Source organism: Tenrec ecaudatus, chromosome 8 (genome assembly GCF_050624435.1).
Source record: "Tenrec ecaudatus isolate mTenEca1 chromosome 8, mTenEca1.hap1, whole genome shotgun sequence".
Lineage (NCBI taxonomy): Eukaryota > Metazoa > Chordata > Mammalia > Afrosoricida > Tenrecidae > Tenrec > Tenrec ecaudatus.
In genome coordinates, this window is record NC_134537.1 from 119,910,709 (window position 1) to 120,199,066 (window position 288,358).

General features: G+C 39.2%; 1 pseudogene; it reads left to right on the top strand.

Moving 5' to 3' along the window:
- Window positions 1–78,265: 78,265 nt before the first annotated feature.
- Window positions 78,266–79,019, top strand: LOC142455515 (MAPK-interacting and spindle-stabilizing protein-like pseudogene; annotated as a pseudogene).
- Window positions 79,020–288,358: the final 209,339 nt, after the last annotated feature.

Here is a 288,358-nt window from a genome sequence, read left to right on the forward strand (position 1 = left end):
TGTTAGCAATAGCATAAGAGGTTCCTTTCCACACCTCAGGGAAATGTATATTTACTTATTAATGATGGCAAGATTACATCCCTTAACAAAGGTATCTTGTGGCCTTTTTCTCTATCTAAACCAGACCTTCAGGGCAGCGATTGAAGGCTCCCCGGAAAGAATAAAGGAAGCCCTATGATTTCCTCAGGTGATTTAGGAGAACTGTATTCTCATTCATGTAGCTAAGTTCTGCAATTGAAATGAATGCAGACAGTTCTTTTGATAGAAAAGGTTCTATACGAATGTCAATTTTTCTCAATGGAAATGACCTAGCCTGATGAAAAATTGAAACAATATGACTGTTTAAATACATCATGATTTTAATGTACTCCATGAACATCTCCTTTTACTAGAAATCACTGTAGCTATGAGAAAGTCCTATGTAGTGTTTAAAATAAAATGTTCTCAAATGATTTTGTAATATCTATTTGGAAGAGTTTTAACATAGCTAAATCTAGTTTTTTATTTTAGGGAAATTATCAAGCCCTTACTCTCTTGCCATAATGTCCACCTTTTCCAAGCATTTCTGAGAATAATTGAAGGTAGTGAGTAGAGACACATTTATTTATTTATTTTAAAATCATTTTTTGGGAGCTCCTACAACTTATCACAATCCATACATTTGTATATATGTTGCCATCATTGTTTTCAAAGCATTTTCTTTCTACTTGAGCCCTTGGTATCACCTCCTCATTTTTATCCCTCCTTCCCCCATCTCCCTCATGAACCCTTGATAATTTATAAATTATTATTGTTATTTTTTCATGTCTTGCACTGTCCACTGTTTCCCTTTACCCCCTTGCTTGCTGTCCATCCCCCTTGGAGGGGGTTATAAATAGGTCATTGTAATTGGTTCCCTCTTTCTCTCCCACCTTCCCCTTCCCCTCCTGGCATGGCTACTCTCAATATTGATCCTGAGGAGTTTATCTGTCCTGTATGCCCTGTGTCTCCAAAAGGGGCGCATTTATGATATAAACAGCTAAAATAAAAATGTCTTTTGGTACCCAGAACAAACAATAGATCAGAAAAAAATGTAAAATTATTGGAATTATTTAATTAATAAATATTTAATAGTTTCTAATATTAACTTTTCATAATTAATAGCATATATCTGATGAGAAAACTTTTATTTTCTACCAAATGATACTTTTGGAAAAGTAGACGATCATGTTTCCTTCACAGGCTGAGTTCATCTACAATGGGGCCATTCCAGAGTGAGTTCAACTACCAAATATCTGGAATGCTCAGATTAGTAAGTAGACTAACTTCTTCATATACTATTGACATAAATTATACTCTTAAAACCTTATTTTCCTCTTTCTTATATGGGGAACCAAACTCTCTTTGGTAATACCAAAATAAACAGTAAATTCTCTTTGGTAATACCAAAAAAAAAAGTAAACTAAAAAACAGATGCATTTAATGCGATTTAACTTCAGTAGTTTGCAGATACAGTTATCATTATTCCTTGCAAGGAAATGTGAGCTAGAAGAGGGAGATGATTAAGCAGTACATTTTTCCACGTATAGTACAGCCTGCTACATTAGAAGTCTGACCCTGCCGAGGAGGCCCTGGATTGGTTCCTGTAATCATTTGCAGATCATGACACTCCTTGATTCCTGAATCGCAGATGGTTTGCTGAGTAGACTGCTGCAACTGATGCCTGTTATTGCCATCACAGCAAGAGATTTCAGGTCTGTTTCTAATCTCTCACTGACAATGCACTCCCTAGGTGAACATTGGAACCAGTAGCCATCTCAACTCTAAGACCCATACAAAATTCCTCCCTTGATTAATCATGGTGTATAGAGTTTGGGGTTGATGGTCAACAGAAACAAAAGCAAGTTTCAGTAAGTCATGTCATTCATGAAAATTACGTCAGCTCTTCATAAATACTAACATGATGAACTAACATAAATGATTCCCTTCTACTGATCAGTTCATGATTCATATATTGCATTGACACATGAATTCACATGATATACTGGATACTTAAATACTGTATATACTCGAGTATAAGCTGAACCCAGTATCAACTGAGGTACCTAATTTTACCACAAAACTGCATAAAAATGTGCTGAAAAACTCAGCTTATACACGAGTATATTTCAAAAACTTATATAAGAATCCTAAGTGACCAATAGTAACAATACTTTCCCTATTTACATTTTGACATAGGCTTCAGTGTTGTTTGTGAATAGTAGAAAAATAATTTTAAATATTATAATCAAAGTATGTATAATAGAATTTTTCTTTTCTTTATTCATATGTTCTGTCTAAAGTACTTGTTCCTCATTTTTTAGTCACGAGCCCTTTAGAATCTGCTGAACTAACATTGTCAGAGAATCTAGTACCCAGTGTCCATTATCTCTAAGATTTAAAGATTGAACAATTTGTAAAGCTGATATCTGCATTCATGTCATAATTTATAAATTGTCTTTTAGACATTTTCTAAACTAGAAACTTTTGAAAGTGCCCTCTCTCCACTGGATAGCAATATAACTTTGAGCAAGGTGTTGAACTTGTACTTGTCCATCTTGTCTTAGGGAAGTCCCCTATCAATATCACCTTCACTCTAAAGTCCTATAAAGCCTTACAGGTTGTTGTGTTTGATTCTGACGTCCCTCTCCCCTTGCCACTACTACTACAAATCTAACAATCCTTCTGTTACCTACATTGAACTTTGATACTATCATTTTCAAATGAATACCCAGAAGCAAGCTCTCCTTCACAATACACCTTCATGCACATACACAAAAAGGTTCCTTTAAAAAGGGTTAATTGACCTTATTCAATTTAATAGACACACATGTTACCTTTAGGCAGAAATCATACAGATTTGAGATAATTTATCTTGTTTAATACAGAGTCCTCTAAGACTTTTGAGAGGGTTCATAAGCTGGTAAATAAGTCATTCTAGACACTCACTAATAATTAATAGTCATGATTAATGTCTGATAGCAGCTTCTTATCTGTTTATCTGCCATCTATCGTTTTTCTCCATCATATATAATAAATTAATAGTGACAAGAGATTAAAAACAAAAGTATAAAAACCATTTAAAATGGAATATTTTAGGCAGCAATGCATTAGAATTATAGGGGGGAGAGAATAGTAAAAGTTGCACGTACTGCTAAAAGGATAAACCAATCTGTCTTGGAAGAAGTAGCGAGAGTGCTACTTGGAAGGAAGGTTAGCAAGACTTTGTCCCACATGCTTTGGCTATGTCAGGAGAATGACGTCATGGTTGGTAAAGTGAGGGGCAGCTAAGGACAGGAAGGTCTGAAAGGAGATGAATTGGTGCCGTGGCTGCAGCAGTGAGCTCATCACTCGGACCATGCAGTGTTTCCTTCTGCTGTGTGTAGGGTCACTGTGGGTCTTAGGTGACTCGATGGCACCTAACAACAAGAAATCAACAGTGAGTGTAGTCTTATAGTTAAAGCTAAGACATTCTTTATGTACAGTTTCTGGTGCCCATCTACCCTAGTTATTATCAATACTAACAATTTGACATACAAATCCTAGACCTTCTTTTATAAATATTGTAGCATATTTAGAGACTTTTAGGGATATATGGGAATCCCAGGGTAATGAAAATAGTTAATTCTCATGGCAATTACCAGAATGTAGGCCTGTAAATCCAACCCCAGGGTGTCTCTAAAGAAAGGCCTGGTAATCTAATTACTTTTAAAATTCAGTTATGGAAAACACTATAAAACAGAATTCTTCTTTGAAGAACATGAATCACCATGAGCTAAAAACCACTTCAACAACACTAGTTTAGGGTTAGAGATATATGATTTTCTTTTATATGCATATGAATATAAGATGATGCATGCTTGCATAAATGACTTCGAGTAGCCCACATTTTACATGTTGATATTTACAAATATGATCATTACATGTTGATCCATCTGCCCTACTTAGTTGCATAACCTTGTGCAGTGTGTTTAGTGAAAACTTACTTACCATAATCCCTCAGAAACTGACTGTAGTACTCTGTGAGTGGCTATTGAAAAGCAGAGTGTATGTTCTTAGCCTGCCACGCTCAGCAATCAATGGTGCAAAGGCAGTCCACAGAGAGCAAGCGGTGGCAGACTGCTCCATCAAAGATATGGGAACTGATTTTGTTAGCAAAGGGATTCTGCTGGACATGAGAGCTATGGAGTGATTTTATATATGCATTAACCCAATTCATTTTTTTAAATGATAATGGAACTGTGCACCACAAAGATTTTGAAACTTGAATATTCTGTGTGGGGCAGTTCTTCTGAAAGTAACCGCAACAGATTTGGTGACTTGATTTTGAGGTTAAATAGATCTGATAGCAACACCTGTGATAGCTCAGGGATCAAAGTTAAGAATAGAATTTAAATCTAGAATCAAGTATCAAAGTAGGATAAACACAAAACACCCACAAAAAAATAAGGAAAGTCAAAAGGCCATGCAATAAATGGTTTGTTTACCATGGTTACTTCTGAAGCAGAAGGAAATTATAATTGACATCAGATGAAAGTTTAGATTGAAGGATGGAGTTGAATTGACATTGACAATGGGTCACGTAAAGAGTAATGGAAACTTCTACACACAGAAGTGGAGATCGTAAGGAGAGAATAGCTTCAGTGCACATTTACTTCATCAAGAGTCCTACTCTGCTCCCCTAGAGGGGGGACAGTATATAATTTAAAATAGCTCTATGAAGGAAAGGAAAGAACACAACTTAACATAATATTGTGTTAACTTATGTGTGGAGAGATGGCTTTGTAAATTCAGGCCTGGGAAGAACCCTGTTCACATGTTGGACTGAGGTCAAATTGCAAGGTCAGCAATTTGAAACCACCAGCTGCTCATGGGTGAAAAGACGAGGCTCTCTAGTCTCTTAACGAATTATAGTCTCAGAAACCCACCAGAGCAGTTCTACCCTGTCCTATAGGGTCCCTCTGCGTTGGAATAAACTCCATGCCAGTGATTTCAGTTGTGAGATATTTGTGCTCCTCTCAAAGAAAGATGACCCAAAAGAACATTGACATTATTGAACCATACCATCCATAACTCATTCAAGGAAAATTTTGCTGAAATGATTGCAGCCTTACATCCACAAGGTGTTTCCAGAAATTCAAGCCTGACTCAGAAGAGGAGATGGAAGGAGGATATCATTGCTGGCATCGGATGGACCTTGACTGAAAGCAGAAAATACTAGAAAAAATATTTACTTGTGTTTTATTGACTATGCAAAGATATTTGACTATCTACAAAATGAAAAGTATGGATAACATTATGAAGAATGAGAACACTGGAATATGTAATTATGCTCATTCAAGATAAGTAAATGAACAAAGGAGCAGTCCTTTGAACAGAATAATGGAATATTGCATAGTTTAAACTCAGAAAAGCTTACTTTTTTTTTAGGAAAGGTTTGTATCCTTTCACCATACTTATTCAAGCTGTATGCTGAGTAAATATTCCAGGCAACTAGATTATAGGATGAAGAATATGGTATCAGGATTGAAGGAAAGCTTATTAACAACCTGCAATAGGAAGTAAAGGTAAAAAATGTACATCTTTCAGCATGGGTTAAAATTCAATGCATATAAAACAAAAATCCCCATAGCTATACCAAAGGACAATAACCGGATAAAGTTATAAAGGATTCCATTTGCTTCGATCTACTCACAATCAATACTCATGAAAACAGGAGTCAAAAAATCAAACAACGTGGTGCATTGGGAAAATATGCTACACAGGACCTCTTAAAAGTGTCTAAGGGGAATGACGCTACTGTGTGCATTAAGGAGCTCTTGACCCAAGCAGTGATGTGTGCCATCTCCCCATTACGCATGTGAAAGCTGGACAACACACAAGGAAGATCAAAGATTTGATACATTTAAATGGTGGTGGTATTGAAGAATTTTGAAAGTACTATACACTGCCTGAAGAACAAACAATTCCATCTTGAAAGGAGTTCATCAGAATGCTCCTGAAAAACAAGGATGGCAGGACTTCATCTCACCTACTTTGGACATGTTATCATCACGTACCAGTCTCTGGAAAGGGAAGTCACGCCCAGTAAAGCAGAAAAGCAGCACAAAAAGAGGAAGACCCTCAACGAGAGGGGTTGACACAATGGCAGCTACAATGGAGTCCAACAGCGTTTCTTTCACTCTGTAGCACATGGGGTTGCTAAGCATCAGCGCCAATGCAACGTCATGTAGCAGCAACAACTAAATAGAGTCTTTACTCCTTATTTCTTTAACTCAGACCCAAAGACCCATTGCCATAAAATCAATTCTGCCCTGTGGGACAGAAAGAACCCCCCGTAGGGTTTCTAAGGCTATACATCTTTAGAGAAACATCGTTCTCCTGCAGATCAACTGGTGGGTTCAAGCTGTGAATCTATCCGTTACTAGCTGAGTTCTTTAACCACTGAACCAGAGTTCTTTACTCCATTTCTCTCTTCATAGGAAAAAAATAGTTTAGTCTGAATAATTTTATATTTTTTCGTTAGCACACAAAACATCTCCCACAATATCCCATAGTGTTTCCTTCAGAATTTTAGACATTCAAGGGAGCTGGTAGAGTAACTGCTCATTATTAATGGATTTCGGCTTACATTTAAATAGATAAATGATAAATCGATTTAGAGATGATGGATAGATGATATTTAGATAGATAAATAGATGATAGAAGATAGATGATAGATGATAGATAGATAGATAGATAGATAGATAGATAGATAGATAGATAGATAGATAGATAGATAGATAGCAGAAAGTGTGTTAGGCTAGGTGGTCTAGAGAACAGCAAAACAATGACACTCAAGAAATAATTTTATATCAAAAAGGTATGCCAAGCCATTCTAAGTCAAGTTCATGGGTCCTATGCTAGGGAATCCCTCTTCAGACTCATCTAACTTCAGGAAGATGACACAGAAAGGTAACATGGGATGCTGGAAACCAAGAGATCTAGAGTAGCCATCCCATGGGTCCCCCATCAGTGAAAACATGGCAGGGCACCAACAGCTCTCAGGTCTGGTGACCCACATAGGGCCACCCCTGGAGGAGAGCCAGAATCCCTACAGGTGGTAAGGTGAACGGGTAGAAAGAGGAAGAAGGTCCCTGTTTCTTTCTTTTAAAATGCCACACCCCAAGGAGGCCACTCGAGGCTCCTATCTGATGGACAGGTTGGACTCCAGCTCTCCACAAGTCAAAGTTGGCATAAAATCTAACTACCACAGACCACCCTTGTCAATACCTGTGCACAACTCTTCAACTATACACAATATTTAAATAAAGACAATGATCAATCCCGTTCATGCCTAAAGGAATAAAAATAAAATGCATACAACTAAAAATACATCAGCTCCATTTAAATATTATGTTCTACTACTGAACCAAACAAAAAATATTCTATGCCTAACACTCCGTTCTGTTGTGCACAGGGTCTCTATGGGTGAGAACTGACTCAATGGCCCCTAATGAGAAATGCAGTTCTGTGAACACCTACATGTTGACCCTATAATCATGTCAACATTTTAACCCACCCATGAAAGCTGGTAAGCAAACCACCGCATGCTTTTATCTACTTGTCTTTTCGGATGTCCAATTTCTATACTACCCATTTCCATCAGGTCAGCCAGTGCTCTGAGCGCCTGGGCCAAACTCGCCGGTCCATCGGGTCTTGGTGGCCTCCACCACCCCAGACAGAGATCTGGAATGTGCTCTTCCAAAGTGACGGCGTTGCTCCCTCCTGCTAGCACTTCCAAAATAGCTCGTCCTTTTAGCGACTCCCTGTATCTGTGTTACGCAGGCCCTATTTGTAGAGTTCCATGCAATTCTTTCGTGGGGATTACAGAGATTGGAGTATTGAGGCCACATTAAGATGTCTCACTCTACCACGGGCCATCGTCTGGCTCTTCTGGTCATTGTTTCCTTCAGACCTGAAGTGGATAAGTAGTCTAGAACCAGTTCTGGAACCTTGAAGATGTGCCTATTTGAGGTGTCATTCCAACTCCCTCCGTAATTGGAATACATTTCAGTATTTCACCACTGTTATAGGCCACACACCAGACAAGATAAAGGTAGTGCATGAAGGAACGCTGATCTTACTTAAGACTGAGCCATACTCCTGTAGTAACTTCCTCTCCACAGAAGGTTGTAGCCTTGACTATGGGCAAAATTTAAAGGAACACGTCAGCATTTTTTTGTGTTTGATTCTGTTTGTTCTCCACTATCATTATTTTCTTTCTGCTGATTAACTTTTGCTCTCTGGCTATCACCTTTCCCTTTCACCCCCTACATCGATACATTCGTTACTTCATCCTTACAACCTAGCTGACAGATCGCCCTGTCTGAAAAGGCCCAGTGTTGCCAATTCATCTAACACTTGGCTACAATGCTACTTATTTCTTTGGGGCTGGGAACAGCTTGGAGGGACACTTTCTAGAAATGGGGGAACTTCTGTACTTAAGCTTACCTGAAATCTTCACAAGTAATAACTTACGAAAATGGTGTCTTGGATGAGTCTCCAGATGTATGACAGACTGAAGGTATCACCAGTGTGAGGAGACAACTGTCAGATTCCAGAAAGTCTTTTCTACACCTCTCACATTGACCTAAGCGGATGACACGTTCTTGGTCCTCATGGCCTCTACTTTCATCAATGCCTTGACCCATAAGTGAGGAGCGAAAACTAGTACTGTCTATACCCGTCATGTACATCAGTAACATATTTTCAAGGACACATCTTCAAATTTATGAATTATATTGGCCCTTGGTCTATCACATCTAGTTCTGAGCTTTTATTAGTTCACTTTTAATTAGCATCATGACAAAAAGACAAATGAGAAAAAATTTTAAATGCTATAAATTCTGCTGCCAATATTCTGATAGCATCTCAAGGAACTATTTCATTTTGTGCATATATAATTATTTGCATATATAAACTATATAAGTCATAATAAGTTGTTTTTGACTTTTTGAATAGTAAATCTCATTTATCATGGCTTAAATCGTCTCAAGATTTGAGTGAGGCATAATAACCCACTGCCATGTGCTCTGTTCTGACTTAGCCATCTTCTAGGGAAGGTGGACAATGTCCCAGAAAGTTTCCAAAGCAAACATTGTTACAGAGGCAGACTGTCACATCCTTCTCCTGAGAAAATGGTGAGTTTGAACTGCTTACCTTTCAGTTAGTAACAGAGTGCTTTAATCGCTGTGCTACTAGGACTCACCGAGGAGGTATAACCACAATGACATATTAAAACTGGACAGCTTGTAATTCAAAAAAGCCAGAATTGATTCACGAGGGTGGGAAGATAGAGGAGGGAGTGGGGAAAAAGAGGAGCTTATACCAGGGGCTCAAGTAGAAAATGTTTTAGAAAAGATGATGGCAACATATGTACAAATGTGCTTGATACAATTGATGTATGGATTGTTATAAGAGCTGTAAGGTCCCCCCAATAAAAGGGAATTTTTAAAAGAGCCAGAATTATCATTTAATATTCCAGTGTGTACTTAAGTTTCACATATAAAGTCTCTTGTTATCTGACATTACACATTTACAACAATTTAGAACTCTACTGATGACTATTCATATTAATGACTTTTATCAGATAATAACAAATGCTGAATGGTGAGCTGAGAGCAACTCCATCACAGGCTGTGATGGTTCTGATTATGTATCAATTTGGCTGAACCATGATTGCTCAATGACTTGGCAGTTATGTACTGATGTAATTTGGCAGTTATGAAAGGATATAATGTGCTGATCATGTAATGATGTAGTCATCCTCCATTTTATGAGCACCCTCTAGTTTCTTTTAATACCAAATTTAATGTAATGACCAGGTCTTTGGAGTCTAACTATGTAGACAAGTTAGAAGAGGGTATGATTTCAATCTTGTCATCAATATGTGAGGCCAGTTTTTATTGGCAGATTCAGAAAACAGTTACAATGACAATGAAAATGTATGTAACAAAAGCACTGACTGTTCTGAAATACATGGAGTATGTGTGAAACAGATTTAAATGTCAATGGGAAATATATGACACCTGGATGGCATAGAGCTAGTTAATGATTATGTCAACCAGACCCTCCTGGTTAGGGATGGAGTCAAATCTATTCATTAAATCAAAGCCTCATGATGCATCCCTGATGTCATAAGGCTTTTGGTATATGAGTGAGACACTGGAGCTGTGCACCCATTGACCTTTTGATCTCTGCTTCCTAAGTCACCATTTGGCATTACTTGCATGCAGCTACATAAATCTGAAGAGGGACTTGTGAACTAACTAGCATCTGCCTTGTGGACTTGACTTGACCGGACAAGGAAGCCTTCTTGATAAATATTACTTCTTGCTATAAGCTTTCTCTTACACATTGATTAGTGTCACTGGAGTCTCTTCTCCAGACAAATCAGCCTAAGAGAGGGTTCCTCACTGGGCTCCTAACCACAAGGTCAGCAGCTCAAACCCACCAGCCACTCCAAGGGACAAAGATGAGGCTGTCTGCTACAGCAGAGTTACAGCCTGGGAATCCTGTAGAAGCAGTACTCTGTCCACAGGGTTGCTGTGTCAGAACTGACTCTATGGTCGTAGGTTTATGGAAAATATGAGGAGAGAGGTTGGGAATGGGGATTTGACTGCAAATCCTTAAAATACGAACCTTCATATTTTCCTGTGTGGTTTTGGGGTTCAGATATGTTGTTAGATGTTGTAGAGCCAGCACTGACTCACAATGACCCCGTGCACAACAGAAAGAACCACTGCCTTTGCCTTCCCACTGGAGCAGTACAAAGATTACACAGTACTTACAAAAGGATGACATGCAAATTCATGAAGGATTCAGATATAGTACTGGTTCATATAAAAAACTGGTCCTTTGTTTACCATTTCCGAAAGGTTATTTTTCCCTTTAGTTAAGGTGAATTTCATTCCCTTGATTTAACTTTGACTCTTACAATGAAGTCTCATTTTAAAATGAATGCATCATTACAAAATACCTTGTGCATACTCTTTAAAAGCTTCTTTAAAAAGCATAGAATTTTGTACATTTGCAGATTAACTACACAGTGGGATATATTTTTATAAATTTAAACTTATAGAAATCAGTGCCAAAGAGGTTATGTGTCTTGTCTGAAGCACTAAAATCAATATTAGAGCTCTGTTTTCTGTTTTCTAACTGAATAAATTACCCAATTTCCTATAGGAGTCCAACCTCACTCACTCACCCTCTCTCTCTCTCTCTCTGTGTAGATAGATGATAGCTATCTAGCTAGAGATATAAATACCTCCATATATAAAGCTTACTTTTAGAACTGAGGTATATGCAGTTGCCTAATATGAATTTGAAACCAGCACAATGAATACAGAAGACCAAAGAGCCTGGTGCATTTAAGTTATGGTAATAGTAAAGAACATTGACTATACCGTGGAACATCAGCAAAACAAACACATTCATCTTGGAAGGAGTACAGCCAAAATGCTTCTAAGAAACAATGATCATGAGACATTATTCTCCTCACTACAAACAGGTGACCAGGTGGGATCAGTCCCTGGACAAGGAAATAGTGTTTAGTAAAGGAAAAGGTCCATGGAAAAGAGAAAGACTCTCAAGGAAGGAGGTGGACACCGTGCTGTACAATGCGCTCAAACGCAGCGATGCGTGTGAGGCTGGCAGAGGGCCAGACGTGCTTGCTTCTGTTGTACACAGGGTCCCTGTGAACTGGAACCAGCTCAATGGGCCTTAACAACATAGGAAATTCAATGCGATTCGGATGGCGGTGGTGATAGGAGTAATAAAATAGTGTAGATTTTAAAAAAATCATTTTATTGGGGGCTCTTACAGCTCATCGCAATCCGTACATCCATCCATTGTGTCAAGCACTTTTGTCCATATGTTGCCATCATCATTTTCAAAATATTTTCTTTTTATTTGAGCCCTTGGTATCAATACCTCATTTTGTCCCTCCTTCTCCCACCCTCCCTCCCACATGAACCCTTGATAAATTATTATTATCTTCATATCTTACATCAGCTGCTGTCTCCCTTCACCCACTTTTTACTTTTCTGTTGTGCATCCCTCACCCCCTGGGGGAGTAGTGTTTATATGTCAATCATTGTGATTGGATCCTTCTTTCTCCTCCCACCTTCCCCCTACCCTCCTGGTATCACTATTCTCATTATTGGTCCTGAAGGGTTTATCCATCCTGGATTCCCTATGTTGTGAGCTCTTATCTGTACCAGTGTACATGCTCTGATCTATCTTGATTTGTACAGTAGAATTGGGGTCAAGATAGTTGGGGGAGAGAGGCAGGGGCAGCATTAAAGAGCTAGAGGAAAGTTGTATGTTCTGTTGGTGCTATGCGGACAGACTCATCTCCTCCTTGTGGAGCACTCTGTAAGGGGATGTCCAATTGTCTACAGATGGGCTTTGGGGCTTGATCAAGGGCAATGTAGCCTCGAAGAATTACTGAAACCTGAATGAAGACCAAGCATGATAGTGGGACAAGAACAAAATAAAAGGAAACAGAGAAAAGAACTAGGAGGCAAAGTACATTTATAGAAGTCTAAATGCACATATGTAAATATATTTATATATAATAATTGGGAAATAGATCTATGTGGATATAATTATATGTTAAATATTAAGACAGCAGACAGACATGGGACCTCTACTCAAGTACTCCCTCAGTGTAAGAACACTTTGTTCTAATTCCATGATGCTCATCTTCCCAACACAATCGCTGAAGACAAAAAGGGTACATCAGCAAATGTGGTGAAGAAAGTGGATGGTGATGCGCTATCAAAAGATATAGCATCTGGTGTCTTAAAGGCCTGAAGATAAACAAGCGGCCATGTAGCTGAGAAGCACATGAAAGAAGCACACCAGCCTGTGTGATCATGAGTTTAGATTTTTAATTAAATAATATCTTCTAATATTTCTCATGTATATCTCCTTAAATTTATTTGCCTTAAAAATTTATTTTTCAAATAAGATCTCTTATTTCATTTTCATTTCCTTATCTTTTGCTTCCCTTTTTGAAAATTATTTTTAACATCAACAAAAACACATATCTTTACTTTTGCTTTTACTTCCATTTTCGTTAAATTTTAAATGTTCACAGAAGCATGGAACATTCTGTTCTAGATTGGGAATAATATTAAATTACATTTTGGAGACAATGCAATATTAATAGTGATTCATTAGGCCAACCAACTTAGGAACTTGAGATATCATGCAGAAAATGTAGGATTATGGGATCAATGTTATATTGTTGTAAATCATGAAAATAAACCTACACTGGCTTCCAAATCACACATTTAAAACGGTGTTTAAATTATTTTGAAATATGAACATATCATTCTCCCTCAGTGATACATCCTAACATCAAGACGAAGGCCCAGTTTCTCATCAAGTTTTGCATGAGATGGCTTCAAATCTATGTCACAGACACCTGGAACCAATGGTCTCCACTGCATGAATACCTGCCCTCTTCCAGGACTTTGTGGCTAGTTAGCTTCTTCTTTAGCATTGCTTACCCTTGGGCATCGTTTCTGAAAAATACAAATTGGCTGAAGTGTCCCAGTAGCCACCTGGATTGAACTCCTGTCATACAGCTTCTTGAATTCATTATAATATGGTCTTATTTCAGTTCCCACTTAGTCATAAATTCTTTATGAATAGAGAATGCTTGTTCTCATCAATATATTTCAAATTCTAAAAATATGTGCTCAATAAATATTGGCTAAACAAATGATCCTATTGGTTTATGAACATCTTAGCAATATAACCATTGTCAACATTGTGGATATTGCTAAAAGAATAGTGAATATAGAAAGTTGATTCTGTCCACTTAAATTTGTACACATCGATGCAAATTGATGTGCAAATTTATTCTGATTCTGAAATGTAGGCATAAAGCATACAGTTAGCCTTTCCAGAACTATTTCACTCTTGATTATTACATATTAGATATTAAAACCAAAGGAAATATTGCAATGAAGTACAATAGAATAAGCAGTACAATAGCAAAAGTACAATTTAAATCAGGCATTTATGGATTAATCAGAGCTTTCCTGATAAGCTTTCTTTCCCAGCAAAAGTGAAACTTGTATAATAATATAGATGCATTACAGGGAAGCATTGGTAAAAACATGTTCATGACTGATAATAAATTTGAGCTGATTTCCTACACAAAAAATTATTCAGCTACACAGTGACTTTCCCAAAGAACCCATTTGCATGATCTCCGGGGTCACTGCTGGGCAGACTCTAAATAGCAATCAGGTGGTAAAGTCAGCGGAAGGCATTTCCAATTGCCATCTCATTTGCACTGAGAACTTTGAGAATTACAATAGAAGCTGAGCTTTAGGGATTCTTCTTTGGAAAATAATGAAAAATAATGAGGAAGCTTTCACCACGTTGGGCTCTGTAAAAGTTCAGTGTCCTAAGTGTGAGAGCAAGAACCCTGAACGCTGTTGAATGGCTGTGGTGAGCGCATCTAGTCGGAAGTGTTACCCCCTGACGTAAACTGCTGATGAAAATTGAGTACGCGGTGGCAAACGACATTCAGATTCTTGAATACTTTTCACCCTCTTGCGCATGCCACGGAAGGCAAAGGTATACCTGCCTTGAATCACTTGATCTCTAAAATTTGATATTCATTTAGAAACAAACTGGAAATATTTTCAAAGAAGGTATTATGGGGGAAAATGCTTAGATTAATGTTTAGCTTTCCAGTAAGTCACCTCTATACTCCCAGGCAGAGTCTGAATTGTATTAGAAAAGTCATGGTGAAAAAAAAAAAAGTCATGGTGATACAGTAGAAGACCCTCAAACTGGCCGTCTGGATGGCTGAGACGTAGCTTTAGATCTTTAATTGAATTATTATATATCTGTAGGATATTTTCAGCTAAACGTGCTCACAGAATCTCATTTTACTATTCCACTCTAAAATAATGTGCATCCATATCAGAAGCATCTAAATCAACTTGAGTTAATGAAGGAAAACCAGGTAGTTGAAATTCTGGTTACCTGCTGCTTCTTACGCTCTTGGCAACTTTAGAAGTGCGATATCAGGATGTCTGCAAGACTACAATGAAATCCACAGAAATAACACTTTACACGATGCACATCTGAAACACTGGGAGAAGGGGGAACTGTTGGAAACATTTCTGAAAATTCTAATTATTCTAAAACCCACTGACATGGCCTTATGAAGAATGTTAACATTTATGGTGCACTGTATTCATTTGGGCTTTATGGGAGGAAGGTACTAGGGTCTTTTGAGAGCAGTTACTTAAACTAGCATAGAGATTTGTCTGCTATACCTCAAGCATTCTAGTAAGTTTGAATCATATGTTGCATTTCAGATTTATTACAAAAATTATTTTACTGTGGAAATTATTTTCTTCTTGTTCTCAGAAATCGAACAGGAAAATTCAGAAGCAGCTGAGTCGTGATTAGCAAAGTAATTTGTGGAAATATTCAAGTTCAGAAGTATTTCTTTGATTTTCTGATTAAGAATAGTTTCTGGTCCATAAGCACATTCTGTTTTTCTTCCTTCTTGCAATATAGTGAATTATTTTAATATGGTTCTGCTAGCCAGCCTTTACTACCCCCATCAAAAGAATCTTTGTTTTCTTGGTAGTCTGGGTAAGAAGAAATGGGAAGACATATATTGGATTATATGATTCAGTTGTGAGTGATTGTCAACACGGTTTATCGGGGTTTCCAGCCTTCTGGGCATAAAATGAACCCTTGGGAGTAGAAAGGATTTCACTATTAACAAGAGAGAAAAGTAATGGGGTACAGCATTTAGACTTCTAGTTCTCTGTACAAATGCTAGTTTTACCTTTAAGGAGTAAAGTAATGCTGGTGAAATCAAGTGGTGTGGTTGTATCCCTGCGTGGAATGTCAAAGCAAACATTGATAAGAAACTACAAAATGAAACACAAACACTCACGACAATGTCGTTGTGCTGCGAGAAAGACGTGTAAAAGCAGAAACGCTTTTCAGTTAAATTTCCTTAAAGACTCTTCATGTTATATTTGTAAAGTTACTATTGAATAATTAAATATAAGAAATATTGTCATAGTGGTTCTGGAGAAAATTATTCTTGGAATGCAAATGAAGTATTTTCTTTTTCTATTGTCATTTGAAAACTTCATCTAGATTTGCAATGGGGGTTCGTCTTACTGGTCTTAAATATGACTTCTATTAATATCTTGATTAAAATTCAAACGTTACAGACATGTAGATAACTTTCACTGTATAACTGACACCCACTCCATAATGACTTCTCCTTAATAATAAGACTAGGGTTTATTCAAATCAATTATTTTTGAGAACATATGGTATTCAACATTTTTTGGCTTTTGACCTAAAATAGCTTAAGCAAAAAGCTTCCCAGAGAAATCCAGAAACACCCAAATGCCCCTGGAGGTAAAAATTATTTTCTTCCCTGGTTCATTTTGGAATTTCCATAAACTTCCTTAAGAGATCAAAAAATTTCACTATTGGGATGACCATTTGGGTTTCTAAGCAAACAGGGACTGTTCTCACCAGTCTAGTATTACCTAAGGTTAATAGATGCGGGTGTGTGGACTTTCAATCAATGCAGTCCACTCCTGTGCACAAATATTACAGTTATAAAACTTTTCAATATTTTAAGCTGAAAATCTTAAAATTCTCCTTTAATCTTAGGATCTATTTCTTTAAATTTTTCCTTTTTTATCTTCTAATATGATCAATTAATTATGTTCCTCAATTCTACCAAATTAAATGATGTTTAATATTGTTTCACAATCTTATTTGTGTGAGTAGATCATAGGCGTGAGTTGAAAATGAGTCATGTATAGAGTAAGAGAAGAGATAAGCATGTGTCAATGCCAAGACGTACAAGACTTTTCACAGAGGTCTCATAATCCTCTGGCTCTACAACATTTAGGGACTGCAGCTTTCATGTCGTGCCTTAAGCCGTGGAATACAAAGGAGGGGTGTTCTAAACTGAAACACTTCTCCCTCAGACTCCTAGATGTTTTAAATGTAATGGTGTCTAAACATTCCTTCTAATAAAATTGTACGTAAACCACCAATGGAAGCAAATATATATCAACATTTGGAGATTAGTTTCAGTTTTCAGGCCATCGATATTTTTACATGATCCTACTTATAAATTCAACAAAATTGATGTAAGCTTTGTGAAGACAATTAAGCCAAGGTTCATGAATCCACCTCCTCGGTATTTCATGTAGAAGTGACAGCGACAGTGATAGCTTATCTTCTAGCTACTGTCTAAGACCTAATGAAAAGACCACAGAGCTGAATGACTTGAGCAAGGCATTTAATCTCAATTTGTTGCCTGAGAAGGCTGATTATATCTCTTTTCAATTTCTTTGTAGCCATACAATTTATGATGTTTTAAAATTAAATCTCATTACTCACATTTATTTTTTTCCTCTTGTTGCTTAGTTATTGAGAGGGGGACGGGGGAAGCCCTGAAAGAAACCTACAGAAAAGGCGAGTGACCGAAATGGAAATAGCAATGTATGGATTGAGCAAAGGACACAGGATTCCGATTCCAAACACATTCGACCATGACTTTCTTCCCAATGTAGATGTAAAACCTTGTGAAAATGCCAGGGATAGGTGCTGAAGGATTCTGAAAACTACATGGTAGCTAACTTTCTTGGGAAGAAGAACAGAATGTAAAGTTTCACCAAACTAACCATGAACTTCCCTTTCTTCTCAAATTCTGAATTAGACTTACAGTAAGTCAACTCAAAAGTGAGAGGAAGCGCTCTCTAGCTGTGGCTGAGGAACAGCAATGGGGACGTCTAAAGTTCCGGGCTACCATCCATTTGTCAGATATTGTCTGTTGTTGTGTTTCCTGTGCCACTGGTTTGTGTGTTGCTGTGGGATGGAAGTCATTGGCTGGCATTCAAATACCATAAAATTCACTCATGGAAAACATAATTCAATAGCAGCTCCAGACTAAGACAAACTTGGAAGAATACATGTTGATCTACTTTCAAAAATGAGCCAATGGAAGCTCTTTGGGCCCCAAAGTATTTTCGGATATAGTGCTGGAAAATGAGCTCATCATGGAGGGACATACTAAGCAAAAACCTCACTAATGAACTCAAACATAATAATGATAAAGGGCACAGAATTGGACAGCATTTTGTTATATTATTCATATTGTCACCGTCAGTCAGGAGCAAACTCAACTGCAACCGCAGCAAAGCTCAGGGAGAGCAATATCGAACAGAGGCAGCGGAGCAATATCAGGAGGCACAGGAGCCTAATAAGCTGAAAGATGGAATCTTCTTCTCAGTTTAAAGGGTGACAAAGGGTGTTTGGAGTTTTTCTTTCTTTTTGGATACATTTAGTTGTCTGAGAGTAACCAAAATTGAGGGAAATGGAAAACTAGGAAGAAAATGAAAGGCTTTCCTTTAAAGACCAACCCTAATCTCCCTGCCATCAAGTTAATTCTGACTCACAGCCACCCTATAGCACAGCGAGAACTGCTGCTGTGGGCTTCCCCCTCTGTAAACCTCCAAGGGAGTAGAAAGCTGCGTGCTTCTCCCAGAGTGGCTGGGGGTTGTGAATTGCTGACTGGGGCTTTGCAGGACATTGAGTTACCCACTACACCAGGAGGCAAGTAACAGAAGCTGGGGGATTGATAAAAGGTGAGAAGCTTGAGAAAGCAAGTCCCTAGTATGTGGTTTTTGGAAGGGGTATCTCCACAAACATCAATAAAAAGACCTTCATACGTGAGCCAACTGATTTTTATGTGGTGATGGAAAAGCACTTTGTTGATGGAAGGCTAGTCTTTTCAGCATGTGATGGTGAGGTTGCTGGACATCCAGAAACCACAGCAAAACAAAACAAAAAGCCTTATGCAGAATTAACTCAAAATGAATCATTTAATGTAAAACATTAAAAGTAAAACATCCCCCACCTAGCATTAGTGAAGAATTCTTAGACATTACACCAAAAACACCATTTAAAAAAGAAAATGATTCTGAAATCATTTTAACAACTTTTATCCTGTGCAAGATCCACTGATGGAGAGAAATATTTTCAAATCACAAATCTATGGGAAAAAAACTTTAATCAAAATATATAGATAATTCTCTAATCTCAACAGAAAGAAAATAATTAAGCTATAAAATATGCAACACATTCTAAGATGTACCACATCAAAGAGGATATTTTTTCCTGGTAGTTGTCATCCAGTTTACTCCAATTCATGGCCATAGTATGTACAACAGAATGACACGTGGCCACCAGAATGTTTGAGACTCTTGCTGACGCCACTGTAGTGATTCATCACATTGAGGCTGTCCTTCATTTCCATTGATACTCCGTTTACATACAGAGAATGTTCTTTTCTAGCAACTGGTCTTTCCTGGTGGCCTTTCTAAAGTGAGATTAAGACTCTCCACTATTATTTCTAATATTCTTGCTGTAGTTCTTCCAAGTCTGATTGATTGTTCTTGTCCATAGTACAGTCAATAAATATTCTTTGCAAATAGTATATGTATCAATTCCCTCTTGGTCTTCTTTCTTTTTTTTCATCATCCACCTTTCTCAAGCACATGAGAAGACCCTGACTTGAAACAAACCCCATAAGCATCAAAGAGCAAATTTGGCCAGTGCAATGTACCATGTAATTTCTTTACCACAACTTGTTTGGATGTAATTGAAAACACAAATAGGATTAAGTCACTTAGGACCACAGATGCCTCATAGCTCTCAAAATAAATTATATACATGGCACATATACACATGAAAAAATATTCATCATCATTATTCATTAGGGAAGTGCACCATGAAGCTACAATGGAGTACCACTAAACACTTATTAGAATAGATCTTTTTATTTAATTACAGAATCATGTACTTGAAAGGATGCAAAGTAACTGGTTTCTCACACAAGGATGAGAGAGGGAAAAATAGAATCTGAAAAACAGAGATTTACAAAGTTAAGCACAGACTTCCAAGTACTCATGGGGACTAAAAAGATTCATTGCCACAGGGACATGTCCACATGCTCAAAGCAACTTCACTGGAGTAGCCAAACACTGGAAATAACCTACCGTATATACTCGTGTATAAGCCGAGTTTTTTAGCACAAAAAACTGGGGTTCGGTTTATACACAGGTCAGTGGTACCCCAGCGAGGTGTAACATCTCGCTGCCCCCCCCCACCCCTCAGGTAACTGGACAAGCGCCCGTTATCTCACAGGTGATTGCCTTGCCATTTCTCCGCTGTTCATTCAAAGCCCCGCTGACACTACAGGCCTTTGAATGTTTGTTTACTCACATCTAACCAATCAGAGCCATCATATGACATGGTCGGCTCCAATTCACAGAAGCACCGGTAGTGATTCACTACACCAGCAGCTGAACTGATAAGGATGTTAATTCACATCCTGCATCCCCCTGCCCGCACAGACTCCCCGCCCTCCTCCCGCTAACACATCATGGGGTGGGGGGGGGATGAGAATTACCATGAAATTTCTTTTTCAAAGTCTTGTTTAAAAATATTTAAATACATTACCCCACTGATGTCTCAATTTTTAGTAATTTTATTTTCATTTGTTTTGATTATTGACACTCACCAATAGCTTCTGCATTTTCCACCCTAGGCTTATACACGAGTCAATCAGTTTTTCTGGTTTCTCAGGTAATAATTAGGTACCTCGGCTTATACTCAGGTAGGCTTATATTCGAGTACATATGGTACTTATTTTTGGATAGACTGGATACACAAAATGTGGTACATCCAAATAATTTCAAGCAAATGATCAATATACACAACTAGAATGAAAGAAAAGATTTTATACCGAGTGGGAAAAAGGCCAACCTAAAAGAGTCCTTTTTAATGCCATATTGTCAATTTTATGGTGCAATTTATATTACATTCATAAATTAACAAAAGTTTACATATAGAGACCTAATTTGCTTCCGAGGTTAGAGTTGAGATTACAAAACAGAGGAACATCCTTATGGTCATGGAACAATTCTATATCCCAGTTGTGTTTGGTCATGATTAAATAAATCTACACATGATAAAATGTTGAACTAGACACAAAAAGGAAAGGAGGGCCAGCAGGACAATGGCAAAGGGTGGAAATCTGAATGGAGTCTATATGTGACTTTGCAGTACCAAATCTCCTGGTTTGAGAGTTCGCTGGGATTATGGAAGATATCATTGGGAGAAACTGAGTTAAGGTCCATGAAAAAGATCTCTATTTTTTTTAACAAATCATTTTATTGGGAGCTCTTGCAGCTCTTATAACAATCCCTACATCCATTGTATCAAGCACTTTTGTACATATGTTGCCATCATCATTTTCAAAACATTTTCTTTCTACTTGAGCCCTTGGTATCAGCTGTTCCCTTTGCTCTCTCTCCCCCGCTCTCCAACCCTCATAAACTCTTGAAAAATTATAAATTATTGTTATTTTCATAGCTTACACTGTTCACAGTCTCTACTATTTTTTAGGCTTCTGTGAAGCAACTTATTTCCAAATTTAAATTTGTAATAAAAAGGTACGATGGATACTGAAGAACAAGTAGGAGTGTCACACTTCAGAAGAGTATGTTAAGTATATATTGAAAGTCAGAATCATATTTTTGTTAAAGACGACAGGCGCTCTTGTGGCGTAGTGGTTGCACATTGGGCTGCGAACTGCAAGGTCAGCAGTTTGAAACCACCAGCCACTCTGCAGGAGAAAGAAGGGGCTTTCTACTCCCGTAAGGAGTTACCATCTTGGAAGTCCCCAGGGGCAGTTCTACTCTGCCCTAGAGGGTCATTATGAGGCGGCATCAATTCAATGGCATCGAGTCTGAGCACATAGTACAGTGGCTAAAGGACAGTTGTGTTTGATAATGTATGGATTTTACAGAATACCTTGTAATTTAAAATTAAATTACAACGTAAATATTTAATAGGATCCTAAATAGTCGTGGTAATACATCATGTTATTACTTCGTAAACTTAATTCTTGAAGTTATTATTAACTGATTCTTTAATGCCAACATATAATTTTATTCTTATTATTAGTTTCTGAAAGAAGTAATCCTTCTTGAGAAAAAATAAGCTGAAAATTGAACGTGTCTGTATTAACTGCTTATGAACAAGACATCAACTTTTGTGGAGATTCTTTACTCCTCAGACTAATTTATCTTGTTATTCTTCATCTAAAACTATCTTCAAAAGATGACAAAATAAAACATTTCTTTTCATACTCAGTTCCATGTGAATTATTCCAAGCAATCATCTCTGAAACGAAGTTATTTTCCACAATCTAAACAATTGGGGGCATGGGAACATTAAGTCCTGACCTTTGGGCCTCAGATCTACTTCGCATGCTTCAAATCTGATGAACTGCTTGCTGAGTCTAATGATTTCTCTGATACCCGTGGGATCCTAAAAGCCTGGCATGTTCAGGAAGTCCCCTCGAGCCCATGCGATCCTGCAACAGCTGTGGAGATGCTCGTACGCCCATTCTCTGTCCTGAAGAGATAGGGTTTATCCAGTAACACCTGTTTGGGACCATTGAAATTATAGCGGTCTCTTTCGAAGACTCTTAAATTGACGTTGATGAGGACACCAGGAGACTAGAACAAAGATAACTTTTAATGATTATGATGTAAGATTTATAGCAGGTTCGTGTCTTGCAGCAATGGAGATAGCTGAAAGCCATGTAAGTACTATAAATGTTAAATATTTGCCATATTAAAAATAAATATTTGAATTAAAGCCAGGAAATATTTTAGCTGTCAATTACTTGGCATCAGACTGAACATTCCTCATGGACATAAAGCATCTGAAGAACTTGGCCGTCCCAGCCCTGTGCACATGCAAGCTGGCACATAGCTAGCTTGAAAGCCAGGCAGAAGCTAAACTGGTCATCAAAATAATCCGAAGGATTCTTAAGGGGAAAAGTTTTCAGCATTTTTTCTGAATATAAAATGTAAATTTATATCTAATCACTTGGTTTGGACTCAAGATAGAATTTTTAAAAAGAGATGGCCTTTCAATTATCTTTTTTTTTAACCCCCGTGTTTGTCTTTTACTCTGCTGCTGTTCTTCAAACAGCTGGTGTTTCCTGGTTAGTTGGTCATGCTTATGAACAGACAGTGAAATGATGGAGACTATGTAACTGAGACAAATTTCCTCTGTAACTGTGGAGCTCCGCTTATTTCTGGAATGAAGCCCTTGGCGGAAGCTTTCTTAGTGAGCCCAGGGCTGATCACTGGAGGTCTCCTCTGTAATAGGGTGAGCGGTAAGGAGCCAATTCCCACCTAGTGTTCAACATAAAAAGAATTTTCTGATGTGATAGAGAAGGGCTTTCGTGGACTAAATCTTTGAAATGAGTTGGCTTTACCCTTTTCTTTCTTTCTCTCTCCACCGTGCTTTGTTCCCTCCCTCTCAGAGTGACATCGCACCAGCTCTCCCAGGCCGTTCGCTGTTTACTTTTCTCCAGACTTATTAGGGCCCAAAACCAACAGAGCTATCCACCAACTTGAATCTACATCAACTTTCTTCTGTCACTTCTTTCCAAAAGTTTTAATTATGACATTTAATGAATTGTGAAAGTAACCTAATGCTATTAAATTTTCTTAAAGTTCCTACTAGATATATAATGTTATAGACTAAATGGCTCTCCAAAAATAATATTATGTTGAAGTCTTAATCCCCTATATATGTTACTTGCTTTGACTTGTGAGTGTGCTTTAGAAAAATATCATAAGCTTTTTCACTACTTCTCTATGAAACTTTTTAATAACAATTTTTATTATAAATTAGGTGGGAGGTTATATGTCAAGTCATCCACTTTTTATTAAGTCAACAGTTTAAACTATTAATCGAACCCCACACTAGTTTACACATCATGACTCCTTGGTTTCTCAGCTAACTCTGTTAAACTTTGTCCGTGGGCAAGTGCAGCTCTTTAGATTCCAAACCCTGGATCATTTTAAGGTGTGTGACCTTATGAGTATTATTATTCCTCGTATAGAGGCCTAGCTAATGTTTGGCGAGACCAGTCCCTGGAGAAGTACATCTTGCTTGGTAAAGTGGAGGGGCAGGGAAAAAAGAAGGCCCTTGATGAGACGGGTTGACACATTGGCTCCAATGGGCTCAATCACGAGTACAAGGTTGAGGGTGGCCTAAGACAAGGCTTAGCATTGCTATGGGTTGGAACCAACTCATCTGACCGAAAATGGAGCCGAGGAGAGGAGTTCATTTCTAGAACTGGAGAGTTATGAATCAGCCACAGCCTCAGGGATTCCACCAGACCCTGTCGGAACAGTAAGCTTCGTCCCTTTTAAGATTTTGAGTTTGTTTGTTTTTCTATATCATCAATCGTGATCCTTTTCAGAATGGTTAGCAGTAATAGATGGGAATCATTTACTTTTTCTGATCTTGGGGAAGTGGAGGTTAAAGTTCAAATGACTCATCAGTCTTTTGAATTGATTGTGGGTTTCCTTCATTCTTTGCTCTAAACTCAGATACTGGATGCATCTCACAATTATTTGAGACCCATGCCACTACTCAGAAAGTAGGATATAGAACATTATCTTTGTAAACTATATTCTGCCAATTGGCCTTGACTATGGTCCCAAGCTTTCAGGCTCACAGATTCATTCCCTCCTGGTGTTTGACTCTGGTTAAAAAGATTACTTGACTTTGCTTCCTTTATGAATCTATTACAAGCTTAGATATATTTGCAGAATACACAAATATGTAGAATACCATTTGTCAAACCTGCAGTGTAGTAAATATGCGTTGGGCTGCAGTCCACATGGTTGGCAGTTCAAAACCACTAGTTGATCCGCGAGAGAAATACTGGGTTACTACTGTGGCAAACAGAGCTTCTGAAACCCACACTGGGTCTCTATGAGTCAGCATTGACTAGATGGCAGTGAGTCTGGTTTTCGAGTTACATGTAATCATGAGCATAGGTCCTTTTACCTACTCATATTTATTGATATTGTTTGTCTGTATATTCACTTATAGATTGTTTATTATATCTGATAATAAAATGAGTATGTAATATTAATTTTTTCTCTTATTCTTAATGAACCTATAGGAACAGCAAGTAGAATATAGGTTTCTAGGGGGTACAGTTTGGCAGGGGTGAGTAAAAGAGAACAGACATCAAGGAGTTCAAGAAGGAAAAGATGTCTAGCAACTCACTGTGGTAGCAATAGTACAATACTACTTGGTATGATTGAACTATGGAATGATATGCTATCTGTATTAACTCCCAATAAAATGATTTTTGAAAATAAATAAATAAATAATTTGAACACTGACCCTCCAAAAACGTTTTCATCATATTTCACATATCTAAAATGCTACTTCTAGTAAAACCTAAGCTACATATTATATGTATCTATATTAAACCTATTTCTCGACTTTATATCTTTTGTTCCTCTGATCTCGCTATCCTTCTGCTGTTTTATGGCTGTGGGTTTTAAATTATGTTTCACTCTCTGACTGTTCAATTGATCCCCTATTACTCATGCTTTTTACATTTTCTTGATTTTCCTATTTTTTGGTCATAGTTTTCGAATTATTCTGTTAACTGAAAAATCAATATGGGGATTGATTAAAACTACACAAAAGTTATCATCTCAAGGGTAATTGCCATTTAGTATGTGGATGTGTCTCAAAATTAGCATGTTTGTTTGTAAAATTCAGGTGATTTTTATGAAAATTTTTGTATGAAAGTCTTCATATAGCTTGTTAAAATTATTTGCATTTTCATAAATTTCTTACTATTGCAAAATAGAATCAAAGTTTTCCTTTAGTTATTATAAGCACACAGATTAAAAGTAAATGTTTCAAGTATTATAGCTTTCGATTGCACTTACGAAATCATTGAAATTCCTTCCCCAAGAATATCTTCTGCCCCCTCTCTGATCACTTCCAAACACATTGCACCTCCAGTGGGTCTTCAGTCTGCCATGCTCGTTCTCTTTAGCACTGTCGCATGTGCCATGTATTCAGCGTTGCTGGCCCACCCATAGGTTGGCTCTTTCTTGCCATTTATTATTTAACTTACAAGTCCATTATTATTATTAAATATTTTATAATCACCTCCTTATATTACATCTCTGCCTCAATAATTCTTAATTGTTGGAGTGAACTGTACTTTGCTTAAGGGTAGTGATTTTAGTTTTGTTTTCGGATTAATTGTTTTATTTGCAACAATGCTCAGCTTCTATAATTAATTACAGGTGGATTTTTATATTGTCTATATCTTCCTACAGTAAAGAAGAGACCTAAGAAAAATCTCAAGCCCTCAGAACACAGAAAAACATTTTGATATGATTTTGATGATGTAGCACTACCAGTTTTAAAGAAATAGTTTTAATTCTATTAGTATGAAAAGTGGTGGAATGTTTTTCAAGCTAAAAAAGCTAATCTCAAACCTGACCACAAAATCGCCTTCTTCCATTTGAAGCTAAATGAGGGAGAATGGTCTAAAGAAATTGTGAATCTATTGATTTCAGTAAAGAATAGGAAGAAAGATTATGGAACTTTCATTTGGAAGGAATGACAGTACATGTCAACTTTCTTCTTTACCAGGTATTTTCCTGAGAGAGTGCAAATACATTTTACGCACAACGATAGCCAGAAGTTAATATATAGAACCAATTCTTCCTTAATTTTTTATTCAATAGTTGTTAGACATGTACTGCATGAGTGGCGTTTCCACCCTGTAAAATAAGTCAATTTTATTTGCTATTTATTTATTTCATTTTATTGACAAAGTTGGATTGCCATTTACCATATATAGTCATGTATTGGCAGAGTTTTTCAGCACATTCTTAATGCAATTTTGTGGTAACATTTGGTGCCTCTACTGATATTCAGGTAGACTTCTTGTCAAGTATAAACAGTATATTTTCTTTTCCACAGATAATTCCATTATTCCTTATACATCATAGTGTTATTAGGTGTATAGCTACATATGGATATGTGATTTAGTGAATACCTTTGATTTCTAAATTCATATCTTATTTGTAAACATTTTATTTATTTTAAGGAAATCTGGATGTAACCATACTGTGTGCTTTTTTTCATATTCAAAACTTGATGAAAAGGCCAAAATGTGGTTCAAATACAGTACATGGAGATAGGACTCACTGAAAATTACTTTGAAGAAATACTTTGCCACTGATTCGTAGACTTAAAAGCTGTTTCCTTGCATCTAGTAGAGAAGACCATATTTTTAAAAGTTAGTGAAGTTAATTGTCATTGTGAAGGGTGTCTCACATTTTCACTGCTTAGTTGCTTCTAAGTCAGCTTCGTTCAAAGATACTGTAAAGTTTGCATCTTTTAGATTCTTTTAATTGCTTGCTATTTTGTGTTTCGTGTGTGTGTGTTTGTTTGTACTTTAAGAAACTTACCTTAACTCTCACTTAAAAGCAATTTGAGTTTCAATAAAGGATAAAGGCTGTATTGGCCCATGTAAAAGATGTTATTATATAAAGTTACTCCCCCTGATATGATTAAATTCAACCATTTTAATAGAAATCAACCACCATTGTGGGATGTGATGTGGCACTGCCTCACACAACTGGAAATAGAATTTCCAAATGACCCAGTAATATCTCTCTTGGGTATGTATGTATCCTAACTTTGGTGAGAATTTCCTGCTTTGAGGGTTCCCAATGAAGGGTGGTCCAGAACCATATATTTACTGTTTTAATGTCCTTCTTGTTTCCTCATGACATGTGCTAATCCGGCAGGCATGGCTCTGCTGTTGTGAATGACTATTGTTGGAAGATGTGTCCTATCGTCAGCCTCTAATGTTTGAGCAAATAGGGTCATCACTTAAGAGTTCCATCTGCTCAAGTCGACAATTTATGTATTGCAGCTCGTAGTTAGCCTCTACACATGTCCTTTCCTCTTCTCAACAGTGTGCTAAATGCTGCACCCTTGGTTAAACTCGATCATCAATGGAGAGGAGGTTATAAATTGGGCTACTAACCTCAAGGTCAGCACTTTGAACCCACTAGCTAGCTCCACAGAGGAAAGATAAGACTTTCTTCTCCTGTGAAGAGTTGCAGCCTCTGAGACACACAGGGGCAGTTCTGCCATGCCCTAGAACAGCGGTTCTCAACAAGTGGGTCGTTCGACCCCCAATGGGTCATGACCCTTTCACAGGGGTCACCCGATTCATAACAGTAGCAAAATTACCGCTGTGCAGGAGCAATGAAAATAATTTGATGATTGGGAGGTCACCAGGACACGAGGAACTGCATCAAAGGGTCACAGCATTAGGAAAGGTGAGGAGCACTGCTCTAGAGGTCACTGTGAGTCGGAGTCCGCATTGACTTGGTGGCTGTGGAAGTGCTAAATTAACATGAAAATGAAAACGTGTGGAAAGAGTGAGAAAAGAGAGGGGCCAGGTGACAAGGGGAAAGAATAGAATAGGAAAATGTTCATCTGAAAAGACTAAAAAGTGCCAAATTATTACCACTTTAGTGTTAGTCTCTGTTTAACATTTCTTAGGCTTACTACTCTCATAAAGATTTTCTGATTCAGAAGCCTACAGGGGCAATTCGACTGGGGCAATGTCCTGTAGAGTCACTATGAGTTGGAATAGACTCCATGACAGTGAAATTAGAGATTTTTTTAAAGTTTTCTATTATTTGATTAATGTTTGCATTGTTGGTCTGTATTTAAATAGATCCATGAGGTAAAATGTATAAGGGAAATTTTAAATGTATAAAGAACTTTATTTTCTTTCTATATTAAGTAAAAGAATCAAGCTTAAAGGGGATATTGCACATTAATAAGAGAAGGAATGAAGCAAGTTTCCTGAGGATGCAACATACATACCGTGTGGCAGTGGATCTGCTCAAGGAAAGGGTTGTAGGTAACTTCTTTCAGGTAGCAATTGGCATTAATGCATGGAAGAATGGAGGTAGATTCTTAGGGGACAAGCATTAATGCGACAGCAATGTAATGTAAGGAAACAAACATTTTATTAATTGTAAGCCTAAAATAAGTGCCAGTGTGAAGGCTATATCATGATTCTTTACTCACTTATCTGGCAATATACTTTATACCAACTACTGTGGTATCTAGTTAGCACTTGGATATAACAATTAAAATAGTATGTATTATTAATAATAAAATAAATAGTTAACATAAATAAGTTTGAGTGATTTTCTCAATTCGATATTTTACAACAGGTATTTGTAATTGTTTTCAATATTTCACATATTATTATTTTCCCCCCTATTGCTATCAAAAGAAACAAAGTTGAAGTGGTACATTTCTACTGTGAATCAAACCCTCCAGTACAATGGCTGGTCATGTGCAGAGTGAGACATAAAAACTACTGAAAGGTCTAAATCGTTGCTGGCCCGAAGCTACTTTGAGGAGGGAGCATGTGTGTGGCAGCATGGAGTTTCTATAATCAGTTTCAAGGAGCAGTCAATGTCAGCAAACAAAATCCATGGAGACGGGTCTGGGGTCCCCAAGAGGGTGTTTTCCTCTACTAACGTGTAAACATTTGCCTGAAGTTATGATTAGCAGACGCTTTTCCACTTCTAGCCCGGTGCTGCCAGATTACCGAGTGTGTCCGCAGAGAGCAGTTAACACGGCCCTGTGTGCTTGGAAAGAATGCTGTCCAGCCGTCCGTAAATGACCATACAGTATTTAGCACTACATCGCTTACGTTGTAAATTTAGGATCATGTCTCATGTCACATACACTTTTCTATTCACATTTCTGAGGGAGGAACATGTGTAAATCATGGATGAATTTATCAGAATGAAGCAGTACAATAGCCCTGCACAACCAAGATGTCTTTTTGTTCTGTTGTATGTTGAATTGCTATGAATCAGAACTGACTTGACAGCCGTACCAGAAATAACAAGATTTAAGGACAAAAGAGTAACAGGAAATGATTCATCTATATAATAATATGTATATTAATTTATGCCCGACAGAACAAAACACTGCTCATCAACAAGGAGGTGCTGGAATTTTAAATTGAATTCAAAAGAACACATGGAGTAATAAGTATCATTGTTAATGTCAGATGGACTTTGGCTGAAATCAGTGGACACAAGAAACATTTATTTGTATTTTATTGGTTATGTAAAGACATTTGACAAGGTAGATTATAAGAAACTATGAATAACAGGGCAGAATGAGAATTCCAAGACATTCAACTGGGATTATGGAAACCCTGTATCTATACCAAGAGATGGGCCTCTTAGGAGAACAAAGGAATATGGGGTGGCTTACACCCCCCACATGTGTGCACCAGGCTGTCTCATTTTACCATCGTTTTTCAATGTGTATGTGGAGTTACTTATCCACGAAGCTCGACTACCAAGAAGAGTGTACCTGGACAGTAGGAAGAGCACTTATTGGTAGCGTGGCATAAGCAGATGGCACAGCCTTGCTAGCTGAAAATGAGGAGGACCTCAAGCACTTGCCGATGAAAATCAAAGATCACAGTTTTCAACTTAATAGAAATAAAATCAAAGTCATTTCAATTGGACCAATAGACAACATCATGGTTAATCAAAAATTAAAGTTGTTAAGGATTCCATTTGGCTGGATCCGCAATCAATGTTCAAGGAGCAGCCATCAATATACTGGTGTAATATAATGCATTAAACAAATCTGCTGCAAAAGATCTCTTAAGAGTGCTATAGAAAGAACAATGTCGCTTTGAGGATGGAAATGCGTCCAGCTGAAGCCAGATGTTTTCAATCAGTTTATTCTAATGAGAAAACTGGGCAATGGCTAAGGAACGCGGGTCGAGAATGGACTCGTGCTTTTGAATTGTGGTGTTGGCACACAATATGGAGATTATCATGGACGGACAGAGAAACAAACAAATCTATCTTGCAGGAAGTATCACTGGGATGATTCTTAAAAGCAAGCAGAACTCGACTTTGCCTTACATAATTTGGATATATTTCCAGGAGATACTTTAGATATATTTCCAGGAGAGATCAGTCTGTTGAAAATGATACCGTGTTTGATAAAGCAGAGTCATGGAACTCGAGGAAAGCCCTTCACAAGATGCATCAATACGGTGGCTGCAGCCAGGAGCTCAAACCAAACAACACTGGGACGATGGTGCAGGACTGACTCAAATGCACATGGTTAAATGTCGAGTTTTTTAATTTTTAGATTAATTTCTGTTGGATGAGATGAAATTTTATATCCCAAAAGTACTCTCCTGCTCTAATAACAATACTACAACCTTTAAGAGGTAAAATGGTATAGAAAGACTGAAGGGAATGGGACTCACTAGTCATGTGCATGGTGAGACTGTCTTTTTTATGTACTCTGATATCTGGGAGAAGAAGATGTAATGTGTTTTAGTTTTGTTTTTAAATCATTTTATTGGGAGCTCTTACAAGAAGTTGTAATATTAAAGGTCTTTCTTCTTTTTGCATATGTAAAAGGAGGTTGTTTGGATGCTAGGGAGGATTATTAGTGTATGCTTGTATGTAGATATTTTATTTATAGAATTTCTCTTTTTCTCTTCTCAAAATGAGTGTCACTCATAGCCATCCAGTCAACCTCTATTTCACATACAAATTTCTAAGTTTTATAAACATGCTTTAAAACATGTAAACAAAACATGCTTATAAAAATTAAATGAGAAGCATGTTTGTGAAAGATTTTTACATCATAAAACAGCACCCAAAATGAAGTTTTTATAAGTTTTTAAGTACTTCATATATATTATCATTGGTTTTAAAGAAATATGTGATCTCTCCAGAGTGTTAGCTATCAATTTTTTAAAAAATAAAACAATATAGACTGTCAGGATACTCATTGCCCAAAATCATATAGCAACAGCACTAAGCCCCAACACTGAGTGGGCACCGGCTCCTCCTTCCACTGCTGAATCAAGGCCACCAATATCCAGGAGAACAGACACAGCATAGTTTCAAGCCTTTTTAAACATTGATTGCAAACAAAATGAAGCCTTAGGAAGAAAGGAGACCACTAATGTTAGGAAAGTGAGTTATTTGAAGGAAAAGAATATTTCGGAAACATTAAGGTCTATAAATTCAAGAGAATGGAAATTAATATAGGGTCTAAGAAACCAATCTTCCTGAGAATTTAGAAGATGATACCGGTGTATTTTCTTTTGTTTTGAAGGAAAGTGTATGAAGTGTATAAAGAACAAAATTCACTAATGTAATGAAAACTGATCTAGCACTCTCCCCCACTCTACTCCCCCCAAAATAAAACCCTCAATCAATCCACTGCCATCAAATCAACTCCAACTCATAGTGACCCTACATAGGGTTTATAGAACTGAAAATCTTTATGGAAGCAGACAGCATGGGGAATGCAGCGAAACTAAAATTCTACATAGGCTGGTAAGGAGAGGCAAGCCTGCTGAAAGCATACGCAAATCAACAAAAGCATGGGATCTAGATGAAGAAGGAAAACTGAGCAAGACTTTAGATGTGTGGCAGATGGCCAGAGCCGTGAGCTCCAAGGGTAAGTGTAAGCCCAGCACAGCACAGGATCAATGAAACCAAACAAGCGACCCTGAGAGAGAGTCCCAGGAGGTTTTGTGGGCCCAATGTCCCACTCACCTTCTGCCACAGAGATAGAGTAAGTCCCTCCTTCAGGGAAATAGAAGGAAGGAGAGAAATGACACACCTAAAAGAGACTGAGATATTTCAAAAACAATCGTCTAAGTAAGACCTAACAGAATTGTACTTAAATAGACTCATTTTGTTACACCGAGAGAGATAGTCTAGCATGGGAGAGATTGAAATATTCTTATTTAAACCTCAGAATTTTACACTTACCAGCTGAAATGATGACTTACAAGATAGACCAAGGACATTTTAGAGAAAAGAAATGAAACTCTTCTTTTCTTGTCACACCTAATTTGTAGCGGACATTGAGACGGGGATACCATCTTTCCTGAGGCACCAATCACTCTCCATCACATCCATGTGACAAACAAAACGGAGCATGAGTCTACCAAAGTAGATGCTGCAGAGCACTCTCGGCAGAAGACCTTGCTCTGTTCGATTAAAACCACGGGGAAGATAATTTACAGGTTTTTTGAAAGAGCCGTATTACAATGCTGTTGTCCCCCTTCTGTGGTTTTAGAAGTTTCCGCCAGCGTTGCCAAAGATATTTGAGTATTTCTCACCCATCAGAACTATAAGAAGGACACAATAACCAGGTGCCGGTAAGTTGGTTCTGACTCATGATGACCCGTGTCGGTCAGAGTAGAACTGTGCTCCGTAGGGCTGTCGGTGGCTGATATTTTAGAAAAAGACAATGATGCTTTCTTTTCTCCCCCAAATGCCTCTGATGCACGTAAACCTCCAGCCTTTGGGTTAGCAGTTAATGTGCTGACTCTACCACTGTGGCACTCCACAAGAGATACCAAGAGAGAGAAAGTGTGGGAGTCATATATTACTATGCCCAAGAGAACTAGCCAGACCTCAATAAGGAAGCAAATTGATGGATTCCTGGGGATAAGAAAGCAGTTGGTCACAGAGACACAATCCTGGTTGCCTAACACTATGACTCGAACATGGGCGATATCTTGACTCCCTGGCTGTTCAAGGACACATATTCTATATAATACCAGACAGAACTTGGGGGTGGGGGTGGGGGGGCAGTATCAATGCTAGCTAAATTACAGCTAGCATTTCTTGTTCATGCTGCCCAGTAAAATATTGCTGAAAGAAGGAAAACCTACTCTATTAAAGAAATGAGAAAATTTGATGAAGAAGAAAATTTTAGTGTTGCTTCCCAAATAAATAAATATGAAAATAGTTGATGGTCTCTGTCCATCCTGTGAATTTCCATTGGTCATCCCCATTAAATAGATAGTTCAATGACCCCTGCAAATCTACCTATTATACCCAAGTAGTCTGCTCCCAGAGCATTTAGGTTTGCCTGGCACAGCACAAGAAGTGGCCCTGAATGCCAAGAAGTTCTTCAAAACCACAAAGCTCACTGATATACAGCCCACCGGGAAAAAACACCTCCCATAAGATATCATAAATTGACTTATTTAAACACACTGCCCACATGTTTAAGAAAACAGTGGTTTAAACCAGACATAAATGCTGCATTTCTGTGCAATATAAAAACATTAGAAATTAAAGCTGCTATATAAAAATCTGCTACCATGAGTTGAAATTTCTTTGTGTTAAATTAAGCATATACATATATTCAGAAAAAGAAGTACATGAGAAATTGTCCACAGATTGACTGATGTGGCATGCAGAATTATAATATTGGATTGGGGGAAAAGAGTAAGCCCATTTAAAAATAACTATTCTTAAAAATAAATCTAGCTCAACTAGAATTTTAAAAAATTAAAGGCCACTCAACAGAAAGGAAAAATGGGTTTATTTAATTGCCATATGGATTTCATTTGAGTATTGTTCAAAACTATTTCAATCTCAGAGTAAATTGAAGTTTTTAAAATGTCCCTCTTAAATATGTATAAAATTGTGATGCCAAAGATGCACACACATAGACAACTCAGATGCAATTCTTATTCTTCCATAAGTAGTGGCACTGCATGAAAAAAAAGGAATTAAATAAAATATAAGCCATTACAGGAACAGTGACTTATTTAATGCAACTCTAAGCTAAAGTCTCTGTAATTCCCACCAAAGGACTTTTTCCTACATGAGTCTGGTTAGAAGTTGTCAGAAGACACTGATTGGATTCATCTGTGAGTAACTGGTAACAGGGTACATTGTGATTGACATCCTGCTGTGTATAAGATGAGCCCTCTGAAAAGCAGGAATGGGGACCTTGACTACCAGCAAGAGACCCAAGTGGAGAGCATTCTCCAAACCCAAGAAGACAGCAGGGGCATCAGAGGAGGAGCAGCAGAACCAGGACTTAGAGCATGAGACACAAAGGTGAACTTTACAGCCTATGGAGTGAGTAACGCTGACTGGGGGCTAGAGACTGGCTTATATCGTGGAGTTCGTGTGGGAACTTAATTTGGAGCACTGGGTTCACTGGCCCATGGAACTTGAGCTGATGTCTTTGGACTAAGACTTACAGTGGAGTGGTACACCCTTTGGGTATTTATCAACGGCCCCCAAAACTTTGTGAACATGTGCTGAATGAACAACGGTATCCTGAACATTTCTCACCTGCACTGCAACCTGCCAACTGCCTTAATAAACCTCTTAATCATGACTTTTGCCTGTGAGTTCTGTGTGGCCATCGTAATGACTTATAGAATCTATATGGAAGAGCAGAGAGTGTTCTTTGAGAGAGCGAAATGCAGCCAAGTAATGCAAATAGTTTTATAATGTTTTCAAATGTGCAGGAATCTGCTTTCACTTGGATGTGGTTCAGAAATCTAACTTCATACTTACAATAATAAGGCCAGAGTCTAAAGAAATATTTTGTAAACACTATACCAACTATATGGGTCATTTCGGCCTCATAAAGGTGATCTTATTGATTTTACTGAGGTGTGATTAAGTATAAGAATCACATCATGCCCCCCAATATGTGGTTAAAAACTCATGCTCTGTAGACAAAATAAATATTCAGTAATCCTAAAGCAGGTCTGTAGTTAGCATTTGTTCTAGATCATTAACATACACTATGCATGACCAATCTGATATTATGATACAGACAAAACTAAAGAATTGCAGAGTAACTTAATCTGTAATTACCAATGGATCAATTAGATGCACACTGACTATCAAATTTGCATACATGAAGGATTTTATTATTTATTATCTATAAACCAAGCCATGCATACCTAAGAAGCCCTGGTGGCACCCTGGTTAAAGTGCTCCACTGCAAACTAAAAAGTAAGCAATTCAAACCCATCAGCCCTTCTGAGAGAGAAAGAGGGGCAGCTGGCTGCTCAAAGGTGGACACACTGGGAGACCTGACAGCAATTCTATCCCATCCTGCGCAGTTGCTGTGAACCGTAATCGACGTAGACAAAGTAAAGGATCAAAGGCTAGTTGCCCCGCATTGAGGGGTTTGATTGAAGGTTTAAATTTTAGATACTAAGAGTTGTATGAGCCCCTAGTAAAATGTTTTTTAAAAAAACTTTAGATACAACGTTGGTTATCTGAATGTAAGCTCCCCACCTGATTTATAATTTAAAAATAAATATTATGAAAGGAAAACTTAGCTGCCCTTGAACAGATTCTGCCTAATGGTAGCTCCATACGTCTTAGAGTAGAGAGTTTTCAGAAGCTGATTTTTCTGAGTTAGATTACACGGTAAAAGTATCACTCAAGATTACAATCACTATGTGCTGGAGAGCGAGTCCATGCTCTTTCAGTTCACTGAACTGACTGTGCATGGAAAGGCATAAGACATTTTATGAAATAAACCGTTATTTCTTATAAAAATCATAGAAGAGTGCTTTAACAGAAACTTGGTCAAAGGAAAACTTAAATTTGGTAGGATTTCATCATATCGGGGATTCTCTCTCTGCTGTAAATATTTACACATTCCTGAACTTACCAAAAGAATGGTAGTTTAAACCCACGCAGAGGTGTCTCAGAAAAGCCTGGAAATTCGTCTCTGAAAAGTCACAGCGTTGGACCCCCTGTGGAGCAGGGCTAGTGGGAACGCATGCGAGACGACTACCTGTCACTGCACCATGCACTGGCATGGAGTCATTGCTGACTCACGGCTACCCTATAGGACACGGTAGAGCTGCCCCGATGGCTTTCTGAGACCAAATCTGAATACCTCATCTTTCTCCTACAAAGCTGCTAGCTGTTTTGAACTACTGACCTTGTGGTTAGCAGCCCAGCCCATAACTCAATATGCCACCAGTGCTCCAAATTTTCCAGGAGCACACAGCAGCCTCTTTTCCCCCGAGCAGCTGGGGGATCTAACAGCTGACTTTGTAGTGAGCCAGAACCCGAGTAGAGCTTTTGCACTCTTCCCTGCACAGTTCACTCTCCACAACTATGGTAAGAGAATATTTAGGCAATCTGTCTGTCCAGGTAAAGGCTTAGTAACTCAGAACCTCTTTATAGGGTCACTGGAAGTAGGAATTGACTCAGTGGCGGAGAGTTTGCTTTGAGGGTTGTGGGTTGTTATTCTCTGACTCGTATCAATCATCAAGTGAAGCAAGCTACCTTGGAAGACCCAAAGGCATGAGTCATGGCAAGCTAAATTGAAGAAAAGACAGGGCTGAGAAGTAGCTCTGACATGTGTGTTGTTGTTTGGTTGATTTTCTTCTTTTATTTTAAAATAACTTCACAATAATAAAATAAAGGGCATATAATTTAGAATAAAACTAAATATCAGAAACAGATTCCTCCATTAATACCAATCAGCATAAATATCTCATATGTTATCGATAGAACAAAACATGCTTTTTTCCTCTCAGGGAGGGAGAGTTAATTTAATAATTGAACTCACTTATAATTGCTTTGTGTGATACAGGAAAGAAAAAACCAATACTTAATATATCTCATTCTTCAATGTTCTGAATCCCTAACAGGAAATGTATTTTAATAGGAAAATATTTCCTGCTTCATAATTTTAAAAATTGACAATTGCCTTGAGCATTAAAACAACTTTCAGTTTCAAACATGAATTAAATCTTAGGCAAGATGCCTCAAGATTTATTTTTGCAATGAGAGTCTTTTGAGCAGGATTCAATGATTGCATCAGTGTGATTGATGACATTGTAGAGAACAAATACAAATTCAATGATGTACTAAATATAAAAAATTATTCACATAAATAATTATCTTATTGACATAGTCATTGATTACCATGAAATAAAATATATTATCTGACCCGTAAATTATAACCTTTCAGCTAGAAGTACAGTTTTGCTACATTATCTTTTTTATGATATGATTCTTTTAATTCATCTACAAAAATCAAAGTGTCATTTTGCAAATTTGGAAACCAAGTCAACATATCTCTTATTAGTAAATAATATTATACATAATATATTGTATATTATACAATATTTAACTCACAAAACAATAGTCAAGCACCAAGACACATACAAAATTCCATTTTAAAGATTAGAAATTATGGAGTATAAGACATAAAATGTTTCTATGACATAAATCATTAAACTGCCTGATATTAAAGAGCCAATGTCTTCTTTAGGCTTTTGAGGTTTTTCCTTAAGGAATCACATGATATAAACACTGAACCCCTACTTATTTATTTCTATTAAATGATGTTTTATTGTGTTTTTGATGAATGTGTACACAGCAAAAATAGTTCTCATTTGAAAATATGCACATACATTTTCGGTGCAATTAGTTACATTTTCTCTGAAAGTGTCAATATTCTCTTTAATGGTGGTCTGGTTGTTCAATTTTCAGTGCTCTACTTTCTCTACTCCCATATCTTCTCCTCTTGCTTTAGAGCAGGAGTGGGTGATATCTTACCTGCTCTGGGGCATTTGGATATTTGTATCATTGGTCAAGGGCCATATTGGTCCAACATTTCATGGACTCCCCCCTAGCTGGCACTGATCTCCTCGGAGGGGCATGTGCTGTTAGCTGGAATGGATGATTTACCCAGCCTTATAGGACACAGGTGTTCCTCGCTTCTGCTCTAGAGGAAAGGTTGCTATGTCTGGTGTCTCATGGATTATGTGTTCTCATGGGAAATATATGTTGTTTTGTTTTTGTAAAAGATTATCTCAGGGGTAGTTTTCTTTTGAAGGTTTAAATAGTCTCTGGAGTCCTCTAGTATCAACTGGTAGTTAAGTCTTGACTTTTTAACAATGACCTCTACTTATTTTCATCAACTTTGCATCTGGTTATCTTTAGCAATCCAAATTCAGCATCACATTTTGTAGCATTTCATTACCTTCCTGTTTTAGTGATCTAGTGCTACTATTACAGCTTATCACAAGGGAGTGATTTTCACACACAGAAGTTTATTCTCTCCATTTAGCGGGTTAAGCAGCCTGGATTCGGGGTGCCAGAACTGGTGGAGAGTTTTCCGTCCTCTGGTAGTTCCCTCTGGTTGAAAGCTCTTTCTGTCTTTCAGCATCTGTGTATCCAGTACTCCATGCATCGATCTTTCCTGAGGTCTAAAAGTTCCTCATCCCAGAGAACCTAGTTCAAAATATGTGCACCACTCCTATTTTGGTAGTAATGAGTCCCCCCTCTCTGCAGGCTTATTTAATGCCTTTTATATTTTACAAGAGATTAACTCAAGATGCAACCTAATCTTGTAAATCATACCATTCTTCATTAACATGAGTAAATCTAATCCTACCTCATTAACATTATAGAGATAAGATTTCTAATATATAGGATCGTTACATCAGATCAAAAAAATGGAGAATGATTGCATAATATTGAGAATCATGGCTCAACCACTTGACATATATTTTTGAGGGGTAACAGTTCAATTCATAACAATGTCTTTATTTCCAATTCTTCTACAATTCAGAGTCCCCCAACTTGTTGAAAACCTTTATTTTATTCCAAGCTATCCATCTGCCATTGACTTCACTTATTTTTATACCCACAGGATACCAATGGTATCTTTATATTTCATCAATAAATACATTAGAACCTTTCATGTTCTTTGTCCTTCCCTGTACATCTATGAAAATCCCCAGTTTGGATCCAGTAAAGTGCTGTGAAAGAAAAACTTAAGAGTACATGGACTCATTTAGACCAGGACTATGCCTAACCCTACTATTTAGCTTTATAACCTTAAGTAAAGCACCTCGCTGACAAACTAAATCAGTTGCCAGTCAATTCCAAGTATAGCAACTTCATGTGTGTCAGAATAGAAACGTGCTTCCTAATATTTTCAATACTGGTGTTTCAGAAGTATATCACCAGGATTTCCATCCAAAATGCTTCTACATCAGTGGTTCCCAACCTGTGGGTTGCATGGGACCCCTTTGGGGGTTGAATGACCCTTTCACAGGGGCTACCCGACTCATAACAGTAGCAAAATGACAGTGATGATGTAGCAATTGGAAATAATTTTATGGTTGGGGTTCACCACAACATAAGGAACTGTATGAAAGGGTGGGGGCAATAAGAAGGTTGAGAACCGCTGCTCTAAATGAGCTTAAACCTCTAGCCTTTCAGCTAGCACCTAAGGGTTTTAACTGTTGGCACCTCCAGAGACTCTTTCACTGCCAGTCTCCTCAATTTGTTCCTTCATCCAATAGTGACTCTAATGTATAGCAAAAGATGTGGCAGAGAATGATTGAGATCAATTTTCTGTCTATGTTCTATATTGCCTGACCTATGTTAGCTGTTCATTCAAGTTTTGTATTTTTCGGCTTCTTCTTTTAAAGTCTCTGGACACAATAGGAACAAACCTCATAGCTTTGCTGGCTAACTCTAAATGTATTGTTTTCAGACAGAGCTTCATGCTCCCCAGTGCCGAGCAGGGTGTCTATTTGGTGAGCTCCTTTCTCCTGACACCTTGGGTACCATTTCAAAGCTCTTGTTCCTCCCATCGGTTATGTATTTTTCAGCATTCTCAGCAGGTGATCTTGACGTCTATTTCTTAAAGATTATTAAGACTAAGGTCAAAACAACATGAGCATTCTCTGTCCCACATACAGATAGAGGTGGGTTCATCACATCACCTTCTGCAGATGGTGACTGCTGAAGCTCTAGGGAAGGGACACCTTAAGGAAGTGTTTCTTGAGAGAGAGATTTTCCTTTCTAACCATCGTCACATTTCTATTTTAATTAAAAGAGCCAATTATATGAGATTATGACTCTCAATATCAGCGACAGTATGGAAAATATTTGGATAATTTTACAATATCTATCTAATCCAATGTAGCTACATACACAGATCAACAGCTAAATTCTACATTTACTGCATAAGGTTGACTTACATGTATTGAAAATTCCACAATTGTGTCAATGTTTTTGGTCCTTGACATACCATTTTCAAAAATATAAGTGCCTTGAAATTGCAGGTACAATCCTTATTATATAAAAAGTCTAACATTTTGTTCTTTTAAATTTTAGTTCATGCATGATTGCACACCAACTGGAAACATTAGGCAGAACTGCCAGCTCAGCCTTGGGACTCCTGGGGACCGTTTATGGTCTTTGGAAATGCTACTTTCTGTTATTCTGCTTAATTCATGACTCTGGAAGGCCAACAACCCTGAGAATATGCTTGTGAAGAATTATGCATCATAATTAAGATAGCAGCCCTCTCTCTCTGCTGCACGGGTGCATACGCGTGCATGGCCGAAAACAAGCATGTTGGGAAAGGACATGGTCTTCTCAAGCTACTCGTTCAAATTTTCTGTTCAGCTCTTTGGCTTCATCATTTCTTCCTTAGCTGCTCCATGATTAAGAGCAAATCTCAGCATCTCTTCTGACATCCGCCTTGATCTTTTATTTGTTTGCTGTCTTTTTAATAGCCTGTGTGTCTTCATGAACTATGTCCCTGAGGTCCTCCCACAGCTCATCAGGCCTTCTGTCATTAATGCTCAATTAGTCAAAACTGTTCTTGAGATAATCTCAAATTTCAACTGTAATAAACTAACAGTCTTATTGGGATCTTTTAGACTTCTTTTAATCTTCTTCAGCTTTAACCTTGAACTTACAAAACAGCAGTTGATTATTCCACAGTTGGACCCTGGTCTGGTTTTAACTGCTGATATTGAGCTTCTCCATCATCTCTTCCCACAGATGCAGTCGATTTGATTTCTGTGTATTCCATATGGACAACTCTTTGTGTATGGTCTCCTTAATCATCCAAGATAAGCAAACAAGTTGCTAACCTCTTTTGAAACCTTGGGAAGAGAAAGAAAAATGAATGAGTTAAAAGGATTCTGAAGAAAACCGTGCCTAGAGTATTATTTAGTACAAGCCTTGGGTGTTTTTGCCCTTTCCTGGTTGGATAATAGAAATGACTTGAATTTGCAGTAAGAAAAGTTTGAATGTGGCAATGTGAACTCTTAAGGAAATCATGTAACCTGTCACATTTTCAGGCTTTCCATTGGTAAAAGAAGTTTGCCTACTTAAAAAAAGTGTATAGGAAAAATACTATATAGATGCTTGTAAAAACCATAATATGCTATAAAAAAGTAATAGATTCACTGCCATCGAATCTATTGCAGCTCATAGCAACATTACAGGACGGAGTAGAATGGCCCCTAGGGGTTTCTGGTACTTACATGCTGTGTGGAAGTAGAAAGCCTCATCTCTCGGTTTTGTAACATCTGGTGGTTTCCAGGTTTTGACCTTAGAGTTAGCAGTCTGTGTTAGTCTGGGTAGACTAGATAACCAGATCCATAGAAATGCATATGTGTATAGGAGAGAGTTTTATATAAAGAGTAATTGTACATTAAGAAAACATCCCAACCCAGTCCGGTCCAAGTCCATAAGTTCGATATTAGCCCATATGTCCCATACCAATCTATAAAGTCCTATTCAGACTTATGAGACACATGCAACGACACTTAATACAGGACGGTCACAGGCCAGTGGGTAGAAAGTCTTTGGATCTAGGGTGTTGTAAGCATCTCAGACCTGCCAGGGCTTTCCACATGACTTCTCCAGTTCTCAAGGCATGGGGGTCTATCAGGGTAGTGCCATTTGTCTTGTCAGAAGAGAGTCTCCAAGGGAGTGAGCCGAGAGAGAGAGAGAGAGAGAGAGAGAGAGAGAGAGAGAGAGAGAGAGAGAGAGAGAGAGAGAGAGAGTCTGTTTCCTGCCTCTAAGGAGGAAATACTGGATTTCCAGAATCCTTAGGGGAAGGCCATGCCCACACTGAGGCCTCACTGGCTATGACCCTATTTACAGAGTAAACTCCACACCTTCGCTCAATCCACTTAAGTCCCAAATTGACAACAGATTATGTAATTCCATATAACCTAAGGAGTAACCACCAAGCCATCAAGGCTCCTGGATAAAAAGTGTATTAGCTCATATGTTTTGTTGCTATTTGAATTTAAATTATAGAGACTTGGTTGGAGTCAATTACCTGTTGCTCTTATATGAGGAGTGGGAAGATGAAGTGTAAGAGAGTGACCGTCACTGAACATTTATCAAGGACCAGAAGCTGTCACAGTGACTATAAATACACAATGTCAATCACTAGCCATTCCCTTCTGAGGTAGTCATATGAGAAACTTTAGAGGCAACGTGATGAGGGGTAGCCTTAAGATAGCAATTCTAAAAGATAGCAGAGTCGTTCTAAATGCGGCTCATTCCGTACACTTTCATTCAAATCCATTACCATGGATGTCATTACAATATGCATGTTTGTTTGTTTGTTGCTTAGCTAGGAACCCTAATATCACATTGACTAAATGCTTAGCTGTGAGCCTAAAGATCTGTCCTTTGAATCCGCCAACCTCTCCTGGCATTAAAAAAAAATTGTAAAGATGTCATAGAAGTCTGATTATTGCTTTGAAACTGAGGGGAGAAGGAGGGGGGTCTAGTCTGTCTTTTAGGGTTACTATACATCAGAAAGCATCGTAATTGGAGTGCAAAAGGTTCTAATAAAACTCAAAGGTAGTTTGATGAAATAAACCTACGTCACCGAGCTAGAAAACAAACAATAAACACAAGTTTTCTTGATTTCAATTCCATTCACTGTTCGTCTCATATTTATTATAGAATGCTTTATAAGCCCATTTTAGAGACCTTAATAACAAATTGGACACAACTGATGGCACAGGAAGGTATGGGTCATTTCAAAAGTATAGTAAAATCCTTCGTGAACGAGGCTGCGCTTATCTGACAACGGGAACCAAAGGAAGCTATCTGGTCCCTTTGCTAATGGCTCCCAGGACAGAAGAGGAGCCTTTGGTGGTAAAGAAGTTCACCAGAAAGCTGCCTCTAACAAGGAACCAATTCTATGCAAACATGCGCATGGGAGGCTGGAGAGAGGAACCAGGGGGCTGCGCATGCTTCTGCCACGTTGGGGCGCCAGTCCCTGTAACTCTTTTGTTCAGCAAGAACTCATGTATTTGTGTGTAAAGTCAACATCCTCAGCACTGTAATTTCTACAAAAGATTTTATAAATAACATTGTCTAGGATAAATCGAGCAGTCGTTGATCGTACTAGATGGCAAAATCTGTAAAATGCCTTTTAAAACTCAGGCAAGTGTCCCTCTACGCACATATGTGCAGCTGTGTCAGTTACATCAGTAGTTTCCAATGGTTTCCTAGACTGCTGATTTAGATGACACTCGTTTAATTAACACTGAAGCTTGCCAGTCAAAGTAAAGACTTGAAAGTATCCTGGGAGACTATCTCCCGCACTGCTAAGAATAAATCCACGTTCCAAAGACAACTAACATTTGGAAACGACGACTCCAAATTTAGCTGATTTAGCAAAGGTTATGACATCTGTTGATTATCTTCTTTAAATAAAATATTGCCTTCAACCACTTTGTATAGATTGCAACTATTAGTCCAATGCATTTCAAATCCTTTGCTTTTGTATTAGCTAGAAATTATATTTAAAAGTAGAACTTAATCTTCTCTCATAAAGTCACATAATCAGTTACATAGGTCAACGACATGTGGTTTTCTATTCTGCTTTGGAGGAATCTACCAACCATTTCAGTACAGTCTTATTTATTAAAATGCTCTTTAGTAACAACAAAAAATGTACTCTCAATTATTTAAACCTAAACTTAAGCCACTCAATTTTTTTATCTTCCTTATCTGAGAAACATACTTCTTCCCTATGATTTAATATGTTCCCACTAGTGTCGCTGAGTCAGAGTACTGGCAGGAAGTTTTTTTTTTTTTCTGAGCCAGTTCTCGGTCTCTGATGCTCCTGTACACCAATAGAGGGCACCGTTGCACATAAACTAGAGATGTCAATCAATCCAGGAGCAAGATATTGGAGGCACTGCTGGAACAGGTGAGGGACATGGACACATTAGATGTATAACATGCTTGAATGAGCTATGCATTTTAAGATACCATTGTTCTCTCTGTCTGCAGACCAAGGTTTAGCCCCTTTCCTGTCGTGCACACTGTACCTCCTTAGCCCTGACGTCCTTCTTGTACATTACAGTGCCATTGTCCAGACCATTCCCTGGCTGGGCTACTGCCAGTCTCCCAATTTAGGCCTCCCGCTCTGTAATCCATCCTTCATGAGAGTTCTCCCAGGCTTCCATTTGTTTGACTTTATTGGTTTGCTTGCTTTATTATTATTCTTTTGAAAGTACATTATTTTTCTATTTTTCCATTAATCGTCAACAGTTAAAAATCAAGAGTTTTTAATAAGAGGCTGTCACTGAATCTACTCAGAAGACCAGGTCCTGGAAAGTAGGCAGCCGCCCACCCCCACCCCCCCATGTTACAGATGGAGAGATGGCCCTGAACATTTTAGTTTCATTTCTTAAGAATCCAGGTTGATTTGAGACTAAAATCTGCTGTCCTAGAGTCAAGTATGAAGTACATTTATCCTAAATTTAGGCCTCACACAAATTATAAGACACAACTCACCAAGAGCAAAGAATGCCCAAATAGATTACGGCATCGAGGAAGAAGGAACAGAGAGGTTATATGGACTGTAAATTGGCACGGACTCGATGGCAGTGGGTGGTTTGGGGAAATTGAGGCAAAGAAGAGTAATAGCCAGGAGTTAAGTAAGACTTTATCATGTAGAACATTCCTACTCCTTGGGGAGAGGAGCATAATGGATGCAGATAACAAGATCAAAAGAATTACTCTAGGAGACATCTCCTGGTAAGTGCTTGAATTCAGAAAACTAGGTCTCTTCTAATAAATAATAATAATATAATAATGTGGTAGCTACATAATCTGGTGTCAACCTGTGGTGGGTGGAGTCCAGCCTGTCAATCAGATCGCAGTTTAATGACCTCATTTGGAGGTACCACAGAGAAAAATAGCTTGCTGGAGGCGGGACACAGAGACACTCCATGCTAGACATTTCTATTGAGGGGACACATGGAGCTACACTAGAGCCCTGGAGCTGAAGAAGCCACATGGAGACCCCTGCCAGCACTGAGATGCTTCTACTGCCACAGGATCCACAAGACTTTCCACCCATTAGCCTGTGATCTTCCTGCATTCAGCATCATTGCACGTGTTGCGTGAGTCTGAAGAGGAATTTACGGACTAGTATGACATTTGGGGTAATAGCTGACTTATGAACTTGATCTGGACGAATGTTTTCTTAATGTACAATTGATCCTTGATATAAGACTTTCTCTTACATCCATGAGTTTGCATGAATTTATTTCTCTAGTCCACCCAGACTAACACAGATAGTAACTTTTAAAAGGGTCTCTCATGGACCTTTCCTAAGCACTGTATCTAAAGTTGACCATTATCCAGTTCCTGTCACTGTCATCCTGTCACCATCATTCTTTTTAAAACTGATGTACTTATTGTTTGCCTTCTTCCACAAAAAAAGTCAGATCCACAAGAGAAGAGGTCATATCTGTCTTCTTAGAAAAATACCTGACCCATAGGAAATATTTCTCAATGGTTGTGGGATCCATAAATTATATAATCTGAAAAATTCAAATTAATTGCCTATTTCCCTAAAAAGAAATCAGAAAAAAACCCTGAAGTAGTTTAGATTACATATAAAGTAACCATAAAATTTTTAGCCTGACTTTCACCTTAAATGTCCCTATCACGGCGTTCAGTATCGCACTCATTTTCCTGAAGTAGTCAGACAATTTCACAGCTCATCTTTGTTATCCCTTCCTTGATCATTGCCTCTTTCATCCCAATCAGCTTTCAACAGCCAATTCAGCATCCTCCCAGTGGCATTGACATCTTGTCCCGAGTCAGAATTAATCTCCAACTTCTTTGATCTCATAGTAATTCTACAGGCCAGGGTAGAACTGCCCCTATGAGGTTCTAAGGTAATAACTGTTCACAGGACTAGAGACCCCCATCGTTCTCCCTCGGAGTGGCGGCTAGTGGTTATAAAATACTGAACGTATAGTTGGTACCCAAACTCATAACCACTCTGCCACCAGCATTGGCATCAACTCGATGGCAGTGAGTTTGGTTTTGGTCTGGGGGAGTCTTTGATCTCCCATGGCATATTGCTTTACCTGGATCATAGTGTGCATTTTCATCTTTACGTTCTATACTATCTGTATTACATGCCATTCTCCCCCATCTAACTGAGAACTTCATGAAGACCAAAGATTGCAGCCTTCAGGGTGAATTACAACCGAATGAAATTATATATAGGTATATATGCAAATTATATTAATAGACAATATCATAGCAAATGGAAAGAAAATTGAAGCTTTCAAGGGTTTTATTTTACTTGGATCCCAAATCAGTGCTGATGGAAGCAGCAGTCAAGATATCAGAGGACAGATTGCATTGGCAAAGCTGCTGCGCAAGAGCCTCCTAGCCATCTTCCTCGTTATTTGCACAAACACCAATCATGGAGCCTTCCACCTGACAGACACGCTGTAAGCAGTGGCTGCTTTATCAACTCGCTGTCTCCCTCCAATCGCTCGACGCTGGAGGCCAGTGCAGCAGGGGGACGGAGCATATTCAGGCCTCCGCTCCTCTCTCCAGGCGCGTTCGTTCTGTTTTCCAAGTATTGAAGGCAGCATCTGGAGGAGTTTCAAAAATATCCTGTGGCCTTATCTGTGATTCCTTCTCCTTTCTTATCCACTTTTGTCTCAGTGAGGGTGGCAGGAAGCAGTGCAGAAAGCTGAGGTTTGGTAAATCTCCAAAGATTGGAACCAAGACGGCTATAATTTTTCAGAGTGTCACTTGAATGGAACCGGGCTATCCATTACTACTTTAGGTCTGCCTCTGAGCCTTCCTCTCTAGGCGTGGGGTTCTCCTTTCTAAATTCCAGCGAGCACCCCATCCTCCCACCAGCAGGGGTCAGCAGCCTTCCCTGTCACATTGGTTCAGGAAAGATGCTGCACAATCCCCAAGGACTTGAGAATTGTGGAAAATGAGATGACAGAGGAAAAACGGGACAGATTGGGAGATGGTGACCCCAAACTCTTAACAAGGGGTAGCAGCAATAAAAATTTCAGTCAGGAAAATTGCAAGCAGAATCCATGCACTTGGGTATATTTGAAAGAGTTTTGTTTTTAAAAAAATAAGTAAGAAATAAAATTGTAGTTCGTATCTCTGATTCTAGAATTGTGGGTGGATTGATGACGGTTAATAGATGCAGCATTAATCTATCTGTAAGAGGTTAGAAAATAATATATTTATGATATTATAATATAATAATATTATAAAATAACATATTTAATAGATGTAATTTGTGCTACAAAGAAGTAAAGGGCTTCCATCGAATGAACAAGGCCTTACCAATCTGCTCTTTTAGAGAAATCACCCCAAAAGGATGATATTCAATCTGAAATTTGAGAGATAAGTAACTGCTTGGTGTTATTAAAAAAAAGGAAGGAAAAAAATTAAAAATAAAAAATAAAATAAAGGAAGGATGAAACAAGAAAATTGGACTGCACGTAAAATCCATGAAACGAGGGACCGTTTGAGTCACCAATTATGTGTTATGGTTGAAAAGAATAAAAGGGACCACTGCTATGGAGTTGACTCCAACTCATCTTGGGGCTGGAGGACTGTAGAATTGCTCCGCAGATTTGAGGTTTACGGGGCAGACTGTTGCGTCTTTCTCCGATGGCTTGGTTGGTGGGTTCAAATGGCCAAACTCTCAGGAAGCAGACCTATGGTTAACCCCCGAGTCCACTGCCTAGGTAGTGGACACGCTTTGTGTGAGAGTGCTGCTCTATAGCTTGCCATTTCAACCCCTCAATGGCACCACAGAAGGAACTGGCCGTCTGCTTCCATTAAAACTCTAGTCCGGAAAAATTTCAGAAGCAGGTCGATTCTGAGAAACATGGAGTCAGCACCAATTTGATGGAAATGAACAATAGAGGAAGGAAAGCCTCGGGTAATATCAACTACGGGCACATCCGGCTGCTAAACAAAGGTTGGAAGTTTGAGTCCACCCAGAGTCAATTCAACAACAAAGCCCGGTGATCTACTTTTGGGAAGTCAGCCACTGAATGCCCAACGTCTAGGAAGCACAGTTCTACTTTGACCCACCGGAAGTCACCAGGACGTAGAATGAGCTCCGTGGCGACGGGCGCTGGTAAAAGAAAGGTAAGCGCAGACTTGGGGTCTCGTGGCGATGAGGTTGAGTGCTAACTGCAAGGTCAGACATTTGAAACCACGAGCTTTTCCACGGGAGAAAGAGGGGCTTTTCTACTTCTGTGAAGAGTCACAGTCTCAGAAACCCCCGCGGGCACCTCTCCCCTGCCTTCTAGGGCCACTAGGAGTCAGCATTGACTCGATGGCAGTGGGTGGCTGGTGATGTAAAGGATAAAACTGAAAATAATGTTTAGATATTAAAACAATATAATATCAACATATGATAAATGCACTACCTTTAAGCCTATTTATTCTATTTGCTTGGAACACTTTTCTGTAAGACTGGCCTCTGCAAATATATGCTGTCTGAACACATAATCCCACGTGCAGGTGACAGCACTGGATGCACGTTATTCCCCCACCGTTTCCCTGTTCTCTCTCAAGATCCTCATCCAGCTTCCTGTCTGGGTCTCATGTTCCACTCATTTGTACAAATGAGAAATTCCATTAACTTCTTGGAACCTGTCCACTGGAGATTGTTTGCAGATTATAGATCTTAGCCCAGAAGATCTTCTGCTCAGTTTTAAGTTTCAGATAACAATCGTGAAAGCTTTACTGATGGCAAAGAAATCCCTTTTTCTTATACAAGGGAGAAGGGAATAATAGCCCAAATTAAGTTTTAATATGCCTATTTAAACAAATAAAGGGAATAATGGCATTTGTTGCTTAGTAAAGTTTCTATTTCTTCTCAGTGGCTAGCTATTATCAGAAACTGTCTACTTCCTATGACTAAAATTATTTCTGTCCAAGTTTACTGATATTTTTGAAAGGACTTTGAGTTCAAAATAATGTAGTACAAAGGTCACTACTAATCCTTCCTTTAAGAGTGTATTTATAGAAAGGATATTGCAAATGTTTTGTGAGAATTGTGATTTTCAAAGAAAATCTCCTTATACAATAAAATCCAAAGTGAGTTTTTTTCATGAAATTGAATTTTAAAGTTTATGAGTTTAATAATAACTGCTCTTTAAAATAGGAATCATAGAGCATGTAGGTGAAAAATAAATGTTCACTTATCCAGCACACATTTGATACCTAGGTCTTGTTGAGAGCATTCCACTTGCTGCATCCTGTGTTCAAACATTTAAAGGGACAGGGGCCTCAGGAATTTCAGAAGAAGGCTCCTGGAGATGACTGATGTCTCCTCAGTCACACTGAAGGTCAAGCTGAATGAGTCCCCTTCCTCCCCACTGAGCTGTCTCCTACTACACGCTCCCTCTTCTCCACCTGGTCCACATTGGACACGGTCCTTGCATCCTGGCTGTGCTCCTCTGAATGAAAGTTTCATCTTTTCCTCTCGCGTGGCTTGATTTTACCGGGCTTGACTTTTAGTGCTACTGTACAAGCAATTAACAGAATGTAAAAGGTCAATGGAAAACAGATCATAAGCAGGCTCTGGAAATACCAACACCCCAGAAGCCAGCTTTGGAATGTGCAGGGTGACCCCATAGGCCCTTTGACCGCAGCCAATTATTAGGTAGTTTATGAGAGTTCAAACAGCATTCATCAGACTGACAGGGGCAAAAAAGGAAAGAAAAGCAACTTCCTGTCCTTGTATACACATTTGTTGTTGTTTTCCTACAAGGAGTTTTGTTTCGTCTTTTTCGTTGCTTCGGCAGTAAATGAAGCAATAACCAAGGGCACGCGTTTTGAGTAAGCAATCCAATTGTTTCACTCTCTCTGGCTCATTTGTTTCACCCTGCATCCCAAACCATTTTTAAAAGATAGGTAAATTGCTCTGGGCATATGGTTTCTCAAAGGAAGGCAAAAAAAGGGTTGGGTAATATTGTTGCCAGAAGACAGATTATTCAAGTACAGCAGATGACATCTAGTGTATCCCCCAAGGGACTTTGGATTTGCCCCAAGGGTTGAAAGCAGCTGGTACCCATCTTCAAAGTGGCCTCCCTGAATGATAGCACCTTCAGTCTTAAGGTATTTCAAATTGAACTGGCTATTTTCCAACCTGAAACAGGAGATATATTCAATAATTACTTGTCTTTTTCACATCATATAACAATTTAATGTGACTTGCTGGGTTAAAAATGGCATAGAAAATAAAATGTTGCTTTTATTCCCCCTTTCTCTCCGATAGAATCACCTTGTGAAGATGTTGCTTTTATTCAGAACAGTGAATCTGCACTTCCCTGTTCAGCATCTCCCTAATGGACCTTCCAACTAGTGTACTCTGGTATGTAGCTGATCCCTCATTAACCGTGACACCTTCAGGAGAAAGCGTCTCACCACACGCTTTAGTATTTTACTCTTCAATATATTCTATTACTCGTGAAAGTACCAAGAAATAGGATTTAAAATTTTATTGTCAAGTGAAACATACTTATCAAATATATGACGGTCTTAAGGTAAAACAGTGGATTAATTTTTATCCCCCCCCTCGTTGGAAGGCATTCACTTAAGCTTTCTAAGTAATGAAATGATTTATTTATCATTGTTAATTAATGGCATCTGTTTTAAAAAGAACAACATGACTCACTCATTGCCTAAAAATAATTATGACAACACTAATACATTTCACCGTGGCCCTGATTTCCTCCTCCGGCCCCTAAGCCTCCTATTTCCTGGGCGCTATAAAGCCAGAGTTCCTGCATTGGCTTTTCTGCAAGTTGTTTTTCTCTCTTTCCCACAGTTCCCTGAGGTGGCTGTCTATGCACCTAAATGTGAATAATTGTCTTGACGAGACTGAAGTAAAATAAATGAGATGGCTAAAATTCATTTTTATCTCATAAACGTTACACCTTGTCAATTAAAACAAATATTCCTTTCCCATGCCAAGAAAACATTTTCTGTTACATTCGCAATCTGCTCCGACTGCCACCGGGTACAAGGAAAACCACAAACAGATGGGAATCAGTAAATGGCAATTTCAACTAGAACAGGCTATCTGAATAACAAATGGAAAACGCATTCTTTGAGTTATCTTAGCAGGCAAACATGATTATGAGAGATATTTGAGATCTTGCTTTATTGATTCTGAGGATGAGATTTGGGTTTGGATACCAAAGAAAAACAAAAATAGCATACACTTACATGTATACATATACATAATAAATATTACACTAATCTGTACCCTTTATCTCATATGTTACTCAAAGCAAAAGTTGCTAAAACAATTATTTTTTTAGTCAGAAATATTTGGAGATGTCAAGTAAAGACATCTGAAGCAAAGTACATGTAGACCTGTAGCTGAAGAGCCAACACTGCCATCAGGGATTTAATTCAATTCCTCAGGAGGGAACACCTTGGTCCTTGACTTCCCACGAGAAAGAATTCACGCTGAAGCCTGCTTTGTGATTCAAGTGAGTTTTTATAAAGGACAGAGCAGTTTCAGGTTTTACACAGGCCCCCTCAGGGCACTGCACACCCACATGTGGCCACCTGTGGTCCTAGAAGCACCAGCATGGCCCCGCCCAGGAGCAGCTGGAAAAGAGGGCGGTCCGCTTCTGGTTTTTCAGGCCCTCCCCTGGGAGGCATGGTCAATGGTACTGATTGACCCCATTGGCTGAATTAAGGCCACCTGGCCTAGACTGGAGTCCTCCCAGATGTACTGGCTTCCTGTCTGGAATGTGAGCATACCCTCTAGCCTTGAGCAGTTTCCAACTTCTTGTAAGGGTGGGAGGAAAGGCCTTGGCATGTAGAGGACAATCTGTGGTTTCTGCCTCTAGCTACCTAACAGGGCCTTTGGCTTATGAGCAGTAGAAGTCTCGCCATACATGCTACAAACTGGGTTGAATCCCAGCCAGTGCTCCTCAGGAACAACCAGAACCTGTCTGTCAGTGGCAGCTTGCATGTTGCTGGGATGTTGGACTAAGAAAGACCAGGAAGAAAGGCCTAGCAATCTACTTTTGAAAATCATCCGGTTAAAAGCTTATAGATCATACCTGTCTGATTTGCACTAAATCACGGGATGACATAAGACCTTGCAGAGGTTTGTTTCATTCATGGGGGCCAGCACGGCATCAGCCTGAGTCGATGACAGCTAATGGCAACAATCGTCTAACAATGACTTTAACCTCACTTTTAATAAGACATTATCTTAGTGGGCAAACACTGTGATTTTTCTCTTCTAAAAGCACTGACAAAGAGCCCTGGCAACTTACTGGCTACTTACTGAGCTACTAACCATAAGGACAGCTCTTCAAACCCACCAGTTTCTCCACCAGAAAAAGAGGAGGCTGTCTACTCCCTTGAAGATTTAAAGTCACAAAAAATTGAAAGGGGTAGCCCCACTCTGTCCTCCAGGGCTGTTGAACTGAGATCAACTTGATGGCTGTGAGTTGTGTTTTGTTTGTTTGTTTGTTTGTTTGACAAGTACAAACTAGCAGCCTTGAATGTGGTGCCCAGAGCAAGGTTAGGTCACACCACCAGAGAAGAGGAAGTTGGCTTCAAGGTGGAAATCTGAGTAAAGGAAAGTTCTGACCTCTCTCAAGAGAAAACAATGAAGACCACCTGTTTTGATGCCACCTTTACTACCTGTTCTTTAATCCTTACCAAATAGGCTGCCTCTTGCTCCTTTAAATTGGTCTTTCATTCTGCCCAGTATTTGCATTAAAATGGTAATAGCAAAAAAAGTACATCCCAGAATACCATTCAGGGATGGTAAGAAGGGTAAACAAACAAACCATGGGGAGATACTTCCAGTTTGGGGATTTTTCCAGTTCACCTATATTTCCATAAATATTTCAGGTTTGGTATTTTTAGAAACAAAGAGAGCTTGTTGTCACTGCATTGACTGATAATGACCCAAATTCCTCCCTTCTCTTTTAATTAGAGAGATATGCATCTGGGAGAAGGGACTTGGCAAGAGAAAGCAGGTTCAAAAGAAAGAACCACATGAGGACAATTAAGCTAAGATTCGCTAGGCTTCTGAAATTTTTCAGTGATTTCCATGCCAAAAAACACAATCCACTTATCTGAGTCAGTTTTGACTGACATCAAATGTATGAGGCTGGGTTGGCTAGTGAAACAAAAGCAGTGATGTTTGTATGTGTTACGTATACAGACAAAATTAGAGAAGAATGAAGACCCTTCCAGTTCAACTCTCTGAATGTCATGATAAGCTGGAAGCTTCTGATTTCCATAGCTAGGTGCAGGGTCTGGTGAACCAGACAGCAGGACGACCATAGGCTGGTGGATGCAGAATAAAGTGAATCCAAAGTGCGCAATCAGCAGATGACTCCTGGGATCAGCAGGAGGTCTCTAAACCAGATGCAGGATCCAGATCCAGCAGAAGGGTCACACTTTGCAGTGCGATCTGCTGACAAAGGAGCAGGCCCCACTGGGAAACTGAAAACCAGGAAGAGGAGGCATGCTGACAAATTCTCAATGCTCATCATTAAGAGTCTGGGAGACAGACTCTGGTGGAGGAAGGCCTTCATGTTCATGAGCTGGAGATGATTCCCAGTCACATTCTCCTAATTAAATGTTATTCCCCATAATGCCCACCCACCCCTCCACCCCCACCCCCATAAGAATGCCAATTCTAAGATGCCATTTGCAAGCACATGGCTGCTACTGTATCCTTGAATGTTGGCTGCTGCAAGGTTGTCTGACAGCCTTCAAGAGCCATCAGACCACCCCTCCCTTCTGATAAGGATCAAAGATTGCTCCCCTGGAGCTCACCAATACCTAAGGTCCAGCCAGCCCAGGGACCACCAAGCTTAAGCCACCACCATAACTCTAGAGCCAGCCTGTCTTGCCTTCCTGTCACATGCATATCCCTAGTACATCCCCTTCCTGTTAGGTGTCTGCCTCTAGTACAGCCCCTTCCTGTTACATATGGGCTTACTGGGGCTTGCTAGCTCGAGACTATAGAAGCATCTCAGAGAATACATTAGCGCTCGCGCGCTCTCTTGATCCTGCCATGGGAACAGATGAGCATTTGCATGCCTTGTCTAATGTAAAATGCCTTGTCTGCAATTTACCCTTCAATTACACAACTGTCCTTAGGATGGGAGCCATTCAGTGGTGGAGGCTGGTCTCCCACACCGCCCCTCCAAGGAGTCTTTCTTCCGATTGCATCAAGAAGATGATCTAATCAAGGGGGCTGCAAGCTGTCTCACAGCTGTCTGCTTAGGGTTGTTTATGTTCATTTCGATCCCATCATGTAGTCATTACATTGTGTCCAGTCACCTCATGAAGGAATTACTGCCAAACTACGGAGAACCCTTGCCCAGCCAAAGTGACAAAGAACCGATCACAGCAACCTGTCAGAGTAACACTGTCTTCAAAGAAGCACTGCTATTTGTTGTCATGAAAGAGCTGGTAGATTCAAACCACCAACCTCTTAGCTAGCAGCGGAGCACTCGCATAATCAAACCAACCTAAACACACTGTCACTGAGTAGATTCTGACTCATCATGACTATAGAACAGGGTAGAACTACCCCTGGGTGTTTCTGAGACAGTCACTGGTATAGAAAGTCTTGTCTTGTCTTGCTCCCTCGGATTGAGTAGTGGTTTCGAAATGCTACCCTTGCACTTCAATGTGTAGCCAGTACGCCGCCAGGGCTCAGGTCTGCAATTCCCTTCATCTTCTCTTCCTCTTGTCTCCCTTCCTCAGGGTTCTGGAACGAGAGAACAGCTATCATTGCAGCAACCAAAGTAAAACAAATATCCGTTTTTCCCTAGGAATTTTTGTTTGTTTTCAGAAGGAAGACTGCTAGCAACATATATTCAAGTTATGAGTGGTTCCTTATTCTCATTAATCTTTAAAAGTGATTTATATATTCATTTGAAGCAATAAAACACAACATAAAATGAAGATTCCTCCCAGTGAGATTTAAAATATCAATGTAAAGGATTTAGAAATTAGGTAGGTACTGATTGCTCTTCAACCATTTAATCAACAAAAGATAAATTGGAGAAAACACAAAGTTTTCTTAACGACAATTTGATGAAGAACTTTAGAGAATATTTTTCCCAACATAATCTTTGAACAGATAATCATAATCATGTATTTTATATTCAAAATCATCATCATCATCAACACTAGAAAATAACATTCATCAAGCTTGTCTTTGCATATACTTGTCAATGCTAAGATTAGGGGAACAGAGTCCCTGATTCCCTTTGCAGCTCTCTTGATGTTTAATGCCCCCCTTTTCACAAGTCTCCCTTCATCCATCCCAGGGGCTCACTCTCCTTAATGCTGTTTCCTGCTCCACAAAAGCTCTCTCAGCTCCTTAACAATCTTCTTGAGTCCCTCACTATACTTTGCTCTAATGTGCAAGAGCTCATGCTAAGCCTAACTGTACCTCATAACTGTTAATGAACAGGCAACCTTTATTACATTTTAGGAGCCTCCTTATGTTCATATAATATTTTGGTAACAGTCCACCCGGGAATCATGTACTATACTACACATGAGATAATGCTTTTTCTAGAATCCTCTCCTATACCGTTAGACTGTATATTCACAGGCTCGCATAGCTTGCAAGGACTCTCAATACTAGGCTCTACAAGATGTTTTAATTGGTAGGCAAAATAGGCACACACACTGCAGGCATTGCATATGAGCAGGAGCACTCCCCTACACCAATCTGCAGGGGGGTTTAGATAATCTTGCTAGATCGATCATGATCAATAAAGTGACAGAAATCATCCATGTCTTGGGCACTTTTCCACAAGCCTATGATAGCTCCATGACTGTAGCTCTCTAATTTTCATGCCTGAAGAAAATGTTTTGTTTATGGTCTTCTGAGACCCATACTCAATTCTTCTTTGTATATGAATTTGTTTCTTTATTTTCCTAAGTTAGCCAGGGGCAAGTGTTGCCTTTATTCCAAGACAAAAGATAAAACTAAATACCTAGTACTACAAAATTTTCTTTTTATTTTTTCTCATTATGCCTATAACATTATTTTTTCTGTGTATCTACAAAAACAGAATAATCAAAAATAGGTACATAAATGGGATTATGGAACATATTATATTATCTAGATTGTGGAAAACTGTGTAAAATGGCCTTTCCTGATTTTTCGTGTTATTTATGAAACAATTTTCTCCCTTACCTCATAGTTCCTGTTCGTGTTATTTATGAAACAATTTTCTGGGTTCTTACCTCATAGTTCCTGTCTCTTTACTTCTTTGCTACTGTTTGAGGATTTCACTTGTTTTCATCCCTTTGTCCAGTTCAGAAGAATGATTACGTAGTTTCACTTGGGCTTCCTCTTGCTGGATCTAGAAGAAAGTGTCCACCAAAGTCATGCTCTGATCATAAGAGGAGACTTCTCTACATCCCTTATTTTTAAAACATACAAGAACCCGTCTACTAAGCACAGAAACTTCTTGCTAACACTTGGTGGTCAAATGAAATTAATTGCTTACAGCTCTTAGACCCATTTCCCTGCAATTCCCACCAAATGACCAGGTGGGAACAATAAGGCGTAGAGGACTCTAACTTGGGGATTGGTTAGTCGTGCCATTCTTCTGTGTATGATTCTCACCCCAGACAGAGAAGAAGGGAAACCAGCTGAGAACATGAGAGAGCCCTGCTAGACGCCACTGCGGCAGCTGAGGTGCTAAGGGCCCCACAGTAGCCATGCCTAAACAGAGCAAAGGAGACAGGGGCGAGCATGGCACAGAGGTAGGTAGGGTTCCTGACCTAACTAATAAGTCAGAGGCCCAGGCACTGTGTGGCTGGGAGGCGGAGGACAAAAGAGTCTTGGTAAGGGACTGAGAAGGGATGCTGCTGCCGTCAAAAGGACCGCACCCCTTCCATGTTGTATCCTGTTAACAACATCCCTAATAGCCTGAGAAAAATGAGGGTTGTTGGTGAGTTCTGCGTTGGCCCTGCAACAGATCATCAAACCCAGCGAAGCAGTAGAGTGCTTTGGGAGAAACGGTTGGTGTCAGAAAAGGATAACGAAGGATGGAGAGTGGAGGAAAGTTTGACCTCTGCCTTACGTCAATAAACCTCGGACTGATGTGGAGTTGGACTCCCCAACTCCTGCTATTGAAGCTGGAGGAAATCTGATGTGGCCCCCTCTACTGTGTCCGCACCCCTCTTCTTGTGTACGCTGGTCATAAATCATAATACACCCCTAAGGAATTACGGCAGTCTTTCTTCGACTTTGCTGATGTCATTCTCTGTCCCCACCCCCTTGAATCAGGACACCTAAGGACAGTCATGGTAGAAGGAGAGAGAGGATACAAAAATCTAACCTACCAAGCAACATACTATACAAAACAGTAGATTATATGGGATCATTTTATGCAGAATAACAATCAAATTTTAATAGTAAAGAAGCCCATAGCGCAACCCCATCGTTATCGTTTCCTGAACTTCGTGGCCAACAGCAATACTTTGTATACATGGTCAATTTTCACATTCTTAATTATGACACTCAAGAATGCTTCATGAAGACGCATCATTTCAAAAAGTTAAGAAAAGGAAATCTGGAGGTTATTAATATCTACTCCACCGCTTGTCTGTCAGTTTGTCATACTTTGGTGGCTTGCGTGTTGTTGTGTGCTGGAAGCTATGTCCACTGGCATTTCAAATGCCAACAAGGTGAACACGTTTCAGCAGAAGTTCCTAGATGAAGAACAGACTATGAAGAAGGAATCATATCAACGTTGAAGGAAGTAGCCACTGAAAGCCTTATCATAACGTGGAAATAATGTCAGATGCTAACGGCCAAATTAAAAGAAGGAGAATGTTGTTGGAGATAGTGCTGGAGGGCAGGTCCCTAGGGTCAGAATTCTCGAAATGTGATTGAAGAAGAGCTACTTTCTCAAAGTAGAGTCAACCACACTGCCGAAGGTGGAGTAAACCTCAGGGGATGGATTCTTTATGATATTCATTTGCTGATGGAGAACAGGTCAAGGTAAGAAGAAACACCTGCAAAAATCTACTAACAAGAAGAACATGGAATGTATCATGTATGAATCTAGTCAAAAGGTAGTCAAAAATGAAATGGAATGCATAAAGATCAGTACCTTAGGCATTAGTCAGCTGAAATAAGCCAGAATTGGCCATTTTGAACCAGAAAATCACATATTTTACTATGCTGGGAATGACACATCAAGAGGAATGGCTTCTCATCTATTGTTAAAAATGACATTCCAAAATCAATCTTGAAGTACCATGCTGTCTGTGATAGGATTATATAGATCCGTCTTCAGGAAAGTCAATCAATACAACTATTCAAATTTGTGTACCAACCACAAAGGTTCGTGGTAAAGAAATTGGAGAATTCTAACAAAAATTTTAATAGGAAATTGATCAGCCATGCAATCCAGATGCATTTATAATTACTGATGATTGGAAGGAAAACCAAAAAGGAGACCGCTTTCAGTATAGGTTAAATTGTAAGAACTCAGAGGGAGAAATATCAAGGCTTGAGTTGCAATATTGAAAGATTTTATGGCCCAAATATTGGATGATTACAGGAAACACAAGAGAAGAAGGACAGAATAGCTAGAAGCACTGTAACCAAAAGAACTAGTGGACATCCCGCCATTTCAAGAGGTAGCATGGGAGCAAGAACCAATGGGGCTGAAGAACGAGGTGCAAGCGGTACTGGGATCATTACCCAAAAGCGCAGCTCCTTGATCAATGGCTGACCAAATGAAATGGGTTAAGAAGCTGATGAAGCATTAAAAACACTCACTTGTCTATGCCAGGAAATTCAGAAGACAGCTACTTGACCAACTGATTGGAAGAGATCCATATTTGTACCCATTCCAAAGACGGATGACACAACAGAATGCTCAAATGATATGACAATATCATTGATATCACATGGAAGTAAAATTTTGTGTAACGATCCCCCAACAATGGTAGCAGCAGTACATTGGATCCCCCAACAGTACATTGTTGGATCCCCCAGCAATGGTTGCAGCAGTACATTGACAGGTGCTGCCATGGGTTCAGGCAAGTTTCAGATGAGTATGTGGAACCAGGGATATCATTACATATGTCAGCTGGATCTGGACTCAATGCAGAAAATACCAGAACTATGTTTACTTGTCTCTTATTGACTATGCCAAGGTATTTGACTATGTGGAGCATACCAAATTATGGTTAACCTTGAGAAGAACGGGAATTCCACATTTCATTATGTTCATGTAAAATTTGTACAGGAATCAAGAGGAAGTTGTGTGAACAGAAAAAGGGCATACCTCATGGTTGAAAATCAGGAAAGGTGTGTGTCAGGGGTGTATCTTCTCACCATACTTATTTAAAATGTATGTTGAACAAACCATGTGAGAAGATGGATTATATGAGGAAGAATGTGGCATCAGGATTGGAAGAAGGCTTATTAACAATTTATAATATGCTGCCGACAACACGACCTTGCTTCACTTTATCTTGCCCTCATTGAAAAAGGAAAGAAAAACAACCAAATGGGCATTAGTAATAAAAAAAGTATTTTACTAGATTTCTATTGATAAACAAGGAGTGTAAAGAAAGGGTCAAACATGAGCAGCACAGAATTTCACTGCCCGTCAAATGTAAAATGTGTATTAGATATTATGCTACATGAAGTCTTGCAAGAGACAAACAAGAGGATGGGATTAGGCATAAGAGGATTTTATTAGAGGCCACTCTTGTGAGAGATCCTGTCCAGAGAATGGTGGGAGAAAGCATCACACTCTGTTGTCCAGTCTAAGGAAGGTCAGGGAAGTCTAGTGGGTAATCCTTGAGACTAAGTTGAATGGAAGAGAGTTATTGGAATTGAATAATAAGTCCAGTTCTGACTGGAGCACATTAGAAAATTCCAAAAGTGAGCTAGTATAGAGGTTTTGTTTGTAGATATATTGATACATGTGAGGTGGCCTTTCAAAAATGTGTGGTTGATGTAACTAATTTCAAAACTCACTGCCATCAATTCAAGCTTGACTCAGCAACCCTATAAGACCAGGTAGAGCTGCCCCTGTGGGGTTACCGAGACTACGCCTTTACACGAGGAGAAAGCCTCATCTTTCTCCCAAGAAGCAGCTAATGGTTTCAAACTGCCAACTTTGTGTTTAGCAGCCCAATGTGTAGTCCACTATGCCACTAGGCTTCTAGGATTTTTTTTACATAAAATAATAATAAATTTAAGCAGAAGCAGCACAAACAATATATTAACAGCCATTTGATGGCATACTCTCAGAGAGTGTCACTGTATAGTGAATTTCAACCCTAGCAACCCCATGTGTGTCTCATTAGAGCGATACTCCATGAGGTTTTTAATGCCTGATTCTTTTTGGAAGTAGATTGCCAGGGCATTCATACAAGGCAATTCTGCGTAGACTTGAAACGCCAACCACTCAGATACCATTTACATGACCTAGAGACTAAATGATAGCTGGATCAAAATTCTTCAATTTACCAAGCCAAAAGCCAAGCCCATTGCCTTCGAGTGGAAGTTGACTCCTGGTGAACCTCTATGATAGAGTAGAACTGTCTCACTCCAAGTTTGAAAATCTGGACAGAATTGCATTGCCACATCTTTCTCCAAAGGAGCGTCTGCTGGATTCAAACTGCCGAGCTTTGGGTTAGCAGCCAAACATCACTAGTACACCACCAGGGCGCCTGCTACTCTTACAGTTAATAATTATTTGAGTACTCCTTGGTAGGGTCATCCAGAAATATTTAGGAGGAATAAAGAATGGCCTCAGGTACCGATTCGCCTTTGGCAATGAGAGAGAGAATGGAATTAAGGATGCTTTTAAGCCTCTGGCTTGCATTTGCAAAACAAAAACTGAGATAGTAAATGAGGCAAAAGTTACATGGAATATAATTGTCAAATTTTCATGAACATACAGTTTAATGCATTATAATTCTGTCTTAAACAAGCTTCTAAGGCCACATTTAAAGAATACATGTTGGATTTAATATAATCTTTTTCTTGACGTTAATAAAATATAAGAAACCATATCAAATCTCATTCTGAAAAGCGAGTATGATGATAATTCGGTTTCCCAGAGGCAAAATTTTCTTCCGTCCCATACAGTTCTATTATGGAAAATGTTCTATTAAGGCATCCCCAGGAGAAAAGCATCCATGTGCAACTGAGTAGTAAGCATACAATGGAACAGTGTCCTGGTGGCAGAATGGCTAAGTGCATGGATCCTGTCTGAAAGGTCAGCATTTGAATCTACCAGCCACTTCACAAGAGAAAGATGTTTTCATGAATATTATATGCGGGAAAGCCTAATGTGGCAATTCTGTTTTACAAGGTCACGAGTCAAAATTAACTTGAAGGAAATGGGTTTGGTTTGTGTATACAAGGAAAACGCAAGGGGACTTTCAAATGTTACTAGAAGACATGGAATTAAAAGATAGCTTCAGGAACTTTTTTGAGCCCTTAGTCTATAAAGAAACAATGAGTTCACATAATATGTTTCCCTAATTTGCTAATGAGTAAAAAAATGACTATCCTTGTACATAAGCATGGCATTGTAAAACAGTGGCAGGCAGTGAAAGGAAATAGTAAAAACCAGGGGACAGACAGCAGAGAGGGTTGGCATAAGATGGCAGAAAAATCATAACAAGACAAGTGGCATCACTAGGATGGTGAGAGGGGACAGACTTCACCCCATGACATTGTCAGAATGGGGACACCAAAATGACATTTGAAAGTCCCCTGGGGCAGTGGGGGTGGTAGAAGCAGCAACAGCAGGAAGAGGACCAGTGAAACAGGGGGAGGTACCATGGGAGGGTCAATGTCGTGGCAACTCATCACACACAACATCTACCATCAGGGTGGGGCAGGCTGCAGTACACAGCACAGTACAGAGAGGAGGATCCACTCCTTGGCCAATGGAGGGGGTATGGGGTGTAGAGGAGCAAGGCCCCTTGGCACAGCACCGGACTGCTCACGGGCGGTCTGCAATCTGCTTAAGGAAGCCACAGTCTAGAACTCAAACAACGCATTGCATTGGTCACATCTGATGCACAACATCTTTAACGTGTTGAAGAGCAAGGATGTCACTTTGAGGACCAAGGTATGTCTGAATCCAGCTCGGAGGTCTTGCAGCTTCGTTGTGTGTATTCCTACATTATCTTCAGCAAGATTTTACTTGTATTTTGTGACAGTGATGCTGGAGTGAAGCCTGGATTCCCCATTGTATGGTCGTAAGCCCCCTCCCCCTGATATGACCTAACAGAATATAACCTGATCGATGATGGGATCCCTGTGCACAGATGGGGAAAGATTAGCGTGGATAACAACTCCCTAGCTCAAATTACAGCCCTGATGCAATAGGAAGACAGTTTCCTTGGGAGTGTGGCCCACTTCCTAGCTCGTTCATTTCTTGCTGAATCTGTATCCTGCTTCTGGCTCATTGATGTCCACTTCTTTGAACTTGAGCCAACAGCAAACCATATTGCCTGCTAATCCTGGGAACCGGTTTTTTCCCCAACAGTTTTGTTGGCAATTAATTTACATTTTCTTTATATCAATGTCTCTCTCTCTCTCTCTCTCTCTCTCTATATATATATATATATATATATATATATATATATATATATATATATATATGTAATATATACATATATATGTAATTGTCACTGGTTTTGCTTCTCTAGGGAACCCAGCTTAACACATATGCGATATTAAAGATATTGTTTGATAATTTCTGCAGTCTGTTAGATTATCTTTCTTTGGAATGGGTACAAATATGAATCTATTCCAGTCAGTTGACCAGATAGCTGAATTCCTAATTTTCTCACAATTGGTTTTCCATCAGTTCCTGGAAGCTTGATTTACACCATGGCTTGTGCAGCTTGACTTCTTTCTTCAATATCATTCTTTTCTTTGTTTGTTTATCATATGCTACCTCTTGAAATTGCTGTTGGCCAATTATTTTGGGTACAGTGACCTCATATTCTCCTCCCACATTATCCTTCAATATTTCAACTTGAAGCTTGAATTTTTTGTTGTTATTTCAAAATGAGAGATGCTATTATTCATTTTGGGCTTTGAAACTTCAGATCTTTGCACATTTCAATACAGTATTCTACTTTGTCGTCCTGAGTTGTCCTTGGAAATTTTCTGTTCCCTTCTTTTTTTCTATTTGCTTTAGTCACTCTATGTTTAGCTACTTTATGTTCAAGTTTCCCAATCTCTTCTACTAAGACTCGGAGTGTCTGTAGTCTTTTCTGTCTCCCCTGCCTTTTGAATAACCGTTGGCTTCATGCATGTGGAACGTTCCCGATGTCATCCCATAGCTCATCCAGCCGCATGCCAGTGGTTTTCAATGAGACCAATGTTTGCTTGAGAGCATCTCAAACTTTAGATGAAATACATTCAAGGTTATGACTTGGTTCTTATGGGTTTATTGAATCTTTCTTAAACTGCAACCTGAACTGGAAGGTGCATGATTGACGGTCTTCTCCAATGTCAATCTTGATTGGGCTGATGATTGTGAGCTTCTCCACTCTCTCTTTTCACAAATATAGTCCATTTGATTCCTGCGTGTTCTACTTGCAAAGTCCACAGGTGTAGTCACCTGTCAGGTAGTTGTTTCTTTAAAGGGTATTTACAATGAAGCAGTCTTGGGATCTCCAGCTTTGTTTCTATCAGTAATGCCATGATTACAAATTAGCGATCCTTTCTCTTTTTTTTCTAGTTTGTGCATTCCAGTTATCAGTAATTATCAATGTAACTTGATTGCAGGTTTGATAAATTTCAGACTGGATAAATTGACAGAAATCTTCTATTTCTTCATCTGTAGCTTTTGCTGTTTGTGTGTAAATATAAATATTGTTTGTATTAACTAGACTTCCTTGTTCACATATAGATATTATCCTATAACAGACAGACTTCAATATAGAACTTCAAAATGATACTATCAAATACTTCAATATGAGAGCAAACCATAGGATGACCTGACACAACATCAAAAATACCATTCCTTTTCACCTCAGTAAAATCCAGGATTTTTATCTTTACAAATTTTAACTAATTCTTGACAATTTCAAATTTTCCTAGATTCACACTTGGTACTTTCCACATTCTAATTATTACTGTATCATTGCAGCTTTTTTCATGTCAATGTTAGTCATGCTGTATCAACAAATGAAGGATGCTAAAGATGTGTTAAATCCACACCATTAAGGTCAACTCAACTTTGAGGAGGAAGCTCGTCTCCTGTCATATTTTGATTCACTTTCAACCTGAAAGGATCATTTTCTGAATTGTCTCCTGCTATTCGTAGCTTTTCAATAACTGATTGTTCACAAGTGGATAGCCTATTTCTCTTTCCTACATTGTTCTTAGTCTGAAAATTCCTTGTGTTAGTCTAGGTACTTTGGAAAAACAAATCCACAGAAACTCATGTGTAAGCAAGAGTTTTATATAATGGTTAAGTGCGCATCAAGAAAACATCCCTACCCAGTGCTGCCCAAAGCCAACAGTCAACCATTAACCCATATGTCCAACACCAATCCACAAAGTCCTTCTCCATCTCACAAAACACATGCAGTGATGCTGACTGCAGGAGGAAAGCTGAGTCAGTGAGCATGTAAGCATCTCAGTGCTGGCAGGGGTCTCCACAGGGCTGCTCCAGCGCCCAGGGCTGCATCGGGGTAACTCCATGCAGCTTCTCCTTGGGGATGTCTTGCAGGAAGTGGGCCTTCCAGCTGAAGCAGGGAACTGGCTAAGGCAGCTGCACCCTGGTCCAACCATCAGAAACCAAGAGACCGGAGAACTAGAAAGACAAGGATCACCGAGCCATTTATCATCCCTCTGCCCTTCAATTAACCCCACATGTTTATCAGCCAGGTTAGCACAATAAACTAACTATCTGTGATACTGATGACATCGCTTCCATCGTCACAATAACATGCAATGCACCAAAAGATGGCAAACTGCCCGACAAGTAGTATATATTTTGTTTTTTATATTAGCAACAAATAATCATAAAATTAGAAAATAAAACTATTGAATATAAAAGCAATGCAATATTTTAATGAAAAACGTGAAATTTTCACATTAAACTTATAAAAAGTGCTAATAGTAATATAAATTCCACATAAATGACAAAGTGTATTCATAGGTTGGAAAACTCTATATATTTTGAATGTTAATTATCCCCAAATTAATCTACATTGTTAGAGAAATTTCAACAAAATTGTAGTTCAATTTTTATGTAAATCTTGGTACCTCCAAGATTTATATAGAAGTATAAATCATAGATTAGCTAAAGTGCTACTTAAAAATTAATATAAAGAGAATACTATTTTGTTCTTCATTCATTTTATTTAGAAAAATCTCCCTCAGTCTATCAACTGTGAAACAATATTCTTTGATAAATTTAATTTTAAAAGGTTTTATAGAAGCTATATGGAACTGTGTCCTCAGCAAATGAAGTACTGATCTTGCATAGAATCAGCCCACGGCCATTATATAATTCATAGATTTTGCTAGAGTAAAATTACAGCAAAGAATTATGCATTTGCTTAAATTTGAAATCATTCTTATGATGCTGTTATTTTATTTAAAGTTTTATTTCAGACTATTTAATTATATTTTTAGCAAAATAATGAAACTTTCTAGTAAAAATAAATAAATAAGGATGTGAAGTTAGCGATGCATGTATGTACACAAAGAAGACCATGCTGACCTGCATGAGGTCTATATTTATTCACTGTGCCGCTGTTAGTAGCCATGTACAAGTTAGGAAAGGGGGAAAGGAGATTAGCGACAATGAGTGCTTTTCCTTTTGCTCAATATCATTGATCAAATACTCTGTCTGTGCCTCTATAACAGGCCTGAGAAAATAGCGTAGTTTTATTAGTGGTAACTTTCCTGGATCAATAACTTTTCTAATGAATATAAAATCCTCAGTGCCTTGCAGTCCAAATTCATGCAATTGGATTGCTTGTTGTAATCAAGCACTGGCATTAACTTTCTGGTGTGATAAAATAAGTGTTTTGTAATTTAGTCCTCAACTGCTTCTGGCATTTCAACTCTTTGTTGGCATATAAAACAGAAATCTCTCCTCTAGTGAAAAAGTAATTTATTGACTTTTTTTCCTCCTAGCACCTCAGATGAACAAGCCATTGGTCTTGTGAGTTTTTCTATTCAAATATTACTGGATAAAAGTTGGCTCACTCCAACCTTAACAAATTGACATTCAATCCAGATCAATAGGTTCTTTATACAATTCAGTCTTGGAAAGGAAATAATCCACACGTTTTATACTAAGTATGTCTAATTTCAATCTTCATACTGTGTAATTATTCTGTATAATCAAGCAAACTGTGAGTCTTATACCTTTGACTTAACAAATGCCTACCACATATGTTCACATGGCAGGTGACAATATTTGGAGATGTTGGGTTGTCTGTGAACATAATAATTAAACTTTTATTTGTTGTTGCCTGGATTTGTAAATGTTACTAGTACATAAATCAATTCTGTTTGCTAATATTCTACATAAATTACATTTAAAAATTACACTCATACATGCGGAGACTTCAAAAGGTTTATGGAAAAATCCCACTCTGTTTCTTCCAAGACAGGCTTCCTTTTGTCTTTGTGGTAGTTTATGGTACTTTCAACATCTTTTGCCAACACCAGAATTCAATTCCATTTTTCTACAACATTTTGAAACCCCTTCATGTGACTGTGTTAGTCTGGGTTGACTAGAGAAACAAATCCAGAGACACTCATATGCATATAAGAAAGAGTTTTATATAAAACAGCAATTATATATTGAGAGAACATCCCAGCCCAGTCAAGATCAAGTCCATGGGTGCGATATTAACCCATATGTCTGTTACCAATCTATACATTCCTTTTCAGACTCACAAAACACATGCAATGACTCTGGATGCAGAAAGATCACAGGCCAGTGGGTGGAAAGTCTTCTGGATCCAGGGGCAGTGGAAGCACCTCAGCTCTGGCAGGGGTCTCCACATGGCTCCTCCAGCTCCATTACCTAGTATAGCTTCAGGTGTCTTGTCATCAGGAATGTTTCTCGGTGAGTGATTGTGTCCCGCCTCCAGTGAGCTATTTATCTCATTAGTGCCTCCAAATGAGGTCATCAAGCTGTGACTGATTGACAAGCTAAACTCTGCTCCTTCACTCTTAATAGTCTCAATTTGACACCAGATTATGTATCTACCACAGAGCACCCCTTGTCAACTTGACACTTTCACACAACTCTTTACCCATATATAATTTTCAAACAAACAACAATAAAATCATATCCATACCTAACAGGATAAAACTAAACTGCATACAATTAAAAAATGTGCCAAGCCTCATTTAAATATAATATTTTATAAGTGAACAACACAACAATATTCTATGCTTATGTGAACACATACACCATAACCCTATAATCCTGTACAGATATCCCCCCACTTATGAAAGTTTGTAAGCCAACCACTTCATGCCTTTGTCCTCCCCATTTTGGGTATCCAATTTCTATACTGCCTACTTACATCAACCCACTGCTCTGAGGAGACAATCATATTCTTTAATGTAAAGAATCTTCATTCCATTTGGAACCTTATAAGTCTGCACCCATAAGTAAAGCCAAATCAGGACAGGCTGTCCATAAAGTCATCAGCAATATGCACAAGTTCATAGGCTCTAAAATCTTCTCTTCATAGCCTCGCCTGGGTGCCCTTTGCCTGCCATGCCTTTAGACCAGTGGTTCTCAACCTTCCTAATGCTGAGAGCCTTTAGTATAGTTCCTTATGTTGTGGTGACCCCCCAACCATAAAATTATTTTCACTGCTACTTCATAACTGTAATTTTGCTACTGTTGTGAATCAGGAGACCCCGTGAAAGCGTTATTCGACCCCCAAAGTGGTTGCAACCCACAGGTTGAGAACTGCTCTTTAGACCATGGGCCCCATCTCAAAGTCTCAACAACCCTAGCCCCCTTGTGCTAGGTCATGAACTTCAGACTAGTCTACCCCTCTTGTTTCTCCTCTAGTTCCTCTAAACCAGGTCCATGGGTGTCAGTGACCAGACTCATCCTGACTCTTTATTGCTGCTTTTCTCCCACTTCCACTCAACAAGTGGATCAAGGTGGTCACCTAGCAAGCATTTCAACCTTCCCACAGACTCTTTTTAATGTTCAGTCCTAGAAGAGAGTTTCTTCATAGTTCCAATTTTTTTCCAGCTACTGGTACAAACCACTAATTCGAAATTCAAAAATCCAAAGAGTTCCTTCCCCACCCCCCCTCAAATTGTCAACATCTCCCTAGGCAAATCTCTTCACTTTCAAGTGTCCTGAACACTCAAGACACTGGGTGGGACTTATCCTTTCAGTGACTTCCTTGTAGGTGTGTCCTACACCCATTTAAAGATCAAATTTTAATGACTCCAGGCAAGTGGGCTTGCAAGCTCTCTATTTTAAGACTTCCCAATAGTCATTTCTATCGATCTTTATATCAACAATAATACGCAGAATAAATCATTATAAACAAAGTAGAATCAGATTCTTAAAACAGTCAAGTTCAATGCTTATTTAGCTTGTCTAAATCGTTATCTAGACTATTCCATTGATACAAAATATTGCCTTAGACCTCTACAGAATCAAACTAGGGATGAGCCTTCTGTCAGCCATTTTCACTAAGCAGTTCTGAGAAATTCAAGGGGTGATTTTGCCACCCAAGCTCTAGGTTCACATTTATCACAATCATTTTCACCCTTTAAGATAGGATTAATCAAAGACAATTTCTAGGAATCAAACTTTAAATTCCCATATTCTTTTCAGAAAACAACATGGTGAACTACATGGCCACATCTAACTCTGGCTAGCCAAAGAAGAAAACTACCATGAGGCAGAGGTCAAACAAGTGTCCATTCTCCATCTTTATGATTTGTTTTTCTAGTACCCCACTCACAAGGCACCATAATGTGTTAGTCTGGATTAACTAAAGAAACAAATTCAGAGACACTCATATGTGTATAAAAAAGAGTTTTACATAAAAGACCAATTGTATACCGAGAAAACATTCCAGCCCAGTGCAGATCAAGTCCATAAGTCCAATATTAACCCATATGTCTGATACCAATCCATAAAGTTCTCTTCAGAGTCACGAAACACATGCAATGATTCTGAATGCAGGAAGAGCACAGGCCAGTGGGTGAGACGTCTTGAAGATCCAGTGTCGTCGTAAGTATCTCAGTGCTGGCAGGGTCTCCACGTGTCTCCTTTAGTTCCAGGGTTATAGTGCAGTTCCATGTGTCCTGTCCACAGGAATGTCTCACAGGAACTGAGTCTGTGTCCCACCTCCAATGAGCTATACCTGCAATGCAATATCTCCTTTGATTTCTTGACTGCTGCTTCCACCAGCATTGATTATAGATCCAAGTAAAATGAATTCCTTGACAATTTCAATCTTCTTTTCATTTATCATGATATACCATTCTCATTTTAATGATTATTTTCATAATTTACATTGAGCTGTAATGCATACTGAAGCCTATAGTCTTTGATCTTCATCAACTTACTTTTGTTTTCAGCAAGTAAGATTGTGTTATCTGTATATTACGTACAGGTTGTTATCTGTATATTATGTACAGGTTATTAGTGAGACTTCCTCTAACCCCTGATGTCCCATTCTTCATACAGTCCAGCTTCTTGGTCTATTTGCTTGGCGTACATGTACATATATAAAATAATATATCATTTTTACATAGCCACCAATTTGCCTCTATAGAGTATTTTCAAGAAAGATCAAAATTAATTAGTAGTAATAATAAGTAGTTCTTGATTAAAATGTTCTATGACAAGTTATTAGAATTGAAATGGGTAAATATAGTTTCGGTTTTAGCTTGAAAGAAATATTTATTTCATGGAACTGATTCATATGATGGGCCAGGGGGTTGGGCTGGGAAACAGACAAGTCCAAAGCTGGTAAATTGGGCAACAGGTTTCTATCCCAACATCGATAGGTCAGATGACAGAAAGAATGCTGGAAAAGAGCACCACCAAAATATCAGAGTATAGTTTGGAGACAGAACACATTCCAGGGAAATCAGATTCACCATTTATAAACTCCACGTTATATTATTTTAAAGTTGATAAATATTTCTACATTTTTCTTAAAGACAATTTCAATATTTTTAGAAATCTCTCCACTTAATTATTAGGCCTAACTTAAGAATAATCAGTTCTTATGATGCAGCCCTTCTCCATAATTACCCTCATGAAAGATCACTGAAGATATGGATGCTATAGTAATATGTGTGAAGAAACCAGATGGTAACCAGCTGTCAGAATGGTATTCAGGGTCTTAAAAGCTTGTCTTAAAACAAGAAGCCATCTAAGTGAGGTGTCAGCGACATCTGGATGAAAGAAGCTCATCAGCTTTTGTGACCCCAGGATTGTAAATAATAAAATCTAAGACAAGAAGAGGGAATTGTATTAATGCTTACATATTGAGCATCCAGATTGCAGAAGTTATGGTTGGCAGTAATAGTCCAAAATTCATTAGCAGAGTTCCTACAGGGATTAAACTTCCATAAAACTCTCTGGGATGATGACCAGGAATGTGAATAGCCCGGCCCTCAGACAGAGCGTAAGTGATCCAACGAAGATATAACTCACTACCATCGAGGCAATGACGACGCATAGCAACCTCCTGTGGGTTCCTGAAACTAACTGATTATGTGAATAGAAAAGCCCAGTCTCTCTCCACTGAAGCTGCTGGTGTTTTCAAACTGCTGATCTCACAGACCATCGCCCAGTGGGCAACCACTACACCACCACCATCTGCTCCTGGATGCAGATGGCAAGGGGCTATGATTTCTGTATATGAAATTCAGGCTAGATAAATCTATAGAGACAGCAACCGCACTAACAGGGGATGTTTGGAAAAATTGGGAACCCATAATAGTAAATATAAAAATGTTCTAAATTTGGTTGCGGTGATGCTTGCACATCTCTTTCTAATATATATTTAAGCCATTGAATTGCATGGTACATGGGTTATATGTCAATAAAACGTTTTAAAATTAAGAGAACATTGTCAAAATTAAATTAACTATAAAACCATAAACTTCCTAAAATTACTATTATAGAGACTAGCTAAATATGAAACAAATAAGCACATAGTGGATAGCCTAAATTATGGTGTTAAAATATGTACAATTTGCAATTTAATACAAATTCCTTCTTTGTTCCCAACTCTGGACAGAAACAATAAAATAAAACACAAGTCCAATATCTCATCATTTTGCTACTGATTTAAAAGTCAAAAATGTTTCTATATATTTCTTAAAGACAATTGAACTCAATAGAAAAGAAAATGCACCAACTAAAGCAAACCATACTCCAGGATCATCATAGTCAGTCACAGTAAATTGGTGTCCTAACTCAGGAACCAGTGGTAAGTAAGGTGAATTGCTACCATACAAGTCTGACACTTTATTTAAAGTAACAATCCATAGACCTAGAAATATTTTTTATTTCAACCTATGTACAGCACTAACTCTTATTAATTTGGCTCTGAGAGATTGGGTAGGTAATCTGGCCCATTTAAAACTTTCCTTATAGAACCCTCAGGGCTAAGCACTACCTAGACATTTGCTGGTGTGATTTAAATAGGGTTGTACAGAGAAGTTAGAGCCTGGAAACATAATGGATGGACTCTAGCTACCACCTATCTGATATCAGCACATAGTTTCAGATAGCGTCAGGGTCACTAAATCAGGCTGATTAATGGATGTAGGCAATTCAGAATCAGTGAGTTTTCAAACACAATAAATCTCAGAGTAGAGCCGAGATCCAGCCAGCTCTTTTGAAAAAGACAGGGGAGCAAATATGTGTCCCAATGGAAACTGTGAAAAATATAATTATGTCAGACAAGTCTATGTCCACCAGGTACACATAGAGCAAACCTCCAAGACCACTAAAACAAATCAGAAATAACAACAAAAAGTCAGAAAATGGAACAAACTAATTTTAATGTTTTAATAAAGCAATTTGATTATCGTAGGTATTTATCTGTATTTTCCATTTTAAACATGTATTTAAAAAAATAAAGATGTACCAAATGCAAGTGTACGGATTTAACTATATATAATATATAATACTTATTATATGGTTACTCTGATTCCAAGGAACAGAATTTCCTTGGAGAATCTAAAAATCAAAAGAATATATTTTTTTAACTTTATTTTTAAAATGAGTAAGTGAAAAACAGATTATGTTCTAAAAGGAAAAGAGCTGCACCTATTTTAATTCTGTGGAATGAAACTTTTCAGAGAGGTAATTTTTCCTCTGAAAAATGATATATCTAATGTTAAAAGAAAACTCATAGACACACACACATTCTGATTTCTTTTATGCTTATCATTGGTCTTTCCAAATGTTTTGATGATCACTTGATGAAAGGTCATCTTCAACTTTATTATGTTCAGAAAGTTGTTTGTTTGTTTGTTAAGTGAAGTCATCAAATAAGTTCAAACTAATTGAGATTCTACGTACAACACACTGAACCAACCAAACACTGCCTGGACCTGTACCAGTTTCAAAACCGTTGCTAAAGGTGGGCCCATTATTGTAGCCACCGTCAACCCACTCTACTGAGGGCCTTTCTCTTCTTCCCTGGCCCTCTACTGTACCAAGGGTGATGTCCTGCTCCAGAGATATACCCTTTCGGATAGCATGGCCGAAGCCTGTCATTCCTGCTTCTTGGAGACTCTATACTGACAAGGCTCATTCCCTCTAAGAAATGTCTGAGGAGAAGTCACATGAAGCTACCCTGAGGCAGTCAGTTTTGGAGCTGAAGGAACTATGTGGAGACCCCTGCCACCACTGAGATACTTACAACACCACTGGATCCACAAGACTTCCAACCCACCGACCTGTGATTTCTTGTACTTGGCATCATTGCATGTGTTTTGTGAGTCTGAAGAGGACTTTATAGATTGGTATTGGCCATATTAGCTAATATTGGACTGGTGGACTTGATCTGGGCTGGGTTGAGATGTTTTATCAATGTCAATTGCTCTTGTATATAAACCTCTTTCTTATAAACATATGATTGCCTATGAATTTGTTTCTGTCGTCTACCCAGACTAAAATACACATCTTCTGGATGAGAGAGACTATTAACACTAGATCATACATCGGGCCTTTACTCATGTACTACCTCAACATAAGAACACTGTTATATTAACCCAGAATTCTGTGATGCTCACCTTCCCATCATGATCTCTGAAGACAAAATGGGTGCATAAGCAAATGTGGTGAAGAAAGCTGATGGTTCCCGGCTATCAAAACATATAGCATCTGAGGTCTTAAAAGCTTGAAGACAAACAAGCAGCCATCTAGCTGAAAGGCAACAAAGCCCACATGGATGAAGCACACCAACCTGTGTGATCATGGGGTGTTGATGGGATCGGGTATCAGCATCAAAGACCCAGAACAAAAAATAACATATTGATATGAATGAGGGGGAGGGCAGAATGGAGACCCAAAGCCCATTTTTTATCAATTGACTATTCCCTCACATAAGGGTCACAAGGAAGAGGCAGCCCAGTCAGTATGCAGGATAGCACTGACAAAACATATAATTTTCCTCTAGTTCTTTAATGCTTCCACCACAAATCCCTACTATCATGACCCTAATTCTTCCTTTACAAATCTGGTTAGACCAGAGCATGTACACTGGTATAGATAAGAGCTCACAGAAACGTGATTGGTGGCAGATCAATATACCAAAGTTACAGATGGAATCAGAGAAACAGAAACTGGATCATGATTGAGACATAAACATTATGCTAGACAGAAGAGCATACAAAATTGGTCTGGGGCCCTCTGACCAAGGAAATCAGGGCCTTTGCATGACTATTCCACTCCAGCATGGGCCTCTCCATCAAGGACATGCTCAGGGAAGCCCTTACAGGAAACTGCCCCTCACTGGGCTGACTATGGTGTGGACATAATTCTCTTTCCAATCACTGCTTGAGGGAAAGATTATTCATATCCCAGGTTAATGGTCAGAAGGCATTAAATTAAGCCTTAATCCATAATACATTTTAGGCTTTTACTATCATACATAAAAAAACAAGACCAAATTCACTGCTATCTGGTCAATACAGACTCCTAGTGACCCTTTAGGACAGGATAGAACTGCCCCTGTGAGTTTTTGACACTGTAGCTCTTTACAGGAATAGAAAGCCTTGTCTTTCGCTCTTGAAGTGGCTGGTGGGCTCAATCTACTGGTTTTGCAGTTCCCAATGGATAACCAGTGTGCCGCAAGGCTCCTGAGCCTTCTGCAAACCTGATGCTCAGAGTTTAAGTTCTAACACAATCCCCTTCTCTGACCAATGAGTTTATTGTTAACAAGCCTTTGATCACACAGGCTGTCATGTTTCTTTCTTGCAGAATTAGCGGACACCTCACTTAGATGTCCACTTGCATTGCTTACAAAAAGTATGAGTGCTAAATACCGCGCAACAATTTAAATCTCGCAAAATCAAAGACAATACAAAAATAGCAAATATATAATAGTCTTAACTTGCCAATTATTGGTCAACCTCAAAAGGAATAGAGTCTAACGAAGTCCAATGACTTCAAAGTCCATGACCTTGAGATTGCCATTGTCTGCTACTTCTCACACTAGGATGTATGAGCTTTAAATCCAAAGGAATGTTTCTGATCCTTTAATCTATATCAGGTGTGTTTAAGGTAAAGTCCTGTTCATTTAGCACGGTTTCCTAATTCAATTCTTCTGATGTGACATATGAGAATGCTGTACATCTCACAAAGATAAAAATAATAAATCTACCTAGCCTAGAGTATGAGATCCAAATCCCCAAAGGCAGAAAAGAAATTTGGTTTAGCAATGTCACAGAGAACAGATTCTCCCATTGGGGGGTCTATAGAGGTAATGTTAAGCATGTTCCACAAAGGAAGATGAGCCCTCCCCTAATTTATTCACTAAAAGAAACAAATTCATCTTATCAGAGACAGAAAGCTCTCTATTTTGTTCATGATTTTCCATTTAGAGTCACCTAACATCATTGTTGGGCTATCTGATATAACAGTGGGACAACACTACCAGTCAGGAACTATTCAGCTCTCTCCCACATCCCCTGAAAGAATAACTGACCCCAGGTGAAGGGAAGCCTCTTCTTAAAATGTAGTTTGTAGAATACGCACACAAGGGAATGATAAATGGATTATTTCCATTATACAAACACATCAAAACATTGCCTGGGAGAAGAAATCAAATGATTACTGATCTACCCTAAACACAAATCAACTGGTCTGAACTTGCTATTCTATGGAGTCTGTTTCTTTAGACAGACTAGATTCTTCAATAGAGGACAATGTTCAGAGAATGGCGATGCACTAGTTTCTCTTGACCACTGTTCAAGTTCAAAATGGCTTTTAGGCAAATGTTTGTTTTGTTCCCTTAATATCCCAAAACATCTAGGGTTAAATTATGTGTGCATTATTATTCCAACTTCTACAAAAACCAGAGATAAAGTTAGAATAGGAATAGTAACATCACTTTTAGGCCAGATGTCTGAAAATACTATCTAAGGCAGAACACGGAGTAGCAGGAGGTGTTTCTCCACATCTAAAGAGCATCAGTAGTACCTCATTTCTGTGAACTCCTCAGTTGCAGATGAATAAGGACATTGAAATGTTCATCCTTGAACAAGCAAAACTATGTCTTTGAACCTTAGCAGAAAACCTAATTGCTATTTTATTGTGTAACCCATAGTTTAAATCACATTAGCTTTTTTCTAGTCATGATTTTCATGAAGTTGTTAAGATGGGTAATAGAAGCTTTCAGCTCAAGAATCATGATATTTTAAACTCATAAGTTTAAAAATTTGGAATAAATAAGGAGATGGGTTACTTATATAAAGTGAATACTCTTAAAACAACTATAATATTCTCACATACAGAATTTAGAGAGACATTTCTCTAAATCAGTCGCTCTCAACCTTCCTAATGCCACGACTCTTTAATGCAGTTCCTCATGTTGTGGTAACCCCCAAACTTAAAATTATTTTCATTGCTACTTCATATCTGCAATATTGCTACTGTTATGAATCAGGTGACTCCTGTGAAAGGGTCGTTCAACCCCCAAACGGGTCACGACCCACAGGCTCAGAACCGCTACTCAATGTTTACAGAATATTTAGTGACTCATTTCTATTCGTGACAATTTTTATTCCGTTCTAATTCATGAATCTCATAGCCTTCCTGAAGTCTAGAAATCCTGATAGAGATGCATAGATGCCAAGTTCCAGGATATTAGCCCTTTTTAATAAGCCCAATATCATAGTACATTTTTGGTCAAATGTCTTACCAGATCAACAAAGCAAAACTTTATCTGTAGATGACAGAACTTGATATGGCCAAGGCTGATTCCTAGTAATATGCACTTTTAAATGAAAGTCTTGACTGAGAAATTCCCAGACCAATGAAAAGCCAAATAAAGTTAATTAAAAATCAAGAGGAATGTTAGATGAAAAGAAATATCTTAAAACATAGTTCTTAAAATTTACAGCTATTATGTTAAACTTTTGTAACTAAACCTTCTCTCCCTTTCTTTCTCAGCGGTATAAATGAAAAATTGTTGGAGTGATCTATTTACAATCTTTTCTCAACTTCATTTCCATTCATCAAATATACTTGATATTATAATTAACATTCACTTAAACTGATCATTATTATAAAACTGCTGTGATATAGGGCTTTGGGACTACTCCACTTACCCCCGATTAAAGACTATGATTTCATAGCTACTTTAGTAGATAGAAAGCATGAGTATTCATCTAACATTTAGTGGTCTAACATTCACCAGTCTCTTTCCATCTTATGAATAAACCCACCGAAAATAATCTAATATCATAAATATTTTTAAACATGTTATTGTTTCTTTTATTCTAGACCAAAGTCAATAAAATCACTTTCCCTCTAAACTTTCACAACTTCCCACACACCCTCAAATTTACCTTTCCTGCTGTTCTGCGCGCCTGGAGGGGCCGCGCGCTGCGAGTGCTAGTGCAGTCGCTGATTCCATCACCCGTCACCCTGCACCCGCATCCTCAGTACCCAGTTATCACGGACCCATTGTTGCTTCTACACCGAGCTGTGAGTTCGGATCGCGCTGGGAAAATGTCCGATGAATTTTCATTAGCCAATGTGTTACTGAACACTCTGCTGCCCAAACCAACCTCTGCTGTTAGCAATACAAAGCCTGGTCAACCTCCCCAAGGCTGGCCAGGGTCTAAGCCTTGGAATGTGCCACCTGGACTCCCACCAAGTGCAACACCATCCACTGTGCCTTTCAGGCCTGCACCAACAAGAATGTACCCCTCTGTGCCTCCCACTGAACCGCCTCCAGGACCCCCAGCACCCTTTCCTCCTTCGGTACCATCATGCCCCCCACCTGGTGGTCTTATTCCAGCCCCATCTGTGTCAGGCCCTCGCCCCACAGGGCCATACTCTATGCCAAGCATGCCCTTTCTAGAGCTACCTAGACCGTTCAGTGTGCCAATTGAGCCAGCTGCCGCTGGTCCCTTCAGTACATGGTTCTCTGTCTTCTGGATCATGGGCTCCAGAAATGGGACAGCATTGTCCTACCCCCCAGTATGCTGTATCCATCTCCAGGACTATGTTCTGATCCTCCTCCGCCCTAAGTCACAGGGGCTGCACCCCCTATTCCAAGGGACACTGTTCCACCAGGTGCCTGGGGACCACCAGCACCTGCCATGTCCCTGCAGGATCATATCCTACACCAGGACTCTATCCCACTCCTAATAATCCTTTTTAAGCGCCTTCAGGCCCGCCTAGTGCTTCACCATTGCCTGGTGGCCCCATACTTGCCCTTGAGGTAACAGTGGACGAAGAGATGGTGTTTGCTCTTTGAAGTACATATATGTGCATGCGTGACTGCATCGATAAAAATTGCTGATTTCACTATTAGAGGGCATTCGTGAAAGAACAACTCTTGCACCTCTAAGAAGATAACTGCTTCTTGGATTTGGGTGTACAGTTGAAACAATGAGAGAAAAACATAAACCATTCTAATAAAATTTTATTTGGTTTTCATGGAAAGTCAAAAATGATGAAGTATACTGAGTAGCTCAGTGATAGAATTTAAAACACAAAAATACATGCTTAAAATCTAAAATGACCTGGATTATTGTTAAAATCTTCAACTTTATTGGCAGTTTTTTTTTTACAATCACTTTTTCCCTAGATAAACACACTTTGAAAAACAAAACAAAAAATACCTTTACCATCCTTCACATTCTGGTACAATTCAGACACAGAGTTTTAAAATAAAACTTTCTTCTTCCCACTTAAAAAATAAATCCCAAACTGACTGCTGTTGAGTCATTCACAGCAACTCACAATGGCTGTAAGAACTGGATAGAACTGCCTGGAGGTGTCTGAGGCTGGAAATCTTTACATTGTGAGAAGCTGCACCTTGCTCCTGCAGAATGACTGCTGAATGGAATTCCTGACCTTGGGATAAGCAACACAAACCATAGGCTTAGTGTGGTCCAGAGTTCTTTGAAGTATAGAATTGCTTCCTTAACTGAGCACTACTTTCCATTATTTTTCTAGGTCTCAGAAAGAACCCTCTACACCATCAGAGATCCTATATAAATACACACACATATAACATAAATAAACAAAACTTGCAGCCATAGAGTCAGTGCTGATTCAAACGACCCCTGTGGATTTCTGGGACTGTAAGCATTTATAGGAGTAGAAAGCCTCGTCTTTCTCCTCCGGAGCTGCTGATGGCTTTGAACTGCTGACCACACAAATTACAGCTCAACATGTTACCTTTACACCACCAGGGCTCCTATATTTTAATTATACATATTTGCACCCCCATTGCACATGTGCAAAACAACATGGTATGAGAGTCCCCCCCAAAAAAACAGAAATTATCTCCTTTAAAGCTAGAGCAAAATACAAATTTTCAGAAGATTCATGTAAAACTTGGACATTAAAGGCAAACAGGACAGAAAAGAGCAATTGATAGCTGGGAATAGACATGACAAGACTTGGCAACGTTTCTGAAAGCCCTAAAACATTGGTTTGTAATGCCAAGAGTACTAACCTTTGCAGAATCTTTGAGGGTCCATGGGACTGTGGGGTCGAACACCTTTCTCTGGTACATATTTCTTTGAACCCACATCCATCCGCCCAGGTTTTACTACCAGGAAGGACAAATTTAGAATTATTATGAACAACATTGTCTTTTTAGGGTATGAAAAGAGACCACAAGTATCAGATAAAGTTCCAGGAAAGCATAAATTAAGCCTTAAACAGGATGAAGACAAACACATACCATCTAGATGAGGGAGACCATGAGTACAAGGTCATCATGGTATATGAATATTTGCTGAGATTGTGAAACTTAAAAAAAATGGGAAGGCAAAGGAAATTGTCTCAAAAGCATGATTGTCAGCAAGATCACAGGCCAGTGGGTGGACACTCTTGTGGAGCCAGTGGTGATGGAAACATCTCAGCACTGGCATCTCAGCACTGGCATGGGTCTCCACGTGACTACTCCAGTTCCAGGGCTCTGGTTCCATCAGTGTAGCTCCATGTGTCTTGTCAGCAGGAAAACCAAGCAGAGTGTGGATCTGGCCTCCAATGAGCTATTTTCCCTCTGTATGCCTCCAAATGAGGTCATCAAGCTGTGACCTGATTGATAGTCTAAACTCCACCCCTTCACTCTTAATAGTCTCAAGTTGACATCAGATTATGTAACTACCACACCAGGTGCTCAGAATGCAAGATCTAATGTAGACTTTATGCAGCGAATTTGCCTGGCGCAAACATTTTTTGACTTCTTGACTGTTGTTCCTATAAATGTTAATTGTGCATCTAAGTAAAATAATATTCTTGGCACGTTAATCTTTTCTTCACTTATCATGATATTATCTAATTGCCAAATTTTGACCATTTTTGTTTTCTTTATATTCACACTGAAGACTGCAAATTTGAATTTTCCTAAGCAAGCATTACAAGGCCTGTTGGCTTTCCACAAACAAGGCTCTGTGACAGCAGCATAACGGAGGTTGTTAATGAGTATTCCTTCAATCCTGATGCCTTATTCTTCCTATAATTCAGTTATTTTTGATTACTTGCTTATCATAAAGATTGAGGAAGTTTGGTAGAAGGTGCACGTCTTTCTTCATCTTAAAGTATGCGGCATTCCCTGTATGTCTGAATGACTGATGTTTGGTCTATGTATAGACTCCCATAAGCACAATTATATGTTCTGGAATTAATTCTTTGCGATGCTATTCTTGATTTGTTACACTCTACTCAGTTGCATATCTTTGCAAAGTCAATAAAGCAAAAGTAAACATCTTTCTGGCATTCTCTGTATTCAGTCAAGGTGCATTGATGTCAACAATGATCTCTCTCAATTTACATCCTCAGTCTTACTTGACTGCCTGGAGGTTCCCTGTTGATGTACTGCTGCAAATGTTTTGAATTATTTTCAAGAAAGTTTTACTTGCATGTGATATTATAGATTGTGTTCAGTTATTTATGCATTCTGTTGGGTCACCTTTCTTGGGAAAAAGCACAAATATAACATTGTTGCAACTCATTGAACTGCCTTGCCAAGTGTTGGCATTGGTGAGTGAGTGCTGCCAGTGCTGCCCATGTTCGCTGAAACCTTTTCATTGGTATTCATTACTCTCTGGAGGCTTGCATTTGACGAATGACTTCAGTTCTCCTTGGATTGTTTCTTTTAATATTATCAGTTCTTGAACACTTACTACTGATTGATATGATTGAATATTGACCAGTTGTTTGGGATACAGTGACTTTTTAATCCTTCCATCTATTTTAGAAACTTCATTGTTCAACACTTCACCCATAATCCTTCAGCACTGAAATTCTAGGTTTGAACTTTTTCTTAAAAATTTTTTTCAGTTTGAAAAATATTGAGCATGTTGTGTCCTTTTGGTAATTCTTACTCCAGGCTTTTGAACATTTCATTATAATATTTCACTTAGTTTGCACAAGCTGCCTTTTGAAGTTCCAACTAGTGCACCATAAACAGTGATGTGATTTTTGTCTTATTGCCTAAAGGATATTCATCTACTTAGTAAGCCAGTATTCAATATCTAGAAATGTTTGGGAAAATGTGTTCATACACAAAACAGAAAGTCTTGCCTCTGTCTAGTCTCTAGCCCCTCCCCCTTCTGTATTGCTGTTCTTTTGGTGGGGTTGGAGTTGAGAGATTTCTGAGGTCTCCACAGATAAATAGAATAAATAAATAAGATGATTTTTTTTAATCCAAAAGGGTTTTCTATTTTAAAGCCAGAACAGCTGAAATCCTTTCAGTAACCTTTTGGGAAAGAATAGTTGTCAGTAATGTGACAGGGATTGTTGTTGGGGACACATATCTGAGACATGGACACTATCAAAGAAGGTGACAACAAAATGACACTAGAGTTCTAACACCAGTATCCATGGAGACGGTGCAAAGGTAGCAGCAATTGTGTAAAGTGGTTGCTAGTGAATAGATCTGGTGAGAAGTGGAGCCTGTGTTTAAGCACAGAGCAATCTGATTTCAAGGAAGTGTTTTCTTATTCTGTGTCCCCAGACATTCTCAAGGAAAGGATGCTGCTTCCTTATGGCAGACACAACATACTTTCATTAGAAGCCATATTTCAACATAAAGCAGTATGTTGGAAAATTACATTTAAAAATCAAGCTAGAGGGGGTAAAATATATCTGTATGTTTATATCCCCTTATTCCTTTTCCCTATTAAAATAATTGGAAGACACAAGAGCAGTCAAAGAAAACTAGAGACAGCTCCGTTGCTGGCCTCAGCTCCGGGAGCTGCAGGGAATGTTCTAAGGCCATGGCCAAGATAGATAGAGGTCATCCTCCTCAGAATGACTTCAGCGCCTTCCAGGGTGGGCTGATCATGAGTGTGCAGAAGAGATTACAAACTCTTCAGCAAGCAAACAGTTGCGGGTTTGTAGCCAGACAATTTACATTTGAATTACCCAAACTGGACAAAGTGATTACAAAGGGAAATAAGAAGAAAACATGCTGTAGAGTTAATAACCTTAACTTGGGATTACCCCTACCCCAAAGCGAGGCTGAGCAGGTAGAAGGAGGAGGACAGCAGGGAGAGTAGCATCTATAGCGTACACCTCAGGAACATCGTTTATAATTCAATTAATTGAAAGTGATAAAATGGTGTCATAAATGAATGCTTCTGAAAGAAACAAGGAACTTGTAATGGGTATACCTTGAAATCCAAGAGGTGCCAATATAATAAATTTATAAGGTTAGGAGAAAAGTGTTCAGGAGTACTATAACCAAACACATATTTTCTTTCTCTTTGAAGGACTTTGTTCTACACTATAATACCTGTGAAACCTTATATTTACCAATTGAAATATAAATGTTAGTTCCATATTGATTTGGTGAAAAATACACAAGTTAAATCTTCCAAATGTAGAGTTCAATGTTAACATTTGGTTTCTACTAAAATAAAGTGATCACTAAGCTGATATCTGACAACATCTAACATTTCCTTTTGGCATACACACAATAAAAGTAGTAAGTAATAAAATTGTTAGAGTTTCTAGAAAAAGAATGGGGGGGGAAGAGAAACTCTTACATGAAGTTTCATTTAAATGCTCCTGATCAAAGTTCCCATGTTATCTGAAATACCTTATGAAGTCAACTAAAAAGAAAATAAAGCAGGTAAAACTGCCTAAGCCCCAAAGGACAACCATGAAGGAGAGAGGCAATATTAGTTAAGTAAGAAGTTGAACATTTGGGGTAAGTGGAAAGCATACCAGACTAGGGGTAATAGACTTAATGGAATAAACAAAACTTCCCATTTAAATGTCAACAGAGAAAAAATATGATCCACTCAGAGAATCTAAGAAAATTTAACTTGCAGACATCTGTTATATCAGAAGGTATAAGGCTAAAAATTTAGGAAATGGGTTGAAAGTCATTATATGGAGGAGTCATATCTTCAAGTCTCTAGGCAAGAATACCAAAGTCTCTCAAAAATAATAAAAACAACAACTGAACAAAAAATATATCTCATACTCAAAACTAGGAACCCTAGTGGATTAGAAGTACTGAGCTAAAATGGAAAAATTAAGTGATATAAGTCTTCTAAAAGGTAGAACACTAGTTCCTTTCCCTGCTGGACTCTCATAAGGCTGCACTCAGAGACGGCCTCCAGCCAGAGGATGCTTCTCTAAACACTGCAGTGGGAAGATGTCCAGTAAAAACAATTTCCTCCATTTAGGAACTCACTTGCCAACAAGATCACCCACATACCAAACTTCCAAGAATATTCTAATGCATGTACTTAAGTATGAATGGAGCCCCATTTGAGATAAATTTTCATTCTGCAATAAAATCAATCACATTGACTAAAGAAACATTATAGGATGAGAGATATTGCAAAAACAAATTATATTAACTTTGAAACCTATTTCTAATATGCTTGAAGATACAACAAAACATACAACACAATAATACAAATATTAAGTTAAGGAAATATCATTTAGTAATGTATACATTGTGTATTTATAAAGAAAATCAAGAGAGGCTTAAAGAAACTCAGAAAGGTTGCTTGCCAGTGGACAAGGTGGATATCCCTTCTCCCTGGCCCGGAGTTGGTTATAGAAACACGGGCCATTTATTTTGTCATTAACTCACAACAAAAAACACAGGCACCTGTGAAATGATCATTTCACTAAACCAAAGGAAGAACTGACATAAACAAAAGGAAGCAACCCTAAGAGAGCAGAAGATGATGACGCTGAAAAGAAATTTTAAGAAATGGTGAAAAATATGAATAACCTTACAAATGGTGACAAAATTGGGATAGAATAAGGGAATATAGGAGCTGTTGGAAACATAGTAAAGGGCATTGAAAATTGAGATGCGAGTAATATTAAAAAAATGGAAAATAAGGGGAGAAAAGAATGACAGGAAAAAATGAGAAATATATGTTTATCAGGAAAAATATAAAGCCTATATATATCCCATCTTCAAGAAAATAAATAGGGAACAAAACAAATTTTTAAAATACAGTGAACTAAAAAGTTAGAGACGAAAAGAATACCTGAATAAAATATTAAGATAGGCATCTTATCTTTGGGGAAATTTTATCTTTGCTATTTCACACCATGGATTAGGAACAGTAACAGACTTATCCATGCTTTGGGATGCTGAAGTGGCCCCACTAGTGTTAAGACTAGCCAGGCTGGAGAGCCAAGTTAAGAAGCCCATATTTGTGAGTTTATTTCTCTAGAACCACTCCTGTACCAAAATGTGTTAGACAGGGTTCTCAAGAGAGCTAAAACCAGGTTGCTGATAATTATATATATTTATAATTATATATATATATATATCACAAGAAATGAACAGTTAAATTATAAACAGATAGATATATAATACATGAAATGAACAGTTAAGTTATAAACAGATTGATATGTAATACAAGAAATGAACAGTTAAATTATAAAGGAGTACAAATGGCTAGTGCGACTCACTTCTGTGAGAGAGTTGTGAGACACTGGCTGTCCTTCCAGTCTTGAGGGCCATCCAGTAGTCCTCTGTAGAGAGAGCTAGGCTATCTCAGCACAGGAAATAAACAGCCAGGCTGGTCACCAAGTGTCAGCCAGGTCACCAACTATCAGTCCTCAGCTCCTGAGATGTAAATTTCAGTAGATGAGGTGCTAGTTAAAGGAGAGGCTCTGAGTGATTGTATGCTTGATATTTTCCCGGAGTTTTATAAGGATGACAAGTATAAGGAAGCTGGTTGGTTGGTCCTTCTTACAATGGAAAGCGTGATTAAGAAGAGGGATGATCTCAGAGCCTCAAAAGCGCGCCTCAGGTGCAGACTAATGGATTTGAAAACTTCCATCTGTGCTACAAAGGACAGCCTTCTCTCTAGTAAAACAGCTGACATTGCTGAGAACCAGGTCCAGAGTCTCATTATAGGAGTGGCTGAATTACAAAGGCAGCTGAATTGCAGATCTAGAGCAGTGTCTGAAACCAAAGTGAGGACTTTGATTGGGAAAATTTGGGACCCTGAAACATGGGATGGGAACATATGGGCTGATGATACAGAAGAGGAGGATATTGAGCCCTTAGATACAATTGACTCACCCCAGTCAATATATCCACCCCTCCCAGCTGAAAGTATTAATTCACAATCCACACCTGAGCAGATTAGCCAAACTATTCAAGTTGATATGCCAGGTGGGACTGCATCAGTAGCATTGCCTGAGGAAGATACCTTACAAGATATTGTTGAGAGCACCCAGGAAACACCCTCACCACCCATTATTTCCACTAGACCTGTCACTAAAATTAAGTCTCAGAAAGCTCCTAAAGGTGAGGTTGAGATGATTACCCAAGAAGAAGCACGCTATACTCATAAAGATCTGCTTGAGTTTTCAAATACGTACAAGCAGAAGCCAGCAACCTGGTTTTATCTCTCTAGAGAACCCTGTCTAACTAACACAAGCATCTTTGTAACTTCAACACTCTTAAAATCAAGTCTGACTTCTGCAACTGGTGGAGACTAGTGGGTTCCCCAAATCTAAAGCCCTGAGATACTCTTTAAATTTGAACTGAAAATATCCCAGGACCATCTTTTAGCGAAATGGCAGATTGACCCATGAAATAATTAATTTCACCCACAAGTACTGCATTCTTTCATAAAAAATCTATGTAAGACAAAATGGCCTAAATTACTCTAAAGCAAAGATTAGAAGGTAAGGCTTAGGCTATTGAAAATTGAACAACTAGAGCATAATTAATGAGAGTGTTGACACATTGGGACATATGTAATCAATGTCACTGAACAATTTGTACAGAAATTGTTAAGCAGGAGTCTAATTTACTGTGTAAACTGCCATTGGAAACAAAATGTTATTTTTTGTTTCTAATCATCAAGTGAGGCATAAAATCAAATCCAGCCATGATTTTTCATTATATATTACCCTCCTGCTCCAGGAAATGAGAATCTTTTTATGCGAGGATTTGAAGTGATTAAAAACAGAGAGAGCACCCCAATAATGCTTATTATTACAATTGTGCCCTGGGTCATTCAGATGTCAACTTCTGCATTATACAGTACAAACCCTTTTACCTGTGTTCCATTCCTTCTACCACTCTCGAGAGACTTCAAAATCATGGTATCCTGGAATGGCAGGATTAGTCTGACTCATTTGACTGTCACCAATGGGTGTTCGTCATCTTCAAACTGAGGATCCACTTCCTAGAAGAACTGTGGGTTTTCTGTGACTTAGACCTGAGATAAGAATTCTAGTGGAAACAGTTTATTTAGAGATGACCCCAAAACTCGTCGGAAAGTGTGAAGTGAACACAGGATACACCAATAAGCATATTACTGTACAGAAAGATGGACGTCAAGATTTCTGGACACTTCTGAGAAACTACAGAATTTTTCAAAGTCCCACCTGAAAGAGCCTGGAGTTGGACTCGTGGTTGATGAACTCCCATTTACTGACTGAGAGCTGCTCTCAGGTTTGTTAACTTCTTTACATACACAGCCTGCCCTGCAGGCTTGCTGACTCTGAGAGGCTTCGTAGAACCTCCAGTGGCTTTCACAGTCCTCTCCACATTTCTTGGCGTAAACCAGTGAGTGCTTCCAGTGTTTCATCAGGTTGCTGAAGCAATTCAATTGGTAGTCCATCAACTACTGGAGATCTGTATTTCACTAATATACCCAGTGCATTTTTAACTTCCTTCAGAACCACTAGTGCTTGGAAGAGAGGAATGAGGACTAGTTGGTTTGGGTACCGTGACTCTGTTCATACTTTCCGTTTTCTTTTGATGCTTTCTGTATCATGCAGTATTTTCCCATAGAATCAGGATTGCAGCCGGAGGCTTGAATTTTGTCTTAAATTCTTTCAGCTTATGATATGCTGAGCATATTCTCTTTTAATTTTCTAAGTCGATGTCTTTGCGCATTTTATTACAATATTTGACTTTGTTTTCTTGAGCTGCCCATTAGAAATTTTCTATTCAACTCTATGACTTCATCATTTCTTCTATTTGCTTTAGCTACTCTATGATTAAGAGCAAGTTTCAGAGTCTCTTCTGACACCCACTTTGATCGCTTCTTTCTTTCCTGTCTTTTGAATTACCTTTTACTTTCTTGATGAATGATGTTCTTGATGTCCTCACACATCTCATCATGCCTTCTGTCATTAATGTTCTATATGTGAAATCTATTCTTGGAATGTTCTCAAATTCATACGGGATAGATTCAAGGTCATATATTGGCTCTGATAGACTTATTTTAATTTTCTTAAGCTTGATCCTGAACTTACATATGAGTGATCTGGGATCTGTTCCACAGTCATTCCTTGACCTGGTTTTGAGTTTCTCCAGTGTCTCTTCCAACAGAAGTAGTGTACTGTATTTCTATGTTTTCCATCTGGGAAAGTCCATGTGTATAGTCACCTTTTTTGTGTGGAAAAAAAAAAAGGTATTTGCTATGAACAAGTCATGGGTTTTGCAAAATTCTATCATTCAACCTCCAGTATCATTTCCATTGTCAAATCCATAATTTCCAACTACTATTCCTTTCTCTTTGTCTCCATCTTTTGAATTCCAATCACCAAAACTTATCAATGTGTCTTGATTGCATAACTGATAATTTCCAACTGAAGTCACTGGTAGAATTCTTCAATTTTTTCATCACTAGCTTTTGTAATTGGTACATAAATATGAATAATAGTTGTATTGATTTGGATTCTCTTGAAGGTGGATGGATACAATCCAATCACAGACAGCATTGTATTTCATGATGGATTTTTCAATATCCTCTTTGACAATAAATGCCATGCCATTCCTCTTGATTGTTTTATTCCCAATATAATAAATTATCTGATTTTTTGATTCAAAGTAACCAATACCAGTCCATTTCAGATCACTAATTCCTAAGCTATCCATATTTATGTCTTCTATTACATTTGACCATTTCCAATTACCCTATATTCATACTTCACACATTCCAAGTTCCAATAATTAGCAGATTTTTACAGCTATTTCTCTTTACCTTGCATCATACTCCATCAGCAAATGAAGGTCCCTAAAGCTCCACTCCTACAGGATTTACCTGACTCAAGTTGCCATGGTGAACTCCACTACAATAAATCAGCTCTTCCTCACCCATAATTTGGGTGTCCTCAGACCTCAGGGGCCCACTGTCTGGCAGGGTCTCTGACAATATTCTGTTTCCATTATTTAGTCCTTCAGTATCTACAATGTTTCCAAATTACACATGGATTTCTTTAGTGGCTCCTTCCTTCAAAGTGGGAGCCAAGACCTTGTTTGTGTCTTTCCTGAATCTGGAAGCCTCTGAAACCTCTTCACTTTGGGTGACTCTGCTGGCACTTGAAATACCAGTGACATAGCTTTCAGCAGCCCAGCGGCACACGAGCCACCACAATATGACAAACAGACAGACGAGTGATGGGCAAAAAGTCATACAAATATAAAATCAAAAAGGGAGAATCTCTTCCTCTTAAATGAGTCTCTAAGTGGCACCAACTTCTAAGTGCTCAATTACTGCATAAAAGGTTGGCATTTTGAACCCGTCCAGATGCACCTTGAGAGACAGGTGTCTGCTTCTGAGCGGCCACAGCCTAGGAAGCGGTTCTACTCTGTACACACAGGATCGCCATAAGGAAAAATGGACTTTATGGCAGTAAAGAACTATAAAAACACCTTCCTTTCAAATCACAGAAACAAGCAAGAAACAGATCCACTGACACCGAGTCACTGAGTGGTTTCAAACAGTTGATTTTTCAACCGCAGCCCAATATATGCAATGTAGGTTATGCTACTAGGGCTCCGCCAGAGAGCAGGGTACAGCGTGCCTTTATTTCTCTAGGATATACCATGGTTTGGCTAGGCCAATGTTCTCAACATTCTTAACATTGAGTGTTGTCCTATTCATTACAGAATATTTAGCAGCATCCTTGACCTCCATGTACTAGATGCCAGTAATCCCTCCTCTGTAGTGATGATTAAAAGTATCTCCAGAGTTTATCAAATATCTCTGGTAGGGTCAAATGGGGCCTGGTAGAGAATCACCATGCTGTGCTAGGTGTAAGTAAGTTTTTAGGCAATAAATAAATAAAATGCTTATGTGTTGAATATTTAATTAGACATTTATATTATTGTTGACATTATTATGACCTAGGAAAAATTATGAAACACTACAACTTGAATTGCTATTTATATACAATGTCCATGCAACCTGGAATATTCAAGTCTTAATGAAACCATATGCATCAATTGAGAAAATTAACCAGGATTTGCCACCATATAGACATACTTGAAAAGTATTAACCAATAGTTTATCATTTAATAAAGATTTACTGAGTATCATCTAAATACCAAAATGTCCTATAGAACAGACAAGACTCTTGAAATCAATAACCTGGTATAATTATTAATTTTTACCCAAAATATAAATAAACTACAAGTTGAATTGTGCCCCATATAGCCTTCAGGCCATTACCCCAATTTCTAATAATAGGAAGGTTTTCCTGTAGGAGACAACCTCAGGCCTGCCTCCTGCACCAATACTTAAACTTCAAAGGAAATTTGCTACTTTAAATGCTTTGCTCCCCATCCCCTACCTATGATTATAAACCAGTGTTCTTCCAGTGAACTACAACTCATGGCATCCCATGTGTGTCAAAGTAGATCTGTGTTCTATAGGGCTTTGAAAAGCTGGTTTTTCAGATTACCTGGTCTTTCTACCTAGACAGAATGGACTAAAACAAAGGCAAACTTGCAGATAGCAGCAGAACACATTGATTCTTTGCACTACACAGGGCCTCCTAAACTTTGAGTGTACACTTTCAGTGTAACAAAACAAAACAATTATGTTAGCAGTCATAGTAATGCCAATTCTTTGCAGTAGTTTTAGAGAAGGAAACATTATCTCTCCCAGCTAATAAAATCAACCTTATAGGGCAATAGGTAGCATTAAAAAATTATAAATTAGAATTTACTCAATGGCAGTAAGCTTTGTTTTTGCTTCTATTTATTGATTGCTTTTCTAGGTTCACTAACACTTAAATTAACCTTTTAAAAGCTATTCAGGGACTCCTTGGAAGATGGTGAAGAGGTAGGAGTGACCACGTTGAGTGCTCTGTGGCAATAGCTGGGTTTGGGGTCTTGGAGACTGAGTGAAGTGTATGGGATGTGCGGATGATCAAAGCTCATGGCACCCCAGTATTCTTCCTCAATCCATGGGTCTACCTTCCCCACAGCATTGATCTACCCTGATCCCCTATATGCACCATGGAGCTGCTATGGCTTGTGGCCTGGTGCCTGGGCAACCTCGACCTGCACTGCCCATGCCAATCAGCTTCTGGTGGCCCACACCACATGGTTCTCACTGGCTCTACAACATGCAGATCCCAATGGACTTGTAGATCCCAGCCACTGGAGCATCCCTACAAAAAGAAAATCCATGCTCCCTAGGAGAGAGTAAACCTCAGTGAGCTAGAGATGCAAATGGATCCTGCAATGCAGTTGGCTCCAGGTAGTTTTTAGAATCATCTACCCTCTGAGAGAGAAAACTCAGGGCTCCTTGTAAAATGCCACCAAGCTCCACCCAAATGACATGCAGACAGCAACCCACATAAGCAACCACTACAAGAAAGCAAGAGAAACAAAATTCAATGTCTGAGGAGGGCCTAAACCTAGAAATGTACATAGAAGCACTCTCCGTGTTAGGTAACAGGATAGGGACAGGGTTGTGCCTCCAAATGACTAAAGGCCCTCTATAGGAGAACAGGAAGAAATCAGGTGGGCAGTACACCTGGGTAGTCCAAACTAGGCCGAGGCTCATGGACTCACCAAGGTGGGCTTAATTCAGCAAATGGGATTGACCAATACCTTTGACCACACCTCCCAGCTAGAGACTTCATATACTGCAGCAGCCTGGACAGCTGGCTCTTTCTGGACCAGCTGCTGGACCAGCAGCCTGAACAGCTTCTCTTTCCCTTGAGCTGGTTCCTGCAGCTACTCGGCATGTCATGGTTTCTCTCACCTCAGGCCATTACATGTGGGTGCGCAGTCCCACAAGATTCCTCATGTTCAGGGGTGAGCCCCAGCATGTCCAACACATAGTTTGGCAGGTTTCCCGGAAGTAGCATGTATTCTTTGAGACTGTAAGACCTGAAACATGCATCCTTTATCAAAACTCACTTGGATTACAAACCAGGCATTGGCATGAATACTTTCTTGTACAAAGCCAAAAACCTAGGTATTTCCCATTCAGAAAACATAACATTTAAACCACCACAGAAAGAAATCTTCAGAATGTGGCTTAGAGTCACACAGGATATGAGGGAATAAATACAGAAAACGAATGAAATAATGGAGAGGATAGAGTCCACATACTGAAGAGAAATACAAGAATTAAAGGAATATGCAACCGAATCAAAGAATACGGTGAGAGAACTAAACAACAGGCTGGAAGAAGCAGAAAACTATCAGCAAACTTGAAGATAGTCAAGCAGAATTCAACAAATGGGAAAGGCAATCAAACAAGATAATCAAAGAAAACCTTAGAGCAATGAGTGATGCTGAAGAGGAGCATTTGAATAATTGGAATGCCAGAACAAGACATAAGAAATCAATACCCAAAACAACAAGGGATTTATGGAAGAAAACTTCTGCAGCTTAATGAAGGGACTCGATCCGCCAGGAAGCAGAAAGGACGCCAAATAGACTGAACTCCAAGAATACATCACGACATATAGTAGTCAAATTATATAACATTGAGGAAACGAAGGATTTCATAAGAGCAGCTAGAGAAAAGAGTTCAGTACCCTATAAGGGAAATCAGATACAAATATTCTCAGACTTGACATGATGTCCCTCACTGACCCATCGCCCTACAGGGGACAACACTGGAGACACAGTATGGGAATTGCACCCGATCTAAACCCACCAAACCTAGGCAAAACACGAGGGGGGTGTAACAGATCAGCAAGAGAACAGAGCCGTGAGGTCCCAGGGAATGCCTAAGGTGGACTTTGGGGCCAGGGCGTGGTGCCCCTCCAGACTGGACTGGAAAATGCTCCTAAAGGCCAACAAACAGTGCTTGAACTAACTACAAACTTTTTTTCTTAGGTTTTGTTTTTTGTCATTGGTTTGTTGTTTTATTGTATATTGTTGGTTAGTTTTGCTCTGTCTTATTTTTGTGCATGCTATCTCCACAGGTCTGTCTAAATAAGATAGGCTGGATGAACAATTTGGAGGAGAAAACAATGGGACCGACAGTTCTGGGGGGACATGGGAGAGGTGAAGGTGGGGGGAAAGGTAGTAGTATTAACAAACCCAGGGACAAGGGAACCACAAGTGATCCAGATCTGTGGTGAGGAGGGTGTAGGAGGCCTGGTAGGGTGTGATCAAGGGTAATTTAACCAAGAGGAATGACTGAAACACAAATGAAGACTGAGCATGATAGTGGGTCAAGAGGAAAGTCAAAACAAGTAGAGGAAAGAGCTAGGAGGCAAAGGGCATTTATACAGGTCTAAATAAAGGCATGTACATATGTAAATATATTTTTATATGAGAATGGGAAAATAGATCTATGTGCATATATTTATAGGTTTAGTATTAAGGTAGAAGAAGGACATTAGGCCTCCACTCAAGTACTCCCTCAATGCAAGAATACTTTCTTCTATTAAATTGGCATTCCACGATGCTCACCTTCCTGACACAATTGCTAAAGACAACGCGGGTGAATAAGCAAATGTGGTGAAGAAAGCTGATGGTGCCCAGCTATCAAAAGATATAATTTCTGGGGTCTTAAAGGTTTGAAGGTAAACAAGCAGCCATCTAGCTCAGAAGCAACAAATCCCACATGGATGAAGCACACCAGCCTGTGTGATTACGAGGTGCCAAAGGGATCAGGTATCAGGCATCATCAGAACAAAAAATCATATCAATGTGAATGAAGAGGGGAGTGAGGAGGGAGACTCAAAGCCCATTTGTAGGCCACTGGACATCCCCTTACAGAAAGGTCTCAGGGAGGAGATGAGTTAGTCAGGGGAAATGTAGCAACAATGAAAAAATACAACTTTCCTCTAGTTCCTAAATGCTTTCTCTCCACCCACTATCACGATCCCAATTCTACCTTAAAAATATGAATAGGCCAGGGATATACACTGGTACAGATGGGAACTGGAAATACAGGGAATCCAGGGTGGATGATCCCTTCAGGACAAGGGTGTTAGTGACAATACTAGGAGGGGGAAGGTGGGTGGGTGGGTTGAAAAGGGGGAACTGATTGCATTGATCTACATACAACCTCTTACCTGGGAGACGGACAACAGAGAAGTGGGTGAAGGGAGATGTCGGATAGTGCAAGATATGACAAAATAATAATATATAAATTATCAAGGATTCATAAGGGAGGGGGTAGTGGGGAGGGAGGGGGAAATGAGGAACTGATGCCAGGGGCTTAGGTGGAGAGCAAATGTTTTGAGAATGATGAGGGCAATGAATGTGCAAATGTGCTTTACACAATTGATGTATGTATGGATTGTGATAAGGGTTGTATGAGCTCCCAATAGAAGATATATAAAAAAAGAATATTCTCGGACTTTTCAGCAGAAACCATAAATAAGAGGAGAGAGTGAAGTCATCTCTTCTGAAAGGTGAAGGAGAATAGCGGTAACCCAAGAATTCTCTATCCCGCCAAACTATCCATCAAAATATATGGAGAGATAAGTTTTCCAGACAAGGAAAATTTTAGAGAATACTTTAAGAAAAAAACTCAGCACTACGAAAAATTCTTCTCAAATCACTTTGGATAGAAGACCAACATCCACAGTGCCACAAACATGACACCACCACATAGCATGTCACTATCCAGATGTCAGTGCACTGAAAGCAATGACCAAGACGTCATTGACCCAATGGTGAAAAGAACGAAAGAATGAATCCTCCACACACAGATAGAGCACACTGCTGAAGAAGGATGTAGGAAAACATTTTGAACAAAAAGTATAACATAGCAGCAAAGAATCCACAGATGGATGTAATAATGATCTGAATTCAGTAGTCTGAGGTCACCCATTAAAAGACAAAAGGCTAGCAGACTATATTAGGAAACAAAACCCATCAGTCTGTTGTCTGCAAAAGACACATCTCCAGATCACAGATAAAAGCAGGTTGAGGGTCAAAGGATGGCAAAAATATATATCAAGCTTATGGCATTTTTTAAAAAGCAGGAATTGCAATACTCATCTCTGACAAAAATTGACTTCAAGGTACAAGAGATAAAGATGGGCACTATATAATGCTTAAGGTATCAGTAAACCAACAGCTAGTGAGCATAATAAACATATATGTGCCCAACAAGAGACCTGATATATTCATCAACCAAATCCTACAAAAGATGAAAAATGCAAATCACAGGATTAATAATCATAGGAGACTTCAATATGCCACTTTCCAACAATGACAGCTCAATGGAAAATAAGCTCAACAAGAAGGCTACAAAACTAAACTCTACAGTTAGACAACATGATCTGATAGACATATTCAGAGCTCTCCACCCAAATTTAAAAATCACATTCTTTTCAAGTGCACATTGCACATATGAAAAAAAGAGACTACATATTGGGACACAAGTCGATCTTGAGGAAATTCGAACATATAGCTGTCACTCAGACTTCTTTTACTGACCACTGCAATAAAGCTGCAAATCAACAAAAGCAACTTTTAAAAAATGAAAAAATACTTGGAAGATGAATAACTTTCTTCTTCAAAAGGAATGGGTACTGACCCACATAAGAGATAAAATTGGGAAGTTTTTAGAAACTAATGAGAATGAAAATAAAATATTCCAAAACCTATGAGATACTGCAAAGCAGTTACCAGAGAATGTTTGATGGTGATACTGCACATATGAAGAAGGAAGAGAGCCCTATTGTTGATACTCTATCACAAAACCTTCAGCAATTGGAACAGAGTTAACAGAATAATCCTTCAAATAGCAAAATAAAAGAAATGATAAAAATGAGGGAGGAGGTAACTGAGTGGGAAAACAAAGGACCTATGGAGAAATTAACTCAGTACGAAGCTGGTTCTGAGGGAGGGAAAAACGGGCTGATACCAAGGGCTCAAGTAGAGAACAAGTATTTTGAGAATGATTAGGGCAAAATAACGTACAAATGTGCTTGACACACACTGGATGGATGTATGGATGGTGATAAGAGTTGTATGAGCCCCCAATAAAATGATTTTTTTTAAAGCTGGCTCTTCATAAAAATTAACAGAATCGACAAATCTTTGGTAAATCTTATAAAAGATGGGAAAGTATAGACATCAATATCCAAAATGAGGGAAGAAACAAGGGACATTACAATTGACCCTTATGAAATTAAAAGACTAATTATACAGAACTGTGAAGTTCTGTACTATAATGAATACAACAACTTAGAAGACATGGACAAATACTGTGAAAAACAAGCCCTCCCCAGATAATCTCATATAGATATGTCACTAACCTGAACAGACATATAGCAAAAGAAGTAATAGTAGTGAAATAAAAATAGATGACGTTTTCAAGGAACTAGTTCCAAATAAAAAAGCTCTGACCAAAATGGCTTCACAGGAGAATTCTACCAAGCATTCAGGAAAAAGGTGACACCAATGCCACACAAGCTCTTCCAGAGCATACAAAAAGACAGTAAACTCCCAAACACATTTCATGAAGCTGGTTGTGGCAATTACATATCTGTCAACTTGAAAAGGGGTGGAGTCTAGCCTGTCAATCAGGTCACAGCCAATGAGGCCTCTGTGTGGGCATGGCCTTCTGCTGGGGATTCTGAGAACTCCTTTCTTCCTTCTTGGAGTGGGACACACTCTCTCTCTGCTACACAATCCTGTTCACAAGCCACATGGAGACACTGATGGAGCCAGAGCCTGGAGCTGAAGTAGCCACTTGGAGACCCATGTCAGTGCTGAGAGCCTTCCACTGCCAATGGATCGACAAGACATTCCACCCACTGCCCTGTGTATTCCTGCATTCGGCATTATTGCATGGCTACATGAATCTAAAGAGTAATTTATGGAAAATTATTGGGCTAATATTGGACTTATCGACTTGATCTGAACTGGACTGGGATGTTTCTCAATATAGTTGTTCTTTTATATAAAGCTCTTTCTTACACACATATGAGTGTTCATGAATTTGTTTCTCTAGTCTATCTAGACTAACACATTATGGTACCTTGGGAGTGGGGTACTAGAGAAACAAATCTTAAAGATGGAGAGTGGAAGCTTGTTTGACCTCTGCCTCATGGTAGTTCTTCTTTGGCTAGGAAGAGGTCAGATATGGCCATGAAGTTTACTAGGTTGTTTTTGGGAAAAAAATATGGTAACTTAAATTTTGATCATTTTCTTTAGTTGTTGTGTTTGGTTATTCCTGTTTGAAACAGCAAAAATAAATGTGATTAATGTATTTTATACTCAGGGGTAGAAATCGCCCCTTGATGTTCTCAGAGACCAGGTTGCTTAGTGAAAATGGCTGACAAAAGGTTAAAATGGCTGACAGAAATCCTAGATCTGGCCTGATTCAGTCAGCAACCTAAGGTCATATTTCATATTAATGGAATAGTTTAGATAAGAATTCAGATAAGATAGATAAGGATTGAACCTGACTGTCTTAAGAATTGAGCTTAGGATCTGATTCTACTATGTTTATGCTGATTTAGTCTGCTTATTATTGTTAATATAATGATTGATAGAAATTATTATTGGGAAATAAAAATAGTTTGTAAGACTACTTTCCTTAAGCCATTAAATTGGAATTAAAATGGGTTAGGGCATGCCTGCAAGGAAGGCTATGAATGGAGAAGTGTCCTGATTACTCAGCACATTCAGAGGTGAAGAGATTTTCCTAGGGGGCTGTTGACAGATTGAAGAAAAAGGGAACTCTGGGTTTTTTGCATTTTGGACTAGTGGTTTGTGCCTGAGGCTGGGAAAATTTGGAACATGAAAGGAACTCTCCACTCTAGACTGAACTATTAAATGGGACCAGTGAGCAGGCTGAAATACTTTCTAGGTGACCACCTGGATCCACTTGTTAAGTGGAAGTGAGAGAAATGCAGCAATAAAGAGATGGGTTGAGTCTGGCCACTGACACTGATGGACCTGCTTCACAGGGACTAGAAGAAAAAAGGGAGTAGGTTGACTGGTCTGATTTTCATGACCTAGCACAAGGGGGCCAGAGTTGTTGAGAATTTGTGATGGGGCCCATGGTGTAAAGGCAAGGTGACCAGTGGGCACCCTGGTGGGCTAAGTGAAGTGGCCCACATTAAGTTGACCAGAATCCAACCAGATGGAGAGAATACTTTTGGGCCTGTGAAGTGGTGCATATTGCTGCTGACTTTATGAAAGGCCTGTTCTAATTTGACTTTGCTTATGGGTGCAGACTTCACAAGCTTCCAACTGGAATGAAGATTCTTTACATCAAAGATTAGACTTGTCTCCTCAGAGCACTGGTTTGGCATAAGTGGGTAGTACAGAAAATGGATACACAAAATTGGGTGGATAAAGGCAAGGAATGACTGGCCTACAAACTTTCATAGCTGGGGGAATATACTTATGGGATTAAGGTGTAGGTGTTTACTTAACTGTAATTGTTAAGTGTGAAATATTGTTTTGTTCATTTAAAAATATTGTGTTTGAATAAGGGTGGCATGTACTGAATGGTATGCATCTTAGTTTTATCCTGGTAGGTACAGATATGATTTCATTACTGTTTGTTTGAAAATTATGTATAGCTGAAGAGTTGTGTGAAAGTTTCAAGTTGATAAGGGGTGGCATATGGTAGTTAGATAATCTGTTATCAACTTGAGACCATTAAGAGTGAAGGGCTGGAGTTTAGCCTTGTCAATCAGGTCAGCTTGAAGCACTCGAGATAAATAGCTGACTAGAGGCCATACACAATCTTTTTGCTTGGTCTCTGCTACTCATTCCTGTTGACAAGCCACATGGGTCTATGCTGATGGCAGCGAGAGCCCTGGACTTGGAGAAGCCACATGGATAGCCCTGCCAGCATTGAGATGCTTCCACTACCACTGGATCCACAAGACTTTCCACCCACTGCCCCTTGATCTTCCTGCATTTGGTGCCATTACATGTGCTGCATGAGTCGGAAGAGGTATTTATAGACTGGCATTGGACATATGCACTAGTATTGGACTTATGGACTTTATCTAGACTAGGCTGGGATGTTTTCTTAATATTCAACTATGCTTATATATAAAGCTCTTTCAGATACACATGAGTCTCCCTAGATTGTTTCTGTAGTCTACTTGGACTAACACAATATTCCCTCCCCTTACTATTATGGTCGTTGTTTTACCTCATTAATTATGCTATACCTGCCTATATTTATTTCTTTAATTAAGACTGTTTGATACATGAAATCAAGGCAGCCCTTCAGAAACAGAAACAGGAGTAATGATTCCCAGAGGGCACAGGAAAGAGGTAGAAGGTGGGGAAGGAGAAGCTGATAGCAATGATGACTCTATAACCCCACTCTAGGAGAACAAATAACAGAATTATAGGTGAATAGATACATTTAGATGATGTAAACTACAGCTCTATATATACATAAATATAATATATGATGTAATAAGGGTTACTGGGGGGTAGGGTGGGTAAGAAAAGGGAAAGGATAAAGGGGAGCTGACACAAATGAGTTCAAGAAGAAAGTGATTTGACAAGTGGTGGCAGCAATTGTACAATTATAGTTGATCTAATTGATTTATGGATTGTTATAATAGCTGTAATAGCTCCCAATAAATTAAAAATAAATAAATAAAAGATATGCAACTTAGTACATACTAACATTTGCCTTTGCTATTGTTGATTGATTCTAAGTCGATATGTTATCAATTGAATCATGTCTTTATCAACAAATGATTATTTCATTTGTTTCCTAAACATGCTATCGAGAAGTCTAAATGCCACAATAACTATTGCAATGCCACATTTGGACTTTAACTTGCTTTTATATAGGAATTAATGTGGAAATATTTGTTAATGTGAATGATAATTTGATTATTAAAATCCATGTTGGATTAGGAAATATTTATTTTCCAGATAACAGTTTAAGGCTCAGTTCATTAGTCAAGATATAGCTGCTGGCTTTTATTTTATTTCATTAGTACAAAAAAGCATTAGTAGATTCTGACTACTAATATAGCAGTAAAGTTACAATTTTAATTGCAAATTTTGTTGCAGGAAAATAGTGATTGTTTTCTAAAAGGTATTTCAAAGCTAGTGGCTGCCCACTTTCTACATGTTATTATAAAGTCTATAGATCTTTATTTTCACCGTCCATAAAATCAACAAACCTATGGTCGTTGATTCCAATGCATAGCAACCATCTACGTCAGCATAGAAGTGCCCCATGGGGTAACCAACTCTGTAAATCTTGGGAAATCCTATTGTCACCCCTTTCTTCCTGCGATTCTGATGTTCAGCCTTTACATTAGCGGCAAGAGGGTAACCATTGTGCTAGCAGGGATCTTGATTTTCATAACATAGGAGAGAAAATATGACATTAAAGTAAGATATCATTGCTATTGCCATGCATAAAGTTGACAACCAACTCTCAAGGTCCGCACATGCTAAGCAACTCCCCATCTAAATGGCAATCCACCCTTACAGTCAGTCATCTTCCTATCCTGTTCTTAGCTCGGAGCTTTGTAAAATGCTGGTCTTTTCTGTTGAGAGGTGTGTGATTAAGGAGATCCTGTCTCCATATTAGAAACTGGCCGTGACCACTGCAGAAGCACACTGAAGTATATTATAAATAATGTATAAACCTCAGAGGTCTGGCTTTGGGAGATTTTCACTTTTCTTCCTTCAGCACACCAGGCCTCATTCATCATACCTGAGACCACCCCCTGCAGTGCTGCTGCTAGATACGTGAAGCTGTGCAGACAAGGAGGGAAGAAGGACACCAGCAGAGTCCTGCTGCCGTCCAAAACCACTTGCGGTAATTCGGGAAGTAATCTGTTTGGGCCATGAACCTTGACCAAATATATCACATTAGAGAAGTGCTGACATAACTTTTCTTTCTTTTTTTTAAATGAAAAATATTACCAAGAAAGAAAAAAATCAAAGGTGGTTTTAGATCTGGGCAAGAGAGCCTGTGTCATTTAATTATCACAAAATACTTCAAATGAATGCTTTGAAATCGTCACTTTTCAAAATGATCTGTGTTCTCTCTGTGGACAGGAGTCTTGTCGGAAAAATCTCTCTCGTAACAAATTGTCTCAACTGAAAATGCATTGCTCATACACTGAAGTTACTATCTAAATTATATAGAGTTTAAAACCACTTTATAACTTCATGTGGTTGGCTGAGGCCAAATATTTAGCACACAAAAAAACACAGCCCCTGGTACCTAATTATCAATTTTCTACACTATCCACAAATATTTGAAGTTGTCTTTTACTATTTATATATAAGATTAAAGGTTAAATAGTTTATTCTTTTCTATAATTTGAAGTGGATGTTTTAAGTTATGAAATACTCCTTACAAATCTTTATATTATATAATTGTAGCTTTTTTCTTTATAAATTGTTTTATTGGAGGCTCTCACAACTCTTATAATAATCCATACATCAATTATATCAAGCACATTTGTACCTATGTTGCCACCATCCTTTTCAAAACATTTTCTTTCTGTGTGAGCCCTTGGTATCAGCTCCTCTCCTACTACATGACCCCAAAATGAATCTGATACATTATAAATGATTACTGTTTTCATATCTTATACCATCCATTGTCTCCCTTCATCCATGTTTCTGCTGTTTGTCCCCATGGGTGTGTGTGTGCGTGTGTATGTGCATGCATGTGTGAGCGTGATACACGGATCCTTGTGATCAGTTTCCCTTCTCTCCCCTTTCTCCTTCCATCTTCCCCATATCCTCATGGTATCACTACTCCCATTTCTGTTCCTGGAGGGCTTATCTGTCCTGGATTCTGTGTGTCGAGAGCTCTTGTCTGTACCATGTACATGGTCTGGTCTAGTCGGATTTAGTAAGGTAGAACTAGGGTCATGATAATGGAAGGAGGAGGAAGTTTTAAAGTACTAGAGGAATGTTATGTGCTTTGTTCTTGCTACATACTGTACTCTGGCTAACTTGTTCCATCCTTTTGACCATTCAGTGAGGGGATATCTAATTGTCTACAAATGGGCTTTGGGTCTCCACTCCAACCCCACTCTTTCACATTGGTATAATTATTTTGGGTCTTCTGATGCCTGCTATCTAATCCTGTCAACACCTCATGATCACTCAGGCTGGTTACTTCTTCCATGTGGGCTTTATTGCTTCCCTGCTAGATGGCTGCTGTTTAACTTCAAGCCTTTAAGGCCCCAGACAGTATATCTTTTAATAGTTGGGCACCATCAGCTTTCTTCACAACATTTACTTATGCATCCATTTTGTCATCAATGATTGTGTCAGGAAGGTGAGCATCACAGAATGCCAGGTTATTAGGACAACGTGTTCTTGCGTTGAGGGAGTACTTGACTAAAGGCCCAACGTCCATCTGATTCCTGAATATTTAACATATTAATATATGTTCATAGGCCTAGATATGTATCCTTATATATTAATATATTTACATGTGTATATGCCTGTTTTTAGACCTCTATGAATGCCCTTTTCCTATTTCTTTCCTCTATTTCCTTTACCTTTCCTTCTGTCCCACTATCATGTTCAGCCTTCATTCGGCTCTCAGTAATTCCTCTTGTCTACATTGTTCTTGATAGAATCCCACCAAGCACTCTACATCATCCTTACCATTGATTTTAGATCTCTTGTTGTTCTCTCCCTGAGTTTGCTGGCTTCCCCCTCCCCTTCTCCCACCTCCTTATTTCCCCTGTCACCCTGGAACTTTTGGTCTTGTTTTTTTCTCCTTGGGATTATTTGGATTATCTATTTTATGTAGATAGACATGGGGGGGGGAAGAAGGAAAAAAGTGGGGGCAGGGATTATAGATAGTTCTAGATCTGTCTGCTGACTTCTGAATGTTTTCTGATCCAGTCTGATGAGAGCCAAGTCCTGCCTTCCAAGTCTGTATCTTCAGAACTGTAGTGCAATCTTCTGGGGAGAGGGCTGACATAATTGAGAGTGGAACCAGCCCTGCATTGTACATTTAATTTAACAAATTAGACTTCAAACATAACTGAATTGATATTTTCTTCCCAAGGACATATATGTTTGTCTGGGTAAATTAGGGAAACAAAATCCACAGAAACTTATATGTATAAGAGAGAGTTTTATATAAAGGGTACATGTACATTAAGAAAGCATCCCAACCTAGTGCTGTCCAAGCCCCAAAATCCAACATTAGCCCATATGTCCAACACCGATCTACAATCTCACAAAACACACCTAATGATGCTGACTGAAGGAGGAAAGCTGAATCAGTGAGTGTTTAAGCATCTCAGCAATGGCAGGGATCTCCATGTGGCTGCTCCAGCACCCAGGGCTGCATCGGGGTAATTCCATGTGGCTTCTCCTCAGGGATGTCTCACAGGAAGTGAGCCTTGCCAGCTGGAGCACGGAACTGGCTAAGACAGCTGCACCCTGGTCCAACCACCAGAAAGCAAGAGACCCAAGAACTAGAAAGGTGAGGCTCACTGAGCCATTTATCTCTCTGCCCTTCAATTAATCCCACATGTGCTTATCGGCCAGGTTGGCACAATAAACCTTAACTATCTCAATATAGTATTTATTAAAACCTCAAAAGTTTAATTTCTTTTGCAGAATTCTTAAAGTATAATGTTCAACTGATTATGTCATCATATTTGGCATGTAACTGCATATCAAAAGTTATATAAACCCCTTACTATCTCTAATAAGGAGACCTGGTGGTGATGCTCATATAAAAAACACTGGACTGCTGTCAGATTGAAGGTTTAAACCCAGCAAATGCTCTGAGGGAGAAAGAAAGTTGCAGCTATGTGCTCCTGTAAATATTTCCAAATCAAACTAATTATCATTGAGTCAATGCCAACTCATGGAGACCCTGTAGAATAGAGTAGAACTCTCCCTGTGGTCTTTTCTTTCTCTCCTCCTCCTCCTCCTCCTCCTCCTTCTCCTTTTCTTCTTCTTCTTCTTCTTCTTCTTCTTCGTCTTCGTCTTCGTCTTCTTGTCTTTGGTATGTTTCCCAGTATATAAAGTATATAAAGTATATAAAGCACAGACAATAATTGAAGTGGTATTGAAGGGAATTGGGGAGAAAATTGTGGACACCGGAGGAATGAAGATGCACTGGAACTGATTGTGGTGATGTGTATGCAACTCTTTTAAAATATGACTGAACTATGTAAGCGCATGATATGTTACTTTAATCACAATACAACTATTGAATGTTGGTGCATCCTAGTGACTACAAATATTTGATTAAATATGATTAGACTCAATGTATAGTCAGGGAAGTGGTGGACCGCTAACCACAAAGTTGGTAGCTCAAACTCACCATTCACTTAGTGAGGGAAAAATTAGATTCTTCTCGAGTAAATATTTACAACCTTGGAAACCCTATGCAGGATCGCTATGAATTGGAATTGATTCGATGGCAATGGTTGTTTTTGTTTATGTTTTAAAAATAATTTTGACATTAGCTGTCACAAACAGATGATAGAAAAAAGGATAAGTTAAATTTTAATTAAAGAGTGGTAAAATTCCAATTATTAAATCATCTCAACAATGAGTTGAATTTTTTGTTTGTTTCCTTTAGGGGGCAGGAGCATTTCATACCCCTAAACCCCAACATATCAGTGCACACTCGATAACTCCAATGACAGCATATTGATTTCTTGGCATGAAGACATTCTCAGGCTTTGAAGTCCTGTTGGCCTTTCCTCTAGGCCTAAAATATTAGAGAATTAAAGCTTACGGGTGCCACTCAAACCAATCACTGATGTAAATGTAATAATATCACAACACAATCCCTGCCCCCTTGGGTGGGTTCATTCTGGTGCATGTTTTACCATAGCTGCCATTAAGTTCCAGATGTTTATTTTTATAATTGCTTGAAAATGAAACCTTTTGGAAGGCTTTATTTCCTTCTGTATCTCACCTTTTAATTCTCCCAGCCCCTCTGTAAGATAAACCGATGCACTTGAATACTTGCTTTAGTCTGAGTCCCAGATTGAAATGTACATTGCAATGAAACAAAATGGAATTACATGCACAAGAAATACATTTTATTTATTGTAAACTGCTGGTCTTTGGAGGTCATTTGCTCCTACAGAATAACAGCATGCACTGACTCAAGAACAATCTATTAGGGGAAAGTCACCAATATAACATACTACATTATAAAGAACAAAGAAGGCAATCAGACAAGGGGCTCTGGTATTCAAGAAGGAAAGTTTGCGTGTATGTATACAAACACATAGAGATACACACACACATCTATGTGTCTGTGTATGTGTGTGTGTGCATTCTTGAATTAAAGCACACATATTGTGGAATCAAGAATCATGTTTTACTTTTGATTTCTGGCATCTAGAAAAGAATCTAGTGCAAATATAGGATCTAGTAGCATTTGTTGAACTATTCTAAACTGTAGGAAGAATTATCAGTCTATTATAAAATAAAAGAAAAATAAATTACATATCTTAATTCTTCAATATTGTATAGAGAGGTGGTAAATTTGAAGGGTCTGAGGTTTTGTTCTATGTGGAATTTACATGTTAGTCTATAACTCACTGATCTATACCAAGAGAAGACAGGAGACTCCTGGGCCAAAGGAAGCAACTGTATCGCTCTTTCCAGAGCAGACAGTCTGAGCTTTTTGCTCAAACTGGTTCCCTATGGGCCGCAAATACCATGGGAGTGACACAAAATGGTCCTGTAAATGGTGCATATGTGGTGCATTCTCATCACAGTTTAGTAAACCTCAATTTTATTAATGTTCTTCAAGAAAATCTACCCAAATTATTCCCTAAAGGAGATATTATCTTTATTATTCTGGATAGCAAGGAAACCTGCCTTCTGCCCCAGAAGAGACACGACTTCTTCCAAGACTATTTGCTATATAAGTGTTCTTCAAAAGACTAGCTCAGAACAAAAGCTGCCAGAGCTTGTGCTTAGAAGACATTTAGAAGCCACTCATGAAGAAATGTCTTCCAACGAGTAATAGTTAGTGACCTACAAAATATGAGAGAGTTCTGATGTACAGTTGGTCTCCTCAAGCTTATAAGATTCTGGTTAAAACAAAATAATTTTCTTCAACTGTAAGTGAACTTTCAAAATTGCAGTTACTGAGCTTTTAAATTATCTTGCAAGTAATCTCAAACTAATCCTAAAGATGAATTAATCTAGACTTTGGATCCCTGGTGTCACAACTATAAAGGATTAGTCTACTAACCAAAAGGTAGGGGGTTCAAAACCACCAGTCACTTCATGGGAGAAAAATGAGGCAATCTTCTTCACTGGAACTTGCTTTCCACGAGAGACTCTGCTAGCATTTAAAATACTAGTAGTCTAGCTTCCAGCATCACAAGCCACCAATTGAGAGATGAGTTGCATGTGGAAAAGTGCCATACAGTGTCAGAAATGTGAGTGAAAAAGGTTCAGATTGAAATAGGCACAGAACCTGAAAGGTAAAGTCTAAGACCTAATTGTGTGGTATCATAAGATCCAAAAGTAAAACTTCAATAAATAATTGACAGGGCAACATAGATGATAGATGATAGATAGATAGAGGATAGTAAAGTAAAAAGTCACTTATTACTCATAATACTTTTATCTCTAGACCAAATTCTTTACATATATATGTCATTAATATATGTGGTCATACATATGTGTATATGAAATAAAAATTCATGATTCCTCTACAACATACACAAAACTACAATCCTTATTTTGTAGTTGATGAAAGTATAAAATATTAAATACATTACCCCAGTACACCTAAAGGAAAAAAAAGCTTTTAAGTTAGGATCATAGTCCAGGTAGTATATATTCAAAGGCTATGTTTTAAGCCACTAATCTGTACTGTGCAAATAGATGAGTTGGATAAAGATGAAGATACAGGGTATGCCTTTGTATTTAGGCGAACTGGTGTGTACCAGCCAGACCGCATGTGCTCCCTTGGGACCAAAGGGTGAGAAACAAAAGCATTTCAGCCTGATCTACCAAGAATTTTGTGCTGAGACACAATAAATAGATGGACCATGATAGAATGGGAGAGAAATATGGAGGGTACTTTGAATTTGTAACAAAAAAAAATAAGAAAACAGACTTATTGGGCTGGTTGAAGTTAGAGAACCCCCAAGTCTGTTGCCTTGAGACACTTTTCGATCTTTAAACTTAAATTAATTACTGAAGTCATCTGTAGCTAAATAACAGATTATCTTACAAAATTGTGAATATCACCCATATGTACTGAAAAGCAAAGCCAGTGACACATATAAATATAGATAGTTGATAGATAGATAGCTGATAGATGATAGATGGTTGATAGATAGATCGTGATAGATAGAAGATATAGATAGATAGATAGATAGATAGATAGATAGATAGATATGAATGAGGGAGGGAAGCAGGGAGGGGGCAGTTTATATCAAAGAGATGGCTCACATCATTATGGGAGTGGGAAAGTTTCAAATCTGTAGGTCAGATGTTAGGCTGGAGGAGTCTTCTAAGTCACATGGCCATGGTGGTTGATGAACCCAATGTTAACAAAATGAGAGACTTCTAAGCCATAGTTAAATAAATCCGGGATTCGCAGATGAGGCTTATGATTGCAGAGGCAAATTAATCCAAGATCAGCAGGTGAAAGGGTGGGTTGCTGATGACTCTTGGGATCAGAATGTACTATGGCATTCCATTGGCTCAAATCCAAAGAACTGGAGGTTGACAAATCTGATGTGGGATCTAGATACAGAAAAAAGGAGTAAGCTTTTCCACAGCATCTAACTATATGGAGAGGAAGTCACATAGTCAAGCGCATTGCATCGTGGGATTTTACTAGGTTTTAACAGCTAACATGCTAAGACTTCTGGTCCCATCTAGTTGACACAAAATCTTAGCTACTGAAAGTCCTGAGCATCTTTATAAAAATTACTGTAGGCGAACAAATAGTCAATACTTACATCAAGACAAATATGATAATGTAAGGGATCAGGAAAAGTAGATAAACGGAAATGGAACAACAAGGATAGACATAATGAGAAAGGGCATGCACTATGAAGAATTGTTCCTGAGCTTTTTTTTAAATTGTTGAATAAGAACCTAGACTGCCCTGCAAACCTTAACTGAAAACATAAAAGGTATCCTGTGGTGAGGTAGAAAGGAGACTCATGTGACTGTTTTAGGATCTGGACTCCCAAGCACTCTTAAGTGGAAGAGTAAGGATCCAGAAGAGAGAACACACTTAGGCACAACTGTGGGAGGAGCTACTGAAATGCAAAAATGGCTGAAGGGTGGAAAGAGGAAAGACTGAAAGCACACATGGAAGGAATTTTCTTAAAATGAAGGATCCACATCTTTAAGCTAAACTGAGTTTTCAAAGTAAGGAGGCATATTAAAGTGGCCAAAAGATGCTTAAAAATGTATTGAGAATTCCCTTTTGTTGTTCTCAATAACAGCATCAATGGATGTCCTTAGGGGAGTAGATAGATACTACAGAATAATCCACAGATGGTAGAAAGAGAAAGCTAAGGCAGGTGTTAGGGTGCAATGCATAGTAAGAATCAAATTGCTGTGCAAGAGCTTTAATTTAGGAAGTAATAATGCATTTACACCCAACTATTAAGATAATTTACTTAAATAGTTCCAGTCTGCCTTTTTAAAATTTAAATTTATAGTTACTAACACCTTGTTATAAAGCTTTTTCCCAATCAAGAATATCTCCTTTTATATTAAAAGGTACCTGGCAAATAATTACAATATTTGAATCCTTTCATTTTTATAACAATAAGGGTTTTCTTCTACCATATAGTTTAGGGACCTGGGGCGGGTGCCTTCACCTTAGGCAAAGCAATTCAAACACAACGTCTCATTGGTGCAACTTCGTCATATAATTTTCCACTTAAAATATCCAGATAAATCAAGTAACAGGATATTGTGTGATTTTTTCTATAAATGCATTTCCCTTGCATGCCCTGCTTTTTCTTTATTCCGTGAGACTATTATTCTAAAGCACTTTGAAATCTGCCAAATGAGTTTTGTGCTGCTACAAGGTATAACAAGTTTTCTCTCTCCTGTGTATAAGCAAGCCTACAGTTTTTCTATGTGCTTACCATTCATCAGGATGAACGGGCCTTGCTCTTTTTCTTTCTAGAATGTCATTATTTTCTTCTTAATTCATTGTGTACTTTAAATGTTAAAATAATAGAAGTGATGTTATGGAAATTATTTTCAGAGTTGCAGCAAAAAAGCCTACATTTGCGATTCACTTTTGTCTGTGAGTGATGATTGCAAAGTGTTCCGGGGAAAGAATTCAGATTCACTACCCAAATGAAATTCAGATACCGTATATACACCTGAATAAGCCAAGTTTTTCAGCACAAAAAATGTGCTGAAAAACTGGGGTTCAGCTTATGCACAGATCAGTGGTACCCCAGCGAGGTGCATCATCTCGCTGCCCCCCCCCACTCCTGAGGTAATGGGATGAGTGCCCCTTATAGCCCCGCTGACACTGCAGGGCTTTGAATGTTTGTTTACTCACATCTAACCAATCAGAGTCGTCCTATGACATGGACAGCTCCAATTTGCAGAAGCACCCATAGTGATTTACTTACGCCAGCACCTGAACTGGTAAGGATGTGTCTGTGGCTGCGTCTCTCCCCACTGGTCTCTGTGTTAATTCACATCCTGCATCCCCCACCCGCACAGACTCTCACCCCCCTCCTCACTGGGGGGGGGGGGTGTTACCATGAAAGTTCTTTTTCAAAGTCTTGTTTTTTTATCCTATTAGAAATGGATAATCTTGAACCAAAACAAAAATGCCATATGAATCTGGTTTCAAATTGAAGGTTGTGTCAAGAGCAGGTGAGAGCAATAACAGTATTGCAAGTAGGGAATTCCGTGTTGATGAAAAGCAAGTGAAGGAGTGGCGGAAAATGAAGGCTGATTTGGAACAGATTCCAAATGCTAAAAAAGCTCATCGTGGTTTAACGTCTTTTTATGGGGCTCTATAGAGTGAATTGCATAAATGGGTTATGGAGTGTCATCAAAATAGTTACTGCATAAGACGCATGGGAATCCGCATACGTGCTCTACAAATGGCTAAGGATGACAAATATAAAGCACCAGGCATTGAAAAATTTGCTGCGTCAGCAGGATGGTGTACCCACTTCATGAATAGGTTTAGCCTACTATGTTTGAGACAAAGAACAATGATTTCCCAGAAATTGCCCCAAGACCTTGAAGAAAAAATTATATCATTCCAGTAATTTATTATAAAACAAAGGATTTATAATTATGACCTGGCAGATATTGAGAATATGGATGAAAGTGCCATGACTTTTGATCTTCCAAGCAACAGAACTGTGGCAAGTTTATGTTTTTTTCTCAAAACCACAGGAAATGAAAATAAAAAACACTTTACAGTTGTTCTATTATGTTTGGCTAATGGAACTAAACTGCATCCTGTCATTATTTTTAAAAGAAAGACTTGCCTATAAAGATCAATTTCCCACCCAGAATTACTGTGTGTGCACATGTTAAAGGATGGATGGATGAAGACAGAACAAATAAATGCTTGGAAGAAATTTGGAACCAACGACCAGAAGCAGCCTTAAAGAAAAAGCCATCATTACTTGTTTGGGATATGTTCAGAGCCCACCTATCAGATGACATAAAAAAACTGGCAAAATCTAGTAAAACTACGTTAGCCGTTATTCCAGGTGGGCTTCCTGCAGCCTCTGGATGTATCTTTGAATAAGCATTTTAAAGACTGTGTGCGAAGGATGTGGCATGAATGGATGTCATCTGGTCAAGTCCAACTAAGAAAAGGAGGAAATCTCACGAAGCCTGACATAGAGTTAATAGCAAAGTGGGTTCTAGATGCATGGGAAGACATTCCAGAAGACATGGTGTGACGTGCCTTCCAGAAATGTAGTATTAGTAATGCTATGGATGGCAGTGAAGACTGTGCTTTGTATGAAAATGACAGCAGTGATGATGATGACGGCAATCTCAGTGATGACAGCATCTATGATGACCTCACACCAGCTGAAGCTCTGCATTGGGATACGGATGATGATGAGGAATCCAATTTTGAGGGATTTTAACTCTTTACATTTTAGTTTGGTTGCTGATTGAGCTCAGGGAATAGTACTCTTAAGGTATCATTGTTAATACCTTATTGTTTTTGTTGAACCAGTTTTCCACTTACTGTGCTGGTTTACTAATGTTAAATGACTTGCTGTCCTTTTATTTATGTTTTTTGTTTAAAATAAATATTTAAATGAATTACCCCACCGATGTCTCAATTTTTAGTAATTTTATTTTCATTTGTTTTTATTATTGAAATTCACCAATAGCTTCTGCATTTTCCACCCTAGGCTTATACTCGAGTCAGTCAGTTTTTCTGGTTTCCCAGGTAATAATTAGGTACCTTGGCTTATACTCAGGCCAACTTATATTCAAGTATATATGGTAACTGAATCTGGTAGTTATACAATTTCATGTCAACTTGATAGACCAATGAAGGGTTGGAGTCTATCCTGTAAATCAGGTCAGAGCCCCCTTGTGGGCTGCACCTTCTTATGAGGATTCTGGGAATTTCCCCTCTTGATTCTGCCGTCAAAAGAGGTGGGTCGCTCCCTCTCTCTTTCTCTCTCTGCTTCACAGTCCTGTGGACCAGTCACATGGAACCATGCTGATAGCAACCAGAGCCCTAGAGATGCATTCACTGCCATTGGATCCACAGGACTTTCCACCCACTGGCCTGTGATCTTGTATTCAGCATCATGTCATCTGCTGCATGAGTCTGAAGAGGAATTCGTGGGCTAATATCAGACACATGGACTGATATCGAACTTAAGTATTTGATCTGGACTGGGCTGCAATGTTTTATTGCATAATTATGTCTTGATATAAAGTTCTCTCTTACAGATATATGAATGTCAATGAATTTGTTTCTCTAGTCAAGCTGGATTAACTCAGTGGTTCCCTTTATAATGTATAAGACAGACTTGGCAATTTTCTTTGTTCTCCTAAAAGAGCCACTGATGCTCAACAATAGAATGGCCTAAATCTGTGTACAGAGCCAGTGGTCAAAATGCCTTACAAGACCTGGCAAAATTGGATCTTATCTAAAATAGGAAAAACGGCCATTTGTAGTAACTTTATTACACAATATTTGATAAGCAAGTATTTGTAAATATTGTTTACAAATTATAGCATGGCATGGCAGGGACTCTCTGAGGAAGCTTGTGCAGCATTATTTACCTCATGCCTGGCATCTGGGCTTCTGTCGTAAGACAAGTTCCAGAGAAATGTTGTCACTTACTTATACTGCTTTTAGAATAGATTAGATGTTAAGAGAGATTAAAAATTGAAGCTTTGTCCAGGGTTTAGACAACTCTACAGTGCCATAAATAGAAATGCCGAAGCAAGATAAAACGAGAAGGGAGACCCAATAATGAAAGCAAGGAGATCACATCTTTGGTTAACCAAGACAGCAAAGCAACACTGATGACAGAAAACTGCAACCTGGGAAGATTCTCTGAGCCAACCCATAGAATAAATTTCACCCTGGTAACTGAGCCTGAGAAGAGGCCTTTCCTGTGTGATAATGGTTTTTACTAAGAAGAACAATTTCAAACTAGTAGATCAAAAGAGAAGCATCAGGTCCCTGAGGCCACACTATTTATCAAGACAGTAAGAAACTAATTTGTGTAGGGAGCCCCGCCATCTCTGAAGATGCCTGCAATTGTTATTTTATGACTGCCAAGTTTGACAGTGGAAACTTCCCTAAATGAATTAAGACACTTGCTTATAATGAGGCTGTAGGGTGGGATGTGGTCACCATAATGGACAACAGAGTCAAACAATAATCAGACTAGCCAGACTCCTATGGCTTATCACATTGGCTACTTAGGCAGGGTGCCTATAGGAGTGAAAGAAATGGAAAGATTCTTAAATATTTCCTTGATGTATACAAGCAGAAAAATTCTAGATCAGATAAACAATAATTTAAGTTAAATCACCAGAATAGTCATGACTCTCCAATCAATTCCCAGACTTGAACCAGTTTACACACCCACACCCCTTAAATGAAGGGGAGTCAAGGTCCCCTTGATGAAGGAGCCCACGACACCACCAAAGGGTTAAGTTGTTAGTCTTTCTCATCGTCTTCTCCAAATACACCTGCAAGCTTTCATGACCATGACTGTTCACTGAGGGAAAGTAAATGATCAGACTTTGGGGGAATTCCTGGACACTGGTTCCAAACAGACACTAACACAGGAGACCCACATGCTTTAAAGAGCTCCCAGGTAGAGTAGGAGCATACGGGGTTAAAGTTATTAAAGGAATCTGAACTCAGGATTAAGTCACTGTGAGTCCAGTGGGCCCCAAACCCATCCTTTAGTCCTTTCCCCAGTTCCAGAATATATTATCGGAATAGACATACTCAGCAGGTGGCAGAACTCCAGACTGGGTCTCTGAAATATGGAATAAGGACTCTTATGGCAGAAAAAGCCAAGTGGAAGCCATTATAACTACTCTGCCCAAGAAGCAGCAAACCGAAAGCAATACCACATTCCTGAAGGAATTGCAAAGACGAGTGCCACCATTAAGGACTTGAAGTATGGAAGGCTTGTGATTTCCCCCACACCCCAATTAACTCTCCTGTTTGGCATATGTAAAAATCAGATGAAACTTGGCAAAAGACAGTGGATGATCATAAACTTAACCAGGTGGTGACTCCAATTGCAGCTGCTATTTCAGATGCAGCATCCTTACTTGACCAAATTAATGCTTCTCCTGGAATCTGATATACAGTTATTGATCTGCCTAGTCAATGTCTTTTTATTCATTCCAGTAACAAAAGAATCCAAGCAACCATAAGCAATTTACCTTCAACTGACAAGGACAACAACAATCTTTTACAACCCTTCCTAGGAGTCATGTCAACTCTTGGAGACTATGACATGATTTAATGTGCAGGAAGCTTGATCACCATTCCACAAAATGTCACACTCGTTCATTATATTGATGACATTATGCTGATTTGACTTATGACTTTAGACTTATTGGTAAAACAAATGCATGCAAGAGGATGGGAAATTAATGTGTCAAAATTTCAGGTGCTTCCATCTCTGAAATGTCTAGGAGTTCAGTGGTGTGGAGCATGTTTGGGAGGTGAACAAGAGTTTTATAACGAGAAAGAGAAAGAGCATCTCTCTTCTCTTTGCTCCCTCACCTTCCTCCTGGCTGGGACTCTGGGACTGCATCTAGGGGCAGCTCAATTTAGATCACAGACTTGGAAATCTCTCAGCACCTTGCCATTTTCTCACCAACTTTAGATCCATGTGGCTCTGCATTCACAGGCCTGTGATCTCCCTTCTTCCCGCTTCATCTTTCTGCACCATTGGTCTCCAGCTATGTGAGGCTGAAGAAGGCTCTGTGTAGCATCAGTCCCATGGACTTGAGTTGGATTCAGCTGGGATACCTTCTTATACATATAAGTGTCACTGGTTGTGTTTCTCTAACAACCCCACCTAACACCAAGCATGAATGGAAATTGGTGACAAGGAGGACTGCAGATAGGCTACTCTGAATGGGTCACGAAGGTGAAGATATTTTTGTCTCGTGGATGTTCACCAAAGGGTTACCCCTGCAAAGAAGTACTTTAACAATCAATTGACTAGGACGACACATGCTTTGGAAATCAAACATCCTCCTTCCTCTTCTGTCCCATGGGCTTATGAACAAATGGCTGAGGGAGTGCTGACACGCTGGGTACTGCTATTGTGTGATGAAATGCTATGCCTCAGATCCGTCAATCCTGGGTCTTCTATGTGCACCAAAAGAGTAAAGAGAGAGCACATGGACTGAGAAAAAAGTCTCCAGTACTGCAACCACAGGCAAGGGACTAATCTCCACACTATAGAACGCTGCAAACCCTCCAGAAACAAAATTCCAATCAAAGATTTGGAAAAGACAATTACATGCAGTACCGAAAAAATATTTTCAAAGCCCTAACACATGAAAAATATTCATTATCACTCGACCTCCAGGAGATGCAAATCAGAACAATGGTGAGCTATCACCTTATACAGACAATGACAGCCCAACTTTAAACAACAAATGGTGGAGAAGCTGTGGAAATGTGGAAACTCATACACTATTGGTGGCCTTGTCAACATGGAAAACCATTGTGGAGAGTGACATGCTGCTACCTAAAACAATTGAGAATGGAAATCACATATAACCCAGCAATACTTCTACTGGGTCTACCTGAGAGAAGTAAGAGTCATAACATACAAATACACAGATAGACTCCGTGTTTATTGCAACACTGTCAATAATAGTAAGAAGTTGAAAACCGCCCCAAAGCTTTTCACTAGAAGACTGGATAAAGAAAATATGGTCCATACACACAATGAACTGTTACACATTGTTTAAAACCATGAAACCACCTTAAAACATGGTAGGACCCGATAACATTATGCTCAGTAATGTCAGTTAATCACAAAAAGATAAAATATTAACACCGAAGACAAAGACAGGAAGTGGCTGTCAGGCCCTGCAGTCATTCAATCTGGCCTCTCAGCAATGGGATGGTCTGCCTGTGTAAGACTTGTAACCAATACTCACTCTGATGTGATGTCACACAGTTCACTGTTCCTGGGGCACACACACTTCAGCTAAGGAGCGCTTCCTATTTGCAAGTGGGTGGGAAAGAACAGATATCCCATGCCATGTTGAAATGACCTATTAAGAAACCAAACTCACTTCCATCAAGTCAATTCTGACTCATGGCAATCGTATTGGGCAGGGTAGAACCGCCTCTGTCGGTTTCCAAGCATGTAAGTCATTAAAGGAGTAGAAAGCCTCATCTTTCTCCTCAATAGCAGTTGGTGGTTCCTAACTGCTGACCTTGTGGTTAACCACCCAACTCATAGTCACTATGCTACCAAGGCTCCCTGATAGGACATACAGTCACTCGAATTTTGTGGACACTCCTATTGGTGCTCGGAGATCTCGCATGGAGATTCATGACTAAGAGGAGGGAGGGTATATGTCTGTCTCTAAGAAGATTGTTTCACTTTGTTTGGTCCAGGACAGGGGAACGCATCTTGCCCTTGGGGAAAACCCTTGATATTGCCTTTGTGGGCCACCAAGGGGAGAATCTGCTTTGTATTATATGGCTAATCAATTCTTTTAACTGCATTTCTTTTCAACCCTTTAAAACTCAGGATTTGGGATTTTGCCATCTCAAAGTGTGTACCATAATATATGTGCTGCATTAGAAGGATCTGGGTCAGAAACCCCACTTAGTGAGTAAGATTTTACCATAAATGCACCTGTTGCAGATTAAAGGAACGGATAGACTCCTTTAAACTTAAAGCTGCGATGCCTGCATGCGACCAGAGAACTGCTATCCAATGTGGTACTTTGGAAGTCCCTGGATGTCAGTTCAAACTTCTGGCTTCTGAGGTTGCACAGTAACAGACAACTTAAGACCTTTATATATTTGCCACTTTTATATTTTCTTAGCTTTTTATGACATGTATTAGTTCTGCAGACATAGTTCTGTTTTTCTGAATTTTCTTGTTGTTGTTAGGTGCCTTCAATTTGGCTCTGACTCAGAGTGATGCTGTGTACACAGAAAGAAACCCTGCCTGATCTTGGGCCATCTTCACACTTGTGCTTATGTTCCAGCCCATAAATTCAGCCAGTGTCAATCCAAGGTCTTCCTCTTATTCGCTGCCCTGCTACTTTACCAAGCATGATGTCCTTCTTCAGGACTGGTCTCTCCTGACAACACATCCGAAGTACATGAAACAAACTCTCGCCAACCTTGCCTCTAAGGAGCATTCTGTCTGTATTTCTTCCAAGACAGATTTGTTTGTCCTTTTGGCAGTCCGTAATACTTTCAATATTCTCCACCAGCACTGTAATTAAATTCCACAAGCATATGAGGCAACGGAAACTACTATGTGTTGATTCAGGTCCACCTATTTCCTCAAGAAAACATCCTTGCTTTTCAACGCTTGAAAAAGGACTTGGGCGGTAGATTTATCCAGTGCAATGTACTGCTTTATCTCTTTATTGTTCCTTTTATAAGCATTGACGGTGGATCCAAGCAAGACAAAATCTTTGACAAGTTCAATCTTTCCTCCTTTTACCATGATGCTCCCTTATGGTCCAATTGTGAGGATTTTCCTCTTCACTACATTGAGTTGTAATTCATACTGAGGCTGGATTCTGATTTCATCAGCAAGTAATTCAAGTCCTTCTTACTTTCTGTAGATAAGGTTGTATAATATGCATATCACAAATTGTTCAAAACAGAACCAAAAAACCTTCCTCGAATCCTGGTGCCATATTCTTCATCATAAAATCCAGCTTCTCTGATGAGTCGCTCAGCATACAGATGGAACAAATATGATGAGAAGATACAGCCTAGTACACACCTTTCCTAATTTTAAGCCAGGCCGTACTCCCTTGCTCTTGCCATACAACTGCCTCTCGATCCACGTACAAGTTCCAAATGAACACAATGAAGTGTCCTGGAATTCTCATTATTCTCTAGGTTATACATAATTTGTTATGTTCCACACACTGGAATGCTTTGGCATAGTCAATAAACATCTTTCTGGTATTCTCTGCTTTAAGCCAAGATCCATCTGACATCAGTAATGACATCCCTTGCTCCATGTCTCCTGAATTTGGCCTGACCCTCTGGCAGCTTCCTGTCAATGCCCTGCTGCAACCTTTGCTGAATGAACTTCAGCACAATTTTACTTGTGTGTGATATCAATGATATCGTTCTATAGTTTAAGCATTCTGTTTTCATCTTTCATTGAAATAGGTACAAATATAGATCTCTTCCAGTTACTTCCAGTCAGTTGGCCATGTAGCTATCTTCCAAATGTCCTGGTAGAGATGAGTAGGTACTTCCAGTGCTTCATCAGTTTGGTGGAACATTTCAAGGATTATTTCATCAATTCCTGGAGCCTTGTTTTTGACCAATGCTTTCAATGCAGCATCAATTTCTTCCTTCACTGCTATTGGTTCTGGCTTTTATGCTACCTCCTGAAATTTTGGAATGTTGACTGGATCTTTTTGGTACAATGACTGTATATTCTTTCCATCTTTTCATGATGTTTCTTGCATCATTCATTTTTTTTGCCCATAGAATCTTTCAAGATTCAATCCAAGGTTAGAATTTTTTTTCTCGAGTTCTTTCAAGTTAAAGGTATACTAAGCATTTTCAATTTTTTTTGTTTTCTATCTTTAAGTTTTTGCACATCTCATTGATATTTGACTTTATTTTCTTGAACTGCACTTTGAAATTTTCTGTCCAGCTCTCTGACTTACTTCCCCCCCCCCATTTATTTTAGCTACTTTATGATTAAGAACAAGTTTCATAGTCTTCTCTGATATCCATTTTACTCTTTTCTTTCTTTCCAATATTTTAATGACATTTTGTTTTCTTAATGAATGATGATTTTGATGTCCTTCCACAGTGCATCAGGTCTTCTTTCATTAGTGTTCGATGCACCAACTCTGTCTTGAGATTCAGGAGGGATGGACTTAAGGTTGTGTTAGTTTTCTGCAGCTTTAACCTGAACTTACATATTAGCAATTGGTGGTATGTACCACAGTCCGCTCCTGGTCTTCTTTTAGCTCCTAAACTTGAGTTTCTCCATCATCTCTACTCACAGAAGTAGCAAATATGCTTTTCTGTGTATTCCATTTAGAGAAGTCCATCTGTATAGTCACCTTGTATGTGGTTTTAAAAAAGCATTTGCTATGTAAACGTTGTTGCTTTTCCAAACTTCTGTCACTGGAACTCCAGCTTCGTTTCTATCACCAAGTCTATGTTTTCCAACTACTGTTCCTTCCTCTTTGTTTCTCACTTTTGCATTCCAGTCATCATGAACAATTAAGGTGTCTTGATTTAATACTATTTGATCAATTTCCAACTGAAGTTACTGGTAGAATTCTTCAATTTCTTCATCATTACCTTTTGTGGTTGGTGCATAAATTTGAATAATAGTGATAGTAATTGGATTTTCTAGGAGGCAGATATATATAATCCTATCTCAGACAGCATTATACCTTAAGATTTATTTTTAAATTGTCTTTTGACAGTGAATGTCAGAGCGTTCCTCTGGATTATGATATTTCCTGCATAACAAATCAAATGATTTTATGATTGAAAATGGGCAATATTGGTCCATTTTAGCTCACTAATGCCTATGATATAGATCTTAATACTTTCTATTTTATTTTTGACCACTTACAAATTTCCTAGATTTGTACTCGGCATATTTGAAATTCAGATCATTAACAGATTTTTACAGCTGTTTCTCCTTATCTGGAGTCATGTCCCCTCAGCAAATGAAGATCTCTAAAGATCCACTTCCACAGGCTTTATCGCACTCACATCACCATGGTAGAATCATCTCTGAGAAAACAGCTCCTCCTCAGTCATACGTCAGACTTCCCTCTGACGTAAGGAACCCATCATCCTCCAGCACAGAGATCTACTTTCATTCCTTTGGCCTTCAGTATGTGTCAGTGTTTCAGAGTTACGCCTAAGAGTTTCGGAGCCTACTTCCTCTGAAGTGGGGAGCCAAGTCCTTCTTCGTTGTCTGTTCTTAGTTTGAAAGCTCTGCTAAAACCTGTTTACCTTGTGTCACCTGTTAGCATTTGAAATACCAGTGACATAGCATCACAGCAACACACAAAGCACCACAGCAGGACGCACTGATAGATGAGTGTTGGGGAGTGCGTTGTATATTGAGAAAACATCCCAGCCCAGTCCAAATCAAGTCCATAAGTCTGATATCAGTACACATGTGTGATACCAATCTAAAAAGTTCTCTTCAGATTCAAGAAACACATGCAATAATGCTGAATGCAGGAAGATCACAGGTCAGTGGGTACAAAGTCTTGTGGATCCAGGGCTGGTGTAAGCATCTCAGCACTGGCAGGGTCCCAGGGTGCAGGGTCTATCAGTGTAGTACCATGTGTCTTGTCAGTAGAGGGTTTCTCAGGGAGGGAACCGAGGGAGAGAGGATCTCCTGCCTCCAAGGAGGAAATACCGCAGTTCTCAGAACCCTCAGGAGAAGGCCATACTCACAGAGGGGCCTCATTGGCTATATCTTGATTGATGGCTAAAACTCCACCCCTACACTCTTCATCTTCAAATTGACATCAGGTTAACTAACTACCACATACGTCAACAAAGCTTTTGAAATTAAAAAAGGTCTACCTATGTACACTTTTTCAAGACCCTTTAGCTAAACTCCAAGTAAATGTCAAATAGCGATGTTGTTGTTGTTGTTATGTCTTCAACTCAGTCGGAACTTGTAGTGCTCCCATGTACAGAACTGTACTGTCCTTACAATTATTTCCATATTTGAGTCTATTGTTGCAGCCGCCTGATCAATCATCTTGTTGAAGCTTTCTTCGTTTTCAATAACCTTCTGCTTAATCAAGTGTCTTATCCTTCCCAAAGGATAAGTCCCTCCTGAGAGCCTATCCAAAGTCCATGAGACAATGGCTCACCACCCTCCCTTCTAAAGAGCATGCTGACTCTATTTCTTCCAGGATAAATTTGTTTGTTCTTCTGGTGATTCATATTTAGTCAATATTGTTCACAAATAATCATAATTCAAAGTCATCAGTCTTCAGTCTTTCTTACTTATCGTACAGATTTTATATGGCATGTGTCAATTGAAAGTACCAGGGTTTGAGACAGGCACACCTTAGTCCTCAATGTGACATCTGTGCATTCGAACACTTTAAATAGGTCTTTTGCAGCAGATTTGTCTAGTACAATGTGCCATATAATATCTTGATTGATACTTCCATACACATTGATTGTAGATCCAAGTATGAAGGAAATTCTTGACAACATCCATATTTTTTCAACTGTGTTAAAGAACTATACATAGCACAAAATGTTGCACTAACTCTGATAGGTTTATTGTGCCAACCTGGCCAATAGGAACATGCAAGATTAGTAAGGTCGCAGTTTGATTGGAGGGCAATGAGATAAATGGCTTGACAAGCCCCACCTCTCTCTCTCCTGCTCTCTGGTGACCAAACTAGTGTGCAGCTGCCTTAGCTAGTTCTCTGACTCAATTTTTGAGCTACACTCCCTGTGGGACACCCAACCTGTGGACCTTGTTGCTAGAACTTGAGGTTCCTTTGAGACCTGCTTCACCACGCTGCTGGTGTATACATCGCTTAAGCTTGGGACTATCGGCTCCTGTCATCTGGCTGACTGTTGGTGACCCACCCTGCTGTTTGTTGCTGGTGGCCAGCGTGCCTGCATTGCTCTACAGAAGACTCAGCTGTCTGCTTCCTTGACTTTGGAACCAGCAGCCCTCGTGAGCTGAAGGACTTCTAGTATATTAACTGTTCCATGGAAGTGAGTTGAACTGAGCCTTCTGTACTGCTGTGTGGACTAATTAGCTGTTATATTCCTTCATGCTGTATATATATATAATCATAAGTGTCATAAGATATATATGTGTGTATATATTTATATGTGTGTGTATATATATATATAATCATAAGTGTCCTGGTTTTGTTTCTCTAGAGAACTCTAGCTAACACACTAACACACAGGGAAATGTTTTCCTGTGAGATTGAAATAACACTTCCCTTTAGTTCAAATAAACAGAAGTTGTGTATTATATCCGCTAATATATCAATCAGTTTTTGCTAAATGAAATGTATTCTGCAAATCGATGTAAATGAACTGTGACAATTTGTGTTAGTTTTACATTCTGAGTGCATTTACCATAATTTTCATTTTAATGGGCTATTTGTTAGGTCTGTGAAAATATAATTAAAAACTCTAAAACCAAACTCACTGCATGTCAATTCTAACCCATACCAAGCCTATACAGAAGGACTGAACTGTACCACGTTTATGAGACTGTAACTCTTTACTGAAGTAGACAGCCTCATCTTTCTCACGAGAAGCAGCTGGTGGTTTCAAACTGCTGACCCTGTGTTTAGCGGCCCAATGTGTAACCCACTATGACACAAAGATTCCGTTTTTAGAATAGTGCATATTATAAAGTCAGATTTGATCAAAGGTTTATTACCTTGGTGGCTATAATCCAAGGACACCTTGAATTAACTCCAAGAAGTTAATTTCAATATATTTCCTAAGTCATGGTAAAATGATTGATTTCTAATGGTTTGTGCTGTTTTCACCTAATATTAAATATTTTAAAATTTTAAATTATTTTGAAAGTATTTACATGACATATAATATTAGCTATCAACTTTCAATTGGAAAATGACCGATAGACTATCCTAAGGGAATGAATTGTTTTAGGATTAATGATTGTGTAATCTAATAGAACACAGAAAATATATACATATTCAGAGTGAACTCAAAAATATTTGGAGCTATTTTTGTTTCTGTAATAATCATCATTTGGCTGATTACAAGGAGCCACATGTGACCTCTTCCCTGGGAGAGGGACAGCAGAGAAGGGGGGAAGGGAGACCCCGAATAGGGCAAGATATGACAAAATAACGAGGTATAAATTACCAAGGGCATATGAGGGAGGGGGGAAAAGGGAGGGAGGGGGGGAAAAAAAAGAGGACCTGATGCAAGGGGCTTAAGTGAAGAGCAAATGCCTTGAGAATGATTGGGACAGGGAATGTATGGGTGTGCTTTATACAATTGATGTATGTATATGTATGGATTGTGGTAAGAGTTGTTGGAGTCCCTAATAAAATGTAAAAGAAAAAAAAAATAATAATCATCATTTGGCTTTGGTAGCCTGTGTTGCCTCACTTGTATCAACCAAATAAAAATTGAACTTCCTGTGTCTAGTTTATTATAAATACACACACAAAAAATAATAATCATCCTTTTGAAATATGTTTTCTAATATTATAGATGAGGATATCTTAGGGAATAGTTGGACACATTACCAGATGAAAATGAATAAAACACGGTTTAGAGATGTAGGTATATAGCCACTGCGATGTAGATTAGTCACAGATCTAATGGAATTTAATTGAAAGCTGCTGTTTCCAATTTTAACATCAGTGTAGCAATCTCTCGTTAATTTTGCTTTTACGAAGCTATTTTGATTTCACAGTAATTTTATAAAAGAGTAACTGACTACTCTTTCTTCTAAATATGTCTAGGGAAACATGCTGTAAACAAATTTCTGACTTGAAGAAATTGAGGCCTCATAAAGATTTTAATAAAAAACATTCACAGAAACAAATAACAACAAATTAATGGCATGTAATGGTATACAAAATTATAATCTGTAGGTTTTATTTTGCCATTTTATATTAACCATCATGTAAATTAATAAAAGTAAAGATAATGTCAAAAATAGAACAACTATGCAAAAATCAAAGAAAAGCTATTTTATTTCTCTGTAGCCTAAAGCAAAATTATGCATGTGGTGAAATTAAAGCATTTTATATTTAAGACACACTGTCTCTACTTAATGCCATAATACTTACTGCAAGAAAAGTATATTCTTTCCTCACATTGTATTTCTCTCTATATATATTCTCACAGTAGAACAGCTCTTGGGCCACCTTAGTGTGAGGAGACAACTGAAGAGAAGTTCATTTGTACCGTCAGGACATTGAATCCATGGTGGGGTCCTGCTGCAGGTCTTCCACTCTGATTTTGTGCTGCTTTCAACAGATGTGAGCGAAAGGGGCAACCATTTCTTTTCCCCATCATGTAACTTTGGCAAGGTTTTCTCTAGAATTTTAATGTTGTTTTTAATGCCAATTAATTTCTAATGGGTTATCATAAGTTTATCTAAAAGTAGAAAATACGAATAGCATTTTCATGTTGACAAAATGGTGGTTGAAGAAGTTTACTTTCACTGTATCTCTTGTTGCAATTAATGCTTTTATTACTATAATTAATGCTATTATTTACTAAAAAATTTTAAGCTAACATATATTAGGTTTAAAAATAACAATGCCATGAAGATCGAATTTTATAGTATTCAAATTATGAAATAAAATACTACCAGATACTGAAATATATATTAAAGCAATAATTTTGACTATTGAGATATCATTGATTAATATGGCCCTCCTAGCCAAATATCTTCTGTGATACCTCTGGTTATAATCCCATTGTGGGGACTGCTCTGTTACAAAATTAATTTGGGGTAGATTCTGAGTCTCCACCTTAGTAGAGGGTATGACTTAAATTACCAACTTTTAATGAAAAACAAAAAACCTACTGAAAGACAAAAACTACACTGACATCTAAACCATTCCTCTGAATATAAGAGCCATCTTAGAACCAGAGAGAAAATTGCCAGGACATCAAAGAAGAAGAGTGGTGAAGGCCAAGACCGGAGGCACCAAGGACTACTGCATGGAGAGAAGAGGACAGAACAAAGCAGCATGGGAAATCCAACCAGAGGTCAAGGCATGGAGAACAGGAGATGATGAGATTGTGAGGCAGAGTGACAGGAAGACTTCCTTACCTGCAGAAGCAGAGGCCAAGGTACCATGTGACTGAGAGGCTGAGGACTGACAAGCCACTTAACTAATGGCTGAAGAAAGGGGCTTCTGTAGACCACTGATTGCATCCTTACTGTTTCTTGATCCCGACTTAAGAAATAAGTATTTTATAAATGTTCAGCCCTGTTGACAAAAAAATGAAGAGGTATAGATTGTACAAAATAGTATAATAAAATTTTACAAATTGAAAGTATCTGAGATTAGGCCTTTAGAGGAGAATGTAGGTTCTCTAAGTTCATAGGTTGCAGTGATAAGGTACAACATTGCCTGCCTGGGAAATGTGTTGATTGAGATAGATCTTTTATAGCTGGAAGGCGGAGTGACTGAATTATCCCCCCTCTTTTGTCTCTTCTGCTAGCATTGTGAAACCAAGATATGTACATACCGGGTAAAAACATTTAATCTATGAACTTGGACTTAATAGGAAGCTCCATTAAGATGACTGGCAGAGTCTGCAAAATGTTTCAGAATTACCTAGCAGTACATCTCATTCTATTTTCACCATCTCATGAAAGAGATTGTGGTAGAGAGACACAACCTTTATAGACAGGGTAATCTAGAATTTCAAATGCAAAATAAGCATGCAGCCTAAGATCATAAAAATGTGCAATAAAAGCAGTTCAAAGAGAGAGAAAGCAAGCAAATTCCCACAGAATAATGAAAAGAATTTGTCAGATATCATAGAAAATAAAATGAATGAAACCTTGACTCAGAGGAAGCACTGGAGAACAGTATGGCCCACATAAGTTAAAGCACAACTCCGTGTCAAAGGAATTCTTCAAGAAAGCATTATACATGATAAACCGATGGAAAGTTTTTCATTATAAAAGATTCAGCTTATGATGGTGCCCGGCTATCAAAAGATATATTTCCTGGGTTCTTAAAGGCTTGAAAATAAACAAGGGACCATCTAGCCTAGAAGCAACAAAGCCCACATGGAAGAACACACCAGCCTGTGTGATCATGTGGTTCCGAAGGGATCAGTTATCAGGCATCAAAGAACAAAAAATCATACCACTGGTACACACCTCCATGATACAATCGCCGAGGACAAACAGGTGGATAAGCAAATGTGGTGAAGAAAGCTGATGGTGCCCGGCTATCAAAAGAGATAGTGTCTGGGGTCTTAAAGGCTTGAAGGTAAGCAAGCGGCCATCTAGCTCAGAAGCAACAAAGTCCACATGGAAGAAGCACACCAGCCTGTGTGGTCACGATGTGTCGAAGGGATCAGATATAAGGCATCATCAGGAAAAAAAAAATCTTACCATAGTGAATGAAGGGGGACATGCAGAGTGGAGACCATTTGTCAGCCACTAGAAATCCCCTTGAAGAGGAGTCTAGGGGAGGAGATGACTCAATCAGGGTGCGATGTAGCGCCAGTGAAGAACAGCTTTCCTCTAGTTCCTAAATGCTTCCTCCCCACCCACCCCCACCCCCAACTATCATGATCCGAATTCTACCTTGCAAGTCTGGATAGAGCAGAGGATGTACACTGGTGCACAGAGGAGCTGGAGGCACAGGGAAGCCAGGGTGGATGATACCTTCAGGACCAGAGGTGTGAGGGGCAATACTGGGACAGTAGAGGGTGAGTGGGTTGGAAATAGGGAACCAATTACAAGGATCTACATGTGACCTCCTCCCTGGGGGACGGACAACAGAAAAGGGGGTGAAGGGAGACGACGGACAGGGCAAGATATGACAAAATAATAATTTATAAATTATCAAGAGCTCAAGAGAGAGGGGGGAGCGGGGAGGGAGGGGGAAAAAGAGGACTTGATGCAAAGGGCTTAAGTGGAGAGCAAATGTTTTGAAAATGATGAGGTCAAAGTATGTACAGAGGTGCTTTACACAATTGATGTATGTATGGATTGTGATAAGAGTTGTATGAGTCGCTAATAAAATGCTTTTTTAAAAAGATAAAAAAGATTCAGCTTACTATGAATAACTTTCAACATGAAAATAATATTGAAAAAATTAATTCCAAATAGTTTTAAAAAATTTTTTAAATACCAAGATTTATTAACAAAATTTTTCAACAGATATTTGCTTTGCTTCCGTGCAAAGTCACTTTTATCAGTATGTGAAATGTGAGCTTCTCTCTTCCTTGACAAATTATGGATATGTTTAGTCAGATGGAAGGGTCTATATCCACTAAGAGGCCACTATCCTCAAGGCTAGCAGTTCAAACCCACCAGATGCTTTGCAGGAACAAATTGGGGCTATCTGCTCTTCAGAAACACTGTAGAGAGGGCCTCTCTGGGTCAGAATCTACTCAGTGGCAGAGGATATTAAAATCCTATGAACAGTGAACTCAGCACCTCTGAGTACAACCAGTTAAGTGATTTCATTTTTCTTCAAAACATGTACAACTATGAGCTAAAGAAGCCTGTGTTCTGCAAATTATGAGTGGATTGAAACTACTTCTTCAGAAAGTCAGTAACTATGTGATAAAATGATAGGGGTAAAATTTTTTTAAAAGTAAATTTGTGATGTGGAATTTTTTTTTAAGATGAGTTGGTAAAATTGGATTCAAACATAGCTGCATCTACGCATATTCCATGAAGGGGACAGTAGAATCTATTACACAGATAATGTAAGCAACAATACCATGTTTTCTTCAATCACATGGACATTCCAAACAATATACTTCTCTTGGCTTGAAATTTTTGAAAATTTGCTAAACTTTACCTCTTTAAAAACTATACGCAGTTTGCAATTGAGGAAATAGAAAAGTGAGAGAAAATTCAAAGACTCATAAAATAGATGGATAATAGATAGAATACCCACTTAAAGCAGCCTGTGTACATTTAACCTTATAATGCTATGATTTTTCTCCTGTAGAAACAATGATGACTGTTTCCAAGTTAGAGTTGGAAAATTGTGAAAGGCACACACAGTTGAAGAAATGAGTCTCCTAATTGAAAAGACTATGCCAAGCTTCAGCCCATTTATCCAGGGAATAACACAAAGACCTCAAGTGGAAGGTAGAGGGATGGTGGGCTCTTTGTTCATTGCTTATGAGTGAGGCCATTTGTTTTGTGGTACAATACAGCATAAGGTGATCTGTGTTCTATTTCAGTAAATGCTATTCTCACCCATGGACTAAACTCCATGCAATAAGAGGCAAGTGTTTATAAACATTTCCCACTCCCTTCTGGCTATCTTTAAAGAGCTTAACAAGAAGCTCACAGATAAAGCAGAATGTGAATTACACCCATTGATAAACAATTAGGGGCATTGGTTGAGAAATTTCTTCCAAACATGGATGTAATTAATCAATTAATTTAATTGGAGGTATTTTCACCAAAGGCAGGTCAGTACTGAATTTTAAGATACTTCCTAGCCATCTGTACAAAACATTTAGGTTATTTACAAATCGATGTTTTTTGCTGTTAATGTGCCAAAGGATTACCGTTGCTGCCAAGTCTATGAAGATCCATGGCGGTCCCCCGTGTCTGAGAATAGGTGTGTTCACTGGGCTTTCAGTGAATGAAATTTCAGAAGTACATTGCCCAGTCTTTCCTCTGGAAAACCTCTAAGTTGACCTGAACCTTCAAACTTGAAATCACTGATGGCTGACAACTGGCTATTGTCCTGGCAAAGCCTGTGTCCCTTTGGATAAGATCAGAGTGCTAGTACTGTATATCTTCAAATGCATTCGAACGCAAAATGGTTCATTAGTACCTGTGAATTGATCTATGCACCCAAATCTCACCAATGGATATTGAGTGCTTCTATTCTCTGTTGTCGCCAGATGCCTTTGAGTCAGCTCTGAATCACAGTGACCAAATATACAAGAGATTGAAGCACTGATATGTCCTGTGCCAACTTTACAATTATTTGATTCTGAGTTCATGGTTGCAATTATTGGGTCAGTTCATCTTGTCCAGTGCCTTCCTCTGTTTTTGCTGACCTTCCACTGTATCAGGCATGTTATCCTTTTCCAGGGCCTGCTCTCTCATGATAACATATTCAACATATCAGAAAATAAATCTTACTATTCGCCCTCTTAAGAGCATTCTGATTGTACTTCTTTCAAGACAGTATCGTTTGTTCTATGGCAGTCTAATATTCTGTATCAATACCATAATCAAATATATTAATTCTTATTCAATCACTCTTATTTATTATCCAATTTTCACATGAATATGAAGCCATTAAAAATGTCTTGGCTTGAGGTTCAAGTAATAGTTTCTAGGTAGCAACCACAGAACGACCCCCTGACTCCCTGAGAAAATTCAGCAGGAAAGGGTCCTTGCTTCTTGACCCCAGGCCTTTGACCAGAAAACGAACTGCACCGTGTTTGTTTGTTCTGTTCGTTTCCTTGGGAAAGTCAGAGTTCAGCAACACAGACTGAGTTTTTCTCACTGACTATTCCCACCACCACCTCCCACTGCCCCTTCCACACACACACACACACACACACACACACACACACACACACACACACACTAATTGATGGCAGCCCGAATCACTTTGGAATGCTCTGTTCTCCTCCTCCAGAGGGAGCTGCTATGTCACTAGCTCTGTCCCAGCCCGCCCACCCAGCCACACACCTTACTGGTCCCTGTGGTCCCTGCATGGAAAAGGAACTGCAAGGATAGCCTGGCTTGAAGTTTGTGTTGGGCAGTTCTCTAGGGAAACAAACTAGGACACTTATGATGGGTTTATACAATGAGAAGGAATATAATGATATAATGGCTAATTAGTCCACACGGCAGAGGGCTCAGTTCAACTCACTTTCATGGAATAGTTAATATACCTAAGGTTCTTCAACTCACCCAGGCTGCTGGTCCCAGGTCAAAGAAGCAGAAAGGAGAGTCTGCCTTCAGGCAAGACAGGCAAAGTGGGGCAGCAACGATCTGTAGCACTGGCAGCTTAGGGAAACAGGCCCTAATGGGATCTCAAACTCAAGTGATGTATGCACAGCTACATGAGCTACTACTCTCAAGTTCAAGTGATGTTTGCACCAGCAATGCAGTGAAGTAGGTCTTGAAGGAGCCTCAAGCTCTAGCAACACCATCGAGATTACACAACTCACTTTAAGTCGATTTAACCATTGGGGGCGGGGATGGGGGTGAGGGTGAGGGTAGTAGGCCACAGAAATGTTCTAAACTTGCTTGTGGTCATAATTGTACAATTCTTCTTGATATGATTGAGAAACTATTGAATTGTATGATATGTGGATTAGGTGCCAATAAAATGAAAAAATAAAAACAAACAAACAAAAAATGAGGAGAAAATAACTATTCAAGAAGATCAGAGAACCCTAAATAAGTTAGATCCCGGAGGAAAAACAATGGGGCATCTCAGAGTCAAGCTACACAGGTCAAGGAAAAGAAGATAAACTTGAGGGCATCTAGGGAACAAAAGAATAGTCAAGTCGAAAGGAAAACTGATAAAAATAAGTTGGACTTCTCAGTAGAAACTATGCAGACAACAAGACAATGAAGCAGTGTATACAAAACTTTGAAGGAAAAGAGTTAGCCAACCAAGAATCCTATATCCAGGAACATTATCATCCATACAAGGGAGAAAACATAAATCAATCAGATTCCTTCCTATATACCAACAAAAAAACTCTGAAAAGGACATCAACAAAGCAATACCATTTACCATAACAACATAAAAGATGAAATATTTAAGCATAACCCTAACCAAGGAAACAAAAGACCTGGACAAAGAAAACTACAGAAAATTATTACAGGGAACCAAAAGAGATTTGCACAAATGGAGGAATAGCCAGTGTTCATTGATAGGAAGACTTAATATTGTGAAAATGTCATTATTACCTAACCAAAAAAAACAAAAAGCTGTCATCAAGTCAAAACCAACTCATAGTGGCTCTATAGGACATGCTTTACAGGAGTAGAAAGCCCTGTCTTTGCCTTGAGGAGCAGCTGGTGGTTTCAAACTACTGACCTTGCAGTTAGCAATCCAATGCATAACTACTAGGCCACCAGGGCGAGTAATCTCTCTCCAATTTAATGTTTTGTTGGGTTTTGATCTGTTGTCAATAATCAGTTGACTAGAGACAGTCCCAGTGTATCTAGCATTCAAGCAGAAAGGTCATCATTGCCAAGAAAAGCAAAATTAAAGAGCAAAATTTGCTAAAGCCAAAGAAAAATGTTCTTTCTTCCCTGAGTTATCTTAAAAGATGGCAAGGAATATAGTGCCTGGAATCCTCAAAATTTCATAGAAATTATGAGCAGCCTGTCCCCAAAGAATCTAAGTGAAAGAGTGTGCTGCAATTAAAGAGGACACCCCAAAAATCAGTGATAGTAGAGAAGAAGGTGTGGCTGTTGAGGAGAACATCACACCTTCCCTCAGAGGCTAATCCGACTGTCTACCCCTCCATCTCAGGCCCTCACCACAGCTCCTTCAACAATGCCCCCCAACAGGTTTTTCTGTTGCCATCCTTTCTTCTACCAGATCAACATATGTTGCTAATTGCCATTGTGTAGGTTATAATTCATGACAACCTCAATGTATGCAGATAGCATGTTCAAAGCTCTGACCTTTTGGAAGTTGATTACCACCTTCTAAAGCCCCTCTGAGTACGTTCAAATCTCCAGTCTTTTGTCTAGTAGTTAGGTCCTCAACCGCGGTGCTATCCGAGAATCTGCCCAATCCTTGGAAGAGTGTAAAGATGTTCTAGTTTTTTTTTTTTAATCTCTTCTTGAACCCATAGCCTTCTCCAGCTCTCTAGCTCATGTATGTAATTCAAGACAAAGTCTGACTAGCTTAAAGGTCTAATGTGATCCTTAAAGAGACTAGCTCATTTAAAACTTAAAACTTAGAGGATTTACTATTTACCTAGATAGCGAAAAGGAGAATGATCATATTTTCCCCCAAAGTCTTGAGTACATAATAACAAGAAGGTAATTTGTTTAAACCACACCAGCTGCTCTGACCCAGTGAATATAAACAGAGTGTGATTAGGCCGTAAGCCTTTACAGGGTCGTTATGAGTAAACATCTAGTCCATGGCAGTAAATTTGAGTTTTTTGAAGCCTTGATGGCAGAAGATAGCCTCCTCTGTCTGTGACAAGTGGCTGGTGGGCTTGAGATAAGCAACCACTTTGTAATTAGGTACAGTCCACTTTGTAATTAGGGCTCCTTAATTTGCAGTGTTTAGGATTTCTTTAAAAAAAATAAAATCCATGGAGCTAAATGAAAATGGACTCTAATCATTCAGTCTGTGGAAGATTCATATTCTATATAAGGAGGAAAAATAGTATTATTAAAGGTATATTATTGAAGGAGATTAAGGATTTGTAGAAGCTTCAAAAAACCATTTTTCTGTGATAGCTTTGATCAAGGTTTCTCAAAAGTCTTGCCTCTGTGTTCCCTTTCACTTGTAAAAATGACTTAAAATACAAAAGAGCTCTTGACATATGAGTTAATGTATCTGTATTAAAATTTTCTAATGAGAACATTTTAAAATAGTGACTGGCTTTATAAAAATAACCTTTTACATATGGAGGGGATTACAGTGGATGAATTGAAACAAAATGTGTGTGAATTATTGAATGTAAGATTAATGAACTGCTCCATTAACTCACCTGTTTTGCAATAAAATTTTAAATAAACAAAAATCATCTCTTTGTGAATGTAAATGGTATTTTAAATTAAAAATGACCTTACTCTAAAATAAAACAAGAATTTGTGCAAATGATGTTTTACATATTTTACAAATATTTTACTGCCTAACAGTAGATGATAGCTAAAGTATACAAAGACATTTTCCTTCACAGATATGAAATGGGCTAAGTGTGGAGCATTTTAATAAACTTTTGGTGATCCACACTGCAGGCTATACTCTTAGCCTTTAATCACATGCCTGAAGCCCTCATTTTCAGCCAGCAATGCTGTGCATCTTTATAGAGCAAGTTGTTCCTAAGCCTTCCTCAAATCCTAGCGGCATCGGAGACTCTGCGTTGGGCTGCTAACTTCAAGGTAAAGCAGTTTGACTCCACCAGCTGTTCCCCAGACGAAAGACAAGAGTTGCTTCTCCTATAAAACGTTAGTCTTGGGAAGTCCATCGGGGTTGTTCTACTCTGTCCTACAGGATCACTATGAGTTGGAATCAACTTGATGGCAGTGATTTTTGGTCCAATCCTAAAACCACACACGCTCCTTCATAGCCCCAAACTTCGCAGATTGAATAAGGATGGTGAAAGGACACAACACAGATACATAGCTTTCTTGATTTTGAAGCCTGAAGTATTCCCTTGATCACTTCAAAGGACTGCCTATTGGTCTATGTACTGTTTCGACAAGAAAGCATTTGAGTATTCTGGAATTTTCATTCTTTCAATGTCATCCATAGCTTGTTATGTTCCACACAGTTGAACGCTTTACAGTCAATAAAGCATAAATAGACATTGTTTTCGTGTAGTACCTGCTTTTACCTAAGATTTATCTATGTTACTAGTGCTATCCGTAGTTCTGTGAGCTCTTCTGAATTTAATTGGTTTCCTGGTAGTTCCTTGTTGATGTACTACTACTGCATTGTGGTTGTTGGTATGTGCGTTAGTCAGCTGCGACCCATGGTGACCCTATGCATAACAGAACAAAACACTGCATGGTCCTGTGCCATCTCACAATTGTTCTTGTGGCTGAAGTCATTGTGGCAATCCATCTCCTGGAGGGCCTCCCATTTTCTCTGCCCCTCCACTTTACCAAATATGATGTCCTTCTCCAGCAACTCGTCTCTCCTGACAGTATGTCCAAAGTATGTAAGACAAAGTCTTGCCATCCTTGCCTCTAAGGAGCACTCTGGCCTTCCTTCTTCCAAATACAGATCAGTTTGTCCGTTTGTCGGTCCTTGGTACTTCCAATATTCTTCTTAACATCACAATTCAAATGCATAAGTTCCCCTACAGTATTCCTTGTTCAATGTACAACTTTCACATACCTATGCTTCAGTGGAAAATATCATGGCTTGGGTCAGGTGCATCTTAATCCTTAAGGCAACATCCTGGCTCTTCAATAGCTAAAGAGATCTTGTGCAGTGCAGCAGATGCTGCTTCTATGAGAATTGACTGTAGAGCCAGTCAAATTAAATCCTTGACACTTTCAACCTTTTCTCATTTTACCATAATGTTAAATATTGGTCCAGTTGTGGCGACTTTTGTCCTCCTTACATTGAGTTGTAATCATACTGAAGACCACAATCCTTGATCTTCATCAGCAAGTACTTCAAGTCCTCCTACTCTCAGCAATCAAGATTTCATCGTTTACATATCACAGGTTGTTAATACGCCTTCCTCCAATCCTGATGCCACATTCCTCTTCATATAAGCCAGCTTCTTTGATGATTTGCTCAGCATGAAGATTGAACAAGTATTGTGAAAGGATACAATCTTAACACACACACACACACACACACACATAACTTTCCTGATTTTAAACTATGGAGTAATCCCTTGTTCTGTTTCCACAACTACCTCTTGATCTTAGTACAAATTTCTCATTAGCCCAATGAAGTGCCCTGGAATTCCCATTCTTCTCAAGGTTATCTATAGCTTATTATGGTCTACACAGTCATAGGCCTTTACAAAGTCAATGAGGAACAAGTAATCATCTTTCTGGTATTCTCTGCTTTGAGCTAAGATCCATCTGACATAGCAATGTCATCCCTTGCTTCACGTCCTATTCTGAACCCAGCAGGAACTTCTGGCAATTCCCTGTCAATGTCCTGCTGCAACCGTTGTTGGATGACCTTATGCAAATTTTTACTTTGTGTGATATCAATGATATCGTTCAATAATTGGAGCATTGTGTTGGGTCACCTTTCTTAGGAACAGGCACAAATATGGATTGCTTCCAGTCAATGGACCAAGTAATAGTCGTCCAAATTTCCTGGCAGAAACAAGTGAGTGCTTCCAGTGCTTCCTTAGCTTGCTTATATATTTCAAGTGGTATTCCATCAATTATAGGAGCCTTGTTTTGGGCTAATGCGCTCATGGCAGTTTGAAATTCTTCCTTCAGCACCATTGGCTCTTGTCCATATGCCACTTCCTGAAATGGTGCAATTTTGACTAGTTCTTTTTGGTATAGTGAATCTATGTATCCTTTCCATCTTCTCCTGATGCTTCCTGTATCATAGAATATTTTGCCAATACAATAATTCAAGATCGCAACTTAAGGCTGGAATTTTTCCTTGAAGTTTTTCAGTTTCAGATAGGCTGAGTATGCTCTTTCCTTGTGGTTTTCTCATTATCAATCCTTAAATGTTTTTGTTATAATATTTATCTTTGTCTTCTCGATCTGCACTTTGAAATTTTCTATTCAACTCTTGACCACATCCTTTCTTCCATTGCCTTTAGCTATTCTGTGATCAAGAGCAAGTTTCAGAGTCTCTTCTGACATCCACTTTGATCTTTCCTTTTTTCCTGTCTTTTTCATGGTTTACTTTCTACATGAACGATGGGTTTGATGTCCTCCAACAGCTCAGTAAGTTTTCTGTCATTAGTGTTCAATGTGTCTAATTTGTTCCTTAGTTGTTATCCAAATTCAAATGGGATAGACTCAAACTCATACTTTGGCTCCTGTGGACTTGTTTTCATTTGCTTCAGCTTTATTCTGAACTTACATATGAGCAATTGGTGATCTATTCCACAGGTGGACCCTGGTCTGGTTTTAGCTGATGATATTGAGCTTCTTCATCATGTCTTCCCACAAACGTAGTCTATTTCATTTCTGTGTATCCCATCTAACGAATTCCCTGTGTAAAGTTGTCTTTTGTGTTGTTTAAAAAATATTTGCTCTGAACAAGTCATTGATTTTGCTAAATTCTATCATGTGATCTCCAGCTACATTTCTTTCCATCACCAAGTCCATATTTTCCAACTATTGTTCCTTCCTTTTTGTTCCTAACTTTTTTATTACAAACACTAATAACTGTGAATACATCTTGATTATATATTTGTTCGATTTTCAACTGAAGTCATTGGTAGAATTCTTCAATGTCTTCACCACTGGCTTCATTTGATTGGTGCATAAATTTGGATAATAATTGTATGGATTGGATTTCCTGGAAGTGAAATAGATGTTTTCATAGACAGCAGTGTACTTTAGCAAGGTCCTTTCTGACAATAAATGCCATGAGATTCCTCTTGAATGTATTATTCCAAGCATGGTAAATCACATGATTTTCTGATTTCAAATGGCCAATACCCATCTATTCCAGCTCACTAATACCTAGGCCATCAATCTGCATGAATTCCCTTTCAGTTTTAACCATTTCCAATTTTCCTTAAGTTGTGTTTTGCACATTCCAAGTTCTGATCATTAGAAGATTATTTCAGCTATTTAACTTTACCGTGACTCATGCCCCATTAGCAAATAAAGATCCCAAAGGGTCCACTTCCGCAGGATTTACCTGACTCAAGTCTCCATGGTTGATTCCCATCCAAGAAATCAGCTCCTTTTCAGTCACGTTTTGAGTGCCCTTGGACCCGTGGGACCATTTTAGGCAGTATCTCCGACAATGTTTTGTTTCCTGCTTAAACTATGCATAAGGATTTAGAGGCTTCTTCCTCCAAAGTGGAGAACTGAGTCAGTCTTTGTTGTCTGTTCTTAGTCTGGAAGCTCCACTGAAACCTGCTCACTTTGTGTGACCCTGCTGGCATTCGAAGTAATAGTGACATAGCTTCCAGCATCACAGAAACACAAACCACCACAGTACGACAAACTCATAGACAAGCGATAGGTAGACTACTGCAGTAATACCATAGCCATTTTAAAATCATATCAACCATTCTGTGTGCATGGAACGTCAACAATCGTGTTTGATGATTTCTGCGCTGTTTTCAAGTGGGCAGAAATGTGGATTGCTTCCCGTCAGTTGGCCATGTGACTGGATCCAAATTTCTTAACCTCGCTAAGTGACTACTTCTAGTGCTGCACCAACTTGTTTAAACATGTCTACGGATATTGCATCAAATCCTGGAGCTCTGGTTTTTCACCTCACTAATGCCGCAGTGCTTGCTTCATACCCTAAGTTCCTTCTGTCTTCTCTTGATGCTCCTGCATCCTCCAATATTTGTCCATAGAAACCTTCAATGTTATAGCTTGAGACTTGATTTCTTTTTACTTCATGTATTTTAGTTTGAGCTGTGCTGATCATGTTGTCTCCTCCAGGGGTTATGTAAAGGCAAGAAGGACGTTTTTCCTGCCTTAAGTTATATGTCATAGTATATTTAATCTCAATGCCACAATCATTTATGATAAATATTGTTGTCTTTCAGCACACTTAATTGTGCGAGAGGTTACGCCATTGAGGCCCCTAGTTGGCATTTCAAGCACACTCCGCCGCTTGGAAGACAGCACTGTTGATCTGTTCCTGACAGATCACAGCCTTGGGTACTCTGCACACATGGAGCTGCTGTGAGCAGCAACGGACTGGAGAACAAGAGCAAGAGCAACAAACATTTCCAAGAACCTAGGGAACATTCAAGGTTAAAATGTACATGCAATACCAGAGCTAGGATTCACATGCAGATCTGACTCCAGATTTATCTCATTCTTCCCAGTGCACCCCTCTAACATATAATTACTGAATATATTTGGAATGCATCATTATTTTTAGTCACTTGGTCCTACTGCAGTGTGACAGTTGATTTCCATGTGCCCTTCTAAAAATGTGCCTCCAAAAAGTTAACTTGGTACCCGAACATTTGCTCTGACTAAGGAAAATGACCCTCGATTTCAAGTATATCATTTATAGCACCAGCTTAAAAAATAATTTCACACCTTTCAACTTGACATGTATTTTGCAACTGAACTGGAGTCTCACTGTGCAAGAGGATAAAACCTTGAATAATTTTAGAAACCGCATTTAAATATTTTGTAAAGAATGGTGCCTACAAATTACCTACATTTAAACCCTACTCATGTGAAGATGCCCAATATGTGACTTTAAGTGTAAAATAAGGATGATTAACAGACCACTCCGTGTTTGGAATGACCATCTAGATTCCCTTTTGCCAGACGCCATGAAATTAAAGCTGCCTGCTGATCCCGGGCTCCATGGGCTCACCACATTATAAGATTGGGCCTTTCCCCAAGGATGAGTGCCCTGGTATTTCAAGGTTGTCATTTCCACTACGCAGGATGAATTTTTTTCTCCTATGCTTTGATTGAATGAGGCATTCCTGCCCTTTGCCTGTGCCTCTGTGATACCTGGAAGCCTGTCTCCAGCATCATTTGACTGTACCCATAGACATACCCTCAGCTACAAGAATATTTTCCAGTGTAAGTTGTTTACTGTTAAAAATTCTAGCCTAATATTCAAAAGAAATGGCTTAAAACACATGACAGATTGGGTTTTCACTCTCTTTTTATAAGAAAAAGTTTTCTACATAGTTTTTAATGATGCTATATTCCTACTAAAACTTAAAAAATTAAAAAACATCACAGTTATTTTTAAACGTTTTATATTACGACATAGGCAAATACTATCATAAGTATATCTAATGTTCCAAAGGGAAGTATTATAATCTTATCAACACATCAGTTAGAGGAAAGAAAAACAGCCCAGTATTTTCTGTTGGTAATGTAATGACAACGGATGTTACAATGTATGCAAAGGTTTTAAAATATCAAAGAGTTTTGAATTTTTAATCAGTCATTAAAAGTGAGACAGTATAAGGAGTAAGCCAGTGAAATGAAACTGAAATTCACATTTTATTTCCCGCTGCATTCAAGCACTTCTGCTTGCTCTGGGGCTGCTGGCAAAAAGTAATGGTGAATGTGGAAGCCACATCTCAACAGCTTTACTGACTACCCAGATAGTAACGGGTCAGGAGATGTGAATAGGTGAGTTTTTGGGAAGATTAAAATGTGAATGCACACATTAAACTTACTGACAGAAGTACTGTAACCAGTTTGGTTGTGTGCCATCTTATATTTTTTTTAACCTTGAATTTTATTTAAATAAAATTTTTTTATTATCCTTATTTCCATTCAAGGTTTTGAACAAAATTTCTTGCAAGCTATTCTGTAGCAATTTCTGTTTGTTAAGAGTATATCCAAAATTTGAGGGCCCATCAATATTCAATTAGTGTAACCTAGTTGCTTAAAATTAGTAGCATTAAAATTCTAAACCTAATGTAGACACACATTGTGGTATTTTATCTATTTTCAGGAATCCCTCACCCACCTCACTATATATGGTAAGTAAAAACTGTAAGATCTAGCACAAATCTAAACCATCTTGAACACTCAAAGTTGAGCTATTGCTCTGGAATGCTATTACATGAGGTGGAGCAACAATCCAAGTAGGAGTGCGGGCCAAGCATTATTGACTCAGATTGAATCAAACTTAGGAGAAGAGCAAGAGAGGAATTTCTGTAAATTAAATTTAACTTTTGATTATGGCATGGGCTTGTAAAAGTATCTGTTTTAAAGGAAGTGATCTGATGTCAGGTAGTATTAAATCACATTCAAAAACACACACCCCACTGACTCTCTGCTGTGCAGAGTGCCGTCAAGTTGGTTCTTACCCACAGAGAAATATGTACAGAAGAACAAAACACTTCCCGGTCCTCCGTCATCTTGACAATTATGCTTAAGTTTGAGTTCATGATTGTAGCCAGGATGTCAATTAATCTCCTGAGGATCTCCCTCTGTTTTGCTGCCCTTTTGCTTTACTGAGCATGATGTCCTTCTCAAGGGAGTGGTCTCTCCTGAGAATACATCTAAAGCATGTGAGGCGAGCTCTTGCCATCCTTACTTCTAAGGAACATTCTGGCTACTTTCTTGCAAGACAGATTTATTTGTTCTTTTGACAGTCCATGGTTACCTTGATATTCTTATCAGTACCATAATTCAAATGCATCGATTCTTCTGTCTTCCTCAGTCAATGTTCAAATTTCACATGCATGTGAGCCTTTGAAAATGTTATGACTTCTGTCAGGTGCACTCATACCTCAAAGTAATTACCTTGCTTTACACTTTAAAGAGGTGATGTGCAGAAAGTTACCCAATGCAATGTATCATTTGATTTCTTGATCGCTGCTTCCATGAGTATTGACTGTGGATCCAAGTAAGATGAAATAGTTGAGAACTTCATCTTTTCTTCATTTATCATGATCCTCTAGATACAGCATGAGAATTGTTGCTTCTCTACATTGAGTTGTGATGCTTAATGAAGGTCACTATCATTGATCTTCATCAGCAAGTGTTTCAAGTCCTCCTCATTTTCAGCAAGCAAGGTTGTTATATCTGTGTATCGCAGGTTGTTAATAATCTTTCCTCCAATACTGATACATCATTCTTTTTTCCTATAACCCAGCTTCACTAGTTACTTGTTCAAAATAAGTCTGGTTTATTATGGTGAGAGAATACCCCTACTCACACCTTTCCTGATTTTAAGCCATGCACGACTCCTTAGCTCTGTTTGCATAATTGCAGGGTTCCTTTGTTCTGTAAGCACAGCTGCCTCTTGATCCATGAACCAGTTCCACAGGAGTACCATGACGTGCTCTGGAACCTCATTCTTCTCAAGGCTCCCCATCGTGACTGATCCACACAGTGGAAGGCCTCGGCACAGTCAATAAAATGCGACTAAACAGCTTTCTTGTTCTCCACTAGAAACCAAGATTCATTTGATGTCAACAAAGATATCCCTTGTCCCATGTCCTCTTCTGAATCTGGCCTAAAACTCTGGCAGTTTCCTGTTTATGTATTGCTGCAATTGTTGTTGGGTCATTTTTAGCAAGATTTTATTTTCATGTGATACTGTTCGATAATTTGAGGATTCCGTTGGGTGATCTTTAGTTGAAATGGGCACAAATATGGACAAGTAGCCGTCTTGTAATTCTTATCTTAGATGAGTGAGTGCTTCCAGTGCTTGAGAAGCTTGTTGAAATATTTTATTTGGTATACCATCAGTTCCTGGAGCATTGTATTTAGCCTATGCTTTCAGTGTAACTTTAACTTCTTCCCTCAGCACCATTGGTTCTTGCTGATTTATATGCGATCTCCTGAATGATGGAGTACCAACTAGTCCTTTTTTGTGACAGTGACTCTTTGAATTCTTCCCATCTTCTGCAGGTGCTACCTGTACCATTCAATATTCTCAAAACCTGACGCTTTGCATCCAAACACTGTCAGATACTAAAGGCCAACTGAATGGAAGTAGGACACATTTCGAGACAGTGCCAAATGATGGGACCCTAGGGTTGGAAGACACTGGAAACGTGACTAAGGAGGAGCTGCTTTCTCAATGCGGAGTCAGCCAGCATGACGCGAGTGGAGGAGAGCCTGCGGGAGCCGAGTCTTTGGGATTTTCATGTGCGCATGGGGTACAACTCAAAGGAAGAAGAGAGAGTTGCTAAAATCTATTAATGAAAAGAATTTGGAATGTAGAGTATGAATCTAGAAAATTTGGAAATTATCAAAAATGGAACGGAACACATAAAGATCAATAACCTACGTAATAGTTGAAATGGAATGGTATTTTCCAATTTGGATCAGAAAATCATATAATTTGCTGTGCCAGGAATGACTCCATCCAGGGGAATGGCATTGTATTCTTTCGCCAAAAGGACATTTCAAGATGTGTTTTGAAGTACACTGCTGGCTGTGCCAGGATTACAGGGATCCCTCGGTTGTAGAAGGGCTCTAAGCTTGAGTCTCCGCTACTCAAACAGCAAAGTTCGACAAACCGCAGTACCTGTCAGGTGCCTCTGAGGCAGATCCCTCTGGAGGAAGCCGCTGTCCAGCACCCCACTCCACAGCATATAACTTGGTGTGCCAGCACCGTGGAGTACAGACTATCATGAACCTCCTTTGTCCCGGCAAGCTTGGCAGGAGTCTGGGCAGTCTGTTCCCCCTTAGGTCGGTTTTTAGTCTCAGTGATGAAGCCATATGGGATTTGAGGTCTTGGGGAGTGTCTGCGTGGTTTCTTACTCAAATCTGCTTCCTATATTGAGATTTCTCAAGAATTGCTCTAGCTGCTTTGGGTGTGGTACTCAACTGTGAGCTGCCCTTGACCGAACAGCTACATGTGAAATCTCTTCCCAGTTTGTATGTGGAATCCTTTTATCACGGTCTTTTGCAAGGCCTGCTGTGGTCCCACTGTTTCCAAGCCTCATTTAACGCGCATTTTTGAGGGGGGAAAAGCTTCTATACATGAATATTTAGGTTCATGCAGTGAATCTAGTTTCTGAAGTCCACAATGACCCTCTTAAAAATCACAGTACTTGTTAGTGCGGTGACCATAAGAATGCTTTCAATGGGGCGTTTCTATTTTCTAAGGTGCTAGTGAATGTGTGCTGTGCCTGGGGTAGATGGAATGTATCCATTTCTGTTACGTATTAAGTGTTTGTGTGCAGGTTGATGTAAACGATTTTGTTTGTTGGACTTTCTGTTCAGTAGGGTAGAGTTTAGTTAGAGAAAACACATGAGTCTGCAAATTTTAATTCCTACCAACATGTCTCCTACGAAGTTGATGTTCCTGGTCTGGCTTCACGTAAGCGACACTTCACTGCCACTGAGTGAACTCTGAATCACAGTATCTCTATAACAACCCGAGAGGAGGTAGAAAATGACTTCAGTAGTCATGTGCAGCTCTGACTTAATCAAATGCTTGCTCCAATGTTCTACCAAAACAAAAACAAAAAACCCAACAGCTCCAACATTCCACAAAATAACTAACAACCCCACTGACATCAAGTTGACTCTGACTCAGAGAAACCCTGCTGGGCGGGGGACTGTACTGTGGATTTCGAGACTGCCGCTCTTTGTGAGAGCAGAAATCCCACCCTGCCTCCCACTGAGCTGCTGGGGGTTTGGAACTGTTGGGTTTGTGGTTAGCAGCCCAACTCCTAACCCCCACTGACCAGAAAACATGGATCCTGTCTCAGATATGAAAAACCCACAGTAGGTCAATGACCGATGTATACATTTGAGTCTTTATTGACAATAAAAAATTCTGTTCTGGAAAAAACTGAAATCATAGACATCTAAATAGTAATCAACCATAATGATAAAAGAGGTACCTTTTCTTTATAAGAGTAAACGGGGAGGAGGTGTCCTCAGAAGTTATTGAAGAATGAAAATGAGAGATGCTATTTTCATCAATTAAATTTTTCGTGATCAAACTAAAAATACGTTTCTAATATAAAAGGCACTGCCCAGATTACAGATAAATTCCATTTCTAAATCTGAGTTGAATAGGTTTGTAAATCAGTACATTGAGGTACAGTTTTAATCTACTGTCAGTCAGATGTTCACCTTAATGTATAGTATACCTTTTGAGCCATAATGAGCACTTCTAGATTCACTAAAGCATGTTTCCCACGGTGCTAATTTGAATATTTTGGTGCACATCTAAAATTAATACCTCTTTGTTATTATGAGCCATTTATATACCTCAAATTTTTAATCTAGTCGGCCAGACAGGGATTGGCTTGTAACTATAAGTGGTAAGTAAATCAGATATTTGTAAGCCTTTGGATTGCCTATATATGCAATTCTAAATTTTGTAAATATGTTTTAAATATGCAATTCAAAATAATTTTTAAAATATCTATTTAATATAAATTAACATCCCTATTACCTATTGAATTTGAATATTGCAAATGCTTAAATAGCTTAGTAAAGAATATTTACTTAGAAAGTAATTAAAGGAAATCAGTTTTTTAATTAAAGCTATTAGCATTCACAGTACTTCCATTTAAAGTAATTGCTTAATATTAATGTGCAGCATAGATGGTTTAAGTAAATTAGTTTTAATTTGGTATAGATCATGAAAACTTTCCAGAGAGATTAGATTTAGCCAAATAACCTGCATTTCTAGATGCATAAAATGTTTAAGAATAATGATTGGTAAAACATTATAATATAATTGAAAATTGGATTAGAACATCTCATCACTGTCCTTTGTAGTCAAAGTCAAACTATAGTCACAATGACGCAGTCGGCCTGGATTTCAGAGTGACAATAAGCAATCATTTTTTGTTTTATGTATCATAACTTTGGAATGTCAAGAGGTAATGTTCAAATTTTACCACTGATTCCAAACTATTTTTTTATCATTGTGTTCTCATGGACAGCAGGACATCCTGCAGCCCATTGTGTGCAGGTGGTTGTCTATGAAGACAAACAGGAATTGTTAAACTTCTGTACTGTTCTTCGTATTTGGTGATTGTGTATTGGGTATCTACAGACCATGGGTCTTCTTTCAAACAAAGCCTCACTCGTGGTGGGACTCAGCAGTTCACACTGGTTTGGCAGAATCGCCTAATGCAAAAATCAGAAATTGATATTCCCTATTCTTAAAGTTCTGCACAACAGCATATTCTAAGCACCCACAGCAATGTTCATTCCATCTATAGGTATCTTGGGGCAACTAGGCCAATAGGAACATGTGGATGGAGTTTAATCAGGTTGCAGCTTGATTAGAGGATGACCAATATAAAAAAAGATGGCCAGCATCTCATCTTCCTCTTCCTCCCTGGTGATCAGGCAAGTGCGCTGCTGCTTGAGCAAGTGTGCTGCACTGCCTATGGGCTGAGCCACCAGCATCATATCACTAGAGCTCGAGGTTCCCTGGAGACCTGCTTCACCACGCTGCCAGTGCATACATCACTTGAGCGAGAGGCTAAGCATCCTGTCGCCAAGCATTGCCTGAGTTCAAGATCCCATCAGGACCTGCTTCATCAGCTCTCGTGCTACTGACTGTTGCTGACCCAGCCTGCTGTCTGCTGCCTGGAGGCTGATTTTGCTTGTCTTGTCTGAGGAAAGACTCCATTGTCTGCCTTCTTGATCTGGACCAGCAGCCCATGTAAGTTTAAGGTCTGTTCCACAAAAGTGAGTTGAACTGAGCCCTCTGTACTGCTGTGTGGACTAATTAGCTATTATATTCCTTCTTGCTGTATAAACCCATCCTTATATATATGAATAAGTGTCCTGGTTTTGTTCCTCTAGAGGACCTTGCCTAACACAACAGATATATAAAATCAGATGGAACTATGCTCGTAATATTTATTTATTCATTTCATAAAATTCATATACTTCTGATGATATATCACATGTTTGTTCCCTTGCATTTCTTCCTTCACTAAGCAGATATGTACAATAAAGGAGAAAAGTGCCAAACAAGAGGGATATATGAGTGGATGATGCAATTCCTGAAAATGTTCAAAAAGCTAAAAATATTGTCAGAACAATTATTTTCAATTCAGCAGAAGTACAAATGGGTTTTTCAAAGATGAACATAATTTGTTCAGAGGAGAGAAATCCCCTAACCATTTCTAAAATATCAAACGCAATGACTATTGTCTAATTGGCGTACTGCTAAAGGAATGAAATTCAACTCTAACAGTGAAAAGATGGTTAGGGATAAATCACACAGCCAATGATGCTTGGATAAAAGTGAAGAACATTGGAAGTGAGGATGCCAATCAAGAAGCAATAGGGAAACATTTTAAATAAAAATTTTATTGATTTTTGGTCAGGTGTTATGCAATATTTTTAATTCGTATTTTACAACTCTTTATTAGAACATAATCTAATTTTATACCTCTTTTATTGTTCTTATTTAAGTATTAACTTATGGAATAAAAACTACCTTTTAGTCTGTCTATATATGTTGGTTTTTTATATTTAAAATTGTCACTTCAGCAGCAAACTGGTTGTTAAATTATTGGAATCCCACCACTCTCCTCGCATCAGATGAAGACTTTGAATTTGCCAGCACGCCTATTGAAAGTCCATCTGAGAGGGACACTGGAAGGTAGTTATTTTCAACCTGTGTTACACCAGGCCCTGGGCATTCTGCTGAACTCCCATACAGGATGCACTTATAATGCTTGCAATCCCTTGGATTGCAATTATTTGCATAATTGCAATTATATGGGTGTATTGATTTTTTTCTTAGCGAACAGTGTTTGTAAGAGTTCAAGCTTTAGAGCTCTGATCACCCATGTTCCTGTCCCAACTCTGCCACCGGCTAGCTGGAAGATCTATGCAAGTCATTTAACATCTCTATTTCTTTGAGTCCTTATAACTATAAATAGTTAATAACAGTAACTACCTCATTAAGTCGGTTTGAGGATATAATAAATTAATACATATAACTAAGGTGCTTGAGGTAGTAGCACATAATGAATAGTTAATAAACTTAGATATTATTATTACTAAATCATAAACTCCAAGAGTACAGAATAAGCTTATTCCTAAGTGTATCCACTTGAGCATTAGTTCATTGTCTTATATGAATAAGACCTTTAAAATATATTTTTAAATTAAATTACCTACTAATATGCTTTTATCAAACTCCTACTTCATTCTCAAAAAGGCCCAACCATGATATCAAGGACAGGAAAATCCCCTTCCGCATAGCATGTAGATGCGTATCAGTCTTTGTTTGGTTGCTTCATTTTTTTTGTTGTGTTCTTGCAAATATGTGAGCATCAGGAGAACCAGAGTTTTGTTTGTTGCTTCAAATCCTTGGTTTTGTTTTCCGGAAAGTTGATTTTGAGTCCTAGAACCTTTATATTTCAGTATAGAGCTCTCCCTATTAGATTTCCTAGGCTGGACGCTTTGGGAGCAGATAATCAGATCTCTACTTCTTCAGAACTGCTAGTGGGGTCAAACGAATAACTTTTTCATTAACCATTGAGCATGTAACCATTGTATCAACTGGGCTACTAGCAAATCCCTTAATGTCCAATATATGACGGATTCTACAGAAACATTTGTTGAATTAACCAATTGAAACACCAATGAAAATTTTAAACAGTGTTGATCTAGATGCCTACAAGTTATTGGATCACTTAATGTTTGCAGAGTAAATTAAAGCAGAGGATCAAGTCATGAATATTTGAACCTTAAGCAGTATTTTTTATTAACAGGAAAGTTAGTCATTTTCATGTCACTAAATAATTAGGCAAGTTTTATTCATCAGAAATATTTATTAGTGAAAGTTAAGGGGGCCTGGCAGCACAATCAGGTGAGTGTTGGACTGCCAACAGCAAGGTCAGAAGTTCAAAGCCACTAGCTGCTCCTGGAGGACAGATGCAGTTATCTACTCCTGTAAAGAATTACAACCTTGGAAACTCTATAAAGTTTAGTTGTAGATGTTAGGCTAGGTTGTCTAAAGAAACAAATTCAACAACATTCACGTGTGTTTAAGAAAGAGCTTTGTATCAAGAATTAATCATATCAAAAAGGCACCCCAGCTCAATCCAACTTGAGTCCATAAGTCCAATTCATGCCGGGACCCTCTTTAGCCTTACATAGTTGCAGGCTGATGACACAGAAAGGTGAATCGGGATGCAGGAAAGTCACAGGCTGGTGGATACAGAATAGTATAGATCCAAAGTCAGTGGAAATATGGCCAGGCACTAACAACTCCCAGGGTTGGACAGCTCAGATGGAGGCAGGTGGAGTCCCAGCAAGCAGAGAAGGAAACTGCCAGTTTTTTCCTTACAAGAAGGCCACATCCCCAAGCAGGCATCATCAGGATGTGACCAGATTGACAGGTTGCACTGAACCCCACTTCCATAACAATTCAAATAAAATAATCCAACTACCACACTATGAGTCTAAAGTAACTTGATTGCAGTGGATTTTGGGGTTTTTAGGAAGTGAGTGGGTGGGTAGTGAGTAGGGGTGTGTGTGATTTAATATCACCATAAAAATACAAGAACTAATCTCAATTGATTACATTTTAAGGTCTTTCTCCTCTACTTTTGAAAAGCTCTTTCACTTTTCCCCCTCCCTCTGATCATCTTTAAAACATGACACTTTTGCTCAATGCTCTATCCTGTGCTCAAAGCAGAAAGACTTCACTGCTCCTTAGAAATCAGCCATCCTTTGAGATTACCTCTCTTAACAATGCTGCCATCGCTTTTGGAAAGGCCATCAGAATTCTTATTCCGTTGTTAGTTTTAATTCCTTGTACAGTGTGGTTTCTCTAAATACTAGCTAGCAATGTGGTCTGGGTATTTTACCATCTTAAAATTAAAGTTGTGCCTAAAGAGATTCATTTTCTCCAACATGCTTCTTTCTATACGGTGGAATATTTTTCACTTTGAATAAATGAATGCACGACCTTAGAAAGTCTCAAACTCAACACCCAAACGCTAATTTCTCCGAGGAAATTGGCCACACTTTGCTAAAATAGGAGATGAAAATCAAAGAAGTTGTCGGTGACCCTAAAATTATAGATTAAAGTAAATACAATTTATCAGTTTAATATGAATTGTGCCACGTGCCACAGTGCTGGTGGCCACATTTTTCATACGACACTGCATTAGGTGCACACAGTAACAATCAAATAGTATTCTCTCGGTGGCTTTAGCTCATTGCACCTGTGCTTATTCATATCGTCCTGCTACTGATTTTGTAATTTTACCTTGATGTGCAGAGAAACACAATCACATGCTCATTCTCCAGGCCTGTTAAATTGTTTCATTTGGGTCTTTTTTTTCCTTCTTCAGACTTTATGTTTTTTTAAAGGAACTGTTGGTATTTTTTAAAATTTCTTTAACATTTCAGTGTGATTTCAAAGAACGCTTACCGAGTAAATGGGATTCTCATAAACCAACTCGACACACTTTGTTTCATGACATTGATTGCAATTCCCACAGTGTGAAAATGCTCTTCCCACTTCCTTTCTGAATCTATCAATTCTATCCTTCCTTCTCTCCGAGCCCTTCCTGCCTTTTGAGCCTTCAGCTTTGTGCATGAACACATGCTGCCCTTTTGGTCTCATATGGTGGACTCTTCTGCTGTTAATTGTTTTCCTTTTAAGACTATCAGTTGTTTGAGTGTCGAGGCAATACAAGACAAGACTTGAAGCACAAGTTATTTTAATATCAGAGTCTTGGAGGTTTCTCCTTTCTCTAGCACCCCAGTAAGCCTGGTCTCTTTTATTATTTATAATTTTGTTCCACATTTTTCTCTTGCTCTACCCAGGATTCCTAGCTTGTTTCATTCCAGCGTGGTCTGCAGTGATATTCGGGCACCGTCGAGTTCCTGGGTTGCAGACACTGGGGGTTGTATGGTCTGTTAGTTCTTGGACTATTTTCCCATGTGCCTTTGATTTTCTGATGAAGAGTGTACCCCAGATGGCCTCTCATAAGCTTAAAAACCCCAGTCCCTGCGCACCAAATTAAGATGTAGAATATTGTCTATCTGGACTCTGTTTTGGAACTTGACCTTGAGATTATGATTCCTTCTTACTTTTTAATGTGTGTATTTATGCTCCCGGCAACTTCTTTATCTTTTCCTTCGGAGCTCTGCAGAGGGTCTCGGTGGTATATCTGCCCAGGCTGCCATCTTGGATTAACCCTATGTAGTATGTCAGAATTTGAAGGCTCAGAGAAATTCTCTGCTAGGATATATGGATCAGAGAGAAAAAAGATCTAAAATAAATTCACCATAGAACTTGACTCAGTCTTGAGCGAGCCACTAAGATTTCTAGATGGATACTTTCATGTCATACTCTTTTTAAAAAATAAAAAAAGACTATTTCTGCCCCATGCATCCATGCACTTGCTTTCTGACCTTCCTTACACCTATCCATACTTTCTGCCCATACAGGGAATAATTTATTTTTAGCTTAGTGATTTACCAGGTTATTTTTGTCCCAGAAAAGGTGAAACTATGTCTTAAAAATTGGAACTTGAATCATTTTCTTCCCAATAACACACTTCCTGTTCCATGCATCCATTTGGTTATCAGACATTCAGCCATTTTTCAGCACTGACCTTTGAGCTGGCAAAGGAGGATTTCTCTCTCACTGTTCTATAACTTCTGTTCCTCCTCCATTTCTTTCTAACTTTCCTGCATAAGACTGGCAGAGCAAGACAAGCCAGAACCTACTGTCTCAGATCAGCAATTGGATTCAAAGAGAAAGGAGAGAAAGCAGGCGACCGGCCTGGAACAAAAGAGTTTTCAAATGCAGCTTTTATTAGAAAACCCTGAAAATGCTGTTATGTATTTGTTTATCCACAAATAAAATATTTGAAGTTCACTGAGTATTACTCTAATTCTCTTAATAAGGAATCTCAGAGGAAAGGGAGAGTGAGTGGCTAGGCTCCAGGGACAAACAGTCCACCCTACTTATTTTCTAAAAAATAAAGTCAGAATGGACATTATCTATGTTTCAGTGGGCTCCATAGAGGCATATACTAGTAACAATTCCATAGTCTGCACCATTAAGTCTGAAACTGACTTCATCCCAGTTGGCTCAGAAACCGGGGAACAGAACACCATGTTAAGGTCTAATGCCAATAGCTGAAATGAACTAGAGTAAAAAAACAATGATGATGATAACGACACAATGTATTGAATCACACTCAGTATATATATTTTTTGTGAAATCCTTAAAATGTCTATGAGATAGCAATTATTTTTACTCAGATTTTCTACGTGAAAAACTCAGCCTCTGAGAGATGAAGTTGCCCCAAGGCAAACTCAAAACACACGTTCTTAACGACTATAAGACTCTCCCTTTCAATCCCCATCCTTAGGGGATAAAGAATTACTTCACCAATGGTATGGATTGTTGATGGTCTCATGTAAAGTGTATTCATCCGTGCTCCCCTCTGGACGGGAAATGTGAGATAACCCTAAGGAGAAGTAACAGAGTAAAACTTCTCAAACATGTATTCTCAATGTGAATGATGATAACAGATGAGCTCTTTAAGAATAGACTTTCACAGAAGTGAGAGGAGCGAGTGAGAGAGCATGAAGGAATTGGTATGCTTTTGAAGTTTGCAAAGGGTGCAGAGAAAAAAGACCCAGTTGCCCAAGACACACCGTGGGTGCTTTCTAATTTTGCTTTATGCTAAAATTGTCTTTAGAAACTGTTCTACAAATGAGAGGCCTACCAGTTCAATCCCTTTCAGAAAAGACAATCAGACCATTAGCAGGAACAAATTGTCTCCAGGGACCAATGAGTTCTGAATTGCATAAAAAAAACAACAACAAGGATCAATGTTTTGTCATTTTCATTTTGGTCCCTAGATATTCAATCACAATTGAGTCTCTTTACATCCTTTATTCCCTTTTATATGAATATTCCCCCAGACTGTTCCTCAGTCTCTCAGTTCCGTTCTCCCTCAGTCTATCTCACAGTGAAACAGACAGATCAAAGAAACCAAGCATGTATCTTCACCACCTTCCTCGTGACAACCTTGCTGGATGTCATTTTCTGTACATTCCTTTCTCCTGCCTGATGTATCCACATGAAAATAGGTAGAAAACAGCACAGAATTGGATGATAACTCAGTTCAAAAACAGCCCCATTATGCTCTGTCCAAGAATGAGAAATCGCAGGGGAATAAGTGAAGATATTTATCCCTGGGCACAGGAGGTATACGACAAGGATATGATCACTTACCCCGTGAGTGAAAACGATGGTGCGGTTTCCTGGACACCTTGCCTTTAATAACATAGCATGCGCCTTGATTCTTCACCGGGATTGGTGACAGAAATTATTCTGATAGAAGTGACTTGAATGACTTTCTAAGTCATTTAGGATGACAGCTGGATTCATGAAGGAAAATTCCTTCCAGAGCCTAAAGTAACAATCATGTCATACAGAAATTGTCTTGCTTGGAATTATAACATGCTTAGTCGAGACCCTACAAAGTTCATAAACTTACACTTGACACATAACCTTCTATTTTGCCCTCTCTCCCTTCCCAAAGCACCAATGACAGCTTTATATTCACAAAAAAAGACTAAATATCATGTTTGAAGATCCTTATTATCTCTATGGAGAAAAAAAAATATCGTTTGCATGGGGCCAAAAGGAATACAGATTCAATGGCATAAAGGGTAAATACATTTTATCTACTAATCTCTCCATAGTGTTTAGGCAGTACTTTTTTTTTTTTCTTTTAAAATTTCATCAGTAAGCAGACTGTCTGTTCCTGTGACGAGGTAGTTTCAGAAAACCTAAGAAGCAGTTCTATTCTGCCCTATGGGGTTACTAGGAGTGAAAAACTAACTCAATGTCAATTGGCGCTTCTGACAATGTGCAGTTTGAATGACAAGAGTATCCCAGCTTCCACAGGCGTGTTACCCTTCCTCTTCATTGACATGTTCTCCTGTGAGCCTCGGGGTTTTCATTCTGTAATTGGGCAAAGTGGACGGAGTGAAGGGACTTTCTCCCTGAGTCTGGAAACTTGTTCACCATGAAAGATCCTGCTACAGAAAAATGTATGGCATAAATAACATGCAAGTCACTACAGTTAACAAGTTGGCAAAGAAGTGCTAGAATTGCTGACTGGTGGAAACAGTTCATACACTAGACTGCTCATGGAAAGATTGGAGATTCTAGTCTACCCAGAGGTGCCTCAGAAGAAAAGCTTGGTGTGTTAAGCAGGGTTCTCTAGAGAAACAAAACCAGATCACTTTTGAATATATATTAATAGATATCTACATATATATGTAGATAGATAGATTTATACAGCATGAAGGAATACAACAGCTAATTAGTCCACACAGCAGTACAGAGGGCTTAGTTCAACTCACTTCCGTGGAACAATTAATATACTGGAAGTCCTTCATCTGATGAGGGCTGCTGGGTTCAAGGTCAAGGAAGCAGACAGCTGAGTCCTCCCTCAGGCAATGCAGGCAGATTCTGCCCACAGGCAGCAAACAGCAGGGTGGGTCTTCAATGGTCAGGAGCTCAGGAGTTTAGCAAAGCAGGCCCAGATGGGGTGTCGAACTCAAGCGATGCAAGATTACAGGATCCACAAGCCTCAAGCGCAAGCAATATGCACACCAGCAGCGTGGCAAAGCAGGTCTCAAAGGAACCTCAAGCTCTAGCAACAGGATTCTCAGGTTGGCTTGTCCCACAGGTAGTATAGTTCACAAGTTGACGCAGAGAACTGGATAAAACAGTCCACGCTGGTCAGATCACCAGAGAGCAAGAGAGCAAGGGGCAGGTCTTGCCAGCCATTTCTCTGTGCCCTCCAATCAAACTGTGACCTGATTAATCCCACATGTTCCTATCGGCCAGATTGCACAATAAACCTACCTATCCAACTTGGTGACCTACTTCTGATAAGTGAGCCATTACAAATTCTATACAGCACAAGTCTGCTCTCATACATATGGCATCACCAAGAGCCAAGATCAAGGACAAACTGGTGAAATATTGTTCCTCTTCCTATTATCCTGCATTTAATGGATAAGGCACATATTCAGTCATGGTGAACATATTTAGCAGTGCTTATTCACTGATTTAGATGCATCATCTCATGATCAAGTGTGAAGGTTGAAATCATTTCCTTACCCTGGCTGGCTATTTCTCCAATAAGTAAGGCTACCCTCAATGAATCCCCCAGATTTGACATCATCGTTCATTTTTCCCAAAGGATCTAATGTTATCATTCAAAGGAAACTTCAGGCAAGAGTGAGTTAATTATAGAGAAAGAAGAGGATGCTAAAAATATTTTATGAAGATGCATTTCAGAAATAAACCTCATTATCTATATGTGCAGCCCCTGTTTCCAGAGGAAGCACTGGGTTGTAGCTGTGGAGGTTTGTGTCACACATTTTTAAAATTTTTGAAATATTTACAAATTTAAAAGGGCTAATAGATTGTGAAGAAAACACATCTTCAGAACTAGGTCTATGATCACAAGTAGCGTTTTAAGGTTCTGTGTGGCTATTGTACTGAATTACAGTAGCTGGAAAAATAGCGTGAATATGTGTGCTTGTATAATTGTAACTTCAAGTCTATCCCCAGGCAGCTAAGAAGAAAGGAAGATATATATACATAGTCAGAATTTAGTGTTCAGCATACATCTGAATTGAGAAGGGAGAACCAAGGGAAAAAGTGATTGTCTGAAACATAAATGAATTTTCAGATTGCAAAAGGCTGTGTGTGGTTAGGTTCATTAACTTCTCATCCAACGACTGAGCACCTGCCTGTTCCAAGACCAGAACACTGGAGACCTCAAAGGCAAAAGGACTCGCCTCAGTGTAGACGTGGTAACTGCCTCATGTTTACATGTTCCAAAACGGGCTTCCCCGGGAGAGCAAGGTGCCCTTCCATAATTGTAGGTGTAGCTCTGAATGCTATCCTGATAAAGATTAGTTATTTGTTTAACACTGACAATGCTGGTGCTATAAAGAACATGTGTTGAAGGCTCAAGAGACACGTCCGCTAAATTAGAAAGACAAATAGATGCTCTAAGCGCTCACAGGGTGATTAGAAGCTTGAATTGTAAGTCACCATGTTAACATTTATAAAAAATGTTGTTTTCCCTTTTCATTGCCTTAACTGCTCATAAATCCCTCAGAGACGAGAGGGATGGTAATAAAAGCATTTGTGAAACTCAATCAATTGCTGGAGAATATTATTCATTTTCGTGAGTTTATGACTGGACAGCTGTTTACAAATTTAGGAGCAGATTGGTCCATGGATGAGTGGATTTTGGTTGAAGAAATCAGAACATGAGAGACCTTAGAGGTCCTTTCGGATAATATTCATACCAACCCGTGTTCTCTTGTTTCCCACAGGGAGCAGTTGAAATTTCCACATCAGTTGATTAGTGGTAAATATTGTTTGAGTTATCCTGACAAAGTATAGCATATAAAAGGTGTCTTTAGAGAGTTTGAAAACCCCTGAGTGCATAAGGAGCCAGAAAAATGGAAGAGGAAATGTTTCCAGAGTTCTGTATTGAAGCACAGTATGGTTTGGAACTCCACAAGGTCATCAGCCACTGGAGTGAATCAGGTCAGATGAATCTCTCCCATGTTAACAGCAACGCCCTCCAAAAGAAATCTCAGAACAATGTATTCTTCCCTCTTAGATGACTTTAGATATGGTACTTAAACTGGAGGAGCTTCAATTCATGTCCTGATGAAAAATAATAATACACAAACGTGAAGGTTATTTTGTAGGATCAAATGTTGCAAGTTCATTGTGCCTTAGTTTCCCCATTAGAGAAAGGGGAATGCTAATGCATAATTCAGAGGGCAGTGGTGACCATCAAATTACGTAACATGTAAGCATAGCTGTAGGAGCTTATCAATCGCATCAAACATCATCTCATGTACATGTAAAAATTCCCGGCTGTCAAGTCAACTCCATGTGGCGACTCCATGTACATTAAACCAGAACTGTGTTCCATAGTGTTTTCAATGACTGATTTTTCAAAATAGAAATTTAAGCCTCTTTGGAAGGTCCCTCTAGGTCGGTGGTTCTCAACCTGTGGGTCCCGATCCTTTTGAGGGTCAAGCGACCCCTTCCCAGGGGTCGCCGGATTTATAGCAGTAGCAAAATTGCAGTTAGAAGCAACAATGAAAATAATTTTATGGTGGCGGGGCGGGGGGGGTGTCACCACAACTCGAGGAGCTGTATTAAAGGGTCGCAGCATTAGGAAGGTTGACAACCACTGCTCTAGGTGGACATGAGTGATTAATCTTTTTGTTAGCAAACAAGCTGCCTGTATTAGCAGGGATTTCACATCGATTTAAATGGGCTTCAAAAAAGTTGGTTAAAAAATTCCATTACCCTCTAACTCCATGTTTTCATGAACTTTGTTGAAGTCCCACTCTTGAATTCTGCCTTACTATATCACATTTTAGTGTAATTGATTGTTTATGCATCTGTTTTATCCATGCCAATGTAAATGCTTAGAGGACAACAATCGTTTTTTCATTTCCCTAATCGCATTGCCTAAACAGGAAACGGTCATATTCTTAATAAATGAATAACTACATATTTTATTTATTCTGTTAAAACAATGATAGGAAAGGCTCTTGGAATTGTTAGAAAAATGGAAAGATTCTAGGTTGTTTCTCTAGTCAATCAGACAGTCCTTACTATGTGCAACATATACGAATGTTTTCTATTAAAAGGAAAAGCAGTGATTAGAAAGAACAGAAAATCCACGGTCCTCACTTAATCATTAGCACATCCAACCCTTAATTCAAAATGCCACGTTCTAGACCTTTGTGTTCGGCCTTTGTAAGCAAAACAGATGTGAACCCAACCGCTATGTAGGTAGAACCAGTGCAAGAGACGGATCCTAGCTAAATGATTGCCAAAATAAATGCAAACTTACCTTGATCATTGCAGTGATCAGCAGGATAAAAGTGCTGAGGAAGCATCCTGATGTGAGATGTAAAGTGGGATTTTTCCTTTTGTCTCAAAATTTTTGACTGTTGACCTTTCAGTATTTCACAAATCCATGATAATGACCACATCCTTGTTCAAAATAAATAGTTGTATTGGGACGTAATCTATATATCATACAATCCAATAGTTGAGTCCTATTAAAAAGATTACACAATCAATTTTAGAACATTTCTTCTTTCCTGTACTCCTTGTTACTTTCTCTTCCCCCCACCCTCCTTACCATAACTCCAATGAATCATTAATCCAGTTATTATTTCTATAGATTCACCCATCCTGGATTTCATGTACCAAAAATACCCTACAGAAACAAACAAAAAAGAGTCCAAAAAGTTAACAATAATAACAAAATAGAGAAAAAACCCACTTGAAAATAAAACAAAAAATATTAAAAATTTAGAATAATTATAAAATGAATCAAAAGGGAGATCAAATGATAGGGTGTTAGATTTTAACCCAACTACATCTGCACATCCACTTTCCAATGCAGTCTGTATTACAACAAAACTAGTCACATATCTCACACAGTGAACTGCAGAAATTCATGGCTTACTACAAGCAGTTGTAAGAAGACAACATCAGAGAACTTCACTTGTGTCCCCAAGAAGTCTGAGGTTTCTAATGCCACTATCACTAGTGACTGTACTATGATGAAAAGTATACTAAAGTGAGTTGGCAGGCTGTGACAGGATTGAGCTTGACTGCCACCACCAGCAGGGAAAGGAATTCTATTTGTCAAGGTGATGCAGAATCGCTAAGCTTGAGTCATCCTAATGTGAGTCAACACAGGAGGATCGTTAAGGAGGAGGTAAGAGGAAGTAGCAAGGGTTCAGCTGAAAGGCAAATTGCTCATGTCAAAGATCCATGTAGGATGCTGAAGAGCACACATGTCAACATTTGGGATGCCTGTCACTGCAGAAGATAGAGTGTGAAGATAGTGCTAGATAAACACACAAAACACAACTTCTCCATTCGTTGAAGTAAAGAAGACACAATACTTTTCTATAAGCACTACTTCCTCCTTCTTTGGGCCCAATATCATTTTGTTCATTTTTGTTTCTTAAAGAGGAGGTCTAATTATTTGGCATAAAATACATGATGCTTAGTAATGTTGAAATACAATAACAGTAGACATGGTGGAGGGAAATAGAAACTAGGTTCAGAGAGAAAAATAGTTGATTAATGATTTGAAAAGGGGACAGTTTTTTATGGAAATAAAGCCAGAGTTGGAAAAACGCAATTGGTATTTCAAATGAGGAGACCAATTTATGAGTTAATGCTTCACAGATAAAGAAAATTATCCAATTGTCAAAAGTATTTTGTAAGGAGATGAAGAGCATAATAATGATATTTAGTGAAAAGCTGTTAGGTCCCATCTGCCTGAAAATTGACCCCAAAATTACTTCCAATGCTAAATTTACAATTAAATTTTTTTGCATACATTATCTAATTCACTCTAAATAAATATGGGATTACCAGGACGAACTTAACTGAGACTTGCATAAATGGGATTTTCTTGGACGGACAATGGCTTAATAATTATGACGTGAGCTCACCCTTGTAAAGACTCAATTCCATTCTCAGCATGTCTCTTGCCTGTGAGAACTCCAGGAGCCACGGCGGCAGAGTGGTCGCACACTGCGCCGTGACGTCAGCAGTATGAAACCACCAGCCTCTCCTCGGGAGAAAGCACAGGATTTCTCCTCCTGTCAAAAGTAAAAGTTCAAGAATGAAGAAAATTTTCTAAAACTGTTTGGGGTGGTGAATGCACAACTCTTTCTTGGTGTGATTGGACTATTGAATTGTATGATATATGAATTATATGTCAATAAAACTATTGGGGTGAAAATACCATCGCAGAAACCAGCAGGAGCAAGTCTACCCAGCTCTATAGGGTTCTGTGAGTCAGAACTGGCTGATTGCAGTGCGTTTATTTTGGGGAAGGGGAGGTTGTGTGAACCCCAACGACCTTGACTTCTGACACAGAGTTTGGCCTTTGATCACGATTTCAGAGTGGTTGTTTTATGTCCACAGTGGCGCCTTTGGATTCAATGCCTTGAATGGCTCCCTTCTATGGAAGATGTGTTAGTCCCTTGCGCCAATTTAGCCACGGCCCCACCGTCCCACAATGGAAGAACGAAAGAACCACTGTTGCATACAGAAAACCTGACGATGGGTCTGCTTGGACAGCACTTTGCAAAGCAAACTAATTCACTTCGAAGATGTAGCTGGTTGGCATCTTTTAAAGAATCTAAGCCATACAGACAGCATATAAAAGTGTTCCGGATAGGGCAAGATATGACAAAATAACGATGTATAAATTACCAAGGGCATATGAGGGAGGGGGGAGTGGGGAGGGAGGGGAAAAAAAAGAGGACCTGATGCAAGGGGCTTAAGTGGAGAGCAAATGCCTTGAGAATGATTGGGGCAGGGAATGTATGGATGTGCTTTATACAATTGATGTATGTATATGTATGGATTGTGGTAAGAGTTGTTTGAGTCCCTAATAAAATGTAAAAGAAGAAAAGAGAAAAAATGATTAGGGCAAAGACTGTACAGATGTGCTTTATACAATTGATGTATGTATATGTATGAACTGTGAAAAGAATTGTATCAGCCCCAATAAATTGTTAAAATAAAAAAAATTTTTTAAAGTGTTCAATTACAGCCCTTTGTATGGGGAAAGCTAATTATATGTCCTTTGTCATAACATTTTTCTTACTTCACATACCATATTCCAATTCGTGTTTTTGAGACGTAAATTCCATGGTCTTGTCTTCCTCCTCATCCATTTTCTCTTCCTCAAATCTTCCCTTCCACCAAGCTGTTCGCTTTATCTCAGTCATCGGCAATCATTCTTCCTTCCCTAAGTCAGTTCTATGCCAAGAAGTTCCCCTTGTAGTTAGCCTCTTTCCTGTTAATTTCTACACTATACCTTTTGGTGTGTGTAATACTTTTTTTTTCTATTTAGGAGGTACAGGGAAAATTAGAAGCACAGAGTGGCATGTGTTTAATCCTATGCAAATTCATGCATGTTTTATCTTTTCCAAGAGCACTCTCTCTCCATGGAGCAAACACACATCTTCACACTGAACACACAATCAAGGCTTAAGATTCATTGCTTTCTGTATTCATACAGTAATATGAGGAAACAAAGAACAAAAGTGAGAAGCAATCATGACATTCAAGGGGCTTCCCAGAAGATGTAGGGATAAGAAAGTGTCAAATACATTTAAATGGAGTAGGCAAAGTCTCAAGATAGATCCATGAAAGACTACAGGATATTTAGGGAAGCGTTTTCAATAAAAGCAATCAGGCATTCATTGTTCAGAAAGACAGTACATTTGAAATAGATTAAATGAAGGGCAAGGGAGTAAAGAACTGAGCTGGGATGAGCCAGGCATTCTAGCAAAAGCACGTGCACACACATACAGAGAGAGAGAGAGAGAGAGAAAACAAACCAAGGTATTCCTACAGGACTATTGGGAAACAAAAAGCCAACACTGACTAAATATTAAATAAGAGGAATAGCATACAGGGCAGGTAAAGTCACTTAGAGCCATGTCATGGAGACCCAAGCTGAAAGTGAGGCAATTGATACCCAGTGTAGGTATTAAGGATGAAAGGTGCATGATCAAATTTATTAATCAGCTAGTTAAACTGAATATGCCTATAAAAAAGAGTCATTATGGAATCAAAATAATATAGCAATAATTCTATACTCAAATGAATTATATATTGGACAGAGTAAAACTGGCCTTGTGGGTTTTCAAGATGTAACTCCTAATGGGAGTATAAAGCCTCATCTTTCATCTGTGCAGCAGTTGGTGGTTTCGAACTGCTGATCTTGAAGTTAGCAGGCCAACTTATAAACGTTGACCTGCTTAACAGAACATGTGCCCTGCCATTTCTCAACAAAAGCAGTATAAAACTAATCACTTGACCCAGAAATCTCACTGGACATAATGTGACTTTTCATATCGTTCAAGCAGAATTTCAAGCAACATATGCAATTCACCCAGTTATACAGTCCTTGATTATATAAGTTTATCATGACCATTTCATGAAGCAATTTGGATGACTTGTCTACAGTTATCTTTCTGTTTTATTTCATTATAAATATTAACCAATCATTATAGCTGAACCAAAGCTATAGTCACAATTCAGCTATGCAGTCCTAAAATATTAATTTTTCCATAACTGAAGTTAATTTACTCATTTCACATAGCTTAGCACCTACTAATGGTGAATAAACCTGAATAATTCGATGTTAAGATAATTTAGTCATTTCTGGTATAAAATTTATATCCCCATAGATAAATATTTAAATAAATTTAATATTTAAATATCTTAATGAAAAATTTAAACTCTATGTTTCGACTGTTTTCTGTTCTGAAAGACACTTCCCTCTTTCTCTGTCCTCGGATTATCTGAAGACAAGAGAGGATTTCTGGCAGACACTGATATGCAGGGAGGAGTAACCTCCAGTCGTTACTACCCTCCGCTGGCCCCGATCTCTAACTGTATTTGTTTGGGGAGCTTCTATCTTGAACACCAAAAGTGGTTACTGATACCAGGGGCCATTGCTTCCCGACAGCATGCATAGTTCCCAATTGCCACTGTGAGCTTAAGTACATCATCCCCCTAAAAGGCAGCACCTCTTGGCTTGTATATTGCCTCTTGATACTTGGACATTGTCTGAGAGCATACATAATAGTCCCGTGTGCTTCTGTAGTGGACGAGAGTGCAGAGGCTCTCTCTGTGTCTAAGAGTCATACGTCCATTTCTGATCTCTGGGGCTGCCAGCATTGGGTCAGGGTTTTGTGCAGGCAGGCTCTGAGATGCAACTACCTTGGTGATGTCACACTTTTATTCAACCTGTCTGTAGTTTCTATTACCTCTATGATTTCCGCTACCTGCCATCCATTGACCATAAGACAAAGGAGGGATGGAGAATGTTCTGGCATGTTTTCAGGATCCACAACTGCCTCTAGTTAACCCTTGAGTTCTTCCTTCCATCCCCAGGAAAAGTATTGTGCTCTTTGCTATGTGGCAGACGGCTATTCTTACATCATAGCCTTAAAGTCCCTTCGTGTTTGACATGCACTTGAAGAAAGGGCTCAATGCTCTTGGCCTTATAAAATGTGCCTGTTGATATTTAAAAGGAAGCTTGTATTCAGAAGCTCTATTTTCTCTCGAGCACTTGGCTCTTGCAAGCTGTGTGGTCTCACTTTCCAGACTGCTGGTACTCTTCCATTCCTTTTCAAAGTTTATTTTGAAAGTCAAAGCTGAGAAATGAGATGTGTATGCTTAGCTGAATTTTCCTTTAATCTGAAGAAAAAATATATAGAAGACTATTGATACTATTTGACTGATGGGCTTAATAAGAGTAAAGGGAGCAAAAAATAGCTTACTATCAAACTATATAAAGTTCACAATTATATGTGTGTGTATATATACATTCTCATATGTTATATCATTATATCACTTATATCATTGTACATCTTTTTATACTATACATATACTTTAATTAATTCTTCATAATTTGTGACGAACTGATAATACTTATATTTATTCTCAAAAAGAAAAAGTCTAATCTGTGACTGCCAAAAGTACGTCATCAAAGTGCTTCTAGTGTTCCCTGGGTTATGCATTGGGCTGCTAACAATAAGGTCAACAGTTCAAAAACACCAACCCACTCCAAGGGAGAAGACGGCACTTTCCACTCCCCTGAAGGGTGACATCTCAGAAACTCACCGGAACAGTTCTTCCCGGCCCTATAGACTCAGGAGGAGTGGCATCCACTCGATGGCAGTGAGTTTTGAGCAGGTGTGCTCTTAAAATGCCTTGGTAGGTTTAATAAGGAGTCAAAGTTGATAAGGAGATGAGTGAGAATTGGGAGGAATTAAGAAATAAATAAGATGGTGTCACAAAGGGAAGAATTGTATCTGAGTTTAAATTCTAAATACTTTGAAAGGCTATGACAGTAGAGAACAAACTTATTTGCAGATCCCCATGTAAATTAAGCTTCCAGTGAGTTCCTTTCAAGCATTACCTAAAGATCATTTACCTAAAGATATGAAATAATTAGATGAGGAGTAGGAAATGATGCCGGAAGTGGAAGTGTTAGCCTGCTGTTAATCAGTACTAGAAATGTAAAATAATTTAAGATTTACTTTGTTAAAAATCCAAAATGTAACAGCCCCACCATTGCAGTAAAAATTTCTGTTAAGCTTAATCAACAAAGTTGTCCTGACTGAGGAAGAAGTCTACAAGGTCACATGGAATGTCAGGGGATGGCCATTGCTGGCCCCTAGAGAAATGTAGGTCTAGATAATTCCCTAATAATCATTGCAAAACCAGCCTTCTTAGAGTATCAACTGTATCCTGTAATATTATAAAAATGTTATGAAACGGGAAACGACTACAATGAGCGACATATACCCCCGCAGCCCCACCCAGGGGGACAAACAACAGACACGTGGGTGAAGGGAGATAGTTGATGGTGTAAGATATGAAAATAATAATAATTTATCATTTCTCTAGGATCCATAGGGTGGAGGGATGGGGAGGAGGGGAAAACCAGGAGCTGATACCAGGAGGTCAAGCAGAAAGAAAATGTTTTGAAACTGTTGATGGCAATGTGTGATGCAATTATGGATGGATTGTTATAAGAGCTGTAAGAGCCCCCCAATAAAATGATTTATTAATTTAAAAAACCTGCTCCTCTCTTCTTGTGATACTTGCAATAACAACAGCCCAACCCGTTTCTTGTATATTAACGCGCAAGGTCGGTGCTGATCTCTGACAGCTCAGGGGCGAAACCTGGTGGTTTTCCTTCTGCCAGCCCTTGCAGAATGAAATGAAAAGTTCTCAAGAAAAAAACAAAAGAAAGAAAACAGGTGTTGCATCTTCCGTCTGTCCTAGCCTTACCAGAGCAAAGAGAAGATGCCTCAGAATGAATGGATAGTCGTTCCAATGGCAGTAATAGAGATGAAACTAAGGCATTTTTATAGCCAAATCCAAAATAACCAAGCGACTCATAGTCACTAAACATTAATAAGAGGAGATGTGGTGAGCTGTAGGAGTTACTTAGGAGTAGCTCTATAAATTTATTTCTCTAGTCCAGTGGCTCTCAACCTTCCTCATGCACAACCCTTTAAAACAGGTCCTCATGTGGTGGTGACCCCAACCACAAAATTATTTTTGTTGCTACTTCATAACTGTAATTTTGCTACTATTATGAATTGGGCAACCCCCTGTGAAAGGGCTGTTCGACCTCCAAAGGGGTCCCGACCCACAGGTTGAGAACCACTCCTCTAGTCTACTGGGACAAACACATGAGCGGGTGGGTGTACATCAAGAACATCATATAAAAGAAGTTAAATGGTCATCAGAAAGACAGGGAAAGAAATGATCAGTGTGGAGGCCAGAGAATTAAACTCATGGCCATCAAGTCAGTGCCGACTCCTAGTGACCCTATAGGACAGGGTAGAACTGCCTTGTGGGTTTCCAAGACTGTAACTCTTCGTAGAAGTAGAAGGCCCCATCTTTCTCCCTTAGAGAGGCTGGTGGTCTCAAACTTCTCACCTTTCATGTTGAGCCCAACTTGTAATCACTATGCCACCAAGACACCTTGAGAGACTTAACAAAGTATTTCCCTTCTCTTTCATAAGTCAGTCTAATTGTTTGACAACGATAGCCCGTGGGCCAAATCTGATCCCGCATCTACCAAACATCTCATTCTTTACATTTTCTCTAGAAACTGCAAGATACGAATAGTTTTCATATTTCTGAACCGTTGAAAGTGATAAAAAGAATATTGCATGACACATATAAATGCTATGTTCCAGTGATTGCAACTTAAATTAGAACACAGCCACACCCATTTATTGATTGATTGCCTATGGCTGTTTTTACATTGTAACAGCAGGACTACGTGGTTGCAAGAAAAGTATTATGGGCCACAAAACCTAAATATTTACTCTCTGACCCTGAGAAAATTTGGTAATTTCTTACTTAATCGGTTCAGGTTGATGAAGCAGCTGTACCCACTGAATTTATTTATGTAGAGACCCTAGCTTCTCAGGCTGGCAATATGGGCAGCTTAAACAAGTAATGTTCTAAGTTTGCTTCACTCTACGTTGTTTCCAGTTGCCAGGACATATAGAAGTGGAATCTGTTTATCCATCTCTGTAAAAGACATTGTATGTTCCTTCCTAACTTCTGGGACAGAGACTAATAAAATATATGGCTGGGAAGTCACATGCCCAATTAAAACTTCGACAAATCTAAGCTGGACTTGTATATATTGTTTATCTAGTGATTTCTGGTGTTGAATTTTGATCTTCATATATTGATTTGTTTATTCTCTCAAGAGCTGGGACAAAGAGACATAATTAAAATGGGAAAATGTGGTTTCTTTCCAAATACTTCTGTATTAATCTATATGCACAGACATATAGACAAGTTTGGGGGGGGGGAACCCATGTTCTTAAAAGTCTCCTTTGTTTTGATATTAACTGGTTGTGATAGGTAGGATTATTGAGCCAACCTGGCCAATAGGAACATATGAGAGTAATTAGGTCGCTGTTTGATTGGAAGACAAAGAGATAAATGGCTCAGCAAGGTCCAACCCCCTCTCTCTTGCTGTCTGGTGACTGGACCAGCGTGAAGCTGCTTTAGCTAGCTCTCTGCCTCAACCTTTGAGCTACACTACCTGTGGGACAGCCGACCCATGGGCTGCTGTGTATATATCATTTAAGCTTGAGGCTAGCAGATTCTGTAGTCTTGCATTGCTTGAGTTTGATATCCCATCTGGGCCTGCTTCGCTAAATTCCTGAGCTGCTGACTGTTGTTAACTTACCGTGATGTTTGCTACCTGTTGCCAGACTGCCTGCATTACTTGGGGGGAAGATTCAACTGTCTGCTTCCTTGACCTTGAACACAACAGCCCTCCTGAGTTAAAGGACTTCCGGTATATTAACTGTTCCATGGAAGTGAATTGAACTGAGCCCTCTGCACTGCTGTGTGGACTAATTAGCTTGTATATATCTTCATGTTGTGTGTGTGTATATCTATATGTGTGTGTGTGTATCTGTGTGTATATATTTATATCTGTCTATCATATATATATATTCATAAGATTGTAAGTGTCCTAGTTTTGTTTCTCTACAGAACCCTGTCTACACCACTGATATTTCAAAGTTTTCCATGAATACAGAACTTTCTTCCCTCTCTCAATTGCTTCCGTGAAACTCTTCAATATGAGTGTTCACTCTACAGATATATGCACAGAAGTTACTGAAGCAAAACTATTTTAATGAGTTTATGCTTCTGCAGGATTACATAAGATAAAAACTGAGCTCAGTGTTTTTATTCCACCTCCAGGGTGGCTCTGGGATCTACAGGAGCAGATGTATTAATGAACTTATTTTTTGAACCAACAATTCTCATTAGATATGCATTATTCAAACACATGTTTAATTTTGGCTTAATAGAGAATAGTACATCAGAGAGTTACACTCCCCTGCTTCTGAAGCATAGAAAGCCAAAATAAATAGAAATACATCAACCAATAATATAAACTCTATAATCATTGTCAAGGTTAAATTTTTTAAATGTACTTTATATTACTTACATTTCCCCAGAAAAAGATTAGTCACATATCTTTGCAAAAATATTATTTTTAACTACTTTGTGGCTTGTTTTTCTTTCTTCTTTTATATGGGTTTTATCCTTCCATGTGGAAAGCATTCTCACAGATGCCTATACTAACTACAGAATGATATTCACCTCTCCCCTTGTAATAACAGTAACATAATATTAATTACTTAAATACTATGATTAAAAAATATACTGCTCTCAGATTAAGTATACCTGAAACAACAAACTTGAAAAACATAAAGTAGAATAAAATAGTTCTATAAATCAAAACTTGTTCACTGATTCATACTTTGTTTATGGATGCTTTCAACTATAACAACAGAATTAAGTAGTTGTATAGTCCACAAGGTTAAAAATTCACTATTTAGCTCTTTATTAAATAAGTTTTATCAACCCCTGATTTAGTCCCATTCCTCTTAATATGTGCAGATACTCAGTTTAGGAAAAGTTAAGATGACAAAATAAGAAATAGATCTTATATCTCTGGTTTCCCAGGCTTAAAAAATGAAAATTTGAAGTAAAATTCCATTTCATGTTATTCAATATCTGTCAAAGTCCTACTCTGCTTAGGTCCATTATTCTCTGCAAAGGTATGGCATGTGCTTTTTTATTATGCTTCTGCTTATTCTCTTCCATCTTCTTAGACTATCGCTTTTTTTCCCCTTTACTGTGTGTCTGGAAAACTCCTACTTATTATGTGACGCCCAATTTGGAGGCCATATCATCTTGGTAGCTGATCCTGACCTTGCGATATTATGTCTTAGGGATGGTGGCTCTTAAATTCTTAAAAAATGTATTTCATACAATTTATTCATGTCTTTTAAAAATATAATATGTAGCACTAGTACACTCAAGAAAGCATGGGACCTTTTCAGGTATGAAGGATTCATGTATAAAGGATTATGGGAACCCATCTTAACAGCATGAATCAGTCGTGCCCACCATATTGTGTCCTCTGTAAGAGGACCCTCTAGTGTGTTCTTTCTAAGGACAAAAGCAAATAAGGACACAACGAAACAAGAGAATTATGACAAAGTCTTTTCTGATATTAGCCATTGTCTGCTCCTTAGCCAAAAAGTAAAATACCCACTTCCGATTTCTGCTCTCGATCTTCATCTTACCCTACTGTTTTAGCGGGTGTACATCACCCGTGGTTAAATGAGAGAACCCTACTGGTAAAGTAGGAGCGCTTCCACTCTGACCTGAAAGGGTGTCATGAGTTCGAATCTCCTTGAGTGCAGCGGGCTGGTGGGGTTCCCAGTGGATGCAGCACACGAATGCGTGTCTTCTGAGATGGTGTGCTTGCCTGAGGTCCTGCAGAGCCGTAGCAACAGAGCCGCATTCTCTCTGTTGGCATTCAGCCAAAGTGAAGACATAGAAGAAATAAAATATTTTCTTAATTATGAGGTATATATACTTGTCTATTTATATCCTTACTGGTAACAGTGATGGATTTGAACCTGTAGAAAATTATGATTCATCTGCATAAGCTCCTCCTGCTGACCAAGATGGAATATTACAGTTTGCTTTTCATCGTGACTTAGAATCCGTCTCCGTTAATGTTCTATGTTTTGCTGCAGTAGTCTCACCTAAAATCATCGATGGCAGTAAAAAATTTTTAAAAAGAAGAAAGAAAGAAAGAAAGAGAGAGAGAGAGAGAGAGAGAGAGAGAGAGAGAGAGAGAGAGAGAGAAAAGAAAGAAAGAAAGAAAGAAAGAAAGAAAGAAAGAAAGAAAGAAAGAAAGAAAGAAAGAAAGAAAGAAAGAAAGGTCCACTCACCATGCACCATGCCAGGTCCCTGATGACCTGCCTTCAAATGAGGCTTTGTACTCAGACTATCTTAGTGGTTTAACGACCTGCTCTTTCCTGTGAATTTAAGTGATATGTCAATTAGGAGTCAGAATCATTCATCTTAAAACTCCCTATCATAATAAGGCATACATTTAGCTGCATTATAGTATACAGGGGATATAGCTAAAGAAAGGGATCATTCCTAATAAGTGGTGAACTCAAATATTTGCAGGTTGAATTCAAGCTACTTGCCTGCTGGCTAAGTTGTGTTTAGAAAAACACAAATAAATAGTACATAAAACTGAAGCATAGTAACAACCTAGTAAAGCAAATGTTTAAATTCACTGTGATCAGATAAATACAGATGACACATCACTTTTAAAGATGATATTATTCCTAGGCTAAGTAATAAATATTTTGATGCATAACTACTTCATGTGAATAATCTCTCAAAATCACTAAATATCTGCATTTTTACTACTCCTATTTTTACTTTTTTATTTATTTTAAGACATTTTATTGGGGGCTCCTATAACTCTTATTACAATCCATACATACATCCGTTGTGTCAAGCACATTTGTACATTTGTTGCCATCATCATTTTCAGAACATTTTCTTTCTACTTGAGTCCTTGCTATCAGCACCTAATTTTTCAATTCCCTCCTCTACCCTCCTTTCCTCCCTCCCCCTTGTTATTTTATAAATTGTTATTATTTTTCATGTCTAACATTGACCAATATCTCCCTTCACCCACTTTTCTGTTGTCTGTCCCCTAGGGAGGGAGTTATATGTAGATCATTGTGATCGATTCCCCCTCTTCCCCCCGCTTTTTCCTTACGCTCCTGGTATTGCTACTCTCATTATTGGTCCTGAGGAGTTTATCTGTCCTGGATTCCCTGTGTTTCCAGCTCTTATCTGTACCAGTGTACATTATCTTCTGGTCTAACCAGATTTGTAAAGTAGAATTGGGATCATGATGAGGCAGGAAGCATTAAAGAATTAGAGAAAAGTTGTATGTTTCATCGATGCTATACTGCACCCTGACTGGCTGTCTCCTCCCTGCAACCCTTCTGTAAGGGGTGTCCAGTTGCCTACAGATGGGCTTTGGTTCTCCTCTCTGCACTCCCCCTCATTCAAAATGATATGATTTTTTGTTCTTTGATTCTATCGACACCTTAACACCCTATAACACCCATTTCCTTCCCACTCCACCTCCCAGTACCTGCATATTTTTGAACACAGCAATTTTCTCTCTTAAATGCCTATTGTAAAGTAACATATCATTTTAAAAAAAGCCTGTCTTCACAAAGTTGTTCAAATTGGTATCCCTTATAACAGTAAAAATCAGAAGCATGTAAAATATTTAGCATAAGATACATCAATATTTAAATAAAGCATAGTCATTTAAGAAGCTCTGGTGGCATTGTTGAGTAAGTGATGGGTGCACAAGTCAGTGGTTTAAGCCCACCAGCCACTCCACAGGAGAACGCTGAGGCTACTGCTCCTATAAAGATTGACGTGGCTTGGAAATTCTCCAACGGTTGATATGAGTTAGAATCCACTCAATGACTGTGGACTTGGGGCATAGTACCCTTACTTGCTAAACTGATATAATCAATTAAATTTATGGTTATGAAGACTTTAAAATAAATTAGAAAAATAATTCGATATGAGGGTAGACAAAAAGTACTGCTACTAAGGTTCCAGTTTCTATTGGCATGAGCTTATTCCAAACAATGCATCTTTAAATGTTGCTGTGATCAGTAGAGCGTTACAGGCATGCTATCTCAGTAATCCACTTATCTCAGTGTCATTACGGTGCCTTTGCTCCCCCCCCAAAAAAAAAGAAATAATTTTTTAACACACAAAATAAAGCCATATGGTGAGGGTGGGGTGGGGACTGTGATCATGGCTAATACATAATTTTTAGCAAAACTAAAGCAGACATCTACCCAAATCATTGAAGATCTGCAACAAAATCATCAGATGTTGCCCCACTTTAAACAAGAGTGGCGTATTTTAAGACAGATTGTAAAGATCCCAAAGACGACCAAGCAATAGAAAATGGTCACCCTCAAGGAATAAAGAAAGAGTGCTCATATGTAGAAACTGGGAGAAAAGACCATGACATGCGTATTGATAACTAGTGCAGCTGGTCTTCTGAAGTTCAGCCTTTTCAGCATACTAACAGGAGATATGCCACAAACCTTGTGTGAACGGCAATGACCTCAAAGAGCTGATCTTTCCATTAGTCTTTGAAGCAGAATCAAAGTTAATGAAGATGATGATTCTAACTGGAGGTGAGTCTTGAACTTACTAATATGACCCAGAGAGGAAGTTCAATCATGTTTTCTACAGGAATCTGCTGAGCCTGTTAAATGCAAGACAGAAAGTGAGCTCAGAAGGTTGTGGCGGCTCTTTGGGGGCTGCCTAAACGGCCATCTTGGTAGATTGTTTGGAAGGCTTATTTCGTAGTCACCTATTATGACGTTTTATGAAAACAGGAAGTTGCATTAATGAAGAAAAAGACCACGACCATTGCATCAGGTGTATTTTTCCTTCATCTGGACACGGCGCCTGATCATTCTTTGAGGGTAACAAGGACCGTAATAATTTCTCTGGGGAATTCCACTCCAACCATACTTCAGTTCTGGTCTTGTCCCTTCAGGCTTCCCATTATTCCCCAATCTCAAATAACATGTCTAAAGAATGCTACAGAACGCCCACACTGTCCTTTTGATGTGGCGGGAACAGAAACATGCAGAACTCCTCTGGGGAGAGCTAGATGGATGGTAACACCACCTTCACTGTGATCTCAAATATTATGCAAAAGAGAAGAAAACAGCATGAACAGAAATAAAAAGAAAAGAGTCAACAAACTAAAGTCACTTATACAGAATTACTGAGAGTCTTTCTTAGTATTATAAAAATATAGTGATGTTTTCCCCTTATTTATCATGTTTTTAAATTTTTTCTTATGCTTTTCTATAAAATATATAATAGGAAAAATGTAACTTTATCTTTAATATGATCAAATTCTGACTAACTCAAATTGACTACTGAGAATCTTTAAGTGTTTAGTGGGGTTAAGTATATAGATACTTAATATTTTGCTCAATGACCAACTATTCTAATAGCTAAGGGGGTAGCCAGGCAATTGTCATGATTGTTTCTTGAGTTTGCCAAGTTTCTTGTTCAAACTCTGTTATTGTCATGTGAGCTCTGAAATGTTACATAACCTTTTAAGCCTTCGTTTCCTCCTATGCAAAATGGCAGTTATAATAATAATGACCTTACAGGTCATTCAAAGGGATGACATAATATTGATATCTAATACATTCAAAGGTGGGGGCAGCATTCTGTTTGTTTGTTTTTTCTATACAAGTATCTTTCCAATCTCTGTAAGCACAAGTGGCCATCTTAATCTTTGGTTGAGCAGCCTGGCATGCATGCTGTTAGTTTAAAGTGGAAAAACCACCAAAAATCTCGCAAATGGCAGCACATTACATGTGCTTGGAACTGCGATGAAAAGGACAGGAAGAATTTTAAAATATAAGTTTATTATCTAGTTATAGAAATTCTAGGTCTTTGGAATGAGCTACTTAACACCATCTCTAACAGGATCTAAATACTATTAAATGTGTTAGCCTCTTTCAAGAATAATGGAACATTCTGAAAAAAAATCTGAGTCTTGTTAATATGCTACTTTCACAGGCATATTTCTACTTGACAATTGTGGGTATTGTTTTAATTAGAGCCATACTTACATTCTAATATAAGAATCACTACTAAAAGCAGTCTTCATTGCCATCAAGAATAATTTATTGTATTCTTTTTTGCTTTGTTCTTGAGTTCACACCCGTTGCAAATTACCTTGTCTCTTTCGATTAGTAGCCTAAAGCACGGCTCTTGTTTTCTACTCTTCTGTGCTATTTATATCAATTATCTTTATTTCTTTTTTTCAATCTTCCCCTCATTTAAATCTTAGTGTCATAAAACTTCAGAATAAAATAATAATGAAATAATGTTGGTGGGTTTTAAATAAGATTCTATTCAGCATTGTTTCCATTTCATTTCCGAGTAGTGAGGATGTATACATAAAGGATAAACATAAAGGATAAACAAGCCTGAGAAAAATAAAGGATAAGCAAACCTGAATCATCACTACATTTTAGATGAAAATATTTGTTCTATTTAATCACATGCATCTTGGGAATAATTGAGAAATTATTCTGAATTATTTTATAGCCCGCCCCCACCCCCACACGCCCCCATCAAAAGGAGCCAGGGTAATGGTAACACACTGGGCTGCTACGGGCAGGGTCAGCAATTTGAAAAGATGGGGCTTTCTACTCCCTGAAGGAATCACAGCCCCAGAAAGACAAGGGCAATTCTGCTCCATCCTACAGAGTCACTTTGAGTCGGCAGTGACTCAATAGCATTGAGTTTTATGCTTTGCTTTGGTATCTTCTCTGATACTCATTGAGGACAATTAAGCAACAGATATGAGGTAAATGTTTGTAAAGAACGTTTCATTTTAGAAACTCTCTGAGGACCATCATATATACCCACCACAAGTCACTAGAAGACAGACCAGTCGCTGGAGAAGATGATCGTGCTGGATAGAGTGACAGCCAAAAAGAAGAAGAGCCTCGGAGAGATGGATTGACACAGCGGCTGCAACCTTGGTCTCAAGCACAGCGACACTTGTGAGGCTGGCGCCCGACCAGTCAGTGTCTCGTACACACAGTCACTAAGGTAGGAACCACCTTGATGACACCAAACATCAACAATGCCAACAACAATAAGTTCCTATGAGAGGTTATGCGCCAGAATTTGACTCAGCAACACTGCTTTTCAATGGAGATAATAATCTCCTTTAATTAACTTATTCTGTTGAATTTGCTTCTGATATTGGTAACCATTTCTGTGTAGAAAGTGACTTAATAAAATGTGTAATGCATGTTTTGGAAATGACTTACACTTATATTGGGCCATTCTCTGAGTGAAAAAACAATCTACTAAAATGATTAGGTCTGAAAACGAATTTATTTGTCAAATATGTCAATTTTGCTGAAACTTCCATTTGAATATATTACTTTAGAGGAAAATTTAACTGACATGCTAAGAGAGATGGGCATTTTGCAGTGCTATTATGTGGAATAAATCTATAAAACAGAAATATTACACGTCTCCCTATAATAAGAATTTATAAATGTAGCAAACAGTGTTACTACTAAAAGAGATTTCATTTATATCCTAATAGGAGCTAGTATTGTTGCTAGTTTTGTCTGCTCCCTAATTTCTAACTGAAATACTCTCCATTCTCTTATTTAAATGAAATTGTTTAACACCGCATACATTTTTATAGCACCTAATACACAAATTTTGCTCTTTCAGATGCAATATTTTAATTACCATTCATGACGTTAGCTTCTAGGCAATCCTTTGAAATATTGTGACTTCATTTCTTTGAAGTATCAGTAACCTCTTAGAAAATGCAATAAGAGCTATGAAACTTCTTTCAAGGAAAAAGAATGCACATACACAGTGTTTTACACACCCACCCATAAGATTCACAAAATCCCTTAGAGCTCAGTGGTAGACCCCCCAACCAGAAGGACTCAATATAATCTCCCAAGCAATTTTTACAAATCTCTTCTTTGTACTTTACTGATTCTGCTTAATCTAATCTGATCCTTGGATACATGGTCCTGCTTGTGGTAGTTACATAATCTAGTGTCAACTTGTGAAGGGGTGGAGTCTAGCCTGTCAATCAGGTCACAGTTTGATGACTTCATTTAGAGGTACCGTGGAAATAAATAGGTCACTGGAGGCCAGATGCACACAGACTCTGCTTCCTCTTCCTGTTGACAAGACACATGGAGCTACCCGCTACCCTAGAGCCCTGGGGCTGGAGGAGCCATGTGGAGACTCCTGCCAGCATTGAGATGCGTCCATTGCCACTGGATCCACAAGACTTTTCACCTGCTGGCCTGTGATCTTCCTGCATTCAGCATTATTGCATGTGTAGCATGAGTCTGAAGAAGAATTTAATTTATAGATTGGTATTGGACATATAGGCTAATATTGGACTTATGGACATGATCTGAATTGGGCTGGGATGTTTTCTCAATTTACAATTGCTCTTTTATATAAAGCTCTTTCTTACACACATATCAGTGTCTGAAGTTGTTTCTCTAGTCCACCCAGGCTAACACACAACTCTTTGAAATAAAAAAGCTATGCCTATTGTGCATAAATATCTGGCTGCCCCTCTACATCCTTTCATCTCCCAACAACTTTCCTTTGTCTGTCTTGCCCTTGTTTTTCACCTAGTTTCTGAACCACAGCTTCCCTAACACTCTTCCTGCAAGGTCTGTTTCTCCATTTCAGTTTAACCCTGAAGTTTCCTGTGAAGACATGTTTGGGCCTTCTAGAGATTGTTGATTCCTAAATTTTGGTGTGTTATAATCAGTGTTCCAGCCTCATGGCTTTTCCTTGCAATCCAATATACACCAAAGTGTGTTTTTTGTTGTTATTCCAACTCATAGTGATCCCCAGTACAACAGAATGAAACACAGCCCTGTCCTGCACCATCCTCCCACTTGCTGTTCAGTGTGAATGAATAGTTACAGCCACTGTGTCAATCCATGCTCTTAACTGTCTTCCTCTTTCTGTACTAAACAGAGATCTCCCACTAGGCACAGATCATTTTTCCATTTTACAAATCTCCACCCTCTTAGCTGAAATACAATAGAATTCATTTTCCTTGGGAAATATATTCATCTAGGCAGTTATTGTGTGATAATTCTTTATAAAAATCTACATATAATCCCCAGCTGGAAGAGACCATCATTGCACCACTATCTATATTGTGGCTGGGAACGCTGCTGATGCGGTGGGCTCAGCACTGGGCTGCTAACTTCCAGTTGCAGTTGCTCTGCCAGGAAAAGTTCAGGTCTTTTGCTTCATTTCTTCCTATTTTTCCAATCTGACCATTTGACACACTTTAGTTTCTGGATGTACAAAAGAGAGCCTGGATCACCTATTATGGGAAAAGTAGTGTCGAGTGAAAAGCGGTGTGCAGTTCAAAACTCAATTACATGCAGCTATTTCTTTCTTATTAAAACAAAACAAAAAAAAACACTATTATTTCAACATTTTACCCAGAGATTAAACTTCTCTATTATTTCTAATTTTCTTTAATTTATCTTTTACATAATCCTTACTGGTATCATACTCTCTGCAAAGCAGCAAACTCACCTAATCAAACATGATTCACGCTGTGGGGCTGGGGTCCCGGGCCCTCAGGAGTCACCATGCCATACTGTGAACAATGACACCCACCTCAGTGAAACCTATGTGCTCCTTCTTTTCATTAATAAGTTCCTGGAAAACTCTTATATTGGCCTCTTATTTTAACAATAAACACTAAAAATGCGAAATAATAATTCTAATTTCATAATTTATAATTATTTGAAAAATGATATACATATAAATTGGTCTATGAGTTATGGAAAACCATACACTCATATAAGGCTGGGATTGAAACATTTTAGAAAAATGGGTGCTTTTTGAGAATTGGTATTGTTCCTTATATAAGACCTCTTATCCAAAATTTAGATGCATATGAGATATTTATTTATTTACTTTTAAATAAACATGAGCAATTATAATCAGACTGTCACCAGGACTCATAATCGATAACTTTTCTGCAAAGGCCAGAAGAGGAATAATCTTTCCAGGTGCAAAGCCTGTGAGCTGATGATGTGTGCTCGCTGTCTGACTCCTCAGGGTGAGTGTCAAGCTACAGAAGATTTGGCGGCGTTATTAATGATAAGGACAGAAAACAGCAGCAGGTTAATGACATTTTCAACTATTACCAAATTAGAAGGCAATGAAAATGGAGTTAGAGTAGGAAAAAAGTTCAAACGAATTGAAGAGTTTATGATAATTTGGAGGAAATAACTAAATGAGTTTCCATGGACAATCGGGAGCTTAAAATTCTAGGGAGTGGAAATGAGTATGTAATCACCAGGCAGAAACCCAGCCATTTAGCAATTGAAGAAATGTGAAAAACAGGATGTCCAAAGGCAAATTGAGGATTACAGCACACATCAACAATATGGGCCACTTTCAATTGTGTGGGCAGGCAAAAAAAAAGCAGAAGAAGAAAAGGAGGCAAAAGCTGAATATCAAAATATGTATTTCAACTCTGAATAAAGAAGTCAAGTTTGGGTAAAGGAATCCAGTTCTGTATGTCTGAGTAGGCTAGAGAAGCAAATTCATAGACACTCATACGTGTCTAAGAAAGAAATTAATATACAAGAGTAGTTGAATATTGACAAAACATCCCAGCCCAGTCCAGATCAAGCCCATAAGTCCGCTATTAGCCCATGTGTCACATACCAATCTATAAAGTGCTCTTCAGACTCACAAAAACTATGCGATGATGCTGAATGCAGGACCATCACAGGCCAGTGGGTGTGAAATCTTGTAGATCCAGTGGCTGTAGAGGCAGCTCAGAGCTGGCAGGGGTACCCACATGGTTTCTTCAGTTCCAAGTATCTGACTACCAACAGCCTGTCTCCATGGGGTCTCCACGTGGTTCCTCTAACTCAGGGCACTAGCGTAGTTTCCATGTGTCTTGTCAGCTGCAATGTCTCTCTGGGAGTGAACCGAGAGTTTTTCTCCCACCTCCAAGGAGGAATACAGGAGTCCCAGAACCCTCAGGAGAAGGCCATGCCTACACAGAGGCCTCATTGGCTATGATCAGATTGATAGGTTGGGCTCCACCCCTTCACTCTGACTCCTAAAATTGACACCAGATTATGTAACTACCACAATAAGGGGTAAGATAAACTAAATAAGGATTGAACTTGACTGTTTTAAGAATTGAGTTTAGTATCTGATTCTACTTTGTTTATACTGATTTCTTCTGCTTATTATTGTTGATATGAATATTTATAGAATGATAATTGGGAAATATGAAAATAGAAAACTTGTAAGCCCACTTGCCTTGAGCCATTAAGATTTGGATCTTTAAATGGCTTAGGATGTGGTGCCTGCAACAAAGGCTCTGAAAAGATTAGCCCCATCCAGTGTTTTGGAGTACTCACGATGTTTGTATTCAATTTTTGCCTAAGGGGCCATTGTTGACAAATTGAAGAAAAGAAGGAACACTTTAGATATTTGAAATTTGAACTGGTGGTTTTTGTCAGAAGCTGTAAAAAAAATCTGGAACCATGAAGAAAACTCCTCTCTAGGACTGAACATTACAGAGAGCCTGTGGCAGCCTGAAATGCTTGCTAGGTGACCACTGGGATCCACTTGTTGAGTTGAAGTGGGAGAAAAGCAGCAATAGAGACATGGGTTGAGTTTGACCACTGACACTCTTGGGCCTGGTTTACAGGAACTAGAGGAGATGAGAGTGGGTTGACCAGTCTGAAATTCATGACCTAGCACAAGGGGGCTAGAGGTGTTGAGAATTTGTGAAGGGACTCATGGTAAAGGCAAGGCAACCAGTGAATACCCTGGTGAGGCTGAGGCAGTCCACATTGAGTTGACCAGAACCCGATCAGATGAAGAGAGGATTTTTGAGCCTGTGAACTGGTGCATCTTGTTGCTGACTTTATGGATGATCTGCCCTGATTTGAATTTGCTTCTGGATGTGGACTTCACAAGGTTCCAACTGGAATGAAGATTCTTCACATCAAAGAATATAATTGTCTCCTCAGAGAACTGGGTTGATGTCAGTGGGCAATATGGGAATTGGATACCCCAAATGGAGAGGATAAAGGCATTAACTGGTTGGCTTACAAACTTTCATAGTTTGGGGGTATATCTTTATAGGATTAAGGTACAGGTGTTACTTAACTGCAACTGTTAGGTGTAGAATATTGTTGTGTTGTTCACTTATAGAATGCTACATTTAAATGAGAGTGGCACATATTGAGTTGTATGCATTTTAGTTTTATCTTATTAAGTACAGATAAGATTTTATTATTGTTTGTAAAATATGTAGGGTTAAAGAGTTATGTGAAAGTGTTAAATTGACAAAGGGTGGTCTATGGCAGTTACATAATCTGATGTCAATTTAAGACTTACAAGTGAAGGGGCAGAGTTTACCTGTCAATCATGTCCCAGCTTGGTGACCTCATTTGTAGGTGCTGAGGAGGTAGATAGCTTGCTGGAGGTGGGACACTGGCTAACACCCTGAGCGACTCTCTGCTGACAAGACACATGGATCTATGCTGATGGCAGCGAGAGCCCTGAACCTGGCGGAGCCACATGGAGACCTACGCCAGCGCTGAGATGCTTCCACCCTCACTGGATCCACAAGACTATCCACCCAATGGCTTGTGATCTTGCTGCTTTCAGCTTCGTTGCATGTGTTTCGTAACTCTGAAGAGGACTTAATAGATTGGTATTGGACATATGGACTTAATCTGGACTGGGCGAGGATGTTTTCTCAATATTCAACTGCGCCTGTATATAAGGCTCTTTCTTATACACATGAGTCTCCCTGGATTTGTTTCTCTAGTCTATACAGATGAACACACCAGCGACTTGGAATTTAAAAGGTTTCTATAAATTAGAAGAGAGAAGTGGAAGTCTGGGGGCTAAATGATTAATTTGTAATAATGAAATTGAGAAATTTACATGCTGGCAATCTGGGAGTGTCTGATCCACCCCTGTTTCGATAGCATGATTCTATGTCCTCAATATCTCTTCAATCTACTCTTCACACATAATTCCAACCACCATTATTTCTTATGTGAACCAGACAAAAGCCTCATGTCTGACATCAGCATCTCCCCACCCACCCACCCCACACACACAGACGGACACACAGACAATCCCTCTCCTACTCTTCACTAAAGGAGCTCTATTTGGGGTGAGCATTTGAGTCAGCGTCAACTCAATGGCAGTGGCTTTGATTGGTTTGGGAGCCTTCCCTACAGTGGAGTGTTTACATGAGCCAGAATCCATACACTCTGTGTGAATTTATAAAGGGTCCATTGCCTCCAAACATTTTACTTCTTTGATCTGTCCAGAAATTGACATAAGACACTTATTTTGTTCATACAAGAAATGTTACCACCATCTTACAAAATATCACCACAATAAATATGTAACTATAATAATGTGCCCGTGATTTGAATGGCATCCACGGAAATGTGGCGTATTCTTTGTTGCATTTGTGTACAATCATATGCAGCAGCCCTGCAAGCCACTCTCATTATGAAAATGTTCAATGACCGGCACTTTTCCCCAGTTAAAGGCTCAAATTCCAAAGGTGTCCTATGATGCGGTAGATTCGTTCACTGCCTATCCTATTTTGTCTGCTTGAAATGCTCTTTCTTAGCTCCACACCACACGATTTTTGTCCTACTAGCTCTCTCCCTCCATTTTCCCCAGAAAGGCTGTCCAAGACTAAATGAGTCACTTGTCCCCTAGCGCATAACACATAGTCTCTTATTCAATTCCTCACCTGATAGAAAAGAGCCCCCTGAGGTTGGGCCAGTCACAGCTTCACAGTTTTTGATATTAAGATGGACATGGTGCTTCATTAATATGTATAATAAGTGTGTAAATGAAAATTTAATAATATACAATCATAATATGACACTTTTTAAGTAATGCATTATAATATTTACAGATAAATTATATTTAAAAGAATAACTACCAGAAGATAGAACAAAATTAAATTAATATTTGATCAATTATATTTGGGCTGTATGATATACTTCTGTCTGCTTGTTCTTGATGTGAAATTTAAATGTATTACATTTCTTAAATTGACTTCTATATTATAAAATGGAAATATTTTTCAATGCTTTTCCATGTAAATTTTAGATGCCTCAAAATTGAATTGCTATTTTATTTCCTTTGTTCTCAAGTATTACTGCTACTGCACAAACATAAAAACCAAATAACATTTTAAAATAATTTTAAACATATAACAAATTAACAGGTTGAGACAATCAATTCTAATATCATAATATTCGATTATAGATAAACTTTGATTGTGCTTGTGGGGATTTGGGGTAAATATTTTAAATAACTATCTTCATGAAATCAGATATGAATTTACATTTTATCTTCAGAGTCATATAGGGGTATATATGGCAATGATAAATGATTGATAGATATAGATAACATATATATGTAAATATAAAAATATGACATTTTAACAAAAGAGTTTTAGAATAAAAACAAATCTTCCCACCTTGTGATTAGAAAATATGGAGGAAACAAACCTTTTCTCCCACATTATGCATATATAAAATATTTGCCTACAAGCTATACTGAAAAAACGAGAATAGCCTGAAAGTCTTTATTCTATAGTCTAAATGAAAAACAATTGTCCAAGCTGTAAAATGATATAAGATGGTATAATTTTATAAGGAGCTATTAAAGGCACAAATTTGAGCTCCAGGGAGTCCATCCAACGCTCCCAGATTGCTTGCCATCCACAAAGGAGAAAGAGTCTTGGAAAGGGTGAAGAAGAGTGCTTCTGAGTTGTCCAAAGCAGGCGCATTCTAGCCTTCAGGTTAGAATTCACTTTGATTCAAATTGAAGTATTGAAGCAAATCTGGCATGTTTCTAATGCTTTCTACTCTATTTATAAGGATAAAAATTGTTGACAAGCTTAAACTTTCCAAACAATAAGACAAAGCTTCGTCTGTCCCAAAGCAACTAAGTATGCATATTAATTCATACAGATACTTTATCTGAAAGTATGGACTCCTGAAAGAATTAGGAATCAAAAGCGTATTGTAATAGACTTAAAACTTACGGAGCCATGTCTGTCACTCGTCTGGCTTTGTTTCCTAATCTTAATGGCTATGTGATTATACCCTCTGTACCTCTTCGCAGAATATGACTCCTTTCATGGGCTCAGAGCTATAGTTGATGGTTCCTTTCTCAGGAGTCTCTGAGTGTAATTTCCAGTAATTTTCAAGTCAACTTGCATGATATAATATGGGGGTCATATTTTGAAGTGCTTTAAAATGGCTTGTTTCTTTGTCCCTTTGTTTAGTAAATGCTTGTGCATAATAGAAAGCTTCTAAGCTTCCTCTCATAGACTCAACTTCTCCCATACTCCAGGGCAATTCTGCTCTAGTAATGGAAAAATTAAAGGCATTCAAATGACACTAATTAGCAAACATTTACTGAGCTCCTTCAATAGACAAGTAATATTTTGTTAATCTCATAATAAAATTCTTTACTAAACGGAATTTAGCTCATCACTACCCTTCCTATTTAAAATACTGATGTCTCCACCTAAAAACCAAAAGAAAACAAAACAGATGCTATTGCTAGGCAAAGTAGAACTGCCCCAATGCTATAAAGCTGCACAGAACTGAATGACCAGGTCTTTCTCCCATGGAGCAATGAGTGGATTCAAACTGCTGACCTTTCAGTTAAAGCCAAGTCTCAAAGATTGAAGGCTCTGTTCTTTAAGCTCTAGCCTTAAAATAAAGAGCCACACAGTTTTCAGATCCCTTGCTATTCATCAGTCTTCCTAACTTCCAGAATCTAAGAATATTGAAAATTCTTCATTCCCCTTTATCCATCTTTATTCCTATATAGACTCTCCCTAGATCACCTCCTCTAGATTACTAGCATCATCTCTAATTTATGTATACCATCCAGTTAAAAAAATTCTTATTTCCTCCAGCTGACCATACACAATTGTAAGCTCTAGGCCTCAGCTCTTACAAAATCCTTTTCTTCAACAACCATCTAATATTATTTGCTAATAAACCATTTAATATAAGGTGAGATCTTCTTTATTGGATTCAAATAAGACTTTTCTACCAGGTATCACCCCTACTTGCATCTCTTTTCCATCAATGTCTCAGTTCAATTTTTACATTATTTTGAATCATTTCTACTTTTTTATCAGACACTGCAATAAGTACTTAGCATGCTTTATCCCTAATGTACCCATACTATGATATAAGTATTTTTATTTTAATTGTAACAAAATAAAAAATTAAGGAAGAATTACCTCATTTGAATTATGATGCCAGCTAAGAATACTGAATTATCCTTGAGCTGCCAGAAGAACAAAGAAATTTCCATTGAAAGGAGTACAGCCAGAATGCTTCTTAGAAGTGAAGATGGCAAGACTTACATCTTGAACACGTTATTAAGAGGGATCATTGGCGTTATCGTGGTGTAGTAAGATAACCACAGGTTAGTAATTAGAATCCATCAGCCTCTCCTTGGAATAAAGACAAGGCTGTCCACTATCACAAAGATTTAAAATCTCGAAAACCCAAAGGGGGCAGTTCTACCCTATCCTTCCTATAGGGTCACTAGGTGTCAGAACTGGTTCATTGGCAGTGAATGAAGTGATGAAGAAGCATTAAAAAAAAGATAATAATAACCAAACTCGTTTCCATAGAGCTGACTCATAGGGACCCTAGAACTCCAAACTGGGTCCATTTAACTACAAAGAACATATCACTGGGTTGAAGTTTCTTCTTTGGGTCAGTTGTGTATGTTAATTACTGACTCTTTTTGCACAAGTATCTTCTCCTAAATTGAAGAGCTCAAGATCAAAGCCAAGTCAGAAAGATGGGTCTTGGAGAGACCTTGGGTAAGATACATGACTGAGCTAAGCAAAATAGTAATAAACTTGAGACAACCAAGCAAACTGGAGAGTTACCCAGCGAATTCATCCACAACCATCATATACACAAATTGCCACTCAGTTGTTTCTGACGCCGCATGACCGCATTTGTTTCAAAGTAGGATTATGCTTTGTAGATGGAATAAACGGTATGGGAGGTGGCCATATCTGACCTCCTCTGGCTTCTCTCTTGCAGAGAGGCAGAGTCAGACATGCCTCCACATCCTACCCTTATTACCTGCTCTGTCATCACCCACTTCTCTAGTGGAGCTCTCCCTCTCTGCTGGGTTTAATAATTTATTGTACTGGGCACAAAGAACTCTCAGGCAATACTCATAATTGTGGGAATTTGTTAGGGAAGATGATTGTTTACTACAAGTCAGGATCTGTAAACAGTAAGGATACAGGCATTGTGTCACAGCCAGCAGCCAAGCATATCTCTGGTCCTCATCCTCTCAGCCACGTGGTCCCTTGGCTTTTGCCTCTGTGGACCAAGAAACTTGCCTGTTACTCTGTCTCCCAGTTCCATAATCTTGGCACTGCTCCGCCCACTCTGTCTCATAGTCTCCATGCCTCTGGTGCCTCTGGCTCTGGCCTACACCACTCAGAATATGCTTTGCCAATGCTCTGGAGATTTCTCTCGGTGCTGTTCCTTCAAAGATGGCTCATCCTCACAGACAAGGGAAGTGGTAATAAAAATTGACCAATCCCTTTTTTAGTGTTATACATGCCATGTTTATGTAGTTATACCCAATCATTTCGTGGGAGTTACAGAGAAATGGGTAGAGGAGCCATATTAAGAAAGTCCACTCTATTGCAGTAGGGTTTTCAATAGCTTTGGTCTTTTGAAAACAGATCTCCTAATAAAACGATTAAAACAAACAGACAAACAAAAAGAAAGCAGACCTCCAGGCCTTTCTCTCCAGGCACCCATGGGTGCATTTGAACCACCAATCTTTTAGTTAGTAGCGAACTGTTTCACTGTTTGCATCACCTAGGAAGAACATTCAGGGATCTGCCAAAGAAGCAAGTGTGCGGTTCTCAAAACATTAGGTCACCAAACACAGCTAATATACCAGGTAAAGACCATCTTAGACATGCTATGCATGCATAGGACATGATTGGTTTGCTCAAGACCCCTTTTCTAATCCTTACCCTAGAGAGAGAAAGAAGCGATGACCCAACAGGACCTATAGATATTTAGTAAGCCGGGGAGCCTAAGAGACGCAGACACACAATGGTGTGCTTTAATGCAAATTAAAGAAGGACAGGTGTTTCAGCACCTTTTTAAAAAATGCTTTATTAGGGGATCATGCGACTCGTATCACAATCCATACACACATCAATTGTGTAAAGCACATCTGTACATTCATTGCCCTCATCAGTTTCAAAGCATTTGCTCTCCACTTAAGCCTGTTGGCATCAGGTCCTCTTTTTTATTCCCCTCCCTCCCCGCTCCCCGCTCCCTCATGAGCCCTTGATGATTTATAAATTATTATTTTGTCATATCGTGCCCTGTCCGGCGTCACCCTTCACCCCTTTTCTGTTGTCCATCCCCCAGGGAGGAGGTCACATGTAGATCGTTGTAATTGGTTCCCTCTTTCCAACCCACTCTCCCTCTACCCTCCCAGTATCACCACTCACACCCCTGGTCCTGAAGGTATCATCCACCCTGGATTCCCTGTGCCTCCAGCTCCTATCTCCACCAGTACATCCTCTGCTCTATCCAGACTTTCAAGGTAGAATTCGAATCATCTGATCACGTTAGTGGCGGTGGGGGGCGGGGGGAGGGCGGAGAAGCATTTAGGAACTAGAGGAAAGCTTTATTTTTCATCGGTGCTACATCGCACCCTGACTGACTCATCTCCTCCCCTAAACCCCTCTGCAAGGGGATCTGCAGTGGCCAACAAATGGGCCTTGGGTCTCCACTCTGCACGTCCCCCTTCATTCACTATGGTAAGATTTTTTTTTCTGATGATGCTTTATACCTGATCCCTTCGACACCTCGTGGTTGCACAGGCTGGTGTACTTCTTCTATGTGGGTTTTGTTGCCTCTGAGTTAGATGAATGCTTGTTTACCTTCAAGCCTTTAAGACCCCAGACACTATCTCTTTTGATAGCCGGGCACCATCAGCTTTCTTTGCCACATTTGCTTATGCACCCATTTGTCCTCAGCGATCGTATCATGGAAGTGTGAACCCAATGATATGGTTTTTGTACTTTTTGATGCCTGATAACTGATCCCTTCAGAACCACATGATCACATGGGCTGGTGTGTTCTTCCATGTGGGCTTTGTTGCTTCTGAGCTAGATGGCTGCTTGTTTATTTTCAAGCCTTTAAGACCCCAGATGCTATGTCTTTTGATAGCCGGGCACCATCAGCTTTCCTCACCACACGTGCTTATTCACCCACTTTGTCTTTAGCGGTTCTGTCAGGAAGATGAGCATCATAGAATTCCAATGTAATAGAAGAAAGTGTTCTTGCATTGAGGGAGTACTTGAGTATATGCCCAATGTCAATCTGCCACCTTAATACTAAACCTATAAATATAGGCACATAGATCTATTTCCCCATCCATATATATATATATATATATATGCATATGTACATGTCTTTGTCTAGACTCTATCAATGCCCTTTGCCTCCCAGCTCTTTCCTCTATTTCCTTTGACTTTCCTCTTGTTCCACTATCATGCTCTGTCCCCACCTGGGTTTCAGCAATACCTCTTCGTTAATTAAATTCCTCATATTTTCTGGACACATTTTTTTTGCTGTTCCAGTTGATTTTTTTAAAAAGCAGTTTTTAACTTAAGTGAAAAACCATGATTAGCCCTGTTATGTTAGCTTTTCCTTACTTGAATTTACTCAGCAAATCCACCTGTGATGGTTGCTGTTAATTTTGAATCTGTCACTTAAATTGGAAATATCTCAATAAAATTTCTACTCAGAATTTGTCCTAGACATAGGTTAAACACAGAACACTGGGTTTTCAAAAGTTCTATGTTTAGCCACTAAGAAACCTTAGCACCAGCATGCTCTTTGCTCAACCTATCATTATCTCTCTTATACTTGTGTGTTCTAGAGTTGAAATTTTGGAAACATTTAAGAGATCAAGGAATAAATATCACAGGATTATTTTAGTTACAGGGAGTCTTAAGGTATTTTTGTTTATTTGTTTTGACTTGGTATTTCCAAAAGTTTAAGGATCACATAGGTTCCCAGGTTTATTTGACCTACTGTTGACTTTCAGCGGGGGAAAATTATTCATGACCCCCTGGAAATGAAACACTTTTGTACTATAGCCCATAATCCATGATAAGGTGTAGTTATCTGCCTTTTCAGTCCCTGTGAGTCCTTCCAGTGCCCCACAAGGGGAGGTATCACCCAATTTGAGAAATCCTAATATAATGTATCTGTGCTAAAAATGCACAAGTTAATTATTTAAGAAATACTCTCCTAGGCTAAATGTCTATTAGCTTTGTTGTTCTTCTTAGTTCCAATTGAGTTCAAACCACATGCCATGGAGTGAATTCTGACTGAAGTGGCGCTGTAGAACAGAATGGAACTCCTCTGAGGCTGCACACATCGAACAGAGGAGACTGCCGTATCTTTCTTCTCCACAACGGCTGCCTGAGATGAACTGCTAACCTGCTACACCACGAGCAGAGGGCTCCTTCAGCTAGCCAGACAAGATTAAAAGTTTGTGGTACAATCCTGTGATCTTTTACTTCATTTTCCTACAAAGTTTTTAAGCCCCCTCGTCTGTATAACAGAAGGAAGCATTGCCCGGCCTTGTGCCATCTTCATGATCAGTGGAATCATTGTGCGTGCCATGATATTAAAGATTATTGATCATGTGAAACTTCCCAACACGACATTAAAAAATTATGAGTGTAAAGGTGCACAGCACTGGGCAAGCTAATTGCCATTCATTTTCTCCTCCATTAAATTCTAAAAGGAAGGGCACATACGTTGGAGGATTACATAATAGGAAGAAATGGTGTAAACAGTGCATGGGGAATGTTGCCGTGGTGAGTGCTGGGAACTTCATTTGGGATCCTCACGGTTCTTTGTGTGCAAGGCAGTGCTGTTCCGTGTGGTTTTCAATGCTGTGACCTTTTAGGAGGAGACCACCTGGCCTGTCCTCCCAGGCACACTGGGATGGGCTCCACCTGATCACCTTTCAGCTCGTACTGGAGTGCTTAACTGTTTGTACTACCTTGGGACCCCATCTGTGGAACAACAACAAACCCCTGTTATCTTTGTTTATCAATAAATGCGGCAGAATCAACAGAGAAAATCCTCCATAATATCAGGGAAAAATAGCAATATGAATGAAACATTTTGTGAAAAAAAATGTTCCCGAATGCAGTCTAGAAGTACTAATTTAGCTTCTAAATCTTATTTTTATAGTTTAGGCAAATCAAACCAAAATCTGATCTCACTGCCATCGAGTCAATGTGGAACTATTTACAGGAATAGAAATCCCAATCCTTCTCCCACTAGGCAAGGAAAATAATAATTTTTTAAAGTACAATATGCTCCTATCATCAAATCACTGTCCTTTCAAGTCCCTCTTCATGCCAGGAAACAGATGAATCAGGAGCATGGGGCAAGAGAGGCATGCTGGTTTTTGCCAAAAAGTGGTGCGCTGAGATGCTGCGTGAGCAGGTGCACTGTCATGCTGGCAAAACCAGTCTCCCGTCAGCCACAAATCCAGCCTTTTCTGTTGCGCTCTGTTATGCAATCTTTTCAGAACCTCTAAATAGAAAGCTTGATTAACAGTCTGACCTGGTGGAATGAACTCCAAATGGACTATCCCCCTCACATCAAAAAAACAAATGAACATCAGTTTGGGGGAGTACCCTCTTGTATAATTTCTCAGAAAAGATTCTTGAATTTGTTGAACTCAAAGACCTTACAGCAAAGTACAGAAGCCAAAGTTTATAAGTGGTTATCATAGGTGGGTGAGAGAAGGACTCACTGCTTAGGAAGCACTAGGTGTATTAAAGTGATGGAAAATTTTGGAAACAGATAATGGTAATGGATGAACAGCATGGCATTCATAACTAATGTCATTGAATTGCAAGTCTGAGTAATTTTGAAAAAGCAAATGATTTGTTTTATATATATATATATATACATATATATATACTTTTTGTAAGATATTGCGAAGGCGTGGGGCGTATGTTTACAATGGCTTAGGGTTTCATTGAAACAACAAAAAGGAACTCAAACAGTCATCGCTGAAGGAGTGCGTGGAGAACCACATCATCACCTTCATGTACTGAGCCTTCTCTATGAACGTTTTTTAAATGAAATAAATGCCCTGGATGCTGCGTTTCTTGTGTTGAACTAGGAACTCCCCTGAGTTGACATGCAGACGATGGTATTATTTGGCATTTTAGACTGAAAGTAGAGCTCCCGGGACTGTGTGTTAACCTTCACTGCCATTGCCATAGCACGAAGTTCCCCCTGGGCTCGACGCCATTCAGTCCTTATGAAGGCTGAAACGATCAGCCTCACAATTGTGTGGTCCAAGGCACTGGGGATGTTTTAATAGTTCGATGTAATTTGATTGTGACAATGCACTTGATTTATTAGTAATTAACCTGAATCCAAGTAATCTGGCTTTTCAAATGTTTCTTTGAATTCATTTGTTTTCTTTCCTTCACCCTAATTATTCCTTCTCTTCAGTACATAGCGTTATGAATATAACCTGCTTGTATGTGTTATTTTTAATTCCTTATTGTTTAATGAAGAGAGAGGATACTTAAGAAACTATCTTCTGAATTGTGAAATCTACTCAAGTCCTGTTCTCTATAAACATAAGAGCGCTGGACATTATTGTTTGGATGGGCCTTGAGGAGCCACACACTGTACACTTCATCCTAGGTCAGATTAAAAGGAGAAATCAGTGGTGCGTAGGAAAATTTAAAGAACGAGCCTATTTTCTCTAGGTTCGTGTTCTCAATAATTGCACTGAGTAGAGGCTGGATCAACCTAATTGCACTTTTATTTTTGCCCACATAATTACCTTAACTGAACTCAAATCTGGTATGTTTATAGTCCCAACATCATCATTAAACTAAAAATTGAACATTCTCGCTTACCCTGAAAAGTTCCAATTAAGCCAGTTTGGAGCTTTCCACTGAATGCCAGCACTAATTCCTTTCTGTGAAAGATCAAGGGTGCCAGGATGTCACACAAGAGAGAGGCCAGTAGTCAGCTCATTAACAAGATTGATGAACTATACTACTAGTTCTTACTGATATGAGCAACTCAGCGTGGACCAGTCGCATCCTGTGAGACATACGGGAGACCAGAGAGGTCGTCTCTCATTAGAAACACGTTTATAGAGCCGGTTCAAAGAGGAATTATCTAAAAAACTGAACTTTGGAACCATGCCAAATTGTAGCAAATCATGCTCTAAATAGGTAAATGCCATCAGATATTGTTGTTGAAATGACTTATCCACTGATTTAAGCACCAGTGTTAAAGCTCTTCCTGTCTCCTTGGGTTCCCCTCCATTGAAAATGCAGTATGCAGGCTTTCCCCTATCCCTTTCATTTACTTTCTGGTTCTTACTTTTTTAAGCTATGACTCCATTGTTTTTCTCTAACACCAAAGAATTTGAAACGGAAGCTATATCACATATTTAAACAGGACAACAAATAGAACTGGTTGGTTTCTCCCTTGCTTTCTTCAGTGGATATAGCATACTACTTTATAAATGAATGAATTGACCAGCAGTGTTCTTTAACATAGCTACATCAAAAATCATTGAATACAAGAAATTAAAACATTATGTAGAATGACTGTTGTTAGTCAATCACAAAAGGGCAAGTATTGTATGAGTCTACTACTATAAGGAGAAACACCAATCAAACAAATTTTAGGGATCAACTTCTGAGCAAAAGGAAGGCTATGAACCTTACATCATCTCCCTGTTATGCACCTCATAAGAAGCACCTTGAAGGAGAAGACCTTACATTGTCTGAAGCCACTCCTTCAAGAGGGGGGGGGGAATGGGAGAAGACCATCCATTTGAGGCTATACATCATTGAGACCAGGCTGAGACAAATCAATGCCACCACCACCCCCTCCTTTCCCCAGGATGGAAGGAGAACCTTGCTGGAAAATCAAGCCTGGACCAGCGTCGAGGAGCCTCTACATGTTGGTGGAGAAACTGATACTCCTGTTGGTAAGCATGGTGAGTGATGGGGAAGAAGTAACCTCACATCAGGAAGGGGTGCTAAACAATGATTGTAGGGAACATTGGGGAGAAATGAACTAGAGCTTATGTTCCTATGAAGACACTTCTACCTAACCCTCAGTGAACCACACTATGAACTAAGCACCATGATGACCTTGGAAACTGACCTTTCAGGCAGCATGGCATTAACCCAGGGGCTATACCAAAAGGACATAACAGAGAGGCCCAGTAGAAGGAACTGAGCCCTACCTCAAGGGTGTCTGCACCATTGGACTGAGGACTAGTACTTGGATGGGAGAAGAAGCAGAAAGTGGCCACTTCAGATCTGTGGAGGTGGCAATCATTGGACCTTGAGGGGAACCCCAGTTTGATGAGTGTCCAATGGATATATCACCATATAAGTATATTTATATATTCAGTAACTCAATGGCCCCCACAGTAACATGACAGGTTTTGATCTGTTAGGCAGTGATCTGAACTTGGAAGAATTGATCCAGGAAGTTTTCTCCTGGCACCAATCCCCATGCTTAGGGTCAACAGAGCTCAATGGGAATGGGAGATTGAACTGTGTGGGGCAACGACTCATGGGTGGAGCTGTACTTGCACAGACTCCTCGTATTGACAGTGTCTGGAGTGCTGTGTCACTGGGAAAACTGATGATCTCCTTCTACCCCAGGGGGATGGTGGACGAGGTTTTACTTTCCCATTTCTATGGGTTTTATACTCCTTTATTTTGTTTGTTTGTTTTTGTTGTCTGCTAGTTGGTTTGGTGCTATTTTGGGGATAATTGGTCTTATGGGATTTTGATTTTGTCATAATACAACCTCCAAAGTAAACCTGAGTCGTGCATATCCCAGGGGCAAGCAGATGAATTCTGGACCCCTCTCTGATCTCTAGCTCCAATTCAAGAACAGTTAGTTCTGATAACATGGCCCTGCTCAATACTCAACTTCACAAACTGAAAACAAGGGTGCTACAGCAAAGTATGGTGAAGAAAGCAGATAGTGCCCTGCTACCAATCAGAATGGCATCTGGATCTTAAAAGGCTTGTATTCAAACAAGCAACCATTTGAGCGAGGAGTCAACTAAGTCCACATGGAAGAAGCGCACCAGCTTGTGTGATCTAAAGACAATAAGAAAATTCAAATATGGCAAAGGGGAAATTATCAGTGTCTTACTGGCAAACAGTCAACTTGTAGAAGGCTATTGAGAACAGTGGGAGCACAAAACTGATCTGCAGAGTGTGTCCTCAGATTAAGCCTCTGAGAGATCCTCTCTAGCCATAGGCACAGGTCTTGAATAGCTTTACTATCAGATAGAGATCATTGTAATCTTGATTATACTGGATTGAACTTGATACTCTTGACCTGAAATTGCTCTAAGTGCAAATATTTCTTGCTTGTTCCATGGCAAAAACTTTCTTCTCTGGACTTTTGAATACTGGTAGTAGCCTTCTCTTTCTTACTCATTATCTATACTTTTATCTTTGTATTATTATTTTATCCTTACCACTTTACTTTGTTTCTGTTTTTCATTATTTTTATTGGGTTTTCCAGTTTGTGAATTACAGGAGGGGTAGAAGCATAGAGATAATAACTAAGGCAGGGTTTATAGGGGAATTAGGGGTTTAGGGTGGGAGATAGGGAGGGTGAGGGGGTTGGGGAAGGAGCACTAAACGGATTGTGATTACACAACTCATTTTAAAAGGGATTTAGCCATGGGGGTGGGGAGAAAAAGAAAATGTTCTAAAATTGATAGGGGAATGATTGTATAATTCCTCTTGATGTAATTGAACTATTGAATTATATGATATGTGAATTATATGCTAATATAACTGTAAAGAGAGACAGAGAGAGAATTACTGTTAAGGCCACATTTTCATTGAGACAACCCCACTGCCAAGCCAGAAACGGCCGTGCAGCCTTATAATAAAAATGACCATTTCTCTCGAGGTTCACAGTATAGATCAGTTTAATCCTAAAAGTAAATATTTTTCAGGAAATATAGTACTGAATAGACTCAGTAGGATAAGGTAACTTGGATCAATTAATAGCGCTACAGTATAATGCAATGTTTTAAATTTTCTAGCTAACTGAATAATCATGTTCACTTTTCACTGTTCCTCTTCTGTGAGTTAATTTGCTGTGACGGTGGGCATAATCTTCAAAGTGCTCGTTGGCCAACACTCACTCAGAGAAAATGAAACTAGAAACTTGTGGAATGAGTACTTTATGTCCAGGGAGATTTGCATTGAAGAAAAGAAAGAAGTCCCCCACATGAAAGACTGAAAACAATGGAGCTCTTCATCAAGCACCATGTCTGCCATGAATGTTGTTGTTAGGTGCATTAGTGCTGATTCACAGTGACCCCGTGTACAATAGAGAGAAACAATACGGGCAGACCTGCAACACCATCACAATTGCTATGTTTGTGCCCATTGTCACGGCTACGATTTGAGTCCATCTAGTTAGGTTTTCCTTTTCTTGCTGACAATTAATAAATTAATCTCTCCCAAATGTGGGCTTTCACTTTTCATTTTCCATATGAACAGCATATTAATATTAAAACTTTACAATGAAGGTTGCAAGAAATTTGATGGAGAACTATATAATATTCAACTGAATTTGCTCATATCATCAGGAGACACTGAGTAAACGTGAGTGGGTCGAGGTATATACAATTAGTCAAAGATGAACTGATGCTTTTAAATTAACCAGACTTCAGAAATGACTTCATGTTCATTTTAAGCTTACTGTCAAATTCTGGAGATATCTTATTCATCTGTATGTAATGGCTAAGGGAAGTGGCATGCTGGGTCTCCACTCAAGTCCTCCCTCAATGCAAGAACACTTTGTTGTATTAAAATGACATTCCATGATGCTGACCTTCCCTACAAGATCACTGAAGACAAATGGGTGTATAAGCAAATGTGGTGAAGAAAGCGGATGTTGCTAGTCTGGGTACTTTAGAGAAACAAATCCACTGAACTCATATGTATGAGAGAGAGTTATATATAAAGGATAAGTGTACATCAAGAAAATATCCCAACCCAGTGCTGTCCAAGCCGACAAATCCGACATTAGCCCATATGTCCAACACCAGTCCACAAAGTCCTCCTCCATCTCACAAAACACACACTATGACGTGCGGGGAATTAGACCAGCTATCCCACATCAAGCTGGGTTCGAACAATGATGCCGACTGCAGGAGGAAAGCCGAATCAGTGAACGTGTAAGCATCTCAGCGCTGACAGGGGTCTCCATGTGACTGCTCCAGCACCCAGGGCTGCGTCCATGTGGCTTCTCCTCGGGATGACTTGCAGGAAGTGAGCCTTGCCAGCTGAAGCAGGGAACTGGCTAAAGCAGCTGCTCTCTACTCTGACCATCAGAGAGCAAGAGACCCGAGAATTAGAAAGGCAAAGCTCGCCAAGCCATTTATCACACTGCCTTTCAATTAACCCCACATGTGCTTACGGCCAGGTTGGCACAATAAACATTAACTATATCAATCTATCCCTTGCTAACTTGGCACCTGAACACAATTCTTGAACCTAACAATTCCAGTTAAGTAACACCTACACCTTAATCCTATGAATATATTCCCCCACCTATGAACGTTTGTAAGCTAACCACATCATGCCGTTATTCCCCCAATTTGGGGTATCCAATTTCTATACTGCGTACTTACAACAACCCAGTGCCCTGAGGAGACAATCGTGTTTTTGAAATGAAGAATCTTCATTCCAATTGCAACCTTGTGAAGACCACATCCATAAGCAAAGTCAAATCCAGACAGACCATCCATAAAGTCAGCAACAATATGCACCATCTCACAGGCTCCAAAATCTCTTCATCTGTTTGGGTTCTTATCAGCTCAATGTGGGCTGCCTCACTTAGCTCCACTAGGGTTCCCATTGGTCACCTGGCCTTTAAACCATGGGCTCTCACCAATACTCAACAAGCCTAACTCCCTTGTGCTAGGTAATGAACTTTAGACCAGTCAACCCACTCCCATCTTCTCCTTTTTTTCCTGTAAACAAAGTTCACAGGTGGGGCTGGGTCTTAAAAGCTTGAAGGTAAAAAAGCAGCCAACTAGCTCAGAAGCAACAAAGCCCACATGGAAGAAGCACTCCAGCCTGTGCGATCATGAGGTGTCGGAAAGTACAGGTATCAGACATCATCAAAACAAAAAAACTTATCATAGTGAATGAGGAGGGAGTGCAGAGTGGAAACCCAAAGCCCATTTGTAAGCCAATGGAGATCCCTTTACAGAAGGGTCATGGGGAGGAGACAGCCAGTCAGGGTGCAGTGTAGCAATGATGAAACATACAACTTTCCTCTAGTTCTTAAGTGCTTCCTCTCCCCCTCCTATCATGATCCCAATTCTACCTTACAAATCCGGCTAGACCAGAGCATGTACACTGGTACAGATAGGAACTGGAAACACAGAGAATCCAGGACAGATGAACCCTTCAGGACCAGTGGTAAGAGTGGTGATACTGAGAGGGTGGAGGGAAGGCAGGGTAGAAAGGGGGAACCAATTACAAGGGTCTACATATAACCCCATGCCTGAAAACCCAAAAAAAGTGGGTGAAGAGAGACGTCAGACAGTATAAGATATGACAAAATAATAATAATGTCTAAATTGTCAAGGGTTCATGAGGAAGGTGGGGCAGGGAGGGAGGGGGATAATGAGGAGCTGATACCAAGGGCTCAAGTAGAAAGCAAATGTTTTGAGAATGATGAGGGCAACAAATGGACAAGTGTGCTTGACACAAAATGGATGGATGGATGGATTTTGATAAGAGTTGTATGAGCCCCCAGTGAAATGATTAAAAGGTAATAATAATAGAAAAGTAGCATCATGCATTGCATTGTGTGAGGGAATGAAAGCACAAAGGTTGGGACAAGGTTTGCAGTGGTAGTGAAGATGGTAGAGGTAGACAGACACAGTACTGTTAAACTGAAGAAAAGATTTTTGTTCTAATCATTAAAAAAGGTTTATTAGAATGGGGAAAATATACATAAAGTGTTTCAGTCATGAGTAGTTGGTTTCCTTTGAGAGCTGAGTGTAGGAGATGCCTGGGGTAAACTTGAAAGCAAGCAGGTTTTTAATGTAGAGGGCCTTCGGTGGCGTAGAGGGCTTTGCTTTGGGCTGCTAACCAGACGTGAATTATCAGCAATTAGAGACCAGTAGGGGAAGGTGAGGCTTTCTACTCCTGTACAGAGTTACAAAGGGCAGTGTTCCCATGTTCTGTAGGTCCGGTAGGAGTTGGGATTGACTCAATGGCAGTGAGTTTGAATGTGGGAGTTCTGATGGTGTAGTGGGTTACACATTGAGCTGGTAGCCACAAGTTCAGCAATTGAAAATAACCAGCCAATCAGCAGAAATAAAAGATGAGAATTTCTACTCACATAAAGATTTACAGTCTTGGAAACCCACAGGCGCAGTTCTGTTCTACCCTATTGGTTGCCATGAGTCAGAACTGACTACTATAGCAGCGTGTTTTTGGAATTTGGAAGCTCCAATTTCTCTTTCTAAACTCAATTTCTATCATTCTTTTTCATTTTATCTCCATGCTAGCCACTTAAGACAACTCACCATGCCCTAACAATGCCTTTTGTTCACAAACTGCAACCTTCTACAGTGCAAAGAGTATGTATTTGTCTTTGTGTGAATGTGTGCATGTGTTAATAAAAACAGGTTGTTTTTAATTCCCTTTTCTATCACTAACCATGTTGTATAACTTTAAGCAGGTTATTGTAGCTTTTTAGCCTTGTTTTCCTATCTACTTATAAAACTGGATTAAATAATGTCTATTGTGACTGTAACAGAGGGTCCTGTAGTTGGTCAGAAGTTGGGCTGCTAACCAAAAAGCCAGTAGCTTGAATCCACCTGCTCACTCTATGATAGAAAGAGGAGGCTTCCTGTTCCCATTAAGAGTTACAGTCACGGAAACCCAGAAGGGCAGTTCTGCTTTGGCCTGTAGGGTCGCTATGAGTTGGAATGGACTCAACAGCATTGAGTTTGTTTTAGTTCTGTTTGGATGTATCAGAATAGAAATCCTAGGCATAAATAAAAGCTATTTAGAACATGCTAAAAATAAAGTTTCAAAATAATGATAAAGATATGAAAAATTACAATATTTAGGTAGGAAAAACTAGAGAATAAATTCAAGCTATACACAAAATTCCACTCCCTGTGTATCTGGCCCTTCTCTCACTCTGTAGGTGCTGGGTCAGGTTCCATAGTTGTAGAGCAGAGGAGGGGACACTTATGCCATAATATCCAAGTTTTCCTGGAGAGAAAAGCACATTGTAGGTCCATATTGCCTTCTTATTAAAAACTTATTAAAAGCAACGTATAGACCATGGCTATATGTTGGCAATCCTTGGCATAGAAAAAATAATTTATAATCAAAACTGAGAGAAAATTCTCCTTCATTGGTCAATGTCCAAGCAAACTCATTGCTGTCATTTAATTTCTGCTCATAGTCACCTTTTAACACAGGATAGAATGTTTTCCACAAATTTCCCAAGGCTATACATCCTGACATAAGTGGACTATCTCAACTTTCTCTAGCAGAGCAAGTCTAGTGGCGTCAAACTACAAGCATTCCATTTAGCAGCCAAGTGTATTAATCACTGCACCACTTGATGTCTATGTTCTTTATGATACAAAAAAAAAGAACCTACTGCCATGAAGTTGATTCCAATTCATGGTGATTCTCCATAAAGTTTCTGAGGCTATAAAATTTTATAGGAGCAAAAAGCCTCCTCTTTCCAGCAGCTGGTGGATTTGAACCAATGGACTTTGGGTTAGCAGTCCAAAGCTTACCTAATAGCATCACCAAGGTAATTTTAATTTCCATTAGGCCTCGCATAGGGGAATATATATACACAGTAGAACCCCCAACCTTGACACTAATAATCTCTAGAAGAGCTGTGCTGCAGTCAAGTTCCAAATCAATTTTACCCATAAGAAATAATGGAAAACAGATTAGTTTTTACCTAACCTTGCCTTTTTAAACAAAACATTATGCAGAAATTTCAAAGTAAATAAGTTCAGAGTTAATAGTGTAATTTAAATAAGAAATACAACATTAAACAGTTTTTAACAACTACAGTAGGGCCAATACCTCGAGACTGATGAGGGTTTGGATCTGTGGACACGGATGTGGAGAAGAGGGATGGAGAGAGTGTTTGGAAGGGGAATCTCTTTCCATAAAATCAACTGACAGCTGCTTTTCAGGAGAATTTCCTTCTTTCACCAGGACCTGATGGCTTTCTCTAAAAAAAATAGGTCTAATGTGCTCTGCTGTTGGCCTTTCCTGAACTGTTTTCTAAAAGGGTTTACTAAATTATCATCAACAATATCGATAACACGGTTAACCAGTTCCTTATCACTATGATTCTTTACAAAAAACTCTCGTAGGACCCATGTTTTTTATCTAAAAACAGTAGAAAAAGTCACAAAAATCTAAGAAAAGCATGGCAAAAGGCTTGGAACACAGCCGCAAAAGGTTTAAACAATGCGGACTAACAAAACCAAGGAACACTGAGTGATCGAAACACAAACTGCTTTTGTTTACAAAATTCACGTGCGTTGGGTGGGATTCCGATGTTTTCCTCAAACTCCAATGGAAAATTTTCGCCACATTTTGTGTGGAAATCCATTTATGTTGAGTACTGATGCGGTCGTTACTGGGGTTCTACTGTATATAAATTTAGGTATGTATGTCTACATACATACACTTTGTATACATATATACAATTTGTATACATACATGCATACAATCATGCACATTTACCTATTTATTTATTATTTCCTGCAATTTCATGGAAAGGTGTGAAAGCCTGCCTTACCTGGTATATGATTACATTGCACCTTAATTTAGATTTTATTTTTGGAAAATTCCCGAGTTTCTCTTCTGAGGACGCAAAAAGCTAGAAAACAGCTTGAGTTTCAGAACTTGAGTTAAAAGTTCTCCTCTATGTAACCTTGAGCAAGCCTACTTGTCTCTTAAGTCTCTGACCTTTTATCATGTACAACATGTACATAGTCTCTTACACTTCATGTCATGCTAATTAAATTAGCTAGTACAGCTAAATCCCTGCTAATTGATAGTCACTAAACCAAGAATCAAACAGTACCTTTGAGTCATTTTCAACTCACAGCGACCCTGTAGGGCAGGGTAGATCTACCCCTGTGGGTTTCTGAGACTGTAAAGGGAATAGAAAGCCGCCTCCACTGGGGGCTTCGAACTGCTGACCTTGTGGTTAGCAGTCCAACTCACTATGCTACCAGGGCTTGGATAGACACTAAGTTGTCTATCCAACAAAATAAATGCAACTTTATTGTTAGTTTTTTAGAAGGCTCTTTTTTTCTATAACTGCTTACATGTTTTCCTTCCACTTCCAAGTCACATGCTCAAATCTATTCCAAGTCATTGGAATAGACTTAGAAAAGTATTATTTATACCTCCTGGCATTATACTTGTACCTACAGGTAACAGAATTTATTGGGATATCCATACTTTTCATGTTCTTACTTCTAGAATAGGAAACAATAAAAACTAAATCTTCACTCAACATCACCATTTTTCCATGGCCCCTCAAATACAGTGAAATAATTGTCTGGTGCAATCTACAGCATAAATGCAAGGAGAGCAGGCATCTCATCTACCTTGTTCTGTGCTGTATCCTTAGCGCCTACAGCATGACTTTGCACACAACAGAGGCTGAACATCTGTATTCTCGAGGAAGAGAGGACCTAAATGAGAGACTGCAAATTACATACGATCTAAAGATGCACTACCGAGCTCACAGTTATTCTAAAATAGTCATAATAGTCATTGTTGAAAACTCCCACATGCTATTTATGTAAAAATATAGAGATTTTTAAAACCAATTAGGATCTGCATTCTCCTATATCAACATGATTTGGAGCTGAGTCGGACAGTTTCCTTTAGAAAGAAGCTCCCTAACTAGAGGGCTATAAGGTTTTCCCTCCCATAGACCATCCTCTCTCTTGGTTTCCCTGGGTTTCAGGTAAGGTCTGAACCTTGTTGCAACCTAAAAGGGAGGCTGGTACTGAGCAGCTAAAATGAGTGGCCCATCCCAGAGGGATGGGAAGTAAGCAGACAAGCACACTGCAGTTCTTAGGGCTTCAGACATACACATCAAGTCCAGGCAATAACCTTGAAGGGGGCAGAATCTCTAAAGGAGAATTCATATGCAGGTCAGAAAACCTGGAGTGGACAAAAGTTATTCGGCCTTGATGTCAGCCAGAAAACCTGGGGCGGCCGACAAGTCATTCGACCTTCATGTCAGCACCGTGGAGCACACTGACAGGGCTTTTAACTCACCTCATTCAGGCACGCGAAAGCTGTACAGGGAAAAATGAAGGTGGAAGAAGAAGCAATGCATTTGCGTTAAGGTGTTGGCCAAGAAGATGGAAAGTTTTATGGACTGAAAGAACAAACAAATTTGTCATAGAGAAAGGACAGCCCAATGCTCCTGAAAAGTTAGTGTGACAAGACTTCGTCTCACACACTACAGGCACGTAGTCCGGAGAGACCGGTCCCTGGAAAAGGATGCCACGCTTGGTCAAGAACAGGGGCAGTGGGAAAACATGGAAATGCTCAAGAAGGGGTCCACATGGTGGTTGTAACCCAACGGTTCAAACATAACGCCAAGAGAAAACAGCAACGTCTGGCAGATGGCTGAGAACGAAGGTCCGTCTAGCTGCTGCGCCTATTTCTAGTGTGCCTGTTTGTATGCGTGCATGTTTCCGTATGTTTAAATGCTTCTCATATTCCCACACACGTTGTAGTTTATTTCTTATGCACAGTAGTCCAAAATTGTGTTTTGTAGACAAGCAAGCTGCTCTTTCAAGCGTCTAGGTTCCTTTTTGTGTCCTCACTATCTGCTAAATAGGATGGGCAGCAAAGAAGCAGATGAGAAAAACCTGCAGAAAGTAAATGAATGAGAAGATTTTTAGACTAAGTTCTCCCATGGAATCACTTTGAGATGGAGATTTGTTTACAAGAGGCTTTTTGAGTAGCACCATTTAGAAGGGAAAAGGAGGTGAAGGGAGGAAGTGAACTCAATGCAGTTGGAACAAGATCTAGCCAGGCTCGCCAAGAGAAATCATTTTTAATAACCCAGCATAGCAGAACAAAGAGGACGGTTTCAGTAATGCTTATGTCACTATGATGGTGAAAACTGAGCTAGACTAAAACAATAAAGAACATGACGTTTCTTGCTCACAAATACTTAGGACACCTATAACCAGTCCATAATTTAGACCTGCACTTTTTCCAACACTCAGAAAGTATTTATGTTAGTTTAATGAGAATCAGATTAAAAATAAATGAATAAATTGAATAAATAAAAGCACTTTTGTTCCAAGCATTACTAGTCCAAAAGTACCATTATCATCAGGTCTCATCATGCAATAGAATGCGTTGACTTTGAGCTCATATAGACTTTGTTTCGTTTCTGCTCATTGCCATCAGTTGTAGAATACATCAAGGCAGTGACCACGTTTATAAATATTGTTCAGCTCATCATAATTTTCCAATAAATGACACATGAATGAAAAGTGATTTTTCATAAATGTTGCTGTCATTTTATAACTTGACTAAGTGTTCAGAAAATAGTTTTGCTCTATTTTTTATTTTGATACAAATATTCTGTGACTTTCAAGTGTTCAAGATTTGAAACGTGAATATTAAGGGACTCTCTGTTTTATGGACATTGTATTAAAATACACAAGGAGGTGCCATGGATTAGAGTGGACACTGTGGTAGTTATATAACCTGGTGTCAATTTGAGGATTCCGAGTGAAGGGGTGGAGTCTACCCTGTCAATCAAGTAGTATCTTGATGACCTCATTTGGAGGTGCGAAGGAGAAGAATAGCTCACTGGAGGCGGAACACATGCTCACTCCCTCTGAGACATCTTTATGAAGAAGACCAATGGAGAGAGACTGATGAAACCAGACCTCTGGAGCCGGAGAAGCCAGGTGGAGACCCTTGTCAGCCCTGAGATGCTTACAATGCCACTGGATCCACAAAACTTCCCACCCAGTGTCATGTGATCTTCTTGCATTCAGTGTTATTGCGTGGGTTTCATGAGTATGAAGAGGGCTTTAAATATTGGTATAGGACATATGGGCTAACATTGAATTTATGGACTTGATCTGGACTGGACAAGGATGTTCTCTCAATATTCAACTGCTCTTGTATACATATGAGTGTCTGTAAATAGTGTCTTCTGAGGTAGTCAGTGGCTGTGGCACCGAATACAAGCATGGTATCCCCATGGTGCATAGGAACCCAGGTGGGGCAGGGGGTCTGCAGTCAACAGCTCAATGAGAAGTCAGTGGTTTGAACCCATAGCTGCTCTGCTAAAGTACAAGGGGTTGGTCTGCTTCTATGAAGAGTTACAGCTTGGAAACCCTGTGGGGCAGTTCTACTTGGTCCCATAAGAATTAGACTCAGCTCTGGTGCCCGGCTATCAAAAGAGATAGTGTCTGGGGTCTTGAAGGTGTGAAGGGGAACAAGCGGCCATCTAGCTCAGAAGCAAAAGAGCCCACATGGAAGAAGCACACCAGCCAGTGTGATCACAAGGTGCCAAAGGGACCAGGTATAAGGCATCATGCAAAAAAAAAAAGATATGTGTGTATATGTGTATATTATATGTGTGTATGTATATATATATATTCATATATATATATATATATATATATATATACGTACCATATTGAATGAAGGGGGAAGTGCAGAGTGGAGACCCAAGGCCCAAGTGTCGGCCACTGGAGGTCCCCTCATAGAGGGGTTTAGGAGAGGACATGGGTCAATCAGGGTGCAAGGTAGTACCGATGAAGAACACAGCTTTCCCCCAGATCCTGGATGCTTCCTCCCCCCAACTACCATGATCCAAATTCTACCTTGCAGGGCTGGATAGGGCAGAGGTTGTACACTAGTACATATGAGGGCTGGAGGCACAGGGAATCCAGGGTGGATGATACCTTCAGGACCAAGGGTGTGAGGGGGCGATGCTGGGAGAGTGGAGGGTGAGTGGGTTGGAAAGAGGGAACTGATTACAAGGATCCACATGTGACCTCCTCCCTGGGAGAGGGACGGCAGAGAAGGGAGGGAAGGGAGACTCCGGATAGGGCAATATATGACAAAATAACGATGTATAAATTACCAAGGGCACATGAGGGAAGGGGGAGCGGGGAGGGAGGGGGAAAAAAAAAGAAAGAGGACCTAATGCAAAGGGCTTAAGTGGAGAGCAAATGCTTTGAGAAAGATTGGTGCAGGGAATGTATGGATGTGCTTTATACAATTGATGTATGTATATGTATGGATTGTGATAAGAATTGTATGAGCCCCTAATAAAATGTAAAAAAAAAATTTTTTTTTAAAGAATTAGACTCAGCTCAACAGTGCTGGGTTTACTCGTATATACAGCTCACAAGCTTGACTGCTAAGTGAGAGGTCAGTCCCACCCAGCTGTCTCAGTAGAAAACGCTGGTGATCTACTGAAAATCAACCACTGAAAACCCTAGGGAGCGGTGTCTGCTCTTTCACACACTAGGTCAGCATGAGTGCGAGTGACAAGTGGAGACTTTCTGTAATTTTGTCTTGTGATTAGGCTGGTGCAAAAGATGATCTATGGTGCCTTGTAATGTCTTGTGCAGACACATGAAACTATCCTTTGTCAACATGCCTGCTGCTTTCAGTATGTTCATTATTTTTCTCTAAATACTGGCAAATTAGAAAGAGATTAAGATATAATCACCTAGGCATATGCTGTTTTACTTGCTTCTTCCGCTTTACAAAAGTAAAGTGCCTTTAATCACATTTATTTTCATCTTTGACACTGTTGAAATTATAAGTTAAAGACATGCCAGCTAGCCAAGGCTCCTTTATTCCTCTCTAGAATTTTATTGATAGTTGTTTAAACCTTAATTGACTTGGTATTTAGCATAATAATCAACATCACAGAGGTAGAGAATTAAATTATAAAAATTTCAAGCAGTTCTTAAAGATGCATTGTAGGTTTTCTCTATTTACTACCCTAAAAATTAGAGATTTCCTCTAATTATAAATTGAAACTCTCAAAATGACAGAAGAGATTAGGAAAAGAAATCATGTTTCTACTCCTAAGCATTTAGTGTTTCTCCTTCCAATCTGTTTATCTGCATCTTCTAATAAATGCACCTACTCTGTATAACACTTGTAAAGTCCTTTTATCATTTATCAATATGCCACTAACAGTCTATTCTACATATTTTAAAGGCTTTATTTTCCTAATAATATATCATAGAGTCTGACATTATTTAATATGTAATGGAATTTGATAAGATAATTCAGTAAATTTCATTCTGAATATCATTTGTAAAATCAAGAATTTACTATGCCATTGAATACCCTGACAGGGAAATAAAGATATTGAGATAAACCAAATTGTTTGATTTTTGCTTAAGATAATAGATCTGACTGAGAATATGGGGAAGTACATTTTTACTGAACATGTGAGGTGGCTCATAAAAATGTACTGTTAGCTGCATTAATTATCTATTGCTTTTGCAGAGTTACATTATGAAAAAGTCACATAGCATAAAGTGCCTAAAGTTAGAATGTGAGGGAGTTTGTTCCCTAAATTCCAGAATTACTCATAACTAATAAGATTGCATCCTTAAAGAAAGAATTCAAGACAGGTCTTTGCCGCATTTGAAGAAGGGTTGTTTTTTGTTTTTTTTTTTCGGTCATTCTCATGTCTCATGACCAGGGAAATCAAGCCTTTGTATTTATAAACTACATGACCCCACCTTGTTCAGGCTGGATGAATCTCATGTGTTTCAAGGAAGAGAAGAGTTGGTGGCGGAAGGAGACTAAGAGAACAGGTGAAGATGGAAGAAGACTGATGGGAATTTAGGATACGAACAGAAATAAAGGAAGGAGGGGGTGGTCAGGCAGTTCCTAACGACTTTATGATAGAAATAGCATGTGGAATAAATGTCGTCACAGCAGCATCAACTGTCGTTAAAACATCAGCTATCTGGATTTTTGAACAATTGTCTTAAGAGATGAACTAGAAACCCTCTCTTCCTTTAGTAAAATAACCTTTGTTAACTGTCTGGTTGAAAGGTGATGCCTTGAAGCTATGGCAACAGGAAAGGAGAAAACAAAAGGGTTGATTATTTTGTCCTAGCGAGTGATCATAATCAGGGAAGGGCACCGGATGGGGCAGTTGGAGAATGCACACTGAAGATAAAAGCAGGAGAGAGGCTGACACACACTCTGCACTGCAATTAAAACGTACAAGAACAAAGATTCCTACTGCAGAATTGGGGTATCGTTCCCATCGCTGTTGTGAGGTGCAATCTATGTGGTTGTAATTCATAGCATGTGCCTGTCCAACAGAACAAAACACTGTCCCTGTCCTTCCTAGCCTCACAATTGTTATGTTTCAGCCCATAGTTGAAGCTGCTGTGTCAATCCATTATTTCACTGACGGTCTCACTCTTTTTTTGCTATTTCTCTGCCAAGCATGATGTCCTTTTCCAGAGACTGGTCTCGCCTGATAACATGGCCAAAGCACATGAGATGAATTCTTCCCACCATCTATACTCCTGAGGAGCATGCTGATTGTACGTCCTTCAAGACAGATTTGCTTATTCGCATGGCAGGCCTTGATACTCTCAATATTCTAGCTCAACATCATAATTCAAAGGAATCTGTTCCCTGCAGTCCTTCCTTACTCATGGTTCAATTTTCACATGCATATGAGGACACTAAAAATACCACAGCTTGAGTCAGCCGCACCTTACTCCTCAAAGTGAGGTCTTTGCTCTTTAATACTTAGAGAGACCTTGTGCGGCAGACTTTCCCAATGCAATAGATTGTTGAGTTTTTGGCTGCTGCTTCTACCATGAGCATTGGCTGTGGATCCAAAGGGAAATCCTACGCAACGTCCACTTTATGTTTGCTTTTCATGACGATGTCTACGGAATCAGTGTTCTTTGCATTGAGTTGGAATCCATACTACAGGCTATGGTCTATGATCTTCATAAGCAAATGCCTCAAGTCCTTTCTGTTTTCAGCAGACAAGGCTGTGACATTTGCATATCTCAGGGAGTTATGGAGCCTTCCTCCAAACTGATGCGCGGTTCTTCCTCATACAGTCCAGCTTCGGGCAGTATTTTCTCCGCATACAGCATATGAATATATATATCGATATATATAGGTTATATATATATAGGTTTTATGTATATATAGGTTATATATAGGCTATATGTGGGTGTTGGATATATATATATATATATATATATATATATATAAAACCATTGTCCACATCTTTCCTAATTTTAAACTATGCAGTATCTATGTGCTCTGTTCAAACAACTATTGTTTGGTCTATGTACCCTTCTCCATGAGCACAATTAAGTAGTCTGGAAGTCCTATTCTTTATAAAGTTATCCATAGTTTGTTATGATCCACATAGTCAGATTTTTTATGCATCAATAAAACACAATTGAACATCTTTCTGCAATTCTCTACTTACAGCCAAGATCCATCTGCTGTCGGCAATGATATTGCTCGTGCAACATTCTTTTCTTAAACTGGTAGCGGCGCCCTGTCTATGCTGCTGCAGCCACTTTTGAATTATATTCAACAAGATTTTACTTGCATATATTAGTGGATATCTTCTTCAATAGCTTGTGCATTCTAGTGGGTTGCTTTTCTTTTGAATGCAGACAAATATTAATTTCTTTCGGTCTGTTGGCCATATTCCAAATTCCTTAGAATATATTAGTAAGTGCCACCGGTCCTGCTTCAAAAGCTTGCTGAAACAGTGCAGTGGGTGTCCTGTCAGTTCCTGGAACCTTGCTTTTGACTAATGCCTACTGCGCAGCTTGCCCGTCTTCCTCCAGCCCCAGCAGTTCTTGATTACGTGAGACCTCTTTTAATGGCTGAACATCAACCAATTCTTTTGTGTATTCCTTCCAACTTCTTTTGATGCTTCCTGCCTCTCTCAGTGTTTTACCCATAAAATCTTTCATTATTTCAACTCTGGGCTTGAATTTTCTTCAGTTTTGTCAGTTGCTGCTTTTTCATTTTGGGGACTCATACAGCTCTTATCATAATCCACAAATACATGCATTGTGTAAAGCACATTAGTACATTTGTTTCCATCATCATTTTCAAAACATTGTCTTTCTGCTTGAGTCCTTGGTTTCAGTTCCTCATATTTTCCCTCTCTCACCCACCCTCCCTTCTTCATGAACCCTTCATAATTTATAAACTATTATTATAATTTTTCATGTCTTACATTGACTGACATCTCCCTTCACCCATTTTTCTGTTGTCTGTACCCCAGGGAAGGGATTATATGTAGATCATTGTGATCGGTTCCCCCTTTCTCCTTCCACCTTCCCCTTCCCCTCCTGGTATTGCTACTCTCTTTATTGGCCTTGAGAGGTTTATCTGTCCTGGATTCTGTGTTTCTGGTTCTTATCTGTATCAGTGTACATGCTCTGGTCTAGCTGGATTTGTAAGGTAAAATTGGGCTCATGATAGTGGGGGTAGGGGGTGAGGAAGCACTAAAGAACTAGAGACAATGGGTATGTTTTATAGGTGCTATACTTCACCCTGACTGGCTCGTCTTGTCTCTTCCTTGTGACCCCTTCTGTAAAGGATGTCCTTGTCTACAGATGGGCTTTGGGTCTCCACTCTGCACTCCCCCTCATTCACTTGATATGATTTTTTTTGTTGTGGGTCTTTGTACCTAATACCTGATCCCATCAGCACCTCATGATCACACAGGCTGGCGTGCTTCTTCCATGTCAACTTTGTTACTTCTAAGCTAGATGGTTGCTTGTTTATCATCCATCCATTAAGACCCCAGACACTATGTCTTTTGATAGCTTGGCATCATCAGCTTTCATCACCACATTTGCTTATGCATCCATTTTGTCTTCAGCAATCATGTTGGGAAGATGAGTGAGATAGTAAACGTTTATTGTGCCAACATGGCCAATGAACACATGTAGGATTAATTGAAGGGCAGAAAGATAAAAGGCTCGGCGAACCTTGCTTCTCTTGTCTCTTGCTCTTTGACCATCGGACAAGTGTGCGGCTGCCTTGCTTGTTTTGGGGCTCAGTTTTCAAGCTACACTATCTGTGGGACACCTAACCCGTGGATTGTGTCACTGTAATTTGAAATTCCTTCAAGACCTACTTTGCCACAGTATTGGAATTTACATCTCTTGAGCTGGGGACTGTCGGACCCTGACATCTGGCTAACTGTCGTTAACCTGCCTTGCTGTTTGCTGCCTGGGCCTGGACTGCCTGAATTGCTCTACAGAGCACTACCCGATGGTCCTCGAGACTTGCAGGACTGCCAGAGTCTCACAACTGTCTCATGGGAGTGAGTTGCACTGAGTCATTTGTACTGCTTTATAATTTAATTAACTGTTTATTTCTTATGTTATATATCTATCTGTATAAATATATACAAAATTACTAGTGTTCTGGTTTTGTTTCTCTAGAGAACCCTGTCTAACACAGTGAGCATTACAGAATGCCAGGTTATTAGAACAAAGTGTTTTTGCATTGAGGAAGTAGTTGAGTAGAGACCCAATGTCCATCTACTACCTTAATACTTAACATATAAATATGTATACATAGATCTATTTCCCTATATGCAGAATGTATTCTTCATTTTTGACTTTTTAACTACAGATATTTTCACATTTCATTTCTTTAAAGTAATCTGTCTTCTCAAGCTGTCCTTTGAGATGTTCTGTTCACTTTTATTTCCTCATCTTTCCTGTTCACTTTACAGTCAGAAGGAAATTTTAGAGACTCTTCTGAGATGCACTGTAGACTTTTCTGTCTTGCTTGCTTTTTAAATGACAGTTTGTGTTATGCATTTGTAATGTTCTTGATGTCATCCTACAACTCCTCAGAGATTCTGTCTTTAGGGCTGCACGGTTAGATCCATTCTTAAGATCTCAATATTAAGGTGAAATCTATTCAAGATTGTGTTTTGGTGCCCAAGGACATGTTTGAAGGTCTCTGAGCTCCAACCTGCGTGCTCCATCTGGTGATGTCCACATGTACAGTCACCAGTTATGTTACTGGACTTTGAGTAATGCTGAATTTGAGTATTGAACCCATTACAGTGGTAAATTTGCTTTTTTCTCTTTCAAACAAATTATAATTGTTCGAAAAGAAGTGCCTTTTATTTCTTTCTGTAACTTTGCTTTAGACAGGACATCAAAGAAAAGAGTCCTTGTGTATGGATGACAGGCGAGAGATAAAGAAACAACAACAAGGAATATAATAGAGACAAGAAATAAGAGCCAGAAAGTAGTCTCATTTAAATAACCACCTCTACAAACACACACACATCAATTCACTCACATCTGCAAATTCCCAGAAGCACTGGACATGGCACTGAACGTCACAGGCAGCCTTCCTTGCCTATTTATCCGATCTCCTAGCCACCCTTCTGAAGATCGAAATACTTTTCTTGAATGTTGCTCTATTATTTGAGACACTCACTAATAATTTTTTTCATGCCATTTCCTCAAAGGCCTATTTTGCCTTGTATGGCTAATCAAAGCTTCATCTTAATCATGATTCTTACAAAGAGCTGGCTAGGATTCTGACCACCTCCCTACCACTATTACATATACCAGGGTTACCACTATTACATATACCAGGATTATTCTGTTCACTGTTAGTGAACTTTGAGTTTGGTCCCAAAGTGAGTGACCTTATGTACAACAGAATTAGACATGGCACAGTCCTGTGTCACCTTCACAATTGTTTTTATGCTTAACCCGTTATTGCAACCACAGTGGCGCTCCATATTCTTCTTCACCAAACACAATGCCCTTCTCCAGGGACTTGCCTTCCCTGATAACATGCCCAAAGTATGTAAGACAAAGTCTTACCATCCTTGTCTCTAAGGTGTACTCTGGTTGTACTTCAAAGACAGATGGGTTGTTCTTTGAGCAGTGCATGGTACTATCAATATTCTTTTCCAGTACAGTAATTAAAATGAACTGATTCTTCTTCAGTCTTCTTTATTCAGTATCCAACTATCACATGCCTATGAGGCTATTGAAAATACACTGACTTGGGTCAGATGTGCCTTTGATATCAGTGTAATTCATTGATCTTCAATACTCTGAAGATGTTTTGTGAAGATTTACCTTTTGATCTCTTCACTGCTGCTTCCATGAGCATTGATTGTGGATGTGGATTCAAGCATGACAAAATCCTTGATAATTTAAAACTTGTCTCAATTTAGCATAAAGTTACCTACTGATCCACTTGTAAGGACTTGGATCTTCTTTACATTGAGATGCAATCTTTGATTTTGATCAGCAAATGCCTCAAGTCCTCCTCACTTCCAGCAAGCAAGGTTGTGTCATCTGCATAGCACAGGTTGTAAAGAAGGCTTCCTCCAATCCAGATGCCACTTTCTTCTTCATTGAAGATAGCTATTCGGATTATCTGTTCAGCACACAGATCTGATAAGTATGGTGAGAGGATATCAACCTGTGGCACCCCTTTCTTGATTGTAAACCCTGCAGTACTCCCTTATCCTGATTGCACAACTGCCTCTTGATGCATGCACGAGTTCCTCAAGAGCATAAGGAAGTATCTGGAATCCTCATTGTTCTCAACACTACCCATAAGTTGTTATGATCCTCACAGTTCAATACCTTGACAACATCAATAAAACACAAGTAAATATATTTCTGGTGTTCTAGGAAGAAACAAACAAACAAATATCATCACTCCTTAGTCCTTAGACCCTTTTGTTATTTTGCAGCTGTCTTTTCCCCTGACCTGAGATGAACAGTGTAGAAACTATGAGAATTTCATTCACTCGAACCAAAGTGTCCAAGCGCTTTAGTTCATGGTTCTTTTTCACTATTCCCTGTTAGAGCTTTTAAAGATCTTGGAAGAAACACACAGGTACATCTTATTTGAACCTACTGTACAAAATAAAATAAATTAATGTAAATAAAACATTCTTTATGATTACTATTTAATTTTTATTATAGAATATGAGATGAATAGAAAATTCTTTACCAACTCCTAAGTCACTTACTGTCACATCACCTCATCTCAGTTGATAGTTGGTAAATCTTTCCCCTATTATTCCAGTAATTATGTTTTCACTTATACATCAATGTGCATGCTGTTTTACAATGTTCATGTTTTCTGTGACACTGTAAGTCTTTATGGGAGCAGATAGCTCCATCCTTCTCCCAAGGAGTAGATAGTGGTTACAAGTGCTGACCGAGTTCAACATTCACCCGACAGTGTAGCCAGGGCTCCTAATCTCCCTCTCTCTCTCTCCCTATCTTTTTATAGATTTTGAACAAAATATGATGAATGTGGTTATAGTTGCCCCCCAGGAAAGGAAGTGAATCTGGAGTCCAAAAAAACCACGTGATAAATAATATAGTCCTGAACAAAGATAAATGCAGCAGAGATGATAATGAGGTGACTGGTGGGGGGAAACATCACTTCTATATACAAGGGGGTGCTTCCCCCAAAAAAAGCAGAATTGCACTGAGCAGAGTGGAGCTTTATTAGTATGTGTTTTCATGGGAGGCAAGCATCCAGCAACTAGCTCTGAGTTAGTGCACCCCGCGGCATAACCTGGGAAGGTTCTCTCTGGTCACAGTGAATTTTATTAGTAAAATCAGTTTCGTTCAACCCATCTTTTTCTGTGATGGCCAATTTAAGAGAACAATGTGTGGCTGTGAAGTTTTGTTCCCTGCTCAGGAAAAATGCTGCAGAAACTGTTGTGATGTTGAACACAGCTTACAAGGACAGCCTATGGGGAAAACTCAAGAGTATTAGTGATTTTCCTGTTTCAAAATAAGTAAAATGACAATGATGACAAACCTCATTCTGGATGTGGGTCAACTTCCCAAACAGAAGAAAATGTTGACTCAGAAGAGGGGGTACCCCAAAACACAGAATTTATTTATTTATGTATTTTCTCTAAAACTATGTATTTAATTTTTTTACAAAACAACCTTATCACATTTAAAACACTCTCCATTACACTTAATACATTTGTCAAATCTGAGATTCCAGTCTCAGAAACATTTGTTCAAACTCATCTGTTTGAATGACTGACAGGACCTCCCTCCTTTTTTTTCCCCTCACTTCTTCTATGTCACTAATCACTGTCTTTTCATGTCCCTCTTCATTCGTGGAAACAAAAAGAAGTTGCACAGAGTGAGGTCAGGTGAGTAAGGTGCATGGGGCGAGAGATGCATGCTAAGTTTTTTGCCCCAAAACTGGTGCACTGAGATGGCTGTGTGAGCAGGTGCATTGTCATAGGGTGAAACCAGTGCCTCATCTGCCACAAGTCAGGTCTTTTTTGTTGCACACAGTTATTCAGTCTTTTCAGAACCTCGAAATAGAAAGCTTGGTTAACAGTCTGACCTGGTAGAATGAACTCCAAATGCACTATCCCCCTCACATTAAAAAAAAAAAACAATGAGCATCATCCTGAGCTTTGATTTCACTTGATGAGCTTTTGTTCAGGAGGGTGGTGATGGCGTCTTCCACTGGCTTGATTACTGTTTGCCTTCTGGGCATAAGAACAGCAGCACCGGCACTTTACTCGCCATAATGACCTTGGAAAGAAAGGCTGGACCACGTCAGAGTTGTTCTTTCCCAGTATGATATGTTTCCACTTGATGCTCTTTTCTTGGTCATCCAGAACCCAAGGCACAAATTTAGCAGTGACACTTCTCATCCCCAAGTCTTCCATTAAAATTAGCTGAACAGAACTCCAAGATAGTCCAGATAACTTCCCCATCTCTTCAATGGTCCGTCATCAATCTTCAAGCACAAGTGTATGAATTTTATCAACATTTTCATCTGTTGGGGAAGTTGATGGACGTCCAGCAGGAGGTTTGTCATCAATCGACATTTCACCATTTTTAAATGAGAAAAACACTTATACACTTGATTTTTCCATAATGCTCTCTTTGGAAGCTGTGTTCAACATCACAGCAGTTCCTGCAACATTTTTTCTGAGCAGGAAACAAAATTTCACAGCCGCATGCTGTTCTCTTAAATCGGCCATCACATACACACAAAAGGTTTGAGCAAAACTGCTTTTACAAAAAAATTCACTGTGACCAGAAAGAACCATGCCGGATGACACCACTGGGTGCACTGACCCAGAGCGAGTTGCTTGATGTTTGCCTAGTGGGAAAAATGCATATTAGGAAAGCTCCACCCAGTAGAGGTGGTTTTTTTATTCCCATTTTGGGGGGTATACCCTCATAGTGCTGTTGGAATTCGTTCCACCAGGGGAGACTGCTAATCGAGATTTCTATTTAGAGGTTCTGAAAAGATAGCCTAACAGTGTGAGACAAAAAAGGCCTGACTGTGGCAAACAGGGAACTGGTTTTGCAACATGACAATGCACCTTCTCACAAAGCCATCTCAGTGCACCAGTTGTTGGCCAAAAAAACAGCATAACTCTCTTGCTTCATGCACCTGACCTCACTCCATGTGTCTGCGGATGAAGGGAACATGAAAGAACAGCAATTGGTGAAATAGAAGTGAAGATAAAAACAGGGAGATGTCAGCCACCCAAACAGATGAGTTTGAAAAATGTTCCTGAGAACATAATCTCAGATTCGACAAATGTATTAAGTGTAATGGAGAGTACTTTAAAGGTGATAAGGTTGTTTTATAAAATTTTTTAAATACATAGCTTTGAAAAGAATCCTGGAGTTTGGGGGTGGGTGTACACTCTCATATACATCTAAACAAGGCACTCCTAATTCAGAAGGAAATCAGAGTGCAGCTGCCTCTGGGTGGGTGAGATGGTTTCATATACAGCAAACTCTTTTTTTTAACTTGAGAACCATTGACAATTAAACTGTTGCTTTTTCACCTTTAATTTGCCCATTTTCACGCCAATTTTTTTCCTTAATTTTGGTAACTATAAACAGAATCTTAAAGTAGAGTCCCCAAACCAAACCTACACTATAGAGTCAATTGTGACCCTATAGCACAGAGTAGAGCTGCCCCTGTAGGCTTCTGAGAGTGTAACTCTTTACCTGAGCAGAATCCTCTGTCTCACATGGAGTCCCTAGTGGCTTGTCACTGCTGCCCTAGCCAATAGCAACCCACTCTACCACCAGGACTCCTTTAAGCAAAATCAATGTTGGGGGACCTGTATTAAGACTTTTAAGATTGCTATCTTCTCATGTTAGCCATGGCGTTTACATTGCATGATTCACAAGAAATGACTTAAAAGAACGTCATTTATGTATGAGCTACCAAATAGAAGGTTTTGTGTTGCCCAACTTCAGATTACTTGAAATAGCCCAATATTAAACCAAAGCTAAACTCACTGCGTATGGAGTCAGTTCTCCCTCTTCTCAACCCTGGAGGTCAGAGTGGAACTGCTCCTTAGGGTTTCTGAAACTGTCTGAGAGAGCTGACAGCTTCATCGTTCTCCTGCAGAATTGCTTATAGGTTCAACCACCAACTTGGCAGTTAACAGCCAACACACGCCACTGCGCCACCAGGGCTCTTTGGTATGCCTATAAGCCCCATACCCACTGCCATTAAGCTGATTCTGACTCATAGCAATCCTATGTAGAATATACAAAGCTATAACTCTTTATGGGAACACAGCTCCATCCTCTAGCGAAGATTGGGTGGTGGGCTTGAACCACTGACCTTGCAGTCAGCAGTTCAACATTTAACTCGCAGCACCACCAGGACTCCTGATCTCTCTAGCTCTCCGTTTCTCTTTGCTCTTTCTTTTTCACCCCCACTCCCATCGATGGATCAGTCTTTCTGTTCCCATGAAGATCGAAAGCCTTGCAAATCCAAAGGGGAGCCAGTGCCTAACCCGTAGAGCCACCAGCAGACAGGGGATGTTTTACTCCCTAAAATCAAAGAGCTTTGGACATACAATTTTTGCCAGCAGCACTTCCTCTTTGCAAACCGCAAAGATAGCCAATGTCACCACCAGACAAGACCGATTTGCCCGGCTCCCCTTCTTCAACCCCATGCCCATCACAAAGCTGGTGGAGGTCGGGGGAGGGAGTTTGCTCTCCTGGCTTCCCCAACCCGGCTTCTCAGTGTTGCACGGACCCTGCCTCCTGGGGGGGTGACTGCATCCACTTGATGTCAAGAGGTTATTAAAACCCCCATGACCAGCCAGAAGACATTTGAATGAATCTGATAGACATTAGCAAACCCCTGGGGAAGCATCCTGTGTCTGCAAGGACCCTCCGAGGTGTACTGTCAGCCGTCTGCTGGCGCCTTACTGGGGAAGCAATCCGGCTGTGTGAGCGAGGCCATGCGTCCAGGGAGATGGCGACACTGCACTGACGTGCACAGCTGGCCGCCCCACGGGCCCTTTTGAACTGGTTGGCTCCATTGGACTGGATGCCACCAAGTTTATCGTGGACGGCTGGCAAGAAATGTATGCAAAGAGCCCCTTGCTTCAGCCCAGCCCGATCTTGATAAGCCAGTAGCAGGAAGCCTGGAGAGGGGTGTTACAAACACAGTGAGCGCTCCGGGAAGCACCCACGGAATCGAGTGCCGGCAGATGCCCACGGGCCGTGGGAACGCGCTACTCGCACGCGCCCCCCCCCTCCCCCCCCCCCCCCCCCCCCCCCCGCCTGCTCACTGGGCATTCTTACTGTGATCCGGCTGAAGGGACCACATCCACTAGTTACAGGAATAAGATCCCTTCGCAGAGAATAATTCCCTTTTCAGCCTGTTCATGTTGGAGTTGTTCTTGAAAAGCTTTGTACCGTTGGTGCCTTGGGACGGACATTTCTTTCGAATCTTTCCCTTTCGGTCAAGAATTGTCTGACCTCCTTCCCTAGTCCAGGGAGAAGCCTTCCTCTGGGTTCCCGGCTGTCTTGGGGGGGGGGGGGGGTCGTGAGCCATCGGGAGGCCGTATGCCTGTGACACGTGTCTGAGAACATGATGACCTGCAGCCTAGAGCCTGTCCCTCCGTCCGGGGCTTGACATGCGATGCCGCATCTGCAAGTACAGTGCCTCATCCCAAGGCGGCTGGTGGCAGGACCTCCATGGGCTGGGTTTGCACGCGGCGTCCACCTTCTGGGGCACTCACCCCTACCATCTGGATGGCTGCTGTCTGTCTGCTCTGTTTTACCACATCAGTGTATCCCACACTGCCTACACATTGGCTTCGATAAAATGTAATCTAAAATGCAATCTCCTATAGAAATTGAAAGAAAAAGGTGTATGGTTTTACAAAAGAAAAAAGACAATCTAAAGGGCACGTTGCCAGGAGACAAGTCCCTAGGGAAGGAGGGCAGGCTTGGTGAAGCGGAGGGCAGTGAAAAGGAGGAAGACCTTCAACAAGAGGGTGGACACAGACAGGGACTACACCAATGGGCTCACACATGCAACATTCAATCTTTCAGACATAAGAGCATTGTGCGGAAGCCAGGACTAGGCGGTGCTTCGTTCTGTTGTCCGCAGGGTCACGATGAGCTGGAGGTGACTGGATGGTCCCCAACAGCAACAACTCCCCCTTATAGCGTCGCTATGAGGCGATACACATGTGACAATCATAATAATAATAATCCTGCCTGCCACCAAGTTCATTCCAACTCATGGTGACCCTATAAGACAAGGTAGAACTGTCCCTGTGAGTTTCTAGTCTATAACTCTTTATTGGACTAGAAGGGCCTGTCTCTCTCCCATGATATAGGTATAAGTATGATAAATATGCATTTTCTATTACCAGTATAACCAAACATTAGCACTAATTTTAAAACTGCATACTTGTTTTGAGAGACAAAATATCATTAATATAAAATAAGATGAATGTCTAAAACATCACCCACTATGAGAATTTAAAAATTATATTCAAAGCGTGGTGTGGAAGTATGCAGAGGTTGAATTTTTTTTCTTATGTTTAATCAGATAATTATTTAGAATTCCTTGGTGCATTCTGAGTACCTTAGGGGGTGAATCAATTCGTGTCTGTAATTACCATTGTTGTCTTTCAATTGACTCACCCCATGTAACTAAGCTGAGCTGATTGGTCCTTCGGGAAGTGACACATTTCCCATTAATTAAAGCTCTCTTGTAGAGACTGGCAGGGAAGGACCTCTCACTATGGCCTTTCCTAGAAGATGAACAATGAGAGAGCCCAGCAGTAGGTGAGCCAAATCTGAGGAGCACAGAGAAAATAGAAAATTGACAGAATTCACATAGGTTCCTTTTTTGAAAAATGGAAAAAAGAATTGGACAAACCCATCAACAAGTACTCCAACCTCCTGTGGAGCTGGAATGAGCCCGGTGTCCTTAGAGGATATCCGAGTTAGACTGCAAACGGCAAGGTTGGCAGTTCGAAACCACTAGCCACTCTTCAGGAGAAAGGCAAGGTTTTCTACTCCCACACAGGTGACAGTCTCAGACACCACCTAGGCTGTTCTACTCTCCCTGACAATGTTTCTACGAGTCAGAACCGGCTAGATGGCAGCGAGCTTGTTTTTGTTTTGTTTTGTTTTTAGAACTGCAGTTTGAGCACTTTCTGCTAACTAAAAACGATTGGTACTTTGCATCCACCAACGGCTCCATGGGAAAAAGATGTGCATCCATCAAGATTTGCAATCTCAGAAAAACACATACGGACCATTCTCCACTGCCCTAGATTTTCCCTGTGTCTTGGAATGGATTTGAATGTTGTGGTTTTATTTCTTAGCTGCTCCCCTTTGTGTAGCGAGCATGGGTTCCAGCTATCTGTGTTTTAGTTCTTTCAGGTAGATTACCTTTTGTAAAGGCCCATTGCACCATGTGAAAACAATGGGTGCAGCTACACTCATTTCAAGCTGTTTATACATTCATGGATGGATTTTTTTAAGTTTTTATCATAGGAGATAGTAGCTTTATATGTAATTCCTTATCTTTGGCAAGTCAGTTTATCATAAAGAGGCCAGAAGAGATGCAAAATAAAAAAATAGAAGAGGCCAGAAGAAATTTGTCCCTGTGACTCAGCCTCTGAAGTTTTTCCATCTCTTCTTTTCACTTGAAGACATTTCAAGAAAAAGAAAAACACTGATTGAAATGGTTGTTTATGTATTAACTTACACCCCCAAAGTTATTTCTTTTAAGAAACTTGCTATGCTAATAAATAACAATCATTTTAAAAACATTTGTGCATTATGTAAATTAACTATGTAAATAAATTTATAAGTAAATTTATTACTTATCCAATAAGTATTAGCATGAGGCTATATAAGAAGTTATATGGTTATATAAAAACTAGTACAACATTGACTTTGCACTGAGGGGAACAGGAAATCTCACAGGAAGAATAGGGAGGTTGAAAAAGATCCATGTGGGCTTGAGAAGAATGTGAATTATTTTCATTTGGATGGAATGCTCTCTAAATGTCTATCAGGCCCTGTTCCCTAATTACATTGTTTAGCTCTATGGCCTCTTTGCTGTGCTTCTTTCCCAATGATCTGTCTTTCTCTGATAGTGGAGTGTTAAAGTCACCAACTATGATTGTTGAATCTGTGATTTCTTTTTTATCTTTTTAACAGTTTGTTTGATGAAATTCACTGCACCATTATTAAGAGTGTAAATATTCAATATGCTAAGTGCTTCTTGGTTTACTGAACTTTTGAGCATTATGTTGTGTCCCACTTTGTCTCTTTTTTATGGTTTGGATCTTGAGGTCCATTTTATCGGAGATTAAGATAGCCACCCCGGTTTTTGGTTTTTTTTTAGTTACCATTTGATAGGTATACTTTCTGCCAGCCTTTTATTCTTAGCATATTCTTGTCTGTGCACTTAAGATGTGTCTCTAGCAGGCAACAGATTGATGGATTATGTTTTCTGAGCCAGTCCTTGAGCCTTTTTCTTTAATGTACAAATTGAGTCCATTGGTATTCAAAATTATCATCACTATCTGTGGATTCATAGGTGTCATATCCTGTTTTGTGTTTGGGTGTTTACCTTTCTCACTTCATATCAGTCTGCTGTGTTTGAGTGGAGATTTTCTATCTTGTCTTCTTTTTCATCTGAAACCCTGTTGTCCTGGTAATTGTTGCTGGCATGTTGTTTCCTAGATGGAGATGGTCTATATGGTGGTCTCCTGTTTGTTCTTGGTGGAGGTTGATCCTCTGACCATAGTGAGTCAGCCAGTATCTTCTGCAATGTCAGGTATCTTGCATTATATTTTTTGAGTTTTTCCTTGTCCTGGAAGACCCTTATTTCACCATCTATCTTAATGGATAACTTGGCAGGGTATAGGATTCTGGGGGAGGCATTTTTTTTCTTTCAGCTTTTGGAAGATGTTGTTCCATTCTCTCCTCCTCTTCATGGTATCTGCTGATAGGTCTAAGAATACTCTTACCTCTGCTTCTTTGTATGTGAGTGTCTTCCTTTCTCTTGCTGCTCTTAAAATTTTCTTTTCCCGCAAAGTTGAATGTTTTTACTATTATATGCCTTGGCGTGTTCTTCTTGGAGTCTGGTCTAACTGGCATACTATCTGCTTCCTAGGTGAGTGCCTGGTTCTCTCTTGTTAGGGTGGGCAAGTTTTCTTCCAGAAATCCCTTTGCTATCTTGACTGTCGACTTGTGTGTTGTGTTGTATTCCAGTAGACTGGTTATTTGAATATTATTCCTCTTCATAGTATCTGTCATTGATCTCAGGTTATCTTCTGTTTATTTAATTTTCCTATCTGACTGTCTTTCTCGCTTTCTTAGGTCTCTGTGAGTGTCCTCCAGATCACTGATCTGGTTCTCTGCCCCCTCAAGCTGAAAAATCTGTGACCTTGTGTGTGGCTTCTGCTACCTCCTCTCTTAGCTCCTGCAGTTCCCTTTTGTGGGTGTACTCATCCCCACTATTGTGGACTTCATCCTTATTCTGGGTTGCTTCTCTCAGGTCCTGTATTACTGCGAGCAGACTTCTGAAGATTTCCTTCTGTGGCGGATCTGTTTCTGTTTCTTCTATGATTGACGATAGCTCTGCTACTATATTTTGTCTCTCTGGTTTTGCTTTTGTTGGGAGTGATGTGGTCTATTGATTTTTCCTCAATCCTTTTGTAGGCCCCATGTTTCTGGGAGACCAGAGGGCGCTTATCTGTGTTACTGTTAAGGATTCTTTCAGGCAGCTGCCTATGACCTACTATAAGGATGAGTCAGACTGCTGTGTAGGCGGAGTTCTTGAAGGCTTAGTGACCAGAACTGGTGAGATGGTTCAGTGACTGGAGCGGGGCTGGAGCCTCAGTGAGTCTCCCAAGGCTGCTTTGACCTGGTCTCTCAGGGAACATTTAGCAGCCCTTTTTTGTTTAATAAAAATTTTTTTTTAATTAGAAAATTTTGGGGGGGGAGGAAAAAGAAAAAAATGAAGAGAGAGAAAGAAGCAGAAGCTGTAAAAGAGAAGAGAAAAGAAGTGATAATAGTGAAAGTGGAAAAAGAAAAAAGAGATAGAAGGAAAACCTATAGAAAAGGGGCAGAAGAGAAGTAATAGTAATAATGAAAAGGAGGACGAAAGAAGAGAGAAAAGAAAACACAGGATGTGAAAGAAAAGAACCAGCATGTTATAAAAATATATGTATATAAATTTTCCCCCCTTCTTTTCCCTCCAAGTTCTAGTTATGCCTAAGAGAAGGTGGAGGTGGGCGAGGCCTCGCTGCCACAGGACTTGGTGCTGATCTGGGCTCTGGGGATGGGCTATGTGAGGGGAAAAAGCTCTTCAGATCAACATGCACTCCCTGGTCCCTGCAGGCCTGTAGAGTTGAGCCTGTGTGCAGAAGATACACAGGCAGGAGAAGCCCCACAGGAGCGAGCCTCCTGCACCGGCCAGAAAAGGCTGAGGCCGAAAGGGGAGCTGTGGGAGGCAACAGCCACAGTGCCCGCTCCTATGTCGGCTGGAAAGGGCTGGGCAGGCTTAGAAGCTGGTGCTGGGGACCCCGCAGGGCGCCGCAGTGGTAAGAGCTGGCTGGAGTGCACAGATGGCTCTGGCAGGGACAGCAAACAGTGTCCTGGGATCCCTAGCAGGCAGGGCGCTTATCCCTTGAGTCACCGGGCCTGTGAGTGGCGCAGGCTCCTCAGCAACATGGTACTAGCTGTATCAGACAGCGGAGGCTCTGGTGGGAAACAGTGGGCAATGGTATCTGCCCTCCTCCCTAAGAGGGATGTGCAGCAGTGGGCAGTCTTGGTGCTTGGAGCTTCCGGCCGCTAGAGACCCCGCAGTGTCCGGTTGGGCAAAGCCCTGTCGCTTGCCCTCATCCCTGGGATGACCCCGCCACAAAAGGCTCAGAGCTCGGAGCCGCCGGCCGCTGGAAACGCCAGAGTGCAGCAGGGTGTGCAAAGCCGCTCCGGAGGCAGCACAAAGCCCTGTTGCTCACGCTCCCAGTAGGCAGGAGCACCCATTGTTCGGCCAGCGCTGTGAATGGTGCAGGGTTCGGGCTTGGCACCCACTGTCCACACTGGAAGGAGCGCCCCAAGGTAGGCAGGTTTAGCACTCTGGGCTGCGGGCACAGGGCTCTGCAGTGACGCTGGCCAGCCTGAAGTGGCTCCATGGGAAACACAGTGTCGTGGGTAGAAGCAGGATGGGCTCTGGCTGCAGGCTCACGCCGGCGGGAAAAGCTCCGTGCAGCTTCCAGGACAAGAGTGGAGCGCAGCTAAGCTGACGGGGCTAGGTGGCCAGCGAACGGGTTGCCAGTGGAGAGGTCCCAGACAGCAATGGGTGGATGGTCCCCTGTGGAGGTCGTCCAGGCAGCCACCAGTTCAATTACCTGGGCCTTGGGTGAATCAAGGGAGGGAGGCTGGTCCAAGGACAGATCGCTGCCACGTGGGGAGAGGGGCATCTCGGCAAAGGGAAGCTTCTCTCCTAGTGGGGTCCCATGAGTGGGCAGCTGCTGTAGGGGGTCCCACCACCACTGTGTGTCCTGGCAAAGCAGGCAATCTACTCTGGATGCGGGGTACTGGTCTGGGAATGGAGTGGGGATATAGCTAGTCACAGCCATGGTGGCGTCAGCCTAATGACTACAGATGTCCCAAGAATCAGATCCTGGATCACCGAGGCCCCGGCTAAGGACAAATGCGTGGGATGGGGTGGCACGCTGTCCTGGGGGCATATTTCACTAACCAGACTCCTTCCACTCAGCTACCTGGACACCAAACTCGCCTTGTTTGAAAGAACTCTCAGAGTATGCAGGTCCCCTGATCCTCCATCTTCCCAGAAGCCCCACCTATATTCTTTAAAACAAAAAACGTTTTTAAAAAGTGGCACAAGAAGGCTATTGCTGAGATTTGCTTGTGGGGTGAGCTTGTATCCTTAAATCCTGAAAAACGTGTGGTTTGAAGTCACTAGCTGCTCCATAAAAGGAAGATGTGCAGCCTGCTTCAGTAAGGCAACAGCTATCGAAACCCGAGCAGCCCCATGTGCGTTGGCATGAAGTCAACAGCAGAGTTTGGGCTGTGTTTATTTTTTAAATTTTTATTCGTAGGTGACATCTGCCCGATTCAGTCCGTATTCACTTGGCACAAGTGGTTTTATTCATGTTTTCATAGAGTTCTCACAGCCATTGTTTCAGACTGGCTCCCTCTTCTCTCTTTTGGTCACCTGCTCATAAAAGTTAAAGGTGACAGAACTGAGGATGTGTGCTTATTACAGACTCCCCAGACATCTGTCAGGGATAATAATTGTGAAATGGGATGAGCCTCAGTCGTCGACACTCCTACGTAGGGAGAGTCAAAGCTGTCAGTCCAGTGAAGTGTGAGTCTTTCTTAGAGGAGTGACGGCTCTGGGCGTGATTTCTCTGTACCACTTTGCCTTCCTTCTCCCTGGATCTTCACTGGGCTAATGGCTGTCTCCTAGGGCAGGCTCATGTGGGTCACCCAACCCTGAGCGCTGTGCAGGTCTTGCCATGCTTCCACCGACTTTGGATCCACAAGACTCTCCATCAACTGGTCTGTGATCTCCCTGCTTCCTGCTTTACCTTTCTGTGCCCTCAGCTTTCAGCTCCAGGAGTCTGAAGAGGGCCCAGCGAGCACCAGATCTATGGACTTGAGTTGGACGGGGCTTGGCTGTCTTCTTGTTGTAAAGTTGCCTCTTAATATAAAGTTCCTTCTTGAACATTGATGAGTGTCACTGGTTTGTTTCTCAGTCAACCTGGCCTGCCACACTAATGAGCCATCAGGAGGCAATCATGGAGTGCTATTTATTTCAGTTAGTTACATGACTTGGGGGATCATACACTCTGCATTTCACTACCTTTTCCAGAGTACTGTCAACAGTGGCTGTGTCAAGTTTCTTTTTGTTACTCAGATTTAATAAGTGTGTGGCATTTTCAAAATATTTATATATTCTAGTATTTGATTATTTGATAATGTGGTTTTATGCAGTTTTTGTTCATTTATCCTAGCTCCTGGTGATTGTCATTTACTTTCTGATGGCTTATTAATCACCCTATAATTATTTATATTTAAGATAATATGTAGTTAATTATAATTGTATTCAATTCATGCTCCCTGGAATATGTCTGTATTTGTACTCTCTATCTTCTTACCTATTTCTGAATGACTGATATTCTCTTATACAATTCATATTTCCTATATTATATGCCTTCATGGCAAAAGAAAAACATGCATACAATAGATAAAATATGATACATATACTAAATTAGTATCTTGGTGTCCAGAAATATCTCAAGTAAAATGTGCTTTAAAGATGTGACCAGAAACAGAAATAAGAATGGAAAATTTCCAAGTTTGACATTGTTGGGGCTATTTGTTGGTTCTGTAACCATATCTTGCTAACAGCTTTAATTAGATTATTTACAGTAGCAGGCCACTTACATTTCAACAGATTTAAATCTTTAGATTGTACACTAAATTAATATATCCCTAGGGCAGGAGGAAGGTCAAGGGAGATGGAGGAAAGAGCTAGGAGTCAAAGGGCATTCATGGAGGTCTAGACAAAGACATGTACATGCAAATATATATAGGAGGATGGAGAAATAGATCTATGTGTCTATATTTATAGGTCAAGTATTAAGGTGGCGGAAGGACCTTGGGCCTCTACTCAAACACTCCCTCAATGCATGAATACCTTCTTTTATTAAATTGGAACTCTATGATGCTCACTCTCCCGACACAACGGCTGGAGCCAAAGTGGGTGAACAAGTAAATGTGGTGAAGAAAGCTGATGGTGCCCGGCTATCAAAAGAGATAGTGACTGGGGTCTTAAAGGCTTGAAGATAAACAAGCGGCCATCTAGCTCAGAAGCAACAAAGTCCACATGGAAGAACACACCAGCCTGTGTGATCGAGTGGTCCCAAAGGGATCAGTTACCAGGCATCAAAGAACAAAAAATCATATAATTGACTGCACACCTCCATGATAGGATCGCTGAAGACAAATGGGTGCATAAGCAAATGTGGTGAAGAAAGCTGATGGTGCCCGGCTATCAAAAGAGATAGTGTCTGGGGTCTTAAAGGCTTGAAGGTGAACAAGGGGCCATCTAGCTCAGAAGCAAATAAGCCCACATGGAAGAAGCACACCGGCCAGTGTGATCATGAGGTGCCCAAGGGACAAGGTATAAGGCATCATGCAAAAAAAAAAAGATATAAGTGTGTGTATGTATGTGTATATATGTATATATGTATGTGTATATATGTATATATATATCATATTAAATGAAGGGGGAAGTGCAGAGTGGAGACCCAAGACCCAAGTATCAGCCAATGGAGATCCCCTCATAGAGGGGTTTAGGAGAGGAGATGGGTTAATTAGGGTGTGAGGTAGTATCGATGAAGAACACAGCTTTCCCCCAGATCCTGGATGCTTCCTCCCCCCAACTACCATGATCCGAATTCTACCTTGCAGGGCTGGATAGGACAGAGGCTGTACACTGGTACATATGAGGGTTGGAGGTACAGGGAATCCAGGGTGGATGATACCTTCAGGACCAAGGGTGTGAGGGGCGATGCTGGGAGAGTGGAGGGTGAGTGGGTTGGAAAGGGGGAACTGATTACAAGGATCCACATGTGACCTCTTCCCTGGGAGAGGGACAGCAGAGAAGGGGGGAAGGGAGACTCCGGATAGGGCAAGATATGACAAAATAACGAGGTATAAATTACCAAGGGCATATGAGGGAGGGGGGAATGGGGAGGGAGGGGGGGGGAAGAGGACCTGATGCAAGGGGCTTAAGTGGAGAGCAAATGCCTTGAGAATGATTGGGGCAGGGAATGTATGGATGTGCTTTATACAATTGATGTATGTATATGTATGGATAGTGGTAAGAGTTGTTTGAGTCCATAATAAAATGTAAAAGAAGAAAAGAGAAAAAAAATGATTAGGGCAAAGACTGTACAGATGTGCTTTATACAATTGATGTATGTATATGTATGAACTGTGAAAAGAATTGTATCAGCCCCAATAAATTGTTTTTAAAAATTAATTAATTAATTAATTAATTAATATGTCCCACATACACACTTCTAGTTTACTTCTTTTATATACACAAGAAAAGTAAAATATATAATGGGATTTATAATGTCAGGCTATTATAAAGTGATTCAAGGACTGGAAGAAATGAAGTATGTTATTGTTGTAATTACTACAAAAATTGCTTTAAGAGAGCAATATTAGAATAAATAGAGGCCCTTTCATATATGTCTTTCAAAGATGCATATGATATATAGGAAATTAAGCCAAATAAAATCATGATTCATCTATATTGAGTCCACATAGGCAATAGTTGTATTACTCTAAAAATAAATCCCCCCTCAAAATAAACAAATAAATAAATTCCTACACAGAGAACTCAGACACTTCAAATAAGATGTACATCAATATAATGACTATTATTTTTACTGTTGCTCAGTGTCATTCCTTAGTTCCTACTCATGGCAACCCTATGTAAACCAGGACCAAATACTGCCCAGTCCAGCACTATCCTCACAATAATTGTTATGTTTCCACCCATTGTTGTAGCCAGTGTATCAATCCATCTCATTGAGGTTCTTTCCTTCTCTAGTTCATTGACCTTCTACTTTACCAAGGACCATGACCTTTCCCAAGGACTGGTCCCTCCTGATAGTATATTCAAAGTATGTGAGATTCAGTCTTGCCATCTTTACTTCTAAGGAGCATGCTGGGCGTACTTCCTCTAAGAAAGATGTAGCTGTTCTTCTGGCAGTCCATGGTACATTAAACATCTCTCACCCAAACCAGTTATTCAAAGCATTAATTGGTCTTCAATCTTCCTTATGCACTGTCTGGATTATACCAAGATGAATGATCGAAGGAAGCCTTATTAACAACATGTGATATGCAGATGACACACCTTTGCTTGCTGAAAGTGAGGACTTGAAACACTTGTGAATGAAGATCATAGATTACAGCCTTCAGTATGACTCACAATTCAATGTATAGAAACCAAAATCCTAACAACTGGACTGAGAGGTAACATCATGATAAAAGGAGGAAGATTGAAGTTGTCAAAGATTTCTTCATGCTTGGATCCACAATCAGTGCCGATGGACACAGCAGTCAAGACATCAGAAGATGCACGGCACTGAGTTAATCTGCTGTGCAAGATTTTCAAGTGTTGAAAAGCAAGGATGTTTGCTTGAGGACTTAGAGGTGCCTGATCCAAGCCTTGATATTTTCAATCCCTTCATTCATATGTGAAAGTTGCACATTGAATATGGAAGACCAAAGAAGAATTGATATGTTTGATGATGCTGGCAAAGAATCCTGACATCCCATGGACTGTCAAAAGAACACAATAGTCTGCCTTGGAAGTATAGCCAGAATGCTCCATAGAGAGATCAGTCCCTGGCAAAGGATGGTGGGCTTTGTGAAGTAAAAGAACAGAGACAAAGGAGAAGGCCTTCGACAAGAGGGACGGACACAGTGACTTCAACAAAAGCTCAAACATAAGAACAATGGTGAAGAGGACAAAGGATACGGTGGTATTTCTAGCTGCTGTACGTAGGGTCTCTGAGCCAGAAATGTCTCCACAGCATCTAATAACAAATGCAGCAACATTTGAAAAGTCTTCAGTTATGTTTTGAAGAATGTTACGAGTAAAAACAAAAAGTGTGTTGTCCCTACCATTACTTGTCATAATTCTTTCAGAAATATGTATTATTAGGTATCAAAAGAAAAGCAAGTTTATAAATCAACCATTATTTCACACTATGGTAAAATATGAGTGTGTGTTATGCACAATGAATTCAAAAAGAAAGATGATTATGTTCACCAGGAGGAGCTTTATTGGTGGGTAGTAGAAACTGTTAGCATGTTCAGTTATGACATATCACTGCCTTTTTATGTTCATCACTCATAAATAATTGATCTCTCTACTAGTATATAATCCATCATCTCCTAATTGATGCAGCATAGTTTGTGTTTCATTTCTTAGGTCAGAGAGAGAGATTGCCTTGTTAATGATTTTTAAAGAGTGCAGAATGCGTTAAACTTATAATCAGGGTGTGTCTTGAAATTTGGAGAGCGTGTATATGCTCAATTAATATTAATTAGTGGTAAGAAGGTCAGTGTGCTTAGGAGTGTGCACTCTTCTGCATATTAAAATTATGTGATAAGAATAAACCTACACTGAAGATTTTTCATAAAATATTTATTCCTCCCACCCCTCTTTAATCAGTTGCTTATATTTACATACATACATACATGTAACAAAAGGCAGTTGCTATTTCAACATTATTGCATGCACAATTCCATGACATTAACTATATTCATCATGCTTTGCAACTGTCACCACCATTGTTTACTTCCAATTTTTTATCACACTTTTTAAAATGCATTTTATAACAACTTGAGTACACAATACTTACTGCCAGTATTTTAACATTTTATTTTTGAGGGGTTGGGGATAGACAGAACTTTTCAATTTATCAAAGACTTATTGTAATGATGAACAAACACCCCTCCCAGTTTTCTTAATTACTATGAGTGGAAAAGGTGCTTGTCCAATCAGCCTTACTGGGAGTCATGGCCCTGCAGCATCTTTGCATCTCAGCCCCAGGGCATTGAGCCAAAAGAGGAAATGGCTTTTTTATTGGGTATAACTTATAACTCATGGGTGAAATGCCATGCTTCAATGACTTAGATGTTTTTTGGTAGTACATGATAGTAAGCACTCAAACATTAGGATGTAGGCATTGCAGCCCTCAGCTCAGGACAACTCAAGCAAACAAAAGGCATCATAAATCACAGGTGTTCTATCTTATCCATAAATTACCAGCAGCTATGGATGACAGTGAGGAACTGACCCCTAACCGTCTCCACATTGCCATTCAGCTCTCAGAATATCTATGAGCAAAGAAGTAAAACATGATTTATGGTAAGTTGCAAGATACCATGCTTGCATATTGCTGTGTGTGGAGCAGAGATCAATTCTGGGCTTACAAATTTGTCACAGGACAGTGCATCTTCGAGTCTGCCACCTTCGAATTAAGTGTCATGATGAGAGAAAAATATGGCAGCACCTTGGGAAAAAATACCACATTTTGATTAGGTTACAGAAATGGTGTGGGACACTGAAAGATGGAAAAGGAGAGTTCTCATTTGGCCCGAGCATTCAATCTCAGGTTTTGGAGACAGAAGCCTGAGCAAAAATGAGTAAAACATAGAAGAATGTCAGAGATTGTGGCACAGGAAAACCCAGCACTGGTCATCAACCAAGGAACTGTCCTCCCTCTAGATGCTGACAATGGTCTCTAAGTGATGCCATGATTTCTGCTTATAGCTTCGCTCTGCCGTCATCACCATACCCTGCATACTTATTTATAATCCCTCTTCGTTTATGTACTATCTATTTTATAGTTTTGAAGGTGAAGCAGGTTTTATCAACAGATGATTAGATAGTGAGCAAATTTTCTTTTCTCTTTCTATAAACATCTGTAAATTATTCTTATTGTAGGTCTAAGGCTTAAAATCTGTTTGGGCAAATGAGGACAGCAATCAAGTAACTGAGCTATGCTAACTCACTGACATTTAGTCAATTCCAACCCCTGGTGAACTTATAAGACAGGGTAGACCTGCTTTTGCTTCTGCCTCTGGCTTTCTGAGACTATAAATCCTTACAGGTGAACTTATAAGACAGGATAGAACTGCCTTTGCTTCTGCCTCTGGGTTTCTGAGACTATAAACCCTTACAGGAGCAGAAGCCTCATCTTTCACCTTGAGATCATCTGATGAACTTGAGCTGCTCGTCTTGTAGTTAGTAGCCCAATGTATAATCTATTGTGCTGGTTAATACAAACATTACTCTGGGTTTATAAAACTATACAAGTGTTGTGGGTTTAGTTGAGATCCATTCCAATTGCTTATATTAATACTTGAAGATCATTTCAGTTGACATGAGCTTTCCCTTTAGATTTCCATTAAATTAGACAAAGAGCAAAAGATCCAAAATATGTAGTATAAATAAATTATAGGTTTTAAGTTGGCAATTGGTAAGCATCTGGACATTCAGTATAATGAAGAGTCTTTTTTAATTCGTAAACTCGGCCAATGAGTTGTTGATCTTTTCTTAAACTTGTTCCATCTCAAGGAAGTTGTCTCCATCATTTCAATTTTCATATCATATGAGGGAGTACCCCCCAAAATGAATTTTTTCAAAGTTATATATTTAAATGCTTTTACAAAGCAACCTTATCACATTCAAAGTACTCTCCATTACACTTAATACATTTGTCATATCTGTGATTCTATTCTTGGAAACATTTTCAAACTTATCTGTTTGGATGGCTGACATATCCTTCATTTTTTTTCTTCACCTCTTCTATGTCATAAAATCTCTGTCCTTTCATGTCCCTCTTCATTTTTGGAAAGAAAAGAAGTCCCACGGAGCAAGGACAGGTGTGTAAGGTATGTGGAGTAGTCTTATGGCTGCATGAGCAGGTGTATTATCGTGGTGGCAAAACCAGTACGCCATATGCCAAAAATCAGGCCTTTTCTGTTGCATGCTGTTACACAATCTTTTCAGAACCACTACATAGAGAGTTTTATTAACAGTCTGACCTGGTGGAATGAACTCCAAAGACACAATGAGTAGACATTTTTATCCATTTGGGATGTTGATCAATGTCCAGAACAAGGTTTGCCAAGAGTGGACATTTCACCTTTTTCAAAATGAGAAAACTACTCATACACTTGAGTTCTTCCCATAGGACTGTCTTTGTAAGCTATGTTCAACATCACAACAGTTTCTGCAGCTTTTTTCCAGAGCAGGAAACAAAATTGCATAGCCATGTGCTGTTCTCTTAAATTGGGCAACACAAAAAACGAGGTTCGAGTGAAACTGCTCTTACTGAAAAATTCACTGTGACCAGAGAGAAACTTCCCAGGGGACACCACTGGGTGCACTAATTTAGAGTGAGGTGCTCAATGCTCACCTAGCGGGGAGGGGCAGGGGGGAATGGGTACTACAAAAGCTCTACTCTGCCCTGTGCAATTCCGGTGTTTAGGGGTAACCCCTCATGTATCTAGACATTCTTTCAGTATTTCCTTCTCCATCACTTCTACACCCTACGCTTTGCCGAGTCCTATTATGTTACCTCCAATATCTTAAATTTACCCCAGGCCTTTTTCTCTGTTACGACTCCCAGCATAAGCCACTTTCATCTTTTTCATCATTACTGTAGTCCTAGTAGCATTTCTTCCATTCAGTAAATTACTCGATGTTTCCCCACTAAAAATCCTTAAGTTGGCATGAGGAGCCCTTCAGAATCTGGACATGCCCCTCCAGTTACAACGCACATGCCAACTCCTCCTCCCTTGCTATAGTTATGCAGCCAGGCCTCCGTTGAATTCTCTGCTATCTTATGCTCTTTGATCAGGCTATTCTCCATGCTCAGACTCTCTCCGTACTCCTTTGTAGCGCATTCTCATCCTTTAGGGGCCAGTTTCCCAGGGGTGAAATTCCCTGACCAGAAATTGTATCACTGAGTTATCCTTACTTCTAGCATCTCACTAAGTCTCTCCATGGCAATCTCTGGTGGGTTTGAACTATCAAACTTTAGTTTAGCAACTGAGTGCTGTACTGTTGTACCAGCTTTCAGGATAGTTATCAAAGTTTATAATTGCTTATTTTATTTATTCACTAACTTTTTTATCCATTCAACTCAATATTTTATTAATCAGACCTTCTTGTATACTAGTATGCATTCTTTTGGTAGCACACCATTGACATGAGGTTTGCACTCCAGCAATGCTCATTGGGTAATATTTTGAATCAAAGTCACAACTGGGATATGTAGGATGTGAACATTACTTTATATTATTCAGTGAAAGTAAATCTCACTCTGAGTCTCCATTCTTTTGGGTTGGTAAGAAAATTAAATACAAAAAAAAGTAGGGCCCTCTTGTCTTGCAGAATCACACTGCAGCCCAAATGGGACCATCCAATGAGGAACGCCTCGTTGGTCATCACTGTTGACGACATGATTCAAGGCCATTGATGCTCCTGGAAGTTTGATGACTTCTCTCTCTGTGCCATGTGTGTTAGGCTATTTTCTCGAGAGGAACATAACCAGTGACATTCATATATGCATAAGGAAAACCTTTACATCAAGGAAGTATTTTATATAAAGAGAGCAGCCCAACCCAATTCAACTCAAATTCATGAGTCAGATGCTAGTTGGAGACGCTCAGACTGACGAAGCTGCCATTGGAGGAAGCAGGGAAGTGGGCGGTCACAGGACAGTCAGTGCAGTCTCGCGGATTCGGTATCACAGGAAGATGGCAGGAAAGTGTTAGTCACCGCTGAGAAGCTTTTCAGTCTACTCTCCATATTTCTACCTTCTGAGGTGCACTCACACTGACCCTCCAAGATCTGATCAAATACCAGGACATCACCCGAGTGTGGTTGTGCAGTTGCTTTCCTGGAAGACCTAGCTCACATTCCTAGAGGAGAAGAGAGCTTTCTGACCTCCTTCTGTTCTCCCCCATTCATTTCCTGCTCTTCCCTTGTTGCCCTCAAGGATGCTTACGAGGCAAACAGGGTCTGGGCAGAATACAGAATCTAGCCCAACCTACTCATATCATTTATTATAATAAATGCTGTAAGGTGCTATTGTATCCATTTTGATTCATAAGGACTGAGCACATGTGACAGACTATAATTCTCCTCTAGGATTTTCCAGGTTGTAAACTGGAAACCAAGAGGGCAGGTCACCTGGGCTTTCTCCCGCAGAGCTTCTGGATGGGCTCGATGGCCAGTCTCTCAGTTCACAGCCGAGCCCATAGCCACTGCACCAACAGAGCTTCCCCTGCCCTCATGGCTTTCATACTTCTGTTGATTCCTTTATCTGTAAAATGGGGCCACAGGAATAACAACTGTTTGGATGATTACAAGATAAACCGAATGAATATAAATGCCTTAGCAGGGCGTGGCACCCCATCAGACTGGACCAGAAAACACTCCTAAAAGGTCAACAAACAGACATTGAACTATTTACAGGCTTTTCTTCTTTTTTTTTGGCATTGGTTTGTTGTTATCTTTTCTTTTTTTTTTTGCTTTGCTTGCTCTGTCTTGTTTTTGTGCATATTATTATCTCTGCAGGTCCAACTAAATAAGATAGGTGGGTTAAATATTCTGGAGGAGCAAACAACAGGACCCATGGTTTTGGGGAACATGGGAGTGGGGGTGCTGGGGGAAAGGAGGTGTTGTTAGCAAACCCAGGGACAAGGAAACCACAAGTGATCCAAAAGATGATGGGGAAATAGATATATGTGCATATATTTACAGGTTTAGTATTAAGGTAGCAGATGGATATTGGGCCTCTACTCAAGTACTCCCTCAATGCAAGAACACTTTGTTCTATTAACCTGGCATTCCATGATGCTCACCTTCTCAACACGATCCCTGAAGATAAAGTGGCTGCCTAATCAAATGTGGTGAAGAAAGCTGATGGTTCCCAGCTATCAAAATATATAGCCTCTCGGGTCTTAAATACTTAAAGATAAACAAGCAGCCATCTATCTGAGAAGCAACAAAGCCCACATGGAAAAAGCACCCCAGCCTATGCGATCATGAGGTGTCGTAGGGATCAGGTATCAGGCATCAAAGAACAAAAAATCAAATCATTGTGAATGAGGGGAGTGCAGAGCGGAGACCCAAAGTCCATCTGTAGGCAACTGGCCATCCCCTTAAAGAAGGGTTATGGGGAGGAGATGAGCCAGTCAGGGTGCAGTGTAGCAACGATGAAACATACAACTATTCTCTATTTCTTAAATGCTTACCACCACCACCACCACCCTCCTTTTAACTATCATGATCTCAATTCTACCTTACATCTCTGGCTAGACCAGAGCACGTACACTGGTACAGATAGGAACGGGAAACACAAGGAATCCAGGACAGATGAACCCCTCAGGACCAGTGGTGAGAGAGGCGATACCGGGAGGGTGAAGGAGTGGTTGGGTAGAAAGGGGGAAATGATTACAAGGATCTACATATTTCCCCATCCCTGGGGCATGGACAACAAAAAAGTGGGTGAAGGGAGATGTCAGTGTAAGACATGACAAAATAATAATGATTTATAAATTATCAAAGGTTCATAAGGGAGGAGGGGTGGGGAGGGAGGAGAAAAAATGAGGAGCTGATATGAAGGACTTAGGTAGAAAGCAAATGTTTTGAGAATGATGATGGCAACAAATGTACAAATGTGCTTGACAATGGATGTTTGTATGGATTGTATAAGAGTTGTATGAGCCCCTCAATAAAATGATTTAAAAATAAATAAATGCCTTAGCAAAGTGGCTGGCTCACAGTAAATATTTTAACAGCAAATCAAAACCAGTGGTTTAATTAATTCCAGCCCTTGATAGCTTGATGTGCTTCAGAGTAGAACCTTGACCCATAGGGTTTTCAGTGCAAATGTAGATCTTGTAAATCCTATCTTGTAAATGTAGATCTTGTGAAGCCTATCTTCGAAAGCACCCCGGGTGGTTTTGAATTACCAACCTTCCTGTTAGCAGTCCAGCACTTAACTATTTGTGCCACTCTCAGATTCTGAAGCACAGAACAAATATTAATTTTTATTAGTGTGATTACCATCATAATTTTTATTAGTGTATAATCCAGACCACTTCCATTTTGAATGGGTAATAATGAGTATTTCACCTAGTCACAATAAGACACTAAAAGGCCTGGCTTTGCATCTTCCCCTCCAGTATATGTGCTCAAGTATGACTTGTTTATCATTTTTACCACTTTATCTCTGACACCCAGAACAATGCCCTGCCTATCGCAGAGGCCCCATAAATACTTGTTGAAGAGTTCATTTAAAATCCCTGTTCTAAGCAGCCATCCAAATCACAGTAATTGATCTCTATTTTCCTGGAGCCTGAGTGGAGTTTGGGGTTATGTATTAAGATGCTAATTGCAAGGTCATGGTTCAATCTCACTAGCCTCTTCTTGGGGGGGAGGGGAGGGCGTAGGAAGGGATGAGATTTGTCTACCCTTGTAAAAATGTAAAACCTCGGAACCCTAGGGAGCAGTTCTACTCTGCCTTTCTGCTCTGTCACTAAGATTCAAAATCAACTCTGGAAGTGGGCTTTGGCTTGCTTACCTAGAGAAACGGAGAAGAACATCTCCATCAGGAATAGGAGAAATGGAATGTGGGACAAACTGCTTCCATGAACAACTGCCCTCTTTGCTATGAGAACGGAAAAACTGGGAGGGGGGGTGCCCAGTAACCATCCTGAACACTGTGATTAGCGTTTGTGGTTGACTGGTCAACAAGAGCTTTTTCTAGGTGCGGTTAACACACTAATTGGATAGGAAAAAATACACACTGATACTGATTAAAAGGAGAGAAACAAATAATAGTGTTATAGATTCTCGTGGACTGCAGCATTTCTGGAGTCACGCACACTGGAAGAAACCCTGAAATTATTGCCTGAGATGATTTTAGTCCCATGCAAGCAAACAAACAAAAAAATCCCCGTAAACCTTCTTAGCAGTAAATAGTTTAGCTTAACTGGTTTAAAATGTCTGTTGTGAATATTTTTCCCTTTAAAGAAGTAACCATATAGGATCAAATTAGCAATGACAACTCGAAGGATTGTGTAGGAACCATAGAGGACAGGGAATCTGTTAACTGGAGAGAATGAAACTCATTTCTAAAAAGTGAAAATGGTCACACAATCAAAAAATGTAATTTAGGGAGCCTGACCAGTGCCAATAAACCATCCACCATTCACTCTACGTAAGTATTCCAAAAGTCACTAGGCTTGAGGATGCCTCACATCAGCTGGGGGGCGGGGGGAAGGAGGGATGTGTAATGAGAAGCTGACATGTATATCTTTGATGAGGGCAGAGAGCCCTGTCAGAGAGAGGAGGGATATAAATGGAAAAAACAATTCAGGAGAGGGGAAAGGGAGCAAACACAGCTGGGAACACAAAGACTATATCTGCTGGTCAGAAAAGAAGGAGGACAGACTGCCAGGGGTGGGAGGAATAACTAGAAATGCTTGGGGGACACGAGGCAGGGGAGTGCTTTTGGTGGCATGCACTGGATGAAACAAATTGATCTGGGCTTCTGATGGCATCCCAGAGACCCATCCTGGGTGCCAAGTTGTGCTGGGACACTGAACCCTGGATCTTCAAGGTACACAGCATGCTTCAGAGATTACACCAGTGAGATCCCATGTGGGCACTCCACGCTGTGAATTGTGCCCTGCCTCAGATACAGCCAGAACTTGAGAACTTAAGTTGGAAAATACATGGTGTCTGAAGAACAGAAACAACTTTTTTTTTTTCCTGAAGAGTCACTGCCTAGTTTCATAGTGCTTTCAGAAGATAAGAAGCCTCCTGGGTCTATACTTGATATAGAGTAAGACAGCAGAGAGTGATATCTCAGGCCCAAAGATGGTCTAGTCCTGGAAGCTTGGCCATCAAATGATACAGGGTAGGTGGATGCGGGAGAGAAGCAATTTGTCACAACTGACTGTAAGCAAACAAAGGAGCTTGTCATCACGACAAGAGGGCAGAACAGAAGCACACGTGGAACCTGGGATTGAATAAATGTGAGGCAATCCCCTGGGAAATTCAGAAAGCCAACCTTCCTTGAAGGACAAGCCTAGATGTATCTGGCAATGGCCAGGTGAGAGCTGGGAGCATTGCTGTTGTCTGTGGACTATGTGCCTGGGAATCATTTTTACCCTGTGGGTTTGGTGTGAGGATTAGCCGAGTGAGCATTATGTTTACGGTCTCAGAAGAATACCAGGCAGCAAGTGTAAGTGATGGTGTTGGCCACATGGATTCTATTCTTTACTCGACTATGAGTTCTGACAAGGGCTCAGTAATTATTTGACTGGAGTCTGAGACAGTCCTGTGAGCTGTTTCTTGAGGGAACACTCCAATCATTAAAAAGACACACTCGCTCCCCTCGTCAGAACTCAGGGGAAGTTGAGCGCACAAAAAGGCGAAGGGTGAGTGGGGGCATTCTAGGGTCAAGGGACAGCTTGACAAGAGTGAACAGCACAAACTGGAATGGGGGTGGGCTCCAAAGAGAGTGGACTTTGCAAAGCATGTACATTTATTTGTTTTAGATGTCTATTTTTCTGTATCCAATTAGTTTGTTAACCCCACTGAAGAAAAACCCTCGTTAACCAGTCAACCACAGAATTTCAGCACACCTAATTATTGACTTGGCTCCTTGTCATTTTGTCTCACTCAGATTGAACATTACCACCTACCTCACCATTCCTTTCTAAATATTGTTTGCTTTCACTCTTCGCAGGTGATAAGCCTGAATACTGATGCCAAAATCTTAATTAGACGGGACCTCTAATGACACCTTCAAAGGACAAGAAAAGTACAATCAGATTTCAGATTTTTCTAGGCTAATTGTGTGCAGTTTAAAAATGAAAAACTGAATAGTAGATGTTTAAATTTTCACAATATTTCTGTATGATTTGAATTTCTGAAAAATTACGTCATCATTTGGCAAAATGAATAGCACTATTTTGAGAGCTTCTTGATTTCTACATTTATGAATATGTACCTTATTATATATTATACATAGCAAGCAAAGTTTTTTAGGTAATCAAATAGGGATTTTTCCAAAAGAAATATTCTTAGTGACTATGACTGTTTTACCAGTTAATACAGTTTTCACTGTGTCAGAAATATGATAACATCTTATTTTTGGGGAGTCATTCAAAATGTATTTGGTTTATTAATCTTTCCTTCAAATGGGGAGAAAATTAAAATGGAACTGGTTAATCCTGTCTTATCATTAAATCATTCATATGCCAACTTTCATCGTATTCTCCAGGCCAGGCTTCTATAATACTCACTAGTGATCTTTCTTATTTTGTGTATTATATTTGAGTTTATATATGTGTGTCTTATCTTCACCCTAAAGTATATGTGTCTTGAAAGGAACTGATTTCCTATAAGAAATACTGAGTCATTTGGTGAATGAACTGAAGAGAATAAGTATTTTAATAATCTATTCCTATAAATATAGGTTTTATACTTAAGACACATTCTGTAGTAAAAATCCATACTAAGTTCTATGTTAGAGTCCCAAAAAGAAATACATTGTCTAGATACATAAATATTATAAATACATACAACTTTTTGGTTTTCATTCACCCTCTTAATATAACTGTATTCCCATGTCTGAGGAGCTCTGGTCATAGTTTGATTTTTAAAATTAGACTTTAGAGCAGTAGAATAAAATAAAGCTTAAGTTATAATTTTGTCTATCATTTCAATTTATAATATAATTTTCATGTAAAAATATGAATTAAGAAATAGATATATGTAAATATATTTATATGTTAACTATTAAGGTAACAAATGGACATTGGGCCTCTACTCAAGTTCTCTCTCAACACAAGAACACTTTGTTCTAATCACCTGGCATTTTGTGATGCTCACCTTTCTAACATGATCACTGAAGACAAAGTGGGTGCACAAGTAAATACGGTGAAGAAAATGGATGGTGACCAACTATATAAAAAGATATAGCATCTGGGTCCTTAAGGGTTGAATATAAGCAAGCAGCCATCTAGCTGAAAAGCAACAAAGTTTACATGGAAGAAGCAAACTAGCCTTTTTGATCATAATGTGTCTACAGGATCAGGTATCAAAGACCCAGAACAAAAAATCATATAGATGTGAATGTGGTGGTGCACAGAGCGGAGACCCAAATCCCATCTATAGATAACTGGACATCCGCTTACAGAAGGGTCACAAGGAGGAGACAAGCCAGTCAGAGGGCAATATAGCACTGATGAAACATACAACTTTCCTTTAGTTCTTTAATGCTTCCTCCCCACCCAATCACCAATTCTATTTTACAAATCCAGCTAGATCAGAGCAAGTATGCTGATACAGATAAGAGCTGAAAATACAAGGAATCCAGGTCAGATAAACCCCTCAGGATCAATAATGAGAGTAGTGATAACAGGAAGGTAAGGGGGAAATGGGAGAAGAAAGGGGTAACCAAACACAATGATGTACATAAAACCCCCTCTCAGGGGGACAGAGAACAGAAAAGTGGGTAAAGGGAGACAGCAGTCAGTGTAAGACATGAAAATAAAAACATATACACTATGAAGGGTTATGAGGGAGGGTCGGGGAAAGGGGGAAATGAGCAGGTACCAGGGTTCAAGTAGAAAGAAAATGTTCTAAAAATGATGATGGCAACATATGTACAAATGTACTTGACGCAATGGATGAATTATGGATTGTGATAAAAAGTTGTATGAGCAATAAAATTATTTTAAAACAAAACAACTCCTCCTAATATGTGTATGTATATATATATACACATGCATATATATATTAAAAATACACCTATTCAAGAAGGATTCACTCCAACTATACATTGATGGCACCAAATTAGAAAAACAATCAATATGATCTACCACATAAACAAACAAAAACAGTAAAACACATCATTGAAGCAGAAAAGGCATTTTACAATATTCACTCCTGATAAAAACACTCAAGAAAATAATAATTTACAACATGGAACTCAGGATTGATGAACCTATACAGAAAGCAAGTAGAATAAGGTTTGTGGGACTGGGGGTGCAGTGGGATGAATGGTGTTAAAGGGAGACAATATCAAGGAGTCCAGGAAGAAAAAGAATGTTAGAAAACTGATTGTGGTAGCAACTGAATAATTCTGTTTGACATGCTTGAACTATGGAATGATATTATATATGTATTGACTTCCAATTACTAATAAATAAATAAAATACAGACATACAGAGCATTTCTCAATGTAATAAATCCATATACAAAAATCTAGTAGGCAACGTCATGTTCATTGAGAAAAAAACTGAAGCATCTTCCCTGAGAAGAAGAACCAGCCAAGAATATACCTATCACTTTTTCAGCATTGTACTGGAATTCTTACACTGAACCATCAGATAACAACAACAATAACAAAAATCAAAGGAATCCAAATAGACAAAAAAAGAAATGAAACTCAGTGTTTGAAGATGATGATTTCGTATGTAGAAAATCCCAGACTAAACAAAGATGATTAATTAAAAGATTTGGCAAAATGGCAAAATACAAGGTTAACAAGCAGAAATCAATCAGATTCCTCTTTACCGGTGTAGCAAACTTTGAAAAAGAAATCAAGAAAACAGTACCATTTACAAAAGATGAAATACTTAAAAATAAACCTAACCAGAGGGGGAAAAAAACCTGTGCAAAGAAAACTACAAAACACTATTACAAGAAACCAAGAGACCAACACAAATAGAAGAAATTCTCATGTTCATGGATGCTACAGTTAGATGCCATATATTCAGTTCTGACCCATAGCAATCTTATGCACAACAAAATGTAACACTTCCCAATCATGCACCATCCATGTTCATGGATAGGAAGACAATACTGTGAAAATGTCAATACTAACCAATCAAAAAAAATCACTGCCGTCGAGTCAATGCTGAGTCATAGTAACTCCCTGTAGCTTTCTAAAACTATAACTGTTTATAGGAGTAGAAAGCCCAGTCTTTCTCTCCTGGAGCTGCTGGTAATTTTGAACTGCCAATCATGCAGATTGCAGCCCATACCTACTACACTTCTAACCAAAGTAATCTATAAATACTATGCAATTCCAATAGAAATCCCAACTTCATTTTTCAAAGAAATGAAAAAGTGAATTGTTAACTTCATATGTAGAGGAAAGATATCAAGGATAAGCAAAGAATTCTTAAAAAAAAAAAAAAAAAGATATCCCTGTCTTCAGCAGCCTTAAGTAGGAGGCTTCTCATTACCCGACCTCAAATCCCATTATGCATGGACTCATGCTCCCTCTAACAGTGACTGTTCACATGGGCCATCCATTGCTGCTCAAGCCTGCTGGCAACACCAACCAGATCACGAAAGGCTTGTTTCCCCTTGTTTCAAATAAAGCTATTTGTTTAGCAAGAACCAAAAAAACTACCATTGAGTCAATAGTAGTCTACAGAACAGGATAGAACTGTCCCTTTGAGTTTCTGGACTAACTTTTTACAAGACATGATTTCAAATTCCTTACTTTGCAGTTAGAAGCCCAATGCACAACCACTGCACCATCATAGCCAGAACAGTCAAAAGTCTGGTACTAGTAAAACCATAGGCACATAGGTCAATGGAGCAAAATAGAAAATCTAGAAATTTTAAAGTGCAAAAAAATTAGATAGGAGCAATACAGTGTTTTCAACAAATGGTTTTGGATAAATCAGATTTCTAGTTTTAGAAAAAATGAAACAGAACCCATGCCTCACCTAAGTTAAAAAGAAAAAACAATCAAGATGGATCAAAGACCTAACTGTAAATCACAGAGCTTTAAAAATCATCAATGAGGGGAAGATAGGGGGAACTGATCACAGTGATCTACATACAGCCCCCTACCACGGAGATGGACAACAGAAAAGTGGGTGAAAGAAGACATCAGTCAGTGTAAGGCATGAAAAAATAATAATTTATAAATTATCAAGGGTTTGAGAGGGAGGGAGGGGAGAAGAAAAAGGAGTGGTAGGGGGGAAATAAACTGATACCAAGGACTGAAGTAGAAAGAAAATGTTCTGAAAATGATGATGGCAACAAATATACAAATGTGCTTGACACAATAGATGGATGTACAAGCCCCAATAAAATGACTTTTAAAAATAATAAAGAAAAAAAGAAGAAAACATATTTTTTCATCATAAATGATAAAATAAGGACAAATTTAAAGACCCTATTTCAGGACATACCCCTTCTATCAAATATTTTAAAAACCGAGACCTAAAAAAAATGAGACACATGCATTAAAAGGTGGCATCAAGAGAGAATTAAGAGAACCCTCAAGCTGGTAAAAACCTCTAGCAATGACACAACAGACAAAGAACTAATCTCTAAGATTTATTCAATACTGCAAGACTTCAATAAGAAAAACAAGCCAATAATCCAATTAAAAAGTGGACAAAAGACAGCTCACAGAAAATGACATTCAAATGTTTACCACACACAAGAAAAAATAGTCATGGTCACTAGCCTTCTGGGAGATGCAAATCAAAATAATGGGGCATTACCTCACACTGCAAATTACAGCCAAGTTACAAAGATAAAACAGAAACAACAAATGTGAGAGAGGGTATGGGGAGGTTGGAGTTCCCATACACTGTTGGTGAGCCTGTAAACATGTACAATTGTCGTGGAAAACAATGTGGTGCTCCCTAAAGCAAGTGTCCATGGAAATCTACAATCATCTACAGTCATCCAACACTCCTGCTGGGTGTATACCTAAAGAAGTAAAAGACTTAACACGAACAGACTCATGCATCCCCATGGTCATGGCAGCTCTGCTCCCTGAAACAGCTCATCAGTAGGATGACTAAAGAAACTTCGGTCCATTTTCACAATTGAACTCAAAGGGTTGTATTAAAACTACAAATTACTTCATAGTATGCCTGGACCTGAAGAATATAATGCAGAGAAAAGTTAGTCAATGACAAGAGAATAAATATTGTAGGTTATTCTTACAAAAAAGGACAAAACCAGGAACCTTTTCTCAAGTCATGTAATCATTTAATCCAGTTTTCTCAATGATGTGGTGCTGTATCCATTTAATATCCTCAGTTGTCCTCACGTTTGAATCCACTGTCGCAGCCACTGTGTGAATCCATTCATCCAGGGTCTTCCTCTTTTTCGCTGCCATTCCATCTTACTAAACATGCTGTCCTTCTCAAGCAACTGGTCTCTCCTGACAATGTGACCAAAATAATCGACATGAATTCTCAGGACCCTTGGCTCTGAGAAGCAGGCTGGCTGTACTTCAAAGACAGATCTGTATGCTCTTTTTACAGTCAATGGTACTTTCGATAGTCTTCATCAGTACCATAGTTCAAATGCACCCATTGGTTTTTGGTTGTCCTTATTCAGTGTCCAACTTCCACATGCATATGTGACAAAGGAAAATACCATGAGTCAGGCATACCTCAAAGTAACATCTTTGCTTTCAATACTTTAAATAGGTTGTGGGCAGCAGATTTGCCTAATCTTGATTTACCTTGATGCTTTTTCCATGACCACTGATTGTGGATCCAAGCAAAACCCAATCCTTAAGAACTTCAATCTTTTCTGCATTGATTATGATATTTCACATTGGTCCAGTTGTGAAGATTTTGGTTGCTATACATTGAGTTATAATCCATACTGAAGGCTGAAATTGTTGATTGTCATCAGCAAGAGCTCCGAATTCTCCTCACTTTCAGCAAGCAAGGTTGTATTCTCTATGTGCTAATAAGCCTTCCTCCAATCCTCATGCTGAATTATCTTTCATATAATCCACCTTCTTCCATTATTTGCACAACATTTAGAATAAATAAGTACAGTGAGCTGATAAAACCGTGATGCACAACTTTCCTGATTTTGTCACACAGGATTCCCTCGTTCTGTTTGCACAACTCCCTTTTGATCCATATACAAATTCCACATGAAAACAATGAAGTGTTCTGGAATTCCCATTCTTCTCAAGGTTATACATAGTTTTTTATGAACCACACAGTCAAATAGCTTTGCACAGTCAATAAAACACAAGTAAACACCTTTCTGGTATCCGCTGCTTTGAGGCAAGATGTCTATCTGACATTGGCAATGATATCCTGAGTTACACATCCTCTTATGAATCTGGCCTGAACCTCTAGCAGCTCCCTGTCTATGTACTGCTACAGCCTTTGTTGGATAATCTTCAGCCAAATTTTATTTGATAATGATATTTATGATATTAGTTTATAATTTGCACATTATGTTGGGTCACCTTTTTGTGGGATGGATACAAATATGGATCTCTTTCTGTTGGTCCAGTAGCTATCTTCCAAATGTTTGGGTATAACTGAGAACTTCCAGTGCTTCAGAATTGTGTTGAATCATTTCGATTGGCATTCCATCAATTCTTGGAGCCTTGATTTTGGCTAATACTTTCAGTGCTGTACTTCTTCCTTCGGTACTCATCTGCTTCCTCTAGAAATGATGGAATGTCGAGTAGTTCTTTTTTGGGGTTCAGTGATTGTATACCAGGGATTACCCAACCCCCAACTCCCCCACCACCAAAAACAAGATTTTTTTTCAGTTATATATTTAATTTTTTTTATAAAACAACCTATCACCTTCAAAGTACTCTCCATTATTCTAATACATTTTTAAAATCTGTGATTCCATTTCTGTTTGTACGGCTGACAGCCCCTTCCTCATTTTTTCATCACCTCTTCAATGTCTTCAAATTGCTGTCCTTTTGTGTCCCTCTTCATTTGCAGAAGCAAAAAGAAGTCTTATGGAGCAAAGCCTGGTGAGTAAGGTGCATGGGGTAAGAGAGGCATGTTGTTTTTTGCCAAAATCTGGCACACTGAGATGGCTGCATAAGCAGGTGCATTGTCATGGTAGCAAAACTAGTCCCCCGTCTGGCACAAATATTTTTTGTCACATACTATTGAGCAATCTTTTTAGAACCTCTAAATAGCTTGATTAAGGAGTCTGACTTGGTGGAAAGAAGAAATGCACTACTGAGTCCATAATTTTGTCCATTCGGGAAGTAGACAGGTGTCCAGAATGAGGGTTGTCATCAATCAACATTTCACTCTTTTTGAAATGAGAAAACCCAAACCCCAAACTATTAGGGCCATCAATGAGGAAACTGGGACCAACTTGAGAACTTTGGCACAGGGAATACACAGGCTATCAGAAACTAGAGAAGGACACAAACACAGAGGAGGCACAAATTGACAAATGGGATATACTGAAGATAAAACACCTGTGTACATCGAAAGAATTCACCGAGAGAGTAATAAGAGAGTAGTCCACAGACTGGGAAAACATCTTTAGCAATGACGCATCAGACAAAGGCCTTATTACTAAAATCTACAATACTCTGTTAGCTTCCAAATAGAAAAACACTAATTGCCCACTTGAGAGGTGGGTAAAGGACTTGAACAGAAGTTTCACGGGGGCAGAAATCTGAATGGCCAACAAACATATGAGAAAATGTTCCCGATCTTTAGCCATAAGAGAAATGCAAATTAAAACAACAATGAGGTACCACCTGACACCCTCAAAGGTAGCCCGATTTAAAAAATCAGAAAAGCAACATGTGTTGGAGGGGCTGTAGGGAGACAGGGACTCTCATCCACTGCCTGTGGACTTGTAAGTATGTACGACCACTATGGAAATCGATCTGGCCATATCTAAAACAGATGGAAATTGAGTTACCATATGACCCAGCAAGCCCATACTGGGCATGTACCCAGAAGAGGCAAGAAACAAACCAAGGCCATACATCTGTGCTCCAATGTTCATTGTGGCACAGTTCACAATTGCAAGGAGTTGGAAGCAACCCAAATTTCCATCAACTGATGATTGGACTAAAAAACTGTGGTATATACGTATATACATACAATGGAGTACTAGCATTGCTAAAAAGCAGTGATGAACGTATGAAGCACATAGCAGCATGGGAAGAACTGGAGGAAATCATGCTAAGCGAAGTAAGTCAGGCACAAAAGGACAAGTACAACAGGAGCCCGCTGAAGTAAGCATTGAAAAAAATGTAAATGGGCATAGGAAAAAAGCTACGGTATACAAACATTCTTGGAGTGAGGACCTTGTAGTATGGCAGGGACCAAATCAAATCCAGGGATGCACATGGTAGACACCTGGGGAGGAGGTGGAGAAAGGAAGAAAAAAAGGATGAAAATATGGAAGAAATGGGTAGTGGGGGCATGGGGCACTAACCCACCCAAAGGGAGGGAATTGTTTATATGTCCACAGGGAAAGCCTATATTTATACGTTTAGTATTAAGGTGGCAGAAGGACATTGGGCCTCTACTCAAGTACTCCCTCAATGCAAGAATATTTTCTTCTATTAAATTGGCATTCTATGATGCTCACCCTCCCGACACAACCGCTGAAGACAAAGCGGGTGAATAAGCAAAAGTGAAGAAAGCTGATGGTGCCCAGCTATCAAAAGGTATAGCGTCTGGGGTCTTAAAAGGTTTGAAGGTAAACAAGCGGCCATCTAGCTCAGAAGCAACAAAGCCCACATGGAAGAACACACCAGCTTGTGTGATCACGAAGTTCTGAAGGGATCTATTATCAGGGATCAAAAAACAAAAAAAATCATATAATTGGGTGCACACCTCCATGATACGATCTTTAAGGACAAATAGGTGCATAAGCAAATGTGGTGAAGAAAACTGATGGTGCCCGGCTATCAAAAGAGATAGCATCTTGGGTCTTAAAGTCTTGAAGGTAAACAAGCGGCCATCTATCTCAGAAGCAACAAAGCCCACATTGAAGAAACACACCAGCCTGTGCAATCACGAGGTGTTGAAGGGATCGGTATCAGGCATTATCAGAACAAAAAATCTTACCATAGTGAATGAGGTTGGGAAGTGCAGAGTGGAGACTCAAAGCCCATTTGTTGGCCACTGGAGAGCCCCTTAAAGAGGGGTTTAGGGGAGGAGATGAGTCAGTCAGGGTAGGATGTAGCACCGATGAAGAATACAGCTTTCTTCTAGTTCCTAAGTGCTTCCTTCTCTCCCTCCCCCTGTCCCACTATCATGATCCAAATTCTACTTGCAAGTTTGGATAGAGCAGAGATTGTACACTGGTGCAGATAGGAGCTGGAGGTACAGGGAATCCAGGATGGATGATAGTTTCAGGACCAAGAGTGTGAGTGGCGATACTGGGAGGGTAGAGGGAGAGTGGGTTGGAAAGAGGGAACCGATTACAAGGATCTATATGTGACCACCTCTCTGGGGGACGGACAACAGAAAAGGGGGTAAAGGGAGATGTCATACAGGGAAAGATATGACAAAATAATAATTTATAAATTATCAAGGGCTCATGAGGAAGGGGGGAGCAGGGAGGGAGGGGGGAAACAGCGGACCTGATGTCAGGGGCTGGAGAGCAAATGCTTTGAAAATGATGAGGGCAATGAATGTACAGATGTGCTTTACACAATTGATGTATGTATGCATTATGATAAGAGTTGTATGAGTCCCTAATAAAACATTTTTTAAAAAAAGAAATTAGAAAACCAATCGTACACTTGAGTATTTTTCATAGTGCCGTCCTTGTAAGCTGTGTTCAACCTCACAATAGTTTCCAAGGAGGAAATTTTACAACTGAATGCTGTTCTTTTACATTTGCCATCACAATAAATGGGGTTTGAGCAAAACTGTTTTTATAAAAAATTCACTGTGACCAGAGAGAACCTTCCCAGGTGATGCCACTGGGTGCACTCACTCACAGTGAGTTGCTAGACGCTCGCCTAGTGGGGGAAAATGCAAACTATGAAAGCTCTGCTCCACCTGGCACAATTCTGATTTTATTTGGATGCCCTCTCTTATTCATTCCATCTTCTTTTAAGTGTTCCTGCATCATTCAATAGTTTGCTCATAGAATCTCCTGATATTGCATCTCAATTCTTAAAATTTTTTCATTAGATCTTTAAGATATATGGAGTTTAAGATATGCGGAGTGTGTCCTTGTTTTGGGTTTTCTAACTCTAGTCATTGCCCACTCATTATAATATTTGACTTTGTCTTCTCCAGCTGCCTTTTGAAGTTTTCAGTTCAGCCATTCAACTTCATCATTTCTTCCACTTACCTGAGCTACTCTATGATTCAGAGCAAGTTTCAAAGTCTCTTCTAACATTGATTTTGATTTTTTTCTTTCCTTTCTTTTTAATGGCCTATAACTTTTCCAGCCCTGGTGGGAGTGGTTATGCATTGGGCTGCTAACTGCAATGTCAGCAGCTTGACACCACCAGCCCCTCCATAAGAGAAAGATGGGGCTTTCTATTCCTGTAAATAGTTACAGTATTGGAAACTCAGAGGCAGGTCTACCCTGCCTGAACGGTCGCTATGACTTTGTATTGATTCCGTGGCAGTGAATTTGCTTTTGGGGGAAGGGAGTGTTGCCTTCTTCATGTGTGATGTACTTGATGTCATCTCACAACTCATCAGGTCTTCTATCATTAGTGTTTAACCCATCAAATCTGTTCTTGAGAAGTTTTCAAAATCTGCATGGGATATAGTAAAGATTGTATTTCGACTCTCATGGCTTTGTTTTCATTTTCTTCTGCCTTAATCTGAACTTACATATTATTATGGTATGTTCCACAGTTGATCCCTGGCCTGATTTTAGCTGATGATATTGAGCTTCTCCATTTTCTCTTCCCTCAAATATAGCCAGTTTGATTTCTGTGTATTTCATCTGGATAAGTCCAAGTGGATTGTTTTCTACAACATCATTTGTGTTGTTGAAAAAGTATTTGTGATAAAAAAGTAATTTGTCTTGCAAAATTTTGTCATGTGATCTGCAGCTTCATTTCTGTCATCTGGACCATATTCTCCAAATAGTGTCCCTTCCTTTTTGCTTCCTACTTTTGCATTCCAAACGCAAATAATTAACTGTGCGACTTAATTGCATGTTTGATCCATTTCAACTAAAGATTTTAGGACAATTTTTCAATTCCATCCTCAGACCAGCTGTAGAGATTGGTGTGTAAATTTGAATAATAGTTTTATTTTCTGAATTTCCTTTATTTCATTATATATTATCCTATCATGAACAGCATTGTAGTCTTGAAATGTCCTTTATGACAATGAATGCAAAGACCTTCTTCTTGAGTCTGTCATTCTGATATAGCAAGCCATATGCTTTTCTGATTCAAAATGGCCAGTATCACTTCATTTCAGCTCATTGATGCCTGGCATATTGATCTCTGTGTGTTCCATTTCATTTTTGATAACTTCAAATTTTGCTGTGTTTATACTTTGTTCATTCTATGTTCTGTTTATTGATTGATGTTTGCAGTGGTTTCTTCTCATTTTGAGTCGTGCCCATCACCAGATGAAGGTCCAGAAAGATTTGTTTCCCTCCATATGAATATGGATGACTTCACTTTGAAAAGGAAGCTCTTTCTTGGTCATATTTTGAGTGCCTTCTTATCTGAGTTTCTGGCACTATCTCTGACAATGTTTTATTTCTATGAATGAGATTTTCAGACTCTGACAATATTTTGAGGCTTTCCATAAGGTGTTCACTGGATAATTTCTCTGAAGTGGACAGGCTATTCCTTCTCTGTAGGCTGTTCTCACAAGTCTGGAAGTTCTACTGAAACCTTTCCACTTTGGGTGACCCTGCTGGCACATGAAATACCAGTGACATAGCCTTCTGCATCACAGCAACACACAAGCCACCACAGTATGACAAACTGACAAAATTCTCCTCTGATCATCCTAAACTAATAGACACTTCTTTATTTGGTGATCAGTGAATTTCAATGGGAATTCATGACCGAAGGAGGAGAGGATATATCTGCTTCTAAGAAGGTGATTTCACTTCTATTGGTGGGTAATGCATGAAGGCGCATCCTGCTCTTGGGGAAAATACTTAACATTACTTATATAGACTCCTGGTTGGAGACTCTGCTTGCTCAGTATTATCTTGCAAGTCATACCTTTTGAGCAAGGTTCTCTTCAGCCCTCAGTAATCTTGGCTGTGTGCTATAGGTTACTTGAATTTCAGATTTTTTCTTTTCGAGGTGTACACAATTCTTTATGGACCACATCAAAAGTATGTGATTTGAAAACCAGACTCAACCTTAAACATATCTGTTGTAGACTAATGGAACTGAGATACTTCTTTGGATTTAAAGCTGAAACAGAGGGTTGCTATCCCAAGGTCTTGAATTTGGAAGCCAATGGACTGGGGTTAAAATAAATTGGGTTTATTGAAATTTTTACCTTGTGTCAAACCTTCATTGCTTAAGCAAAGTTCAATTACTTATGTTTTTAACCAGTATATAAGACTATCCCATGTATTTTAGTCTAAGAATCTTTCATGTATATTTCTTTTCTCATCAGTACTTCAAATTTTATACCATTGCTAGAAATTATTTCTCAATGAACTGATGATGCTCCCTCTAAAGTGAACCGGGACTAGACATATACTCTGGTTACACGTGGATTTTGAGCCTGCATTTAATTATAATCCCCAATTTAAGAACAATTACATCTTGCAATATGGCCCTGCTCAATGTTTCCCTTCATGAAGTAATTGCTTTAGATATGTGTGCTGTAGCAAATTGTGGTGAAGAAATAGAAATATACCCAACTAACAGAAAAAATACCCTTGAGGACCTGAAAGGCTTACTGTTTTAAAACAGGCAGCCATGGAAATGAGGTGTCAGCTGCACAGAGGAGGAGTACATCAGTTCATGTGATCAAAGGAATGTAGATACCAAAATGCAGACCAGAGGAGAGAAATGTACTAGAGCTCAAGTTCTGAGAGCCCAGTTTGCAGAAGGCTATACATGACAGGGAAAGCCCAAAATCTATTTATAGATTTTAAAAATATTTTATTTTAATCATTTTATTGGGGGCTCATACAACTCTTATACATCAATTGTGTAAAAGCACATATGTACATTCATTGCCCGCATCATTCTCAAAACATTTGCTCTCCACTTAAGCCCCTGGCATCAGCTCCTCATTTTTCCCCCTCCCTCCCTGCTCCTCATGCCCTCATGAACCCTTCATAATTTATAAATTATTATTTTGTCATATCCTATACTGTCCAACCTCTCCCTTCACCCACTTTTCTGTTGTCCATCCCTCAGGGAGGAGGTTATATGTGGATCCTTGTAATTGGTTCTCCCTTTCCACCCCACCTTTCCTCCACCCTCCCGGTATCGCCACTCTCACCACTGGTCCTAAAGGGATCATCCGCCCTGGATTTCCTGTGTTTCCAGTTCCTATCTATACCAGTGTACATCCTCTGGTCTATCCAGATTTGTAAGGTGGAATTGGGATCATAATAGCGGGGGTGGGGTGAGGGAAGCATTTAGGAACTAGAAGAAAGTTGTATGTTTCATCATTGCTACATCGCACCCTGACTGGCTCATCTCCTCCTCACGACCCTTCTGTAAGGAGATGTCCAGTTGCCTACAGATGAGCTTTGGGTCCCCACTCCGAACTTATATTTATAGATTTTGATACAGAGATTAAGTCTCCATTGACTCCCGTCAGACAGTTGACCAGGGGTGTGAACAGTCTTGCCATCACACAGGGTGCATTAGAAATAGATTATTGCAAATATAGTTAAAGGTTAAAATGTAATGTGTCGTCATTCATTTTCCTCTTTGATCCTTATTTAAGTTGTTCTAGTTTCTTTATTTTTGTTCTAGTTTCTATTATCTACTGCTTTCTCTTGGATGGAGATTTTTTGTGTGTTCTATTTTGCTATCATTTGGGGGATTTTCTGCATGATTTTAGTTGTAAGAATCCAGGATGGTAAATCTGCAGACAGTGATTAGATTAATAGCTCCTTAGGGCTATCCAGGGAAGGTTGGAGGGTAGTGTGTAGCTAATAATAGGTATAAGAATGAAGAACATGTTCAAAAATGGATTGGTTATATATTTAAGCCATTGACTTGTGTGGTACATGAATTATATGTCAATAAAACAATTTTTCAAAGAAACCAGGCAAGAAAATAAGGGATAGACCACAAATTCTAATAGAAAGGTAACAGAAACAGCAATTGATTCTAAAACAGTTTTCCTGTTAACTAAAGTAATATACAAATACCCTGATAATTGTAGTCTTTTCACTGCAGACAGATTCAAAACATTACAAAACTCTTTTAATAATCTATCAAATTATTCATAACTACTTATAGCACAGCTCTAATTTGACATTAGTATGTTTCATTTGCATAAGTGATTCTAACTAGTGAAGTGTACACAATTTAGAAAGTTACTTATTAATTAAGCAACTGATTAATGATTTTACTTGAAAAATAGTGTTTTAAAGCCTCAAAATCCATGTCTTATTGTAAAAATCATAGTTTTTATAAATAAGCGCTAAACTTTTCAATAGTGATGGTCTTGAAATTTATTAGCAAGCTTGGTAGTTACTTAGCTTCTGCTATAAACCATTCTGTCACATTTCATTTACCTAAAATAAACATAATCAAGCAAGGACATTATTTAGTTTCACAGATTTCACCGAGGTTTTTAAAATAATGATTCAAACCAGGAAAACATCACCCTGCATATCCTACGAAAACTGTGCCCTCAGAGTCGTTAATCCTATTGCGGTAATCGTTGCACAGGACTCTCTTCTACTGAATGCATCAAAGGCTGACTTTCCTGAGTAGCGATGGAGGACAAACCTGAAACATGCCAAATGCTGACACTGCAGTTGGTCTTTAGGCCTCTCCCCTTTTTCCCCTCCTTGCAGGCTCCCAACACTGCTCTCTGTCCTCTGACTTCCTGGAGCTTCTCTCACAGCTGCAGTATAATTAGCAGGCCTCCCTTCCTAGCCTGCAGGATAATTCCACGCTGGGCCTGCCATCAAAATACACTTGTTCCAAGTCTCATTTCACCAAAACTTGACTTGAAAGTTTTTAGAGTTTGAGTGTTTAAAGTTTAAACACTTAGCCTTGCTACTAGTTGGTGTTAGGGCCATTCCAACTCGGCCGACTCCTGCGTGTTGTCCGAGTATGACTAACTGCTCCATAGGGTTCAGTGACTGCTGTTGTAGAAGTAGATCACCAGACTTTGATTCTTGAAGAGTTTCTAAGAGGATGAAATAGGCCAGGTTTTCGGTTAGCAGTCAAGCACTTAAACATTTGGGTTCCCCAGAGACTCGCTAAACATTGCTAAGAGACACATTTTGGTAGGTTTTAGGTATGCACCATCCTAATTTTAAAGCTATACCATTTTTAATATTTTCTATTTGTTTCTTTAACAAAGGCATTGCTTTTTACATGTTTCTTAAGTACAGATCAAGGCTTCTGACATATGTTAGAGTATAAAATAAGCACTTTGATGAGCAACAATAAATTGAAGAGTTATACTAATCAATCAACAGTATTTTGGAGCAAATATTTGTTGAGTGCTCAATACATTCCACAGACTGTTGCCGGTGTAACAGGACAGAGGACAGTAATAAAGAATGAGACAAATATGATTCTTGTTCACATAGATTATATCATTTAGGAGAAGAGGCAATTATTAAATAATAACCCAAATACATGTGTTGAAATTCCCTAGGTTAGAAAAAAATATATAATAAACATTTTCCTGAGATTAAAAAAATACACACAAGCTTAAAGAGGGAATTATAAAATTGCTCAACTCTGTGACAGAGAACTATATAACCCCTTTTTAATAGATCTCTGTGTACATGTGTGTATATGAAAATATATATTATAAACCTGAGATCATATTAGTAATAATATTTTGTATTCTAAGCTAAAGAGTCTTGGTGGTGAAGCGGGTTATGTGATGGTGTGCTAACCACAAGGTCAGCAGTTCAAAACCACCAACTGTTCTTCAGGAGATGGGGCTTTCTACTCCTAAAAAGAGTTACAGTCTCAGAAACCCACAGGGGCAGTTCCTCTCTGTCTTACAGAGTCACTAGGAGTCCATACCAACTTGATGACAGTGAGTTTGAGACTTTTGAGTATTCTATTCTAGATTTTGTATTGCATATAATTTTATTAATTGTATTAAGTGTCCATTAATACCCTTTATTTTAGTAATAATACAATATTTTATCATTTGGATTTTCCTTTAATAAACTGATCTTTTTTAGGTTATTGTTGTTGGATGCCCTTGAGTGAATTCTGCCTTATGACCTTATTGAGAGTATAACTGCCCCATTCCCTCATAGAGCTATTGGGTGGATATGAACAGGTCGCCTTCAAGTAATAGCTGGGCTTTAACTGTTGAGCAACCAGGTCCTTATTGAATTGATTACTTTTTTCAACAATTAAAACTCTTTCTGCAATAAAACAACCTTTAAATAAATTACTAAGCATCCTGGCAGCACAGTGATTAGTATAATGTCACCAGTGGGAGCCCAGGGCTGCTCTACAGGACAAGGATATGATAGATATATGATCTCCATAGAGATCGTGGTTTTAGAAACCACTTGGGGCAGGTTCGCTTGGCCCTGTAGGGTTACTGTGGGTTGAAATAGACTTTACAGCCATGGAGCTTTTTGTTGTTGTTTTGTTTTTCTATAAATAATGGCATATGTCCCTAATACATTTTTTCTGCATGACTCTGCTTGGCCACCTATCTTGCTGCCATCGGTGAATCCCAACTCATGGCAACTCTGTAAGACAGAGGAGTACTGCTCTTGTGGGTTTCTGAGACTTTAACTCTTTCCAGGGATCAACAGCCTCCTATTTCTCCTTACTTGTGGCTAGTTGCTCAGTATGTAGTCCACAACCCCCACCAGGATTGACCAAAGGGCATAAAATGGTATATGGTGCCTACTAGTAGAGCTAGTTGGAGTCTTGGTGGTGAAATGGTCAAACCGAAAGCTGCAAACTTAGAATTTAGAGGTTTGAATCCACCAGCAGCTCACAAAGGAAAGAACCTTGCAATATGCTTCTATGATGATGACAGCCCAGGAAACCCCAGGGGGCAGCTTTAGCCACCCTGAAGGGTCACTGTGGGTTGGAATAGACTTGGCTTTTTAATTAAGGTTCTTTCAAGTTGTGACCTGTCAGGAGAAACTAGTCTCTAGAAAATGACATCATACTGGGTAAAGTAAGAAGATCAGCGAAAAGAGAGGAAGGCTCTCCATAAAATGGATGACACAGTGGCTACAACAATGGGCTTAAAGATAACAGCAATTGTGAGGATAACGCAGGGTTCAGGCAGAATCCAGTGGTACCTAACAACAATATACAATGGAGTTTTATTTAGTCATAAAGAGGGATGAAATACTGATACATTATACAAACAGATGAACCTTTAAAACATTTTAATAACAGAAGCCAGACACAAAATACTACATATTGAATAATTCCATTTATGTGAAATACTCAGTACAGGCAAATCCAGAACAAAAGAAAATAGTTAGGCGGCTTTCAGGAGCTGAGGAGGTGGGAACTATTTCAGTTGCTATGGGTGTCTAATGGGGATGATGAAAAAGTTTTGAAACTAGAGAGAGTTGATGATTATATGAAGTTTGTGGGTATGTTTAGTACTTTTTAATGGAACTCAGGATCTGAATTCAGGGGACTTACAGTCTAGGAAAGTAACTTTGCCGCAGAGTGGGGTGAGCTATCGCAGACACCATCAGACTTTGATAGCACCGTGCCCACATCACCAACTCTGAAAGACCAGGGGCGACCGTAGGATATTTGACAGACTCGGCTAGCTGCCAAAAGAGAATGAACTTTTGTCTAAAGGTGTCATGTTCACAACAGTACACATTTAATTTGACTGCAACCACATGCTCTTAACTTTTTATATTCTCTTCTAAAAAACATTTTGAGGACTCTTACAGCTCTGTAACAATCTATATATCAATTTTATCAAGCACATTTGTACATATGCTGCCATCATTATTTTGTAAACATTTATTTTCTTTTTAAAAAATTGTTCCAGTGATGGGACTCCTGTTGAAGATGATGTGTGCTATGGAGTTTGAACCTTGAATGTAGCTTAGTAAAGCCTGAATTAAATAAAGGCATTTCATTGAGAGAGTAGAAATTTTGAGTTTATCAGTCCCTTATTATGTGCCTGACATTGTTCGAAGAATTTTAAAAAAACAAGAAGTACCTACTACCCAATCTATATAACGAGTTAAGTTCTAACATTATTCCCAGGTTAGAGACAAAATTTGTTCTAATTATATTTAAATAATTAACCTTTCAAGGATATTTCATTCTGCTCTACATAGTCTTTCTAGTGAGTAATAAAGATCTTATCCCATTATGCAGCTCTCATTGTTTTAAGCATTAGAAATTTAAAATGCTTAATTCCAATGACAAAAACAATTGGCAATCATGTCTTTTTTAAAAATTGTCATATCAAATTTAAGTTTATAATAAAAAGAATGAGACAGCTCTGTTCTCATTATATCTATGCAGTGTCCTAATAGTCAAATAATGTAACAAAATGCCATAGGGAAACATTATACCTATTCACTACACGCATGAAGAAAAGTCCTTTCAAGCAAATATGCTCAAAACAAATGCTTACACTATATGGATTGATTACATGTGAAATAAAAAGTAAGGTTTCAATATTTTTATAGTTGTGAAATTAAAGACAATTCTATAACTATTTTAGAAAATGTCTAAATTACTTGATTCCTAAAGATTATTGGATGTTAGACTCTTATAGTCTACCTGTTCATGCTTTTACTCTTTTTATTCATAAACTATTTTGAAATAACTGCAAACTCACTTCTGAATGACAGAAGCCCTCAGAACTTTATAATGCCCATGTATCAATGCCTTGGAAAATCAGTGGGTGCCTAAATTCCTTCAGGCATGGAGTTTACAGTGAAGAGGTTTATTGCTGGATAAACATTAATCTCAGACAGAGCAAATGGCATTTCTCCACCTGCATAGTTTTCTAATTAATATTCCTCACGCTGAAAACAAACACATCAGTTTGAATTTGCTTCATTCTTACAAACCCTCATTTCAAAAGCCTTGCAATTGATTTTTATTGTTATTATTCATTATTTTCAACTTGGGCCTTCTATCAAAATATGCTGGGTGGACTTTATAATTTAACTGATTAATAATCAACATGAAGAAACAAAAGCATATACCCTATGTTTTACAATCGCAAATTTATCATGTATTTGGCGATTATAATTCTTCTTTTGTTATAAAGCAAGATATAATACATTTAAAGAAAAATACATTTTCAATATTAGCACATAATTTAGCAGTTACAATGCTGGAATTTACAACTACATGTGTTCTTTTGAGATCTAAAACAGTGATTTGTAAAAATAAATAAATAAAAGGATAAATCTATAAAAAATTAAAAGATAAATAATATGTATGACAAAAGGGCTAATAATATAAATATGGAGAACATCATCTATATTAATCTGCCAGTAGCTGCTGATTGGAATTGGAATAAAGATACCTGAAGCCACATGGTCATATCCCTTTCATTTCAGTCCCCCAAACAGAAGGCAATTCTAAATTTGTCCTTTTGTTCCAGCCCACTGTAGATAGGACTGAAAACTGAAAGACTGATGTTATGGTTATATTCTGTCAAGTTGATTGTGACTCATAAGAGCCCTGTACACAGCAGAAGGAGATTCTGCCTGGTTCTGAGCCATCCTCACCATGGTTCTGTTTAAGCCCATTGTCACTGTGTCCATACCTCTCATTGATGTTATTCCTTTTGTTTCATTGACCTTCTGCTCTACCACGTCTGATGACCTTTTCCAGGCATCCACTCAGGGAATCATGAAATCAAACAACCTTTATCTTGGACAAATCTGCCACATACCAAAAAGCTTCTTCAACAAAAAATTATATCATTGTGAATGAGTGCGGAGTGGGGACCCAAAGCCCATCTGTAGGCAACTGGACATCCCCTTACAGAAGGGTCATGGAGGAGGAGACGAGTCAGTCAGGATGCAGTGTAGCAATGATGAAACATACAATTTTCCTCTAGTTCTTAATGTTTCTTGACCCCACCCACCAACCCACCCACCCACTATTATTATCCCAATTGTACCTTACAAATTCGACTAGGTCAGAGGATGTGCACTGGTACAGATAGGAACTGGAAACACAGGGAATCCAGGACAGATAAACCCTTCAGAATCAGTGGTGAGAGTGGCGATACTGGGAGGGTGGAGGAAAGATGGGGTAGAAAGAGGGAACTGATTACAAGGATCTACATATAACCCCCTCCCTGGGGAATGAACAACAGAAAGTGGGTGAAAGAAGACATCGGACACTGTAAGACATGACAAAACAATAATAATTTATTAATTATCAATGATTCATAATGGAGTGGGGTGAGAGAGGGGGCAATTGAGGAGCTGATACCAAGGGCTCAAGTACAGAGAAAATGTTTTGAGAATGAGGATGGCAACAAATGTGCAAATGTACTTGACACAATAGATGGATGGATGGCTTGTGATAAGAGTTGTATGAGCCCCTGATAAAATGATTTTAAAAAATACTTCTTTACAAGGGAAAAACATGGGACCCCAAAGGGTAGAGAAGGGGGAGTGGCAGGCCTGGTGGGAAATGATCAAGGGTAAGGTTGATTAGAGAAGAGGTATACTCTAGCCCAGGTGGCAATGAAGCATGGTAGTAGGGCAGGAGGAAGGTCAAGGGAGATGGAGGAAAGAGCTAGGAGTCAAAGGGCATTCATGGAGGTCTAGACAAAGACATGTACATGCAAATATATATAGGAGGTTGGGGAAATAGATCTTTGTGTCTATATTTATAGATCAAGTATTAAGGTGTCGGAAGGACCTTGGGCCTCTACTCAAACACTCCCTCTATGCATGAATACCTTCTTTTATTAAATTGGAACTCTATGATGCTCACTCTCCCGACACAACAGCTGGAGCCTACATGGGTGAACAAGTAAATGTGGTGAAGAAAGCTGATGGTGCCCGGCTATCAAAAGAGATAGTGACTGGGGTCTTAAAGGCTTGAAGATAAACAAGCGGCCATCTAGCTCAGAAGCAACAAAGTCCACATGGAAGAACACACCAGCCTGTGTGATCGAGTGGTCCCAAAGGGATCAGTTACCAGGCATCAAAGAACAAAAAATCATATCATTGACTGCACACCTCCATGATAGGATCGCTGAAGACAAATGGGTGCATAAGCAAATGTGGTGAAGAAAGCTGATGGTGCCCGGCTATCAAAAGAGATAGTGTCTGGGGTCTTAAAGGCTTGAAGGTGAACAAGCGGCCATCTCGCTCAGAAACAAATAAGCCCACATGGAAGAAGCACACCGGCCAGTGCGATCACGAGGTGCCCAAGGGACCAGATATAAGGCATCATGCAAAAAAAAAAAATATAAGTGTGTGTATGTATGTGTATTTATGTGTATATGTATATATGTATGTGTATATATATATTATATTAAATGAAGGGGGAAGTGCAGAGTGGAGACCCAAGGCCCAAGTGTCAGCCAATGGAGATCCCCTCATAGAGGGGCTTAGGAGAGGAGATGGGTTAATTAGGGTGTGAGGTAGTATCGATGAAGAACACAGCTTTCCCCCAGATCCTGGATGCTTCCTCCCCCCAACTACCATGATCCGAATTCTACCTTGCAGGGCTGGATAGGACAGAGGCTGTACACTGGTACATAGGAGGGTTGGAGATACAGGGAATCCAGGGTGGATGATACCTCCAGGACCAAGGGAGTGAGGGACGATGCTGGGAGAGTGGAGGGTGAGTGGGTTGGAAAGGGGAAACTGATTACAAGGAGCCACATGTGACCTCTTCCCTGGGAGAGGGACAGCAGAGAAGGGGGGAAGGGAGACCCCGAATAGGGCAAGATATGACAAAATAACGAGGTATAAATTACCAAGGGCATATGTGGGAGGGGGGAAAAGGGAGGGAGGGGGGGAAAAAAAGGAGGACCTGATGCAAGGGGCTTAGGTGAAGAGCAAATGCCTTGAGAGTGATTGGGACAGGGAGTGTATGGGTGTGCTTTGTACAATTGATGTATGTATATGTATGGATTGTGGTAAGAGTTGTTGGAGTCCCTAATAAAATGTAAAAGAAAAAAAAAAAAAGAAAATGATTAGGGCAAAATATGTACAGATGTGCTTTATACAATTGATGTATGTCTATGTATGGATTGTGATAAGTGTTGTATGAGCCCCTAATAAAATGTTTAAAAAAAAAAAAAAAAACAATACCTTTCTATTTAAATAAAAAAAAAAAATAATAAAATAAAATAAAATAAAATAAAAAATACTTCTTTAAATAGTTGAAGGGCAAGGATGCCACTTTAAGGACTGAAGTGTGCCTGACCCAAGCCATGGTATTTTCAATCACCACATATGCATGTACACACATATGCACCACATATGCATATGGTATTTGGGCAATGAAGAAGGGAGACTGCGGAAGAATTTGATGCATTTGAATTATGGTGTTGGTAAAGATTAGAGAACATACATATTAATATACTTGTCCATTCATTTCAACATTTATTATTAACTGTCAAGCATCACTTAGAAAAAAAGATATTATTTCTTTAATCTTAAAAAGATTAACCCCAATGTAACTAATGTAAGTAGCCATTTAAAAGACGGGCATTAATTAATGATTGCTGCATAACAAATTATACCAAAATTTAGCAGTAGCTTAAAACAAAACATATTACCTTACAGTTGCTATGTGTTAGAATATGAGCATGATTTAGCTGTATCTTCTGCTTCGTGGTCACATGCTAAGACTGCAATCACAGGTCGGTCTGTGGTTTCATCTAAAGGTTTGATTGGGGAGAATCCATCCATACCACAAAGCTCACTGACTTGTTTTTGATAGCTTGCTGTTTCTTCAGGGCTGGCAGCCTGTTTCTTACTGGCTATAGGATAGAGATCACTCTCAGTTCTTTGTTCATATGGCAGTTTTCTTCACCAACATGTGCAAGCCAAAAGGCAATAGATAAAGCAAACAAGATGGAAATAACAATCTTTCATAACTTAATCATGTAAGTAGCATTTTATTTTTTAATCTCCAATTGGTTAGATTAAAATTACCAGTTTCAGCCCACACTCAAGCAAGGAGAAGGGGTTTATAGAAGGCATGAATACCAGGACGGAGAAATCACTGGGCCATCAATAGGCTTCACAATTGTACCATTTCCACATTTATTTTCCTAACTGGTAAATCCATGATTTCTACAGTTTTTACTCATGAAAATGCATTGGAGCTCTAAGAACTGTCTTCTAAGACATTATTCATTGTGGGAAAAATACTACTTTATTTTTTGACTGCTGTAACTATTGAGATTTTTTACCCCCTCCCTAATGCACCCTTGATAATTTATAATTTTTTTTCATGTCTTACACTGACCAATGTCTTCCTTCACCAACTTTTCTATTGTCCTTTCCCCTGGGCGAGGGTTATATATTGATCATTGTGACTGGTTTTCCCTTTCTTCCCCCCCCCCCCCACCGCCCTCTCCTTACCCTCCTGGTATTGTTACTCTCAGAATTGGTCCTGAGGGGTTTATCTGTCCTGGGTTCCCTGTGTTTCAAAAATACTACTTTCACTGTGTTAATCTATTACTTCTCTCATGAGTGTCAAGTTACTCAGAGACTCACTTCTCAGCTCCCCAAGGGAAACAGAGAGTAAAAGGATAGAAAAGAGAACTTTTAATGAGATATAGTGGTAGAAGAAACTCTGAAATATGAGAGCAGGCCTGGAGGATGTGATCTGGAGAGGAAGTAAGCAGAGGAGAGTGAGTATCAAGTCTTCATTGAAAGTATATGATTAATGGGATGGCTACTCCCAGCTTTGAGGTACCAGCTTTGAGGTAGTCCCTAAATATATTTCAGTTGAGCAAATCTTAGCCTCTATGATTATTGCTACATTATTTTGAAAATAAAAATGAAGTAATAAGAGTTTCCACAGCACAATTGGAGCATAATTCTGCTCTGTACATCCTAAATGAGGAAGAGAGATGAGAGTCCGATCAGAGTTGTCAGAGAATCTATTGCTCACAACCCTGTGGAACTTTCTGTTCAATTGCTTGCATAAGGGTTGTGACCTCAGTTACATCCCACTCTAATCTGTTGACAACTGATTGGCTGGGATTACATATTGTCAGATCAGGTCATGAAGGATTACTAAATGTTAACTACCAAACCACTAACAATTCAGGCCCAGGCAACTTGAGACAAAATCACTATGAGTCAAAGTTAATTCACTATGAGTCAAAATCACATGAATCAAAGGCAGTGAGTTTGGCTGGACTCACATAGCTACAAGTAAAGGCACCTAATTGGCTAGGTCAATGACTTCAGACGATAACAAAGCGTTGGGATGTGTGCATGCATGAATGAATCAATGCTGCTAGGCAGTGAGGCATTTCACCAACACATCTATTCACATTTCAATTTTTAACTCTGCTGCTAAGGTTGGTCTACACACTTCCACATAGTGGTCTGTTTGCTATTAGTTTACACAAGCCAAAGGTGCCTTTGGAGAAAAGTTCAGGATCTGTCATTCAATTTCTGTAATCCAAGTTCAGAGACTAAAAAAGTAAAAGTGTCCTAATTTGATGTGGATAATTAAACCACATATCAAAAGAAAACATGGGGTTTCCATGAGTAAACTCACTACAAGGAAGAGGCAAGTAGAGGACAACAGACCTGAAAACATTATCAAGTGCTGCAATGTTCTGGAAGCAAGACAATACATTATTTCAATCTTGTCAATGTGTTCCTACCACTGGGAATTCATATGACAAGAAACATATTTATGATAATAATAATGTTCTTTACAATATAGTTATTATTAAATATTTTATTATTAATAATATAATCTATTGTTATTTACAATATTATTATCAACATTTGTGACAATGAAGTATATCACTAACATTCATTCAGTTTGGTCTATAGAGATGAGTCACTAAGGAAAATGTATCAACATATATAAAGTTTGATAAATATTTTCCTAAAATAAAATAGGAACTAAGAGATGAGGCTGGAGATCACATGATCAATTAGTTCAAAAGGAAGAATAATGTAATTGATGACTGATGAATGTAACTCATTTCAGACATCATTACAATGACATCCATCATGGTATAACTACACAGAGAAAGTGACGGTCCTGCGCATGGTTGTCCCTTCACTAGACCAACAACTACTTATTCACCATTCTGTCATTTCTGATACATACTGGTTACCCATTAATGTTACAAAAGACGTTGATGGATCATGAAGATACTTTAGTATTAAGAACATGCCAACCAGCTTCCCAGACTTCCAGACTCCGTCAGTAGTCTTAATGTACTTGATAAAGTAACTAATTTTATCAAGACCACTGATAATTTATGCAAGGATCTACTTGAAAAATTCATATTTAATTATCTATGCTATTTTAAAGGGGGAAAGTATATCACAGGTTTCACTGTTTACTAATTAACAGATTGTTCTATCGCATGTAAACTTCATGATTCTAATTATTAAAAAGATCTAGCACTACACAAAGACTTTAATATCCAAGAAACTGACTGACAGATTATAATGTCGTACTGACCTGTTACTCTCATCTGCTTCAAATCCATTAGAGAGTGATTACTATTGGAAGGACTGAGAAAATGAGTGCTATGTTTCCTCTCTCTTTTCTCTAAGATATACATTAAAATGCACCAACTCTAATATTTAAATGAGTATTCTTATGGAAAAAGATTAAACACAGATTTTAAAGAAAAATCATTTTTAAATATATGAAGGTGCTATTGTTGATTTCATTTCTTGAAGCAGGCTGTATAATATATACAAAATGGTTCTTTAAAAAATGAATCAAGTCCACATGGAGGAGGCACACCAGCCTGTGTGATCACAAGGTGTCAATGAGATCATGTATCAGGCTTCAACGAACAAAAAGTCATCTCTATGTGAAGGAGGAGGAGTACAGAGTGCAGACCCAAAGTCCATCTGTAGGCAACTGGACAGCCCCTTGCAGAAGGGTCTTGGGGAAGAGATGAGCTAGTCAGGATGCAGTGTAGCAATGATGAAACATACAGCTTTCTTCTAGTTTGTTGGTGCTTCTTACCCTCCCTACCCACCTCTACCATGATCCCAATTATATCTTACAAATTCAGCTAGACCAGAGGACGTGCACTGGTACAGATAGGAACTGGAAACACAGGGAATCCAGGACAAATGAACCCTTCAGGACCAGTGGTGGGAGTGGCGATACTGGGAGGGTGGAGGGAAGGTGGGGTGGAAAGGGGGAACTGATTAGAAGGATCCACATATAACCCCCTCCCTGGGGAATGAACAACAGAAAATTGGGTCAAGGGAGACGTCGGACAGTGTGAGACATGGTAAAATAATAATAATTTATAAATTATTAAGGGTTCATGAGGAAGGGTGGGTGGGGAGGGAGGGGGAAAAGAGGAACTGATACCAAGGGCTCAAGTAGAAAGCAAATTTTTTGAGAAATATGATGTACCAAAAATGTACAAATGTGCCTGACACAATGGATGTTTGTACGGATTGTGATAAGGATTATACGAGCCCCCAATAATTTTTTTTAATCCCTACATATACCTTTCCCTCAAACCTCAATAGCTGTTTGAGAGGCTTTTAGCCAAATGAGTATATAAATAAATATGTAGACTTCAAAAAGTTTGTGGAAACTTTCCATAATCTTCTCAATCCATTTTTCCATGATTTTTAAAGAATGTTTTTATTGTGGGTTTGGAGAAAGTTGCATATCACATCAGTTTTGCCTTCTGCATTGCTATACAATGCCCATCTCATTCATTTGGAATTCTCTCAGTGTGTCACCATTTCTTCCCTGTCTCCAGTTTCTATTCCTCCTTCTTTCCTAACTTGTCAGAGTTTAATGAATACATGCTGCCCTTTGATATTAAAGGTTGATTATTCTAAGACCTGTATACCCCCTGGTGTTATTGTTCCAACTCTATTATTTAGCTGAAATGGAACCAGGAGGGTGAGTTCTGTTGCCGTCTTGAAGGACAAGGGTTCCACCCTTCTCTATGTGACCAGTGAGCCTGATCCCTTTTGTAATTTCTCTCCCACCTTTTTTTCCCCCATTCTATCTAGAATATTCTAAACCTTTAATAAAAGCAGTTGACAGTAGTAGACAGACACCATCTTTTCATGACTTTCCTCTCTTCCAGATTGGGAGAGAGCAATAGTTGCATCTTGAATGACTGTCCATGAGCTTTAAGACACTAGTCTCTACTCATCTAAATACTCCAAAGACCTTTTGAAAACCCGTGTACCTATTTTATAATACAGCTATTCCAAAATTTTGACTAAATATCCATTGACTCAAGTTAGATAATGATTTGTAGAAAATAAGAAACACATTTAAATCTCAAAGAAAGCCATACTCTGTTAGATACCATTGAGTCCGTTCCAATTCACAGCACCCCTATCTACAGTAGAACATATGCCCAGCAAGTAGATGGAATAGATACGGCAAAAGTATACAAGCCCATCTGTAGGGTTTTCAGTGGCTAATTCCTCTGAAGTCGACAGTCTCATCCTTGTTTGTCATCAGTGTTTAGTCTGGGACTCTACTAAAACCTCATCACTTTGGCTGAACTTGATGGTATTTGAAATATCAGATTCCAATATCACAACAACACACAGGTGACCACAGTACAACTTTTTTTTTTAACAAAACAACCTTATCATCTTCAAAGTACTCTCCATTACATTTAACACATTTGTCAAGTCTGATCTTCCATTCTTGGAAATATTTTCCAAACTCATCTGTTTGGATGGCTGACAGCATCTCCCTCAATTTTTTTTCCTTCACACCTTCTATGTCATCAAATCACTGTCCTTTCATGTCCCTCTGCATGGGTGATGGGGGGAAGAAGTCCCACAGAGCAAGGTGAGTGAGGGCAAGGGAGACATGCTGGTTTTTTGCCAAAACTGATGCACTGAGATGGCTGCACGAGCAGGTTCATTGTCCTGGTGGCAAAACCAGTCCCCCATCTGTCACAAATCAGGCTTTTTTGTTGCACACTCTTATGCAATCAGAACTTCTAAGTAAAAAGCGTGATGTAGTCTGACCTGGTAGAATAAACTCCAAAGACTCTACGAGTTGACATTTTTGATGGACGTCCAGAACAAGGTTTGTCATCAATTGACATTTCACCTTTTTGGAAATGAGAAAACTATTCGAACCCTTGATTTTCCCATAGTGCTGTCCTTGTAAGCTGTGTTCACCATTGCAACAGTTCATGCAGCATTTTTCCCAAGCAGGAAACAAAATTTCACCACTGCATGCTCTTCTGTTAAATAGACCATCGCAAAATATGAGATTTGAGCGAAATTTCTTTTAGGAAAAAAAATCATTGTGACCAGAGAGAACCTTCCCAGGCAATGCCACTGGGTGCACTAACTCAGAGTAAGTTGCCAGACACTCGCCTAGCTGACAAAGTGCATACTGCAAAACCTCTGCTCTGCCCAGCACAATTGTGGGTTGTTGTGTTTTGTTTTGGGTTTTTTTTGATACCCCATCACAAGTTGTAAAGATAATCAGAGAAGCTGGATTAAATGCAGAAGAAGGCAATGATATCAGGATTGGAGAAAGGCTTATTAACAACCTACAATACACAGATGACACAACCTTGCTCACTGAAAGTAAGAAGGACTTGAAGCACTTGTTGATGATGATAAAGGATTGCAACTTTCAGTGTGGATTCGACGTAAGGAAAAATAAAATCCTCACAACTGGACCAATAAGTAAATCATGATACACAAAGAAAATACCAGCGTGTTCAATTATTTCATCTTGCTTAGATCCGCAATTAATGGTCGTGGAAGTAGCAGTTAAGAGATCAGAAGACACATGCACATTAGGTGAATCTGCTGCTCAAGACCTCTTTAGAGTCTTGAAAAGCAAGGATGTTATTGTGAGGACTGAGGTGGATCTGACCAAAGCCATGTATTTAAATGGCCTCATATGCATGAGAAAGTTGAACACTGAATAAAGAAGATTTCAGAAAAGCAGATGCATTTGAATTGTGGTATTGGCAGAGTATCGGAAATACCATTGACTGCCAAAAGAAGAAACAGATCTTTGAAGAAGTACATGTTGTCAGGAGAGACCAGTCCTTGGAGAAGGACATCATGCTTGGCAAAGTGGATGGGCAGCAGATAAAAGAAAAAAAGAGGAAGATCCTCAAGGAGAAGGGTTGACACAGTGGCCGTATCAACGAGCTCAAACTTAAGAGGGATTGTGAGGACAGGGAAAGATCAGAAGGCGTTTCTCATTCTCCTGGAATTCGAGCCACTACAAGGCAGCACCAACTCAACGGCACCTAATTACAACAACAACAAAAATACCACACTGATGCACACCGTTGCTTATGTTAAAACGCACGTTTTTAAAACACACAATATTTCTATCCTTTGTTCAGACAACTTCCCCTTTGTCGATATACAGGTTCCACATGTGCACAATTAAGTTGGGGGAGATTCCCATGCTTCACAACATTATCCATAATTCGTTGATCCATACAGCCAAATGCCTTTGCTTAGCCAATAAATTATGAGTCCAGGTGGTGTATAGTGGGTAACACATTGGGCAGCCAATCACGAGGATAGTAGTTCAAGACCACCAGGTGTTTGGCACACAAAAGATAAGGCTCTCTGTAAGATGTACAGCCCCAGAAGCCCAAATGGCCAATTATACACTGTCCTATGGAGTCATTATGAGGCAGAAATCACTCGGTGTCAGTGTGTTTGGGTGTTCTGTTGCATATTTTGCTTTAATCATCTTTCTGGTCTTATTTGATTTCAGCCAAAATCCATCTGAAATCAGAAATTATATCCCTCACTCACATGCTTCTCTGAATCCAGTTTGAATTTCTGACAGTTCTATGTTCTGTACTGCTCTAACCATTTTTAATTACCATAAGCTTAATTTTACTAGCATTCTGTTGGATCATCTTCCTTTGAAATGAGCAAGAATATGGATGGCTTTCAGCCTGTTAGCTAAGTAGCTCTCTTCCAAATATCTTGGCTTTAGATAATTGTGTACTTCCAGTGTTCCATCTGGTTATGGAAACATCTCAATCAGCATTGCATCGATTCTTATAACTATATTTTAGCCAATGCCTTCAGTAAAGCTTGGATCTTTCTTTAGTAGCATCAGTTCTTGATTAAACACTATCCTGAAATGGTGGGATATTAACCAATTAAATTATTTTTTCACACAGCGACTGTATGTTCCTTTCATTTGCTTTGTGTGCTTCCAATGCAATTCGCCACCACGTGTCTGCCAGCTGGTCACACTGCAGAGGCGTGTGGGCTGCTGTGATGTTGGAAACTCCACCACTGGTAATTCACGTGCCAACAGGGTCCCCCAAAGTGAAAAGGTTTCAGCAGAGATTCCAGACTAAGAACAGATAACAGAGGGGAAAAATTAAAATGTCCACTTTGGAAGAAGTAACCACTGCAAACCTTAAGGATAGCATCAAAGCAATTTCAGACATGAATGGCAGCAGAACACTGTCAGAAGATGAATCCCTCGGGTCAGAAGGCACTCAAAATACGACCGAGGAAGAGCTGACTTCCCGAAGTCGAGACGACCATCACGGCTTGGAGAGCGTAAAACCTTTGCGATCCTCATTTGCTGATAGGGCGCTACTCAACATACGAAGAAGCAGCTGCAAATAACCATAAATGGACATTGGAATGTATACAGTATGAATCTGGGGAAAGGTAAGCTGTCCAAAATGAAATGGAGTGCACCGAGACCAGTATTCCAGGCATCAGTGAACTTAAATGGACTGGCCATTTTGAATCAGAAAATTAAGGTTTACTATATGTAGTAGTCACTTAATCTGTGTCAAATATAAGGATTAAGAGTGTAGGGGTGGAGTCTAGGCTGTCAATCTGGAGATAGCCAATGAGACTTCTGTGGGCATAGCGTTCTCCTGAGAATTCTGGGAAATTTGGTACTTCCTCCTTGGAGGTGAGAGACACTTCTCCCTCTGCTACTCCCTGAGAGACATTGCAGAAGACAAGCCGCATGGGCCCAACCAGACCTCTGAAGCCGGAGAGCCACAGAGAGACCCCTGACAGCACTAGATGTTTCCAGCGCCACTGGACCCAAAGAATTTCTACCCACTGGCTTGTGATCCTCCTGCATTTGGCTTCATTGCATGTGTTTTGTGAGTCTGAAGAGGACTTTATAGATTGATATCAGACATGTGGGCTAATATCAGACTTATGGCCTTGGACTGGACTGGGTTGGGATGTTTTCTCAATGTTCAATTGCTCTTGTATATAAGTCTCTTTCTTATCCACATATGTGTATTTGTGAATTTGTTTCTCCAGTCCACCCAGACTCACACTATACTTGCAATTACAGATTCACGAGGAATTACTTTGCATTCAACGTCTAAAAGAATATTTTCAGATCACTCTCGAAATATATCTTGGTAAATGCAGATCAAATATATATAGATATCCATATACATTGCTGTCTGTGATAGGATGATATCTATCCATATAAAAAGAATTCAACTCAATATTATTATTATTATTTAAATTTATGCACCAATCACTAAAACTATTGAGGATTAAATTAAAGAATTCTACCAAAATATTCAGTCTGAAATGGATCAAACATGCAATCAAGATGCATTAATAGCTATTGGTGATTGGAATATGAAAATGGGAAACAAAAAGGAAGGAACACTATTTGGAAAATGTGGTTCTGGTGATAGAAATGAAGCTTGAAAATGCTTTATAGAATTTTGCAAGATCTATGACTTCTTCATCACAAACACTTTCCATCAACAACATAAAAGATGACTATACACTGGCCTTTCCCAGTTGGAATGCACAGTTAACAGACTACATCTGTCAGCAGAGTTGATGGAGAAGCTCAGTATCAACTAAAGCCAGGCCAGGGTCCAACGTGGAACAGATCATCAGTTGCTGATATATAAGATCAGACTGAAGCTAAAGAAAGTAAGACAAGTCCAGGAGAGCCAAAATATAACCTTGAGTACATTCCACCTGGATTTTGAGAGCGTCTAAAGATTTTGCTCATTCGATACTTAGAAGACTTCATGAGCGGAGGGAGGACATCAAGACCATCATATGGGAAGGAAGCAAAAAGGTCATTAAAAAGACAAGAAAGAAAGACAACATCAAAGTGAGTGCCACCAGAGACTCTATGACACTTGCTCTCAATCATAGAGCAGCTAAGGCAAATAGAAGAAAGATCGCAGTCAGAGAGTTGACCAGAAAACTTCAAAGGATGGGGTGAGAAGAGAAATGAAATGTGGTAATGAGATGTGCCAAGACTCAGAGCACTGAGAAGGATATCCGCATATCTTACACTGAAGAACTCTAGAAAATAAGCCAACCCTCAATTGCAATATTGAACAACTCTGTGGGCAAAATATTAAATAATGCAGGAAACAACAAGCTGCAATGAAAACATTAGCTAAAAGCAAAATTCTATGAATTGATAGAATACCAATTGAAATGTTTCAACAAACTGAAGCACTGGAAGTACCCACCTGCTCATGCTAGGAAATTTGGAAGACAGGCACTTGGTCAATTGACTGGAAGAGATTCATATTTGTGCCCATTTCAAAGAAAAGTGACCCAACAGAATGCTTCTATTACATAACAAGTTGTTAATATCAATTCAAATAAACTTTTGCTGAAAATCATCATCCAAAAGTGGTTGCAGCAATACAGGATATGGGGTAGTTTGTAGCAGAAATTCAAAATATTACCCAGTTATTCAAAATGTGCTGCTTATTATAAATTGTATTAAGATTTGATTTTATTTAAATCTTCTGAATAGGATGTCCTCAGATAATTAATTTTTATCATGATATTAATTCATTAAACATATCAAGTGTTTATAGACATCCAGCTATAGCAAACAATATCACTGATCCTATTAAACTTTTTATCTATTACCAAATTTTGTTCATTCTGGGGGGTGGGAACATTATTAAAATGCTCCAGAGTCCTTACTTTTAGGAACAGTAATTTTGTGATGCAGTTTGTGGACAATATGGAAACTTTGTTTTTTGAGTCTCACAATCCAGAATTAATTTTTATCTCTAAGCATCATTTATGTGGAAATCGTGTTTATAATGACATTACCAGTAGATTTTAAATGAAAGTGATGAAAATTAAATGATAGTACCTTTTTAAATGATATTTGTGGTTTGTGATCTGTCAAAATAATAAATTGAAATTTTTTTATTTGGTTGGTTGGTTTCTTCATTAATGTTCTATTAATTATTCAAAATCTCTTATTCAAGCTAATTTTTTATCACCTTGCCCAAGATTAAACATTCAGTGCTGTTAATCTGGAAAGGGCATTTGTCACACTAGATAAGCAAGCAGTAAAAGAAATATGCAGAAATGAGCTTCTTACTGAGTTATTTACTCAGGATAATGTATCCTATAAAATGCTTGACCTAAAGTATTTAACTATAATAGCCTAAGGGACAATAAAACAAGAGTTGCACAGAGTTCTCAAAAAATTTTATGAACTATGTGGGGGAAAATATTAACACTGTGTTAAACCTGAAAGCAGTAGAGTATTCAGACAAAAACAAACAAAAATCCTTGAAAACTTGTTATGACTTACATCATTGAAGTAATAAATAAAGTTTAAGTGCAATATAACAGGCTACTATTGATAGCACTTTTATGTTTCTAAAATCTATATCATTTTATTTACACTATATTGGAAAGATTAAAATGATTGTTACCAGTTTCCAGATAAAAATCTATTTAATACATTCTTTAACATTTGTATAGCAAAAATAGTCATTTTGGATGCCTCAAGTCACCTTTTCATTCCCTATGGGCCAAAAATAAGTGATATTTTCTCTCTTAAATTTTATGGCTTATTAAAAGCACATATATATGTTTGTAAAAGTTTTGAAGAAATTAAGTGACTTTATCTACTTCTCAGAATTTATTAGACTAAATCCAGCGTTCTCTTTCTTTCTAATCCAATGTTCTCACCACTAATAGCTAGCTATGAGAAATCATTCCCAATTTTCAGTAGACCGCCCAAATTTGATTGCTTACTGAAATGTGTTCATTAATTATCTAAGTAGTGCCTCGATCTTCCAATGTCACAAGCACTAAATGATATGAGCACATGGTGCTGGAGTTACAATAGACTGGGTTTCCTTCTTGTTTTTCTAGTTTAGAGCCTCGAAGGGAATGGGCACCTTTTCTAAAAGAGATACTGGAGTCATCTAGGAGATTTTTCAGAGATTTACCATCTAAAACCCTTCCATGCATTTTAAATGTAACTCTGCATTCACCATCACTGTTTTGTTCGGGTTTAGACTTCAGACTCAGAATCATAGTGTTTGGCTGTGAGCCACATCTCGTTCAACATTAGGTAAGCCAAACACAAAGATCCACTTCTACAGAGTTGCTTCTGAATCATAAGAAGCCAAACTCATGACCACGAGTCAATTCTCCCTACGGTGACCCTTTAGACCCGTCGAGTCTCAACCTTCCTAAACCTCAAATATATGTACATAGCTCTATTTCCCCATCATCATGTATAAATATATTTACATATGTACGTGTCTGTATTTAGATGTCTATAAATGCCCTTTGCCTCCTAGTAGTTTGTTAACACCCACTTCCTCTTCCCTGAATCCCCCTCTCCCATGTCCCCCTGGAACCATTTGTCCCATTGTTTTCTCCATAGTTGTGCCTCTATATTAAGGCTCAATCTTGTCACAACTTGTCTGTTACTTTTACATAGCCATTTACTCAATGAATGCATACCAAGCATGTACAATACCAGAGTCTTATACTTTGAACAGGTTGTCAGGATAAACTAGTCCTTGGAAAAGAGCATCATGTTTGCAAAGTGGAGGGTTAGGGGAAAGGAGCACGTTTCTCAATGAGATAGAAGGGCAGTGGCTGCAGCAAACATCTCCAATAACAACTGTAAGACTATTGCAGACTCAGCAGTATTTCATTCTGGTTTACATGGAGTTGCTATGAGCTGGAACTGCCTTGACAGAAACTAAAGACAATAGAGAGTGTAAGTATAGAAGGCAATTGTGACAAGACGGGAAAACACAAAAATAACCCCAAACACTCTCTCCTCATGGAGCTTATGTTTAAAAAAAACACATATCCAAGAGCTAAAATACATAGTAGAATTGTAAGAATGCCAAAAAGAACAATAAATAAAGTTAGCATTGAATACATGACTCACTGGAGATAGGTAACAGAACTGACAGGAGTTTCAGATAGGGAGCAGGGACAAGGCCTTGACTCTCAAAGTAAAACCCCAAAAGAAAAAGGAATATTTTCTCAATAAGCATGGTTAGAGCAGGAAAGGCATAACTTGCTAGGTCTCCATCATGAACTCCCTCCCCATAAGCAAAACTTCTGTAATCCCTGCAACCTAATGAATCCCTTTCAGCTCCAAAGTACTTCACTCCTGTGACCGAGGTTGTGTTGTACTCTTGCCTGTGTCACAGCTCTGCTTAAAATCCTATGATAGTTAGCAATTCTGATATCTTACCATATTCTAAGTACTCTTCTAATTCATGTTACACTTATTAACTCATTCAATCCTCTCAAGAACCCATTGAAGTAACTGCTGTTAATTTCCCATTTCAGAGATAATGAGATGTACACTAGGCACCTTAAGTAAGGGCACAATCAAGTGAGAGGTGCCGGCAGGATTTGAGTGACTCTGACATGCCCATTCACTATCCAATAAAATCCAGTGCAAAGAACTGAATCTCACTCTCTATTCTTATTTCTTAATTGTGATATGATATTCTTCCTAGGATTCTAATTGCTATCTACAACTGCAATCTTGGCCTACATCAACCCAATATCTTGACGTTACATCAATTCAGCATCTTGGCCCTATGTACCTATGATCTGGAGAGACAGTTGGATTCTGGCATTGAAAATCACCTGCTGCTTTCTCACGAATGTATGCTATATATCACGTTCCAATCGTTTCCAGAATATAAAAAATGAATATAGTGACCGTTCAGTGACTAAGCCCTCAGAAGTGGAGTACCTATTCCTTTCTCCAGTCTGTCTTTGTCTGCAAGCTCTGCATGAACCCTGCCCACCGTTGGTGACCCTGCTGGCACCTGAAATACCAGTGATCAAGCTTCCAGCATGGCACCATCTCATACACTGTTATTATTGTTTCTTTGTTATTTTAAAGGGCAAAACATATGTCAAGTATTAATTAAGAGTCCTGTGTCCCCCAGTGCACAATTTTGTTTCGTGAATTTGTTGTTGTTCTTAACCTATTGCCTGCTGGAAATCTAAAGCTAAGGGTGATACGGAAGACACTTATTAGAGATTATATTGTATCCTCCAAAATATGTGTCACCTTGGTTGGACCATGATTCTCAGTATATATAATTACCTTCCGTTTTATGATTTGATGTAATTATCCTCCATTATATCCTCACTTCTGTAATGTTAATGAGGCAGTAGCAGAAGACATTATGTTAACAAGGCAGAATTAACTTATTTTAAATCATTCTCTTTTTTCTGTTGAGATATGGCAGGGATTAAATAGTAAGAAGACATGAAGACTTCCATCAAGAAACAATAGCTGGAAGTGTAATGTGTTTCTTGTACCCATGATCCCTGCACTGGGAACTTCCTAGACCCAAGAAAAGACTAACCCAAGACACATGGAGCTTTCCTGGAATCTCAGTTCCTCCAGGCCTGTAGCTGTTGACAAGAAACAAGGACCTTCCTCCAGAGTGGACAGAGGGAAAAAAAAGTATCCCTAAAGCCAGCACTTTTAGTTTCCTATATCGTGAGAGAATAATTTTGTTTGCTAAAACTATCCACTTGTGATATGTCTGTTATAGCAACATCAGATAATTACAACAGTGGACATGATTGTAGAAGCTCTTGGTTAGAATCCAGGCAATAGCAGAGCACGCATTTGGACCAGCACTCTACCTGCCTGGAAGTGCAGGAAGAGGGGGATCACAGTCTGTGGTCAAGGGCAGCTTTGGAAGCATAGGAAGCAGAAAGCCCTTGGATCTGGGCTTGGTATCCTCATGAGTGGGCATACCAGCAAAACTGTTGCTCCTTCCAAGAATTTTCTGGACAGTGGACAATACCTCAGCTTGTTTAAAGTAAAACAAAACTTAAGTTGTCCAGGTAACATTAGATAATGTCAGCTCCAAGACCCTTTCAATAACTCTTTTTTATTATATCCATGTCATAAAACAAATGCATGCTAGATCTAATTTATACAAAAAGAAAGGAGGTCAAGATCCACTTTATTAGAGTGGATTGACCTTTTTCATTTATATCCTGACTTGATCATCAAGAGAAAACTCTTGCTAATTACAGCATTTTTTTTAAAGTTAGAAAAAATTAATATAACAAGAACTGTGTTTAATTCATTTACTTAGTTTTTGTCAAAAGGCTGATGGGTGTAGCAACAAAATAGAGATGATCTTTGACATCTCTGACTATACAAGGGGGGACGAGATTCAAACCCATCAGCTCAAGGTGATTCCTGTGAGGCCAAGGTCAGACACACCTCCACCCTCCAACCTTCTTTACCTCTCACAAAACTCTGGGCTTCTCTCCTGTGTTCAGTCATTAATTGCAATGGCAACACAGAACTTATAAACCATACTTACTAGGATAGGTTTCATTAGAGAAGTTATATTTATTCCCTTTGACATAGAAGTCCTATTCCTTGACATTTCTATCACAACACTGAGAGCAACAGTGAGTAAGGGAAGATAAGACAAAGATATTTATTGAAGCATTGCTTATGCTGACCAAAAAGTATGGAGAGAAAACAAAGTGAATATTCACTACTAAATATAATAGCTGAGTAAATAATTTCACACCCAAACTATAAAAATGGATGCATTCAATATAAAGGACAAATTTAGATTAGAAGGATTTCCATGACAGAAAAATTAAATAAAAAGAATAAATTGTTAGATAAAATAAAATATATGTAATATTAGATACATTTAAAACAATGACCAAAAATATCTATCTAAATACAAATATGCACTTAAACATTACATATACAAAAATTATGCATATTGAAATAAGTTCATAATAATACATATCAGCATGAATTACATAGGGAAATTATGGGGGTGGGGTAAGACAACACAGATGAGGCAAAACAAATATCAGGAGATGAAGGTCTGGGAAGTACACTAGCATGCCTATCTCATTTAATAAAAGATTATATGTATGCAGGAGTTTACATTCATAAAGAAAATACAAAAGAAATGACCATTTAAGGTCAAATATCTGCTTTGAGGATTCAATGAAAACAGAATAGCCTCTCCCCAGAAATATCCAAATTTGCACACAGATATAAAACTGTACATGTAATTTCTAGGGGATTATAGATGCCCAAAGCTCACTGGTGGGCACTCATTGAGGTCATACCAAAGACTAGATGTACTACAGAATGGTGACTCTGTTTCAATCACCTTGACTTCAGCAATTTGACTTCTGAAAATCTTTGGTGACATGGCTTTGGGAAAATTTGGCTCCCAAAGTAGCTGGTCCAACCTACTTCAATGGATTAGTATGCAGATATCACAGTTCAATGTCAAGGCTGTTTTTCTTTTATGACAATAGAATTTGGGACTTAAAATTTAATACCGAGATACTTTAAATCTATTGCAATTATTCTAGTGGGTCAAAGTGAATTTCTCTCCTTCTTTTCAAGGTAAATACAATTCAAGGCCCACACAAACTTTTAATTTTGTATCCTTTTTGATTATGCCAGGATATGATCTCTTGGGCAGTATAGCAAAGAACAGGAAGTTACCAAAACCATATTCCATCAACCATATTCCATCAACATTTCCTGGTACAAGGAAATGAGCTGACTGGCTTAGAAATACAGTAGTAATGTTAAAAGCTAGAGCAGAACTAAATTTTCATTTCCAGCTTAGCGTCTTTCTACAATACAATTCTTCCAACAATAATACAGAGAAGTGCATTTTAGAAGGAGCAAGTTTTAAGAAAAGACATCTTAAGAAGGATGAGCAGCGAGCATTTCAATCGCAGCTTTCCAAGAGCATCAGGGTAACATTAAGTGCCGAGGCAAGTGACAGCATTTTCTCAATTCTCATTCAGTCCTCAGGCCACCCCTAATGAAAAGTTTCCAAGTTATATGGTGACTTGGTAATGGGACTATTATAGACATAGCACTAAATGAGTTCAAGAAACGCATGCATCTTATTGATTGTGCTTGTGATCTAGAGAGCATGCTTTCGCTTTGAGTACAATGCAAGTAATCTTCTATAGCACCTTTGATGCAAACCCACCCCAAGGCACTCTTCAGCAAAGTACAGTACTAATATGTGTCAGTGCAACTGGCAGAGAGAACGCACCAATTCAAATACAGAAAACTAAAGTTTAGGCTGAAATGGACTTTAAATTTCACATTTTGTCTTCTACATGACATCACATTTGGAAAGTAGGGGAGATTACAAGTACATCATTAGGGCCTGGACATTTTCAATGTTGGTTGTACTAGATGATCACAGAAATACCTTCCAGATATTTTTATCATTTAGAGCTTAAATTTTCATTTTGTATGAAGAATAACTGTTCTGTGAAAGCATAGACTGAGTTGAGGTATACATAACGTTGGAAGCTATTCATTTCAAAACTGAGTGATCTGGTTTGGTTTGTTTCATTAGTCGATGTCAGAAACAAAAAGCCTCACTGCCCTTGAGTTGATTCGACCCATGGTGACCCGGAGAACAGTGCAGAACTGTCCCGGTGGGATTCTGAGATTGTCACTGTCACTCTTTTTTATTTTTTTTACTATTTTATTGGGGGCTAATATAGATATCATATCATCCTATAGTTCAATCACATCAAGAAGTATTGTATAATTTGCTACCATGATCAGTTTCAAAACACTCACTTCCTTCATGAACTCAACATTAGGTCTGCTTTAATCCCCTCCCCCCATTGTGCCGCAAAGAAAGCCTGATTCTACAGATTGTCTCCATAGGTTCATCAATCCTGGGTTTCATATACCAAAAACACATGCAACAAATTTTCAAGAAGGCTACTGACAATGTCAAAATACAACAGAGAAAAACTCCCCAAGATGGGAAAAAACCAACGCAGAAAATATTGAAAAATCAGTCCCAACATGCATCAGAGGGGGGATCCAAGTGACAAGATGTTAACAGTTCAAGTCAGGTTTACCCTTTTGATCTCCTGTAGTCTTCTCTTCAATACTCTTTGTTTAGTAAAAGGTTCATGCCCACCCCTGCAAGTAGAAACCTTGTCTTTCTCCCACAGACCAGCTGGTGGTTTCGAACTGCTGACCTCATGTTAGGCAGCCCAACACTTAAGCACAAAGCCAACAAGACTCTGTTGTCTTTATCTTATATAGATATGGTCCAGCTAACCAATACCCAAATGTTGTTTTTCACATACTCAGCAACTTGTGACAGCAAAAATAGGAGAAAGATGTCTTTACTCCTGGCTACCGAATTCAACTCAGGAACATCTTCAAAGATGCTGCTGCTTGATCGTGGCCCTCAGAAGATACATGTTCAACATTTTATGGTTAACATTTCGTATAGCTCCCAGCAAAAGAACACACACTTTTCATATTTCAGCCTTCCGATTATGTCCCAAATGTTTCTTTTTTTAATGTTCATATGTAATTTTATTTATTGTGATATTGTTATTAAAAGTATGCACAGCAAAATATATGATTCCATCATTTCTCTGTTAATGGTATTGATTTCATCCTTCAGATTATACAACCATTCTCATGTTTCATCCTCATTAACCAAAATTCACTGCATAATTTCACATACATATTGTAATAACCACAGTTCCCAAAGGGAGTTTCTTATTCATCAAGAAAAGAGATTGTTCGCAGAAGGTAAGGGTGTTTCACACTGTTAATTCTACAGATATTAAAAGGGAAAAGGGCAGAGAGGAAGTCACTTAGTTTGGCATTTAATAGGTTGTTAGAAACCTTTGAAGGTGCAGACTCATAGACTCTCCATGAAAAGAAGACAGATTGAAGGGAAGGATAAGAGGATGTGGGAGAGATGTGGGCAATGATTGCTGACAGGCCAGAGAAGGAAAACCAGACCAGGCCCAACATGTATCAAAACATCAGATCAGAGCAGCTGAGATGTGTGTGTCGTGTTAAAGGGGTTAGAGAAGAGTTTGTGCATGTCTGAAAAACAGAGTAAGAAAGTAGGGGCAATGGAAACGTTTAAGTTGTGGAAGAAAGGAGAGAATATAAAGAAATGGGAAGTACACCATTCAAAAAAGACCAAGTGCAGTCTATTACACTAAAAGCTACTCCCTATTTTATTCCTGCTGTATTCCAGACAATGTACTAAGCATCTTTTATATGAGGATAGTAAAACTGTTTTTCTACAAATCATAGGACCCTTCATTAAATAAAATGATTAACATGTGAAGCTTCTTTCCCTATATGACCTCCATCTGTGTTGTGTTAGTCTGGGTTGGCTAGAGAAACAAATTCAGAGACACTCATATGTATATAAGAAAGAGCTATATATAAGGGATCAATCGTATATTGAGAAAACATGTCAGTCCACTCCAGATCAAGTCTGATATTAGTTCATATGTCCGATACCTTTCTATAAGTTCCTCTTCAGACTCAAGCAACACATGCAATGACACCAAATGCAGGAAGATCACAGGCCAGGGCGTGGCAAGTCTTGTGGAGCCAGTGGCAGTAGAAGCATACAGCAGTGGTGTGGTTCCTTCAGCTGCAGGACTCTGGCTCCATCAGCGTAACTCCATCTCGCTTATCATCAGGAATGTGAAGCAGAGAGAGAATGAGTCTGGCCTCCAGTGAGCTATTTATCTATAGTGCCTCCAGATGAGGTCATCAAGCTGCAACCTGATTGGTAGGCTAGACTCCACCCCTTCCCATACGTTGACAGGAGAGGATGTAACTGCCACATATATCTATACATTTCTGAAGGCAATACTGTCAACTCTCTGACCCTTCCCCAAAGAATGGCATGCTCTTTAAATTCATACCACATCGAAAAGGCCAAGTTTATTCATTCAAATCATGCAACCATGTGCCTCTTAAATGTTCTTTGAGTTTGGGGAACGAAGAGAAGTCTGAAGGGGAAGGATCAGGATAGGTGAATGGGCTAAGGTTTCCCAACAAAGTTCTCTTAAAACAGCATTCACGACCTTCAATGGATAAGTAGGGAAAAGTGTTGTAATGGAAAAAAAATTCCTCAGCATAACATTCCTGACTTTGAGCTACTCGATACAGTTTTTCAATCTTCTTCCAATTGATTCCTCATACACCCCCATGATTTTCCTGCATGGCTTGAGAAGATCATCAGCATGCACCCTTGGGGATTCCAGGGGCAGGGGAGGAGAAGCAGTCAGCGTAACCCTCTGAAATGACCCTCTGCCTTGACTTTCACTACCCAGCAGATTCCCTCAGGAATCACTGTTTGGCTTTTTGGATTTGGAGGGTTTTTTAGACTCTTTTTTAAAGGTACCTGAATGCAACTCAAAAAATAAACCCAACCTCGTGCTGTCATTGAGTAAATTCTGACTCATAGTTACCCTAAGATAAAGAGTCGGACTGCCCCTGGGGGTGTCCAAACCTGCATGACTTCCTGGGAGCACAAATCCTTACCTTGCTCCCACAGAAAAGCTGGCGGTTCAAATTGCTGACATTACAGTTAGCAGTTTAACGCATGATCCCCAGAGAATTGGTCTGCATCCATCCTCTGATGAGAGAAACATGTTTAAAGTCATTTAGAAAAACCTATGACTGTTTGCACTGGAGCACTGGTAAGAACTTTTCGACTTGCCTTTCACCAATATCTGACCCAAAACCGAAAGAGAGAAAAAGCTCGCGGCTGTTACGCGAATGGCTACTCACGGTAGCCTTACAGGACAGGGAGAACTGCACCCGTGAGTGTCCAAGACTGTAGCTCTTTACAGGAGCAGAAAGCCTCGTCTTTCTCCTGCAGAGCAAATGGCGGTTTCAAACTGCTGACCTTGCAGGGAGCAGCCCAACATGTAAGCACTGGCCACAGGGCTCGTTTTGGTCCATTTTCAACATGAGAAGACTAAAGCGCAAATCAAACAGGCTGTAACCCGCCTACTCCTCCTAGTTTCCCTACTTTTTAAAAAGAGACTGTTCAGATGGATGTCAGAGAAAATGAAAACGTGCCCTGATGAGACAGGGGAAAGTCAATTCCCAAAACAATCAGGTGCACTGCTCTTAATAAAGAAGCTAAGGTAACCTCAAAACAATTGAAAGTTAATGGGGGGGTGGAAGTTTGGAATCGTCAACCTAGAAAATGTGCTAGAGAGGTCCAAAATGTGCTACCAAAATATTATAATCTTTTATCTCTGAAAAAAAAATTTCCTAAAACACAGTGTACACGGACGGACTCCTAGACAAGCTCATTCCCCTGAGTAATCATTACATTTTTAATCACATGTATTATTGATTGGAAACTCAAAACTTCTTCCTTCACATTATGAAACCAGCAGAGAGACTCCAGAAATGAATTAAGATGTTATTCGGTGGCAGAAACTAAGTCAAGTGAAGCCAACTTTTGTTGTGCTTCTTGTTCTTCTGACCAAACCGTACCACCTTCTTATGTAGGGAATTTATTCATCCCTTCAAGTTATTTAGATGTTGTGTTTTCTAGAAGCAAAAAAGACATTATCAAAACACTGCTTTGTATTTTGAGCAAATGAATGGAAGCACAAAATAGGATTCTTATTAACCTTTTAGTCTTTTCATGAGCGTCATCCTTCCGACTGTGAGAGAAATAGAACACGACTAAAATGCTTTCTTTGCATTTTGCCGACCTAATAAAAGACGATTTTATTTAAATTATAGCTCATTTCATTGCCACAGTAATATATTAGAAATTGATTACCCCATTTCTTCTGTAATAACTTCGTTATATTTGGGGGAGCCTTTCTTTCTTTTTTGTTTTTGTTTTTTACTAAGAAATAATGAGTGCATGAAAGCAAAATCATTATTTTTATTGAATCTAAATTTTCATATGAAGCATACAGCGTGTAATTATAGCATCAAATTGAATTTCAGGACAATTATTTTCTGAGTAAAATGAGTGCTTACTTTTCTTTTCTTTTTGTCAACTCAAATAACATCCATTGTCTTTAATAAAAGTGGGGGATCAATGCAGTATGCAAGACATGCAATTTTAAGCAACTTTAGAGAATCAGTCAAAAGTGCAAACAATTTCTAGTCCTTATCTTGCTGGTGAATTTCCCGTGCTCCTGTTAATGTGGAATGACCATTGTCTTCAAAGATTTTGAAAAATATTTTCAAACTCACAAGGAGCACTGGTGGCATAGTGGTTAAAATTGGGGTGCCAACTGCAAGGTCAGCAGGTCAAAACCACAAGACCCTCTGGAGGGGAGAAAGGTAGAGCTTGCTACTGTCCTAGAAAATGAGTCTCAAAAACGTACAGGGGGCAGCAGTGAGCTGAGTTTGCTTTGGGGAAGCTGATGCCATTCTGGCAAACTCTTGCGAAGCCCTTAGATAGACCAATATCTCCTTCCCTGTCATTCAGCCCCGCGCTGCTCCACCCGCTAGCTTACAACTCTGACCCACTTTTCTCTTACTGACATCTTCCTTCTGATGCAGCATTTTATCTCTCGACCCCTTCTATGAAGAATAGCCCCAGGGCCCTCCCTTTTGAACTGGGCCTGGAGGCACGCACAAGAGATAGTCAATAACCTTCCGTTCACCTCTGACAAGAGTCACCCAATGAATCCAGTCCTCTGACCCATGATTTGACTGAAGGGTTAAGGAGGAAGAAAGGTAGAAACTGGAAGGGGGTGGGGCATAAGTTAAATTTTATCTTTGTATTAAAATCCTAATTTTTTAACTAATTTTTAGGATTTATTGAAATATACAATTGTTTTCCCAAGCTTTGCCGAAGCTTTAGTCCATGAGAAAGTTCATCTTGGAGTGAAGACGCCTCCAAAGGAAAGAGGAGAACATGTGAGCACACCCCGCATTGTGGGGAACAGCCTGCTGGGCCCAGGGGCGCCCAAGCCAGTGCTCTGAGGCAGTGCAAAAACGAGAAATGGAGACTTAGGGAGAGAATGTGGTGAATTACACAGACTTTCCGTCAGTCAGGTCCATAAGACCCTCTGCAGAAAATTCAGGATTTAAGTCACAGCCAAGCTGCCAAAGCAAATGTTTTTCTTTTGATACATTCTTCATTAATTTCCCCAAGCAACATTTAAGATACTAAAAAATTCAATCCTTACAGTGTTTTCCTTAGTTAGACAATATGCTTTATTATTGGAAAATGTGCTCATACAATCAAGCCACTCTTTTGGTTATTCAATCTATCTTTAAAGAAAGATATTATATAAAGAACAAGGGGTAGCCAAAAATTATAATAGGAATCACAGATACCACTTGAAGAACTGAGGTGAAAGCCAGTTTGTTTAATTTTCATCTAGAAATGCCTGAGGCACTTAAAAACTCCCACCCTTCATAAATTGTATCCTCAAACAACACTCTGGCAGTCTTTGTAATATTAAGAGAGAACAAGAAAGAAATTGTCTTGCTCTTAGTCTAAATTGATTTGGGACACAGATAAAAACTACCAAATATTTACCAACTACAGTTACATCAAGTACAGTTCCGACCTCCCTGACCTAACTAGCTCTTCATAAAATGCTGAATCATTGAGATCAGACTGTAATTTGTTTATTCTTACACCTAGAATACAGAAAGTAGCCGTTTCAGTTACTTTGTTAGGTGGGGTTGACGGGAGAAACAAATCCAGTGACACTCATATATATAGAAAACAGAACTTTAAAGCAAGAACTAATTATATAGCAAGAAAGCATCCCAGCACAGTCCAGCTCAAGTCTCTAAGTCCCTCTTCGGACTCACTCAGTCACATGTACTGATCACAGATCCAGGAGGCCAGAGTCCTGTGGATCCGAGGTCAGTGGACACCTGGCTGGCCTCCCTCAGCTCTCAGGGCAGCCAGGCCACAGGAAGATGAGAGTGGAGGGAGAGGGAAGGCCAAATCCCAAGGAGACAGCATCAGTCTATGGATTGACAGGTATGACTCCACCCTAGCCAGGAATGTCTAGTTGACATAAAATTATCTGACTACCACAGTTACACAGGACTGCAGTCACAAAAATATCACAAGTACATGCATTTAAAGAGCATGCATTAATTTTCATGTGGTTCTGAAGGTGAGAAGTGTCCACAGTATCAATGTCTTCTGTGACCTTCTTCCTTAGTTTCTACTGTCTGCCGGGGCGTTTGGCAGCCTTGGTAGTATTTGGAATCATCCCTGTTGTTATTCTTGTTTTACATAATTCAGAAGTTTCTGTTCACTTATTCTTTCTTTTTTTCCTTTATCTCAATTAGCATGCACTCATCTCAATTATCTCTGTTCTATAACTTAGATATTAATAGGTCTGGCATATCTGTCCCATCTCCTAAACAGCAAAGTTTAAAAAATCATTTTATCGGGGGCTCATACAACCCTTATCACAATCCATATATACATCCATTATGTCAAGCACATTTGTACATTTGTTGCCCTCATCTCTCTCAAAACATTTGCTTTCTACTTGAGCCCTTGGTATCAGCTCCTCATTTCTTCCCCTCCCTCCTCACTGACACCCCTCCCTCATGAACCCTTGATAGTTTATAAATTATTATTACTTTGTCATATCTTACACTCTTCAACGTCTCCCTTCACCAATTTTTCTGCTGCTTGTGCCCCAAGGAGGGGGCTATATGTAGATCCTTGGAATCCATTTCCCCTTTCTACCCCACCTCCCCTCCACCCTCCCAGTACTGCCACTTTCACCACTGGTCCTGAAGGGATCATCTGTCCTGGATTCCCTGTGCTTCCAGTTCCTATCTGTACCAGTGTACATCCTCTGGTCTAGCTAGATTTGTAAGGTAGAACTGCGGTCATGATAGTGGTGGGGCTGGAGGTGGGGAGAAGCATTTAAGAACTAGAGGAAAGTTGCATGTTTCATTGTTGCTATATACTGCACCCTGACTGGTTCGTCTCCTCCCTGAAACCCTTCTGTAAGGGGATGCCCAGTTGCCTACAGATGGGCTTTGGATCTCCACTCCACACTCCTCTTCATTCACAATGACATGATTTTTTGTTCTTTGATGCCTGATACCTGATCCCTTCGACACCCGGTGATCACACAGGCTGATGTGCTTTTTCCATGTGGGCTTTATTGTTTCTCAGCTAGATGGTCCCTACACTGCAAATTTTACAAGAACAGGAGCAATAGCTGATTTTTCTTTGTGTAATCAGTGTCTTCTTAACACAGAACTTATCATATACTATGTATTTAAGAAATACTTGAGTGAATCAAAAAATAAGTAAATCCATGCTAATAGCAACAAATGTACAAAAGTGCCTGGCACAATGAATGGATGTTTGGATTATGATAGGAATTGTTGAGCCCCAAATAATTTAAAAAATATTTTTAATCCATGCTAATTAATAAACTAATAGAATTGACACCAACTAAAGCTTTGAAATAATTTCCCCCAAAATGTTCTGAAATATTCATGGGAAATGTATTCTTAATACTTTTTTATTTGCTTGAACTACTTTTATTTATTCTTGAATATTTTATTTACTTCTTCTTAAAATAGAAACGCATATGTATATAGTTAAAATCAGCCTTGAAATGTCTATCAAACTCCATTGTTACTTTTTAGCGCCATCACGTCGATGCTGACTCACAGCGATGCCAGGCACAACTGAACAAAACACTGGCACGGTACCAGCCTCACTGTCCGTGCTAGGTTTACTGCCATTGTAAATCACTGCGCTGAACTCTCTCATCGAGTGAACTCCTCTTTTTCATTGACTCTCTACTGTACCCAGCATGGTGTCCTTCTCCGGGATTGTTCTTTCTTAAGCACATGTCCAACATACATAGGGTGAAGTCTCTCCATCCTTGCTTGGAAGGAACATTCTGGCTGTGCTACTTCCAAGACAGACGGCTTTGTTCTGCTGGCAGCCCATGGTTCTTTCCTTATTCTTCCACAGCACCGTCCTTTCAGTGCTGCACTTCTTCAGTCCTCCTTTCTCAATACAACTTCACGTGCATAAGAGATGATTGAAAAGACCATGACTGGAGGCGGGCTCACTTAAGGTCTCAAAGTGACAGTCTTGCTCTTCAACACTTCAGAGCGGTCTCGTGTGGCAGGTTTGCCCAGTGCAATATATCCTTTGGTTTCTGGACTGCTGCTTTCATAGCATTGATTGTGGACACGAGCAAGATCAAATACTTGACAACGTCAATCTTTTCTCCACTTCTCATGTTCTCTAATGGTCCTGTGAAGATTTTGATTTTCTTTTTATTAACTGCATTCCACACAGAAGGATACAGTCCTTGAACTTCAAGTTCAGCAAGAAAACTGTTACTTATCACCAATTAGTCATTGACAATGATTGGTCAGTCCCTCTCAGAAGGGCCATAGGAAAGGGACGATGGAACCAGGGTACAGTATGACACTGATGAACCACATAGCTATCCTCTAGTTCTTTAACATTTCCTCCCCTTACTAGTAAGGCTTTTATGTGTTTTACCTCATTGATCATGCTTCAATTTGCGTATGTTCATTTGTATATTTAAGACGACTGGGTAGATGAAGGTCAAGGTGGATGACCCCTCAGAGACAGTGACAGGAGTGTGGTTCCCTGAGGGTATGGGAGGAGTGAGGGGAATGGAGAGCATGGATGTTTGAATAACCCCATCAAATGGGATTGAACAGCAGAATTGTATGTGAATGGATATATTGGAATATATGAGATATGTCAATAATACTATTATATAAATAAAGTCATTAACAAAATCAAAAGGAATTTTAACGGAATGCCTCCTTTTAATGTCTTCAATTCAAAAGCTAATAATACCAAATGCTGCCAAAATGTGAAGGAACAGGAACTTTCACATACTAATGATCAGATGAAAAATAACAACATATTTGGGAAAGTTTGGCAATTTCTTATAATGTTAAAAAAATCCTACTGCGATAAAGTGAAATTTCTTAAGTTGGCTCTTCGATCTATTTCTCTTTAACTCTCACCAAGTGATAGGATAGGACCATGGGGTGGGACAGTTTTACTATTCCTCTGAATAGTAGGATCATCTCAGAAATAGAATCTCAAGATCATCAAAGAAAAAACAAAAACCAAACCCTCAAATCTACAGGGCAGGGCAGAGGAGCCCACATAGGTTTCCAAGAGTAGAAAGCCTTTCTTTCTCCTGAGGAGCGGCTGGTGTAGATCTGCTGGCCTTTCAGCTAGCAGCCCAGCAAGTGACCCACTACCCTGCTGGGCTGCTGAAGGAACCAGTGGTACTTACGTGACATCTCTGTCTAAAGGCGGGGAGCAGAAAAGCCTGTGCCATGGAGACCTCTAGAAGGTAACAAGAAGCCACACTGAGGGAGCAGAGGAGCCACGCTGCTGAGAACATGAGACTGGAGTGGTGCTGCCGGTGGGCTTCCTGGACCCCAAGTCCAAGGAACCAGTGTCTGCTTCTCTCTCAAGGGAGACCCAGAGAGAGACTTCGCTGATGGTTGAGGGGCAGTGCTGCTGTGGACAAAAGATATATCATTAATCATTTCCAATCCTGAATTGTGCTAACCTGTTAACTTTCCTGTTAATTTCCTAACCTCTATAAAACCAAAACCTCCCCAAAATCGAGTGGATGCCGACTCACAACAACCATGTATATAGAACTGCCCCTGTGAGTTTCCAAAAAACATTTACAGGAGTTAAAAACCCATAATCATGAGCAAATTTGCAGCCCAAGAGTTCTGTAAAGTACTCACAGGTAAGCGCGGTACATTGAATGCCAAGGCAAGCCTAACCCAAGCCATGGTATTTTCTGTCACTTTATTTGATTGTGAAAACTGGGCATCGAATAAGGAAGACTGGAGAAAGATAGATATGTTTAAATGATGGTGCTGGCAGACTAGTGGAAGTACACAGACTGCCAGAGCAAACAGATTTGTCTTGAACGAAGTACAGCCAGAATGCTCCTGAGAGGCAAGGATGGCGAGACTTCCTATCACCTACTTTGGACATGTTATCAGGAGAGCCCAGGTCCTAGAGAAGAACAGCCTGCTTGGTAAAGTAGAAGCACAAATAAAAAGAAGATTCTAGACAAGATGAATTGACACAGTGATGGCAAAAACGGGCCAAGCATAAGAACAATTGTGAGGATGGAGTAGAACCAGGCTGTGTTTGGTTCGCTGCGCATACAGTCTCTTTGAGTGGGAACTGACTTGACTACCGATCAAAATCTGTCATGAGTATTGTCTCTGGGTTCTGTACAGTCGCTGCAAAAGGTCCGTCACAGCAGAGAATGGGAAGAATGGTTAATGTCAGAACAGAGTAGAACTGTAACTGACGTCTGCCTTGGGACAATCAACCTTGGGCTGGTGTGGAAATGGAGCTTCCCACTCTTCTGTTTATCCGCAGGGCAGATGTGGTCCACACCATTTCCTCACTGTAGAATCCAACTATTAGAATTTGAAGTATTTACCTGCAAGGATGATGTGGGGAAGGTGTCTGATCTCTTCTGACGAACTACACATGGGAGAAGGCGCAGACTCACCAGCACAAAGGCAATCCTTCTGAGGCAAATGTCAGACATGCCTCTGTCTACTTTCTCCTGTGCTGACACCAGCCAGCTTTCGAACAACACTCTACTCCTCTACTGGATTCAATAATCCTTAAAAATGTCTACATCTGTGTTAGTCTGGATAGGCTAGAAAAACAAATCCATGGACACACATATGTGTATAAGAAAGAGATTTATATACAATTGAACATTGAGAAAACATCCCAGCCCAGTCCAGATCAAGTCCACAAGTCCGATATTAGCCCATATGTCCAATACCAATCTATAAAGCCCTCTTCAGACGCACGAAACACATGCAATGATGCCGAATATAGAAGATCACAGGTCAATGGGTAGAAAATCTTTGGATCCAGTGGCACTGGAAACATCTCAGCGCTGGCAGGGGTCTCTGCATCAGGGTGGGTCCATGTGTCTTATCAGCTGCTGTGTCTCCCAGGGGGTGAGCAGAGAGTCTCCCACCTCCAAGGAGGAAATACCACAATTCCCAGAATCCTTAGGGGAAGGCTATGCCCACAGAGAAGCCTCATTGGCTATGACCTGATTGGCCGGCTAGACTCCACCCCTACACGCTTAAGTCTTAAATGGACAATTATATAACTAGCGCAACATCAGGTTCACAGACAATACTCATGACTCGGTGCTATTACAAACGCTGACACGCTCTATTTCAGGATCGGAAATAGCAGTCCTCTAGGCAGGAGCACCTTCTCGGCCGTACTTGCAGGCACAATCGGTCAACACACGGCCTCTTGGGCTCCGCCCTCTCTGCACGAGTTTAACAAAGCTCCTCTCGTTCTGGTAAACTCCCAAAGGGCACCCTCCTCTGCAAATGGCCTTCTGCTCAAAACCACTCAACTCATTCTGTGACTTGGGAAACCCTCCGCCCTGCCTCGGGGTCTCACTGCTACTGCCCCCTCTGACACCACTTTTTCAATGTACATGGATCTAGGGGTCCGAAGGATGCACGATGCTCGCAGCTCATCTTTCTTAGTGGTTGTCAGATTCCCTGTTTCTGCTTCCTCACTTTATCCCCCTGAGACCGACAAAACCGACCAGTTCCCACGTTAGAGTATCATACACCTTATTAACACCCTCCCAACTGGCCATCTGGTGGGAGGTACAGAGACGATGGCTAGAAAGAGCCACATCATGTAATACAACTGTGCCGCTCCCCCCAAATAATGAAAGCAGTGTCCATACAAAGAGTTACAAGTAACTGTTCACAGCAACTTTATTAGTAATAGCCTCAAATGAGAACAATCCACATGTCCGCCAAGGATGAATGGCGAAATAAATCTCTACAACGTAATACAACAATAAAGGTAAAAGAACTATTAATACATGCTAAAAAGGAAAATCTCAAAATAACATTAAGTATTTAAAATAAGTAGAAAAAGCCAGACAAAATGTATGCATAGACACTGCACCCTATGCTTGGCCTTGTTCCCCTAGCCCGGGGTTTGCGTAGGAGAAACGTTGTGAGCAGAGTGAATAGAGCAGGTTTGTTTGGGGTGGTGACGGCGAGAGTAGCTGAAAAGATAGAAAAATGCAGCAATTGAGTGGAAAACATCAATCTGAAATTACATCTTCCTTGAAGCTGCCCAGAGTAACTCGTTTTGTCCGCTCAAGGGTGAGATGACTGATAGCAGAGTTGCAAGTACATGGGTTCTTGAATAAATCTGCTCATGTGATTTGAGTTTCTGTCATTCGTGTATCCTTTCAATATCCAGAGACATAAGCCTAATGCTGATGCTCCTGAAATATCAGTTCTCCAAAAGTATATTTCAGTGTGCTTGTTTCTCCTGCTGTGCCTCTTCCAAAATCATACATATGTAGCTCAGAACATGCGAGAGCAAAATAAGCTAAATGTGAACTAGGTGAAACATATGGAGAAATGTAAAATAGGAATAAGAAGTACAATGGACAGGTATTGCCAACTATCTAATGTGGTGAACATATATTTTGTTGTTGAAATAGAGACATTTTTAAATAGCAATAAAGTGAATCCACATAGATATTAACAAATGCTTTTAAAAAATAAGTAAACCTAGGAGAAGAGAAATATCTTCCTTGTAGAAGATTTTCCAAGTTTACATAGATAATCCACCTGTAATAAAGAAGAACATAAAGTTCCCCGCCCTTAAGTGTGGGGAAGAAATTA